General features: G+C 38.3%; 2 protein-coding genes and 1 pseudogene across 17 annotated transcripts; 1 reads left to right on the top strand and 2 right to left on the bottom strand.

Annotated features, from left to right (window-relative positions):
- The first annotated feature begins 61,039 nt into the window (after nt 1-61,039).
- Nucleotides 61,040-238,361, top strand: FAR2 (fatty acyl-CoA reductase 2). 7 transcript variants are annotated; one of them, XM_060413246.1, is made up of 12 exons: nt 61,040-61,164; nt 183,770-183,999; nt 202,550-202,725; nt 207,416-207,595; nt 217,767-217,944; nt 219,231-219,275; nt 221,685-221,803; nt 222,902-222,969; nt 225,593-225,764; nt 230,539-230,668; nt 235,076-235,203; nt 236,381-238,361. In XM_060413246.1, exons 2-12 carry the CDS (start codon nt 183,811-183,813, stop codon nt 236,541-236,543), a joined length of 1,548 nt encoding a protein of 515 aa, XP_060269229.1. In that variant the 5' UTR covers nt 61,040-61,164; nt 183,770-183,810; the 3' UTR covers nt 236,544-238,361. The 7 variants fall into 7 exon arrangements, with proteins under 7 accessions (XP_060269229.1, XP_060269232.1, XP_012030487.1 ...); XM_012175097.4 differs by lacking the exon at nt 61,040-61,164 and adding an exon at nt 61,659-61,800; XM_042247332.2 differs by lacking the exon at nt 61,040-61,164 and adding an exon at nt 62,069-62,418.
- LOC114113807 (large ribosomal subunit protein eL32-like) lies at nt 112,846-149,297 on the bottom strand (annotated as a pseudogene).
- Nucleotides 238,362-243,428: 5,067 nt separating the features above from the next.
- ERGIC2 (ERGIC and golgi 2) lies at nt 243,429-288,014 on the bottom strand. Of its 10 annotated transcripts, none has more exons than XM_060413250.1 (16): nt 287,950-288,014; nt 287,453-287,641; nt 285,812-286,065; nt 278,837-278,979; nt 277,070-277,178; nt 275,155-275,201; nt 273,563-273,633; nt 268,549-268,589; nt 262,426-262,527; nt 261,261-261,356; nt 259,103-259,158; nt 258,150-258,248; nt 252,626-252,723; nt 249,153-249,315; nt 246,388-246,470; nt 243,429-246,226 (listed from the first exon to the last, which is right to left on the bottom strand). In XM_060413250.1, exons 4-16 carry the CDS (start codon nt 278,940-278,942, stop codon nt 246,164-246,166), a joined length of 1,134 nt encoding a protein of 377 aa, XP_060269233.1. In that variant the 5' UTR covers nt 278,943-278,979; nt 285,812-286,065; nt 287,453-287,641; nt 287,950-288,014; the 3' UTR covers nt 243,429-246,163. The 10 variants fall into 10 exon arrangements, with proteins under 10 accessions (XP_060269233.1, XP_060269234.1, XP_042103264.1 ...); XM_060413251.1 differs by having other exon boundaries at nt 285,812-285,994; XM_042247330.2 differs by lacking the exon at nt 285,812-286,065 and adding an exon at nt 280,225-280,293.
- Nucleotides 288,015-288,358: the final 344 nt, after the last annotated feature.

Genomic DNA, 288,358 nt, shown 5'->3' with positions numbered 1-288,358 from the left:
TCTCCTTCTACTTCATTGACTATGCTAAATCCTTTGAATATGTGGATCACAATAAACTGTGGAAAATTCTTGAAGGGATGGGAATACCAGACCACCTGACCTGCCTCCTGAGAAACCTGTATGCAGGTCAAGAAGCAACAGTTAGAACTGGACATGGAACAATGAACTGGTTCAAAATTGGGAAAGGAGTACATCAAGACTGTATATTGTCACCCTGCTTATTCAGCTTACATGCAGAGTACATCATGAGAAATGCTGGGCTAGATGAAGCACAAACTGAAATCAAGATTTCTGGGAGAAATATCAATAATCTCAGATACGTGGATGACACCACCCTTATGGCAGAAAGTGAAGAGAAACTAAAAGCCTCTTGATGAAAGTGAAAGTGGAGAGTGAAAATGCTGACTTAAAACTCAACATTCAAAGAAAGAAGATCATAGCAACTGGTCCCATCACTTCATGGCAAATAGATGGGGAAACAATGGAAACAGTGACAGAGTTTATCCTCCTGGGCTCCAACATTACTGTGGACAGTAACTGCAGCCATGAAATTAAAAGATGCTTGCTCCAAGAAGGAAAGCTATGACAAAGTCAAAAAGCAGAGACATTACTTTGCCAACAAAGGCCCATCTAGTCAAAGCTGTGATTTTTCCAGTATCCATTCAGTTATGTATGGATGTGAGAGTTAGACCCCAGAGAAGGCTGAGTGCCAAAGAATTGATGCTTTCAAACTGTGGTGTTTGAGAAGACTCTCAAGAGTTCCTTGGACTGTAAGGAGATCAAACCAGTCAATCCTAAAGGAAGTCAACCCTGAATACTCATTGGAAGGACTGATGCTGAAGCTGCAGCTCCAATACTTTGGCCACCTGATGCAAAGAGCCAACTCACTAGAAAAGACCCTGACGCTGGGAAAGATTGAAGCAGGATAAGAATGGTGTGACCGCAGATGAGATGGTTGGATGGCATCATTGACTCAATGGACATGAGTTTGAGCAAACTCCAGGAGGCTTGAAGGACAGGGAAATATGGTGTGCTGCAGTTATGAGGTCACAAATAGTCGGACATGACTGAGCAACTGAACTGAATTGATTTCTGTTAAAAAGATTAAAAGTGCTAGTATAATAATTTTGAAACACCTAGGTTTATGTGCTTGATCATGTAGGAAACTGTCTTTCAGTGTAAAAATAGTATAAAATTCTGTCTTGAGTTATATATACTTTCACTCACATAGGTTTAGCTTATGGCTTTAGTAGTTTTACTGTTTGACATTGTCAATAAATTTTAATGCTGTAAATGTGTGTCTGTTAGTTGCTCAGTCGCATCCGACTCTGTGACCCAATGGACTGTAGCCCACCATGCTCCTTTGTCCATGGGATTCTCCAGGCAAGAATACTGGAGAGGGTTGCCATTTCCTTATCCAATGCTCTAAATAGCATTAGTCAAAATAAATTAGTAATCATTGTTTAAAAGAAATCTAGCAGAACCATCTTTATAAAATTGCAATTTTAGTTTGGCTTAAGGCAGTAACTTACCACAGAATTATTAGATTTTCCTTGTGAACTTTTACTTTATAAAAATAAAAAAAGAGAGAGATTAATCATGGGAAATGTAAGCAAGGCTTTGTTACCTAGTTCTTTTTCAAGAATGGTTGGTTAAAATGTCAATTTTTTTTAATACAAAAAGAAAAAAAACTTTTACATATACCATTTATTACATATAGCAGATGGGGTTTGCCAGGTGGCTCAGTATGGTAAAGAATCCTCCTCCCAATGCAGGAGACACAGATTCAATCCCTGGGTTGGGAAGATCCCCTGGAGAAGGGAATGGCAGCCCTCTCCAATATTCTTGCCTGGGAAATTCCATGGACAGAGGAGCCTGGCGGGCTATAGTCCATGGGGCCACAAAGAGTCAGACATGGCTTAGCGACTAAACAACAACAACATATGCCAGATACCATACCTTATTAGTATGTTGCATGCTAAAAATGTTTTATAAATCTTACCCTGCTTGGGTGGGTAAAAAAATCAAGAAGAAAAAAATGACGTTTTCACTATCTATATTACTGACATGCATTAAAGCTGATGTTCTTTGTGCAGAGGGGAAAGTCACACCAAAAGAGTAAACTAAATCTTCAGCCAGAAGAAAGAGATCATGAGAAAAATAACATTCTTTACTCAATAGAGCATTTACAATTTTAATTGACTTCTTATATCTACAACTTACTAATCACATTAATGTACCATGAACTGTACATACAGTTTTTATGCAGGTGTTCCTGAGATCTGGTCATTACTGCAAGAATTCCTCAAAGGCATAAAAGACTAAAAGACTTCCCTAACAGAGACATTACTTTGCCGACTAAGGTCCATCTAGTCAAGGCTATGGTTTTTCCTGTGGTCATGTATGGATGTGAGAGTTGGACTGTGAAGAAGGCTGAACGCCAAAGAATTGATGCATTTGAACTGTGGTGTTGGAGAAGACTCTTGAGAGTCCCTTGGACTGCAAGGAGATCCAACAGTCCATTCTGAAGGAGATCAGCCCTGGGATTTCTTGGGAAGGAATGATGCTAAAGCTGAAACTCCAGTACTTTGGCCACCTCATGCGAAGAGTTGACTCATTGGAAAAGACTTTGATGCTGGGAGGGATTGGGGGCAGGAGGAGAAGGGGATGACAGAGGATGAGATGGCCGGATGGCATCACTGACTTGATGGACATGAGTATGACTGAACTCTGGGAGTTGGTGATAGACAGGGAGGCCTGGCGTGCTGCGATTCATGGGGTTGCAAAGAGTCGGACATGACTGAGCGACTGAACTGAACTGAACTGAACACAGAAACATCTGTTGGACACTACGTGGAATGCTTGCTCAAGGCAGTTCATGATTTCAACACTGAATTGTTTTGTTTGTTTTAAAGACATCATTTCTATTTTGAAACTAGGATTTTGGATGGATGTTTCTGTGGGGGAAAAAGGACCAAGATAAAATCAATACGAAACAAGAAATGAGAGTGAAAGTATTCAGTTTCATTCCAAGATCTGAGAAGTTGTGCCATGCCTAACAAGTGCACATATGCTATAAGAAAATAATTGAGTTACTGAAGAAGGAAATGCAATTATTTTTCCTTAAGAAAGCTGTGGTACATATACACAATGGAGTATTACTCAGCTGTTAAAAAGAATTCATTTGAATCAGTTCTGATGAGAGGGATGAAACTGGAGCCGATTATACAGAGTGAAGTAAGCCAGAAAGAAAAACACCAATACAGTATACTAACACATATATATGGAATTTAGAAAGATGGCAATGACGACCCTGTATGCAAGACAGGAAAAAAGACACAGCTGTGTATAACGGACTTTTGGACTCAGAGGGAGAGGGAGAGGGTGGGATGATTTGGGAGAATGGCATTCTAACATGTATACTATCATGTAAGAATTGAATCGCCAGTCTATGTCAGATGCAGGATACAGCATGCTTGGGGCTGGTGCATGGGGATGACCCACAGAGATGTTATGGGGAGGGAGGTGGGAGGGGGGATTCATGTTTGGGAACACATGTAAGAATTAAAGATTTTAAAATTAAAAAAATAAAAAACTAAAAAAGAAAAACAAAACAAAAACAAACAAACAAAAAACTTCAATAGAATTACCCACTGGGAAGTCTCAGAGTATTCATAAATTTTCTGGAGTGGAGTGCAACATTTTTAAATAATTATTATTCTATGTTAATTTCTATAATTTTTATATTTTTGCCACTGAACATAATAGTTCCTTTCATTGTGTTCTCTAGTTGGTTATGATATTTCATAAGCAAGTTATGTTTTTGTGTGTAAGTTTTTAAATCCAAATTCCCCACAAAGCTATTATCTTTTGCTATTAACTTCAGTTGCCTACTATGGATGTTCTAGACCTAAAACAATTTAATCTGCAAACAATGTTAATAAATAATGGCAATGATAGTAAGGTAGTAAGTATGAGTTATGTAAAGTTGTCCAACATTCTAATATTCTCTTCCTATTAGCATCCCACCTCGATTTGGAGAGCACTCCAAGTATATGCAATATTGCAATGTTGGTAGGAGAAGTCCTCCCACCAACTTAGAGCACGGTGACTGACCCTCTCCAGGGCTTTGCATCTTGAGCCTGTCACTTGGCAGTGTGCTCACTGTTAGAGATGATAATCACGGTGACCAAGGCAGCCTTTGTAGATGAATTGCACTAGGACTACTTCGGACCAGATACCTGCCTGGTATCTCTGCTTCCGCAACTTTGGGGCTTTGTCTAATCCTGTTGTTTCTAATTCTGGTCCTCTAGCCTGTCAACAAATCTGTAAGCCTCCGAAGAATTTTCTAACCAACTTCCTTTTTGCTCAAATTAAGTAGAGTTTTAATTAAAGTAATTTTCATTCTTAATTATTCCTTGGTTTTAATAAGGCTATTTGTAATGTGCAAACTCAGTTGCTCAGTAGGGTCTAGCTCTTTGTGACCCCACGGACTGTAGCCTGCCAGACTCCATTGTCCATGGGATTATTCCAGCAAGAATACTGGAGTGAGTTGCCATTTCTTCCTCCAGGCTATGTGTAGTAATTCAATCTTAAATATTATTTTAGTTATTGACCTATAGCAAATATTCTTTTTTGGATTAAGGAAATTAACTTTAAATTCTGTTTACTATTTAAAAGTTTTTAAACAAAGAATGGAGTTTGAATTTTTGTCATACTTTTTAAGCATCTACCAAAAAGATGGTTTTGTGAGTTGACCTACAAATGTGACATATCATAGTAATGATTTTCTTACATTGAACCATTTCTAGAATAAAGTCTACTTGATCATGATGGACTATTCCTTTACTTTACCTTCATTTGCTGAGCATTTAACCCTATACATTTACACTCATAAGTAAGATATCCCATTGTGGGCCATCTTTGTTAGTTTTTGGTACCAGATTTATATTCAGTTTAATTGGTTCATATTTTCATCTTTTTCTGTAATATAGATTATATGACACTGCTGCTAAATCACTTCAGTCGTGTCCAACTCTGTGCAACCCCATAGACGGCAGCCCACCAGGCTCCCCTGCCCCTGGGATTCTCCAGGCAAGAACACTGGAGTGGGTTGCCATTTCCTTCTCCAATGCATGAAAGTGAAAAATGAAAGCGAAGTCCCTCAGTAGTGTCCGACTCTCAGCGACTCCATGGACTGCAGCCCACCAGGCTCCTCCATCCATGGGATTTTCCAAGCAAGAGTACTGGAGTGGGGTGCCATTATATTACACATATATTCTTTAAGAGTTGAAGTTAATAATAACACCATAAGGCCCTCAAGCAATTATTGAAGATAAACCTTTCACCACAGACAAAATAGTCAAAGATCTTACAAGACTGAGGTTTTTTTATAAGATTTAATTATATTTTATATAAGGTCTATTTTAATTATAAGTGGAAAATTCTTACTATTTTCTAAAACTAAAAATGTAAGTATGCTTAAGCAATATAATTAAACTCTTCTGATTCTAGATATAAAAAATAAATGTTTCATATTTAGATCATAAGCAAACAATCCAATCTCTATGTCTACCTGTTGATAGGTTACCCCAGTTAAAGCTTAGAAATCTTAAAGAACTTTCTTATTTCATGTATTAAGATTATAAATCTCCACAAGAACCTTCTACCTATTTCTTGGTACTGTGAGTATAAAATGGAAAGCTAGTTTATTTGTTGCTTAAAAAATACAATTATTTGTACCGCTTCTGCTTTCAGTCAGTTCAGTCACTCAGTTGTGTCCAACTCTTTGCTACCTCATGGACTGTAGCACGCCAGGCCTCCCTGTCCAGCTCCAACTCCTGGGGTTTACCCATACTCATGTCCATGGAGTCAGTGAAGCCATCCAACCATCTCATCCTCTGTCTTCCCCTTCTCCTCCTGCCTTCAATCTTTCCCAGCATCAGGGTCTTTTCAAATGAGTCAGTTCTTCGCATCAGGTGGCCAAAGTATTGGAGCTTCAGCTTCAGCATCAGTCCTTCCAATGAACACTCAGGACTGATCTCTTTTAGGATGGACTGGTTTGATCTCCTTGCAGTCCAAGGGACTCTCAAGAGTCTTCTCCAATACCACAGTTCAAGAGCATCGTCTTCAGTGCTCTGCTTTCTTAATACTCCAGCTCTCACATTTACACATGACTATTAGAAAAACCATAGCTTTGATAAGACGGACGTTTGTTGGCAAAGTAATGTCTCTGCTTTTTAATATGCTGTCTAGGTTGATCACTCCGATATTCTTGCCTGGAGAATCCCAGGGACGGAGGAAACTGGTGGGCTGCTGTCTATGGGGTCGCACAGAGTTGGACATGACTGACATCTGCTGGATCATGGAAAAAGCAAGAGAGTTCCAGAAAAATATCTATTTCTGCTTTATTGACTATGCCAAAGCCTTTGACTGTGTGGATCAAAATAAACTGTGGAAAATTCTGACAGAGATGGGAATTCTAGACCACTTGACCTGCCTCTTGAGAAATCTGTATGCAGGTCAGGAAGCAACACTTAGAACTGGACATGGAACAACAGACTGGTTTCAAATAGGAAAAGGAGTACTTCAAGGCTGTATATTGTCACCCTGCTTATTTAATTTATATGCAGAGTACATCATGAGAAACGCTGGACTGGAAGAAACACAAGCTGGAATCAAGATTGCCAGGAGAAATATCAATCACCTCAGATATGCAGATGACACCACCCTTGTGGCAGAAAGTGAAGAGGAACTAAAAAGCCTCCTGAGGAAAGTGAAAGTGGAGAGTGAAAAAGTTGGCTTAAAGCTCAACACTCAGAAAACAAAGATCATGGTCCGGTCCCATCACTTCATGGCAAATAGATGGGGAAACAGTGGAAACAGTGTCAGACTTTATTTTTGGGGGTTCCAAAATCACTGCAGATGGTGACTGCAGCCATGAAATTAAAAGAAGCTTATTCCTTGGAAGAAAAGTTATGACCAACCTAGGTAGTATATTCAAAAGCAGAAACATTACTTTGCTGACTAAGGTCCATCTAGTCAAGGCTATGGTTTTTCCTGTGGTCATGTATGGATGTGAGAGTTGGACTGTGAAGATGGGTGAGCGCCGAAGAATTGATGCTTTTGAACTGTGGTGTTGGAGAAGACTCTTGAGAGTCCCTTAGACTGCAAGGAGAGCCAACCAATCCATTCTGAAGATCAGCCCTGGGATTTCTTTGGAAGGAATGATGCTAAAGCTGAAAATCCAGTACTTTGGCCACCTCATGCAAAGAGTTAACTCATTGGAAAAGACTCTGATGCTGGGAGGGATTGGGGCAGGAGAAGAAGGGGACGACAGAGGATGAGATGGCTGGATGGTATCACCTACTCAATGGACGTGAGTTTGAGTGAACTCCGGGAGTTGGTGATGGACAGGGAGGCCTGGCATGCTGCAATTCATAGGGTGGCAAAGGATCGGACACGACTGAGCGACTGAACTGAACTGATTGTATCCAAAAGTTTGATTTCACTATAGCATAATTTTTTTGCCAAGTTTCCATGTCACTCTCTCCATACATCTCACCCTCTCCTCCCCTTTTCCCATGTCCATAAGCCTGTTCTCTATGCCTGCTTCTCCATTGCTGCCCTGCAAATAAATTCTTCAGTACCATCTTTCTAGATTCTGTATATATGTTAGTATACGATATTTATCTTTCACTTTCTGACTTACTTCACTTTTTATAATAGGCTCTAGGTTCATCCAGTTCATTAGAACTGACTCAAATGTGCTCATGTTTATAACTGAGTAGTATTCCATTGTGTATATGTACCACAACTTCTTTATCCATTCATCTGTTGATGGACATCTAGGTTGCTTCTGCGTTCTAGCTATTGCAAATAGTGCTGCAATGGGATACTCATGTCTTTTTCAGTTTTGGATTCCTCAGTGTATATGCCTAGGAGTGGGATTGCTGGGTCATATGGTGGTTTTATTCCTAGTTTTTTAAGGAATCTCCATACCATCTTCCATGTGGCTTTATCAATGTACATTCCCACCAACAATGCAAAGAGGGTTACCTTTTCTCCACATCCTCTGCAGCATTTATTGTCTGTAGATTTTTGATATTGGCCATTCTGACCATTGTGACATGAAATCTCATTGTAGTTTTGATTTGCTTTTCTCTAGTAGTGAGCAATGTAAAGCATCTTTTCATGTGTTTGTTAACCAACTGTGGAGAAATGTCTGTATAGGTCTTTTTTCCACTTTTTGATTGGGTTGTTTGTTTTTCTTATATTGAGTCATATGAGCTGCTTATATATTTTGGAAATTAATCCTTTGTCAGCTGTTTCATTTGCTACTATTTTCTCCCATTCTGAGAGTTGTCTTTCACTTTCCTTGTAGTTTTCTTTGCTGTGCAAAAGTTTTTAAGTTTAATAAGGTCCCACTTGTTTATATTTGCTTTTATTTCCATTACTCTAGGAGGTGGGTCATAGAGGATCTTGCTTTGACTTATGTCATTGAATGTTCTGCCTATGTTTTCCTCTAAGAGTTTTATAGTTTCTGGTCTTGCATTTAGGTTTTTAATCCATTTTGAGTTTACCCTTGTGTGTGGTGTTAGGAAGTGTTCTAATTTCATTCTTATACATGTAGCTGTCTGGTTTTCCTAGCACCACTTATTGAAGAGGCTGTCTTTGCCCCATTGTATGTTCTTTCCTCCTTTGTCAAAAATAAGGCACTCATAGGAGCATGGGTTTATTTCTGGGTTTTCTATCTTGTTCCATTGGCCTATATTTCTGTTTTTGTGCCAGTGCCATATTGTCTTGATGACTGTAGCTTTGTAGTATAATCTGAAGTCAAGAAGGTGGATTCCTCCAGTTCCATTTTCCTTTCTCAAGACTGCTTTGCTCTGGAGCCTTTTGTTTCCATATGCATTGTGAAATTTTTTGTTCTAGTTCTGTGAAAAATGCCATTGGTAATTTGATAGGGATTGCATTGAATCTGTAGATTGTATTTGATATTATAATCATTTTCACAATATTGATTCTTTCTACCCAGGAACATAGAATATCTCTCCAACTGTTTATGTCATCTTTCATCAGTGTCTTATAATTTTCTGTATACAGTTCTTTTGTCCCCTTGGGTAAGTTTATTCCTAGATATTTTATTCTTTTTGTTGCAATGGTGATTGGGATTGACTCCTTAATTTCTCTTTCTGATTTTTCATTGCTAGTATACGGAAATGCAAGTGTTTTATGTGTATTGATTTTGTATCCTGCAACTTTGCCAAATCACTGATTAGCTCTAGTAATTTTCTGATAGTATCTTTAGAGTTTTCTGTGTATAGTATCATATCATCTGCAAACACTGAAAGCTTTACTTCTTTTCTGATATGGATTCTTTCCATTTCTTCTCTGATTGCTGTAGCTAGGACTCCCAAAACTACTTTGAGTAGCAGTGGTGAAAGTGGATACCCTTGTCTTGTTCCTGATCTTAGGAGAAATGTTTTCAGTTTTTCACCATTGAGAATAATGTTTGCTGTGGGCTTATCATATATAGCCTTTACTATGTTAAGGTAGGTTCCTTCTATGCCCATTTTTTGAAGAGTTTTAATCATAAATGGGTGCTGAATTTTGTCAAAGTCTTCTTTTGCATCCACCAAAATTATCATATGGTTTTTATCTTTCAATTTGTTAATATGGTGTATCACATTGATTGATTTGCTTATATTGAAGAATCCTTGCATCCCTGGAATACCCATCTTGATCATGGTACAAGAACTTTTTAATGTGTTGTTGAATTCTGTTTGCTAAAATTTTATAAAGGATTTTTGCATCTATGTTCATCAGTGATGCTGGTCTGTAGTTTTCTTTTTTGTGTTGTCTTTGTCTGGTTTTGATATCAGAGTGATGGTGGCCTTATAGAATGAGTTTGGAAGTGTTCCTTCCCCTGCAATTTTTTGAAACAGTTTCAGGATAGGCATTAGCTCTTCTCTAAATGTTTGGTAGAATTCACCTGTGAAGCCATCTGGTCCTGGGCTTTTGTTTGTTGGGAGATTTTTTATAACAGATTTGACTTCAGTTCTTGTCATTGGGGTTGTTCATAATTTCTATTTCTTCCTGGTTCAGTCTTGGAAGATTAAACTTCCAAAGTAGAGGATTAGTACTCCAACTTTCTTTTGCTTTCCCTTTGCATTGAATATATTTTCCATCCTTTCACTCTCAGTCTATATGCGTCTTTAGGTCTGAAGTGGGTTTCTTGTAGACAGCATATATATGGGTCTTGTTTTTGTATCCATTCAGCCAGTCTGTGCCTTTTGGCTGGAGCATTTAATTCATTTACATTTAAAGGAATTATTGATATATGTGTTCCTATTGCCATTTTCTTAATTGCTTGGGGTTTGTTTACATAGAGCTTTTTTTCTCTTGTATTTCCTGACTATATAAGCCCCTTTAACATTTGTTGTAAAGCTAATTCGGTGGTACTAAATTCTCTTAACTTTTGCTTGTCTGAAAAGCTGTTGATTTCTCCATCAATTTTGATTGAGATCTTTGTAGAAAAATACTGGTTTTAGATTTTTCCCTTTCAGTACTTTAAATATAACCTACCATTCCCTTCTGGCCTGCAGAGTTTCTGCTGAAAGATCAGCTGTTAAATGTACAGGTTTTCCCTGTATGTTACTTGTTGCTTTTACCTTACTGCTTTTACTATTCTTTCTTTGTGTTTAATCTTTGATAGTTTCATTAGTATGTGTCTTGGCACGTTTCTCCTAGGATTTATCTTGCATGAGACTCTTTGCGCTTCTTGTACTTGATTGATTATTTCCTTTTCCATATAGGGGAAATTTTCAACTATAATCTCTTCAAAAATGTTCTCATACCCTTTCTTTTTCTCTTCTTCTGGAATCTCTAAAATTCAATGGTGCATTTAATATTGTCCCAGAGGTCTCTGAAACTATCCTCACTTCTTTTCATTCTTTTTACTTTATTCTGCTCTTTAGCAATTATTTCCACCATTTTATCTTCCAGCTCACTGATCCATTCTTCTGCTTCAGACATTCTGCTACTGATTCCTTCTAGAGTATTTTCAATTTCAGTAATTGTGTTGTTTGTCTCTGTATGTTTATTCTTTAATTCTGCTAGGTCTTTGTTAATTTTCTTGCATTTTCTCCATTCTGTTTTCAAGGTTTTTGATCATCTTTGCTATCATTATTCTGAATGCTTTTTCATGTAGTTTGCCTATTTCCTCTTCAATTATTTGGACTTCTATATTTCTAGTTTTTTCCTTCATTTGTGCAGTATTTCTCTGCCCTTTATTATTTCTTTTAAGCTTATTGTGTTTGAGGTCTCCTTTTCCCAGGCTTCAAGGTTGAATTCTTTCTTCCTTTTGGTTTTTGCCCTCCTAAGGTTAGTCCAGTGGTTTGTGTAAGCTTCATATAAGGTGAGATTTGTGCTGAGTTTTGTTTTGTTTTTCTTCTGATGGACAGGGCTGAGTGAGGTGGTGATCCTATCTGCTGATGATTGGGTTTGTACTTTTGTCTTGTTTGTTGTTTGAGTGAGGCATTCTGCATGGGGTGCTACTGGTGTTTGGGTAGTGGTAGGTCTTCTATTCAAGTGGTTTCCTTTGTGGAAGTTCTCATTATTTGATACTCTTTAAGATTAGGAGTTCTCTGGTAGTCTGGGGTCTTGGAGTCAGTGCTCCCACTCCAAAGGCTCAAGGCTTGATCTATTTTGCAGACATTTCCTCCACAAAACCTATGGGATATTCACAGAAGATTGAGGAAAATTCAAGAGAATTTCTTCTTGTGGTGGTGGAGGGGAAAACCAGCTAATGTGGAAATTTGCAGAGAAGGGTTTCTTTGTCATCCCTTCGGATAACAAACCTTAATTAGCCCCAGTACTTCAGTTCTAAGAAGGTGTATAGGATATGTGAAATCTACAGCTATGGAGATGCAGAGACCTAGTTCAGCCCGAGACTGAGGTTAACTCAGAACAAAGAATGCCCCCACATCCCCAAAACACTTTTAACTGGTGAGGATACAGAGAAATTGGAACTCTCATTCATTGCTGATTGGAGTGGAAAATGGCACAGCCAATTTAGAAAACAAATTGATAGCTTCTTACAAAATTAAACATATACTTACTTTGCAATCTAGCAATCATGCTCCTTGGTATTTACCCAAATGAGCTGCAAGCCTAAATACACAAAAAAAACCTAAATACACACAAGCCTAAATACACACAAAAAGGAATATTTACAGAAGCTTTATTTTTATTCGCCAAAATTTGGAAGCAATCACTATGTACTGCAGTATTAAGACAGTAAAATATTATTTGGCACCAGCAAAGAAACCAGCTATCAAGGCATAGAAAGACATGGTGGAACCTTAAAATCAGATTCATAAGTGAAAAACTGTTGTATACTATCTAATTCCAAGTGTATATATAAAAAGTCAAAATTATGTAGATTAAAAAATTCTGTGGTTGACAGAGGTCAGGGGACAGAGGGATGAATAAACAGAGCAAATAGTATTTTTATGGCTATGAAACTATTCTGTTGGATATTATAATGATGGATATATATCATTCAGTTCAGTTCAGTTCAGTCACTCAGTCGTGTCTGACTCTTTTGTGACCCCACGAATCACAGCATGCCAGGGCTCCCTGTCCATCACCAACTCCCCGAGTTTACCCAAACTCATGTCCATCAAGTCGGTGATACCATCCAGCCATCTCATCTGTTGTACCCTTCCCCTTCCCCCAATCCCTCCCAGCATCAAGGTCTTTTCCAATGAGTCAACTCTTCACATGTAAAGAAAAGTATTGGAGTTTCAGCTTCAGCATCAGTCCTTCCAATGAAAACCCAGAACTGATCTCCTTCAGAATGGACTGGTTGGATATCCTTGCAGCCCAAGGGACTCTCAAGAGTCTTCTCCAACACAATTCAAAAGCATCAATTCTTTGGTGCTCAGCTTTCTTCACAGTCCAACTCTCACATGCATACATGACCACTGGAAAAACCATAGCTTTGACTAGATGGACATTTGTTGGCAAAGTAATGCCTCTGCTTTTCAATATGCTATCTAGGTTGGTCATAACTTTCCTTCCAAGAAGTAAGTGTCTGTTAATTTCATGGCTGCAATCACCTTCTGCAGTGATTTCAGAGCACACCCCCCCCAAAAAAATAAAGTCTGACACTGTTTCCCCATCTATTTCCCATGAAGTGATGGGACCAGAGGCCATGATCTTCGTTTTCTGAATGTTGAGCTTGAAGCCAACTTTTTCACTCTCCACTTTCACTTGCATCAAGAGGCTTTTTAGTTCCTCTTCACTTTCTGCCATAAGGGTGGTGTCACATCCATATCTGAGGTGATTGATATTTCTCCTGGCAGTCTTGATTCCAGCTTGTGCTTCTTCCAGGCCCGCTTTTCTCATGATGTACTCTGCATAGAAGTTAAATAAGCAGAGTGACAATATATAGCCTTGACGTACTCCTCTTCCGATTTGGAACCAGTCTGTTGTTCCATGTCCAGTTCTAACTGTTGCTTCCTGACCTGCATTTAGGTTTATACCTTGACAAAACACATGAAATGCACAGCAAGAGTGAACCCTGGAGTAATGATGATAATGATATGGTGATAATGATGCGTCACTGAAGTTCATCAGTTGTAACAAATGTGCCACTCTTGTGCAGGATATTGGCAGTAGGATAGGGTGAGAAGAGGAGCACAGGAGGAATATGAGAATTCAATACTTTGCCCTAACTTCTTCTGTGATCATAAACCACCCTAAAAATAGAGTCTATTAAGAAAGAAAAGAAAAAAAGAAAAATACTTTGATGCCTGCTACAACATATGAACCTTGAAAACATTATGCTCTGTGAAATAAGCCAGACAAAAAGAACAAATAATGTATGATTCCACTTATAAGAAGTACCTAGAACAAATAAATTCATAGAGACAGAAAATGAAGCAGTGATTACCAGGGGTCAGGGGACATAAGAAATTGTTATTCAATGTGTACAGAGTTTTGAAGAGCCAACTCATTGGAAAAGACCGTGATGGAAATATTGAAGGCAGAAGGAGAAGTAGACAAGAGGATGAGATGGTTGGATGGCATCACCGACTCAATTGACATGAGTTTGAACAAACTGCAGGAGATGGAGAAGAACAGGAAAGCCTGGCATGTTTCAGTCCATGGAGTTGCAAAGAGTCAGACATGAGGGACTGAACAACAACAGAGCTTCAGTTTGAGAGGATGTAAAAATTCTGAAGGTGGACAATGGTGATGATTATGCAACAATGTGAAACTTCTCAGTAACACTTGCACATTTAAAATAGTTAAAATAGTAACATTTTTCTTAAATATATACATTATCAAATTTTTAAAAAGCAAAGAAAGGAAAATTTTTGTTTATATGTACTTTTAGAGTATTTTTAATTTCAGTAATTGTGTTGTTGTCTCTGTATGTTTATTCTTTAATTCTGCTAAGTCTTTGTTAATTTATTCTTGCATTTTTTCCATTCTGTTTTCAAGGTTTTTGATCATCTTTACTATCATTATTCTGAATTCTTTTTCAGGTAGTTTGCCTATTTCCTCTTCAATTATTTGGACTTCTATGTTTCTAGTTTTTTCCTTCATTTGTGCAGTATTTCTCTGCCTTTCATTATTTTTTTTTAAGCTTATTGTGTTTGAGGTCTCCTTTTTTCAGGCTTCAAGGTTAAATTCTTTCTTCCTTTTGGTTTTTGCCCTCCTAAGACTGGTCCAATGGTTTGTGTAAGCTTTGTATGAAAGTGAATTCGCTCAGTTGTGTCCGACTCTTTGTGACCCCATGGGGCGTAGCCCACCAGGCTCCTCTGTCCATGGGATTCTCCAGACAAGAATACTGGAGTGGGTTGCCATTTCCTTCTCCAGGGGATCTTCCCAACCCAGGGATCAAACCCAGGTCTCCTGCATTGCAGGCAGATGCTTTACCCTCTGAGCCATCAGGGAAGCTTTGCTGAGTTTTGTTTTGTTTTGTTTTTCATATGATAAGGCTGAGTGAAGTGGTAATCCTATCTGCTGATAATTGGGTTTGTACTTTTGTCTTATTTGTTGTTTGGGTGAGGCATTCTGCACAGGGTGCTACTGGTGTTTGGGTGGTGCTTCAGACATTCTGCTACTGATTCCTTCTAGATTTAGCTGAGTTTTCAATATGGGCTTCCCTGGGTGGCTCAGATGGTAAAGAATCTGCCTGCAATGCAAGAGACCCAGGTTCAATCCATGGGTCAGGGAGATCCCATGGAGAAGGGAATGGCAACTCACTCCAGTATTCTTTCCTGAAGAATTCCATAGATGAGGATCCTGGTGGGCTATAATCCATGAGATCACAAAGAATCAGACATGACTTGACTCTTTGTTTCAAATTGTGTTTCCAATGAAGTTAATTCACAACCAAGTTGAACAATTTACTGAATAATCCTTGTCCAAGAGTATTATGGTTGCATCTGACTTAAGATTTGGCAAATAATTGGACTTTCTCTTTTTCTCAGTCCTTATTTGTTCTAAGTGAGGTAGGATACAGTGGGCCTCTGGGCCAGACACCTGGTATTTGTCAAGTGGAGTAAAATTCAAACTTTATTCTCACTCAAATAATCCAAATTTAGTGGTAAACCTGAGCTCTGCCAAAACAATGAAATAAGGTGCCCTGTCTGCACATGCACAGGAAGGTTTCTTGGGGATCGAAAAGGGAGGGGGGCAACATCCCATAATCTGTGGAGACTCATCCATAGGCCTCTGTGGTGGGATCAGTTCAGTTCAGTCACTCAATCGTGTCCGACTCTATGACCCCATGGACTGCAGCACGCCAGGCCTCCCTGTCCATCATCAAATCCTGGAGCTTATTCAAACCCATGTCCACTGAGTTGGTGATGCCATCCAACCATCTTCTCATCTTCTGTCATCCCCTTCTGCCTTCAATCTTTCCCAGCATCAGGGTCTTTTCCAATGAGTCAGTTCTTGGCATCACGGACCAAAGTATTAGAATTTCAGCTTCAGCATCAGTCCTTCCAATGAATATTTGAAGGGATTGGAAAGGGAGGGTGCCCCATCCCATAATCTGTGGACACACACCCATAGGCCTCTGTGGTGGAATACACCTTAGGAAAAGGTTGCACGTGCATACATCTTGGGGAGCTTCCATGGACCATCAGGAAGAAAGAAACAAGATAATTGGCCAAAGCTAAACAAAGCCCTGAAAGGACTGTCTTATATAAGGGATTTACAAACCCTCTTACTGTGCTCCTCATTTAGGATGCCTACACTCCTCTCTGGCTATTTGTCTCTGCCTAGTTTCTGCTCCTCCTCATCCAAGATGCCCACATTTCTTTCTGGGTGTGTATTTCTTCTCCACTTCTGAGTTAGATAACAAAATGTTTTCCTGTATATGCTCTCCCCTACATTGTGCTTCATATCTAATAATAAATTTTGTGCTTGTTTCTATATTTTTTTCCCTCCTTTGAAACATTCTTGCTTTCAAACAGGGGCAAAAGCCAGGGCCACTTTGACTCTAGCCTCTAGCCCCTGGTGGTCTAGTTGCGAGGACTCTTCATTTTCATCCAGGTTACCCAGGTTGAATTCCTAGGAAGGGAACTAAAATTTCTCTCAGGGACTGCTCACTGCTCTCCCTCTGAGATCAAAAGGCCTAAGATTCTACATGAAATGTTTTCTATCACTGGGCAACCTGCAACTCTCTTAACATGCTTCACAGGTTTAAAGCTGGAAAATTCAAAAGACATCATGTTATGTGACAGAATTTATGTTGCTCCTGGGATAACTGGGTCCACAGTAATATTTATAAGACTAAGGATAATATTATACTAACTTCAATACAATATCATGTGATCAGCTTTTCCTCAAACTAGAACTTCCTTCCTTGTTCTGACACATTAAAAATTCACCCATCCTCCAATAATAGAAATAAGTTGGAGCACCCTAATATATTAGCCAGGCCTCTTTAGATTCTAAAGTACTGAATCATTAGTGAATAAAGTTATACAAATTTTGCTTTGTCTTTAGATTTAAAAAGAACCTGTGTTTCCATACTTCCTTCATAGGTGAAGAAACCAGTGCATACAGAACTAGCTGAAGTCACATTTAAATATTTTCCCTAAAAGTTGATGTATCTTTCCCTCTGCTTCTGTATAGCCTAAGTGTAGAAATATAGCATTCAAAAGTGATTTTAAGTACATTCAAGATATTAGTGATAGAGAATGGTGATAAATAAATAATGTATTATTTAACAGTATTTTAACAGTATTTTTTATGTACTTATTATATGACAGGCACTGGAGTAAACATTTTAGAAATGCCACATTTACTCCAGGGATTACATGCCAAGATGGTTACATGGCAGGCTCCTGAATTTCCCTTCTCCCATGAATCCACCAAAGGTACACCTGTATATGAAGCAATTACATATGAGAGAATTCCAGAAACTAGATGCTGCTCATACACATCAGGTGACTAAGAAAATGAACACATCAAAATGAACAGGAAAGGCTGAGACACATTCTTACCATAAATCCAGCACCCACATAGCACTGTACAATGGAAAGGTATTGCCTAACTTCCAGCTTATACCTGACATGGGTAGGGTTTGGACCACACATCTTACATCTTAACGCCCAACTTTTAAGGCTCCTACTCAAAGCATGTGCACCCAAAACATCTGGCTCTGAAGACTAACGGGTCTTTATATAAAATGTAAAGGAGTCAATTTATCAAGACATGAATATAAAGATTTGAATGTAAGACCTGAAATCATAAAACTCCTAGAAAAAACAGGTAGTGAGATCCTTTGCATTGGTTCTATTGATGATTTTCTTGATGTGACTTCAAAAGCAAGGCAACAAAAGCAAAAACAAACAAGTGAAACTATATCAAACTAAAAAGTATCTGCACAGCAAAGGGGGTCATATGCAAAATGACAAGAAAACTACTAAATGGGAGAAACTATTTGCAAATTATATAAATATATGATAAGAGGCTAATACCCAAAATATATAAATAACTAATACAGTTCAAAACAAACAAAAAATAACCTGATTTAAAAAGTGGGTATATAAATTTCCAAAGAAGATATGTAGATGGTCAACAGGTACATGAAAAGATATCCGATGTCACCAATCATCACAGAAATGCAAATCAAAACTACAATGAGATATCATCTCATTCCCATCAGAATGGTTATTATCAAAACGATAGGCAATAGCAAGTGCTGGAGAGAATGTGGAGAAAAGGGAACCCTTGTGCATTGCTGGTGGGAATGGTAATTGGTGCAGCTACTATGGAAATCATTATGGACATTCCTCAAAAAATCAAAACAAGAACTACCGTATGATCCAGCAATTCCACTTCTGGGTGTCTGTCTGAAAGAAATGAAAACACTAACTCAAAAAGATATATATACCCCTAAGTTCATTGCATCATTGTTTACAACAACCAAGATATGGAAATAGCCTAAATGTCCATTAACAAATTTAGAGCAGATGCGGGATAAAGAAGATGTGGTGTACATATATACAAAGGAGTATTATTAAGCTATCAAAAAGAATAAAATCTTGACAATAAAAACATGGCTGGACCTTGAGGGCATTATGCTGAATGGAATAAGTCAGATATGCATGTATGTGTGCATGTGTGAGTGTTCAGTGATATCCAAGTCTTTGCTACTCCACTGGCTATAGCCCACCAGGCTCCTCTGTCCATGGGATATTCCAGGCACAAATGCTGAAGTGGGTTGCCATGTCCTTCTCCAGGGGATCTTCCCAACCCAGGTATCAAACCCACATCTTCTATGTCTCCTGCATTGCAGGCAGATTCTTTACCGCTAAACCATCTGGGAAACCCAATAAGTCAGACAGAGAAAAGCAAATACTGTAAAATCTCACTTATATCTGGGATCAAGAAAGAAAGGAAAGGAAAAAGAAAAAAAAATGTCATAAATACAGAGAACAGACTGGTGTTTGCCAGAGATGTAGGGTGGGAAGTGGATGAAATAGATTAATGGATTCAAAAATTACAAACTTCAGGTATTGAGGGGATCAAAATGGCAGAGTACAAAGATCCTGAACTCACCTTCCTCCATGAAGACATCAAAACTACAACTTACATAGAGCAACTGTCCCTGAGAATGATATGAAAACTAGCAGAATGGCTCTTCTCCAACCAACACGATAAAGAAAGAACCATATGGATACTGTTAAGAGGGGAAGAGAAGTAATCTAATCAAGTCCTATATCCCTGGTGAGTGACCCAGAAGAAGAGGGGGATATCACAGGCTCAGGTATCCTTCCTAAGGAACAAGGGGTTCTAGCCCAGCATGAGTCACAATAACCCTGATTTTCAGCACTGAGAAACAAACCTCTTGGCTGGTTTGAAAACCAGTGGGGCTTAATGGAGGCTTGTAGGAAACTGAGACTGTGCTCTTGAAGACCACTCACACAGACCTACTTGTTGCAAGTTCCAGCACAGAGACAGTTGATTGACAGTGGCCTGGGCTCTAAAATGAGAAAAGGAATATGTTCCACATTAAAAAACAAGGTAAAGGCCTAGAAATAAACCCTGATGAAGTGGAAATAAGTAACTTATGAATAAAGAATTCAAAGCAATAGTCATAAAAATGCTCAATGAGCTCAGGAAAATAATACAAGAACACTGTGAGAACTTTGACAAAGAATTAGAAAAGATTTTAAAAAATAAGTAATCAGAGCTGAAGAGATGGTAACTAATATTAAAAGTATACTAGAAGGAATTTAGAGCAGATTAGGTTATACAGAAGAATGCATAAGCAACTGGTAAGAGAATTGTGGAAATCACTCAATTAAAACAGCAAAAAGAAAAAAAAATGTTTAATGAAGATAGCTTAAGGGACATCAGGGAAAATACCATGCATAATAAAATTCACATTCTAGGAGAAGAGACAGAGAAGAAAGAGAAAAGGGGTAAGAAAATGTATTGATTAAATTATGACTGAAAACTTGCCTAGCCTGAAGAAGGAAGCAGATATTCAGGTAGAGCAAACAAAGAATTCCAAACAAGATGAGACCCACCCCAAGACATATCATAATTAAAATGACAAAGTTAGAATTTTACAGTCAGCAAGAAAAAAACAGTCATGTACAAAGGAACTCCCCACCCATCGAGACATAAGCTGATTTTTCAGCAGAAATTCTGTAAGCCAGAAGGGAGTGACATGATATATATAGAATGCTAAAAGGAAAAGATTGCAATGATGAATACTCTATCCAGAAAGGTTATCATTCAGAACTGAAGGAGAGATAAAGTTTTTTCCAGATAAGCAAAAACTTAAAAAATTCAGCACCACTAAACCAGACTTACCAAAAATGTTAAAGGATTTTTTAATTAAAAAAAAATTGCTGTAACAAGAAAAAAGAAAATATATAAAGAAAAAATATCTCTGATAATGGTAAATATATAGTAAAGACAGTGGATCAAAAATGCAAAAATCTAGTGTGAAGATTAAGCAAAAAATTATAAAATCAGCTGTAACTTCAATCAACAGTTACAATAAAGACATAAAATATCAAAGTATAAAATATGAGGAGGGGGGGAGTAAAAAGGGTAGAGTTTTTTGAATGTGTTTGACCTTAAGTGACTATATATCCTCATGGTAACCACAAATGGTGCTCAGACAGTAAAGAATCTGCCTGCAGTGCAGGAGATCTGGGTTTTATCTCTGGGTCTGGACAATCCCAGGGGAAGGGAATGGCTATACACTCCAGTATTCTTGTCTGGAGAATTCCATGGACAGAGGAGCCTGGTGGGCTACAGTCCATGTGGTCAAAAAGAGTTGGACATGACTGAGCAACTTTCACTTTCACAACCACAAATCAAACCCTACAATAGATACACACACACATACATATAAAGAGGAAGGAACCCAAATATAATATCAAGGAAAATCATAACACCACAAAGAACAGACTAAGAAATGAAGAAAAGAACAAATAAGAACTCCAAAAAATAGCCAGAAAGCAAGTAACAAAACTGGAATAAGTAAATAACTATCAATAATCACTTTCAATGTCAATGGTCTAAATACTCTGACTAAAAGAAAAAGAATAGCTGAATGGATACAGATATAAAACCCATATATATACTCCTACAAGAGACTCACTTCAGAGCTAAAGACACACACAGACTGAAAATGAGGGGATGAAAAAAGATAATTCATGCAAATTGAAATGACAGGAAAACTAGGATACCAATATTCATATCAGACAAAATAAACTTTAAAATAAAGTCTACAACAAAAGACAAATAAAAGCATTATATAATGATAAAGTGATCAATTTGAGAAATAGATATAAGTTGCAAATATATATGTACCTAATATAGGAGAACCAAACATACATAACAAAAATTAACAGACATAAAGGGAGAGATTGACCATAAAGCAAAACAGTAGGGGGCTTTAATTATCTATGTATGTTCATGAATAAATCATCTAGGCAGTATATCAATATGGAAACAGTATCCTTAAATAACATATTAAGTCAGATGAACTTAATAGATAACTACAGAATATTCCATCCAAAAGCAACAGAATACATTCTTTTCAGGTGCACATAAAACTTCCTTCAGGATAGATCACATGCTAGACCACAAAATAAGTCTCAATAATTTCAGGAAGACTAAAATTATATAAAGTATCTTTTCTCACCTCAATCACATAAAACTAGAATTACAAGAAAAAAACTAAAGAAAGACACAAATATGGAAACAAAACAACATACCACCAAAAAGAGAGAGAGAGAGAGATGACTTGAAAAGATGAAAAAAAAAAAAAATGAAAAATCTTCAGTTAGACTCATCAAGAAAAAAAGAAAAAGGTCCAAATAAATAAAATAAGAAATTTAAGAGTAAAAGTTATAACCAATATAATAGAGATACAATCATAGTTTGCATAGTTATGTCCAACAATCAGGATAACCTAGATGAAATGGATAAATTCCTAAAATACACAGTCTTTCAAGACAGAATCAGGAAAAAAAGTAGAAAATCTGAGCAGATCACTTACTAGCATTGAACTTAAACTTCCCAAAACAAAATTCCAGGGCCAGATGTTTTCACATGGAAATTCTAACAAACATTTAAAAAGAGTTAATACCTATCTTTCTCATAAGTGAAAGTGAAGTCACTCAGTTGTGTCCGACTCTTTGCAATCCCATGGACTGTAGTCTACCAGGCTTCTCTGTCCATGAGATTTTCCAGGCAAGAGTACTGGAGTGGGTGGCCATTTCCTTCTTCAGGGGATCTTCCTGACTCAGGGATTAAACCCAGGTCTCCTGTATTGCAGGCAGAAGCTTTACCCCCCAATCTTTCTCATAACTATTTGAAAAAACTGAAGAGGAGGTAATACCAATCCTACGAGACCAGTATTACCTGGATAACAAAACCAGAAAAAGATACTATAAGAAAAGAAAATTATAGGTCAATATCACTGATGAACATAGATGTAAAACTATTTAATAAAATATTAGCAAACTGAACTCAACAATACATAAAAGGAATTATACAACATGATCAAGTGGAATTTATTCCTAAGGTAAAAGGCTGGTTCAATATCCACAAACCTATCAATGTTATATAACACATTATCAAAGCAAAGGGTAAAAAATCAAATTATCATTTCAATAGATGCAAAAAAGCATTTGACAAAATTCAACAACCATTCATGAGTAAAACTTTCAACAAAGTTGGTATAGAGGGAACAAAACTCAAATTAATAAAGGCATTTTGTGACAAACCTACAGCTAATGCTATACTCAATGATGAAAAGTTAAAAGTTATTCCACTAAGATAAGGCACAAGACAGGGATGTCCATTCTTATCACTTCAATTTAACATAGAATTAGTAATCCTAGGTAGAGCAATTAGATAAGACAAGTAAATAAATAGCATCCAGATTAGAAGGGGGAAAGTCAAACTACCACTATGTATAGACAACATGATACTATATAGAAAAAAACCCTAGATTTTCCACCAGAAACTACTAGAACTAATAAATGAGTTCAGTGAAGTCATAGGATAAAAAAATCAACTTACAAAATTCTGTTGTATTACTATGCAATAATGATGAAACATCACAAATAGAAATTCTTAAAAATCCCTTTTAAAATTGAATCAAAAAGAATAAAGTATTGAGGAATAAATATAATCAAATAGGTGAAAGATCTGTACTCTGCAACTTGTGAGGTGTTGATGAAGGAAGTTGAATAAAATAAAATAAATGGAAAGATTACCTGTGTTCAAAAATTAGAATTAATATTGTTAAAATGTCCATACTATCCAAAGAAATCTGATGCAATCCCTAATAAATACCCATGACATTTCTCATAAAACTAGAAAAAATAATCTTAAATTTGTATGGAACTGCAAAAACCCAAAATAGCCATAAAAATATTGGTGGGGGGGCAAAGGGAAGCAAAAAGTATCATACTTCCTAATTTAAGACTACATTGCAAAAGTATAGTAATCAAAGCAGTATGGTACAGACACAAAAACAGACATATGGATCAATGGATCAATGTAACAGAATAGAGAATCCAGAAAATAAACCAAGATATATATGATCCATTAACCTATAACCAAAAAAAAAAAAAGGCAAGAATATACAATAGGCAAAAGGCAGGCTCTTAAGAGTAATGTTGGGAAAACTGAATAGCATCTTGTAAACAAATGAAACTAGAACATCTTCTCACAGCATTTTAAAAACAAACTCAAAGATTTAGGTATGAGGCCTGAAACTGTAAAACTCCCAAAATTAAATCTAGGTAGTATGATCTTTAATACTGAGTCTTAAGAATATTGTCTTGTATCTGTACCCTCAAGCAAGAAACAAAAGCAAAAATAAACAAATGGGACTTAATCTTAAAATATTTTGCGTGGAGAAGGGAACCAACAACAAAATGAAAAACCAACTTTCTGAACAGGAAAAGATATTTGCAAACATTATGTCTGAATAAGGAGTTAATATCCAAAATATACAAAGAATTCTCATAACTCAAAATCAGACAAAACAAAATAAAAACAAGCAACTTTTTATTAAATTAAAAAGTGGGCAGAGGACCTGAATAAGCATTTTCCAAAGAAACCATACAGATGGCCAATAGACAAAGGAAAAGATACTCAACATTACTAATCATTAGCAGAATGAAAATCAAAACCACAAAATATCACTGGACATCTGTTAGGATGGTTATTATCAAAAAGTCAAATGATAACAACTGTTGGGAAAGTTGTAGAGAAAATGGAATCCTTTTGTACTATTGGTAGAAATATAAATTGCCACAGTCACTATAGAAAACAGTATGGAGTTGTCTCAAGAAGTTAAAAATAGGACTAACATATGATTTAGCAATTCTATTCCTGGATATATATCTGAAAATAATAAAACCACTATCTTAAAGACATATCTTCACCCCTATGTTCAGTGTAGCATTATTCACAGTAGCCAAGATATGGGCAATGACATATGTGTAAGCTGACAGATGAAAAGTAAAAGAAACTGAGGTATATGTGTATAATGGAATATGACTCAGCCTTGGAAATTCTGTTTTTTGTCACAGCATGAATGAACTTAGGGAGAAGGTAATGGCAACCCACTCCAGCACTCTTGTCTGGAAACTCCCATGGACACAAGAGCCTGGTAGGCTGCAATCCATAGGATCACTAAGAGTTGGACACGACTGAGCGACTTCACTTTCACTTTTCACTTTCATGCATTGGAGAAGGAAATGGCAACCCTCTCCAGTGTTCTTGCCTGGAGAATCCCAGGGATGGGGGAGCCTGGTGGGCTGCCATCTATGGGGTCACACAGAGTAAGACACGACTGAAGCAACTTGGCAGCAGCAGCAGCAGAATGAACCTAGACACCATTTTGAAGTGAAATAAGGCAAACACAGAAAAACAAGAACTCCTATGATATCACATTTATGTGGAATAAAAGAAAGTCAAAGTTATAGACACAGGAGAATGATTGTTGCCAGGGGCCAGGGGGTGTGGGACACACAGAGACTAGTCAAGGGGTATGAACGTTCCATTGTAAGATGTATAAAGTCTTAGAATATAATGTATAACGTGGTGACTCTAGTTTATAATACTCTATTATATAACTGAAATTTGCTAAGAGAATAAAATTGAAGTATTCCCATCCAAAAAAAGTTGAATATGTGGTGATAAATGTGTTAATTAACTCAATGGTAGGAATCCTTTCACAATGTACATGTATATTAAATCATCACATTGTACACTTTGTATTAACATTTTACTTGTCGATAATATCTCAGTAAAGCTGTGGGGTGGGGGGAGGGGAGAGCACATTTACTTCTCACAATGATCCCCTTAGGTGAATACAGCTATGGATTTTCTCTGAGTGAAAGAACCTGAAGCTTAAAGGATATTAAGCAGTTTGCCTGAGATCAGTAGCCAATGGCAGAGGGGGGATTAGAAACAAGGTCTAATTTCAAAGCTCATGCCCTGAATCATTACAGAATTTGTAAACATTTCCATATGGTCCATATTACAACATTGAAAGTTCATGTATACACGGATTTTTGTTTTAAAGTTAAAAGATGATAATGAACAACAACAACAAAATGCATGATTTTCTCTAGTCTTAAACTTTACATGTCCCTTTCATGGTTCAGCATTAGTTCAGTCTGATGCCTAAAATTCTCTTCTATCCTGCCTAGCTCCCTCTAACTTGGTGAGAAGAAGTAGAGTATCTATATATATACAAGTTTATCTTTTAACCAAACACAGAAATAATAGAAGCAGAATTAAAGGTTCTGACTTCACCACCACAAACTCCAGGAGCTCAGTGAACTAAAGCTTGGAATTATATATGGTCACTAAATATGTGTGCCTAGCTAGTTTTATTCCTGACCTGTGGACCAAGGTGATATCTACAAATCTTATTTAATATTTTCTCCCATAAACATCTCAGAATCCTTAAGGATGACATTGTAAAATATCTAGACACCAAAACTCTTTATTTAGGCTGTGCCAGTGAATGGAAATCTGGGCAATTCCTAGATATGTATTTAAAATTTTTAAAAATATGGTTTCTTTAAATTAATGGACTTTATATTTTTAGATGATTTAGATGATTTGAAGAAAAAATTGAACAAAAAATAAGAGCTTGCATTTACTTCTCATCTCCCTCTAACTCAGAACTGACTTTATTTGTAACAACTTGCATTAGTATAGTACATTTGTTACAACTGATGAGCCAATATTGATACAAGCACACTTTGTTTTACTGTGCTTCACTCTACTATGCTTCACATATACTGTTTTTATACTGAAAGTGAAAGTCGCTCAGTGATGTCCAGCTCTTTGTGACCCCATGGACTGCAGCCCACCAGGCTCCTCTGTCCATGGAATTCTCCAGGCCAGAATGCTAGACTGGGGAGCTGTTCCCTTCTCCAGGGGATCTTCCCAACTCAAGGATGAAAGCCAGGTCTCCCGCATTAGAGGCAGAATCTTTACGATCTGAGCCTCCAGGGAAGGTTTATGACAACCCTGCGTTAAGCAAGTTTGTTGATGTCATTTTCCCATCAGCATTGTCTCACTTTGTGTCTCTGTGCCACATTTTGGTAATTCTCATCAGTTCAGGTCAGTTCAGTCGCTCAGTCATGTCCGACTCTTTGCAATCCCATGAATCGCAGCACACCTGGCCTCCCTGTCCATCACCAACACCCAGAGTTCACTCAGATTCATGTCTATCGAGTCAGTGATGCCATCCAGCCATCTCATGCTCTGTCGTCCCCTTCTCCTCCTGCCCCCAGTCCCTCCCAGCATCAGAGTCTTTTCCAATGAGTCAACGCTTTGCATGAGGTGGCCAAAGTACTAGTATTCCAAATTTTTTAGTTATTATTTCTTGTCACAATTGTCTGAAAACAGTGATCTTTAATGTTACTATTGCAACTGTTTGTGGAGGCCATAAATTGCATCTGCATGAGACAGTGCACTTAATCAATAAAAGCTGTATGTGTTCGATTGCTCCATTGACCAAGCATTCTCTGTCCTTCTCCCTCTCCTCAGGCCCCCTTATTCCCTGAGACACAACAATATTGAAATTAGGCCAGTTAACAACCCTGCAATGACCTCTAGATGTTAAAGTGAAAGAAAGAATCACATGTGTCTCTCTCACTTTAAATCAAATGCTAGAAATGATTAAGCTCAGTGAGGAAGGCATGTCAAAAGCCAAGACAGACCAAAACCTAGGTCTCTTGCACAAAACAGTTAGCCAACTTATAAATGCAAAAGGAAATTTCTTAAAGGAGATAAAACATGCTACTCTGGCAAACACAAATGATAAGAAACAGCCTTACTGCTGATATGCAGAAAGTTGTAGTGGTCTGTATAGACGACTGGACAAACTACCCCATTCCCTTAAGCCAAAGCCTGACCCAGAGCATGGTCCTAACTCTATTTAATTCTACAAAGGCTGAGAGAGGTGAAGAAGCTGCCAAAGAAAAGTTGGAAGCCAGGAGAGTTTGATTCATAAGGCTTTAAAAAGAAAATATCTCCATAAACACAAAAGTGCAAGATGAAACAGCACCTGCTGATGTAGAAGCTACAGCATTATCCGTAAGATCTATTCAGATAATTACTGAAAGTGACTACATTAAATGACAAATTTTCAGTGTAGGTGAAACAACCTTCTATTGGAAGAAAATGCCATCTAGGACTTTCATAGTAGAGAGGAGAAATCAGTGCCTGGCTTCAAAGCTTTGAAGGACAAACTGACTATCTTGTTAGAGGCTAAAGTGGTTGGTGACTTTAAGTTCAAACCAGTGCTCATTTACCATTCTGAAAATCCTAGGGCACTTTACAGTTATACTAAATCTACCTGCTTGTGCTCCATAAAGGGAGCCTCAAAACCTGGATGACAGCACATCTATTTACAACAAGGATTATGAAGAATTTAAAGCCACTGTTGAGACCCACTACTTGGGAAAAAATATTCTTTTCAAAATAGTTCTGGTCAACGACAGTGAACCTGGTCACATGAGAACTCTGATGGAGATGTAAAATGCGGTTCATCCCATTTTCATGCCTGCTAATGCAACATCTATTCTGAAGCTCATGGGTCAAGGAATAGTTTTGGCTTTCAAGTCTTATTCTTTAAGGAATATGTTTCATAAAGCTAAATCTGCAGTAGACAGCTTTTCCTCTAAAGGGTCCTTCTGTAACAGATTTACCATGTTTTATGATCATGACTTATGATTTACCACTTGTGATTTATAGCAAGAGTCAAAATATCAACATCCACAGAAGTTTAGAAGAAACTGATTCCAAACTTCATGGACAACTTTGAAGAATTTCATGACTTCATTGGAGGAAGTCACTGCAGATATGATGAAAATATTGAGAGAACTAGAATTAGAAGAGGTGCCTAAAGATGCAACTGAATTACTTCAATCTCATGATAAAACTAATTGATGAGGGGTGGCCTCTTATGAATGAGCAAAGAAAGTGGTTTCTTGGGATGGGATCTACTCCTGCTAAAGACACTGTGAAGATTGTTGAAATGACCACAGAGAATCGAGAATATCACATAAACGGAGTTAATAAAGCAGAGGTAGGGTTTGGGAGGCTTGTCTCCAAATTTGGAAGAAGTTCTAGTGTGGGTAAAATGCTATCAAATAGCATTGCAAGCTACAGAAAAATCATTTGTGAAAGGAATAAATGTGGAAAATTTCACTGTTCTCTAATTTTGAAAAGACCCCACCAACTAGCCTGCTTTTGCCATCCGCCACCCTGATCCATCAGCAGCCATCATCGCTGAGCTAAAACCTTCTATCAGCAAAAATATTGATTTACTAAAGGTTCAGATGATGGTTAGTATTTTTTAGCAATAAAGTACTTCTAATTAAGGTGTGCACATTGACTTTGTTTCTTGATGTTTTACACATAATGCTATTGAACACTTAATAGACTATGGTATACTGTAGACACAACTTTTTAGATAAACTGGAAAACCAAAAAATTTGTGTGACACTTTTTTTAAATTTGCTTTATTGTGGTGGTCCAGAACAGAATCCACAAAATCTCTGCAGTACGCCTATACATTATTATTAACTAAAGCTCATAGTTTACATTGGGTTTCACTCTTGGTGTTGTGCATTCTGTGGGTTTGACAAATGTATAATGGCATGTATCCACCACTATAGCCTCCTAGAATTTCACTGCCCAGAGTACCCTCTGTGCTCTGATGACCCTCTGATGACCCTCTGTGCTCCACCTAGTCAAACCTTCTTCTCCCTTTATCCTCTGACAACCATTGAACTCTTCCCTGTCTCCAGTGATTTGCCTTTGCTGGAATGTCATGTAGTTGGCGTTAGATAGTTTGGAAACTTCAGATTGGCTTCTTTTTCTTTATACCTTTTTATGACTTGATAGCACATTTCTTTTTAGAACTAAATAATATTCTGCTGTATGTTTATAGCAGTTTGTGTATATATTCACCTATCGAAGGACACCTTAATTGTACAGTTTTTGTAGTTGTGAATGAAGCTGCTATAAACATCCTTAGGCAGCTTTTTGTGTGAGTTAACTTGCCTGAGGTCACATAGTGGTGGGCCAGACCCGGCCACCTGGTTCCAGAGCCCATGTCCTACAGACTCTCCCTGCAATGTTTTCTTAGGAGTATAACAAAACTGAAACTGTGATTTTTTCATAAGGTCTCCAGATGATTCCAGGTCTCCAATTGGTTTCTTGATTTCAGACTTGATCCTCTCAAAATTATCCCACATATAGCTACCACTGCAGTTTAACAAAAATGAAACTTACTCAAGTTATTTTCTGCCTCAAAACTTCATCCTCCTGTAGAAAAAGAGCTAGGCCCCTTAGCACAACATCCAAGAGACTCTATGTGAGCAGGTCTCTGCTTCATAACTTCTGTACGCCTTCCCACATTGGCATTGCAGCAACAGGTAACAGTCTATGGTTTCTTACACACAATCCATAATCTCTAATTAGTTTCTGAAACACATGACTATATGGGCAGTTCTTACACCAAGTCTCATTCCATCAGGGAAATGCCTATCAACCCATGGCCAAGAATCTTTTCCATACCAGACACTCCTCTTAACTCCACACACTTCACTGGGGATGTGCCCTCCTCTACACTTGTCAAATCTCCCTTAGAATTTTATTTATGGATTCTGTACTACAGTCATAATACAGGGGTCAACTTTTGCCTTTAGACTACAGGTTTTTTGAAGGCAGAATAGACCTCATTCCCTTCTTTTCATATATAAACATTATATAATTAAAAAATTTGACCAACACTGAGGAATGAAGGAGTGATCTAGTGGTTAGCCCTGGCCTCTAAATAATTCTCCATTACCATTTATCAGTTCAGGTACTTTTGAATGAAGTCATCACTACTAAAAAAAAAAACTCAGGAGTGAAAAGAGGGAGGCACAGGAGCTCTGCTCGGTACCTGAGCCTAGTCTGAGGCCTGCAGCTCCTGGGAGCTCACCAAGCCTCTTGACCAGTTTGTGGCAAATGGGAGAGAGCCTGAAAGGAGTGACATGGAGTATAATAAAGCTGAGTATTCTGTCTCGAAATAGGACCAGAGACTAGGAAACACACAGATCAAAAGATGCTGAGTCAGTGTTAGTGAAATTTCCCAATTGCATCATGGCTCCTTTAGAAAAGTTTTAACTGAAAATATCCATGTTTTATTTCACATCATGCCCTTGCACATAACTGCCAAGTCATAAACCTTAACACAACAAGCTTCCTGTTTTTATTCAAAGCAGTCTAGTGAAGAATACAGTTGCCATGTTTTATAAGATAGAGTTATTTTTCTCCCTCCAAATCTTTTCAGCATGCAGTGTGATTTAATGCCACTCTCTCCCTTTTTGAAAACCTAACAATGCTCGTTTATTTCTTGGTTATAACAAGTCACTTGCTTTAATGTGTCAGTTTTCTCAGAAGGCTGCCTATAATAGAACTGTCTTGATAACTTCAAAATAAAGCCTAAGAAATCAATTTTAAAGGGTAAAACCCTGCTATTGCAAGTTCTTTGTAGGTGTGTGTGCCAAATCAGGCTATTGACATTAAATTAGCTGACTTTAATTTCAATTCATTCACTCAACAAGCAAGTATTGAGTCCTACATTTATAACATTACCTTAAAATAGATTGAAAGGCTTGTCAAAGAACTTGCTAAATAATCTCCTAAGCTTGTTGACATGAATAATTCCTGATTTATGTTGAATGAATAGAGTTCTTGGTATTGGAGTGTTTACGCATCTTCCTTTTATCAACCAGGGAAAACAATTAACCCTCGAGAGGAAAAAAAAACACAAAATATAATATAATGCAGCTAGAAAGGGAAATAAACATCAGACTAGCTCAGTTCAGTTCAGTTCAGTTGCTCAGTCGTGCCCGACTCTTTGCAACACCATGAACCGCAGCACACCAGGCCTCCCTGTTCATCACCAACTCCCGGAGTTCACTCAGACTCATGTCCATCGAGTCTGTGATGCCATCCAGCCATCTCATCCTCTGTCATCCCCTTCTCCTCCTGCCCCCAATCCCTCCCAGCATCAAAGTCTTTTCCAATGAGTCAACTCTTCGCATGAGGTGGCCAAAGTACTGGAGTTTCAGCTTTAGTATCATTCCTTCCAAAGAAATCCCAGGGCTGGTCTCCTTCAGAATGGACTGGTTGGACCTCCTTGCAGTCCAAGGGAATCCCAAGAGTCTTCTCCAACACCACAGTTCAAAAGCATCAATTCTTCGGTGTTCAGCCTTCTTCACAGTCCAACTCTCACATCCGTACATGACCACTGGAAAAACCATAGACTTGACTAGATGGACCTTAGTCGGCAAAGCAATGTCTCTGCTTTTGAATATGCTCTCTAGGTTGGTCATAAGCCTTCCTCAAGATATTGAAATCTGAAACCCAAGTTTTCCCTGAACTCATGCCAAAACTCTCATAGCAAGAGAAGGTTTAGTAAGCGTTTTCATTATTTTGTTACAGTGAAGTCTCAAATGTAAAATGTATCATAGTTAAGCATCAGTGTAAGTCTCAGTTGTACCCAAATCTTTGCCACCCCATAGACTGCAGCCCACCAGGCTCCTCTGTCCATGGAATTCTCCAGGCTAGAATACTGGAGTGGGTCACCATTCCCTTCTCCAGGGGATCTCCCCACCACAGGGATCAAACTCATGTCTCCTGTATTGCAGGCAATTTCTTTACCATCTGAGCTACCAGGGAAGTCCAAACATCAGTTGAAGAAGGTATTTAAGAGACTTTTTAAAAAATAAATTGATCCTAAATTAATTACTCTTTTAGACTACCTGTGTTTCTCATCTTCTGTGAAATAAGAAAAATTGTTACACCATTTTCCAAGAGAACAAATATGTCAAAGCCATGGATACACAGATACAGTTTTGTTCACAGTGACACACACGTACACAATTTCAGGTTAAGGAGCTACTACTATTCTCTACTGCCATCAATTCTGAATACTTTTCCTAAATGCAATTTACTCCAATTAATATCTTAATCATTTCAGCTATAAAGTAGGGACAATATTAGTGCCTACCTCCTGGGTTACTTGTGTGAAATGAATGAACATATGGATAGGTAGATAGATAGATAGATAGACAGATAAAGCACTTACAATGATGTAGCACACAGCTGGGTTTTTTAAGGGTTAGATATTATTATTCATTCAAAAGCTGTGATATATTTAGAAGTTAGACATGTCATCTAATTTGTGTTCGCAATTCAGATAGCATGAAAGTATGGGCTATAAGAAACTCAACCAACCTCACCAGTAACAAATAGGAGTATGAGGAGTACAAAGAAAACTCACCTCCATAAAAAGATGATTATGTAAGAAGGTTAAAGTTGTCTAGGTTGAATTTTAAATGTGCTTGAGGAGCAGGCTTAGTTAGTTTTGAAAGCGGCAGAAATCTATTTGAGTTGCTTTACAAATGAAGATGTGTACTATCAGGAGGGTACTAAAGACATAAATGGCCTAGATTCAGTTAGGCTAGCTGGAGGCCTACAGAAGAATTAGAAGCTGGGGAATAGACCAAGAGCTGATGGACTGCGGAACAAGGAAGGAGGAGACAATGGAAAGCATTAGCTGGGCAGAGATGTGCAGAGGTGGTATCATAGGAAGGAAATTTTAAAACATCAAAAATGAGGGGAAAAAGATAGGTGACAGAAAACTGAGAGGTGGCAGAAGGGCAAACCTGTGGGCAGGAGGTAGAGGGAGGACATGGAGACTGTGAGCGAGTGCTCTGAACTCATGCAGGCTAAGAGCAGACTGAGAGCGGGGCCTACGACCTTACAAGCTCAGGTAGGGGAGAGCAGGAGGGACTGCTCAAAGCTTAATATCTGAGCCACCCCTGTATCCCCAGTGGGCTCACTGAGTGCTTTTCAACATGGCGAAATTGCCTGAACTATATGAAACTTTAACACATTAAATTCTATCAATAGTGCCTGTTTCATACCACAGTACTCACAAAGAATAACATGTGGCTGTGCATCAGAGTTTTCCCTAGTGGCTCAGACAATAAAGAGTATGCCTGCAGTGTGGAGGACCTGGGTTTGAACCCTGGGTCGAAAAGATCTCCAGGAGAAGGGAATGGCAACCCACTCCAGTATTCTTGCCTGGAGAACCTTATGGACAGAGAACCCTGGCAGGCCCCAATCCCTGGGATTGCATCAAAATCCTTGTTGCATCTTATTTAATGGAAGCTGGCAGAAAGAGAGCCTAGAAGTGTGCCCAGGACAGAAAGGGGCTGCTGTCTGCTATCATACAAGTGGAAGTCAAGCTGGGATGGCACAGGTGAGAAGTAGAAGCAAGGTCTCCTGGTGATGGGGTGAAGGGTACTGGGACAGCAATGCCAAACTTAGCGACAGAGGGATGTTGAGACAGGCATGGAGTACATGTTCACAGAATTTATCTCAGGGTGGTGGGGTTAATTTGAGGGTTTCCTTTGCAAAATGTATTTTCCAAATTTTTCAAACATAAATATTTGATTTTGATGAAAAAACAAAATAAAGTAAAAGCCGCTGAGGTTGGTGCTCCCTGGGCAAACCTGTATTTCCTGCTCACACATTGTAGTTTCTGCTCCCATGTGCCTTCAAAGTACCCTCTACCATCTGACAACTTGCTTTAAGGGCTTGGCATCTCAGGTTGAGGAGGACTGCCTCCGCCTGGCAGCAATACCATCTAACTCTTACCATCAGCTCCATTATGGTGCAAAATTTTCTGGGGTATAATTTTGAGGACACAGACCTTGAGATGTATCTGCAAGCCCTCATCATCAGTAGAAACTTTAAGCTGTTACCCTTCTGAATAGATACACTGAGTAAAATTGTTTTATAGGAAATATATGTGATCTTGAGCCAGAGAGTCTGGAAGCTGGCTCCATCATTTATTAGCTGTATATTAGTTAATCCCTTTGTGTTTTATTTCCAAAATTACTGAAAAAGGGTAAGAATCTTACTCTATGCATTATAAGGATTAGACAGGAAATTTTAAAGTGTCTAATGTATGACAGATATAAGGTGTTCAACAACAACAGAAAATAGCTGTTATTATTGTTAAACTGGGGAGGTGATTATGGCTGATTATGCATTTAAAGAGCATACCATTTAAACAGACAGGTAAGCTAATGATTATACAGAGTGTAGAAAGTGCGCTGATAGAGCTATGTTCTAGGAACCTGGAGGTGGGCACACACATTAGATTGGGAGGGGACAGGTTTCCTAACTGAAGTGTGCTTGTGCTGAATCTTGATGAGAAGTAGAGTCTACCACAGGGACAGGCTTAGGGTGGAACAGAGAGGTACCAGCCTCAAGCACAAAATTTAAAAGGAGAGAGGGCAAAATACTCAATAATCAATAGAAATAATATTTTAATGCAATACTTTAAAAGTTGAATTAGCAAACTGTAGCCTGCAGGTTGACTGCTTGTTTGTATAAAGTTGTATTGGAGCAGAGGCTGCCCTTTAGGTGAGGTAAGGCAGGGGCACAGAAATGCAGGATCAATTTCTGTCTTTATTTCAAGTTTGAATTTTTTTGTTTATTGTAGATTTTAAAATTATTTTTCAACATTATTTTTCTTGATCACTGCACTTACTGGCACCTCCTTAGATTTTCTGCTTCAGAGGAGTGCCTTACCCTGTCATGAGAAGATAACAGAGATGGAAAAGTTAGGGGATACATTCCAGAAGGGAAAGAAGCCTTGTGAAGACCCTGGGGGCAGGCATGGAATGCTATCCTCACACCAAACAAGAAGACGACTCCGCGGGGCTGGAACAGAGAGCAGGAGGGAGAAGGGCAGGTGAAGGGTCAGAGAAGCTGGGCAAGGCAGATCTTGAGGAACTGTTAAGTACAAGCTTAAAATAACTAAAATTCTAGTGAAGCATCAACCATTTTCACTAGCAGATTGATGGGATAACATTTTTGTTTGAGAGAAAACATCTGTTGGAGAGCCAAGACCAAAGGATTTAAGAGGCTATTTTAGTTACAGGTAAAAGGATGGTGACATGAACTCCGGAGCAGAGAGTGTGGGACAGCAGAAGGGCCTAGGTTCACAGACATCTAGAAGGAGGGAACCTTGAATAAGCATTGACAGTAACTATCCTAAAAGCTCTCCCCTCTCTGCTAGAAAGATGGCAATGCCATTCACCTAGATAATTCATACAGGAGGAAGAGTAAGTCTGGGGGGAGATGATGATGGGGTTGGTGTGGACACAGGAAATTCAGGGTTCAGGTAAGAGGTATAAATGGAAATAACATCACAGGATGGTTACAATCACCAGGAGAGTTTCCAAAACTCCACTGGAATGATAGACACTATGTGACCAGGCACCAAACTCAGTCCTTTTTCCTGGAAAAGTCAGCTGGGCAATGTGAGGCTGTGGAGACCTGCCTTGTGCAGGGGTCTATGAACCTCTAATACTCAGAGTTCCCCTCAGAGAAAAACACTCATTGGTGTGTCTTTGTAAAGTTGCAAAGCCTGTCCCTCTAGTCATTACTGAAGGAACCAGGAGTTGGTGCCCAAGGGAAGTCAACTACAAGAGAGGTGCTTTGTTCCCAAATCCACTCTTATGGTCCCTTTGTATGGGAAGTTGATAAAATGCCCTTAGTGTAATCTACCAGAAGTAAGTGTATCCAAAAGAAAGTAGCAGGGATTAATGGATGCCTGTTCTGAGGAAACAATAAAATGACCAAAGCATGTGGGAAGCTGTTATATCTTGTTTAGCAATAAGCTACTGATACTTCTCCCTGAAACTGGCTGGCCGCATTGTCTGGCCAAGGAATCCCTGGGACTCATCCTAAACCAACAGCGGCCAAGATGGGTTTTGGTGCATGGGGTCACAAAGAGTTGGCGATGACTGAGCGATTGAACAATATTTTTGGGGTAATCCCTACAAGCCCCTGACATGTCATTAACATGTGTAGGTTTTTTCCATGTAACCTAAAAAAACTATAGGTGAAGTAAGGCCCCTTTCTCTTGGGAGAGCCAGAAGACCAAAGTCTGACGGCAAGATTGTGACAGAAACCAGAAGCTCATAGCTAAGAAGGTTAGGACATAGGCAAATTCTGGAGCAACACTGAGTCACAAGCCAGCACAGGAATCAGATCCTGCAGACTGACAATGGGGAGCATAGGGAGGAGCCCCAACAAAACTCATTCAACAGTGACCTGGCCAAGTCAGTTCTCTGTGCCTTGTTTTTCTAATCTGAAAAATGGAGTTAATCTTGGTACTTCTACATGAGGTTGTGATGAGGATTAAATGAATTAAATGTGCAACGTCCTTATAGCCAGGAATAGAGTTAACATTATGTAAATGGCTGTCAAAACTACACTATTTGCTTTTATAAAAATTGACTTGTATCTGCCCTTTTCTCCCTTCTTAGACATTGTGTAGCTTCTGACACACATCACAACTAAAGTTAACCAATTGCCAAATGTACACCAAAGTCCTGGGTCAACAAGATCCCCTGGAGGAGGGCACAGCAACCCACTCCAGTATCTTGCCTGGAGAATCCCTTGGACAGAGGAGCTTGGCGGGTTTCAGTCCATGAGGTCACAAAGAGTCAGACACGACTGAAGCAACTTAGCACAGTACAGACACACATCAAGGCCAACAAATTGCTTGATTCAGCTTAGGGTTGAACTTTCTCAATTTGGTTTATTTAGCAGCTGTATACAGGACTGCCAGGAATATTAATACATTCCCCAGTGAATCTGGGGAAATAAGCACTTGTGTCTACACTGGATATTTAGTTTTTAAGGTTACTTGTAGGGGGAAAAATATCATCCTACTCTGATGTAGTTCCTAATAAGGCCACTAATCAACAGTAAAAGAATGTCTTTCAAAGTGAAGAAACAGCAGTTAACAAAGTCAATTGCTGTGAATGTCCTTTATTTCCAGAGTCTAATTTTCCTGGTTGATAATAAGCATCTCCTTTAATTTTTTTTTTCTATAAGATATGCTCTTTCTGATTCTGAAGTAATTCTTCTAACTGATATATATGCAATTCATTTTATACAATTTTCAATTGGCTAGAAAGAAAAGAAAGGGCAATTTTCATTGAGAAGCTACTATGGTTTATGCACTATTCTCTTCACTGTTACACATTTTTCTCATTCACTTCTCACTGCACACTTATAAAGTTAGCAATATCATCCTCACTTAAAATGTGATTAAAGAAAGAATCTAGAATTGTTTACTTCTCTTATTATATTGAATCCAGAAGATCATGTTAAATTGTAAACACTTTTTTGTTCATATTTTCATAAATGATGAATTCCACATTAACACTGAAAGAAGATAATACAGTGCTTTGTTTTGTATTTTATTTATTTATCTATTTTGCCTCTCTTCACAACTTGAGGAATTTTTAGTTCCTTGATCAGGGAGTGACCAGGGACCCTTGACAGTGAGAGCTCAGAGTGCTAACCGCTAGACTGCCAGGGAATTCCCAAGGCTCTAGCCTTCTAAGAACTGCTCACAGGGAGTATTCACTCTGCTTCCCTCTGGGAAATGCTTGACGTGTGACATCTTCCCTTCCCTCTAGACATCCCAAATCTTCCAAGAATGAGAGTACAGGACTACCAAAGAGCAAAGATTTAATACTGTGCTTTAACTTGACTTAATTCTAATAATCTGGAGCCTGTTAACCTAAGGTTTAATGGATTTCTCCAATTGGCTTAGTGATAAGGAATCTGCCTACAATACAGGAGACTCGGGTTCAATTTCTGGGTTAGGAAGATCCCCTGGAGGAGGAAATGGCAATCCACTCCAGTTTCTTTACCTGGAAAATTCCATGGATAGAGGAGCCTGGCAGACTACAGTCCATAGAGTCACAAAGAATTGGACATGACTGAGCAACTGAGCACACACACACACAGTCTTTATGGGAGATGTGCCTTCTTGTTTGAAGACACTCAGAGCTTCTTATTTAAAAACACAAACTATGCTACTCTTCTGTCATAGCCAGAAATCTCACTGTAGCGACAAAAAGAGGAGAAGGAAAAGTTATCCAATTTTTAAGCTTCTTCTTTAACTTTCCAGATTTAATTGAGTGGTATCCTTTTTTCTTAAGGATCTAAGTGTATCAACTGAGAAGAGTTTCTCCTTTACTCAGTAAAAGAAGAGCTTCAAATTTTCTTTATTTAACAAAGTAAAAATGGCAATCAGACATATCATCAAAATTATTATCCTCTCAATTCATCTTCCTTCTATATTTATTCTTTGGTTTAGCCTTCAAAAAGCACTAACAAAATACAAGAGTAGCCACTGCAGAAAATTACCAACTGATAAATTACATTTATAGTTAAGGGATTTTTGTTGTTGTTGTTGTTTATTTTCTTTTGTTTTTAAATAAAAGTCCATGGAGTCTACTTGAGCAAAATAACAACAATAAATAACTTTACTGGAAGACTGGGATATTTATTAGAATCCAAGAAACAGTGAAAATGCCTTGGAAAGGACAGGATCTTAGGAAATTCTGGGGACCCAGAGGCAGAAATTCATGGATTTTCTAGAATGCTGTCTAGAATTACTGAGCTTCTAGAAACTTTCAGAGCCTGTGTCTTTGGGGTCAATAATTCCAAATCCCTGGAAAGGAAAATCTAATTGACCTCACTAAAGTCAGGTAATCACCCCTGGATTAGCCCTCCAGAAGTTTCCACATCTCTCTCTCTCACACACAAACGCACACACACACACACACACACACACACACGTATGCAAGAATGTTTCTGTCATGGGAGACAGTGGCAATGTGATACACCATCCCAAACATCCACTTTCATGATTAATACCAATTATGTCCTAGGAAATGCTGTCTCTCTTGCCATGTATCCTCAAAACACAGTGTAACTGCATCTGAATGAATAATGCCAGGAAGGTTTGAGGTTGTGCCATTGTTAGTGTCAGAGAGAGGCGCTACTTTGGAGTATGAAAAGGGTTTGAGTGGCAGAGGCACATAAGCAACAAAGGAAAAGGCTAAATAAAAAAAGAATCAAAATAATTAACATTGAATCCTGCTCCTCAGATACTATGAATACAATAAACTCCTGCATGATAAAGTGCTTTTCCTTAGTGGTGCTGAAAGTCAAGTGTCTTGTTTCTCTTTGTGTTCCAGTCTGATTCCAGATTAGTGATTCCAAATTTGCAATAGTTGCTTTTCACGGCTCAAGACCATTTTGCCATAGTAAACAATTCATATTACTCTCTAACTTGTATATACCTAGATCTCAATGTGATACTACGTAACACGCTATCAGTTTTATTAATTTATTTTTGAATTGGAAACTAGAGGAATCTTGAACACTAGAATTGAAAATACTGATAAATTTATTTATATAAAAGTTCTTAATATGATGCATTAAATTTTTTCAAAGAAATTTCATTTTTATTTACAACTTTGATATTCAATAATTTAACTTGTAGTTTGACTTTTTTGTAAAAGTTCATTTAGATGCTTTAGTAAACAGTATTAAAATACTTTCCTTATTATCAAACTTTGCATTTAATTCTCATTAAAAGATAAACACAAACTTTATCCCTTTTAAATATAATTTCACTTTATTAATTGATTCTAAGCATATTCAAAAGCAAAGACATTACTTTGCCGACTAAGGTCCATCTAGTCAAGGCTATGGTTTTTCCAGTGGTCAAGTACGGATGTGAGAGTTGGACTGTGAAGAAGGCTGAGTGCCAAAGAATTGATGCTTTTGAACTGTGGTGTTGGAGAAGACTCTTAAGAGTCCCTTGGACCGCAAGGAGATCCTACTAGTTCATTCTGAAGGAGATCAGCCCCGGGATTTCTTTGGAAGGAATGATGCTAAAGCTGAAGCTCCAGTACTTTGGCCACCTCATGCGAAGAGTTGACTCATTGGAAAAGACTCTGATGCTGGGAGGGATTGAGGGCAGGAGGAGAAGGGGACGACAGAGGATGAGATGGCTGGATGGCATCACAGACTCGATGGATGTGAATCTGAGTGAACTCCGGGTGTTGGTGATGGACAGGGAGGCCTGGTGTGCTGCGATTCATGGGGTGGCAAAGAGTTGGACACGACTGAGTGACTGAACTGAACTGAATCTAAAATTAAATGCAATTTATACTATTGTCTTGGTATTAATAAGGAGTACGTCAAGGCTGTATATTGTCACTCTGCTTATTTAATTTCTATGCAGAGTACATCATGAGTAACGCTGGGCTGGAAGAAACACAAGCTGGAATCAAGATTGCCGAGAGAAATATCAATAACTTCAGATATGCAGATGACACCACCCTTATGGCAAAAAGTGAAGAGGAACTAAAAGCCTTGATGAAAGTGAAAGAGGAGAGTGAAAAAGTTGGCTTAAAGCTCAACATTCAGAAAACGAAGATCATGGCATCTGGTCCCATTACTTCATGGGAAATAGATGGGGAAACAGTGGAAACAGTGTCAGACTTTTATTTTCTGGGGCTCCAAAATCACTGCACATGGTGATTGCATCCATGAAATTAAAAGTTGCTTACTCCTTGGAAGGAAAGTTATGACCAACCTAGATAGCATATTGAAAAGCAGAGACATTACTTTGCCAACAAATGTCCATCTAGTCAAGGCTATGGTTTTTCCAGTGGTCATGTATGGATGTGAGAGTTGGACTGTGAAGAAAGCTGAGCACCAAAGAATTGATCCTTTTGGAATGTGGTGTTGAAGAAGACTCTTGAGAGTCCCTTGGACTGCAAGGAGATCCAACCAGTCCATCCTAAAGGAGATCAGTCCTGGCTGTTCATTGGAAGGACCGATGCTGAGGCTGAAGCTCCAATACTTCGGCCACTTCATGCGAAAAGTTGACTCATTGGAAAAGACCCTGATGCTGGAAGGGACTGGGGGCAGGAGGAGAAGGGGACGACAGAGGATGAGATGGTTAGATGGCATCACCGACTCAATGGACATGAGTTTGGGTGAACTCCAGGAGTTGGTAATGGACAGGGAGGCCTGGCACGCTGCGATTCATGGGATCGCAGAGTTGGACACAGCTGAGCGACTGAACTGACTGACTGACTGACTTGGTGTTAATAATATAATTAGTGATTTGTTTAAACTCAGGCAAGAAAAATCATTTCTGGGAATAAACGATAAAGAATTTTTGAATTATGTGCATCTTTATTTTTTATTCACCTTACCATTTTCCGTCCATCAAGTGTGCATTCATGTATATGCAATAATTATATTGAGTTATCTTGTTACTTTGGCAACTTTTAGTCATATAAAAGTTCTGGATTTACAGATTTGTCATTATTTTTTATTCGAAGTTTTATTTGTTGAGTAGAAGGTTAGAAGATATATAACAGTGCATTAGCTTGATTTGTGATTTAAATGTCTAGACAATAAAAGCTAGTCAATATTCAGTCAAACTCCACTTGACTCTTGCAACAGGTTTCTTTAGTATTATAAGCAGAGCTACATGTATGATTTTCTCTTTATATCTTTCCCCTTCTCATTCATTTTTTCCCTCTGTTACTCTCTGACTCTTTAATTACAGAACTGGCCATAAGCCTTGCTAGCAGATCCAGACAAACAATGGGAACAAAATAAAACCCTACAGAACAATCATGCAATATTTGAAGAGATCTGTCCTACTGGTAAGAGCTATACTTTTGTTCAGCATTATCACATGGAAGCACCATTGATTTAAGGTTGCACAGATACAAAGCAGCATGTACATAATTATTTGTTCTTTGGGGTGTAGTAATTTTCACATTCTTTTGTCCCATGACATGTAAGGCAAATTTCTTCAGTGGCCCCATAACCATCTGATTCTAGCTACTATTACAAGGTCATTCTCTCAGAATTTAAAGCATCTCATCACTGAACTTTTTACTTTTCTCAGGTTTACCTTTTCCAGATTGTTGTATACTTGAAATCATAGAGAATGTAGCTTTTTCAGATTTTTTTTTCAGGTAGTAATATTCATTTTGGATTCATCTGCGTTTTTTTACTGGCCTAATGCCAAAGCCTTTGACTGTTTGGATCAAAATAAACTGTGGAAAATTCTGAAAGAGACTGGAATACCAGACCACCTGACCTGCCTCTTGAGAAACCTGTATGCAGATCAGGAAGCAACAATTAGAACTGGACATGGAACAACAGACTGGTTCCAAATAGGAAAAGGAGTATGTCAAGGCTGTATATTGTCACCCTGCTTATTCAGCTTACATGCAGAGTACATCATGAGAAACGCTGGGCTGGAAGAAGCACAAGCTGGAATCAAGATTGCCAGGAGAAATATCAATAACCTCAGATATGCAGATGACACCACCCTTATGGCAGAAAGTGAAGAAGAACTAAAGAGCCTCCTGATAAGAGTGAAAGAGGAGAGTGAAAAAGTTGGCTTAAAGCTCAACATTCAGAAAACGAAGATCATGGCATCTGGTCCCATCACTTCATGGGAAATAGATGGGGAAACAGTGTCAGACTTTATTTTTCTGGGCTCCAAAATCACTGTAGATGGTGATTGCATCCATGAAATTAAAAGACGCTTACTCCTTGGAAAGAAAGTTATGACCAACTTAGACAGCATATTAAAAAGCAGAGACATTACTTTGCAACAAAAGTCCGTCTAGTCAAGGCTATGGTTTTTCCAGTAGTCATGTATGGATGTGAGAGTTGGACTATAAAGAAGGCTGAGCGCTGAAGAATTGATGCTTTTGAACTGTGGTGTTGAAGACTCTTGAGAATCCCTTGGACTGCAAGGAGATCCAACCAGTCCATCCTAAAGGAGATTAGTCCTGGGTTTTCACTGGAGGGACTGATGTTGAAGCTGAAACTCCAATACTCTGACCACCTGATGCAAAGAGCTGTCTCATTTGAAAAGACCCTGATGCTGAGAAAGAGGGCAGGAGGAGAGGGGGATGACTAGGATGAGATGGTTGGATGGCATCACCAACTCAATGGACATGGGTTTCGGTGGACTCCGGGAGTTGGTGTTGGACAGGGAGGCCTGGCGTGCTGCAGTTCATGGGGTTGCAAAGAGTCGGACATGACTGAGCAACTGAACCGAACTGATTGAATATCTCATTTATTTTTATCACTAATTAATATTCAGGGCAACCCAGGTATCGTTAGTAGTAAAGATCCTGCTTGGCAATGCAGGAGACATAAGAGACTGTGGTTCGATCCCTGGGTCAGGAAGATCCCCTGAAGGAGGAAATGGCAACCCACTCCAGTATCTTTGCCTGGACACTCCCATGAAGAGAGGAGCCTAGCGGGCTACAGTCCGTGGGATCACAAAGAATTGGACATGACTGAAGCGATTTAGCATGCAAATAATATTCATTGTATGGTGGGATGTGCAAGTTTATCTTTTCACCAATTGAAGAACATTTTGATTAACTCCAGGTTTTGGCAAATATGAATAAAGCTGCTATAAACATCCATCTTCAGGTTTTATGTGGATATCAGTTTTCAGCTCCCTGGTTAAAAATTGAGGAGCATGATTCCTGGATTGCATGGTAAATGTGTATTTAGCTTTCTTCGGTTCAGTTCAGTTCAGTCACTCAGTCGTGTCCAACTCTTTGCCACCGCATGAATCGCAGCACACCAGGCCTCTCTGTCTATCACCAACTCCCAGAGTTCACTCAAACTCATGTCCATCGAGTCAGTGATGCCATACAGCCATCTCATTCTCTGTCATCCCCTTCTCCTTTCACCCACAATCCCTCCCAGCATCAGAGTCTTTTCCTTTTAAAAAATTTTTTTTCTTTTATTACTTTACAATACTGTATTGGTTTTGCCATACATTGACATGAATCCGCCACAGGTGTACATGAGTTCCCAACTCTGAACCCCCCTCCCACCACCCTCCGCATATCATCTCTCTGGGTCATCCCAGTGCACCAGCCCCAAGCATCCTGTATCCTGTATCAAACATAGACTGGTGATTCATTTCTTACATGATAGTATACAAGTTTCAATGCCATTCTCCCAAATCATCCCACCCTCTCCCTCTCCCACAGAGTCCAAAAGTCTGTTCTATACATCTGTGTCTCTTTTGCTGTCTCGCATACAGGGTTATCATTGCCATCTTTCTAAATTCCATATATATGTGTTAGTATACTGCATTGGTGTTTTTCTTTCTGGCTTACTTCACTCTGTATAATCGGCTCCAGTTTCATCCACCTCATTAGAACTGATTCAAATGTATTCTTTTTAATGGCTGAGTAATACTCCATTGTGTTATGTACCACAGCTTTCTTATCCATTCATCTGCTGATGGGCATCTAGGTTGCTATGTCCTGGCTATTGTAAACAGTGCTGTGATGAACACTGGGGTACACGTGTCTCTTTCAGTTCTGGTTTCCTCAGTGTGTATGCCCAGAAGTGGGATTGCTGGGTCACAAGGTAGTTCTATTTGCAGTTTTTCAAGAAATCTCCACAGTGTTCTCCATAGTGGCTGTATTAGTTTGCATTCCCACCAACAGTGTAAGAGGGTTCCTTTTCTTCACACCCTCTCCAGCATTTAATGCTTGTAGACTTTTGGATAGCAGCCATTCTGACTGGTGTGAAATGGTACCTCATTGTGGTTTTATTTGCATTTCTCTGATAATGAATGATGTTGAGCATCTTTTCATGTGTTTGTTAGCCATCCGTATGTCTTCTTTAGAGAAATGTTTATTTAGCTCTTTGGCCCATTTTTTGATTGGGTCATTTATTTTTCTGGAATTGAGCTGCATGAGTTGCTTATATATTTTTGAAACTAGTTGTTTGTCAGTTGCTTCATTTGCTATTATTTTCTCCCATTCTGAAGGCTGTCTTTTCACTTTCAGAGTCTTTTCCAATGAGTCAACTCTTCACATGAGGTGGCCAAAGTACTGGAGTTTCACCTTTAGCATCATTCCCTCCAAAGAAATCCCAGGGCTGATCTCCTTCAGAATGGACTGGTTGGGTCTCCTTTAGCTTTCTTCAGTTCAGTTCAGTTCAGTCGCTCAGTCATGTCCGACTCTTTGCGACCCCATAAATCGCAGCACGCCAGGCCTTCTTATCCATCACCAACTCCAGGAGTTCACTCAGACTCACGTCCATTGAGTTGGTGATGCCATCCAGCCATCTCATCCTCTGTCGTCCCCTTTTCCTCCTGCCCCCATCCCTCCCAGTATCAGAGTCTTTTCCAATGAGTCAACTCTTCGCATGAGGTGGCCAAAGTACTGGAGTTTCAGCTTTGGCATTATTCCTTCCAAAGAAATCCCAGGGCTGATCTTTAGAGTGGACTGGTTCGATCTCCTTGCAGTCCAAGGGACTCTGAAGAGTGTTCTCCAACACCACAGTTCAAAAGAAACTGCCAAACTGTCTTCCAAAGTGGATGTGCCATGTCCTCCGCAATTAATGAGGGCTTCTGTTGCTCCACATTTACCAGCATTTGGTGTAGTTAGCATTCTGAATTTTGGCCATTCTAATTGGTATGTCATGATATCTCATTGTTTACCTTGAAAATTCTTTAATGACGTGCGATGTTGAACATCTTTTCACATGTTTATGTACTATTAATATCTGGATGTATGCTTTGGTGAGATGTCTGTTTGGGTCTTTTGCTCATTTTTTAATTAGGTTGTTCATTTTGTTACTGTTTAGTGCTTTGTACATTTTGGATAACAGTCTTTTATCAGATGCGTCTTTCATAAATATTTCTCCCAGTCTATGTATTACCTTCTCATCTTGACATTGTCTTCTGCAGGGTAGAAGCTCCAATTTAATGAAGTCCATCTTACCAATTATTTCTTTAATGAATTGTGCCTTTGGTGTTGTACCTAAAAGTCATTGCCAAACCTAAGGCCATCCATGTTTTTCTCCTACTTATCTTCTAGAAGTTTCATAGTTTTGAGTTTTACATTAAGGTCCATAATCCATTTTGAGTTAGTTTCTGTGAAGTGAATAGTATCTTTGTCTGGATTGCTTTCTAATTGTCCAGTTATCCCAGCAACATTTGGTAAAAATATTATCTTGGTGCCATTGTGTTTCCTCTGCTCCTTTGTCAAAAATCAGTTGATTATACTGTATGTTTATGTGGGTCTCTTTCTGGGCTCTATTCTGTTCCATTGATCTCTCTGTTCAATATCACACTGTCTTGATAACTGTGACATCATAGTCAATTTTGAAGTTGAATAATGTCAAGCCTCCAACTTTATTCTTATTAATATTAAGTTACTTTTCTTAGTTTTTTGCCTCTTCATATACTCCTTGGAATCAGTTTGTTGATACCCACAAAAATACCTTGTTGAGATTTTGATTTATATTGCATTGAATGTACAATCAAGTTGGATAAAACAGACATCTTGACAATATTGAATGATCATAGTCATGGATATAGAAAATTTTTCTAGTTAGTTATTTTTCAATATCTTTCATCAGAGTTTTGTAGTTTTCCTTATATAGATCTTATACATATTTTTACTAAATTTATACCTACTTATGTATTTAATTTGAGGAGGATGCTAATATAAATGGCTAAATGTTTTTTAGCTTCAAATTCCATTTGTTCATTGCTGGTATATAGGAAAGGGATTGACTTTTGTACATTTGTCTTGTATACTGCAACTTTGCTATAGTTATTTATTAATTCCGGGAGGTTTTTGATGATTCTTTTGGATTTTCTACCTAGACAATCATTTATTCTGTGAAGACAGCTTTATTTCTTTTTAGTCTGTTACATTTTATTTCCTTTTATTGTATTCTTCCTGGAGAATCCCATGGAACAAAGAGCCTGGTGGGCTACAACCCATGGGGTCGCAAAGAATCGGACACAACTGAAGTGACTTAGCACACAAGCACGCACACGATGAACTACAATAATTGATTTTTGCATGTTGAACCTGGCTTTCACACCTTGGATAAATCCTGCTTGGCCGTGGTGTATAATTCTTTTTTATAAATTGTTGGATTAAACTTATTGATACTTTGTTGGGGATTCTTGCATCCATTCATGAGAGGTATTGGTCTGTGGGCTTGTTTTCTTTTTCTAATATGGTTGCCTGCTTTTTATTATTATTAGAGTATTAGAGTAATGCTGGTCTCAGAACGATTAAGGAAGTGTTTTCTCTACTTTTATCTTCTGGAAGATGTAAAGAATTGGTACACTTTCTCTCTTAAATATTTGGAATTCTACCAACTAGTGAACACATCTTATTGGTGATTTTTGTTTTGGAAGATCATTAATTATTAATTTGATATCTTTACTAGTTACAGGTATATTAAGATTGACTATTTCTCCTTTTGCTAGTTTTGACTAATATTGCCTTTCAAAGAATTGGTCCATAGGAATAAATTACATTATTAAATTTGTGTGCATAGAGCTGTTCATAATATCCCTTTATTTTTGTTTTTATATCCAAGAGATCTATTGTGATGTCCTATTCTTAATTTCCAATATTAGCAATTTGTGTTGTCTCTCTTTTTTCTTAGCCTGGCTATTCTTTCAATTTTATTAATCTTTCCAATTTTTATGATTTTTCCTATTGATTTCCTGTTTGCAATTTCATTGATTTCTGCTTTAATTGCTATTAGTCCCTCTCTTCCACTTAATTAAATTTAATGTACTCTCTTTTTTCTAGTTTCCTAATGTAGAAGCCTAGATAACTGATTTTAGAGCTTTCTTATATTCTAAAAATATATGTTTAATGCTTTAAAATTTTCCCTAAGCTCTACTTTTGCTGCATCCCACAAATTTTAAGTTGTATTTTCATTTAGATAAAATCTCCTCTGTGCTATGTGTTATTTAGATGTGGGTTGTCTAATTTCCAAGTATTTGGTGATTTCTCAGCTATTTCTGTTATTGATTTCTAACTGATTCAACTGCTGTATGAGAACCGAAATTGTATGCTTTCTATTCTTTTAAATTTGTTAGAATGTGTTTTATGGCCAAGTTTGCTTCCCAAACTCTCTTGGTTTAACATGTAAACTTAAGAATATATATTCTGCCATTGTTGGATGTAGATAATTATATTCAGTTGATTGATGCTGTTGTCAAATTCAGCTATTTCCTTACTGATCTTTTGCCTGCTGTATCTGTCCATTTCTGATAGAGGGATGTTAAAATCTCCAACTATAACATACTGATATATTTCTTCTTGCAGTACTATCAAGTTCTGCCTCATGTATGTTGATATCCTCTTGTTAGATTACTATGTCTTCTTAGGGGGTGACCCCCTTAGGGGTTAAAGATTATTATGTCTTCTTAGGTTATTCATCTCTTTACCTTTAACTTCATTAATGTTCCCTCTTTATCCCTAATAACTTCCTTTGCTCTAAAGTCTGATCTGTCTGCAATTAACATTGATAATTCTGCTTTATTTTGTTTAGTATTAGCATTGTATATCTTTCTCCATCCCTTTCCTTTTCATCTTTCAGTACAGTTCAGTTGAGTGGCTCAATCATGTCTGACTCTTTGGGACCCCGTGGACTGCAGCACGCTAGGCTTTCCTGTCCATTACCAACTCCCGGAGCTTGCTCAAATTCATGTCCATCGAGTGAGTGATGCCATCCAACCATTTCATCCTCTGTCATCCCCTTCTCCTCTTGCCTTCAATCTTTTCCAGCATCAGGGTCTTTTCCAATGAGTCAGCTCTCTGCATGAGGTGGTTGAATTATTAGAGTTACAGCTTCAGCATTAGTCCTTCCATGAATGTTCAGAACTGATTTCCTTTAGGATGGACTGGTTGGATCTCCTTGCCATTCAAGGGATTCTCAAGAGTCTTCTCCAACACCACACCTCTAAAGCATCAATTCTTTGGTGCTCAGCTTTCTCTGTAGTCTAACCCTCACATTCATACATGACCACTGGGAAACCATAGCTTTGACAGAATGGACCTTTGTTGGTAAAATAATGTCTCTGCTTTTTAATATGCTATCTAGGTCGGTCATAGCTGTCCTTCCAAGGAGCAAGTGTCTTTTCATTTTCATGGCTGCAGTCACCATCTGCAGTGATTTTGGAGCCCATGTATTTGCCATGAAGTGATGGGACCGGATGCCATGATCTTAGTTTTATGAATGTTGAGTTTTAAGCCAAATTTTTCACTCTCCTCTTTCACTTTCATCAAGAGGCTCTTTAGTTCTTCTTCACTTTCTGCCATAAGAGTTGTGTCATCTGTGTATCTGAGATTATTGACATATGTCCCAGCAATCTTGATTCTAGCTTGCACTTCATCCAGCCTGGCATTTCACATGATGTACTCTGCATATAAGTTAAATAAGTAGGGTAACAATATACAGCCTTGACATACTCCTTTCCCAATTTGAAACCAGTCTGTTGTTCCACATCCAGTTCTAACTGTTGGTTCTTGACTTGCATACAGATTTCTCAGGAGGCAGGTAAGGTGGTCCGGTATTTCCATCTCTTGAAGGATTTTCCACACTTTGCTGTGATCCACATAGTCAAAGGCTTTCGTATAGTCAACAAAGCAGACTTAGATGTTTTTCTGGAACTCTCATGCATCTTTGATGATCTCTGGATCCTCTACCTTTTCTATGTCCAACTTGAACATCTGGAAGCTCACAATTCATGTACTGTTGAAGCCTGGCTTAGAGAATTTTGAGCATTACTTTACTAGCATGTGACATGAGTGCAACTGTGTGATAGTATGAGCATTCTTTGGCATTGCCTTTCTTTGGGATTGGAATGAAAACTGACCTTTTCCAGTCTTGTGGCCAGTGTTAAGTTTTCCAGATTTGCTGGCATTTTCAGTGCAGCACTTTCACAGGGTCATCTTTTAGGATATGAAATAGCTCAACTGGAATTCCATCACCCCCACTAGCTTTGCTCATAGTGATACTTCCTAAGGCCCACTTGACTTCACATTCCAGGATGTCTGGCTCTAGGTGAGTGAGTGATCACACCATCGTGGTTATCTGGGTCATCAAGATCTTTTTGGTATAGTTCTTCTTTGTATTCTTGCCATCCCTTCTCAATATCTTCTGCTTCTCTTAGGTTCATACCATTTCTGTCCTTTATTGTGCCCATCTTTGTACGAAACATTCCCTTAGTATCTCTAATTTTTTTGAAGAGATTTCTGGTCTTTCCCATTCTATTGTTTTCCTCTATTTATTTGCACTGGTCACTGAGGAAGACTTTCTTATCTCTCCTTGTTATCTTTAGAGCTCTGCATTCAAATGGGTATATCTTTCCTTTTCTCCTTTGCCTTTTGTTTCCCTTCTTTTCACAGCTATTTGTAAGGCCTCGTCAGACAACTATTTTGCCTTTTACCATCTCTTTTTCTTGGGGATGGTCTTGATCAGTGCCTCCTGTACAATGTCACGAACCTCAATCCATAGTTCTTCAGGCACTCTGTCTATCAATCAGATCTAATCCCTTGAATCTATTTGTCACTTCCACTGTATAATCATAAGGGATTTGATTTAGGTCATACCTGAATGGTCTGGTGGTTTACCCTATTTTCTTCAATTTAAGTCTGAATTTGGCAATAAGGAGTTCATGATCTGAGCCACAGTCAGCTCCTGATCTTACTTTTGTTGACTGTGTACAGCTTCTCCAACTTTGGCTGCAAAGAATAAAATCAGTCTGATTTCTGTATTGACCATCTGGTGATGTCCATGTGTAGAGTCATCTCTTGTGTTGTCAGAAGAGGGTGTTTGCTATGACCAGTGTGTTCTCTTGGCAAAACTGTGTTAGCCTTTGCCTTGCTTCATTTTGTACTCTAAGGCCAAATTTGCCTGTTACTCTAGGTATCTCTTGACTTCCTACTTTTGCATTTCATCTCTATGTGTCTCTGTATTTAAATTATCTAAATCCTGTAGACAACACATGGTTGGGTCTTGTTTTTTTTTTTGATCCATTCTTATAATCTTTTCATTACATATTTATATCACTGACATTTAAGAGGACTACTGATATGGCTGTATAAATATCTCCCATATTTGTGATTGGTTTTTATTTTTTATTTTTTTGCCCTTATTCTTTGTTCTCATTTTCGTGTTTTGCACTTTTTCTGTTTTTTGGTGGTTTTAATTAAGCATTTTATATGGCTCTTCTATATATTTTACTTCTAATTTTTTATTCACTGGTACTCTTCTTTTCTCTACAAAGATCCAAACTTCTGACCAGTTTCATTTTCTTTCTCTCTGAAGAACTTCTTTTAATATTTTTTGCTAAGTAGTTCTAATGGCAACAAATTTCTTCAAATTTTATTAATCTGAGAAAGTCTTCTTTTCTCTTTTACTTTTGAAATATAATTTTATGTGGCACAGAATTCTAGGTTGATGATCTTTTTTCTCTCAACAGTAAACATTACATTTCACGCTATTCTTTGAGTATTAGCTGAGGAGAAATTGGGTGAATTTAAGAATTCTTATTTTTGTTTCTCTATAGATAAGGTGTTTTATTCCTCTGACTTTCTTCAAGATTTTTTTTTCTTTACCTTTGATTTTCTAACGTTTGAATATGAAAACTTTAGGTATACATTTGTAGATTGGTGGGGTTTTGGGTTTTGTTTTTTATTTTTGTTTGCTTTTGCATTTATCCTGCCTAGTTTTTCTGAGATTTCTGGATGTGTGGTGTGGTGTCTAAAATTGATTTGGATTTATTCTCAATAATTATTGCTTCAAATATTGGTTTGTTTCTCTCTTTCATTTTCTTCTGGTATTCTCATTATACACACATATTTTGTAGTTGTCCCATAGTCTTTGGATATTTTTCTTGCTTTTTTCTTTTTTTCTTTTTACTCTTCAGCTTTGGAAAGAATGCTCAAACTACCACACAATTGCACTCATCTCACATGCTAGTAAAGTAATGCTCAAAATTCTCCAAGCCAGGCTTCAGCAATACATGAACTGTGAAATTCCAGATGTTCAAGCTGGTTTTAGAAAAGGCAGAGGAACCAGAGATCAAATTGCCAACATCCGCTGGATCATGGAAAAAGCAAGAGAGTTCCAGAAAAACATCTATTTCTGCTTTATTGACTATTCCAAAGCCTTTGACTGTGTGGATCACAAGAAACTGTGGAAAATTCTGAAAGAGATAGGAATACAGACCACCTGACCTGCCTCTTGAGAAATTTGTATGCAGGTCAGGAAGCAACAGTTAGAACCGTACATGGAACAACAGATTGGTTCCAAATAGGAAAAGGAGTACATCACAGCTGTATATTGTCACCCTGATTATTTAACTTATATGCAGAGTACATCATGAGAAATGCTGGGCTGGAAGAAGCACAAGCTGAAATCAAAATTGCTGGGAGAAACATCAATAACCTCAGACATGCAGATGATACCACTCTTATGGCAAAAAGTGAAGAGGAACTAAAAGCCTCTTGATGAAAGTGAAAGAGGAGAGTGAAAAAGTTGGCTTAAAGCTCAACATTCAGAAAACGAAGATCATGGCATCCAGTCCCATCACTTCATGGGAAATAGATGGGAAATAGTAGAAACAGTGTCAGACTTTATTTTGGGGGGGCTCCAAAATCACTGCAGATGGTGACTGCAACCATGAAATTAAAAGACGCTTACTCCTTGGAAGAAAAGTTATGACAAACCTAGATAGCATATTCAAAAGCAGAGACATTACTTTGCCAACAAAGGTCCATCTAGTCGAGGCTATGGTTTTCCAGTGGTCATGTATGGATGTGAGAGTTGGACTGTGAAGAAGGCTGAGCACCGAAGAATTGATGCTTTTGAACTGTGGTGTTGGAGAAGACTCTTGAGAGTCCCTTGGGTTGCAAGGAGATCCAACCAGTCCATTCTGAAGGAGATCAGCCCTGGAATTTCTTTGGAAGGAATGATGCTAAAGCTGAAACTCCAGTACTTTGGCCACCTCATGCAAAGAGTTGACTCATTGGAAAAGACTCTGATGCTGGGAGGGATTGGGGGCAGGAGGAGAAGGGGACGACAGAGGATGAGATGGCTGGATGGCATCACTGACTCAATGGACGTGAGTCTGAGTGAACTCTCAGAGTTGGTGATGGACAGGGAGGCCTGGCATGCTGCGATTCATGGGTTGCAAAGAGTTCGACATGACTGAGAGACTGAACGGAACTAAACTGAACTGATTGTCATATCCTCAAGTTCAGAGATTCTTTCCTCAGTGATATCTGGTCTATCAATGAGCCCAGAAGAGATTCTTCATTTCTGCTACAATATTTTCCATCTCTTGCATTTACTTTTTATTCTTTCTTAGAATTTACATCTCTCTGTTATATTATTCATCTGTTCTTGCATATTATCTATTCTTTCCACCAAAGTCTTCAGCATCTAACGATAGTTTTAAAGAAATTCTTGGTCTTATAATTCCAACATTCCTGCCATATCTGACTGATTTTGATACTTGTTCAGTGTCTTCACACTGCATTTTTTTACCTCTAGTATACCTTGTAATATTTGTTGTGGTGATGGTTGTTGAAAGCTGATCTGAGTGCTGGGTAAAAGTAATCACAATAAATAGGCATTTAGTAATGTAATGGTTATATATGAAGACGGGAAGCATTGTATAATCCTATGGTTATGTCTCAATCTTTTGGTAAGTCTGTGCCCCTGGGCTGTGAACTTCACAGATTCTTCTTAGTTTTTCCCACATTAGATGGAATGAGACAGGGGAGGGGGCTGGAGTCAGGTGTTTCCCTTTCTGCAGTTATGTTGGGTTCTGATAAAATCTCTACAGTTTAGGCTCTAGCAAAATAATTTTTCTTCATGGCAACCTTGTTAAGAAGAGCAGAATATTCTGGCTTTTAAAAAATGGTTCTTTCCCCCCCTCCCACTGTGGAAATACCAGGGGATTATTCACTTGAGAACTTGCGAGATGCTAGAAGTAAAACTCACAAAAGCGTGTCCCCTCCTGTCTGATTATTGTGTCTCCCTGGTGACTGTAACTCTCAGCGTTGTCCACACTGAGCCTCCAGCAATTCATCTGCTGCAGGTCAGGCATTCCTACTGGCACTGATAAGGGGAAGGTTTCTGCTACAGGTCAGTTTCTCTTTCTGTCAGTTGTGATTTCCTGTACCCACTCATTTGTTTCTCCACTTTTGGTGGCAGTAGTTTGCCCTGTGACTTCATTTCTCTGCCAAATCTAAAAAGAATTATTTTTTACTTTGTTCAGCTTTTTCTTTGTTGAAATGGTGTGGTTACTCATAGCATTTTATAAAGTAAACATTTTAATATAATTTAAATAAAGACATAGACACGAGCATATGATGTCTTCATCTTTCTTTTTCTTTTTCCATCTTTGCCTGGTACTCCTCTCTCATATTTCCCCTTCATGCATTAGTGCTTCTCCTTCCCCAACCAAGGTAACATGTTAATAACCTAGTATGTATCCTTTGAAGGATACATGAATCCTTTTTTCCCAAGCTTTCATAGACCTATAAATCTATACATATACACATAGCAGTGAAGTCGCTCAGTCGTGTCCGACTCTTTGCGACCCCATAGACTGTAGCCTACCAGGCTCCTCTGTCCATGGGATTTTCCAGGCAATAGTACTGGAGTGGGTTGCCATTTCCTTCTCCAGGGGATCTTCCCAACCCAGGGCTCGAACCCGGGTCCCCTGCATTGTAGACAGACGCTTTACCATCTGAGCCACCAGGGAAGTCCATATATATACACATACATATTCAGTTATTTGACATTGATTCAATATGAACAAAATCACATTATACATGTTTTCAGCATATTACTTTCTTCATAAACCAAACCTCCTGGAAATTTGTGCAATTCAACTGGCATAGCTTGAATTTATTCTTTTTAATGTCTTCATAATAGTCAGTAGAGAAGATATGCTTTTAGCTAATTCAGCTGTAACCCTATTGTGCTCTATAACAGTTCTCCAAAATTCTCTCAATGGCATCATTCTCAGAAAACTCTGGATGTTATGACTCAGGGTTTGAGAAAACACTTGAATACACCTATATTTAGAGTCAGAATGTATGAGTTTAGTCTCCACCTGTTACACTTTCACAATGGTCAATAAAGGAGTTACATAACTTTTAAGGACCTATATATCTCCATAAAGGAAAAGAAAACAAGAAAAAATTCTATAAAATCCGTATGAGATTAAAGCCCAGGTTGACATTATGATTTCTGCCTTCTTAATACTGAACAAAAAGCCTGTTATCTATGTTAGAATGAGTGCCATTTGGGATTTTGATAACTATAAATAGGCATTGTTTTAAAACACTAAGGTTACAATAATTGGTTATACAGCAACAGAAAACTAATTAAGTGACCTTATTCAAGACATAAGTCCAGTCTTCCATACTCTAAAATAAAAGAGTGGGCCCAAAGGATGAGCTTTCTAGTTGTAGAACATTATATTTTTATGATTTGACTGTACATCAAAATCAATGTATCAGTTTCCATGATACTCTTGATTAACAGAAACATGGTTTGTTTGTTTCAGCAGCATTTAGCAATTATATCACTTTGGGAATACTTGGGTAAATTTACAGTCTCCAACTCTGAGGTGTCATTAGAATGCTTAGACATATTATTTTAGATCTGTCATATTTTAAAACTATTTTGCATATGAAATTAAAAAGCTCCAGGCAGATTAAGAGAAAAACATTTATTTTATGGGGTTGAATAAAATGGTAAGTCATTAAGCAGCAGTTAGGGAGAGAAGACTGAAAACAGAAGCTAGTTATTTTAATAATCTATTTCTCAACATTGACCATGAGCAGCCACGGTTTTAAGATACAACCCTGGAGACTACTCTCTAACCAAATCAGCATGGAGCTGAATTGTCTTGACAAGAGTTGTGTGTACAGCATGTGTGAGGATGCAGAACCCATCTCATAAAATCAAAATCCTTTGCAGACTTATCAGCACTTGTGCCCATTGGAGAGCAAGATGATAAAATATCTAGCAAGTCTTCTGTCCATGACTTCAAAAGTGGATGAGAATTTTAAGATTTCTAGTAAAATACTCACTTGAAATGGTCTTGAATCATAGATATCTCTCACAAGAAAAAAACAAAAAAGTAAATAAGCAAGTTTCCACCCCAAATTGCCTGAATTTATTTTCTAGAGCTGTAGTAATAAATTACTGGGTAGCTTAAGCAACAAAGTTTTATACTGTCACAGCTCTGGAGGATGGAAGTCTGATCTCAAGGTGAGGGCCTTGCTCCTTGTGGAGGTTCTAGGGGAGAATCCTTCCTTGTCTTCTGGCTTCTAGAAGCTGTCTACATTCCTTGGCTTTCTTTCCTTGCCCCCTACATTGCTCCAATTTCTGTCTTGTCTTCAAATCACTTTATCCAACATGTGGCTCATATGGTAAAGAATCTGCCAGCAATGCAGGAGACCCAGATTCAATCCCTGAATCAGAAAGATAGCCTGGAGAAGGGAATGCCTACCCACTCCAGTATTCTTGCCTGGAGAATCTCATGAAAAAAAGAGTCTAGTGGGCTACTGTCCTTGGGATCACAAAAAGTCAGACATGACTGAGCAACTAAGCATGCTATCACTCTATGTGTTTCAAATGTCCCTCTGCCTTTTGTTTATAAAGGCAATTGCCATTGGATTTAGGGCCCATCTGGACAACCCAGTACGACCTTTTCTGAAGCCTTTTAATTTCATTGCATATGCAAAGACTCTTCCGTCCAAAGCAGGTAACAGTCATAGGTTTCAGATATCTGCACCAGGACATATATTTTAGGAGCCACAATTCAACCTACTATGTAATAGGGAAGAATCTTTGTATTCTGTTAAAAGTTAATCACTAAAAAGGTGTTGCTTATAAACTTAAATTATACATAATAGCCCCACTCTGGAAACCCTGACTCTCAGGTAATGAGCACTAAGCTAAAATAACTTTGCTTACCTCGCAGGAAACATCCTTACCAGGCCCACTTTTGAATGACTGCAGGAAGGAAAAAACACATCGCCTTCTGAGGCTGACTGGAGCCAGGAAATGTTTGACTTTACTCTCTCCTCATTTAATATAAAAGAGGCCTGAATTCTAACTCACACAAGTTGGCTCTTTGGAACATGAGTCCTCCATATTCTTGGTCTGCCAGCTTTCTGAATAAAATTGCTATTACCTTCCCTACCAATTCACTTTTTCAATTTATTGGTCTGTTGCAGGGTGAGTAGTATGCGCTTGGAGGCAATAATGACTACATGGTTTCTTCTCGCTGTTATATGCTTATGGGTTGATTTATGTCTTTCTCTACATTTCTCCCAAATTCATGTGTTGGAGTCCTAACCCTCAGTACCTCAGAATGTGACTTTATTTGGAAATTTGTTGTTGTTAAGTTGTGTCATACTCTTTGCAACCCATCGTCTGCAGCATGCCAGGCTTCCCTCTCCTTCATCATCTCCCACAGCTTGTTCAAACTTATGTTCGTTGAGTCAGTGATGCCATTGAACCATCTTGTCCTCTGGTGTCCCCTTCTCCTCCTGCCTTCAATCTTTCCCAGCATCAGGGTCTTTTATAATGAGTCAGATCTTCATATCAGGTGGCCAAAGTATCGGTGCTTAAACTTCAGCATCAGTCCTTGTAATGAATATTCAGGACTGATTTTCTATAGGATAGACTGATTTGATCTCCTTGCAGTCCAAGGAACTCTCAAGAGTTTTCTCCGGCATGACAGCTGAAAAGAATCAATTCTTTGCATTCAGCCTTCTTTATGGTCCAACTCTCACATCCATACCTGACTACTGGAAAAACCATAGATTTGACTAGATGGACCTCTGTCAGCAAAGTGATGTCTCCAATTTTTACTATGCTGTCTAGGTTGGTCATAGCTTTTCTTCCAAGGAGCAAGTGTCTTTTAATTTCGTGGCTGCAGTCACCATCTGCAGTGATTTTGGAGCCGAAGGAAATAAAGTCTATCACTGTTTCCATTGTTTCTCCATCTATTTGCCATGAAGTCATGGGACCAGAAGCCAAGATCTTTGTTTTTTGAATGCTGAGTTTTAAGTCAGGGTTTTCACTCTCTTCTTTCACCTTCATCAAGTGGCTCTTTAGTTCCTCTTTGCTTTTCGCCATAAAGGTGATGTCATTTGCATGGCTGAGGTTATTGTCATTTCTCCAGGTAATCTTGTGCATCATCCAGCCAGGCATTTTGCGTGATGGGAATAGTGTTGCAAATGTAATAAGTTTAGATGAGGCCATTAGGATGAGACCTAGTCTAATATGACTGGTGTCTTTATAGAAAAAGAAAATTTGGACACAGACATATACATGCACATAGAGAATACAAAGTGAAGATGGAGGTAATGACCAGGGTTATACTTCTAGAAGTCAAGAAAAGCCAGAAAAATTGTCAGCAAAAACTGGAAGCTAGGTAGGTGGCACAAAACTGATTCTCCCCCACAGCTTTCAGAAAAAGAATCCTGTCAACACTTTGATCTTAAACTTCCAGACTCCAGAACTGTGAGATAATTTCTGTTTAATTCACCCCTCCATGTGCTTTATTAAGGCAGTCCCAGCAAATGAATACATTATCCATAAAAAAATCATTTTAAATAGTGAAAGTAAAATTATGGTTTAATAACCTATGCTAATGTCAAGTACAGATGTGAGAGTTGGGCCATAAAAAAGGTTAAGTACCAAAGAATAGATACTTTTGAACTGTGGTGTTGGAGAAGACTCTTGAGAGTCCCTTGGACAGCAAGGAGATCAAACCAGTCAATCCTAAAGGAAATCAGCCCTGAATACTCACTGGAAGAACTGATGCTGAATGAAGCTCCACTACTTTGGCCACCTGATACAAAAAGCCAACTCATTGGAAAAGACCCTGATGCTGGGAAAGACTGAAGGCAGATAGAGGATAAGATGGTTGGATGGCATCACTGATTCAACGGACATCAAGTTGGGCAAACTCCAGAAGATGATGAGGGACATGGAGGCCTGGAGTGCTGCAGTTCATGGGATCACAAAAGTTGGATGCGACTTGGTAACTGAACAATAACAACTAATGTTTTGTCAACACTCCATTGAAAGTATGTTATTTTACTTCTACTTATAAATAATGCTATAATAAACATGTAATTTTGTCCATATGGCATTTTCCTTTTTGTGATTATTTTCTTTGGTTATGTTCTAAAGAATGAGAATCCCATTTCAAAAGATTCAGAGCAATAAAAAAAAGTTTGAAGGACTCCCCTTGGAAACTTCTTGCAAATTGTTTTTCAGAGTTGTAACAGTTTACCTTTATCTGCTATGTGATGAATGATTTCAACACCTCTCACCACCAATTGACAGTATCGTTTCAAGTGCTGTCATAGCAGCTGTTTTGCCAACACATTTAGAGTTATTTTCCCAGGGTGGGGGGGGGGGGTGGGGAGGAGGTGGTAACAAAGTATATTTATGTGGTCCTAAGGCTATGGTTTTTCCTGTGGTCAGGTATGGATGTGAGAGTTGGACTGTGAAGAAGGCTGAGCACCGAAGAATTGATGCTTTTGAACTGTGGTGTTGGAGAAGATTCTTGAAAGTCCCTTGGACCGCAAGGAGATCCAACCAGTCCATTCTGAAGGAGATCAGCCCTGGGATTTCTTTGGAAAGAATGATGTTAAAGCTGAAACTCCAGTACTTTGGCCACCTCATGCGAAGAGTTGACTCATTGGAAAAGACTCTGATGCTGGGAGGGATTGGGGGCAGGAGGAGAAGGGGATGACAGAGGATGAGATGGCTGGATGGCATCACTGACTCGATGGACGCGAGTCTGAGTGAACTCCGGGAGATGGTGATGGACAGGGAGGCCTGGTATGCTGCGATTCATGGGGTGGCAAAGAGTCAGACACGACTGAGCGACTGAACTGAACTGAACTTTTTCTGTCTCCTTGCTTTCAGGCAACCACCAGAGAAAATTAGTCACAGGGTCTTTAGGCTACATTTTGCTTAATACATTTAACTGTAGAGCGTCCAATAGAAGAGAATTCAAAATGAGTGTGATCTTTTTTAAGAATGCAAAAAGTGGTTCATTTTAACTTCAACTTGCATGACTTAAATTTTATTTATTTGCATGCCGATTGTTGTAATGAGGAAAATGAAGACAACTTATAGGACAATATTCCTTTTTTGGCTTTTCTTATTATCTTCACATTGTCCAAGAAATGAGCTTGGGCGTTGACTGCTTTTTTTGAGCACGTCCTGGCTCAGAACTGTGACAGCCCACTCATGTGCCTGTCTGTCCCCTTAAAAGTCTTCCCTGATGAAGGCTTCAGTTTTTCCTTTCAAAACGTATCAGAGACCAAACCAAATCTCCCGCCGCCCCCTCCCCCAAGCTACTAGGCTTACGAACAAAACCTCTCTCATTCTCTTTTCTTAATCTTAAGAAGTGCTGCAGAGCAAAGCTGACCGGCTGCATTTTAGCAGCCACATCTCTGATCCTCTCTAGTCTCCTATCCACCTACCTACTCCCACCTGACGCAGATAGAGCCTGCTTTCTACCCTCCGCACCCCGAGCAAGAGTAAACCTCTTGCCTCCGCCCAGCACGAGGGGCTCCGTGAGTCCAGCCCCTCCTGGATTTTTAAAAGGACACTGCGCTGGTCGGTCATCGCCAGGAGCCTCCGCAGAGTTTGGAGCCGATGAGAGAGCATCCCTCCCACTGGGCGTGCAGTACGGACAAGCTGAGTACACTCGGATTTTTGGCTGCCTCTTCTGCTAGGGTGGCTGGGGGAAAGGTGCGTCCTCCAAGCGTTCACAATAGAACCTCTGACCCTCTGTCTCCTTCTTCTGTCTCCGTCTCTCCCTTCCGGCTCTGTCTCTCCTCCTCCCCTTTCTCCCACCTCCCACCCCCCACCCCCCTTCTTTTAAGATGTGGGAGCTCCCCTTCTCTTCCAGACCAGAGTGGGGCGCCTTTCCTGCTCCCTCTCCCCCCTCACCCACCGATTTTAAAAAGAGAAAAAAATGAGGGGAAAAAAAATCCTACCAGGGAGTAATAGCAAGCGGATCTGCTCGGCGCTGAATGAATGGAAGCTGCGGGGCGGGCCCGCGCGCACTGCCGCCCTGCCCACCATGAGGTCGCCCGGAGGCCTGTAGGGCCCTCGCCAGCCCCTCGCCCTCCTCCCGCCCCGGGTAGAAGCAGCAGACGGCTCCGCGCCCGACGCCCAGGCCGCGGTGGCCGCGGGGAAGGTCGGAGGGAGGGTGGTTTCCTCCCGCCCCACACCCAGTCTCCGAGCCGGATATATAGAGTGTCACGTTTGGGAGCCAAAAGACGAGAGCAGCTTCCTTGAGACTGGAGCACTTCCCGGAGCCCCGGGGAAGGACTGGGATTTCGAGGTCCACTAGTTGAGCACCCCCGCAGCCCGGAGGAGCAGGTACTCGGGGTCGCAGTCCGGCCACGCGAGCGCCCACGCCTCTGCCGGCGAGAGCCGGCCGGGGTGGCCCGCAGGCAGGGCGCGGCGGGGTCGAAAGCGAAGGCGGGGCGGCCTCGAGGCCCCGAGGAAGGGTGGGCGCAGGGCCAGGCGGGAGCAGTGGGATTTCCGCGGCTCTGCCCTGGAGCTGCCCTCGCAGTCCGCAGTCAATCGTCGGCGGGTTAGCGCGCTGGGCGCCGGCATCACTAGCCGAGGTGGGGCGCGCGGGGGCGGGAAGGGCGCGCGACGGGAAGGGCACGGTTGGGTTAACGCTGGAGTCGCTCCGTGGCCGCGGGCCCATGGGGCAGAGGCACCGACCAGGTCTCGCGGAGGCCTCCTCTGCCCCCCGGGCTGTTCCTGGAGAGAGCAGGCCACGTGGGGCGTGGCGGCTGCCCTCTTTGCGCGCTAGACAAGTCGGGGCGCGAGACTCCGAGCCCTACCCCGGGCTGTGGCCGCATGCATCCTCCTACTCGGGCCTCGCTGCTTACCGACCCCTAGACTGCCATGGGCCTGGGCGGCGTCTTACACCATCAGGCGTGTTCCACCTCTTTTTGCTGGGCCTGGGCGTCTTGGAGAGAGCAGGTAAGCGGGTACCAGAAGATTACTACTGGTGCGGATGGGCTTGAGGGAAGCTGCTCACTCACCCTTGGCGAGTACGATAACCCGCGGGGCAATTCCATGCAATTAAAAGACTAAATGACCATCTTCCTCCTAGAAACCCTAGAAAAACATCCCACCTGCCAGCCTCCTACTCTTTCACCTCTCGGGATGGGTAGAATTATGAACACTTATTCTTCCATGGATGGGCTACTAGGTGTGAGCGAAAAAGACTCTTTCTGGACCTGCCAGAGCTTTGGCGGCTGGTTGAATTATGTATTGCCCTATTGTGACATGAACACGGACGAGAGTGGGGACTGCAGAATGACCAAAATCTCAAGTGAATCGTGTTTTCCTACTTGTTAGAGGCTGCATCAAGAAGTGTTTGACATGCTGTGCAAATGAAAATTTGAGAATTACCCTGAGGTTTCAATTACCCATATCTCAGTATCCCTATTCATATGAGTTGGAGATTTGGCTGAGATGCGTATTTAATGGAAAAGGGCAAGGAGACTAAAAACAGTTTTAAGTCAGTCACTCAAACGGAAGGAGCAGGTCTTAAAGCAAAATCCATTTTAAGGGCTATTTGTGTGAGAGTCTTCTAGGAGATGGGATCAGTTTTTACCAGCCAGACTCAAGACTCACAGCATTTCTTCTGTTGTATTTCTCAGGGTACAGGTCTTTAGAGTACTCTTTTCCCTTTTCTGAGGGCATCTTCTACACCTGTTCTGTTAACAAATTCCTACCTTACTGCTATTTCTGAGTTATAGTTATCTATAAAATTGATATAAATCAGCATGAGTTGGTAAATCTTACAATGAGACATTTCTCCTTAAAAGAGGGAGTGTGACGTCTAATTGCAGAAGAGGGAGAAGCTTCTGTTAAGGTGGTAAAATAAATAAAATACCTCATATCAGAGTCATGGGTATCACTTTGGGGTTTGTGAAGAAAGTCATCTTGAATGTCTCAACATCACCTTGAATGTCTCATCGTTTGCTTTACTATAGTCTGAAAATGCAATCAGATGTTACTTCTTTCTGGCAACATCTGGGCAGCCCTAAGAACTCTCTGTGTTAATACTTGTGTGCCTATGAAAACGTGCGCGTGAACAAGCACAACCTCTGAAGGAACATTGGTGTACACTGACACCAGCATGCCACCTCTGCCAGTCTCTTGTGACATTGTGTTTGGTCTCTTTGAGGACATTCATTACTCTTGAAGAGGAATTCTTAATGCTTTATTTTATTTTCTTAACAGAGCACTTAAGGATCTGATAAAAGCTACAAAATATGAAAAACAAACATGCGTATTAGCATAGAATTTTATCTACAATTTCAGGAGCTCACAGCCTCTTGGATACCCAGTCACCCAGATGATAGAGGTCCAGAGACCTCAGGCTAGGCCAGCTCACAGGGTCCAGTACCTAGAAGGGCCCCATACTTGGTTTAATGTTCTGCTGTCACTGTCAGCTGTCTTAGTAATTTTTAAACAGGAGCTTCAAATTTTCATCTTATACTGCTGCTGCTGCTGCTAAGTCACTTCAGTTGTGTCCGACTCTGTGCAACCCTATAGATGGCAGTCCACCAGGCTCCCCCGTCACTGGGATTCTCAGGCAAGAACACTGGAGTGGGTTGCCATTTCCTTCTCCAATGCATGAAAGTGAAAGTGAAGTCACTCAGTCGTGTCCAATCCTCAGCGACCCCATGGACTGCAGCCTTCCAGACTCCTCTGTCCATGGGATTTTCCAGGCAAGAGTACTGGAGTGGGGTGCCATTGCCTTCTCCCATCTTATACTAGACATTGCAAATTCTGCAGCCAGTGCTGAGCCCAGGTTCATAAGCCTATTCTGTTACTTCCTGAATAACAGCACTGTCTCAGCAATCCTATGTGACTGGTAGATTCTCTGATACAATCTGAAAGTTAGCTGACCTCAGAACTTACCCTTACCACAGCTTTCATTCCCAGCATGATGGCAACACACTGGTTGAGGAAGAAATAGACTGAAAGGAAATGGGTCCTTTCTGAAAGAAAGGAAATGGCAACACACAGGGTTGAGAAAGAAAATAAACCGAAAGGAAATGGGTCAGACTTCCATATTAAAGTCTTAAAGTTGAGGCATTAAAAGAAGGTGGATGGGGACTCTTTCTTTCATTCAGCTACTCTGTGCAGAGGCATGCTGTGAACTTTAGAGTGTTAAGTAACCAAGTCCTGTACTCCATAGATTTATGATATTATTGGCAAGATCGCATATGTAAATATAAGTTGTTTATTAACACACCTGATAAGTTGTTACAAGTCAATATGAGATTAGGCACCAAATGAGCGGTACAGAAAATAAATACAATAAGTTCCTAAGAAGAGAGTAAAGTAAACCAAACTGGTTGGTGAAGTTTAAGAGTTACATGAGTTGGTCCTTTAAGTTCCCCTTCTAATAGAGATGAATGAATGAGGCTTTTGGACGATAAGTGTGCAAAAAATGGAAATCTGAAAGGGTGTAAAGTTTCACATAAGGAAAAGGCAGGAGATAAAAAGCACTTTCCACTGGCTAGTTTTAATCATTTAATATGTAGTTATTAAGCCCATTCTGTGACCAGACATGGATGACAATTTTCCTGCGTTTAGTGTGGAATAAAGCACATGTATAAGATCTTCTGGATCTTACAGACATTAAAAAAGAAATACATAATAACACATTGTTAGAAGTAGTATGGAGAAGAGCGAGGGGCTGTGGAAAAAAACGGGCTGATTCAGATTTGGTGCTCTGTGAAGGTCTCTGAAAAGGAAAGTTTCAAATTGATATTTGAAGGAGGCACAAGGATTCACTTGGCAAAAAAGAAAAAAGGAGGGAAAAGCAATTTAGGTAGAGGAAATAGCAAGTAGGAAATCTGTAAAGAGAAGAAAAGCTTGGAAGTGTTCAAGGGATAAAAAGAAGGCACGTGTGTTGGAAAAGGGAGTTTCTGAGAGGCTGGACATGAGTGTGTGAGTGTGTGTGTGTGTGTGTGTGTGTGTGTGTGTGTGTTGTGGGGGGTGGGTAGGCAGGAGCCTGATCATGCAGATCATCACAGATCTTGATAAAGACTGTGAATTTTATTTTAATGAGAAGCCTTTGAAGACTTTGAAGCCAAAGGGTAATTTACATTTTAAGGATATCTTTGTAGCTGAAATAAGGAGAATGGACTAGCAGGATCAAGAATGAAAAGTAGAATACAGTTAGGACACAGCCAGAGACTGTGCCGATAGGGAAAATGGAGAGAAGTGGGCACAGTAGGGGAAATGGAGAGAAGTGTACACGCTTGAAGTGCATTTCACAAGTCGAATTGATAGACCTTGGTGAAAGACCCAATGAGAGGTGGGGGAGGAAAGAAGTGTGAGAAGAAATTCCTTCAGTAGATACTACTGAGTTTTTATAACTCAAAACTATTGTCCCTGATGCATAGAATTTAGAGTTTTCACAGAAGAACTGAAAAGTGACATGGAAACTGATAATACTGCCTGGTACCTCTGAAAAATATGCCAGGCTGTTGGAAATGGGGTGAGAGAGAAGAAAATAATATGCTTTTCATATTATCCTTTGTAATATTGAGATTTTTTATGAAATGTGCACACACTTTATAATTTTCTAAGAGGTTACCACCACAACAAATATGACTCTTGCTTTTCTGACTTGAATACATGTATAGCATATGGGATAGTCTAAAATGACAAAAACCCAGATAGAAAGGCCTGATCCTTATGAAAATGGTTGCTCTATAGCATAACATACTCCCTTGCTTAGAAGCTTTCCATTCTTCCACCTTTTTTTGTATCAATGTTTCCCAGAAATGTAGTCTATGGATCATTAGTTTCTTGGGATGTTAATAATAGTCAGGTAAAGAAAAAGAAACGCTTCCTGATCATGTAAGTGTAAGGAACAATTTAACCCAATTAAGCAGTTTTATTGCAGGAGTCCTCAGAGCCTTTAATACACTAATAATGCACTTTAAGAATCATCAAGAAAGAAGAGGTATTTTATGCCACATTTCCTAAACTTATTTGACCTTGAAATGCTTTTTTTGGCAGAACATCTGACAGAGTCAGCATTAGCCTAACACGCTTTGGGAAATGCTGCCCTATATTAATAGATTAAACCTCTTAACATCCACAGCTTTCTATTAACCATCAACTTCTCTTATATCTTTCATGCAACTTAGCTGGAAGAAAGCAGAAGACCAGAATTGAATTGGCTCTGTTAATAAGCTCAAAATTGATGATGAAAACAATTCCACTGTATGAATCAGTGATAAAATGATATTCACAAGCAAGATCTGCAGTGTGACTAAAAACGATTTTAAAAAATTTAACTTCTACTTTCCTGGCAAGGCTATGCCGGACCTCTTGAGGGTACATTCTGTCAAGTTTAGATGTACCCATGAGGAAGCTGATGCATAAACAGTGGGGAAGGGCCTCTTGTGTCCCATGGTAGTTCTGAGCCTTAGTTGATGTTTGTAGTATATCTCCAACAGGGCGCACAGTGTGAACACATAGGATGTCTGCAGAAACTGATTTTGCAGTGAATCTCGTTCATCTTTGTTCCTGCTTCCCAGTGTATTTGCCTGGTGGTGGGCTGGAGGCAGAAGTGCAATTTATGACCAAAGAACAACCAGCAGAGCAGAACAGAAGAAACAAGTTCACACAGCTATGGACTCTGACCAGGGCTTCATCCACTCAGTGCTCTAGCCAAGGGGTCCGCAAACAGTGACTCGAGGGCCAATTTTGGCTCCTGCCTATTTTACTATATCTATTGAGCTAAGAATTGTGTTTATATTTTTAAATGGCTTTTAGAAAAACAAGAATAATGTTCCATGGCACATGAAAGATTTCACAAGTTCACATGTTATATGCATCAATAAAGTTTTATTGGAAATCAGCCAGTGCCTATTATCCTATTGCAGCTGCTTTGGTGCTTTCCACATTATAAGTAGCTGTGATCTGCAAAGCCTAATATATTTACCATCCGACCCTTTACGTAAAATATTTGTCAGTCCTTACTCTAGGCTATTAACTCATTGGCTGTCAAAATTTTAATAGACTTCTTTTATATATTAGGGGGTAGTCAGCTCAGGCTCAGAGAAGGCAATGGCACTCCACTCCAGTACTCTTGCCTGGAAAATCCCATGGATGGAGGAGCCTGGTGGGCTGCAGTCCATGGGGTCGCTAAGAGTCGGACACGACTGAGCGACTTCACTTTCACTTTTCACTTTCTTGCATTGTAGAAGGAAATGGCAACCCACTCCAGTATTCTTGCCTGGAGAATCCCAGGGATGGGGGAGCCTGGCGGGCTGCCGTATGTGGGGTCACACAGAGTCAGACATGACTGAGGCGACGTAGTAGCAGCAGCAGCAGTTCAGGCTGCTATAATAAAGTACCGTAGAATGGGTTGCTTATAAATAACAACAGAAACCTGTATTTCTTACAGTTCTGGAGGCTGTGGTCCAAGATGAAGGCACCAGCAGATGTGATGCCTGGTGAGGACCACTTCCTGGTTCACAAATGTCCTTCTTTCCTTCGTAACTTCACATTATGGAACTTCACAAGGGAGTTCTTAGGAGTCTCTTTCATAAGGGCACTAGTATCATTCACCCGGAGAAGGCAATGGCACCCCACTCCAGTACTCTAGCCTGGAGAATCCCAGGGATGGGGGAGCCTGGTAGGCTGCTGTCTATGGGATTGCACAGAGTCGGATACGACTGAAGTGACTTAGCAGCAGCAGCAGTCTCATTCACCAGAGTTCTCCGTTCAAGACCTAATGACTTCCCAGAGACCCCCACCTTCAAATACCATAAGGTTAGAGACTAGATTTCAACATATACATTTTCGGAGGATTCAAACATTTCAGTCTATGTCAAAGCTGGAAATACAGATAGGTAAATTGATGGATTAGAAGCTCCTCAAACATTATTGTCATTGGAGTCGTGACAATGTCATTTATTGTGGATAACTAGCCCTGATTCTGGGAAAGATTGGGGCAAAAGAAGAGGGCAGCAGAGGTGGAGATGGTTAGATAGCATTACTAACTCAGTGGACATAAATTTGAGCAAACTCTGGGAGATAGTGAAGGACAGGGAAGCCTGGCCTGCTGCAGTTCATGGGGTCACAAAGAGTCAGACACAACTGAGTGACTGAACAACAGGATAGTTAGTGTTGCCTGCCAATGTAAAGAGCAGAAGGTAGTTTTGAGGTGATAGCTCTTGAAAGTTACTCAGACATTTAAACTCATATGTAAAGGATGGGCTGTCAGATAAACATACCCAGGGTCCAAGAAGTTTAGGGGGTAATTAACCCCCGTATTACTTAGTTGTTGAAGTCTGCTGCTGCTAAGCATGGGTTTCTTGTGAGTAGTCACCTTTGATTTTTATTTCAGTAAAGCAAATCTGTATTTTATTAATGCATCCTTTTTGTGAAGAGTGATGGTTTCAGGGTGACAGTCTTAAGTTTGGGATGACAACTATACCTTTCATTATCCCTACCCTGCACTTATTGAGTAAGGATTTTTGGTACAAGACTCCCCAGGTACCTTCATACATAACCATCACAGCACAGGTACAGATGTGAGAACAGCTGGTCCAGTTGCTTCTGTGGGACTTAGAAACGGAAGTTGGAGATGGAGGCATGTACTTAGGTCTGTCACTGTGGTCACAGAGTCTATCCAGAGGTCAGTATTCCAGGGGAATCAATCAAATAGGATGAAATACGGGGCTTCCTGCCAGCCACATTCATCAGGGTACTTTTCATGACTAATTCAGAGACCTGTCTTTAAAAAAAGGATTGGTTTCAGGTGAAATCTTCATTCAACAGCCAATTTTTCCACTTAAGTAAACACCGTATCAAAGCAAAAATAATATATATTTCTTTGTGGAACCAACAATGTGATTAGACAGTGAAAAAATCATCTTACTTTAATCAACAGACACTGAGAATAGCATATATCTATTGTTTTAGTCATGGTTTATTTTAGAACTCCTAGATAATTCGTATCCTTTACCTTTGAAGTCCAGCAAAAGCCCTTTCTAGCAGCAGCTGGCAATGCATCTCCTCTTTCTTTTGGACATGCTTTCTAATGCATTTTAACTTCACAAGCTCCTCCAGAGATGGCTCCCAGTTGTTGAAGCACACACTTGAGGGAAGGACAAGAAGCTCTGCCTTGTGAATCTGTAGAAAAGGCAAAACTCTGACCTGTCCTATCCACTTACCCACCCATTCACCTCAGTGGAGATGCTGGGTCAATAACATTCGCTGGTGAATAACAGGATGACCACAGGAGGCAAGAATAATATTTTCTGAGCCAAGAAATGAGAAAAAAGTCATTGTGAAAATGCTCCACATTTTAGATCATTTCAGAAAAATGGTGCTTTATTTATCACAGGTCACATTCCACAAAAGTCAGTGCAAGTTCCCAGTATTTTTGAAGGCAAGATAGTTGGAAATTAGGAAGACCATTAAATTATGTGTCTGGTCCCAATATATTTAAAACCACTAAAGCATTTCAAACAGAATTAGATTCTCCTATATTATTAAGAAACTGGAATAATCTGCCCAGAAGAATTTGATAACCTGAACGAAAGAAGCTCTGTATAACAATTCACTATGTGTGCACATATTAAAGTTTTTTCACTATTGTTTTCAAGAAAGAACATTTAATACTAAATAGTGTGTTGGTAATAGCATAATTTTATCCAATAATCAAAGTATTTTAGAGATAGATAATACTCATTTAATAAAAATGGAACTATTTGTCTAAAAAGAGAAATTGTCCACTTAATTCCACATGAAACATAAATGTACATAAGACACCCTGATAAATATTAGTGAAATCAACTTTATGTCTGTGCGTTTTTAGTTCTATTATGCCGTAACTATTGTCTCTTTCTGAGTTGACTCACTTCCATTGTGTTTTATTTACACAAGACCTTCAGGACATATCTGTTCTGAAGATAACTGTGTCTTCTGAAGGATGGACTCTTATTCTCTCACCAAAATGCTTTGAGAACATTAAAATCTGCTTACAAAACTTCTCCAAGCTGCAGGAGAGTTTGAAAGAGTTAATAGTTCTTGAACTGAGCAGTTTCCTTCTTTCTCAGTAACCTGGACTTGTCAAACCTCTCTCCTTACTAGAATTTTGACGTTACTTCTTTCTTTTCTTCTTACTATTTTGGTCCAGTCCTGCCTGAAGCAGTGGTTATGCAAGTGCCACTGAGTGCGCTGCTGATCACAGGATTGCACTTTAGGTAAATTTAGGTCTCAGTTTCTTTTAGGACAGTGAAACTTTCTCGAATTAGCCTTCCCCTGAACTCTTAGACATACTATATGTTAGCACATATGCCATCTAATCTTACATACATAATGGTGAGCAAACGGCTTTGCCTTAACTAACTCAATTCATATTCTAACTTGTAGAATGTTCAAGTACCGTATCTATATTTGATCTAAATGTGTCATTCTATAATGAACAAGACAGTCCAGAAGACCTGAAGTGACTTGTCACATATCTATTTAATGAATAAGTGTAGAATATTATCCAGATCTTATGACTGCAAATTCCATGATTATTCTATTTATTCATTCATTCAGTTTACTGAGCATCTACCACGTGTCAGATTGGGTATTCAGTACAGTTCAGTCGTTCAGTTGTGTCCGACTCTTTATGACCCCATGAATTGCAGCATGCCAGGCTTCCCTGTCCATCACCAGCTCCTGGAGTTCACTCAGACTCACGTCCATTGAGTCAGTGATGCCATCCAGCCATCTCATCCTGGGTTGTCCCCTTCTCCTCCTGCCCCCAATCTCTTCCAGCATCAGAGTCTTTTCCAATGAGTCAACTCTTCGCATGAGGTGGCCAAAGTACTGGAGTTTCAGCTTTAGCACCATTCCTTCCCAAGAAATCCCAGGGCTGATCGCCTTCAGAATGGACTGGTTGGATCACCTTGCAGTCCAAGAGACTCTCAAGAGTCTTCTCCAACACCACAGTTCAAAAGCATCAATTCTTCGGCACTCAGCCTTCTTCACAGTCCAACTCTCACATCCATAAATGACCACAGGAAAAACCATAGCCTTGACTAGATGGACCTTAGTCAGCAAAGTAATGTCTCTGCTTTTGAATATACTGTCTAGGTTGGTCATAACTTTTCTTCCAAGGAGTAAGCATCTTTTAATTTCATGGCTGCAGTCACCATCTGCAGTGATTTTGAAGCCCCCCAAAACAAAGTCTGACACTGTTTCCACTGTTTTCCCATCTATTTCCCATGAAGTGATGGGACTGGATGCCATGATCTTCGTTTTCTGAATGTTGAGCTTTAAGCCAACTTTTTCACTCTCCTCTTTCACTTTCATCAAGAGGCTTTTTAGCTCCTCTTCACTTTCTGCCATAGGGGTGGTGTCATCTGCATATCTGAGGTTATTGATATTTCTCCCGGCAATCTTGATTCCACCTTGTGTTTCTTCCAGTCCAGCGTTTCTCATGATGTACTCTGCATATAAGTTAAATAAGCAGGGTGACAATATACAGCCTTGACGTACTCCTTTTGTATTTGGAACCAGTCTGTTGTTCCATGTCCAGTTCTAACTGTTGCTTCCTGGCCTGTATATAGGCTTCTCAAGAGGCAGGTCAGGTGGTCTGGTATTCCCATCTCTTTCAGAATTTTCCACAGTTTCTTGTGATCCACACCGTCAAAGGCTTTGGCATAGTCAATAAAGCAGAAATAGACTTTTTCTGGAACTCTCTTGCTTTTTCCATGATCCAGTGGATGTTGGCAATATGATCTCTGGTTCCTCTGCCTTTTCTAAAACCAGCTTAGGCACTGCAAATATAGTGGTAAGCAAGTTATAGTACCTGCCATTAAGCTTTAGTGCCCTCTATTCATTGAACATTTTTTAGCCATTTTTGGAGTTTGTGAAATCTTTCAGCAAAGACCCTCAGTGTAAAAATATAAGATATTTTTATAAAATATAAGATATAAGATATTTATTTCCTGTTCTTTCCCCTCCTAACCAGCTTCAACAAATGATTTAGCTTCCCATGACCCTGAGCAGTTAACACCAAGAAGAGAGTGATGGTATTAAAATGGAAATGCAATTAAAATGAATTAAAGTCCACAGGGAAGATAATGAAAATTCTCCCCAAGGAACAGTGTTCTCCTGTATCCACCAAAAATCCTGAGGATTAACTAGCCTATGTCACCTTCCTCTTAGTCACTCACTCTTTCCCCAAACTGCCATGGATGGAGATCAGTCTTCATGCTTCCTCCTTTCCTTTCTGCCCTTTAAGATGGATAACACAATCTCTTTGTGTTTTAAGTAGTTAACTGCTAATCATAGTGGAAAAGAGAAATGGAAGAGCAGAAACAACCAATGTGGGCAAGTTATAATTTCAGAATGATACCTTTGAGTCTTGGTGGAGGGCCAGTAGTTAGACACTGACTTCCTGTGTGATGACACATGGACACCCCATTATCTTCAGCCATCCAACTTTATTTCTGCAAGGGAGATCAAAAGCCAATCCTCTGTTTGAAAAAATCCTCACCTATACTCTTAAGTATTTCTCTCATAGTTCAGTTGGTAAAGAATCTACCTGCAGTGCAGGAGACCTGGGTTCAATTCCTGGGTTGGGAAGATCCCCTGGAGAAGGAAATGGTGACCCACTCCAGTATTGTTGCCTGGAGAATCCCATGCACAGAGGAGCTGGCAGGCTACAGACCATGGGGTTACAAGAGTTGGACACAGCTTAGCAGCTTAACCATCATCACCATACTCTTAAATCTGGATGAGGGTATTTGTCTGATGGGGACATTTATAGTTTTCAACAGATTTTCAAAGGGGTCATAATCAAAGCAAGATGGGGAACCACTGTCTTAGGAACAATCAAATGACCATTTTACCTCCTTGAAGACCTCCAGACTCAGGAAAGATCCCTTCTGAGGATTTCTCACAAGGACCATAGAGCTGTTCTGGATGCTTAGGTTTTCTTGATCCATTTTCAGTGTATCACACAATCCAGAATGTTCCATTGTTCCAAAACAGAAAAAGGATCATGTCTTTCCCTTGCCTAAACCTTCTGCTGGTCTCCATTCCCTAGAGCAACCTTGCAAAGTGTGTGAGATGCTAGTTGAAGTAGGTGTGGGTGGTAGGCCTCCCTAACGCAGAAGCACTTTGAGCATCACCCATCCTTCCTGCATCTCAGAAATCTGGAGCCTCGAAAAAGCAAGGAGTTGAAAGGTTGGTTCCTTCCCAAGACTATGAGAAAAGCAACTATTTTAAGCCTCTTCTCAGCTTGTAGAAGCCATCTTCTCTCTGTATCTTCACATCCCCTTCTCTCAGGTATGTCTGTGTGTCCAAACTTCCTTTTTCATTAGGATACCAGTCATATTGGATTAGGGACCCATTCTACTTCAGTACAGTTTCATCCTAATAAGTTACCTCTATGATAACCCTATTTCTAACTTATGTCACATTCTGAGATACTACAGTTGAGGATTTTAACGTTTGAATTTTGGAGGACACAATTCAACCCATAACACCCAGGAAACTAGTACTTGATTCTTCTTTAGCACAGTGGAATGTGGTGATGAAGCTCTGTCTACAAGGCACTTCAGTGTTACTCAAACAAAACAAAACCTCCACCAAAAGCAAACAAGAACAGACAACATGAAACCGAAACCAAAACCAAAAACAGAAAAAGAAGAAATGAACACTTCAAAGCTATGCATTTTAGATATGGATTAATAATGAACATAGGTAATAACTATTCTCTTCTTTCATGTGTTTTTAATTTTTTTATGAGGTATAACTTATATGTGAAAGAGTGAATGTGTCATAAATACAGCAAGTAGCTCTCAGATTTCAGCTTCCAGATTATAAAGAAAAACACTACCAGCTTTCCACACACTGCCATCCTGTCATCACCTATTGCCCCCAAAGTAACCGTTACACTGACCTCTAAGTCATTGGCTGGTGAATGGTGGTGGTTCGGTCACTAAGTTGTGTCCATGTCCATGTGACTCCATGGACGGTGGCCTGCCAGGCTCCTCTGTCCATATGATTCCCTAGGCAAGAATACCGGAGTGGGTTGCCATTTCCTTCTCCAAGGCATCTTCCTGATCCAGGAATCGAATCCACCTCTCCTGCTTTGCAGGTGGATTCTTTACCAGCTGAGTCACCAGGGAAGCCCAAGTCATTGATTAGCAAGATTCAAAGATAGATTAGTTTTGCTAGGTTTGGAGTTTTATGTATAAGTAAAATACAGTGTGCATTATTTTGTGTCCAGCTTATTCACTCAACGTTATGTTTTTAAGATTCTTTCAGGGCTTTGGATATTCATTCACATTGCTGTCTATTATTCTGAATGTGAATATACCACATTTAATTTATCTTCTACTGTTGATGACAAGTTGGGTAGTTTCCACTATAGAGTTCTTGGGAATAGTGCTACTAAGAGCTTTCTTATGAATGTCTTTTGCTGAACAAATGTACAAATTGCAGATGGGAATACCTCTATATGGAACTGATTTAAGTAGAGAGCTTTAATAAAAACTGCCAAAGGGTTTACCAAAGTGGTTTTACAGTGTATACTCCCAGAAGCAGTAGTCAAGAGGTTCTACTTGTTCCATTTGTCAATACAAATTGACATTTCTTCATGTGTCCTTTGCCTGTTTTTTTCATTTTATCCATTTCAGTGGGCGAGTAGTTGTATGACATAGTACTTTTGCTTATATTTTTCTGGTGACTGACAGTGGAGCACCATTTTGTACATTGGCCATTTGGATATCTTTTCTTGAGATGTGCCCAAGTTTTTGCCCATTTGTTTATCAGGTTTATTATTTATTGGGTAATTTTTTTCATGATTTGTGCATATACTTTATCTATCTTGGGTGCAATTCCTTTATTAGATGTATGTAATTTGAATACCTTCTTCAAACCTGTCACTTGCCTTTTGTTCCACTGAATTTTCAAATATGTAATTTGAATACCTTCTTCCAATCTGTCACTTGCCTTTTATACTCTCATTAAAGCTTTAGTGAGCAAGGCTTTGCCTGCTGGAGCAAAACCCAGTTTTCACCACCCAGTCCCTCCCACCAGGAAGCTTACAGAAGCCTCTTAGCCTCATCCACTAGAGAGCAGACTGAAGAAGCAAGAGCCACAATCTCACAGCTAGAACAAAAGCCACATTCAGTTCAGTCAGTTCAGTTGCTCAGTCGTGTCCGACTCTTTGCCACCCCATGAATCGCAGCATGCCAAGCCTCCCTGTCCATCACCAACTCCCAGAGTTCACTCAGACTCACGTCCATCAAGTCAGTGATGCCTTCCAGCCATTTCATCCTTGGTCGTCCCCTTTTCCTCCTGCCCCCAATCCCTCCCAGGATCAAAGTCTTTTCCAATGAGTCAACTCTTCGCATGAGGTGGCCAAAGTACTGGAGTTTCACCTTTAGTATCATTCCATCCAAAGAAATCCCAGGGCTGATCTCCTTCAGAATGGACTGGTTGGATCTCCTTGCAGTCCAAGGGACTTTCAAGAGTCTTCTCCAACACCACAGTTCAAAAGCATCAGTTCTTCAGCACTCAGCCTTCTTCACAGTACAACTCTCACATCCATACATGACCACTGGAAAAACCATAGCCTTGACTAGACGGACCTTAGTTGGCAAAGTAATGTCTCTGCTTTTGAATATGCTATCTAGGTTGGTCATAACTTGTCTTCCAAGGAGTAAGCATCTTTTAATTTCGTGGCTGCAATCACCATCTGCAGTGATTTTGGAGCCCCCCCAAAATAAAGTCTGACACTGTTTCCACTGTTTCTCCATCTAAAAACCACATTAGAGCAAGTTAATCAAGATGAAAAAGCAGAGAGTTATGTCCCAGATGAAAGGACAGTATAAAACCCCAGAAAAACAATGAAATGAAGTGGTGATAGGCACCTTTCAGAAAAAAGAACTCAGAATAATGGTAGTGAAGATGATCCAGGATGTCAGAAACAGAATGGAGAAGATGCAAGAAATGTTTACCAAAGACCTAGAAGAAATAAAGAATAAACAAACAGAGATGAATAATATACTAGAAGGAATCAATAGCAGAATAACTGAGGCAGAAAATGGATGAGTGACATGGAGAATAGAATGGTGGAAATCACTGCCACAGAACAGAATATAGAAAAAAAAAAAAAAAAAGACAGCCTAAGAGACCTCTGGGACAATGTTAAATGCACCAACATTCACATAATAGGCTTCCCAGAAGAAGAGAGAACCTGAGAAAATATTTGAAAGCATAATAGCTGAAAACTTCCCTAACATGGAAAGGAAATTGTTGTCAACCAAGTCTAGGAAGTGCAGAGAGTCCCAGGGAGGATAAACCCAAGGAGGAACACAACAAGACACATAGTAATCAAACTGACAAAAATTAAAGACAAAGATTAATATTAAAAGTGACAAGAGAAAAACAACAGATAATATATACGGGAACTCCCATCAGGTTATCAGCTGATTTCTCAACAGAAGCTCTATAAGCCAGAAGGGAATGGCATGATATATTTAAAGTGATGGAAGGGAAGAACCTACAACTAAGAATACTCTACCAGCAACACTCTCATTCAGATTTGATAGAGATATCGAAAGCTTTCCAGACAAGCAAATGTTAAAGAGAATTCAGTGCCACCAAACCAGCTTTACAGCAAATGCTAAAGGAACTTCTCTAGGCAGGAAGTACAAGAGAAGGAAAAGATCCATACAAAATAACCCCAAAAGAATTAAGAAAGTGGAAATAGAATCATACATATCGATAATTACATTAAATGTAGATGGATTCAATGCACCAACTGGCTGGGTAGGGAAAACATGTACATGTATGCATTTCCACTTACTGCATCACTCAGCTTAACCCCCCAAATTGTGTGTGTTTCATATTGTTAGGTTAACAGTGTTCCCATTATGGCTTTATTTTTTGTCTGGCTACCGATTGTGAAAACTGATAAACATCTTTTACTATTGTGATCATGTAACTATTATTCACTTAATCCTGTTGTATCATGATTGGTCAATGGAAAAATAATAGAATTCTATATCTCCAAAATTACAATTTAATAGAAAACTTGCAATTACTTTTTAAAATCCAGATGTGTATCAGAATTATCTTGAAATTTTTTGAAAAATAAAAATGCCCAGGTATTGCTATTTTTTCTCCAGAGCTCCAGATATGTTTCTAATGAGCAGCCATGTTTAAAAACAACTGGACTATGTGATGATCTTTTACTTTTGTGTAGTTTGTTTCACTTTTTCTATTTCATATTCAGTGCCCTCATTTCATTTGGTGTATGTTTTCCAATTTCATCATCTCTATTTTTTTTTATGTTCTTTCTCAAGCCTTTATCAAGTATAGTAGAAAAGCTTGCGTGTGTGTGTGTGTGTGTGTGTATATATATATTTTAGAAATCTTACGAGTTTTTGTCTAAGAAATTTATGACATTTTGATTCTACTTGTTTGACTTAGTATGGATAGAATGCTAGATTTCTTATTTTTTAAAAAATAGATATGCAACAAGCAGCAAAAATTTACTGTATAGCACCAGGAACTATAGTCCATATCTTGCAATAATCAATAATGCAAAATAATCTGAAAAATAATATATGTGTGTATGTATAACTGAATCACCTGAAATATTATGTCAACTATACTTCAATCAAATGTATATATTAAGAAAAAATAAGTCAAAATATAAAATTTAAAACAAATTGGGCCCTAGATATAGTGACTAAGAATGAAGAAAATTGCTGTCTTAATAGCATGATGAGTTCATCACCAAACATGGGGAACAACAATCAAAAGGCTTAACTTTGGTTTTTAAGGCAGATAAACAAAGGGCTTACGAGCCTCCATGGAACCTATGCACTAATGTCTCACTAGTTTCCCCGGTTCACTTCTATATGGAAGATAGATGAAGTAAGGAGAAATTAAAGAGAGAGAGATTTAGTTGGCCTGTCATTCTTTCATGAATTCAATCAGCATTTTTAAGTTGTTTGCAAACCAGTAGACAAAACAGACAAATAAATAGCCAATTCCATATAAGCTGATGTTTCCTGGAGGCTCAGAGAGTTTGGCAGGTCTCTATCTCCAACAGTGAGGCAGCAATTGGGAACCGCTTCCCAAAAGAAGTCAGTCTGTGCTTTGGACAGGACAAAGGCATATGGTTGGGTGAAGGGGGCATGGCCTCTGGCACTAGTCTACAAACTATGTGAACTAGGGTAAATCACTTTAATTTTTCTGTGCCTTGGTTTCCTACTTGTAAAATGAGGTTTTTAATAGTAAGTATTGTTAAATTGTACTGACTCATAGGTTAATACAGGTAAACCGTTTAGAAGAGTGATTGGCCCAATGAGTTGAGCTATTGTCATGTGGGAGAGTTAGAGAATTACATGGGCCCTGCAAAACAAAGAGGTATTATCTACAGTAGTGGCTTCCAACTTTTCTCGTATGAGGGACCAGTTTTGTGGAAGACAGTTTTTCCACAGACTGGGGATATGGGATGGCTTCAGGATGATTCCTACACATTACATTCATTGTGCACTTTAACTCTATTATTATGGAGGTGTGCTCAGTCATTCAGTCATTTCCAACTTTTTGCAACACCTTGGACTGTTGCCTTCTAGACTCCTCTCTCCATGGGATTTTTCAGGCAATAATACTGGAGAGAGTTGCCATTTCTTTCTCCAGGGGATCTTCCTGACCAAGGGATTGAACATGCATCTCTTGCACCTCCTGCATCGCTGGCAGATTCTTTACCACTGAGCCATCAGGGAAGCCAACTCATTTCTTGTGCACTTTAATTGTATTATTACATTGTGATATATAGTGAAATAATTATACAACTCACCATAATGCAAAATCAGATCATCAGGCACTCAGTTCTCATAAGAAGCATGCAACCTAGACCCCTTACATGTGTAGTTCACAGTAGGGTTCGTGCTCCTGTAAGAATGATCTGACAGGAGGTGGACCTCAGGCAGTAATGTGTGTGATGGGGAGCAGTTCTAAGTACAGATGGAGCTTTTCTTGCTTGCCTTCCCCTCACCTCTGCTGTGCAGCCCAGTTCCTAACAGACTATGGACGGTTACCAGTCCATGACTGAGGGGTTGGGGACCCCTGGTTTATAACATATGAGTCCAATGTGAGAAGAGAAGGAAGAGAAGAGCAGACCAGGGCTCAGGAGTCTAAACTATCATCCTGATTCTGCCCCCTGCTCACTCAGTGTCTATGTCTGTATTAGAAAATGACTGGATTATCTCCAAAGTTCCTCCAAGCTCTCAAACCCTAGGGTTCTGTGGCTCCTGCTGAGGTAGGCTTAATAAATATCATTTGGGTTCTGGTTTGTTGCTGTCATTCAGTTGCTCAGTCGTGTCTGACTCTTTGCGACCCTATGGACTACAGCATGCCAGGCTTCCCAGTCCTCCACTACCTTTCCAGAGTCTGCTCAAACTCATGTCCCTTGAGTCAGTGATGCCATCCAACCATCTCATCCTCTGTCAACCCCTTCTCCTCCTGCCCTCAATTTTGCCCAGCATCAGGGTCTTTTCCAATGAGTCAGCTCTTTGCATCAGGTGGGCAAAGTATTAGAACTTTAGCTTAAGCACCAGTGCTTCCAGTGAATATTCAGGGTTGATCTCCTTGATATTCAGGGGACTCTCAAGAGTGTTTTCCGGCACCACAGTTCAAAAGCATCAATTCTTTGGCACTCTGTCTTCTTTATGGTCCAGCTCTTATATCTGTACATGACCACTGGAAAACCATAACTTTGACTATATGGGCCTTTGTTGGCGAGGTGATCTCTTATTTTTTTATACCGTCTAGGTTTGTCATAGCTTTTCTTCCAAGGAGCCGGTGTCTTTTCATTTCATGCCTGTAGTCACCAGTGGTAAAGAAATTTAAAAAAGAAAGAAAATTCTATTATGAGATTTCCAGTTGAGTGACTAGCTGAGCATTGATTCATTTCAAAAGAAATTGCAAGGCATGAAGAGACTGGTGTATGGAGACTGGGAATGATGTAGCACAGATTCATGGATAGAATTTTTAGGTTGAAAGAAACCATTTCTATCATTTTAATTCAGGGTGGTGGAAAGGCAGTGCGTTTCAGTGGCTCACAATGATTATAGAAACAGAAGCTCAGTGATCAGGGCCCAGGCTTGACTCTTTCTGGAAGGTTACCTAAGTGCTCTGTTTCTTCATCTTTAAAATGCAGATAAAATGCAGGCTGAACTGTGCACAATGGCCGTTTGTAGGTCACGATGGTTGACTGTTGGCAATTTCTCATCTTCAACCTAATAATAGACACAAGTAAAGAATCCGCCTGCCAATGAAGGAGACGTATGAGGTTCAGTTTTAACTCCTGGATCAGGAAGATCCCCTGGAGCAGGAAATGGCAACCCACTCCAGTATTCGTGCCTGGGAAATCCCATGGACAGAGGAGCCTGGTGGGCCATAATCTATCGAGACACCAAGAGTCAGCCATGACTAAGTGACTCAGCACTCATACACACTGAGAAATAAAAAATCGAACAATCTAAAGGCAGCAGTTAATACGGGATAAGGTGCCATAGAAATAGTGTCCTCATTAGTAAACCTATTTTACTTGTTTGGCATTTATTGCACCAGGTTTTATTTGGTAAGAACAATAGGCATTGCATAATGCCTCTATTTAAGCCTCTTTTCCTTCCTTAGATATAGGCCTATAAATATAGGTTAAGCAATTAGTCTGTCAAAGTACCACTGTATTCACTTTCAGGATGGCTACCACTACCAGTTTGCTTGTTTCTAGTGCTTTCATCTAGACAGGCATGTAACTACTCCAAAGGGAATTTTAACATCAAAGTTCCTGGGTTGAAACTAGCTTTCTCTATCTCTTTTCCTCAAACCACCCACTCCCTCCCCTTCCCAGCCGTTGGCATCCTCAGGCATAGTTTCTACCTCCCTCAGAGTGTAATGCCACACATCATCTGAGGACCCTCAACATTACAGTCACCAGACTGGTCCTCAGGGAGGTGAAAGGAGCAGGGGTTTCTAAGAGTGGCCCTGCATGGAAGCCCAAAGGAGGAGCTAACTGAGGAATACTAGAGAAGTAACAAAAACAGAACGTTTTCTATTTGAAAAGGAAGAAGAAAATATGTCCTGAGTAAAAGCAGTATACCAGCTACAGTTCCTTACAAAACTGTTTACTGATCATTGCCTGGCATCATTTGTCTATTAACCATGATTCATGGGGTTGGATTGATGTAAGTCCTGCCATGTGATTTGTCTTCTTACTTTCTTTCTGGTGTGTTTTGAAGAACTCTTCATGTTGGTAAATTTACCAGGTGTTTTCTCTTTGTCCTAGACTTTTATGTCTTGTTTAAAGACATCCTTCCCTATCTGTTTTGCTTTTTAAGTAATCAGTTTGTAAACTTCTTTCTCAGTGAGACTGTGATTTAAGACTCAAGGTTTAGTCAGTTCAGTTCAGTCACTCAGTCACGTCCATCTCTGCGACCCCATGGACTACTGCATGCCAGGCTTCCCTGTCCATCACCAGCTACTAGAGCTTGCTCAAACTCATGTCCATAGACTTGGTGATGTCATCCAACTGTCTCATCCTCTGTTGTCCCCTTCTCCTCCTGCCTTCAGTCTTTCCCAGCATCAGGGTCTTTTCCAAGGGATCAGTTCTTTCCATCAGGTGGCCAGATAATATTGGAGCTTCAGCTTCAGCATCAATCCTTCCAATGAATATTCGGACTGATTTCCTTTAGGATTGACTGGTTTGATATCCTTGCAGTCCAAGGGACTCTGAAGAGTCTTTTCCAACACCACAGTTCAAAAGAATCAATTCTGGAAATTCCTTAAAAAATTGCAAATAGAACTACCTTATGACCCAGCAATCCCACTGCTGGGCATACACACCGAGGAAACCAGAATTGAAAGAGACACAGGTACCCCAATGTTCACTGCAGCACTGTTTATAATAGCCAGGACATGGAAACAACCTAGATGTCCATCAACAGATGAATGGATAAGAAAGCTGTGGTACATATACACAATGGAGTATTACTCAGCCGTTAAAAAGAATTCATTTGAATCAGTTCTGATGAGATGGATGAAACTGGAGCCAATTATACAGAGTGAAGTATACCAGAAAGAAAAACACCAATACAGTATACTAACACATATATATGGAATTTAGGAAGATGGCAATGACGACCCTGTATGCAAGACAGGAAAAAAGACACAGATGTGTATAATGGACTTTTGGACTCAGAGGGAGAGGGAGAGGGTGGGATGATTTGGGAGAATGGGAATTCTAACATGTATACTATCATGTAAGAATTGAATCGCCAGTCCATGTCTGACGTAGGGTGCAGCATGCTTGGGGCTGGTGCATGGGGATGACCCAGAGAGATGTTGTGGGGAGGGAGGTGGGAGGGGGGGTCATGTTTGGGAACACATGTAAGAATTAAAGATTTTAAAATTAAAAAATAAATAAATTAATTTTAAAAAAAAGAATCAATTCTTCGGCACTCAGATTGCTTTATGGTCCAACTCTCACATTCATACAGTTCAGTTCAGTTCAGTCGCTCAGTCGTGTCTGACTCTTTGCGACCCCATAGACTGCAGCACGTCAGATCTCCCTGTCCATCACCAACTCCCGGAGTTCACTCAAACTCATGCCCACTGAGTCGGTGATGCCATCCAACCTTCTCATCCTTTGTTGTCCCCTCTTCTCCCACCTTCAATCTTGCCCAGCATCAGAGTCTTTTCAAATGAGTCAGCTCTTCGCATCAGGTGCCCAAAGAATTGGAGTTTCAGCTGCAACATCAGTCCTTCCAATGAACACTCAGAACTGATCTCCTTTAGGATGGACTGGTTGGATCTCCTTGCTGTCCAAGGGACTCTCAAGAGTCTTCTCCAACACCACAGTTCAAAAACAATAATTCTTAGGTGCTCAGCTTCCTTTATAGTCCAACTCTCACATCCATACATGACTACTGGAAAAACCGTGGCTTTGACTAGATGGACCTTTGTTGGCAAAGTAATGTCTGCTTTTTAATATGCTGTCTAGGTTGGTTATAGCTTTCCTTCCAAGGAGCAAGCATTTTTTAAATTCACAGCTGCAGTCAGCATCTGCAGTGATTTTGGAGCCCAAAAAATAAAGTCTGCCACTGTTTCCACTGTTTTCCCATCTATTTCCCATGAAGTGATGGGACTGGATGCCATGATCCTTGTTTTTTGAATGCTGACTTTTAAGACAACTTTTTCACTCTCCTCTTTTACTTTCATCAAAAGGCTTTTTAGTTCCTCTTCACTTTCTTCTATAAGGGTGATGTCATCTGCATGTCATCTGAGGTTATTGATATTTCTCCTGGTAATCTTGATTCCAGCTTGTGCTTCATCCAACCTGGCATTTCACATAATGTACTCTGCATATAAGTTGATTAGGCCGTGTGACAATGTACAGCCTTGACAGCCTCCTTTCCCAGTGCGGAACCAGTCTGTTGTTCCATGTCCAGTTCTAACTGTTGCTTCCTGACCTGCATACAGATTTCTCAGGAGGCAGGTCAGGTGGTCTGGTGTTCCCATCTTTTGAAGAATTTTCCACATTTTGTGATCCAAATAGTCAAAGGCTTTGGCATAGTCAATAAAGCAGAAATAGATATTTTTCTGGAACTCTCTTGCTTTTTCAATGATCCAGTGGATGTTGGCAATTTGATCTCTGGTTCCTTTGCCTTTTCTAAGTCCAACTTGAACTGGAAGTTGGAAGTTCATGGTTCACGTACCGTTGAAGCCTTGCTTGGAGAATTTTGAGCATTACTCTGCTAGCGTGTGAGATGAGTGCAGTTGTGTGATAGTTTGAGCATTCTTTTGCATTTCCTTTTCTTTGGGATTGGAACAAAAACTGACCTTTTCCGGTCCTGTGGCCACTGCTGAGTTTTCCAAATTTGTTGGCATATTCAATGTAGCATTTTCACAGCATCATCTTTTAGGATTTGAAACAGCTCAGCTAGAATTCCACTACCTCCACTAGCTTTTTTTGTAGTGATGCTTCCTAAGGCCCACTTGACTTTTGCCTTCCAGGATGTCTGGTTTTAGGTGAGTGATCACACTATTGTGATTATCTGGATCATGAAGATCTTTTTTGTATAGTTCTTCTCTGTATTCTTGCCACCTCTTCTTAATATCTGCTTCTGTTAGATCCACACCGTTTCTGTCCATTATTGTGCCCATCTTACATGAAATGTTCACTTGGCATCTCTAATTTTCTTGAAGAGATCTCAAGTCTTTCCCATTCTATTCTTTTCTTCTATTTCTTTGCATTGATCACTGAGGAAGGCTTTCTTTTCTCCTTGCTATTCTTTGGAACTCTGCATTCAGATGGGTATATCTTTCCTTTTCTACTTTGCCTTTTGCTTCTCTTCTTTTCTCAGCTATTTGTAAGGCCTCCTCTGACAAGCATTTTGCCTTTTTGCATTTCTTTTTCTTGAGGATCATCTTAATCACTGCCTCCTATACAATGTCATGGATCTCCGTCCACAGTTCTTCAGGCACTCTGTCTATCAAATCTGTCTGACTCAAGGTTACAATTAGTCTGTTTCCTCCTATTGGTGTCAATGCAATGATACAGTTCACACAAAGGAAGGGAATACTCCGAGTGAATTGCATGCTAGTAAATCATGGCTGATTAAAATCACTCTTATTTTCCTGAGTGTTTAACAAGTTGAGGTACTATGCAATATACTTTATAAAATCCATATCCAGTCAATCATGGAGGTTACACATTTTGCAGATAAGGAAACTAATATCTACAAAGTTTAAAATAGTCGTTAGGCAAACATTAACACAAAAATATAGTTATTGTTGAAGCATAATCATTTAAGAGAGCCAATTCCAACTCAAAAATCTATTTTGAGAGTGAGTAAAAAGAAGCCTTTGGTATTGAAACACTCATGGTTTAGATACAGTAGATATTTGTGTTGAGAGTAGCATCCTACTTTCCTGAAAATCGGTACAAAATTATTCTATATTCATTTTTGATGAACAGTGTCTAAGGCATAGAATTATGGGTTTTTCTTCACTCTCAAGAGAGAGTTTGGAAAATAATTGTATCAACAGGTAAATATGTGAAGTCTCAGAAAGGAAATTGGCTGTTGAAGATAGACTCACCTTGCAAATTCAGTACACTTGAGCCTTTAAAGTTCTAATATACTGATATGTGGTGGCTAAGAAAAAATAGAGAACAGAGAGGCATCGGGTATGCATGTATCCTAGATGTTATTGTATAGGGAAAGCAGGAAGCAAATGAACACCTGGTAAAGATTTTTTTTTTTTTCTCTCTCATTACCTTTGGGAGTTAGACAACTTCACTTTCTTTTATTAAAAAAAAAAAAAAAAAAACAACAACTTGGCTTTTGCCAAATCACTTGCTGTCTCTTCAGTTTTCACATCCATGGATAATTGTATCTACTATTTACCTCCCAGGATTGTGGTGAGAAAATACTGAAATGTGCGTATTTGAAGAACTGTTAAGATAAAGTGCAGGATATTATAAGAGTTGCTAAAATGTTAATAGTAAGTAGTATTGATAGCATACAAGACATAAATTTGTATGCATGTGGATAGATTCCAATATCCATGTCTATATATAACTTTGTACACAAATAGTAATAATAACACCCTTAATTTAAATTACATTTTATACCCCATGAAGGATTTTTCCATTGTTTCACATTAGCCTCCCATGTGAGTTGGGCCAAGTGTCATCCTACCTTTCCATGTTGCTCGGGCAGGTCTTTGTTTTCTCCCCAAAGGCAAATGTCTCCTCTTGTGCAATTTCTGCAATTTCTGCCAGTCCTTGTTGCCATTACTTTTCACCTCCAGATCATTCTTCAATATCTGTCAGACACGCAGCTCACAAATGTCCATTCCTTTAAAACTGCTGTCAACTTTCATATCAAACACTAAATAAAGCACCTTGTTTTTAGAAACCTACTTCCTAGTCTAACCTTTGCATGTTGCTCCAGACTGCTGAATCTGAAATCTCTAAATCTAACAGTTCACACTGGGGCAGTGACATTCTTGATTCCAGCTCTCTCATTTTCTTTCTCCCACCAGAGCTACTGTTTCAGTTTGGCAGGACTGCCAATCATTTGCCTCCTTTCTGCCCATCTCCCTCCCCCTCTCCGCCCCCCCCACCCCCACGCATGCACACACACATACACTTTCTCCTACTCATCATGAGCTTCCTCCTGGTTTTACTTCCTACTCTGAGCACCAGGTCCGCTACTTTACTTATCTGCCAGCTGCTGACCTTTTCCATTTGTTTTCCCCAAGTCCATTGTTTATACCCCCAAATATGCATGTTGCCAACAATCTATTTTTCCTGCTCCAACTTCAGGCACTCAGGTGTTGCTGGAGAAAACCATGTAAGGATTTGTATGAAGTGGTAGATAGTATAAATCTATCTTTAACCTCTGCTTGACACTCTGCAGCTTCAGTTTCTTCACTGGTTTCTGGTCTGTTTTCTTTCTTACCTAGAGCAATGATTATGAATATTTATCCCTTTCCAGGAACACTTTCCCTTAGCTCTTTAATTGGCAAAATATGATCTTGCCCTATACTCCTTAGAGGAAAAAATAAGTAACCAAAGATCTCACTCAGGTTCTGTTCTGACCTACATTTATCTACCTCCCCTCTCCCATACCTCTTTCCCCCATTTTCAGAGGATGAAATGACCTTGCTATGTTCAGTGTTGATCACTCTGTCTTTTCTACTGATTTTATGCCCTCTCAGCTTCTCTAAAACCTCACCTACATTTATTTTCATTCTTTCTCTTTTCTGTCTAATTCCTCTCAGGTTCTGCATATGCTCAAACACCCCTGTCACCAATAAATGAACTTTCCCCACTCTTCCTTATTTGTATGTTCTATTCTTCTGTTACTACCTAGTCACCTACATTACTTTTCTTTCTTTTCCTACTCACTTTCTCCCAGAGGTAATTTACTCTTCCTGCTCTAATTAAGTGAACTGTCCAGAGTTGTCCTATAAATACTATGATCAAAGCCAGTTGATGCATTATTCTGACACAGTTTGATGCTTTATTTGGTCACTTTTTTCTTCTATGTTGACATTTTACCTTACTCAATAAAGATGCCTTCTTTGGATGAGTATGTGAATGTAACTTGCTGCTTTGACCAATGACTGGGAATGGTATCTGGGGACCAAATGTAAGACCTCATGTAGGAAATGAGGACTTTAAAGATAGTGATGGGAATTATGGGGAAATACAGATCCCTCATTAGCAGTTACTGATATGACATTCTTAGAGAAATGGTGCGTCAAAAATAAAAAGTGTAGTCAAAGTAAATGTGCATATCCTCGTCAATTAATTATAAATAGGTTTTGCACTCAAAGTTCCAGAAAATGCCAGAGGGTGAGTTTGTGATAATGTGTCACTTAAAAGTAAACATAGATGTCAAGGGAAGTCTTTTCTGTATGGTTTACCCTGGCTTGAAACCAGAGACCAGTTGGGAGTTGTTGAACTTTGGTTCTTTCTCCATAAAAGAAGAGAGTGTGTAATTAGATGAACCTGCCTCTGTTGACAGAAATTACTAAGATTTATGATGCTGTGAGGGACTATAGGGAACCTTTAACTGTTAGCAAGTGTCAAGTTTCCTCAATGATGTTCCTGGTCAACTCATTGTAGGAGTAGGGAATGGTATGTCTGCTGATGGATGAGGACCCTTAGGGATACTAAATTTGTGCATGTCTAGATGCTACAGAAGCTGATTCCTGAAGACCAGGCTCAGAAAGAAATGAAATGACAGTAACCCAATAATAATAACATAATATTCCTCTTAGTATATATAATAATGTATATAATATGTTATATATAGTATTATTCCTATACTTTGGCTACCTGATGCAAAGAGCCGACTCACTGAAAAAGACCCTGATGCTGGGAAAGATTGAAGGCAAAAGGAGATGAGGGCATCAGAGGATGAGATGGTCAGATATTATCACTGACTCAGTGGACATGAATCTAAGCAAACTCCAGGAGATAGTGAATGTCAGGGAAGCGTGTCATGCTGCAGTGCACTGGGTTGCAAAGAGTTGGATACGACTTAGCAGATGAACAACAACAAAATTCCTCTTATAAAAATGGTGGAGTAAAAAATTGAAAACTAAAACAAAATACCCAAATCAATATGATGAGTAAAAATTAGATGACTTCAGTTTGTGAAGTTTAAGGATATTAAATTTAAATATTATACTTTTAATTTTGTAAAAGTATATACATGTTGCTTAAGTTTTCAAAAGCACTAACTGTAGGCCATTTTTATGATCTTCATTATCAAATTTAATTTTAAGCTCCCCAAATTGTTCTTTCCCCATATGAAAATTTTGGGAAAATGTTTACCAACTTTGTTAAAGTGAAATTTAATTCCTAATAGATTGTGGTGGTGGTTTAGTCTCTGAATTGCGTCTGACTCTTGTGATCCCATGGACTATACCTCACCAGGCTCCTCTGTCCATGGGATTTCCCAGGCAAGAATGCTGGATTGGGTTGCCATTTCCTTCTCCAGAGAATCTTTCCCACTCAGGGATCGAAACCACGTCTCCTGCATTGCAAGTGGCCTCCTGCACTGCAGGTGGATTCTTTACCACTGAACTACCAAGCCTGTTTATTTTTCAATAATTTCAAAAGTGGTAAATGAAAATTGCTAATGAATCAAGGTGTGCATTTTTTTCCCCCCCTCAGCCAGTTTGCTACCGTGTGCATCATCTCATTGGGGCCATTGGCCTGCAGCTTAAATGCTCTGATATACCAGTTATCAGAATTCTAGCTGTGTTTGGGTAAGAACCGCAAAACAGACATTTAATTTGCCAATGGCAAAGACAACATTTTGAATATTTTTTATTTAGTTTGCATTACTTTCTTTTACCTAGAAAAGAGAAGGTAATTTCAGAAAAAAAAAAAATTGAAGTATAGATAAAGCAATTCAAAGATCATCTAGAGAAAAATGAAATAAGAACTATAGCTAAAACTATCACAACATTAACAATTGTTATAATTGAACAGAAAATCTTAAATATATAGTCACAAAACTGAGGAAATAATGCTACAGATGTTATGTATATAAAATACAGAAGTTTGGCCCTTGCCCTCAATTATAAATGGTCATATGTAATCATTTAGGCTGTTCTGATTCTGCCTTAACCACTCCGTGTTCACTTGGGCTTTTACCTATGTCAATGCACAGAAAATGGCAAAAGGGAAGTTCTACATAACTCAATCAAATACTTTTTCAGAGAAAAAGTAATAGTTTTGGTTGTGGAAGGGGCAGAAACTATAGGTTAAATTATTCTTTAACCGATGCCTAGTGAATTGTGTTTAACCATGCTGCGCTCCTATCATCCATCAACTTACTTAGGCAAGCTAAACCTACACATAGGGCTTACTTCATAAAATGAAGCAATGGTGAACCTTATTGAGAGCCCATCTGAGGTCAGTTGAAAAATAACCCACGCTAAAAGCCTGAGGACGTTTATGTTTGGTGTAACAGTGAATGAAGTCAGAGCATTTAGATATAAAGTTTGACTGCCTTCACTGGGCACTCAGACCTTCAGATATTTGATGCAAATTTCATCAGTCTTATTTTAGCCCTTCTTTTTTTTTGGGGGGGGGGGTGGTGCATTGAGTTCACGGTAACAATACAGGTGGAGATGAGCTGCATAAATTTCAAGGAATCCGCAGAGCAAATAACAGAGCTAGCTGGGGTTGTGGTCTAGATTAGAGATTCTTAAGGGAGGTTCTTTTCTGCTTCTGTTTTTGCTTTTACTAGAGCATCTTATTGTACAAAGGCTTCTGTGGAGAAACATGAATGGGAGAATGATGCCACTGAGACCTAGACCAGGGGTCCTCTTAACTTCATGGTGGCATCTTTTCAGACACAAACCGGGATAGAATCAATTGTTTCTGTGACTCACATAGGAAGGGCTATTTTAGGGTTTTCTCCTACAGTTGGATAAATAGCAAAGTATTTGAAAATGATAAAAATGGAGATTGGGTTAAATAAAGCATTGAAATGGCATTACTGTGACACAGCAGCTGACCTAGCATCAAATTCACTGACTCGTAGATCTCAGTGCTGGACAAAACCTCAAGTGGGTGCTTGCTCTGGACTTTGGAAGGTATAAGTATGCTCACCTTGTAGCTCTGTTGCAGAATTTCCCCCAGATTATGTGTAATCATTAACTTTATTGTTAAATAGCAATTGTAATGTAAGTCAGAAAAATTCAACAACCGTATTTCTGTCCAGGAAACCAATTACCTTTATGAATAAGAACCATGCAAGAAGAAGTAAGGAAAATTGAGTTTATCTATACTGCTGATGTAAAAGGGCTATGTGGCAATGCAAGAACAGTGGTTAATCTGCATGTTGCCTCCAAAATTTCAAGTGATGTCCATTACATCTATGAGACACATTGCTCAGGGTCTGCAACTTGGAGGCTAAACGAATGTTTTTTAATCTGGTGATCAGTATAAAATTAATGACCCTCAGAAATAGTGGCCTAAGTCTGTCCTAATAATTATAACAATAAAAATAACGATAAAAAGAATTCTTAATAACATTAATGTCCAATTCTGTCACTCTTTTTTTGTTCTTAAAATATGCCAGGAATTCTCCTCCTCCCCTCCCTTCCCTCCTTTCTTCCTTCTTCCTTTTCTTCCTTCCTCTTCTCTTTCTTTCTATTTTTTAAAAAATTAAGGACTGTGTTGTTCAGTCATGTCCAACTCTTCATGACCCCAGGGACTGCAACATGCCAAGCTTTGCTCCCTCATCATCTCCCTGAGTTTGCCACAGTTGATGTCCATTGCATCAGTGATACCATCCAACCATCTCATTCTCCGTTGCCCTTTTCTCCTCCTGCCGTCAATCTTTCTCATCATCAGTGTCTTTTCCAATGAGTCGACTATTCGCATCAAGTGGCCAAAGTATTAGAACTTCAGCTTCAGCGTTAGTATTCATGCTTCCAATGAGTATTCGGTGTTGGTTTCCTTTGAGATTGACTCGTTTGATATCCTTGCTATCTAAGGGATCTTTAAGATTCTTCTCCAGCACCACAGTTCGAAAGCATCAATTCTTCGGTGCTCTGCCTTCTTTATGGTCCAGCTCTCACAACCGCAGATAACTACTGGAAAGACCATAGCCTTGACTATATGGACCTTTGTTGGCAAAGTAATGTCTTTGCTTTTTAACACACTGTTCAGGTTTGTCATAACTTTCATCATCTTCTAATTTCAAGGCTGCAGTCATCATCTGCAGTGATTGTAGACCCCAAGAAGAGGAAATTGTCACTACTTCCACATTTTCCCCTTCTATTTACCATGAAGTGATGGGACCAGATGCCATGGTTTTAGTTTTTTTAATATTGAATTTTAAGCCAACTTTTCACTCTCCTCCTTCACCCTCATCAAGAGGTTCTTTAGTTCTTTGCTTTCTGCCATTAGAATGGTAGGGAGTGTACATATCACCAAATGCGCATATTCAAAAATATATTCACCTCTGGCTATTTTGCTAGGGATACGATAATAAAACAGCAAAACCAGGTGGTTTAAATGAGAGACATTTAATTTCTCATAGTTCTGGAGGCTGGAAATCCATGGTCAGGTTGCCGGCAGGTTTGGTTTCCTCTGAGGCCTCTGTCCTTGGCTTGCAGAGGTGGCCTCCTCACTGTGTCCTGACATTGTCTTTGTTCTGCATGTGCACACTTGTACACACACACCCACACACACACAGGTGTGCACACACCCCTCCGATATTTAAATGTCCTTTTCTTATAGGGACATCAGTCAGAGTAAATTAAGACCCACCCTAAATAACCCAATTTTAATTTAGTCACCTAGTTAAAGATGTCTCCAAATACAGGTACATCTGAGGTGCTGGGGGTTAGAGTTTTAACATCGCAATTTGGCAAAGGGGGAAGACACAATTCAGTCCATGACAATATCTTAACTGTATTGCATCTGAAACCTGATGCCAAAATTCAGGTTGTAGCTGAGATATATAATGAGAAAAGGAAATGGGAAGGAAACCGACATTGATTTTTTTATACTTCTTTTGTGTGTGGAGCACTGAGCTTGGTAGTTCAGAGGCTAATGCCTCTATAGCCACCTGCTGCATACTCACCCTGTACCAGGATCTTTATGTTCATCCTTTTCAGCCCTCACAATGAAGCTTCAAGCCAGACATGATCTCCACTTAGCAGAAGACAGAACTGAAGTGATTGGTGCTTTTCTGAGCTGAGATTCACACCAAAGCATATCAGACTAAGAATCCCTTGCTCACTCTTCATGACACCAGAGTGATACCTGTATACACTAGATCCCTGAGAAGCAACCCATGGCCATTCCAACTTGTATGGTCTAATTTCAGAAACATTGTCCTGTTTTGAGTGGGAAAACTGAGGGCTACAGAGAACAAAACCTCTCCTGGCCCCTCTGACTCCTCTGTGTTGGTTATCTGTCATCCTAAGCAAGTAGTCAATTGTCAACTACAATTGCCTCAATCAGACATGGAGTTTTGCAGCCAGGAACATTGCTGATGGAAATGAAATGGGTTCTTTTCCACATAAAATTTAAAACTTTGCTATGGCGACGGCCAAGAACAGAAAAATGGGTGATAAAAAATCATGCCTTTCAAAGTAGGTGGGCTAAGGACTGTTAATATTAAAGATGTTGCTGTTTATCCCATATTTCAATGGAAAATTCTCTTTAAGAGGAATTTGGGGACAATTCAGTACTTTACAAGATCAGTCAAGAAAAGCTTCTGAAGAATCAAACAACAAAAACTGCCTTTAAAAGGTCAGCATTACTGGTGAAAAGGTAATAGGTACAGCTAACCCAAAGGCAGATGCACTGCTGGGGAAATAAGAGGATGTGAATGTGAAGCTGAAATATCACTTTTCTCAAAGAAAAGAGCTATCACTTCCAAATACAGGAAATGTTGTTCATTGAACCCTAAATGTTTTGCAGAGTAATAACGAATAATTAGGGCCTCCTCAGTGGCTCAGTGGTAAAAATCTGCCTGCAATGCAAGAGCTGCAGAAGACATGGGTTTGATCCCTAGGTTGGGAAGATTCCCTGGAGGAGGGCATGGCAACCCACTCCAGTACTGTGCCTTGAGAATCCTATGAACAAAGGAGTCTGGCAGGCTATAGTCCATAGGGTTGCCAAGAGCTGGACATGACTGAAGCGACTTAGCATGCACACAATGAATAATAATTGTATTCAGAAGGCATCTCTGTGAGAGCCCAGGACCACCAGTTATAGATTAGCTCATAAAGACAGTCAAACCTATTCATAATGCTCCTGAGTTTTTCTTTCAGGATGGGTTTCCAGTGCCCTCATGCTGCTCTGGGTCAGGTCTGCCAAACTACCCTCTTCCAATGAAGTCTTTAACGTCACATCCTTGGTCTTGAGGAAATTCCTCCATCTTGATTTGTCTAGTCACTCCTGGTCCTACTGAATTAGTTTCTTAAATTGGAGAGAGGCCATAACCAGTTGATATGTGACCACTTCTAGAGCACATATATACAGTTTAACCCCAAATTTCATTGTCTTCTAAGTGTTTTAGACCCTGTGGAGAACTTCTAGGAGAGAGATACATGGCCTGGAGAATCTTTCCTCTCTTCAAACTGAATATCTTTTCCTAAGCTTACATATTCTATTCAGTGTGTCTATCTATCTATCTATCTATCTATCCTTATCTGTCTGTAAAAACCACTCACAAAATACAAAGGGCCAGAAATCTCTGGATTTCTTGAGAGAGCATTTGACTCTCTCATACCCTAATCCTTCTGTGTGCAGATAAAACATCAGCTTGTGATATATCTTCTCTCTATCTTATTGGTGTCAGAATGGGAAGACAGCTCCTTTTGCTCTTTTCTAAGCATATATGTTTTTACATCATCAAAGCCTATTTATTACTCTTAAATGTTCATTAATTCTTATGTACTTATCTACAAAATATGTAATTGCATGTTTTTACTTGCCTCAATGAGCAGCGTTTACCTTGCCAGTGCTTAACATTTTTCAACTATATCATGTAACAGTTGGCAAACTTAGAGGGGGATATAGGAAACGTAAAAGATGCTGGTTCCATCCCTGAGTTGGGAAGACCCTCTGGAGAAGGAAATGGCAACCCACTCCAGTATTCTTGCCTGGAGAATCCCATGGCCTGAAGGGCTTGGTGGACTACAGTCCAGGGAATTGCAAAGAGTCAGACACGACTGAAGTGACTGAGCATGCATGCAGAGGGATATAGAGTTTTTTTATTAGTTTTTCTGAAATTCATTCACAAAATTACCCATTAAAGATTGATTTTTCTATAGCTACAGTAATCAAAATTTAGTTGAAATGTGCCTTTTGGAGTACAGTAGATTTTTATATTTCTCCAGAAGCTAATTAGCAGAACACTCCAATTAGCATTTTATGTTAACCACTAGCAATCTAACTTATTTTTTATTTATCAAGCACAAACAGGTATCATTCATGTATTAACTGACTGTTTTAATTCCAGATGAAAAGTTACTAAAACTCCTCAGATTGCTAGGTTCTGTACCATGTTATTGTATTATGAAACCTCAAAAAGAAATACACAAAAGACTGCCTTAACTGCAAATATCCACACAAATTTGGAACTTTATCAAGGTGATGGTTGTGTACCATTCTGAATGTATTAAATGCCACTGAACTGTTCACATTAAAACGGTTTGTTTTATGTTATGTGAATTTTACCTCAAAAAAAAAAAAGTTCAACACAAAGATAGAAAAATCTCCAAGAAGCTCACCTCTCTCCTCTATAAAAAAAACCTTATATAACTCCACTAGGATAAGTGTCTATCCAGGCCACAGAAATCAATTTGAACCTGCAGTTCTAAGAAAGATTAGATCAGGCTTTAAATAAAGAAGTTGTAGGCAAGTTAAGTTGTCACTGAATTCTTAAATACCACTCAAGTGTCTAAGAACTGTACTTCTTCCAAAATATTTGTTCTCATCATGACAAACTGTGTGGCCTGGTTCCTGAGATCCATTATAAAAGTTGAGCTATCATCCTTGTTCTTAAAAGTCCCTGAGGAGGAAATATTTTTTAACATTTGGCATTTGTGGCATTTTCTATTATTTTGCTCTGACTCTCAAAGTTTGTATGGCTCAGTTAAATCTCTCTTTCTGCTTTTAATACCCATTTCTTCTCTTTTAAATTCTCAGTAGGAATAGATAACAGCTGAACTGGGTCCAGTAGATACCACTTCAGAAACTTCAACATTGTTACTGATCTTCATTTTCCAAGTTTCATAAGCTTTTCCTCAAAGATTTGAAAATAAATGCTAAACTATCTTTATTATTCACCTCTTGTCTCTTTTCAATATTTCCATTTCATAGGCTCCTAAATAAGATAAAATTTTTACCCAGATGTATGATGGAAAATTAATTTCTTCTTCTAACATATCCTCTTGTCCTCTGGACACACAATAATATCATCAAATGCCACTGGTGCAATGAATTAAAATGTGTGTTCACATCTGTATCTCATTTGCTCTGTCAGCCATATTCTCTTTATTTAAAACAATGACACTGATAATGTGTCATTATGCTATATTCTGCATTAGAATTCAGTCTGTATTCAAAATCTTTAGCTATTACTGATGGCTCTTGTCTCTCTAAAATGTTTTATGTGTTCTACGTGTGTTTGCTATTAAAGTTCACTTTGTATACTTTCTTTCAGTGTTTCCAATTCTTTTTGAATTCTAAAGCTATTTCCAAAATATTCATCCACCTGAGTCCAACCTGGAAAGGCCAATCTTCCAGTGTCTTATTCAGATGGAAATGGGATGTATTTTCTATGTGTGGCTGCGAGCAATACTGGAACATAGCAGAACAGGTGAATGAGGGGCAAAAACAGAAAGATGATGAGGACAGTCCAGGTGATTCATGGGTCAGAGCCCCTAGCTAGGGATCTTGAGTTGACAAGGAGACCATATGAGAACCATAAGTACAGAGTGTGAACCTCTAGTACAAGTACTCCAGCTTATTAACTCCCTGGGAGAAAGCTTCTCAAGCATGATGTATTCATTTGCTATTGCTCCAATAACAGATTATCATGAACTGGGTGGCTTAAGTGATAGACCTTTATTTTCTCATAGTTCTGGAGGGCAAAAGTCCAAGGTCAATGTGTTGGCAGGTCTGGTTTCTTCTGGGGCCCTCTCTCCTTGGCTTGGTTGCATTCTTGTTGTGTCTTCAAATGATCTTTCTTTTATGTGCACGTCCCTGATGTCTCTTTGTGTGTCCAGGTTCCTTCTTTTCACTAGGTCATGACCAATTGGATTAGAGCCCACTCAAGCATGCTTATTTTAGCTTAATCACCTCTGTTAAGGCCCTATCTCCTAATGCTCCAAATATCTTCACTTCCAGGGTTTGCTGAGAAACTGAGGCCTCTTTTCATAAGTGTGTGCTTGCTCGGTCATGTCTGACACTTTGAGACTCCATGGACTGTGGCCTGCTAGGCTCCTCCGTCCATGGGATTCTGTAGGCAAGAATACTGGAATGGGTTGCCATGCCCTCCTCTAGGGGGTCTTCCTGACCCAAGGACTGAATCCATGATACCTGAGTTTCCTGCACTGGCAGGTGGATTCTCCACCACCTCACTGACTGGGAATATAGTGACTTAATTTCACTCTTCACTGGGTGCTTTTCACATCCCTGCTCCTCAAGTGTCCCCTGCACATGCCCAAACTTCTACTCAAATCTTTTCCTCAGGATTAACTTCTGTGGAAAGCCAGACTAGGACAGATACAAAGGAAAGTATGTTACAGTGTTGTAGGGTGACACAAAAACCATCAGCCCAGCATCAGATGACCTGAAGTCAAGTTGGGTCTTCAAATCCTGATCATTCGGCCATCAGGTTTTCAATCTCCTTAAACCGCAATTTACTCTTCAGTAAAATGGAGATGGTAATGTCTACTTTTAAGGGTTCTTTCAATTTCTAAATTAGAAAATGAATATGATACCATAAAGTTATTTTAAAATATTGCCATAGTATTAATAGCACATATCTTCTGTTCTAAAAGAATGTGTTTAATTTGGACAGTCAAATTTAAATCTATGAATTTTTATATTGTATATGGCAGTGTATGGTTAAGATCAAATGAATGACCATCATAGTCACTGCTGAAAATGTTAAATAACAGCAGATTCAAACTCAATCCAGAAAGCTATCCTGACTTCTGGATCCATTTGCTTCATGATATCTATTATTCATTTGCTCTGGGAGAGAAAGGTTATATAAGAAACTTCCTGCCATCAGAGCTTCTGATCCTATTTGGAGCACAAGACATGTACACAAATGAAATAAAAAGTAGCAGGTGTTAAGTGCTAGAATATCAGATGAATAAACCTCATACAAACTTAGAAAATTATACAGGGTAAACACTAAAAATGGTTGTGTGTTCATCCTTCATGTGGGCTGTCATTAAACACTGCGTTCATATGTTAACAAAAAGAAATTTTTATAAAACTAAGCAAACAAAAAAGGAGTTTTATAAAAATCACACTGCAGACATAAAAATTTAGTACTGAAAAAGACCCTGTGAACTATTTCCTAGCCCACTGGCTTTTAATCATCCTAGGGGCAAGACCATCCCAAAAAAAAAGAAATGCAAAAAGGCAAAATGGTTGTCAGAGGAGGCCTTACAAATAGCTGAGAAAAGAAGAGAAGCAAAAGGCAAAGGAGAAAAGGAAAGATATACCCATCTGAATGCAGAGTTCCAAAGAATAGTATGGAGAGAAAAGAAAGCCTTTCCCAGTGATCAATGCAAAGAAATAGAGGAAAACAATAGAATGGGAAAGACTTGAGATCTCGTCAAGAAAGTTAGAAATACCAAGGGAACACATGATGCAAAGATGGGCACAATAAAGGACAGAAACGGTATGGACCTAACTGAAGCAGAAGATATTAAGAAGAGGTGACAAGAATACACAGAAAAACTATGCAAAAAAAGATCTTCATGATCCAAATAACCATGATGGTGTGATCACTCACTTAAAACCAAACATCCTGGAATGTGAAGTCAAGTGGGCCTTAGGAAGCATCACTACAAGCAAAGCCAGTGGAGGTGATGGAATTCCAGTGGAGCTATTTCAAATCCTAAAAGATGATGCTGTGAAAGTGCCTCACTCATTATGCCAGCAAATTTGGAAACTCAGCAGTGGCCACAGGACTGGAAAAGTTCAGTTTCATTCCAATCCCAAAGAAAGGCAATGCAAAAGAATGTTCAAACTACTGCATAATTTCACTCATCTCACATGCTAGCAAAGTTAATGCTCAAAATTCTTCCAAGTGAGGCTTCAACAGTATGCGAACTGAGAAATTCCAGATGTTCAAGCTGGATTTAGAAAAGGCAGAGGAACCAGAGATCAAATTGACAAAATCCATTGGATCATTGAAAAAGCAAGAGTTCCAATAAAAACATCTACTTCTACTTTATTGACTCTGCCAAAGCCTTTGGCTGTTTGGATCACAACAAAGTGTGGAAAATTCTTCAAGAGATGGGCATACCAGACCACCTTACCTGCCTCCCGAGAAATCTGTATGCAGATCAAGAAGGAACAGTTAGAACTGGACATGGAGCAAAGGACTGATTCCAAATTGGGAAAGGAGTACATCAAGGCTGTACATTGTCATCTTGCTTATTTAACTTATATACAGAGAATATTATGTGAAATGCAGGGCTGGATGAAGCACAAGCTGGAATCAAGATTGCTAGAAGAAATATCAATAATCTCAGCTATGCAGATGAGACCACCTTTATGGCAGAAAGTGAAGAGGAACTAAAGAGTGTCTTGATAAAAGTGAAGGAAGAGAGTGAAAAAGCTGGCTTAAAATTTAACATTCAAAATAACTAAGATCGTGGTATCCAGTTCCATCACTTCATGGCAAATAGATGGGGAAACAATGGAAACAGTGACAGACTTTATTTTTCTGGGCTCCAAAATCACTGCAGATGGTGATTGCAGCCATGAAATTACAAGACACTTGCTCCTTGCAAGAAAACCTATGACCAACCTAGACAGCATATTGAAACGCAGAGACATAAAATCAGAAGTAAATGTCCATCTAGTCAAAGCTATGATTTTTCCAGTGGTCATGTATGGATGTGAGAGTTGGACCATAAAGAAAGCTGAGTACCAAAGAATTGATGCTTTTGAACTGTGGTGTTGGAGAAGACTCTTGAGTCCCTCGGACTGCAAGGAGATCAGTCAATCCTATAGGAAATTAGTCCTGAATATTCATTGGAAGGACTGATGTTGAAGCTGAAGCTGCAATATTTTCTGGCCACCTGATGGGAAGAACTGACTCATTTGAAAAGACCCTGATTCTGGGAAAGCTTGAAGGCAGAAGGAGAAGGGGATGACAGAGGAAGAGATGGTTGGATGGCATCACTGACTCAACATGAGTTTGCGAAAGCTCCGGGAGTTGGTGATGGACAAGGAAGCCTGGTGCGCTTCCATCCATGGGGTCACAGAATCGGACATGATTGAGTGACCGAACTGAACTGAGGATATTTGAAACCATGAGAAGGATGGCTTGGGCTGTTATGACTAGAGTTGGGGAAGTATGAGTGGTGGAGCCTAGAAATGCTGGACTACCCTGCAGTAGAGGGTAGCCCAATAGCCCAACAAGGAACTCCTCTGCCCCATCCTGCCCACCAATCTCCCAGTCTTCTCACCCTCTGTTACATAGGATAAAGTGATGCTCACACAGGACAAAAGATTCTCCATACTGGGTTTAGTGTTCATATTTCAGACAGGGCTATATGGTTGAACTACATTTGAATGACAGATGCAAACTATGTGTACTTTTAACTTTGCTAATAGTCACACTTAAGTATTTTAAAACTGATAAAATTAGTTTTATAATGTATTTTATTCAACCCAGAATATATAAGACATTATCATTTCAATATGTATTTAAAATGTGATTATTAATGAGATATTTTATGGTTTTTATACTAAATCTTCAAAATCTGTTATATATTTACACTTAACAACATGTCTCAATTCAGACTAGCCATATTTCAAATGCATAATAGTCACCAGGAGCTAATGGCTTCCATATTACAGCTCCTGGAGAGTCTGTGTTTTTCTAAACCATTTTTGCCTTTCTTACAATATACATGTCATAAGCAACTGAGTGAAAGACCTCAGTTGACTCCATCTACCATTCTTGCCACTGTATCATAGAAAGAAATGAGATTTGTCTAACTGTGTTTGTCAGAAAGCTAAAGCCATGTTGGTTGTTATTTTGTACCTCCTGATCATCTAAGGAGTTGGAAATTGATTTGTGTATGAGTCACTTGAGTATTTCTTTTTTTTAATATTTGAAGGTAAATCAACCATTTTATAATTCCAGGGTTAATTTTTTTCTGAAAAATATGCAATCGTTTTGCCATTTGCCATAATTGCTTTCATTATTCAGAATATTACCAGCCTTCCTGCCAGAGTGTTTTATAGCTTGATTGTTCTTAGGGCTCTGTTTTTCTTTTTTAATAGTAGTTTGTCTAAATTCCTCTTACTGAAACTTCCGCAAATATTCACACATTTCCTCCAGCTAATAAAACTATTTATTTCTTGCCCATTTTTTTACAAGATCAGTTTTGCATGTCACTAAGTTCCTTCTAGCATTTTTTCATGCTATACTGAATATAACTATTTTGTCCATTCTTCCTCTCACTTCTCTAAAACTTAGCTATTAAATGATAAAAATTTTTGCCTGGGGTATTATATAATTATTTTTCATAAAAATTCTGTTTCTACTTGGCTTTCAATAAAGATACCCCTGAAGTAAAAAATATAAATATAGTTTTTACTATTTGGATTTCAAGTGCAAGACATTTGAACACTAAATGTTTAAATCCAGCAAAACATAGATTTTATATCAATGGCTAGATTATGAAAAAGAGGCACTCGTATCAACTTTTCTCAGGATTCTTAAGGGATGATATATCCACATTTTAGTTGGAATTTGGTAACTTTATTTTCAGAAAGTGGACAAAATAAATGGTCATTTCTAGTCTATACATTGTGTGGGTGTGTGTGTGTTTGTGAACTTCTCAGCCAAAATACAGAGAGTTGTATATTTCAGGGAATGCAATTTTTTCCATTATTTTGTTGCATTATTGTTGATTTACAATTTCATATTAATTTTTGCTATACACCAACATGATTTAGTTATTCATATACACACATTCTTTTTCATATTCTTTTCCATTATGGTCTATCAGAACATATTGAATATAGTTTCCTGTGCTACACAGTAGGGCCTTGTTGTTTATCCAGACAATGGATCTTTACATCTGCTTTTATTTAAGTTTTTTGGCTGAATTTTCTATAGAAGTCCATATTATAAGCATTTTAAGTGTAAGTATTCCCTTCTCTTGGTTTCCCAGGTGGCACTAGTGGTACATAACTCAGCTGCCAATGCAGGAGACAGAGAGATGCAGGTTTGATCCCTGGATTGGGAAGATTCCCTGGAGGATGGCATGGCAACCCACTTCAGTATTCTTGCCTAGAGAGCCCCATGGACAGGGGAGTCTGCCCAGCTACAGTACACAGGGTTGCAAAGAGATGGACAGGACTGAAGCAAGTTAGCATGCACACATGCATTCCCTTCTTCAGGGATCAAACCCTGGTCAGCTGCATTGCAGGCAGATTCTTAACCATCTGAGCCACAAGGGAAGCCCATAAGTATTTTAGGCTTTGCTAACTCAATGGTATCTGTCATAATCACTCCATGTGCCTATCACTGTAGTGTGAAATCAGCCATAGATGATATGTAAAAGTACAGGCTTGACTGTACTTCCATAAAACTTTACAAAAATAGACATCAGGCTATATTTGGCCTACATGCATGCCAGGTCACTTCAGTCATGTCTGACTCTTTGTGACCCTATGGACTGTAGCACTCCAGGCTCTTCTGTCCATGGGATTCTCCAGGCAAGAATTCTGGAGTGAGTTTCCATGTCCTCCTCCAGGGGATCTTGGCCCCTATTGGCCCCTATTCTAGATATTCTAGAATCACTGACTTTACTCTGACTGTATAAACTAGCCATTCAGTCTCCCATCCTGATTCTGGCATAATGTTGAGTTGTTACACTGAGCTTTGAATACAATGAAGACAATTTCAGACTAATTCTCATCTGACTATGAAACTGTATTTGATGTCTTTATTTTCCTGCTGTGGGTATAATAAAAAATTATTTATACCCCTGCTTTTAAAATTTATCCGATGTTTACACTGCTGTTTTATTTTGGTAGTTTCCATAAAAATGCATCCCTCAGCTTTGTTTGAGGCTTACTGGTTTTAGACCTTAAGTTTTAGTTATATCCCACTTTGAGTTCTTTTACTATATGGTGTGTGTGTGTTTGTGCACGCACGTGCGTGTGCCCTCGCTCAGTAGCTCAGTCATGTCCGAATCTTTGTGACCCCCATGGACTGAAGCCAGCCAGGTTCATCGGTCCATGGAAATTTTCCAGGTAAGAATACTGGAGTGGGTTGACATTTCCTAATCCAGGGGCTCTTTCTGACCAGTGGATCAAACCTGTGTCTCTGGCATGTCCTGCAATGGCCAGAGGATTCTTTACCCTGCTACCTAGGAAACGCCTTGCTGCGTGGTGAACACTCTTAAATTTTCTGACGTATTGTTGTTTTTGCTTAGCCACTAAGTTGTGTCTGACTCTTTTGCAGTCTCGTAGACTGAAGTCCACCAGTCTCTTTTGTCCATAGGATTTTCCAGGGAAGAATACTAGAGTGGATGCCATTTCCTTCTCCAGGGAGCTTCCTGACCCTGGAGTTGAACCCACATCTCCTACATTGCAGGTGGATTCCTTACTGCTGAGCCACCAGTGAAGCCTTTCTGACTTATGCTATAGCATAAAAACAGCCTTCCAAGGATGGTTTATCATAAATATTTCTCCATAAAAGTATAGGGATGGATTTATAATGCTCCTGGCTGAAATGGACAACAATTTCAGGATGAATGTGGCTGAAGCCATCACCACTGAAAAATGAGGCCAAGGTTTTTTGAAGAACATTCAATAGTAGAACTTAAATGTGATGCTTTTGAAATCTTAATGTGAATGAACACTCCAAAACAAATGCAACATAATAGCCAAAAGTTTTCAAAGACAGAAAGGCCTAGAGCCACTGAAGAAATGTTTCCTCTGGTTGTGGATGCTCTGGGTTGCTACATTTATTAGGTGGCTAAGTTATAATTGCTATGGGAACTAAAACTTGACCTTTGATATATTTACATATTTACCCCTAACATTGTATTAACAAGCTTTTGAATTTACCCTGTGTTTGTAAATGGCTTTGTTTTAGGCTTTCAAGGAGATTAATTTGAAAAGCTCCTTTAGGATGTTGAAAGCAGAAAGCTTGATTGCTTTCAGTCTCATTCACTGCTGCTGCTGCTGCTGCTAAGTCACTTCAGTCGTGTCCGACTCTGTGCGACCTCATAGATGGCAGCCCACCAGGCTCCCCCGTCCCTGGGATTCTCCAGGCAAGAACACTGGAGTGGGTTGCCATTTCCTTCTCCAGCCCATGAAAGGGAAAAGAGAAGGGGAAGTCGCTCAGTCGTGTCTGACTCTTCGCCACCCCGTGGACTGCAGCCTACCAGGCTCCTCCACCGATGGGATTTCCCAGCAAGACTAGCATCCGAGTATACTTCTGTAGAATCAGTGCGTTGATGATGCTTTTTGAGGACAGGCAATGAATTCCCATATAGAGAGTACTCCTTGCTTAGCTATTTGTGTAGGTTGATTAAAACTTTGTCTTCACAGCCTCTAAGCAGGTAGATTTTCTGTGGTTTGTCAGAAAGCAAGAGAAGAAAAGCAGTAGTTCAGTGAGTAGCCATAAGTGAGAAATAACCATCATTGATTCTTTCACCTTCTTCGTTACATCAAATTCAAATATGGGTGCGTCAACACACTACTGTAATTCCTACTACTGTTTCATCATTGTGTTTCTACAAGTTAAATCAATTAAGCTATTTTTTATAATTATGAAGATTTGAATATTCTGTGTAAATATGAACCGTTAGGCTTATGAAGCCCCTACAAGATTTCAGAGTACCAGAACTCAAAAGGACTCACATAGACGAACTTGGAAATGAAAGGAATTGATCATTTATGAAGCATTTCCTGTCCTGGGCTGTATGGTGGGTGCTTTATATATGCAATCTCATTTAATCCTCACAAGATTCTCCACAGGACAGATGAGGTTGATGAACTTTCCCCGGTCCCACAGTTAGTTACTAATTATTTGAACCTAGCTCTGAATAACTCTAGAATCCCAGAATTCTTTTTTTTTTTTTAAGCTGTTTTTGCAGATTTCTAGTTCAGCAAATAGTTGTTACATTTTTATCAAATCACTCAAAGTTACCATAAAATATTCCATGAAATTTTAACTTTGATATTTTCAAAAACACCTGGAAATACTGAAATTACCCTCTGGATATACTTCAGGAGTGAAGTCCATTTTTATCAGATTTTATAACAATTAGTGAAATATAAGGGTCTGGTCAGAATAAAGTAAAAATGACAGTGGAAATGCAAAGCAAGAGAGAGTTGAAATAAAGGCCTTGGTTCCTTCCGTGGCATTTTTCTCCCATTTATATACATTCCTGTAAGTTGGTGCATACATTGCAGATACCAAAAGCTTTTTGTTTTTATTTCTGTTTGACAACAAAGGGATTAAAATGCTAATATTTCTATTATGCAACTTTTCACATGAGCAGTTACAGTACAGGGTCAAAATCTGACTGCAATGCCTTGTTAAAGCACAGTAAAGAGCTTTAATAGGAAATGTAATAGAGCCAGATTGTTCTGGGCTTTAACACAAAGCTTAGGTCTATTCTCTTTTGCCTGCTCCATTTAAGTTACCTACTGCCCCCTGCAGGCATTTAAGTTTTCCTCCCATAAAATAGAATTGTTCCTTCAAATGAAATGTGCTTTATTTCTTAGAGGAATAAAATCGTGTTTCCATATAATAAATAAAATAAAAAGATAAATTATATTGCAGTGATTTGTTGGAGGGGTTACCAGATTCCAAAGACTAATCTTCAGCTTCTCAGTTTCTGAAACTGAGTTGTAATATCATTTTAACATTGATTAGATTCAATGGAATGAATTTCCAGTATATGAACTCATAAGAAATTGATCTGTGAACTAGAATCCCTGTTTATTATGTTTCTGTTGGATGAAGACTTTTTCCTAGGAACTAAAATTTTTATGTCTTCACTGCAAGGAAACCTCCTTCCAGTATCTTGGTGACTGGATGCTATGGCCAGTCCAAAGAGTTGAGATGGATCCCCACTCAAAATTTGATTTGGATTTCCAGACTGATCATCACACACACACACATACACACACACCAAGAATGTATGGAAAGGTTTATTATTCCCATAATGAGGCTTTCTGGAGAGAGCAGTGCAGGTCTCTCAAGCTGATCTGAAGTGTCTTGAAGGAACTGTGATAGGAGGGAGCCCAGCGTTTTTGTGGTGGTTAGGGGCTGAGGCTGGAGTGAGGGTTTTAGCACATGATTTACACTTACTGTTGGTGACGAAGCACCTAGGGCTTTCTTATCAGCATGCCCAGCTGAGAGACAGAAGGGGAAGAGGGCGGGGTAAGACATAAAGGATATCTGTATTCAAACATGAAGCAGACTGTTATGTTGGGTCCAAACAAAGATTGTTCAGTGAACACGGAATTAGTGCAACGTGCAGTGAATACTTGTGAAATGGATCATACAAAGTGAGGCAGTGACGTCTAAGCAGAATCCTGTCCCACAACAGTACAAGCCCTTCTGGCTTCCATAATGTCAGGGTTTTATGTCTCTATCTTGTGATCACTGTTGGGAGAAAAAAAAATCTACGAATTCTTGTTCTTTTCTTCTGTTCATGATATTTTCCCTGAAAACATTCTTTGATATTAGAAAATTTGGTAAGCTTTCTGACAAACCCAGTCCTTCTTGATTTTTTAGCCTGAGATTCAACTTACCTTTTTGATGATTTCTTCAGATCAATAAACTTCATCTTTGGTGGAGATAAACTATTTTAACTCATAGCATTTTAAGAAAATGTTACTGTTCGTCCACTATCCACAATCACTTTCAATTATTTTTCTAAGCTGGATGATAGTGAATCTTCTATTGTTTATAAAGTCTCATCTTCTATCCAGGACACTGACCTTATTCTTCCATTTCGTCATTTAAAAGGAACATAATATGAATAAGGTGGCATGTTGGTCACAGCAGAGAAAATTGCTATAAGTGATGGTTTAATGGATGGATAGGACAGTAGCAAAGTTGAGATCAGTTCTGAATGACTGTGGAAAACAGTTCTGTGTCTCTGCTGAGGAGAGATCAAAAGAATATACACAGAGAAAATATTCAGAATACATCTGGAAAAAATGAGGAGAATTGGGAGAAAACCTCTTAAAAGTTTATTTTTAAATTTGCTTATAAGAAGAATAAACTACCTTTTATGCTTGCAATAGTCTAGGTCAGTGATTCTTGATATACTTGGAGTCACAGGTGGGAGAGCTGATGAAAATACTTGATGGAGAGAAAAACTCACGTGAAACAACATTTATTTGCCTTGGACCTATAATGTGAACTGTTATTCCGTACTAACCTTATCCTGCATGGTAGACAAAAAAATATTCCCAAGGGCAAGAATTTGTTTCATATGCTACGTGGCCTGCAGTGTTTCCTTATTGGCTGGCTAGATTTGTTTAGAGTTTCCAGTTTGTCTCTGAACCTGGCTTTGTGTTTTGTTACTCATGGCAACCCACTCCAGTATCCTTGCCTGGAACATCTCATGGACAGAGAAGCTTGGTGGGCTGCAGTCCATAGGGTCGCAAAGAGTCAGGCATGACTGAGCAACTAACACTAGCTAACTACCTCAACTATTAGCCCATTTATGGAACTGAAATATGAGATGCACAGTCTTAGATTTTTATGACTGTGTTGAGATAAAATAGCCCTTTAACCAGGATCAGATATACACATAATAATAGCAACCTTTGATTGAATGGTTACTATGTACCGGACAGAGTACAAAGCATAATCTCATGTAATCCTCCAACAACTTTTGATGTGAATATTAATCCCATCTCTTTGATGAGTAAAAATGAGACTTAGAAGGTTTAATGATTTGCCTAAGCATTTATTGAGCATCCCTTGAATGTCTGATACTGTAGAGGAATATACCAATTAAAGAAAACATAGACTCAGGAATCTTCTAAATCTAAAAGTTTTCTTTTAATTAACTGCATTTTATTCATTTTTTCTCTTTATTTTTTTATTGAAAGATAATTGCTTTACAGAATTTTGTTGTTTTCTGTCAACCCTCAGCATGAGTCAGCCATAGGTATACATATATCCCCTCCCTTTTTAACCTCCCTCCCATCTCCTGCCCCATCCCATCCCTCTAGATTGATACAGAGCCCCTGTTTGAGTTTCCTGAGCCATACAGTAAATTCTCATTGGCTATCTATTTTACACATGGTAATATAAGTTTCCATGTTGCTCTTTCCATACATCCCACCCTCTCCTCTCCTCTCCCCTAAGTGCATTTTAAAATATCGGTGTTTGAAATTATGACATGTAGTTCCCAGCCTTATGGTTTAATTATAACTCAAACTAGTGGTGTGGACATCAACTTCTTCTAAAAGTCTATGGGTGTTCATTTAAACTGATATATTCAATCGTAAGGCTCTGTTGATGATGGCAAACAGAGTTGGTGAATTTGAAACAAAATAAAATCTCAGACTTAATGCAAGCTAATTTTTACAAGCCCCAAATTCATCTCCCTTGTTTGTACATATATGAAGTAATTGATTCAGCATGCTGCTGCTAAGTCGCTTCAGTCGTGTCCGACTCTGTGCGACCCCATAGATGGCAGGGACCCCACCAGGCTCTGCCGTCCCTGGGATTCTCCAGGCAAGAACACTGCACAACTGTGTTGAAAAACAGAGACATTACTCAGCCAATATTACCCTGCTGGTCCCTATTGTCAAGGATATGGTCTTCCCAGTGGTCACGTGGTTATGAGAGCTGAACCGTAAAGAAGGCAGAGAACTAAGGAAGGCAGAGCACTAAAGAATTGATGCCTTTGAACTGTGGTGCTGGAGGAGACTCCCGAGAGTCCCTTGGACAGCAGGGAGTTCAAACCTGTCAATCTTAAGGGAAATCAACCCTGACTACTCATTGGGAGGACTGATGCTGAAGCTGAAGCTCCAGTATTTTGGTCACTTGATGCAAACAGCCAACTCATTGGAAAAGTCCCTGATGCTGGGAAAGATTGAGAGCAGAAGGAGAAGAAGGTGTCAGAGGATGAGATGGCTGGATGATGTCACCAATGCAATGGGTATGAACTTAGATGGTGAGGGACAGGGAGGCCTGGCGTGCTGCAGTCCAGGGGGTTGCAAACAGTCAGACATGACTGGGTGACTGAAAAACCACAATGGTGACATTAAATGTACTTCAAATAGATGTTACATTGCTGCTTCTTTGTAGCTGTGAACATCTATGTACTTTCAAAATAACAAACTTTAAAAGAAATAGAAGAAAAAATAATGTTTAGAGAGTTTCCTATTTATGTTTCAGTTTAGTTCAGTTCAGTCGTTCAGTCATGTTCGACTCTTTGCAACCCCATGGACTGCAGCACACCAGGCTTCTCTGTCCATCGCTAACTCCCGGAGCTTGCTCAAACTCATGTCCATCGAGTCAGTGATGCCATCCAACCATCTTATCCTCTGTCGTCCCTTTCTCCTCCTGCCTTCAATCTTTCCCAGCATCAGGGTCTTTCCCAATGAGTCAGTTGTTCACATCAGGTGCTTCAGCTTCAGCATCAGTCCTTCCAATGAATATTCAGGACTGATTTCCTTTAGGATTGACTAATTGGATCTTCTTGCAATCCAAAGGACTCTCAAGAGTCTTCTCCAACACCACAGTTCAAAAGCATCAATTCTTTGGTGCTCAGCTTTCTTTACAGTCCAACCCTTACATCCATACATAACTACTGGAAAAACCATAGCTTTGACTAGATGGACCTTTGTTGGCAAAGTAATGTCTATGCTTTTTAATATGCTGTCTAGGTTGGTCATGGATAAGGCGATGGTACCCCACTCCAGTGCTCTTGCCTGGAAAATCCCATGGATGGAGGAGCCTGGTAGGCTGCAGTCCACGGGGTCGCGAAGAGTTGGACATGACTGAGCGACTTCACTTTCACTTTTCACTTTCATGCTTTGGAGAAGGAAATGGCAACGCACTCCAGTGTTCTTGCCTGGAGAATTCCAGAGACTGGGGAGCCTGATGGGCTGCCGTCTATGGGGTTACACACAGTCGGACACAAATGAAGTGACTTAGCAGCAGCAGGTTGGTCATAGCTTTTCTTCCAAGGAGCAAGTGTCTTTTAATTTCATGGCTGCAGTAATCATCTGCAGTAATTTATGCTTACTGTTTTGAAATAGCATTGTGTAAAGACAATTTAGATTCTCTTCCATTATTCTTTTACATTTGAATATCATAGCACCTTTCCTTTAAGTATTATCATCAATATCTACCCATAGCTTTGATACAGGTTTTAGCATATTAGTGCTTTGTAGTAATATGTCCTCTTTTGAAGATTTTTTTTTAAAAACTGAAGCATAAAAATGTTAAGTGTCTTTGTGAAATAAAGATGCAATCAGTGCTGTACTTCTACCTACTTGGTTATAAAAGCTGAGTGATTTTGAAATCTAAAGAGATGGACTGTATTACAGCCACTGTTTTCTTTCCTACCTCTTTATGCTCCTCACCTTTCCTGATCTTTCAGAATAATTTGAAGTTCATAACACCCTCCCTTTCCTTTCTCTTTGACCTATGTATTCACCCATCTACTCGTCAAATAATTATTCTGAGTAGCAAACACTAGAGATACAAAGATAAAATCATATCCTCTTTCTCAAGGTACTTAAATTAAATTCTAAGGGAAAGACAGATTTGGTATTGAAAAGTCCCCTGGTAAATACACTGAAGTTCCAGGAAACACCATTGACCCAATCTGAGGGGTTGAGCTGGGCCTGTTAAGGAAGCCGAAAATAATGTGTATGACTGAAGTGTCTGGTATGTTAGGACAAATGGTAGAAGTTGAAAATAGAATAGCATGCCAGGATCAGCTCACTTATAGTGCCTTGTTATATACCACAATTGAGAATTCAAATTTCATTGTGAATCAGATTAACAGGATATAAAAACTGAAGAAGATTCAATGAGAGTGACCTGGTAATATATGCAAAGATCCCACTGGAAGCTAGGTAGAGGCACAATGTCCCAGATTAACAGAAAAGGTGACAGGGAATTGGAAGGGACCATTGAGGTCCCAAGGGGCTTTACAGATGGCTCAGTGGTAAAGAATCCACCTGCAGGAAACATGGGTTCAATCCCTGGGTGTAGAAGATCCCCTGGAGGAGGGCAAACCACTCTAGTATTCTTGCCTGGAGAATCCCATGGAAAGAGGAGCCTGGCTGGGTACAGTCCATAGAACCAGAAAGAGTCAGACAGAACTGAACATACACACACACATCTAACATGAAAGCTTGATGTTAATAGCCAATAAACACATGAACAATTCTCAACATCTTTAGTTGTTAGTTAAATTCAAATTGGGCTTCCCTGATGGCTCAGTATTAAAGAATCTACCTGTCAATGCAGGAGATACAGGTTCAATCCCTGGGTCAGGAGAATACCCTAGAGAAGGAAATGGCATCCCACTCCAGTATTCTTGCCTGGGAAATCCCATGGACAGAGGAGCCTGGTGAGGTAACAGTCCATGGGGTCACAAAAAGAGTCAGATATGACTGGGTAACTGAGCACAGCACACACTAAGGTCCCAAACAGCTGCACTGAGAATGTAGCAGGGACATACATGAAAGAGGTTAATTGAGACAAAATCTCCAGGATTCATAGATTGATGTTTTGTGGGGAGTAAGTGACATAGAGATAATTCTCACATTCTGGCTTGAGTTATGAAGTGGTGGTGGTGCTGTTAATCAGGTTTGAGAATCAATTCATCTCTTTCATCTTTTGTGGTTTTGGTGCCATTGAACCATCGGAGGTGAACTGTGTAAAACCCAATTAGAGATGAGTCTAGTGCTCGGCAGAGAAGTCTGGTTATAGATAATATAAAGATTTAAGACCATATAGGTCGTGGTTGAAGCTGTGTGTATGAATGAAATCATCAGTTTCTATATGAAAAATGAAAACTGCAAAGGGCCTAGGGTCTCCCCCAAGTAAGTACTACAAACTCCAAATCAAATTGCAAACAGGCTTATCTGGTCCAAAGTCTATATACGGTGCCTTCTGAAAATCATCTCATTGTTACAGTTTATTTTCTCCAAGTAAAAGATGGGTGGGCATTTTGGTGCACACAGATGATAAAGACATTTTGGTGCACACAGATTTGAGACCATTCAGGGAGCTATTTGTATTCTCAAATGAACATTTATTTGTTTAGCTGATAAATATATTGGTGGTCAGTACTCTTGAGAACTTCATTTATTTTGAAAGTGAAAGTCGCTCAGTCTTGTCTGACTCTTTTTGCGACCACACGGACTGCCCATGGAATTCTCCAGGCTAGAATACTGGAGTGGGTAGCCTTTCCCTTCTCCAGGGGATCTTCCCAACCCAGGGATTGAATCCAGGTCTCCTGCATTGCAGGCAGCTCCTAGCTGAGCCACAAGGGAAGCCCAAGAATACTGGAGTGGGTAGCCTATCCCTCCAGCGGATCTTCCCAACCCAGGAATCTAACCGGGGTCCTGCATTGCAGGTGGATTCTTGAGGAACTGAACTATGAGGAAAGCCCTCATTTATTTTCTTAAAATCAAAAACCAAGTTCTGACATGAGCTATCCATAACCTTCTAGTGAAACAATGATCCCAAATCCATTCTAGATAAATCTTCATGGAAAATCTGAAAAGCATAAAAGAAAGAAATCTCAGTAATATTTTCCCAGAAAGTGGATGCTCTTTGGATTAAATTATACATTAGACCCTGAGAATTCATGGGGACAGATAGTAGGAATGACTCTGTAATTGATTTCAAAGATGACTTTTGAAGAAAGAACTGATATGTGATATTCAGTACTCCACAGATAAGAGAAATACTTAACAAAATTTAATGTTGCTGAAGTTTTGATCTAAAGCTGTGGCCTTTGGTTTGTATGACATTCTCTTCTGACAAGCCAGGAATCACCTTTTTTTTGCCGAGTTTTATGGTTTTATTAACGTAAACAAAATTGCTCAGGAGCCCTCTCTTCATTTTCTTTGCTGTGCAGCCTGGCGTTGGGATTGCTGACTCTGATGGCCAGTAGGGCTGCTCTTTCCACAATGGCTTTGGAGTTCTTGGAGGAGATGTTGTGAGCAGTCCCGGCACTGGAAGACATTACACATCAGCAGTACTTCAAGCTCCTTGAGGTGGTGGACCAGGAACTTCCGGAGGCCACTGGGCCACAAGCACTTTGTTTTCTTATTGCTCCCCTAACCATGTTGGACATCAAGGTCTTTGGCCCTTGAACCTCCTGCCCACCCTGTTTCAGTGCCTCTGGGTTTCTGATGGTTCTGTTTAATTTTGATATTATCGGTCTGACTGGTGCTGGATGAACTCCTTGGTCCTCTTTTTGACTCTGATTTTGGGCTTCAGGAGGGGACTGAGAGCGGCAATGATGCCAAGCAGGAGATGGCTACCACTTCCTAGGCAGCTCCAAAAAAGAGGAGAAATCTCCTCTTTGAACCACAGAAAAATAAATGGAAGTATAGTTACTCTTTTACAATTGTTTCACCTTTATCATTTTTTCAGGAAAGTAATTTATGCTGTACATCTATCCTCTTTTGCAAAGAATTATTACCTAGGCAGGAAGTTTCCTTGGTTTTTGTGTTGCCATGAGGATATCACCCAAGAGTGAAGCTCCTAGTGTGAATGGAAGCTCCTTTTGTGGGAAGTGTCTGCAGACTTAACCCTTGGGCCCCGTGACAATCTCTAAGTTATGGCAATTGCATTAGGTTTATATGACCATCCACCTCTGAGATTACTAAAGCCATTGCAGTTCCCACAATATATATATTTTTAACTTTCATGAAAACTGTGTCAATGCAGGAATAAAGGTTATAACTGGGTGGAGTCTTGATCACCATCAGCACCTTACAAATTTCAGAAGACTTTGAGTTAGAAAATACATCAAAGGTAAAATATAATCTTTTACTAGGATCTAGAGTGGTAAGGCCCAGCTGAATTTTGTAATCAGTGACTTGACAAACAGTGTAGTCAACTCACAGCAACTTGTTTCTTGGGCATAGAAGCAAATGGGAAACATCTCTGTATAAAAAAAGAAATGAATTTGTTCTTCATATAAAAACTAGGTCTTTTGCTTTTCTCCCTCATTTTTTTCCTAAGTGTCTCCTCTAAGCTAGGACTATGTTGGCACTGGAGAGACAGTGAAGACCTGATATTCTAATGGAATATCTGACAAAGTATATACAAACTGAAACAGCTGAAAATTATCATAAGTTTTGTGAAAGAAATTTACATGAATCCAAGACAAGGAAACATACTCATTACTATTACATGGGGTGTTCCAGAGGGCTTCTCTGGGCATGTGGCATTTAATCTGACACCTGAAGGGTAAGACAGGAACCAGCTTTGTGAACTGTGTTCTCCATGGAAGGAACAGTCTGTGCAATGGTCCTGGGGTGAGCTTGTGTAGCTATATAGCTGCTGTGGGCTTTTACAAAGTCTCTCTTTTTTTTTTCTTGACAGAATCATGCCAATGACTCCTTTATAATATTATATTAATTATAAATATGGGTCCCTGGGATTGGGTAGTAAAAGTTTATGCATTTTACTACCTTCAGGAAATGCTCCTGTGTCCTCTCCTAGACCTGAATCATTATATCATTACACAGATTTCAGGGGTAGTGGAGAGAGATCTGTAAAATTGGAAGAAAATTTTATTTTCTCTTTTCTCAGCACAGAACAGGCCTGGTAATGTTCAGTGCACCGATGTGCTATACAAATCTTTGCCCGTTTTGGGGGGAGGGGTGTTAATTAATCTATATATTTTAATTGGCAGATAATTGCTTTATAATACTGTGGTGTTTTTGCCATACATTGACATGAATCAGCCGCTGGTGCACATGTGTCCCCTCCATCCTGAATCCCCCCCTACCTCCCTCCCCACCCCATCCCTCTTGGTAGTCTCAGAGCACTGGCTTTGAATGATCTGTTTCATGTATTGAACTTGCACTCATCATCTATTTTACATATGGTAATATAAATGTTTCAGTGCTATTCTCCCATATCATCCCACCCTTGCCTTTTCCCACTTAGTCCAAAAGTCTTCTTTACATCTCTGTCTCTTTTGCTGCCTTGCATATAGCATTGTCTTTCTAAATTCCATATATTTGCCTTAATATACTATATTGGTGTTTCTCTTTCTGACTTACTTCAGTCTGTATAATAGGCTCCAGTTTCATCCACCTCATTAGAACTGACTCAAATGCATTTTTTATAGCTGAGTAACATTCCATTGTGTATATGTGCCACAACTTCCTTATCCACTTGTCTGCCAATGGGCATCTGGGTTGCTTCCATGTCCTAGCTAATGTAAACAGTGAACATTGGGGTACATGTGTCTCTTTCAGTTCTGGTTTCTTCAGTGTGTATGCCCAGCAGTGGGATTGCTGGGTCATATGGCACTTCTATTTCAGGTTTTTTAAGGAATCTCCACGGTGTTTTCCATAGTGGCTATACCAGTTTGCATTTCTACCAGTGGTGTAAGAAGGTTCCTTTTCTCTACACCCTGTCCAGCATTTATTGTTTGTAGGCCTTTTTGATAGCAGACATTCTGACAGATGTGAGATGGTACCTCATTATGGTTTTGATTTGGATTTCTCTAAGAAGGAGTGATGTTGAGCATCTTTTCATGTGTTTATTAGCCATCTGTATGCTTCTTTGGAGAAATGTCTGTTTAATTCTTTGGCCCGCTTTTTGACTGGGTTGTTTGTTTTCCTGGTATTGAGCTGCATGAGCTGCTTGTGTATTTTGGAGATTAATTCTTTGTCAGTTGTTTAATTTGCTATTATTTTCTCCCATTCTGAAGGCTGCCTTTTCACCTTGCTTATAGTTTCCTTCATTGTGCAAATGCTTTTAAGTTTAATTAGGTCCTATTTGTTTTCTGTTTTTATTTCCATTACTCTCTGAGGTAGGTCATGTAGGATCTTCCTGTGATTTATGTCAGAAAGTGTTATGCCTATGTTCTCCTCTAGGAGTTTTATAGTTTCTGGTCTTATATTTAGACCTTTAATCCATTTTGAGTTTATTTTTATGTATGGTGTTAGAAAGTGTTCTAGTTTCATTCTTTATAGGTGTTGACCAGTTTTCCTAGCACCATTTGTTAAAGAGATTGTCTTTTCTCCATGGTATATTCTTGCCTCCCTTGTCGAAGATAAGGTGTCCATAGGTGTGTGGATTTATCTCTGGGCTTTCTATTTTGTTCCATTGATCTATATTTCTGTCTTTATGCCTTTGCCATACTGTCTTGATGCCTTTGCCATACTGTCTTGATGACTGTAGCTTTACAGTATAGTTTGAAGTCAGGAAGATTGATTCCTCCATTTCCATTCTTCTTTCTCAATATTGCTTTGCCTATTCAAGGTATTTTTTTTTCTTCCCATACACATTGTGTAATTATTCTAGTTCTGTGAAAAATACCATTGGTAGCTTAATAGGGATTGCATTGAATCTATAGATTGCTTTGGGGTAGTATACTCATTTTCACTATATTGATTCTTCCAATCCATGAACATGGTATATTTCTCCATCTATTTGTGTCATCTTTGATTTCATTCATCAGTGTTTTATAGTTTTATATATATCGGTCTTTTGTTTCTTTAGGTAAATTTATTTCTAAATATTTTATTCTTTTCATTTCAATGGTGAATGGGATTGTTTCCTTAATTTCTCTTTCTTTTTTTCATTGTTAGTGTGTAGGAATTCAAGGGATTTCTGTGTATCAATTTCATATCCTGCAACTGTACTATATTTGTTGATTAGCTCTAGTGATTTTTCTGGTGACATCTTTAGGGTTTTCTATATAGAGGATCATCTCATCTGCAAACCATGAGAGTTTTACTTCTTTTTTTCTAGTCTGGATTCCTTTTATTTATTTTCCTTCTCTTATTGCTGTGGCTAGGACTACCAAAACTATGTTGACTAATAGTGGTGAAAGTGGGCACCCTTGTCTTATTCCTAATTTTAAAGGAAATGCTTTTAGTTTTTTGCCATTGAGAATAATGTTTTCTGTGGGTTTGTCCTATATGTTTTTTATTACATTGAGGTATGTTCCTTCTATGCCTGTTTTCTGGACAGTTTTGATCGTAATTGGGTGTTGAATTTTCTTGAAGGCTTTCTCTGCATCTATTGAGAAAATCTTATGGTTTTTATCTTTCAATTTGTTAATATGGTGCATCACATTGATTGATTTGCAAATATTGAAGAATGCTTGCATCTCTGGGATAAAACCCACTTGGTCATGATATATGATCTTTTTAATATGTTGTTGGATTCTGTTTGCTAGAATTTTGTTGAGTATTTTTTCATTTATGTTTGTCAGTGATATTGGCCTGTAGTTTTCTTTTTTTTTTGTGGCATCTTTTTCTGGTTTTGGTATAGGGTGCTGGTGGCCTCACAGAATGAGTTTGGGAGTTTACCTTCCTCTGAAACTTTCTGAAAGAGTTTGAATAGGATAGGTGTTAGCTCTTCTCTAAATTTTTGGTAGAATTCACCTGTGAAGCCATCTGGTCCTAGGCTTTTGTTTGTTGGGAGATTTTTTTATTACAGTTTTGATTTCCATGCTTGTGATGTTAAGCACTGTTAAGATTTTCTATTTCTTCCTGGTTCAGTTTTGGAAGGTTATAGTTTTCTAAGGATTTGTCTACTTCTTCCAGGTTGCCCATTTTATTGGCATTTTATTGCTCATAGCAGTCTCTTGTGATCTTTTGTATTTCTGTGTTGTCTGTTGTGATTTCTCCATTTTCATTTATAATTTTATTGATTTGATTCTTCTCCCTTTTTTTTTTCTTGATGAGTCTGGCTAATGTCTTGTCTATTTTATTTATTTTCTCAAAGAACCAGCTTTTAGTTTTGTTGATTTTTGCTATAGTCTCCTTTGTTTCTTTTTATTTATTTCTGCTCTGATTTTTGCCTTTTTTAACCTAGTTATTTTGCTGATCTGAAAGGAATAAATTTTCACTTTGTAGTAGTCCTCACCCTTATGCCAAATTGGACCAAGGTGTTTTTCTTTCTACACATTTTGAGTCTTGGATCTGAGCAGCTTTTATGGCTTACTTGAACTCTTTCAGGTTGTTGCAATGTTTCTACAAGGTTTGATACTTAGTGTTTATTGAATGAATCCTCCTCCTAAGTCACGTCAGTCATGTACGACTCTGTGCGACCCCATAGATGGTGGCCCACCAGGCTCCCGTCCCTGGGATTTTCCAGGCAAGCATACTGGAGCGGGTTGCCATTTCCTTCTCCAATGCAGGAAAGTGAAAAGTGAAAGTGAAGTTGCTCAGTCGTGTCCAACTCTTCATGACCCCATGGACTGCAGCCTACCAGGCTCCTCATCCATGGGATTTCCCAGGCAAGAGTACTGGAGTGGGTTGCCATTGCCTTTATTGAATGACTAGACAAGGGGAAAAAAGATGAATGAAATGTAGATACCAAAATCTATACCATATTTTAAACTCTCACTATTTTGGTAAGTACATAGAGAAAGAGTAGCCAAGTGATACCAAAAGGTACAGGGAAGGCTCTGAAAAAAAGGGGGATCAATGAAATGAAGAAGCCCCATATGATTCTTTAAATCTGAATGAAATAATAATACTGGCCAAACACAAAGGATCTCATATAGAAGGCAGAACACAAAGCATCGTTAAGTCTTCAAGGGCCTCAGAGACCCATGGTATTCTCATAAGTCTTAGTCTCTAGGAAAGAGCAGCTATACCATAGCTGAACACTAAAGGAGGTTGCAAACAGAGACTTAGAGGTCCAGAACTTCTTGATTCTTATTTTGATTTGTCTTAAAAAGAAACCTGTATTCTGTTTTACCGACTTGTGCTTACCAAATGTCCATTATAAAAAGCTTGTTTTAAAAAAATAAATTCCCTTTACTTTGATTAGAGCCAAGGATGGTGTCTTAATGATAGCACATCCTGAAAGTAGAAGCCTAATAAAGATGCAGTGTTATAAATGATAGTGCTTCCTTTAAGTTTATACTGGGAGGCATCACTGGGAAGCATGTTTCACAAAAGCACATTTTTACCCAATGAGAACAGTCCCACACCACCTGTTTGTCTGACTTGTTTCCCAAAACCTGGGAGTGGATCACTAAAGGATCTAGTGGTCGTCACCCTTGTACAGAACTGGACGAGGTTGTCTTTCTTTCAACACAGTTTGAGTCTTGGATCTTAGCAGCTTTTATAGATTACTTGAACTCTTTCAGGTTGTTGCAATGTTTCTATAAGGTTTGATACTCAGAACATTAAGACACAATGTTCAAAAAGTGACACCTAAGTTTACCTAATGCAGATTCTTGCCTCATCACAACTAAGACTGATTGAGAAACTGTGCTGAATTTCCTAAACTCTGGTTTGTGTGCAACTTGGCATGAGGGCTTGGACCCTGAGAGCTGAACCACAGGGCACCGTGGGGCATGCAACTCTCCTGCAAATCTTGTCTTTGGCTGTGTGGATTAAATAATGGTTTGGCTTTGCTTTGGTGTCTCTGACCTCTCTCAGGCAGTTAACATATTTCTCGATCCCTAACTAAAAGGAAAACACAGTGGGATTCAACTCTCATTGTTTTCACCTCTAATTGGGGGATTAAGACACACAGACACTGAAGGAAGGGAAAGAACAGTGAAGGTGCTAAGTAAGAATAAAAGGAGATTATAAGATGAAATGACATGAGGCAATCAATGAGTATGTGCCAAGGACTGACATAAACTGTAGCTGAGGGGATGGGAAGAGGGAGGAGATGTGCCAGGATCCCAGAGTAGCCCAGGCAGGTGTCATGGATGAAGTCAGACTTGATTTGGGCCTTGAGTAGGCCAGTAGTTTGCAAACTTCCATGCTCATCAGGGCCATCTGGGGAGGTTCTAAAGAAGGCCAAGTATACAGGCATAAAAGAGGAGAGAGGGTGCCTCTGAGAAGGAAAGAAAGTTTAAAGAATCAAAGTTTGTTTGGTTGCTGTAAAAAGTTAGTGTAGGAGGAGAAAAAAGAGAGAAGGCAGAAAAGTCAGGTTTCATTTGATTTTTAAGTAACCTTGTGTGCCAGACCAAAGAATTATGGAAACATTTGGCTCAGAATAGTAGGGTATTTTCAGCTATAGCACCTGACTCTCACAACTGGACAAGGATATTAGAATTCCTCTGTATCACATTGCTCCTCACTTCCCACTTCCACTCCCTGCTTGGAAGCTTAACAGAAATTAGGTGTAGATATGTGCTAATATGGGCTTCCCAGGTGGCACTAGAGGTAAAGAATCCTCCTGCCAATTCAGGAAACATGAGACATGGGTTCAATCCCTGGGTCAGGAAGATCCCCTGGAGGAGGGCATGACAACCCACTCCAGTATTCTTTCCTGGAGAATCCCGTGGACAGAGGAGCCTGATGGGCTACAGTCCATCAAGTCATAAAGAGTCAGACATGACTGAAGCGACTGAGTACACACACATGCATGTGCTAATACATCACCACTTTCTCATTCTCTCAGATAACAGGATTCCAGCTGTTACTGTGGGGATGTGGGGATTCATATATAAAAGTAGTGCTGTGTGGGAACCCCTGAGTAACAGCCAGCAGGGGGCACCCTTGAGGCAGCAAAGCTAGCACCTCCAACGCAGGGCACTCATCCTGTTTACCTAGGATGAGGGGACTCTTGCATTGGTCCGTCCTGAATCACACAGATATTTTCATTATGGCTTGGGTCCACTTGTCACTTTGATTTGTTCTAGTGTCTCTCTGCTTCTTTTTCTTTCTCCTTGTTTGAAAGATGTGCACAGGTAATGTTTCAATTGTATCGTAGCTTAGTGGGCTGAGGCCATTTTGATGGATGAATGAATGGATGATAGCTAGCTAGCTAGAGATTTTTTTTTTTTTTAAAGAAGCCCATCTAATGAGAAGGAGATGATTCTGTTTCCACCTGGCATTTCATAAGATTCTTTGCAAATAAAATTCTATTCGATCTTAAGATAAATGTTACACTGTGCATGTATGTTAAATTGCTTCAGTTATGCTTGTTTCTTTGTGACCCTATGGACTGTAGCCCACCAGCCTCCTCTGTCCATGAGGTTCTCCAAGCAAGAATACTGGAGTGGGTTGCCATGCCCTTCTCCAGGGAATCTTCCTGACCCAGGGATCCTGCCATCTACTCTCACTCAGCTTCTTAGCACTGAATAGCCACAAACTAGACAGGGCAGTCTTTTGCCCAAACCTCAGTGATGTGGGGGCTTGAACCCTGCTACTTTGTCCATTGAAATAGGGAATTTAGGATTTATTAGAAACCAGGAGTCAAACAACATTTCCTCTAACTTTTTGTCATCCTTGATAGGATGGTTTGCCATTCCCTTCAACAGTGGACCATGTTTTGTCAGAACTCTCCACCATGTCCTATCTGTCCTGGGTGGCCCTGTACATGGCATGGCTCATAGTTTCATTAAGTTAGACAAGACTGTGGTCCATGTGATCAGATTGGTTAGTTTTCTGTGATTGTGGTTTTCATTCTGTCTGCCCTCTAGTGGAGAAGAATAAGAGGCTTATGGAAGCTTCCTTATGGGAGAGATTGAGGGGAAAACTGGGTCTTGTTCTGATGGGTAGGGCCATGCTCAGTAAATCTATAATCCAATTTTCTGTTGATGGGCAGGGCTGTATTCCCTCCCTGTTATTTGACTTGATGCTAAACTATGGTGGAGGTAATGAAGATAATGGCAACCTCCTTCAAAAGGTCCCACGCACACACTGCTGCACTCAGTGCCCCCAGCCCTGCAGCAGGCCACCACCAACCTGTGCCTCTGTCAGAGACTCCTGGACACTCCTGGGCAAGTCTGGGTCAGTCTCTTGTGGGGTCACTGCTCCTTTCTCCTGGGTCCTGGTGTGCACAAGGTTTTGTTTGTGCCATCCAAGAGTCTGTTTATCCAGTCCTGTGTAAGTTCTGGTGGCTCTATGGTGGGGTTAATGGCGACCTCCTCCAAGAGGGCTTATGCCTTTCCCAGGTCTGCTGCGCCCAGAGCCCCTGCCCCTGCAGCTGTCCACTGCTGAGTTGTACTTCCACAGGAGATACTCAGAAACAGTTCTGTCTCAGTCTCTTTGGGGTCTCTGGGTCCTGGTGCACACAAGGTTTGTTTGAGCCCTCTGAGCTTCTCTAGTGGATATGGGACTTGATTCTAAATGCAATTTTGCCCCTCCTACTGTCTTCCTGGGGCTTCTCCTTTGCCCTTGGATATAGAGTATCTCCTCAAAGTTGGTCCTGTGCCATGCAGCCACTGCCGCTATTGATTATATTCTTTGCAGCCAAAGATGGAGAAGCTCTATACAGTCAGCAAAAACAAGACCAGGAGCTGACTGTGGCTCAGATCATAAACTCCTTATTGCCAAATTCAGACTTAAATTGAAGAAAGTAGGGAAAACCACTAGACGATTCAGATATGACCTAAATCAAATCCCATACAGTTATACAGTGGAAGTGACAAATAGATTCAAGGGATTAGATCTGATAGACAGAGTGCCTGAAGAACTATGGATGGAGATTCATGACATTCTACAGGGGGCCATGATCAAGACCATCCCCAAGAAAAATAAATGCAAAAAGGCAAATGGTTGTCTGAGGAGGTCTGACAAATAGCTGTGAAAAGAGAGAAGCTAAAGGCAAAGGATAAAAAGAAAGATATACCCATCTGAATGCAGAGTCTCAAAGAATAGAAAGGAGAGATAAGAAAGCTGACCTCAGTCGCCGATGCACAGAAATAGAGGAAAACAATAGAATGGGAAAGACTAGAGATCTCTTCAAGAAAACTAGAGATACTAAGGGAATATTTCATGCAAACATGGGCACAATAAAGGACAGAAATGGTATGAACCTAACAGAAGCAAAAGATTTTGAGACGAGGTGGCAGGAGTACAAAGAAGAACTACACAAAAAAGATCTTCATGACCCAGATAATCACAATGGTATGATCACTCACCTAGAGCCAGACATCCTGGAATGTGAAGTCGAATGGGCCTTAGGAAGCATCACTACAAACAAAGCTAGTGGAGGTGATGAATTCCAGTTGAGCTATTTCAAATCTTAAAAGATGATGCTATGAAAGTGCAGCACTCAATTTGCTAGCAAATTTGGAGAACTCAGCAGTGGCCACAGGACTGGAAAAGGTCCGTTTTCATTCCAATCCAACAGAAAGGCAATGCCAAAGAATGTTCAAACTACTGCACAATTGCACTCATCACACACACTAGCAAAGTAATGCTCAAAATTCTCCAAGCCAGGCTTCAACAGTACACGAACTGTGAACTTCCAGATGTTCAAGCTGGATTTAGAAAAGGCAGAGGAACCAAGATCAAACTGCCAACATCCACTGGATCATCGAAAAACCAAGAGAGTTCCAGAAAAACATCTATTTCTGCTTTATTGACTATGCCAAAGACTTTGACTGTTTGGATCACAACAGTGTGTGGAAAATTCTTCAGGAGATGGGAATGCCAGACCACCTTACCTGCCTCTTGAGAAATCTGTATGCAGGTCAAGAAGCAGCAGTTAGAACTGGACATCGAACAACAGACTGGTTCCAGATAGGAAAAGGAGTATGTCAAGGCTGTATATTGTCACCCTGCTTATTTAACTTATGTACAGAGTACACCATGAGAAATGCTGGGCTGGATGAAGCCCAAGCTGAAATCAAGATTGCTGGGAGAAATATCAATAACCTCAGATATGCAGATGACACCACACTTTTAGCAGAAAGCGAAGAAAAACTAGAGTCTCTTGATGAAAGTGAAAGAGGAGAGTGAAAAAACTGGCTTAAAACTCAACATTCAGAAAACTAAGATCATGGCATCATGTCCCATCACTTCATGGTAAATAAGTGGAAAAACAATGGAAATGGTGAGAGACTTTATTTTGGGGGGCTCCAAAATCACTGCAGATGGTGACTGCAGCCATGAAACTAAAAGACACTTACTCCTTGGGAGAAAAGTTATGACCAACCTCAACAACATATTAAAAAGCAGAGACACTACTTTGCCAACAAAGGCCCATCTAGTCCAAGCTGTGGTTTTTCCAATAGTCATGTATGGATTTGAGAGTTGGACTATAAAGAAAGCAGAGTGCTAAAGAATTGATAAGATGCTCAACATCACTCATTATTAGAGAAATGCAAATCAAAACCACAATGAGGTACCACTTCACACCAGTCAGAATGGCTGCAATCCAAAAATCTGCAAGCAATAAATGCTGGAGAGGGTGTGGAGAAAAGGGAACCCTCCTACACTGTTGGTGGGAATGCAAAGTAGTACAGCCACTATGGAGAACAGTGTGGAGATTCCTTAAAAAATTGCAAATAGAACTACCGTATGACCCAGCAATCCCACTGCTGGGCATACACACCGAGGAAACCAGAATTGAAAGAGACACATGTACCCCAATGTTCATCGCAGCACTGTTTATAATAGCCAGGACATGGAAACAACCTAGATGTCCATCAGCAGATGAATGGATAAGAAAGCTGTGGTACATATACACAATGGAGTATTACTCAGCCATTAAAAAGAATTCATTTGAATCAGTTCTGATGAGATGGATGAAACTGGAGCCGATTATACAGAGTGAAGTATACCAGAAAGAAAAACACCAATACAGTATACTAACACATATATATGGAATTTAGAAAGATGGCAATGACGACCCTGTATGCAAGACAGCAAAAAATACACAGATGTGTATAATGGACTTTTGGACTCAGAGGGAGAGGGAGAGGGTGGGATGATTTGGGAGAATGGCATTCTAACATGTATACTATCATGTAAGAATCGAATCGCCAGTCTATGTCTGACGCAGGATACAGCATGCTTGGGGCTGGTGCATGGGGATGACCCAGAGAGATGTTATGGGGAGGGAGGTGGGTGGGGGGTTCATGTTTGGGAACACATGTAAGAATTAAAGATTTTAAAATTAAAAAAATTAAAAACTAAAAACTAAAAAATCCAGGAGCAGCTGCACAATAAGGATGTAAGTCTAAGAGTTAAATCAGAAGTATTTCATATTTAATTTAATCTTGGTAGAGGAAAAGTTCAACTGTAATTTTTAAAGTAGAATTTCTTCTTGCCTCCTTTCTTTGCTTTTTAACCATAAAAATTTAGGAAAACTAAAATTATTTTTAAAAGAGGCATCCAGTTCTAGAACAATTTCATGTATTTATATATGAAAAAATCAGAAACCAATTGGTAGATCTGTAATACACACACACACACACATATATATAAACATTTTATTTTAATAATACTTTACCACTTCAATTTATATCATTCCATTGTGAAAATGTTTAATTGAAGAGAGGATATTTCTTCAAAACTCTAAATAAGCAGAGCTTTATCAATTAAATTTACAGCATTACAGCCTTTAGAAATACATAATTCTTCATTTTACAGTAATACTTCCCCTTTAAAAATTCACCATGGTTTGTCACAGATTTAAAGTACAAGGCACCTAATGCTATGAAAGGATAATACAGTATATGCAGTGTAAATGAAACAGATCTTCTGTCAAACATTGATTCTTTTTAAAGTCCTACCATATTTGTGTGAACATATTTGTTGCATAAATTGAACATTTTTTGTTTTGTTAATTTGTAATATTCTACAAAACTGAAAAATATAATTTGTACCTATTATAGGCAGCTTATTTTAGCATTTTACCTGTAGGAAACACTGATCTATATACTTGATTTCTGAAAACATTTTCCTAATATAGTCCAGCATTTAACAAATAATAAGTGAAAATAAAGTTTCCAGAACATTAAAAAAAAAAAAAAAAAGAAAAGAATTGATGCTTTTGAAGTGTGGTGTTGGAGAAGACTCTTGAGAGTCCCTTGGACTGCAAGGAGATCTAGCCAGTCCATCCTAAAGGAGATCAGTCCTGAATATTCATTGGAAGGAGATGCTGAAGCTGAAACTCCAATACTTTGGCCACCTGATGCAGAGAACTGACTCATTGGAAAGACCCTGACGCTGGGAAAGATTGAAGATGGGAGGAGAAGGGGATGACTGAGGATGAGATGGCTGGATGGCATCACTAACTCAATGGACATGAGTTTGGGTAAGCTCCAGGAGTTGATGATGGACAGGGAGGCCTGGTGTCCTGCAGTTCATGAGGTTGCTAAGAGTTGGATACGACTGAGCAACTGAACTGAACTGACTGATAGGATAGGGTGTGTCGCCATGCAAATATGGCAGTTTTTGCCTTTTTTTACTCCTCAATAATGCTCCTGCCATCCATTTTTACTAACAGGTTCATTATGGCCAATTTTGTAAGAAGAGATGCAGTTGTCTGGTTTTCAGGTAGCGCCTCTCAGCTGACGCTAGTGGTAGATAACCTGCCTGCCAGTGCTGGAGACATAAGAGATACAGGTTTGATCCCTGGGTCAGGAAGATCCCCTGGAGGAGGGCATGACCACCAACTCCAGCATTCTTGCCTGGAGAATTCCATGGACAGAGGAGCCTGGTCGGCTACCATGAATGGAGTCGAAGAGAGTTGAATGTGACTGACCACACACACACACACAGTAAGAATTTATGAAGAACTGTGGTCTTGAGCAAAATGCTGGAGAGAAGAAACAGAAATTTTTTTGGACATTGTGGCTCAAAAGACAGACTTATAAATATGAGCCAATTAGAGAATAAATGAATGCTAAAGTGAGACATGCTTAAAACAGCTGCACTACCTGTTCTGAAAAGGAAATGATGATTGTGTGCTTTGGAGTGCTTATCTGAAACATGGGACTTACTTATGAGTGGGATTTAATTTCCAGGTCATGGAAGAAAAATGAGCAACATCATGGGAGAATGTTCCAATAACAAAATATACCGTTGGTGTGACAAAATAGAAACGACTGTGGGAAAAGCACTCTGGTTTAGGTAGTTTAGTCTGGAGAGGATACACACAGGACTCTCTAAAGGAGAACAGATCTACCTAGAAGATGAGCTAGAAGGCTGTTGCAAAAATTCAGTTCAATTCAGTTCAGTTCAGTTCAGTTGCTCAGTCGTGTCTGACTCTTTGTGACCCCATGAATCGCAGCATGCCAGGCCTCCCTGTCCATCACCATCTCCCGGAGTTCACTCAGACTCACGTCCATAGAGTCCGTGATGCCATCCAGCCATCTCATCCTCGGTCGTCCCCTTCTCCTCCTGCCCCCAATCTCTCCCAGCATCAGAGTCTTTTTCCAATGAGTCAACTCTTCGCATGAGGTGGCCAAAGTACTGGAGCTTCAGCTTTAGCATCATTCCCTCCAAAGAAATCCCAGGGTTGATCTCCTTCAGAATTGGACTGGTTGGATCTCCTTGCAGTCCAGGGGACTCTCAAGAGCCTTCTCCAACACCATAGTTCAAAAGCATCAATTCTTCGGTGCTCAGCCTTCTTCACAGTCCAACTCCCACATCCATACATGACCACAGGAAAAACCATAGCCTTGACTAGACGGACCTTAGTCGGCAAAGTAATGTCTCTGCTTTTGAATATACTATCTAGGTTGGTCATAACTTTTCTTCCAAGGAGCAAAAATTCAGACAGGGGGTAACTTGGACCTGAACTAAAATCAAAGATCTGCACAAGAAAAAGAAGATCCAAGAAAAATCTCATTTTCTGAAAGGGTATAAGATTGTATAAACTTTCTAATTTAAAAGAAACCTTAGAGAACATATAGCTTAATGAATAACAAAATGTTTTCCTCTGGTATCAGTGTTTTCAGCAAAGATTCTTGTCTTTAGAAATGCTTTTGATGTTACAAGTATGTTCCTAAAAAGCCTTCTCTCACTGCCTTTCTTCTTTTTTCCCATAGATGAGGTTAAAATGAAAAGTGAAACACAGTCTCTCAGTTGTGTCTGACTCTGTGGGACCTCATGGTCTATAGCTTGCCAGTCTCCTCTGTCCTTGGCATTTTCTCGGCAAGAATACTAGAGTGGGTAGCCATTCCTTTCTCCAGGGGATCTTCCCAACCCAAGGATTGAACCCAGGTCTTCTGAATTGCAGGCTGACTCTTTACTGTCTGAGCCTTCAGGGATGGAGTAGAGCCATCAGGATGGAGTAGAGTAGATCAATCATCACTGCATTTGTTTTGAGAATCGGACTAGCCTGTGTTCTAGTTCATTTGAAACTGAACCTGTACATTTCATCAAGTGATGCCTTCCTTTAGGAGGAATAGATTTTTTAGTAGTTTGCTACTGCTGCTAAGTCACTTCAGTTGTGTCTGACTCTGTGTGACCCCATAGATGGCAGCCCACCAGGCTCCCCCATCCCTGGGATTCTCCAGGCAAGAACACCGGAGTGGGTTGCCATCTCCTTCTCCAATGCATGAAAGTGAAAAGTGAAAGGGAAGTCGCTCAGTTGTGTCCGACTCTTCACGACCCCATAGACTGCAGCCCACCAGCCTCCTCTGTCCATGGGAATTTCCAGGCAAGAGTACTGGAGTGGGGTGCCATTGCCTTCTCCCTTTTAGTAGTTTACAAAGGCTAAATTGGTCTACGGGTGGGAGCAGTGATGTCACCAGCTCAGACTGGGAAGAAGGCATCACTGCCAATGACCTTTTAATCCTGCTAGTGGAAAATATAGAAGTTAGTGTTGCTAGGCAGACTGGGTAGAAATGAATAGTATAAGACTACCTCCTTGCCACTAGTTTTTTTTTTTTTTAACATATCAGGACTTTTCCTCAACAAAGAACACACACACATACAGTAAAGTGTAAAAGAAAAAATGATGAATTCAATCAGACAAACTAATGTCAAACTCAACCCTGTCCCTACCTCCTCATTCACATATACTAATTTTGTGACATTGGCAAGTCACTTAATTTCTTCTTGTTCCTAAACTTCTCTTGCTTCATCTCATCAGCATCAAAACAATTGTTAATATATGGTAGGCAGTTTATAAATATTTTTGTGAGACAGATAATCAGAAAAAATTGCATTTCCTTATAATCAAGGATGAAGAAATACAAAGAGTTGTCTGCAGAAGGCACCTGTTAGTTTGTTCCAGGACTGATTTCAAAGCCCAAGCTCTTTACGCCCTCACCCCAGTGGTGCATGTGGTCAAGTAGAGCTTATGCTATGTGTGGTCATTTCTGCCTCTGGTAGTCGTTTGTCCTTGTAGGTATATAAATAAAAAATGGTAGAGCCTGGGCGCATCAGCTATGACAACAAGAATTGCTGACTTTTCTGTGGCTAGCTAGGCTTTTTATTAAATATTCAGTTTTGATGCCAGTTAGTAGAGTATTATGCTAGCCAGTCCAAATTTGATTTACTCTTATAACAATGTGTATTCAAATTAGAAAAAAAAAAAAAAAAAAGCTCACCAGTCTCCCAAGACACAGTACTGGTAACCTTTTATGGACACCACTATAAAAGTTTGCAAATCCCTTTAAACACAAAGAATAATGACAAAAGACACCAGCCCACCAACCACAGTTCAGCAGAGGTGGAAAGTCGACTTCAAATGTGCTAGTATTTTTTTCTTTGTCAACTTTATTGAGGAATGACTTATACATGATAAGCTACGTCTAAAATGAATGAATTCCAGCCATCATATACACTGATAAAATAACCAGTCAATACCTAGAACAATTCCACAAACGTAGAATGGTTCATCATTCTTTTTTAAATGTCCGTCCCTTCCTCTAACCTTGACACCCGGAAACCACTGTTCTATTGTTGACACCATAGATTAATTTTTAATTTATATAAATTGAAAAATAAAGTAAAAATATATCATTCATCTAAGTGTGGAAAGTCATTCACTACTTTCATGTCTATATTGGTTATACACACATTTGTATCCGTATATGAAGCAGACTGGTGTTGATGGGACTAATCTTTAGCTCTGTAGAGTCACATTCTTCCTACAGATACTCTTAAATAATCCTGGCAAAGAACTGGATAAGCCCCTTCCATCCTCTAAGACTTTTCCCAAGTGCTTCACATTTACCAAATGCATGCCCATCACTGTATTTGACTGATAACAGCCATGTCATGTATTTTATTGCAAGGTTAGTATATCTACACATTGAGAAAACTATATTCAGAGAAATGGTGACATTTCTAGTGAGTGGCTGACCAAGAAAGAGAATCCAGGCTTTCCTCTCCTTTTGCAGTAGTCATGCCATCATGAACAAGGGAACCTATAACAATAATAAATCCAGCTGTCACATGAATCCCTAGAGAACTGTTAATAACTCCTATATAATTTTCCAATCATAGAGTTAGAAAATTAAATTGGAAAGGATGGAGTTGTGTGAGTGTTCTGAGTTGAACTGTGTCCCTTCTTCTCCCCTGCAAATTCATATGTTGATGTCCTAACCCCAGAGCCTCAGAATGTGACCACATTGGAAAATAGGGTTGCTGCAGATGTAGTTAGTTAAGATGAAACCATACTGAAGAAAGGCAGGCCCATCATCCAGGGTGACCAGAGTCTTTATAAAAAGAGGAAACTTTGGACACTGAGACCCAGAGGGATAAAAGCACATGAAGATTGGAGCTATATAGTCACAATCCAAGAAACCACCAGAAGCTAAGAAAGAGGCCTGGGACAATTCATGCTCTGTCATCTCAGGGGTAGTGTGGCCTTATCAACACCTTGGTTTTGAACTTCTGGCCTCCAGAACTATGAGGCCAGAAGTTCTCTTGTTCCAAGCCACCCAGCTTGTAGGACTTTGTTGCAGCAGCCCAAGGGAATGAATCTAATAGAGCAATGAGTGAGCCACAAGAAAACACAAACTATACTACGACATGAAGAAAGTATATATTTTAACAAGTACACTTAAGATCTTTCGCTGAAAGTTAATGCTGATTAAGATTGTCCAGAAAGTTAATTGATAGAATCAGACACTTTGAAAAGATAAAGAAATTCCATGTTGTCCCAACATTGCTCTAACTTGCATCATAGATTAATACACTTTCATGTCTGGAAGAAATAATAAGGTCACCATGCTCAGCCTTTCAGTGGATAATTGAGTGTCTTTGACGATATACTAGCTAACTGGTTTTTTCAGCCTCTGCTTGGATACATCTGCTAACTCCTAGGGCTGCTGCTGCTGCTAAGTTGCTTCAGTCGTGTCCAACTCTGTGCGACCCCATAGACGGCAGCCCACTAGGCTCCCCTGTCCCTGGGATTCTCCAGGCAAGAACACTGGAGTGGGTTGCCATTTCCTTCTCCAATGCATGAAAGCGAAAAGTGAAAGTGAAGTCACTCAGTCGTGTCCGGCTCTTCACGACCCCATGGACTGCAGCCCACCAGCCTCCTCCGTCCATGGGATTTTCCAGGCAAGAGTACTGGAGTGGGTTGCCATTGCCTTCTCCAAACTTCTAGGGCAACCCACTCTATCTTTAGAAGCTCTGATTAAAATAGGATTTCTTAGGTTAAACTGAACTGTATCTATCTATAGCTTTCACCCATTCATTATAGTTTAATTTCTTAAAGCAAGAAAGAATGCATTTAATTTCCTTTTCACAGGTCGGGTCCTTTCAGTGTTTCACATCAATCCTGTCACTCCTAAGTCATTTGCTCCCTGAAATAGCTCTTGAGTTCTTTTTACTATTACTCTCATGACACAGTCTGATCAGCTCCATAGAGTGGTCTAGTTTATCTCATCTCTTTTAGAGTGGAACATCTAGATCTTGATAATGGTCACAATAGTGGAGATTAGAATTAAATTAAATATACTATTATTCTAGATAATATCCTTCAGTTAATGATGGCTCCATGATAAAGAATCTGCCTGCAGTGCAGGATCTGCCGGAGACATGGATTCAATCCCTGGGTTGGGAAGATCACTTGGAGGAATAAATGGCAACCCACTCTAGTATTCACACCTGGAGAATCCCATGGACAAAGGAGCCTGGTAGGCTATAATCGATAAGGTCCCAAAGAGTGAGACGTGACTGAGGTAACTTAGCTAACAAGATTATATTAACTTTGGGGAGCATCACCATATTCAGTTGTTGTTGTTATTGTTCAGTTGCTCAGCCCTGTCCTACTCTTTGTGACCCCATGGACTGCAGCACATCAAGCTTCGTCCTTCACCATCTTCCAGAGTTTGCTCAAACTCATGTCCATTGATTGAGTCAATGATTCCATACTACCGTCTCATCCTCTATTGTTCCCTTCTCTTCCTGTCCTTAATCTTTTCCATCATCAGGGTCTTTTCCAGCAAGTCAGCTCTTCGCATCAGGTGGGCAAAGTATTGGAGCTTCAGCTTCAGAATCAGTCCTTCCAGTGAATATTCAGAGTTGATTTTCTTTAGGATTGACTAGTTGGATCTCCTTGCTGTCCAAGGGACTCTCAAGAGTCTTCTCCAGCATCACAGTTCGAAAGCATCAATTCTTCCCAGCACTCCACCTTTTTTATTGTCCAGATCTCACATCCTACATGTCTAGTGGAAAAACCATAGCTTTGACTATATGGACCTTTGTAGGCAAAGTAATGTCTCTGCTTTTGAATATGCTGTCTAGGTTTGTCATAGCTTTTCTTCTAAGGACAACTGTCTTTTAATACCATGGCTTCAGTCACCGCCCACAGTGATTTTGGAGCTCACTGTTTCTGTTTTTTCCCCATCTATTTGCCATGAAATGATAGGACCAGATGCCTTGATCTTTATTTTTTGAATGTTGAGTTATAAGCCAACTTGTTCACTCTTCTCTTTCACCTTCATCAGGAGGCTCTTTATGTTCAGTAATATTGCATAAAATTAACTCAAGTTCCAGAGTCATTTTTTCCACCAAATAAGCTGCATGATGATAGGCTTTGGCTTGATCATCAAGAACCATAAGTGGTCTGACACTTAGATAAGTCATCAAATAAATGAATGAATATAATACACACAAATGCTAAACAATGCATTCCCTCCTGAACTTACACCATTTGGGAGGAGGGGGTTTTTACTTTATTTTGTTAAGCTCCACCAGAAAAGAAATACCTTCTAACCAGTAAAGAATCCTATCATTTGTCACATATCTTCCAGATAGCAAGAACCTTCCATGTGTTCACAAATTGTTTCTTCTGCACACTTTGATAGCATTGAGGAAAACAGACATTTTAAGACTTGGTCTATATCTGTACTTCAACTTAGACTTGCTGTGTATTCCAGTCAAGTATTAAAACCTTCTGTTTTCTCCAGCAGTAAAATGGTACTAATATAAGATATTGTGTGTGTAAATTTAGTTGATTGTGTGTGCATGTGTGTATGCATATTTATAGATGACTGCATCACCAGGATTTTTATGCTAACAAAAATCCTGGGGCTTCCCTGCTGTCTCAGTGTTAAAGAATCAGCCTGCTAGTGTAGGAGACATGGGTTCAATCTCTGATCTAGGAGGATCTCACATGCCACAGGGCAACTAAGCCTGTGTGCCACAACTATTGAACCTGTGCTCTAGAACCCAGGAGCCAAAACTACCGAAGCCCTGGTACCCCAGAGCCCATGCTCTGCAACAAGAGAAGCCATCACAGTGAGAAGCCTCCACACCACAACTAGAGAGTAGCCCCCGTTTGCTGCAAGCAGAGAAAAGCCTGTGCAGCAATGAAGATCCAACCCAGCCAAAAAAATAAACAAACAAAATTATTAAAAAAAAACTCCATTTAACCCTTTAATAGTTTTAGTTATAACAGAGTGACTTATGGGATCACTTTGCCTTCTGTGTTTATATAACAATCCCAAACTATAACTTTATGTCAAGGAGGAAAGAGTGTGAACTGCATTCTATTTCCATTTTCCAAATGAATAATTCAATCTTATAAAACAATTGACTCTATCTCTTGTGCTAGATATTCTGTATATTGAATGAAGAAACATTTTTTCTCGACTTGCAGGGATCTTAAAGACTGATGGGATATATTTACAAAGTGCTACACAAGTTAGTTAGAGGAAAACTAACTTTGACAGCATCTTGATAGAGACATGAATGCTATGTATATCAAGAAAAATCAATATTTCAAAAAGTTGTGTTTCATAAATATTTTGAATAGCTTGAACTCTCTCTTTGATATACTTTGGCTGTCTTAGTTACCTTATTGTCAAATTAATTTAACTATAGTCATTTTTATGAGGAACAGTTTCATGTTAGTTTTTCTTTTTAAATGAAGCATAACTAAATCTTCAGTTTTCTGTTTAAATTTCAATCAAAAATTATAAAACAGTTCAGAAGGTTTTTATTTTAATGACATATGATGAAATCACATTAATCAACCAAGAGTATATATAGCCCATATAATGATAATGAACACTGATCAAGGGTTTCACATTATGCCTTTGTCAGAAGAGCTACTAAACTTTGCTAGTGAAAGAAAAATACCAGTGTGATTCTGTTTTTAAATTTCCTAATGGAAGATCCAAACTTTGTGTTGGGATATGACATTCCCTATAAATCACTCAAAGGACAGAGAAATGAAAAGTGATTCATACATAGCCATTTGGTAGCCAATTACTACAGCATATTGCTTAAATGGTTGTATATTTTGGAATAATATGGAACTCCCTGTCCCAGGCTGTTTTACATGGTACTTGTGAACATATGTTAGTTTCAGGTAAACCCAATCTTAAATATCCTATTCTACTGTTGCTATAAGATTGTTTTTATTTTATGAACCAGAATGCAGGTCAGATGTGTTTTTCACTTAATACATTGACTTTTTTGTGTTAATTACGCCCAACCATTTTTCCAGTTGTATTAAGAAGTAATTGACATAATTGACTGTATAAGTTTAAGGTGTACAACATGATGGTTTGATTTACATATATTGTGAAATGATTATTAAAATAGGTCCCACTAACATCCATCTTTTAATATAGATACGTAGATAAAGATAAAATATAGATACGTATATAAAGAAAAGAAAGAGAATGAAGGGAAAACCTTGTGACAAGAACTCAAGATTTACTCTCTTAAGAATGTTCCTATATATTGTATACCAATGTTAGCTCTAGCCTTTACATTGTACATTATATCCCTAAAACTAATTATCTTATAACTGGAAGTTTGCATTATTTATACCTTCCTCCAATGTCCCTATTCCCAGTCCTCACCATTAATAACCACAAGTCTGATCTCCTTTTCCATGAGTTTTTAACTTTTTTTCTATACATAAGTGAGATCATACGTTATTTTGTCTTTATCTGATTTCGCTTTAGCATAATGCCTTCAAGATCCATCCATGTTCTTGCAAATGGTAAGACTTCATTATTTTTATGGAATTAAATAAATAATGGAATAACATTCCATTTTATATACACATGCCATATTGTTTTATTTATCATTCATCTGTCAATAGACACAGGTTGTTTCCATGACCTGGCTATTGTAAATAACACTACTATGAAGATAGTGTGCAGGTATCTTTTGGGGTTAGTGTTGTCATTACCTTTGGATACATTCCTAGAACTGGAATTGCTGGATCATATGGTAGTTCTATTTTTAATTTATTGAGGATCCTCCATATTGTTTTCTGTAGTCCAGACATATACCTCATAATATTTTATTGCATGGCTAAATTAATTTCTTTATTCTTCTGTTCTTTATTCTTTATAAGAATTTTTTACAGTTTTTTTTACAGATTTTTTTTACAGTTTTTTTCCCCTTATTATAAGCAATGCAGTGATGAATAGGGGCAATATTTTATTAGGAAAAGTAGAAAACTAGAGAGCGTGGAAATTGGCCTTCACATGTATAGGGAAATAAAGAATAAAAAAAAGTCTGAGTGATAATTGGGGAAGACTTAGAGGTATAAAAAATGAAAGTAAGGGGGCACCAGAAAGGGCGTGAGAAGGTCCAAGATACAGTTTACTTGCCAGTGTGATCCCAGAACCATCTTTCTACTTGTTTGAAAGTGCCTGGCTCTAACAGAAACCTGGAATACTTATCAAGACTTCACTTGATCTAAGTAGAAAATGTATTTTAACTACAAATCTATGGTTAACATACCCTCTATATTAGTGGTATTTGGTTAACCACTTAAAGAATATAATAGTTAGAAATTCCCAAAGTATGTTTAGAAATCTGTTTATTGGAAATAAATACATACTCATCAAGATACCACCAATACAAGATATGAATCTGAACCTGAATCTGTTATAAGGCAAATACTTTAAAACCTGACTTCTACTTCCTCTGCCCTAAAAATAAAACAAATGCATTCTCTTGAAGAAAAAGGAGTCATTGCTAATTCTAGTAACCACTTCCAGTCCTCATTCTTGCTAACCTGCCTATCCTGTTTACCACTGATCACCACTGTCTTTAATAGTTCCTCTTCATGATTGTGACCTCTACTCTTCATTTCTACTTTTACTTCTCTAGCTGATTTTTCTCTGACTCATTTTTTATGTTTTACACATAGAGTTACTCGGGTGCTCTCTTCTCTTCTGTATTCTTTACTATGATTTGCAAAGTTATCTGTTTATTCTATTCCACATGCATTTGACCCTCAAATTTGTGTCCAGCCCATATCTATTTTCAGATCCTCAAAAAGGATGAATTTTTTTAAAAAATGACATCTAGAAAATTGCTGAAAAACAAGGATAAAGAGAAAAATGTTAAAAAGTAGCTGTAAGGGAGAAAAGTTATATTCAGGAAAACCACAGTAAGAAAAACAACTTATGTCTCCTCAGAAACAATGGATTTATATCCAAGATAGTTACCACTATTACCTACCAAATGCTTCCCAGGTGGAACTAGCAGGAAAGAGTCTGCCTGCCATTGCATTTGCTGCAGGAGACTTGGGTTTGATCTCTGGGTCGGGAAGGTCCCCTGGAGGAAGAAATGACAACACACTCCAGTATTCTTACTAGGAGAATCCCATGGACAGAGGACACTTGTATGCTACAGATCATAGGGTTGCAGAGAGTCGGACATGACTGAAACAATTTAGCATGCACAGGGCTTATATGAAAAATTAAATAGGTTAATATTATTAATCACTTAATAATAGTGAACAGTATCTGGCACAAAGTAAATTCTAAATAAATGTTTGTTATGTAAAATAAAAGCTACATGGTAGTTGGTATTGTAAATTGTTAAAATATCCATTGGGAAAAAATTTCCGGAAACAAATGAGACAACACCAAATACTGTAAGTTATGTGGCATTTACTTTCTCCTTCATACGTTCTATAATCATGTACTACTAGTATTACTGCTGCTGCTGCTAAGTTGCTTCAGTCGTGTCTGACTCTGTGCGACCCCATAGACGGCAGCCCACCAGGCTCCCCTGTCCCTGGGATTCTCCAGGCAAGAACACTGGAGTGGGTTGCCATTTCCTTCTCCAATGCATGAAAGTGAAAAGTGAAAGTGAAGTCGCTCAGTCTTGTCCGACTCCTAGTAACCCCATGGACTGCAGCCTACCAGGCTCCTCGGTCCATAGGATTTTCCAGGCAAGAGTACTGGAGTGGGTTGCCATTGCCTTCTCCAACTAGTATTATTACAACAAGACAATTTTGATACAAGGTATGATCCATGGAAACAGAGACTTTATATAGTTCACTGTGTACCTCAGCACCTAGAACAGTACCTACTCCTCTATAAATTAGCTCATACCATGAAGATGAGAAAATACTTTTCGAAAATAGTTCCTAATATATATGTTGCAACTATGTACACAAGAAAGAAAAGAGGACAACTAAAGAGAGTTTAGACCCATTTAAGTTCTTAAAAATTGAAATTGGGTTATTTAGAAATATATAAATATTTTGCAGTTGCTTATATCTGTAGTGCAGATAATCAACCCTTTCATTTTCAAAAGACCCCAAGGAGGAATATGATAGCATCATTTAGATTCCCTTTTTCTAAAAGCTTTAGTCTTTCTTATTCAGATATAGAAAACTTTTTTTTTTCCTTTTGAAGGATTGTGTTTAGGATCAAATCATTTATCATTATGGTACCTTACTGCATGCTTGCATGCTAAGCTGCTTCAGTTGTATCTGACTCTTTGCCACCCTATAGACTGTAGTCCACGAGTCTCCTTTGTCCATGGGATTCTGGAGGCAAGAATACTGGAGTAGGTCGCCATGACCTCCTCCAGGGGATCTTCTCAACCCAACGATCGATTCTCAACTCAGCGATCTCTTACAGCTCCTGCATTGCAGGCAGATTCTTTACTGCTGAGCCACCGGGGGAGCCCATGGTACTCATTATGATTCAAGACAATTTTAGTGCTAGAAGGGGATTTAGAGACCATCCATGTGTGTTACAAATGAGCAAACTGAGCTCATTGAGGTTACAGGGCTAATCAGTTACTGAGCTGGGGCTAGAACCCAGGGCTCCTCTTTGGTATCCAAGGTTAGTTTTTAATGGACTCTGACCTTGGCAGTTCTTATTTAAAGGTTTCCTTCAGTTTTTCACATTCGCTGTTAGATTTTCCTTGCTAATGGATGTCAGTTATAAAGTTAGATCAAGAGCAGTATTCTTTTGGGGAATACAGTGGAAAGCTTAGACTTGTTTCTTATCATAAATTGAAAGCAATAGGAATCCTATGGGTAAATAATTTTGAGTATATAGGAAAGATTTTTAATTTACAGTAATCCTAAGGAAGATCCCCTGGAGAAGGAAATGGCAACCCACTCCAGTACTCTTGCCTGTAAAATTCCATGGACAGAGGAGCCTTGTAAGCTATAGTCCATGGGGCTGCAGAGTCAGACACGACTGAGTGAATATTGGAATTGGAATCCTAAAGAGAGGTAGAGTTTGTTCTCATAAATGAGTTGCTATATTTCTCTATTCATCTAATGGATGACTTTGACAATAATATGGAAAAATCTACAATTTGATCTTAAAGTCAAGGACTTTTTACTATTTATTAGTACTTCCCTTAGAAAATGGTGATTTACCTATTTACCTATTTATGACTAGTATAAGTGCACATTTTTTTCTCCATGCACCAATATTTCCTCTCTTTATCCTCTGTCCTATCTCCTAATTAGGATTTTTGGAGACTGATATATTTTGAAAGCAAGTGACTGTTTTCAATTAGAAAAATGCAAATATCCTAATTATTATTGGTTCCTTCTCTTCAAAATATATTCAAGCTGACCTGAAATTTAACTACTATCAATACCCCTTGTATTTAATTTATTTTAGGGAGTTTCCAATTTATCAAGTTATTTCAAATATTTGTTTCTGCTGCATGATCTACTTCCAGTTTTCTCCCCTTTCTAGCCCTACTATTGTGCTGTATGCCTAAGAATGTTATGTCATTATTATTACCACTAATGTTAGAAAATTAGTTTGTTTTAGGATTAATGTGAATAGTAACTTTTATTTTAGATGAAAAAAAAAACAACAACTAGAGATGATACTTAGGGAAGTATTTTAACTTTTCTATGTTTGCTTTTATGACCAGCCCCTCTTCACCTTTTTTAACCAACTGTCATAAGAAAACGTGTCTCTGATCATTACAGGCTCTTTTGTCTTTGAGAATTTTTTTCACAAATGCCCTGTGTAGAGACTGAATCATAAGTTAACCATCAGTTCAGTTCAGTTCACTTCAGTTCAGTGGCTCAGTTGTGTCTGACTCTTTGTAATTCCATGGACTGCAGCACGCCAGGCCTCCCTGTCCGTCACCAACTCCCAGAGTTTACTCAAACTCATGTCCATTGAGTTGGTGATGCCATCCAACAATCTCATCCTCTGTCATCCCCTTCTCCTCCTGCCTTCAATCTTTCTCAGCATCAGAGTCATTTCCAATAAGTCAGTTCTTCTCATCAGGTGGCCAAAGTATAGGAGTTTCAGCTTCAACATTAGTCCTTTCAATGATTATTCAGGACTGATTTCCTTTAGGATTGACTGGTTGGATCTCCTTGAAGTCCAAGGAACTCTCAAGAGTCTTCTCCAAACCACAGTTCAAAACCATCAATTCTTCAGCACTCTGCTTTCTTTATAGTCCCACTCTCACATCCATACATGACTACTAGAAAAATCATAGTCTTGACTACATGGACCTTTGTTGGCAAAGTAATGTCTCTGCTTTTCAATATGCTAGCTAGGTTGGTCATAACTTTTCTTTCTTCCAAGGAGTAAGTGTCTTTTAATTTCATGGCTGCAGTCACAATCTGCGGTGATTTGGGGGCCCCAAAAAATAAAGTCTCACACTGTTTCCACTGATTCCCTGTATTTGCCATAAAGTGATGGGACTGGATGCCATGATCTTAGTTTTTTGAATGTTGAGTTTTAAGCCAACTTATTCATTCTCCTCTTTCACTTTCATCAAGAGGCTCTTTAGTTCTTCTTCACTTTCTGCCATAAGGGTGGTATCATCTGCATATCTGAATTTATTGCTATTTCTCCCAGCAGTCTTGATTTCAGCTTATGCTTCATCTGACCCAGCATTGCTCATGATATACTCTGCATATAAGTTAAATAAGCAGGGTGACAATATACAGACTTGATGTACTCCTTTTCCTATTTGGAACCAGTCTGTTGTTCCATGTCCAGTTCTAACTGTTGCTTCTTGACCTGCATACAGATTTCCTAAGAGGCAGGTCAGGTGGTCTGGTATTCCCATCTCTTTAAGAATTTTCCAAAGTTTGCTGTGATCCACACAGTCAAAGGCTTTGGCATAGTCAATAAAGCAGAAGTAGGTGTTTTTCTGGAACTCTCTCAGTTTTTCAATGATCCATCAGATATTGGCAATTTGATCTCTGGTTCCTCTGCCTCTTCTAAATCCAGCTTGAACATCTAGAAGTTCATGGTTCATGTGTTGCTGAAGCCTGGCTTGGAAAATTTTGAGCATTACTTTACTAGCATGTGAGAAGAGTGCAATTGTGCAGTAGTTTGAGCATTCTTTGGCATTTCCTTTCTTTCGGATTGGAATGAAGACGGACCTTTTCCAATCCTGTGGCCACTGCTAAGTTTTCCAAATTTGCTGGCATATTAAGTGCAGCACTTGATAGCATCATCTTTTAGGATTTGAAATAGCTCAACTGGAATTCCATTTCCTTCACTAGCTTTGTTTGTAGTGATGCTTCCTAAGGCCCACTTGACTTCACATTCCAGGATGTCTGGCTCTAGGTGAGTGATCATACCATCGTGATTATCTGAGTCGTGAAGATCTTTTTGTATAGTTCTTCTGTGTATTCTTGCCACCTCTTCTTATTATCTTTTGCTTCTGTTGGGTGCATACTGCTTCTGTCCTTTATTGAGGGACTAGAGATCTCTTCAAGAAAATAGAGATACCAAGGGAACATTTCATGCAAAGATGGGCTCAGTAAAATAGAGAAGTCAACCATAGTAATATTTCATTCCATTGTTCAGTTCAGTTCAGTTGCTCAGTTGTGTCTGACTCTTTGCGACCCCATGAACTGCAGCATGCCAGGCCTCCCTGTCCATCACCAACTCCTGGAGTCCACCCAAACCCATGTCCATTGAGTTGGTGATGCCATCCCACCATCTCATCCTCAGTCATCCCCTTCTCCTCCTGCTATCAATCTTTCCCAGCATCAGGGTCTTTTCAAATGAGTCAGCTCTTTGCATCAGGTGGCCAAAGTATTGGAGTTTCAGCTTCAACATGAGTCCTACCAATGAACACACAGGACTTATTTCCTTTAGGATGATTGTTAACCAGAAGTTATTCTGATACTTGTTAAAAATGGCAAGGAAAACTTTATTCCAGACTATTGTGATAGTGGGAGAGGTTGAACTCAACTCCAAGTACAAACAGGGATGAGTAGGACTTTATAGCTGACAGGATAAGGAAGAGCATGGCAGATTACTAAGAGGAGCTCCTTAAGATATTTATGATATTAAGGTGGGGATGAGGAAAGGAACTTGATTAGATACCAAGGTGGAGGAAGAGGAGCTTGATTGGATTTCTAGAGTGGGAAAGATTCTTAATAAACTGACTAAGAAGAGTTCTTTTCTAAAAATGGATTCAGTAGGTCAAGGTTGAAACCTTATCAAGAAGAGGGCTCAAAGGAACCTGACTAAAGTTTGGTCAAGAAGGGAGTCTTTGTGACCATAACCTTTCTACATTTGGATTTACTCACTAATATGGATGATGATCTGACTGTCACTCAGATTATCAGCTCCTTATTGCAAAATTAAGGCTTAAATTAAAGAAAGTAGGGAAGCCCACTAGGCCATTCAGGTACGACCTAAATCAAATCTCTTATGATTATACAGTAGAGCTGACAAATAGATTCAAGGGACTATATCTGATAGAGTGCCTGAAGAACTCTGGATGGAGGTTCATGACATTGTACAGGAAGTGGTGACCCAAACCGTCCTCAAGAAAAATAAATGCAAGAAGGCAAAGGGGTTGTTTGAGGAGGCGTTACAAATAGCTGTGAAAAGAAGGGAAGCATAAGGCAAAGGAGAAAGGGAAAGATATACCCAGCTGAATGCAGAGTTCCAGAGAATAGCAAGGAGAGATAAGAAAGCCTTAAGTGAACAATGCAAAGAAATGAAGGAAAACAATAGAATGGGAAAGAATAGAGATTTCTTTAAGAAAATCAGAGATACCAAGGGAACATTTCATGCAAAGATAGGCACAATAAAGGACAAAAATGGCAACTACCTAACAGAAGCAGAAGAGATTAAGAAAAGGTGGCAAGAATACACAGAAGAACTGTACAAAAAAGTCTTAATGACTCAGATAACCAATGGTGTGATCACTCACCTAGAGCCAAACATCTTGGAGTGTCAAGTCAAGTGGGCCTTAGGAAGTATCATTACTAACGAAGCTAGTGGATATGATGGAATCCCAACTGAGCTACTTCAAATCCTAAAAGACGATGCTTTTGAAAGTGCTTCACTCATTATGCCAGAAAATTTGGAAAAACTCAGCAGTGGCCACAGGACTGGAAAAAGTCAGTTTTCATTCCAATTCCAAAGAAAGGCAATGCCAAAGAATGTTCAGATTGCACTCATTTCACTTGCTAGCAAGATTATGCCCCAAATCCTTCAAGATAGGCTTTAACACTGCATGAACCAAGAACTTCCAAATGTACAAGCTGGATTTAGAAAAGGCAGAGGAACCAGAGATAAATTGCCACAATATACTGGATCATAGAAAAAGCAGTGGAATTCCAAAAAAAACACATCTACTTCATTAACTGTGCTAAAACCTTTGACTGTGTGGGTCACAACAAACTGTGAAATATTTTTAATGACATGGAAATACCAGATCACATTGTCTGCCTCCTGAGAAACCTGTATGCAGGATAAAAAGGAACAGTTAGAACTAGACATGGAACAACAATCTGGTTCCTAACTGGGAAAGGAGTACATCAGGGCTGTATATTGTCACCCTGCTTATTTAACTTATATGCAGAGTACATCATGTGAAATGCCAGGCTGTCTGAATCACAAGCTGGAATAAAGGTTGGAGGGAGAAATATCAACAATCTCAGATATCCAGATGATATCACCCTTACAACAAAAAAATGAAGAGAAGCTAAAGAACCTCTTGATGAAGGTGAAAGAGGAGAGTATGAGAAAGCTGGTTTAAAACTCAGCATTCAAAAAACAAAGATCATGGTATTCGGTCCCATCACTTCCTGACAAATAGATGGGGAAAATGTGGAAACAGTGGCAGATTTTATTTTCTTGGGCTCCAAAATCAATGTGGATGGCCACTGCAGCCACAAAATTAAAATACACTTGCTCCTTGGAAGAATAGCTATGACAAACCTAGACAGCGTATTAAAAAGCAGAGATACCCCTTTGCCAACAAAAGTCCTTATAGTCCAAGCTATGGTTTTTCCAGGAGTCATGTATGGATGTAAGAGTTGGACCATAACAAAGGCTGAACACTGAAGAATTGATGCTTTCAAACTGTGTCATCGGAGAAGACTCTAGAGTCCTTTAGACTGCAAGATCAAACCAGTCCATCCTGAAGGAAATCAACCCTGAATTTTCACTGGAGGGGCTGATGCTGAAGCTGAAGCTCCAAAACTTTGGCCACCTGATGTGAAGAGCTGACTCACTGGAAAAGACCCTGATGCTGGGAAAAACTGAGGGCAAGAGGAGAAGGGGGTGACAGAGAATGAGATGTTTGGATGGTATCACCGACTCAGTGGATGTGAATTTTAGCAAATTCAGGGAGATAGTGAAGGACAGGGAAGGCTGATGTGCTACAGTTCATGGGTCACAAAGTGTCGGACCTGGCTTAGCAACTGTCTTCAAAAAAACAATGGCCCAATTTGAGCTTCTCAGGTGGCACTAGTGGTAAAGAACCAACCTGTCAATGCAGAAGACATAGAGATGGGTGTTTGATCTCTGAGTTGAGAAGATCCCCTGGAGGGCAGCATGGCAACCCACTCCAGTATTCTTGCTGGAGAATCCCATAGATAGAGGAGCCTACTGGGCTGCAGTCCATGGGGTCATAAAGAGCTGGACATGATTGAAGCGACTTAGCACACACACTCACATGGCTCAATTTAGAATGCTAGAAATACTGTCCTAGTTCTATATCTGTGGAAGATAAGATAAGCTCTGTTACCATTCATAATGATAGTTGAGTAGAATCAAGGTCTTTATCAGCATGAAGTCTTTTAGCACAACTGTACCCACACTGATGATTTGTTCCAAGTGAAATCCAGGAAATCCAATCAAACTCAGAGAACGATGAGAATATTTGTAGTATTTGTATTGAACTATTTGCCAGGCACTACGCTGGATAGTTTATGTAAATTAATCATGTAAATCCTTACTGCAATCTTCTGATGTAAGTACTATTATAATGTCACCCTCATCCCAGGATTTCAGGCAGAGTAACTAAAGCACATAGCAGTTACAAAACATGTCCAAAGTTACTTAATTAAAATATGTCAGAGTTGCAATTGGAACCTAAGTGATATAACTTTTGGAATAGTGCTCCTAATCCTTGTACATTCCTGCTTCTGTGAAATCTCTAGCCCTCCTTTTTCCCAAGCAAACACAGACAACTGGGAGTTGAGTGAAGGGGCAGTGGAAGGATATATTAATATGTTTGTGGAAGTCCATGTATTTTGGCACATTCTTCACATTTAGAGCTCTTTCTTTCTACTACCTAGGGCAGTACTTTAGATAGCAGGTCACCAGTAATTTTGTTTTGTTGGATGAATGATAAGTGAATAAATTGCTACATGATACTTGGTTCCTGATCACCAGTGAGATAACCAAATTAATGTTTCTCAAAATCTGGCACACTGAGGAAGGCTGCAATGGCAATATTTTAAGACAAGAAAGCATTATGTGCATTTCACAATACACAGGTGATTGCAGCAGCTCCTGGGGGCCCCACCCACAGAGCCCTCCTGTCAGCTTGGGCTGAGCTGGACCTCTGTCACATGGATATAACAGCGCAATGAACCTTCCTCTCCTGAGCTTTTAGATCTCCACTGGTGAGAGGCTGTTGGGTCATGGGATGCTGTGGATGCCCCTATCATTGCTTCTTAGACCTGATTTAAATTCTTCTGCTACATTTCCTGCTTGACACTTACCTTCCCTTTTTGTCCAAGAGAAACCTGAAGCCTGAAAGAAAGAAAGACAAAAGGTAAGAAGAAAACAAGAAATGAACAGAGTCCTAGACATTGCTAAAGTTATTAGTAGGAGTGACAAGCTAAATGAGCCTTGGGGTGACAGACTGGTTCTTTATTTCATTTTCACTTTTCCATGGTCTCCACTATAGCTCGTCAGAACTCATTTATCCTAAGAAATCAAATACTTCCTGTGAAGTAGAATCAATAAATCTGTAATGCTCTAAATTGCTTAAAAATGAGTACTTGGTTCACCTGGGGCTGTGAAGTATAAGCCAAATAATGGTTGTGAGTTATTTAAATGTTTGAATGAAGAAAAATTGCTTTTGGCTATGACTTCATGACATGAAATGCTGAACTTTTGTGGAGGCCAGGGACCAGTGGGGTTGGGTGGAGGTGGTTGTTGGTGATCTCTGAAATTCAATTCTGCCCTGAGTGTGCGCATTACCAAGTGTCACTTCAGCATGTCTGGTAGAGGTTGACAGTCTAAGAGTTTTTATATGGGGTTCCAACATAGACTACAGTAGCAAGGAACTTGAGAGCTCCAGGGAGGAATATGATATTTCAGGTGCATTTGGTTATTTTATTGAATTTGCCTGGAAAAATCCATTTAAAACTTTAATTTGCATACTCAGAGCAGAGGTTAATCATTCCATCTCATGCCTGATAATAGATTTGTGTGCTTTTGTGTGTATGTGTGTGTGTTTTCATTAAATAAGCAACTTCAAAGTGTTCAAAAGGCAGCTTGTTGTATTTCACTGGACATGGGAGTATTGGACTGGGACATTCATTCTATAAATATTTTGCCAACATTTTTGCTTCACCTGGCTTCTCCATGGCACATGTTCTAAGTGTATAAATACCAAAGTAATGATTTGTTAGACTTAGGCAGTGTTTTTAAAAGATATTAATAAATTGCAAAGTGAGATTAGTACAATAGTATGAAAGACCTAGGATTGCATAGACTAACTGAAAGGCCACTGCTCTGTGCCTAATTGACTCATGTTCTTTTTTGAAGTAAATGGATACAAAAGTAATGCTAGTTAACTTGTAGTCAGTTAACTTTGTAAATAAAACACTTTCAGACTAGTTGCTTATCCTCTCTGAGCCTCATTTTTCTCATTTGTAATAATCATGCTTGCCTCAAAGGATTGTTGTAGGAATAAGTAGGATAATACACATAAACCCTTACCACAAGGCTTAGGACAGAAGGTCCTGGCTATTATTGTTATTGCTATTGTTAGTCCAAGTTCAGAGCCGTAGGACAGCTCCAGTTATGTTTTACTCTAAACAATTAGCATAAATTTTTCCCAGTGGGAAAAGTGAATGCAGAGACTCTAGACTGGTCTATAATAACAGTGTCAGTGAGAACTTATATAGGACTCTGGCCTTTCTGGCTATCTAATAGGAATGTAGAACAAAGGCTGATGTGGAAATTTTAAGATAAACGGCAAGAGTTAAGGAAGCAATCATGCTCTCCCTGGAGTGGGGCCACCACAGCTTTGCTCAGCAGTTGTCACCTTGAGTGCACTCAAGGCCTCAGCTTGAGTGAACTCCCAAAATAATTCCAGTTTCCCTTATTTTCAAACTGAACAACTTATAGGGGTGAAGATGCACACTCTTTACCCTGAGCATATATATTTAAGGGCCTCTCACTAGTTTTGTGCAGAAGGAAACAAGCTCTGGAGACAGAATTCCTGGGTTCAAAGTCCTGTTCTTATCTCGCCATCAGTATGGCATAGGTTGCTTAAGCTCCCTGAGAGGAGAGGCTTCATTAGTCACCTCACGTAGTTACTGTAAGGATTAAATAAAATAATTGTATGCCATGTGGGACATTTTCTGCAACTGTTGTGCATGCTAAGTCACTTCAGTCATGTTATACTGTTTGCAACCTTATGGACTGTGGCCTTCCGAGTTCCTCTGTCCATGGGATTCTCTTGTCTAGCATACTGGAATAATAGTCTCAATAAATAATAGTGACCCATTTATTCCTTTGGTTCGACGATATTTTTACTGAGAAGTGTTAAAAGAGAAACTGAGGCATATTAAGACTTTCAAGAGTTTATGTGAATGAAAATCAATTAGAATGAGGCAGCTCCAAAGCATAAGAGATTAGAAACCTTCTGTTAACAGAGGTTAGAGGAAAGACTGATAGAGAAGAGGTGGAAGCAAAGCAAGAATATTATTTGATTGACTATAGCTTATGCGGTTGCATTATTGGAGCAAGCCTAGTTGACTGTGATTGGTTGTCCTTGTGTGTGCGTGCTAAGTTGTGTCAGTCCTGCTGGACTCTGTGCAACCCCATGGACTGTAGCCCACCAAGCTCCTCTGTCCATGGAATTCTCCAGGCAAGAATACTGGAGTGGGTTGCCATTCCCTTCTTCAGAGGATCTTCCCTACCTTGGGATTGAACCTGCATTTCTTATGTTTCCTGCACTGGCAGGTGGGTTATTTACCACTAGGGCCATTTGGGAAGCCCATGATTGTCCTTAGGTTTTGCTTTTTAAAAAATTAATTAATTAGGCTATGGTGGATCTTAGTTGCAGCATGAGGGACCTAGTTCCCTAACCAAGGGTCGACCTGGTCCCCTGTATTAGGAGCACAGTCTTAGCCACTGGACCACCAGGGAAGCCCCAGTTTTGTTTTGTTTTAACTTGGAGGCTAAAGTCACAGGCTAAAATTACAGGCTAAAGTTTTGATTTGCTTATGCAGGTTACTAAACCATTAAAGACACCTCAGTCTAATGGCCTCCTTGTTTAGTAAATTTAACAGGTATTACAGATACTTCTGATTTTATTGTATGGTTTCCTCTATGAGTTTTGACACAAGAGTAAAGGAATTTGGAGAAAGAGGAATTAGAAGTCCTGTTCTCAAAACCCATAGACAACTCTGTACTTGCTTCATTTATTATTTATGAAGACGTTCAGTAACTATCTTCAGGATTTAAATGGTGGCTCTTTTCACTTCTAATAGCGAAGGTTTGGAAAGTACCAAAACAAGATCTTTTTTACCAAAGTAGCTGTAAGGTGTTTATTAGCAAAAGTTCATATGCAAATATTGCTCCAGAAAAAGATTTAAACTTTTCCAAATTATTTTGGGAACACAAGTGGTGAGTTTTTTCCAAAATGAAATTCTAATACATTCAAAATCATTTAGATTTTGTTGGACTTCCCTGGTGGCTAAGTAGTAAAGAATCCACCTGCCAGTACAGGACACACATGTTCTGTCCCTGGGTTGGGAAGATCCCCTGGAGAAGGAAATGGCAACCCACTCCAGTATTCTTCCCTGGGAAATCCCACAGAGAGAGGAACCTGGTGGGCTACAGTTCATGGAGTCACAAAAGAGTCAGACATCACTCACCAACTAAACAACACCAAACTGTGGAATAAACATTTATTTTTTGCCTATCTTGTCAGAGAGTTTGGATACATGTCTAATTTTCACATTTTGTTCATTTCACTTTGAAATCACTTTAGTCTTAGTTGCAGTCTGGTTTGGAGCCAGTGTGTGGACCCTCTAAATTCTTCTAAAGAGATATTTTGAATAATAATACAGAGAACTACTAAATTATTTTAGAGGAAAAATGGCAAAATTTGGGAAGATGGGAGAGGTAACTTTGCAGAGCTCCATACAAAACCATGATGAAGTGGTTTATTTGAAAGAACATAAGATGCTGACTTATTTTTCAAAACTTATTTTTCTTAGATCTTTATAAAATAATATTCAAAAATAAAATTTAAAGCAAATACCACTTTCTCCTTTATAAAAAATTATTTTTTCTATCTTGGTGAGGACTGCAAGATCTCTTAGAGTGCGGAGGTAGCCAGGTTTCTTCAGAGAACCTTCTCTGCTGTAATCGTTATAAATTCTGATCATCTGGTGTTTGTCAACAGACTTGGCCTCTTGTTTGCTAAACGTTGAAGACATTTTGATTGGCAGTATTAAAAGGAAGCTAATAGAAAAGTTTAAGAAGAGAATTTAAAGAAGAAATAGAAATGTTATAATGAGGATCTCTGAAACAAAACATTGTCAATATAAATGGATAATGGTCTATCTATTATCTCAGATATGATAGTTTCTTAGTATCTATTTAAATCCTGATAATTAACATGCATTCTCCCTTTCATCTTTTCAGGGCTAATGAAGAATGAATGTATAATTTTAAATTATGAGTAAGAAGTAGTAGAAATTATTTCACAATTGATTCTCTGTTGAGTAGATACTCTATGTATTTATAACATATGCTCCAAGACATTCTACATCATCCTTTTTGTTTTTTTGCCTTTTATACAGGGATATTATGACTGGTTGTCTCCAGGCAGTTTTATCTGCACAGATTGCTTTATTAAACAATCAATTTTTCAAAAACACTATGAAATAAGACCTTTTAGTGTCAGCCAAGGAAATATCTAAAAGAGCAGCATTTTCTTGACTACAGAAAAAATGTCTTTTCCTAAGAATTTTTATGTTGCATTTAATTTCCAAGGGCAATTAACATCTACTTTATTTAAGATGTAACACTAGGACAGAATAATAGCCGCAAATTGGTATACTTTTTCACTGGTATATTTTGCTAAGGTCAATAAAATTGGTTTCCATTTTGTTTTTTGTTTTTTGTGTTTTTTTTAGGGTGGATTTGACAAGTCTTATTATCTTTACCAACGTAATTTACATTCTCCTCAGAAAATATTGTCAAGGTTCTACTTTTCAGACTTTGATACTGGTTATTTTGTTTCCAAATTTTTAAAAAATAGAATTTTTAGTTTTAAAATATAGGGGTGATATCTGTTTTTTTTTCTTCTGAAAAGTGGAACCCTTTCTCAGGATTACATTTATTTTAAAGATTTAAATTTTAAACAAGTTATTATGTTTTAAGTATTGTAATATCAGAAACCTCAGAGATACTTTCTATAAAATTGATTGTTTTTATAGTGATTTATTCCAATTTCTTTCCATCACATTCTGACAGAAAATCTTGATTTTCCCTGAAGAGTGAATATCTCTGGTTGGCATATGAACTATTTGAGAGTTAAAGTCATAAAAGAATGTCTTTATCTTGAGCAGAAGATAAACACAGAGACTATTAAGGTTTGTTTCCTCATTTGCAGAAACTCAGCAATGTTCTTTCTGTAGCTACTTTAGTTTTGACATTCTTTGCAGTTAGGTCAACAATATTGTTTTTAGAAACATTTCTACCCATGATGAAATATATTCTAAAGCCCGTCTTCCCCACTGAGTATCAGTTCAGTTCAGTCGCTCAGTCGTGTCCAACTCTTTGCCACACCAAGAATCGCAGCACGTCAGGCCTCCCTGTCCATCACCATCTCCCAGAGTTCACTCAGACTCACGTCCATAGAGTCCGTGATGCCATCCAGCCATCTCATCCTCGGTCATCCCCTTCTCCTCCTGCCCCCAATCCCTCCCAGCATCAGAGTCTTTTCCAATGAGTCAACGCTTTGCATGAGGTGGCTAAAGTACTGGAGCCTCAGCTTTAGCATCATTCCTTCCAAAGAAATCCCAGGGTTGATCTCCTTCAGAATGGACTGATTGGATCTCCTTGCAGTCCAAGGGACTCTCAAGAGTCTTCTCCAACACTACAGTTCAAAAGCATCAATTCTTCGGTGCTCAGCCTTCTTCACAGTCCAACTCTCACAGCCATACGTGACCAGTGGAAAAACCATAGCCTTGACTAGACGGACCTTAGTCGGCAAAGTAATGTCTCTGCTTTTGAATATGCTCTCTAGGTTGCTCATAACTTTTCTTCCAAGGAGTAAGCATCTTTTAATTTCATGGCTGCAATCACCATCTGCAGTGATTTTGGAGCCCAAAAGAATAAAGTCTGACACTGTTTCCCCATCTATTTCCCATGAAGTGATGGGACCGGATGCCATGATCTTCGTTGTCTGAATGTTGAGCTTTAAGCCAACTTTTTCACTCTCCTCTTTTACTTTCATCAAGAGGCTTTTTAGTTCCTCTTCACTTTCTGCCATAAGGGTGGTGTCATCTGCATATCTGAGGTTATTGATATGGAAACTGTAATTTGCCAAGTTTTTGGCATAATATAAAAAAGAATATCCATAATTATCTAGAAAGGCTTATAAAATATCCCTCCTTTTCCAAATACATATCTGTGGAAGGCCAGTTTTTCTCCATATGTTTGACAAAAATATAGCAGATTGAATACAGAAACAGATGTGAAGTCTAGTTGCTTCTACTAAGAGATATTAAAGAAGTTTTTAAAAATGTAAAATGGTGCCAACCTTCTCAATATAGATTTTTTTTAATTTTTGAAAATATTAGTCACTATTCAAAACAGTCACTTTTCAAAAAAAACATGTTATTTCTGTTAACATTTAATGAGCTTATAGTTTTAAATGATAAGCAAATATTTTAAAATCTCAGTTTTATTTTCAAATATGTGAAGTATTGGTAAGCATAATGACATAAAGGCTATTTAGGATATTCAATAATTTGGGGTATAAAAGGTTCTGAGACAAAAAAATTAGAGAATAGGTGGTTTAGCTGATCCTAGCAAGACAGAGACTATTTTACTTTTGCTAAACTATAGGTACATAGAAACAGCATATTTTGTGACATTTAATCCTAAGAGGAAGGTAACTGTTTTTGTTGCTTATTAATTAAAATATGCTTCACAGATTGCAGCCAAGGAAGTTTTAATGAGATCTAACAAGTTTTGTCAGTCAGAGTCCTTTGGTTGAAAGCAACAGAAACTAACTAAGACAACTGGGTTAGTTTTCTATTTTTGTGTAACAAAGTCCTCAAAATAAAACAGTCTAAAACAACAAGTAAGTATCATCTCATAGTTTCCATGCAGTTTTAAAACTCAAGAAACTTGTTTTTCAAAAAGAGTAGAATCTCTTTCTTTAGGAAGACAGTAATTCTTATAAAGGAATCACTGATTGAATTAGGCCCACCAAGGATAATCTCCCTTTTCACTTAACTGAGGACATTAATTACAATAAGGCAAGGGTGAATGTTGACATTCTAGGAATCAGTGAACTAAAATGGACTGGAATGGGTGAATTTAACTCAGATGACTATTGCAGCAGGAATCCCTCAGAAGAAATGGAGCAGCCATCATGGTCAACAAAAGTCCAAAAGACAGTACTTGGATGCAATCTCAAAAATGACAGAATGATCTCTGTTCATCTCCAAGGCAAACCATTCAATATCGCAGTTATCCGAGTCTATGCCCCAACCAGTAACGCTGAAGAAACTGAAGTTGAACGGTTTTATGAAGACCTACAAGACCTTTTAGAACTAACACCCCAAAAAGATGTCCTTTTCATTATAGGGGACTGGAATGCAAAAGTAGGAAGTCAAGAAACACCTGGAGTAACAGGCAAATTTGGCCTTGGAATGCGGAATGAAACAGGGCAAAGACTAATAGAGTTTTGCCAAGAAAATGCACTGGTCATAGCAAACACCCTCTTCCAACAACACAACAGAAGACTCTACACATGGACATCACCAGATGGTCAACACCAAAATCAGATCAATTATATTCTTTGCAGCCAAAGATGGAGAAGCTCTATACAGTCAACCAAAACAAGACCAGGAGCTGACTGCGGCTCAGATCATGAACTCCTTGTTACCAAATTCACACTCAAATTGAAGAAAGTAGGGAAAACTGCTAGACCATTCAGGTATGACCTAAATCATATCCCTTATGATTATACAGTGGAAGTGAGAAATAGATTTAAGGGCCTAGATCTGATAGATGGAGTGCCTGATGAACTATAGAATAAGGTTCGTGACATTGTACAGGAGATAGGGATCAAGATCATCCCCATGGAAAAGAAATGCAAAAAAGCAAAATGGCTGTCTGAGGAGGCCTTAAAAATTGCTGTGAAAAGAAGAGAAGTGAAAAGCAAAGGAGAAAAGAAAAGATATAAGCATCTGAATGCAGAGTTCTGAAGAATAACAAAGAGAGATAAGAAAGCCTTCTTCAGCGATCAATGCAAAGAAATAGAGGAAATCAACAGAATGGGAAAGACTAGAGATCTCTTCAAGAAAATTAGAGATACCAAGGGAACATTTCATGCAAAGATGGGCTCAATAAAGGACAGAAATGGTATGGACCTAACAGAACCAGAAGATATTAAGAAGAGGTGGCAAGAATACACAGAAGAACTGCACAAAAAAGATCTTCAAGACCCAGATAATCATGATGATGTGGTCACTAATCTAGAGCCAGACATCCTGGAATGTGAAGTCAAGTGGGCCTTAGAAAGCATCACTAAAAACAAAGCTAGTGGAGGTGATGGAATTCCAGTTGAGCTATTTCAAATCCTGAAAGATGATGCTGTGAAAGTGCTGCACTCAATATGCCAGCAAATTCGGAAAACTCAGCAGTGGCCACAGGACTGGAAGAGGTCAGTTTTCATTCCAATCCGAAAGAAAGGCAATGCCAAAGAATTGCTCAAACTACCACACAATTGCACTCATCTCACGTGCTAGTAAAGTAATGCTCAAAATTCTCCAAGCCAGGCTTCAGCAATACGTGAACCGTGAACTCCCTGATGTTCAAGCTGGTTTTAGAAAAGGCAGAGGAACCAGAGATCAAATTGCCAACATCCACTGGATCATGGAAAAAGCAAGAGAGCTCCAGAAAAACATCTATTTCTGCTTTATTGACTATGCCAAAGCCTTTGACTGTGTAGATCACAAGAAACTGTGGAAAATTCTGAAAGAGATGGGAATAGCAGACCTCCTGACCTGCCTCTTGAGAAATCTGTATGCAGGTTAAGAAGCAACAGTTAGAACTGGACATGGAACAACAGACTGGTTCCAGATAGGAAAAGGAGTATGTCAAGGCTGTATATTGTCACCCTGCTTATTTAACTTATATGCAGAGTACATCATGAGAAACACTGGACTGGAAGAAACACAAGCTGGAATCAAGACTGCCAGAAGAAATATCAATAACCTCAGATATGCAGATGACACCACCCTTATGGCAGAAAGTGAAAAGGAGCTAAAAAGCCTCTTGATAGAAGTGAAAGAGGAGAGTGAAAAAGTTGGCTTGAAGCTCAACATTCAGAAAACGAAGATCATGGCATCTGGCCCCGTCACTTCATGGGAAATAGATGGGGAAACAGTAGAAACAGTGTCAGACTTTATTTTGGGGGGCTCCAAAATCACTGCAGATGGTGACTGCAGCCATGAAATTAAAAGACGGTTACTCCTTGGAAGAAAAGTTATGACCAACCTAGAGAGCATATTCAAAAGCAGAGACATTACTTTGCCGACTAAGGTCCGTCTAGTCAAGGCTATGGTTTTTCCTGTCATGTATGGATGTGAGAGTTGGACTGTGAAGAAGGCTGAGCACTGCAGAATTGATGCTTTTGAACTGTAGTGTTAGAGAAGTCTCCTTGGACTGCAAGGAGATCCAACCAGTCCATTCTGAAGGAGATCAACCCTGGGATTTCTTTGGAAGGAATGATGCTAAAGCTGAAGCTCCAGTACTTTGGCTACCTCATGCGAAGAGTTGACTCATTGGAAAAGACTCATGCTGGAAGGGATTGGGGGCAGGAGAAGAAGGTGACGACCGAGGATGAGATGGCTGGATGGCATCACGGACTCTATGGACATGAGTCTGAGTGAACTCCGGGAGATGGTGATGGACAGGGAGGCCTGGCATGCTGGGATTCATGGTGTCGCAAAGAGTTGGACATGACTGAGCAACTGTAGTGAACTGAACATAAACATGGAAGTGTAAGCCATCATCATTCTGCTGGTTAGAAGCAAATTACTAGACCTTCCCATTTCCAAGGGAAGTGGATTACGAAGTGGGTTATTGGGGATCATGAGGATCTGCCTACCATAGTAATGTAAACAAACAGAGAATTTATCGAAAGAAAATGAGGTAACCACACAATCAAAGGAATGGCTGAAAGTCAGTCTTGGAAAAGGCAAGAAGCCCTTTTCCATTATCCTGAAAGCTATCAAAGCCTTGCTTGCTTTTGCTTTTTGTATTTAGAGAACAAGTATTAATTGACTAAATTATCTAGTCAACATGCCAGCACTAGGTGAATCAACTCCATATTTTTTTTATTGTTGTGTCCCTTTACTCAAAATTAAAGATCCTCCTCCTTGGCTCAGTGAGGCAGAGGGTCTTTAATGACAGCCCCTTGAAGACTATCCACAATGGAGAAAGAGGTGCTGCCTCAAAAGGCGGTTTTTGGACAGTAGGAGGTGAAAGATATTGGAAGGTTAACACACAGGTGTCCACAAAAGCCATCAGAACCAAAGGCAGCATAACTTTTCAAAGAGCAAAGGCAGAGAAATATTATCCTTCAACAGTATGTACTTATCGTGTAAAATCTAACAGATATTTTATACTTCTAAGCTCAAGTTTTGAAAAAAAAAGAAACTTCTGAATACATCGTTACTAATATTCCTATTGACTTGTTTTTTAATGACATGGAGTAGTTTCACATTATATTTTGTTTATTTCATTTATTGTTGTTATGAAAGAAGGACAGACAGCTTTTAGGGTTTTTTATTTTTCCATACATTGACATGAATCAACCACGGGTGTACATGCGTTCCCAAACATGAACCCCCACCCACCTCCCTCCCAGTAACGTCTCTCTGGGTCATCCCCATGCACCAGCCCCAAGCATGCTGTATCCTGCGTCGGACATAGACTGGCGATTCAATTCTTACATGATAGTATACATGTTACAATGCCATTCTCCCAAATCATCCCACCCTCTCCCTCTCCCTCTCCCCCTCCCTCTGAGTCCAAATGTCCGTTATACACATCTGTGTCTTTTTTGCTGTCTTGCATACAGGGTCGTCATTGCCACCTTTCTAAATTCCATATATATGTGTTAGTATACTGTATTGGTGTTTTTCTTTCTGGCTTACTTCACTCTGTATAATTGGCTCCAGTTTCATCCATCTCATCAGAACTGATTCAAATGTATTCTTTTTAATGGCTGAGTAATACTCCATTGTGTATATGTACCACAGCTTTCTTATCCATTCATCTGCTGATGGACATCTAGGTTGTTTCCATGTCCTGGCTATTATAAACAGTGCTGCGATGAACATTGGGGTACATGTGTCTCTTTCAATTCTGGTTTCCTCGGTGTGTATGCCCAGCGGTGGGGATTGCTGGGTCATAAGGTAGTTCTATTTGCAATTTTTAAGGAATCTCCACGTCTCCATAGTGGCTGTACTAGTTTGCATTCCCACCAACAGTGTAGGAGGGTTCCCTTTTCTCCACACCCTCTCCAGCATTTATTGCTTGCAGATTTTTGGATCGCAGCCATTCTGACTGGTGTGAAGTGGTACCTCATTGTGGTTTTGATTTGCATTTCTCTAATAATGAGTGATGTTGAGCATCTTTTCATGTGTTTGTTAGCCATCCGTATGTCTTCTTTGGAGAAATGTCTATTGAGTTCTTTGGCCCATTTTTTGATTGGGTCGTTTATTTTTCTGGAATTGAGCTGCATAAGTTGCTTGTATATTTTTGAGATTAGTTGTTTGTCAGTTGCTTCATTTGCTATTATTTTCTCCCATTCAGAAGGCTGTCTTTTCACTTTGCTTATAGTTTCCTTTGTTGTGCAGAAGCTTTTAATTTTAATTAGATCCCATTTGTTTATTTTTGCTTTTATTTCCAGTGTTCTGGGAGGTGGATCATAGAGGATCGTGCTGTGATTTATGTCGGAGAGTGTTTTGCCTATATTCTCCTCTAGGAGTTTTATAGTTTCTGATCTTACATTTAGATCTTTAATCCATTTTGAGTTTATTTTTGTGTATGGTGTTAGAAAGTGATCTAGTTTCATTCTTTTACAAGTGGTTGACCAGTTTTCCCAGCACCACTTGTTAAAGAGATTGTCTTTACTCCATTGTATATTCTTGCCTCCTTTGTCAAAGATAAGCTGTCCATATGTGTGTGGATTTATCTCTGGGCTTTCTATTTTGTTCCATTGATCTATATTTCTGTCTTTGTGCCAATACCATACTGTCTTGATGACTGTGGCTTTGTAGTAGAGCCTGAAGTCAGGCAAGTTGATTCTTCCAGTTCCATTCTTCTTTCTCAACATTGCTTTGGCTATTCGAGGTTTTTTGTATTTCCATACAAATCTTGAAATTATTTGTTCTAGTTCTGTGAAAAATATGGCTGGTAGCTTGATAGGGATTACGTTGAATTTGTAAATTGCTTTGGGTAGTATACTCATTTTCACTATATTGATTCTTCCAATCCATGAACATGGTATATTTCTCCATCTATTAGTGTCTTCTTTGATTTCTTTCACCAGTGTTTTATAGTTTTCTATATATAGGTCTTTAGTTTCTTTAGGTAGATATATTCCTAAGTATTTTATTCTTTTCATTGCAATGGTGAATGGAATTGTTTCCTTAATTTCTTTTTCTACTTTCTCATTATTAGTGTATAGGAATGCAAGGGATTTCTGTGTGTTGATTTTATATCCTGCAACTTTACTATATTCATTGATTAGCTCTAGTAATTTTCTGGTGGGGTCTTTAGGGTTTTCTACGTAGAGGATCATGTCATCTGCAAACAGTGAGAGTTTTACTTCTTCTTTTCCAATTTGGATTCCTTTTCTTTCTTTTTCTGCTCTGATTGCTGTGGCCAAAACTTCCAAAACTATGTTGAATAGTAGCAGTGAAAGTGGGCGCCCCTGTCTTGTTCCTGACTTTAGGGGAAATGATTTCAATTTTTCACCATTGAGGATAATGTTTGCTGTGGGTTTGTCATATATAGCTTTTATTATGTTGAGGTATGTTCCTTCTATTCCTGCTTTCTGGAGAGTTTTCATCATAAATGGATGTTGAATTTTGTCAAAGGCCTTCTCTGCATCTATTGAGATAATCATATGGTTTTTATTTTTCAATTTGTTAATGTGGTGTATTACATTGATTGATTTGTGGATATTGAAGAATCCTTGCATCCCTGGGATAAAGCCCACTTGGTTATGGTGTATGATCTTTTTAATGTGTTGTTGGATTCTGATTGCTAGAATTTTGCTGAGGATTTTTGCATCTATGTTCATCAGTGATATTGGCCTGTAGTTTTCTTTTTTTTGTGGCATCTTTGTCAGGTTTTGGTATTAGGGTGATGGTGGCCTCATAGAATGAGTTTGGAAGTTTACCTTCCTCTGCAATTTTCTGGAAGAGTTTGAGGAGGATAGGTGTTAGCTCTTCTCGAAATTTTTGGTAGAATTCAGCTGTGAAGCCATCTGGACCTGGGCTTTTGTTTGCTGGAAGATTTCTGATTACAGTTTCAATTTCCGTGCTTGTGATGGGTCTGTTAAGATTTTCTATTTCTTCCTGGTTCAGTTTTGGAAAATTGTACTTTTCTAAGAATTTGTCCATTTCTTCCACGTTGTCCATTTTATTGGCATATAACTGCTGATAGTATTCTCTTATGATCCTTTGTATTTCTGTGTTGTCTATTGTGATCTCTCCATTTTCATTTCTAATTTTATTGATTTGATTTTTCTCTCTTTGCTTCTTGATGAGTCTGGCTAATGGTTTGTCAATTTTATTTATCCTTTCAAAGAACCAGCTTTTGGCTTTGTTGATTTTTGCTATGGTCTCTTTTGTTTCTTTTGCATTTATTTCTGCCCTAATTTTTAAGATTTCTTTCCTTCTACTAACTCTGGGGTTCTCCAATTCTTCCTTTTCTAGTTGCTTTAGGTGTAGAGTTAGGTTATTTATTTGACTTTTTTCTTGTTTCTTGAGGTATGCCTGTATTGCTATGAACTTTCCTCTTAGCATTGCTTTTATAGTGTCCCACAGGTTTTGGGTTGTTATGTTTTCATTTTCATTAGTTTGTATGCATATTTTGATTTCTTTTTTGATTTCTTCTGTTATTTGTTGGTTATTCAGAAGTGTGTTGTTCAACCTCCATATGTTGGAATTTTTAATAGTTTTTCTTCTGTAATTGAGATCTAATCTTAATGCATTATGGTCAGAAAAGATGCTTGGAATGATTTCGATTTTTTTTTAATTTATCAAGTTCAGATTTATGGCCCAGGATGTGATCTATCCTGGAGAATGTTCCATGAGCACTTGAGAAAAAGGTGAAATTCATTGTTTTGGGTTGAAATGTCCTATAGATATCAATTAGGTCTAACTGGTCTAATGTATCATTTAAAGTTTGCATTTCTTTGTTGATTTTCTGTTTAGTTGATCTGTCCATAGGTGTGAGTGGGATATTAAAGTCTCCCACTATTATTGTGTTATTGTTGATTTCCCCTTTCATACTTGTTAGCATTTGTCTTACATATTGTGGTGCTCCTATATTGGGTGCATACATATTTATAATTGTTATATCTTCTTCTTGGATTGATCCTTTATCATTATGTAGTGGCCTCCTTTGTCTCTTTTCACAGCCTTTGTTTTAAAGTCTATTTTATCGGAAATGAGTATTGCCACTCCTGCTTTCTTTTGGTCTCTATTTGCATAGAATATCTTTTTCCAGCCCTTCACTTTCAGTCTGTATGTGTCCCTTGTTTTGAGGTGGGTCTCTTGTAAGCAGCATATAGAGGGGTCTTGTTTTAGTATCCATTCGGCCAGTCTTTGTCTTTTGCTTGGGGCAGTCAACCCATTTACGTTTAAGGTAATTATTGATAAGTATGATCCTGTTACCATTTACTTTATTGTTTTGGGTTCGGGTTTATACACCCTTTTTGTGTTTCCTATCCAGAGAATATCCTTTAGAATTTGTTGGAGAGTTGGTTTGGTGGTGCTGAATTCTCTCAGCTTTTGCTTGTCAGTAAAGCTTTTGATTTCTCCTTCGTATTTGAATGAGATCCTTGCTGGGTACAGTAATCTGGACTGTAGGTTATTTTCTTTCATCACTTTAAGTATGTCTTGCCATTCCCTCCTGGCCTGAAGAGTTTCTATTGAAAGATCAGCTGTTATCCTTATGGGAATCCCCTTGTGTGTTATTTGTTGTTTTTCCCTTGCTGCTTTTAATATTTGTTCTTTGTGTTTGATCTTTGTTAATTTGATTAATATGTGTCTTGGGGTGTTTCGCCTTGGGTTTATCCTATTTGGAACTCTCCGTGTTTCTTGGACTTGGGTGATTATTTCCTTCCCCATTTTAGGGAAGTTTTCAACTATTATCTCCTCAAGGATTTTCTCATGATCTTTCTTTTTGTCTTCTTCTTCTGGGACTCCTATAATTCGAATGTTGGAGTGTTTCATATCGTCCTGGAAGTTTCTGAGATTGTCCTCATTTCTTTTAATTCGTTTTTCTTGTTTCCTCTCTGATTCATTTATTTCTACCATTCTATCTTCTATTTCACTAATCCTATCTTCTACCTCCGTTATTCTGCTATTTGTTGCTTCCAGAGTGTTTCTGATCTCATTTATTGCGTTATTCATTATATATTGACTCTTTTTTATTTCTTCTAGGTCCTTGTTAAACCTTTCTTTCATCTTCTCAATCCTTGTCTCTAGGCTATTTATCTGGAATTCCATTTTGATTTCAAGATTTTGGATCATTTTCACTATCAATATTCGGAATTCTTTCTCAGGTAGATCCCCTACCTCTTCCTCTTTTGTTTGGTTTGGTGGGCAACCCTCCTGCTCCTTTACCTGCTGAGTATTCCTCTGTCTCCTCATCTTGATTATATTGCTGCATTTGGGGTGGCCTTTTTATATTCTGGTAATTTGTGGACTTCTCTTTATTATGGAGCTTCCTCACTGTGGGTGGGGTTGTATCAGTGGCTTGTCAAGGTTTCCTGGTTAGGGAGGCTTGTGTTGGAGTTCTGGTGGGTGGAGCTGGGTTTCTTCTCTCTGGAGTGCAGTGGAGTGATCAGTAATGGGTTATGAGACGTCAAAGGTTTTGGAGTAACTTTGAGCTGCCTGTATATTGAAGTTCAGGAGTGTGTTCCTGTGTTGCTGGAGAATTTGTGTGGTATGTCTTGTTATGGAACTTCTTGGTCCTTGGGTGGAGCTTGGTTTCACTGTAGGTATGGAGGCTTTGATGAGCTCCTATTGCTTAATGTTCCCTGAATTCAGGAGTTCTCTGATGTTTTCAGGCTTTGGACTTAAGCCTCCTGCTTCTGGTTTTCAGTTTTATTTTTACAGTAGCCTCTAGACTTCTCCATCTATATAGCACCGATGATAAAACATCTAGGTTAAAGATGAAAGTTTCTCCACATTGAGGAACACCCAGAGAAGTTCACTGGTTTCTCCTGAGGCTTCTCTCCTGGGCTTATAGATAGCTGTCTTCTTGCTGTGTTGTCAAATGATCTTTTCTCTGATGTCTCCTTTTCTTTTTTTCCTTTGTGCTTGGTCTGGTTTCTCTTGCTCATGGGGTGGCCCAGGCAGAGGACTTGGCCTGGCCCTTCAGATCTGAGCTCCTAGTGCCTAACGGCTGCATGGAGTCCTCAGCTTGGTGCTGTGTGCAGAAGTCTGAGCAGGATGCCCTAGGGGGTTTTAAGCAAAAAAAAAATTTAGAAATTATTTCCTCACTATATTAGTTCTTCCCAATGACTATCCAGTTGTCTTCCTTCCAATATTCCATTTATCCTATACCTGACATGTTCTCTCTTGCCCTAATTCTCTAGCCATCATCAATCATTCCAGTAACGTCCAAAATTGCTCTTTCTCTATCAAGAAGACAAAGTTTATATTCCTCTGACTCCAGCTTCACCAGGGCATCTCCTAAAAATCACTTTAACACTGTGTATCATCACTTTATGGGAAATAGATGGGGAAACAGTGGAAACAGTATCAGACTTTATTTTGGGGGGCTCCAAAATCACTGCAGATGGTGACTGCAGCCATGAAATTAAAAGATACTTACTCCTTGCAAGGAAAGTTATGACCAACCTAGAGAGCATATTCAAAAGCAGAGACATTACTTTGCCAACAAAGGTCCGTCTAGTCAAGGCTATGGTTTTTCCAGTAGTCACGTATGGATGTGAGAGTTGTTCTGTGAAGAAAGCTGAGTGCCAAAGAATTGATGCTTTTGAACTGTAGTGTTGGAGAAGACTCTTGAGAGTCCCTTGGACTGCAAGGAGATCCAACCAGTCCATTCTGAAGGAGATCAGCCCTGGGATTTCTTTGGAAGGAATGATGCTAAAGCTGAAGCTCCAGTACTTTGGCCACCTCATGCAAAGAGTTGACTCATTGGAAAAGACTCTGATGCTGGGAGGGATTGGGGGCAGGAGGAGAAGGGGACGACAGAGGATGAGATGGCTGGATGGCATCACTGACTCAATGGACGTGAGTCTGAGTGAACTCCGGGAGTTGGTGACGGACAGGGAGGCCTGGCGTGCTGCGATTCATGGGGTCGCAGAGTCGGACACGACTGAGCGACTGAACTGAACTGAACTGGTACAAATCTGATTTTTATCCCACTGTCTGGTTGGAATCAACCTTTCCTTAATATACAAATAACATTAGCCTCTCATCCCAGGCATTTTGAGAAATTTCCAAGAATGGTTGGTAGGCTTATATTCTCCTGATTACCTCTCATTCTGAATTACTGCTCCCACTGAATTCTTCATTCCTCTTCTTGTTTGCTCATCACTTGTTGTGGCTACTCTTTCCCTACCACTTCTGATGGCAGACAAGGCTGCCTTTACGAAGAGTACCACTAACAAATATATAGCAGGGACTTCCTCAAGGCATGAGCTAACACAGAGAGACTATAGCACAAAATCTAAAAAAAAAATTTTTTACTTCACTGTACTTATCTCACTGTTTCGTTATCCACAGCACAGATTTTTATGCAGATTCCTTTTCCCCAGAGAGCTCCCACTATTGCAGTCAGGCCCTCTCTCTTCTCTCTAGAATATTTTTTTCCCTCTCTCTCTTTATATAATGTATATACTTCCTGCCATGTGGAAGGGGTGAGATGTGATGGTTATCATGACTAAACATGCCTGTAGTTGTAAAAGGAATTATCTGTATAACAGAATTTCTCCCCTCCTCCTAACTTTGAATTGTAAATCTCTATGTATAATATAATCACTTTACATTTTATTAGTATTATCTTTTTTTTTCCTTTGTAAGCTTTTCCTGAGAAGAGACTATATCTGTTAAAAATATTTCCAGGCATATCTGAGCCAATACCAATTCCAGATACAATTTTTTTGGTGGGAGGAGCGGGGGAGATGATATAATTAAAAAGGGTAATTAAACTGTGAAATTATTCACTGAGAAAAGTTATACATTTTCTTAAAGTGCTAGAAATTTTATTGAATTTTTAAAAGACAGTTTTGAAAATGTCATTCTAAACTCGTACTAAAGAAAGGTTAAGGTCGGTATATGCTACTTGTATGATGTGTGTATCTGTGTGTGTACATGTATAATGTATGGCTATTTATATATGTGTATAAACATGTGCTAAGATGCTCCTCCACTTCTCTGTCATTTTTGTCCTTTAGTAGTGCTATGACTTTTCTCTTTAAATTTGATAGAAATCTAAAAATACTTTCTCAAGAAAAGGAAGGAGGAATTTCTGAAATTTTTCATTAATTTTACCTACATAGCCTGCAAATTCTGGTTTCTATTTGTATGTGTCTTTACTCCATTTCCTTTTCTTTTTTCCAGCTGTTCTCCATTTCCTCTTGTCTCTCCAGACCTATGTATTTATTTATTTTTACTTTCACATACTGAGGTATTTTTTGCAGACTGCCCTGCAATCTGACAGTGTGCCCTTTGATGTATTCTGAGCTGCTTTTCCAAAAAAAAAACTATGACATATAAAATCCCTCCTTTCCTTCCTGTGTGAACATTGACATAAAAACCAAACAGTCTGCTTTCTGCTGCTGCACATCCCAGGAATGGGACCTGTGTTGCTCACTGCCTATCTCACCTTTCATGCCCCAGGAGGTACCTCAGCTGCTCCAGGGAGTGGCTGATCCTGAGAGAGTTGCTGATGGTGGGCAGTGTTCCCTAGAGGTAAGGAGCCCTGCTTTGGTCCCTCCAGAGAAACCACTTGCATTTGTTCACTCCATGACGGTGAAGGATGGCAGGCATGGAGGCCACCTGGCTTCCTAGCATCCTGAGTCTGAACACTCAGCATGAGCCTTGCCTCTCCATATATTTTTTGCACACCCATTTCAATGCACAGTATTTCACATTACGCAAAAGGATTCACACAGGCTTTGACACAAAACTTCAGGATTTCTGTGGAACCGGAGAGCAAAGATTCTGTGAGTTTTGAAGCCTTACCCTTGACACCTTTATTTCATTTAGAACTGAGTCGGGGAGATCCCCTGGAGAAGGAAATGGCAACCCATTCCAGTATTATTTCCTGGGAAATCCCATGGACAGATGAGCCTGGTGGGCTACAGTCCATGGGGCCACAAAAGAGTCAGACACGACTAAATAAAAAATAATCCAAATGACGGAATGTAACAACTAAAACAAAAAACTTATTTTCTTTAAAAATTTATTGTCCTTAATCAACTCCCTTTCTTGACCTCTGAGCATTATTATACAAGTAAGTTTACCCTGCACTCTAAATTAGTGAATATACCGATGCTGAAAATCTGCATCACGGAGGTAGCAAGTTATTTTTAAGTTACATAGAGGCCCACACCCTGTGCAGTAAGTCCCCTAGGAATGAGTTCTGTTCAAAAAGCACATTCGTAAGTCCAGTTTGTTTGTAAATCCAACAAGGTTAGCCTAGGTACCCAACTAACACAATTGGCTATTACATATTGTATTGTAATAAGTTTATAATTCTTTTCACACAAATACATTAAAAAACACAAAATAAAAGATATTTTATCTTACAGGACAGTACCTTGAAAAGCATAGCAGTACAGTACAACAGCTGGCAGACAGGAGCTGGCATTGGGTGAACAGGCAAGAAGAGTTACTAACTAGAGGAAGGAGAGGTGGTGGGAGATGGTGGAGCTGAAGGATCGTCAGCAATAGGAGATGGAGGTCAAGCTGCAATTCCATTCACACCTGATGTTGATGGCAAAAGTTCTGTTTCCTTGCTGGATTCAATTCTGTCTGTCCTCTTATAAAAATGATCCAGTGATGTCGGGTAGTAGCTCTTTTTTTTTCTTGTCATAGATGACATTCTGGGCTTGAAATAAAGATACTGTATTACTGTACTCTGTACAGCGCTATACAGTAAAGTACACAAAAGCATGATCACCTGTAGAGGATGTAGCACATTACAATGTACACCAGACACATGGACTAACTTACATGATTGGACATGTGGATGCAGATTTGCATCTTTGAAAGTTTGCAGCTTGAAGTTTCGTATGTAGGAAACTTACTGTAAATGAAATGTCCTAATTCAGCCACTGGCATGCAGCAGACGTGGGCAGCACTGGCCCCATGAGTCAGAGACAACACAGAGGATTCTTTCCCTATAAACAACTCAAGTCTCTTCACCTGCTGGGCTCTAGACCTGTTCATACTTTCAATTCATGATAAAGAAATATGGAATTAAGTTTACTATTATAATCCGAGGTAGCTCCTTCAACTCTTAACAGTGCATCTAAATTGAAATTTTTGGCTATACCAGCAGACCCATAGATGACTGTCAAACTACTTGGAGTCACTAAAGGAAGTGACTTAAAATGATAAGGAAAGATAAAAGGTATCCCAAAATACAAATTAGGTTTAGCAGAGGACAATAGAAGAAAAACTTCTTTTATCTACATTTGGATAATGGTTAATGGAGTAACTATGGAATTAATGAAACCAGACTCAAAGCCTAGCTCTGCCACTCATGTGCCCCCATTCAGAAGTTAATCTCTGTAAAGATCCCTTACCTGTAAAGGGAGTAGAATAGTTTTGTGGAAATAAATGAAGGCCTACCAAATGAGAATAAGCACAGTCTGTTTATTCTGAGCTGGCAATAGCTAGAAAGTAAGCAACTGTCACCTGCATTTTGGCATAGACTCAGAAGCAGGTGCAGGAGTCAGGAAGACATTATAGTAGAAAAAGGGAAGCTGCAGTTGTGCCCTGACTGGGTGGGGGCTATTGGGGAGTCTGTAGGCCAACTCGCTAGGAGTGGGGCATTCTGCATGATTGATTAATGCTATGTATTTGGCTCTCTCTGGTTGGTGCTAAGTGGAAGGAGGGACAGAAAATTAGAGGAACTGTTGATTATGAATCAAGCCCTGACTCTTTGGGGCCAACTGTTAGAGAAGTTATTGTTCAGCTTCCTGGATCGTCCCTAGAGATAGCAATTTGACCTTCTGAAATTCTGACTTCTAGCTGGCTGGCTTTCCAGGTTCTGTGTTATAGATAACGGGTTGGGCTCCTGGGCAGGTTGCTGCAGGTTCTGAGTCAAAGTTCTATTTTTTTTTATATACTCTGGCCATGGTCCATTGGTATATTCAGTTTCTCAGTTGTACCCATGAAAGGCATTCGTCACAAGGGGACCACATAGCAGACACTCAATAAATAGAAACTCAGTCTCTGCAAGTGTTTGAAACCAGTGTTGTCTGGTGCAGGTTCCTTGATGTCAGTGTTAGGTAGATGTGGGAGAACTCAGATGATGCTAGCATAAGAAGGTCCTTCTCTGGAGAGTTATGTCAGAGTTGGCAGGTACTTTATCACTTGTGGGCAAAACATCTGTGAATACCTTAGGAGGACCTAAAAGCTGTACATTCCAAGCTGTACAGCCAGAAAGGAACTCCAGGATCCTAAGAGGTCTCTAAATTCATCCCGAGTTTAAGATGTGTTCTGGGGAAGCCATTGAGCTTAAAGACACTTGTGACTGTTAACAGTTCAATAATAAAAACACTCTCATTTGAAGAGAGACGTATTCTGAACAGGTGGGTATCATGTCCGTCCTTGTATTCCCAACATCTGGCACAATACCTGGAACACCGTACACACTTATTCAGCAGCTGAATGAATGGATAAATTTCTCAACTTAGATCAAGTAGCTATTGCAGAGATAGTAGGGGATCACCTTGCCTGTTATTTCCTATGTAATTTAGATATTCCTTATGTTTTATTCTTCACTAGAACACTTAAACTCTGATTGAACTAAAAATAAACAAATAATTGATTACATAACTTATAATGATAGAAAAAAATCATTTTGGTCACTTTTTGGTCACTTTCTTCCCCACAAATGCTGAATTCTGGAAAGAATTTGCCAATGAACACACTAAATGGAATTTTAAATCCCTGTTCAGTGAACTGAAGTAGCTTAAAGTAGCTTATTAGTGACTTAATTAGTCACTTATTAGTGACTTAAAGTAGCTTATTAGTGTCCATGTGAAATGGTGCCTAATTTGAACTTGAAATGCTAAACTTATTCAAATGATTTCACAAAAATATATTCCAAGACAGTTGGTTCACACAGCCTCTTGGGAACTGTTCATCTCAAAGTGACAGGCAGAACAACCTGCATTTTGTGTGGCAGAGTCCCCAGAGACCAGGATTTCAGACATAAGAACCTAAACTACCATCCAGCCATTATTAGTGTGCACTTCATCCTCCACACATCAATTTCATTGATTCATCACTTAAATAACGTTGATTGAGCACCTTGAGTTTACTAGGCACTAGAGATAAACAGTGAAGCCACTGTCCTTAAAGAGTTCAAGGGTATGATATAAAATCAATGATGAACATAAATGCAGCTGGAGTCAAGAGCAGACTGAATTTATTCATTCAATTATAGTATCTGGAGCACACAATGATGACTAAGATTTCTGCCCTAGAAGAACTCTAGTTCCTGTAGAGCAGAAAATTCGCGTACACAAATATGAGAGTGAGAACATGGTTACTTAGTAAGATAAAAAAACAAAATATCCTTGCAGTGTTTCTACCATTTATCCCTTCTCTTCCAGCCTCATTGACCCAACAGTAAAATGTGTCAGGTTTTGTCCAACCTTTCTTTAAATTAAATCCACCCCACCCCCAAAAAAATATTCCCATTTTATAAATGAAAAACCAGCATCTAGTGATGTCTAAATCACTTACTTAAAGTCATGGCTAGTAAATAGTGGAAATTGAAACTCACGTCTCACCTATTTAGATGTTATTACTCCTCTAATTATATTAAAGTTTTCCACATATAACCAGTGGAAGAATCCCACCCAGATCTACTGAGTCAGAATGGGAAGGGGGGGGTGGGGTGGAGAGAAGACTGGATCTGCAGTTTGAATAAAGAATGCCATGTGAGAACTGTACTGTCTTGCCCCTCATTGAACTCTTCCTTACCTTCAGCCACTGAAATAGATTGGACCATTGAAACAGACTCCATTCTCAGACCCTCTTGTGGTTATAAGTCCCTTGTTTAAAGTCTTCTGCCCTTGTAGAGACCTACCTCTTTATCTGGGTACTGATTTTCCCACAATCTGTTGTCAGCTACACTTTTGGCCAAGGATCCCTTGAATTCTTTTTAGGTATTATCTCCTATAGCCATGCTAGTGTGCTCTTAATGTGCATATCAGACTTTCTCTCTTCCCTTTGCTGTATTATCATCACTACCTTAAATACCTTCTGAATTGCTGCATCTCCTATCACACACTTTATTCAAAAACCAATTCCACAGTACATAAATGATTTACTGTTCACCCTCAAAAGAAGTAAAAACTCCTTCCTAAAGTAATCTTAATATTTTATATGATCGTATATGAATAACATATAGTATCTTATACTTTATATAGTATTATATCTATGCCAGACTTTGCCTTTTACCATCATGGTATATGAATTCATTTCCTGGTTGAATTCAGGCCCTTAGAAGATAGGCCAGAGTCCAGACTCAGGAGTTCTTTTGTTTGGGTTTTTCGGTCATGCCTCATGGCAGGTATGGAGAAGGCAATGGCACCCCACTCCAGTACTCTTGTCTGGAAAATCTCATGGATGGAGGAGCCTGGTAGGCTGCAGTCCATGGGGTCACTAAGAGTCAGACACAACTGAGCGACTTCACTTTCACTTTCCACTTTCATGCATTGGAGAAGGAAATGGCAACCCACTCCAGTGTTCTTGCCTGGAGAATCCCAGGGACAGAGGAGCCTGGTGGGCTGCCATCTATGGGGTCGCACAGAGTCGGACACGACTGAAGCGACTAAGCAGCAGCAGCAGCATGGCGGGTATGTAGGATCTTAGTTCCTTGATGAGGGATCAGACCTGTGCCTCCTGCAGTGGAAGCCCAGATTCTTAACCACTAGACTATCAGGGAAGTCCTCAGAAATTCTTGTATCTTCCCCTTTGCCCCACATCATTATCATAACTTAAAGTAGGGTACATAGAATTCAAAAGGAAATAAAAATTCATTTTTGATTGATAAGTACACATTAATGTGTACTAGATACAAAATTGTTAATAATAAATTGCATTGGCCTATAAATGCTGAAATAATGGTTCTAATTTAGAACTAGATGGCAGAGGTTAGTCTGTGAAATAGCAGCTTAAAAGATATGAAAAATATTCTATCCCTGTCCATGGTAAAATGAACAGAGTGGATTTTACAAGTCCTGTACATACTATGAAAAGCATATGAAACATAGGTTATTTGACTGGATAGTATATGTTAATCAGCATGATAAAGGAGTTTGGTGTTATTCAGTCAATCATGTCCAGCTCTTTGCAACCCCATGGGCTATAGCCTGCCAGGCTCCTCTGTCCACGGGATTCTCCAGGCAAGATACTGGAGTGGGTTGCCATTCTTTTCTTTAGGGGATCTTCCTGACCAGGAATTGAACCCAGGTATCCTGCATTATAGGCAGATTCTTTACCATCTGAGCCACAGTGATTTAAATAACATAGCAACTGGAGAAGGAAACAGAGTGCTTTAATTTCTTTTATTTATTTATTTATTTTAATTGGAGGCTAGTTACTTTACAATATCATGGTAGTTTTTGCCATACATTCACATGAATCAGCCCTGGGTGTACATGTGTTCTCCATCCTGAACCCCCCTCCCACCTCCCTCCCCATCCCATCCCTAAGGGTCATCCCAGTGCACCAGCCCTGAGCATCCTGTCTCATGCACTGAACCTGGACTGGTGATCTGTTTCACATATGATAATATACATGTTTCAGCTATTCTCACAAATCATCCCACCGTCACCTTCTCTCACAGAGTCCAAAAGTCTGTTCTTTACATCTGTGTCTCTTTTGCTATCTGGCATATAGGGTCATCATTACCATCTTTCTAAATTCCATATATATGTGTTAATATACTGTATTGGTGTTTTTCTTTCTGACTTATTTCGCTCTGTATAATAGGCTCCAGTTTCATCCACCTCATTAGAACTGATTCAAATGCTTCTTTTTAATAGTTGCATAATATTCCATTGTGTATATGTACTACAGCTTTCTTATCCATTCATCTGCCAAAGGACATTAGGTTGCTTCCATGTCCCAGCTATTGTAAACAGTGCTGTGATGAACATTGGGGTACATGGGTCTCTTTCAATTCTGGGTTCCCTGGTGTGTATACCCAGCAGTGGGATTGCTGGGTCGTATGGCAATCTTGAGAAAGAAGAATGGAACTGGAGGAATCAACCTGCCTGACTACAAAGCTACAGTCATAAAGACAGTATGGTACTGGCTTTTATTTCTTTGTTCAAGTTACCATCAAAGAGTCTGCATAAGAATTTGCCCCAAATGCAGCTTTTATGGATGGTGTCTGTCTGATAGCTTGTACTTTGTTGTATAAAACCTGTATTTTTCTTCTCATGTTTTATAGCTACTACCCATGGCTTAGTACAAATATGAAGTATATGATTTTTTCACATCTCTAAGTACATTCTCTTAAAGACAAGTACCTAAAATCTTTGTGATAAAATTCATTGCACATTGTCAGAGAAAAATAGGAGTGCTGTTTGTGACTTATTGTTCTTCTGACGTGGGATAAATTCCTATGGAGAGAATTGTAAAAGAGAAAGCGTTAGCTTTACTTCGGAACTTAGTTCTTCATGAAGCCCTAGCTGTGTATTTCAAAATGCATAGGATAATCACCTTTACTCAGATGTTTCCTGTCAATTTATTGGCACAGGTTATGATCAGGAGCTTCAGTGAAGAAATAAGGATTTCTGATTTTGTGTATCATATCAATGTATATATAATCAACTAACCTTTATATTAACCTTTAAGAAAGATATAATTTACCACAAGGTTCAAGAGTAGTTAAATTCAGTCCCATCTTCAGGGTCCACTCTTAACTGTAGATCTCTTGCTATTTCTGCCACATCTGCAGCTCCTTTCTCCACTGAAGCTTCAAACTCCTCATTATCCTTTAGGGTTGGAATCAAATTCTTCCAAACCATTTTTAGTGTTGAGATTTTTACCTCCTCCCATGAATCACAAATGTTTTTGATGGCATCTAGAATGATGAATTCTTTCCAGAAGGTTTTCAGCTTATGTTGCCCAGATCCATCAGCGTAATCACTGCCTATGGCAGCTATAACCTTCAGTTCAGTTCACTTCAGTCCCTCAGTCATGTCTGACTCTGCAACCCCACAGACTGCAGCACGCCAAGCTTCCCTGTTCATCACCAACTCCCAAAGCTTACTCAAACTCATGTCCATTGAGTTGGTGATGCCATCCAAGCATCTCATCCTCTGTTGTCCCCTTCTCCTGCCTTGAATTTTTCCCAGCATCAGGGTCTTTTCCAGTGAGTCAGTTCTTCACATCAGGTGGCCAAAGCATTGGAGTTTCAGCTTCAGCATCAGTCCTTCCAATGAACACTCAGGACTGATTTCCTTTAGGGTTGACTGGTTTGATCTCCTTGCAGTCCAAGGGATTCTCAAGAGTCTTCTCCAACACCACAGTTCCAAAGCATCAATTCTTCAGTGCCCAGCTTTCTTTATAGTCCAGCTCTCACATCCATACATGACTACTGGAAAAACCATAGCTTTGACTAAACAGACTTTTGTCGGCAAAGTAATGTTTCTGCTTTTTAATATGCTATCTAGGTTAGTCATAGCTTTTCTTCCAAGGAGCAAGCGTCTTTTAATTTCATGGTTACAGTCACCTTCTGCAGTGATTTTGGAGCCCAAGAAAATATAGAAAATCCATGTCATGTCATCCCCTAAAAGAAATAGTCTTTAATTCTAAGCAGCACATGAAAAAGTGTGTTGATTTACTACTCATTTGGTTAGGTTCCTTTTTCCATTGGGTTAATAGATCAACCATCCTTTTATTCATAATCCAACTCAATTTTTACTTCAAGAGGAAATAGGAAGCATCAAGATTTACATTTGATTGTGATTCTCTTGGTATGATTTTGGAATCATCACATGCTGACTGATGTTTATTTACCTATAAACAATAGTAACAATATCATGTACTTTTATAATACTTTACCATTTAGCAAGAGTGTTTGCATATTAATTATCCACACTTAACAGGGTATAGCACCACAGTAGGTACAACATGCATCTATTGAATCAATTATGATGAAGTGATGTTTTAAAATTATATCTTTCTGCTTTTTTATATCTGTTAAAATTGCAGGGCTTTTTTTTTTTTTTTTCTTAAGACTTCCTAAGGAGTTAAGAAGAAGCAAACTAGGAAGAATGTGTTGAGGTGATTGCTAAGTTTTGTGTTTTTAAGTCAGTCTGGACCATCCTTCCCCAGCTGGGATGGCTTCCAAATTGGTTTCTCTTGATGATGGAGCATTGCTAATTGAATTAGTGAGGCCTGTGCCTCAACACCCCTGGGGGTTATTAATTCCTCCATCAAGATCTTAAAAGTTCTCCCAGAAAAACTTTACATAACAAGCGCACAGTGAAAAGTATCTAGGTTCATTGCTGAATTACATAATGGGATATACTCAGGAAACCAAGTTATAAAAAAAGAGCTCTCTGATGAAAACTTTTCTTTCACTAAGTTCTTGACAAACAGATATGTGGCTTATATATGGATTTTTTTCATAGAGACAGCATATTTAATTTTCCTGATTTGTACTAAAATAAAATCATACTTTTTTCTGGGGGGAAGGGAGCTTTTTTCTCTTCCTCTTTTACATAGATGGATATCCAAGGAACTAAGACTAGATGACTTCCCTGTTTTACTTAGGAGATCTGACCCAAGTAAGAAACTATTTGATTATGCAAACATTCCTAGTCCTTCCAGATGTCACTTTTCTCTTTACATTATTTTAAAATATATTGTTATATATTGTATTTGGTTAGAAATCTACTGATTTCTTTAAAACTGTTTTTAAGCGGTTGAGAAAGCATAGCAATTTGTATATTTCCTCTTCTCATGTAAAAGATATTCCTTGACTCAGAAATTGGAAATCATTGCCTTTCATAGCTATTTCTTTTTGCCCTGGCTTTTGTGCCTCTGTGAGTGTGAATAGAATGGACTTGGGCAGTGTAACTCATGTAAAGCCATGGGCTCTGTGCTGTGCTGTGCTTTGTCACTCAGACCTATCTACTCTACGTCATCCCATGGACTGAGTGTAGCCTGCCAGGCACCTCTATCCATGAGGATTTTCAAGGTATGAATACTGGGGTGGGTCGCCATGCCCTCCTGCAGGAGATCTTCCCAACCCAGGTCTCCCCCATTGCAGGCAGATTCTTTACCAGCTGAACTACAGGGAAGCCCCGATAGGCTCTGACTATAATTTAATTAGAGCCCTTTTAATACTATGTTGTCCTTTCACTTATAAGATGAATATTTTGGGGGGATTTAATATGCAGATAGTGATTATGGTTAACAGTACTGTATTATATATTCAAAAGTTGCCAAGAGAACAGATTTGGAAATGTTAGCTAACACAATGAGGTTAATTATTTGATACGTTTGTAAGTGTATCAGATCAGAACATTTGTATGCCTTAAATTTACACAGTATTATATTTCAACTGTATGTCAATAAAGCTGAGAGGAGGTAGGGGAAGAATTATGTATTCCCGAGAATAGAATTTTATGAATCCTGATAAGGTGGAATATACATTTACTCAAGATCCAAATAAATACAAAATCAATTAAGAGACCAGCAGGATGGACTACAGATTGGGCTACAGAAGCCCATGGATGGAAGAGATTGAAATAGGCTATGAGACTTTTCAGTGACTTATATATGGATTTTTAAGGCTTGAATTATTGAGACCTCTGTTGGCTATCATAAAAGATCTGTCCATATTTTCACAAATGTACGAAAATCAAAAACGAGTATCCCACCTCTGTGCCGCAAAGGTGGAACATTGTGACAGATATATTTGTTCCATTATAGAGTTTTACTCCAGGATGGAAAAGGTAGATATAGATTATTGTTGTGTGACTTTACACACTTAACCAAAAATATTTATGTCACTGTCCATGCGTGTTTGTGTGTGTTGGTCTGCTCAAGCTGCTTTAAGAAAAGACCACAGACTGGATGTCTTAAACCGCAGATGTTAATTTCTCATGGTTCTGAAGACTGGAAGTCCATGATCAAGGTGCCGGTAAATTCAGCTTCTAGTGGAGCTCTCTTAGCTTGGAGACAACTGCCGTCTTACTGTGCCCTTATGTGGCCTTTCCTTGTGGCCGTTGCAGAAGAAACTGTTCTCTGGTGCCCCCTCCTCTGCTTATCGGGAAACTAGTCCTATCCAATGTGCGCCTCATTCTTGTGATCTCATTTAACTTGAAATACCTCTCAAAGGCCTGGTCTCCAAATACCATGACATTAAAGACAGGGGCTTCAACATATGAATTTGGAGGGGACACATTTCAGTCCATAACACTGTAATGTCAGTTGAGCCACACCTTTAAAACACTTTAAATACATCTTAAACTAAGGAAGTTTGCTTTGCAAGTTTCTTTGTGTTTCTAGTGCCCACAAAAAAGAGACTATAAAAATGCCAGCTGCTATTGCTTCCTAAGCACTTTTTGAAAGTATTTATTATTTAATATTTATCATTAAATGCCCTTTTAAATCATGGGGAAAATTACAGACATGAAGCAGAAGTCTTTATCATTAATCCCATCACACTGTTATACAATCACTGTTATTTATTTCCTTCAATCTTTCAACAGGGATTTATGATAAACATTATGATGTCTTTACGAGTTCTTGTTCTCCTTTGTTTTCATTGAATATTATTTTACAAGTGCATTTCCTTAATTCAGATAGTTACTGAAAGAATTTCAGTGTTTGATTTTGATGAAGCAGATCAACTTTCATTTACTGAGTTTTACAAGATTTTTTTTTTCAATGGACTAGCCTTGCCCAGTGAACTAGTACTCCTGCCTGAAAAATCCCATGGATCGAGGAGCCTGGTGGGCTACAGTCCATGGGGTCACTAAGAGTCGGACACACCTGAGCGACTTCACTTTCCACCTTCATGCATTGGAGAAGGAAACGGCAACACACTCCAGTGTTCTTGCCTGGAGAATCCCAGGGATGGGGGAGCCTGGTGGACTACCGTCTATGGGGTCGCACAGAGTCGGACACGACTGAAGTGACTTAGCAGCAGCAGCAGCAACAGCAGCAGCCTATGGGTTGTCAACTAAAACCCCACTTACCTATATGAGATCTCTCCTATTAAACAACATACTTGAATCTTCAAAAAAAGGCAACAGAACTACCAGTAGATGAGACTGATCTGATTGTTCATAGAATTATTACTATTCAGCAACCAGTACTAAATAGCTTTATGTTTCTCAGACAATCTCAGGCTGGTCTGATTGTCATTCTTTCTTAAATGTTCCCAAATAGGTCTAGATGAATGAAGTTGAGAGGCTCAATCTGTGTGAAAGGTGGGATTAATAGTCTAATTTATAGCACAGAGGGGCTGCCCAGGTGGTGCTAGTGGTAAAGAACACACTTGCCAATGCAAGGTAGGGGTAAGAGATGCAGGTTCAACTGTCAGGTGGAGAAGATCCCCTGAAGGAGGGCACAGGAACCCACTCCAGTATTCTTGCCTAGGAAATTGCATGGACAGAGGAGCCTAGCGGGCTATAGTCCATAAGGTCACAAAGAGTTGGACATGACTGAGGCGACTTAGCACACATGCACTCATAGCACAGAGACTGAAGGGAATTTGGTTAAATAAAAAGCAGAGGATCTTTATCTGGAGTAACCTTCCTTCATCTTCATTTTAAGTTCAGTCAAGATTAACCACATGTATAATTTGCTTGGGTAAATGTAATTCATTGTGAATGATTCAATATAGATAAAATAGAATGTAAAAGTGGATTATATTTCTACTTAGCTTCACAAATAGAAATTTAAGCTTTGAATTTTGACCTTTTAATAGGATGGACAGAATATTATAAACTGAGATATTTTAAAAGTACTACTAAGCAGTGGCTCTCTGAAAGGGGAGGCAGGTTTTCCCCCAGGAGCCCAGTTAGCAAAGTCTAGAGACATTTTGGGGTTCCCTGATGGCTCAATCAGTGAAGAATCTGCCTGCAATGCAGGAGACTCGGGTTTAATTCCTGAGTCGGGAAGATCCCCTGGAGAAGGGCATGGCAATCCACTCCAGTATTCTTGCCAGAAAAATCGCATGGACAGAGGAATCTGATAGGCTACAGACCATAGGGTCACAAACAGTTGGATATAACTGAAGTGATTGAGCACGCATGCAGAGACATGTCAGACTATCACATCTGGCTGGGGACAGAAGGATGTTATGACCCTCTAGTGAGTAGAGGCCAGGGTGCTGGTAAACACTCCATATTGTCCTGGAGAGCCCGCACAACAAATATTTATCTCTCCCAAAATGTTAATACTGAAAAAAAAAAAAACAAAACCTTGACAAAGTATGATTCCTGAGAGGCAAAACACCTGTTTCTTTTAAAAAAATTTTTCCTTTCAAGGGCTACCAAGAAATATGGATTGTCTACCTTAAATGCTTTCTTGAATCTTAAGTTATTTATTTTCCAGAGGAACCACCCAAAGAATAATTAAAGTCCCCATATGCTTAAACCTGCAAAAAATGTTTAACTTGGCACAACTGTTTGTGATTCAATATTGTAACACACATTCTCTAGAAATGAGAACAGCCTCACTTCTAGAAAACAAAAGGAGAGTGATAACTATGGAATCCCACTCATTACCATGGAGAGCTGGTGATCTTAAGGAGAAAAAATGCTCCAGAATATAGGAAGGAAGAATCTAAGCTGCATAAGGCCTGTTCACTATTAGTCCTAGTGCCTGGACAGTGCCTGGCACATGTAGACAGTCATTAAAAATGTATTGGCTGACTCTCACGTCAGCCTTGTCAGCCTATTTGTCATTCAGCCTTGCTTTATACAGGCTGGTTCAGATATTGTCAAAGTAGTTTATGCTTCTCACAAACTATGTTATAAGCATGAGGAATAGGAAAGTGGCCTTTGTTCTCTGCATTAGTAATCTGACACTATATGAAAGGTAAGCCATGTTCTAAACATGTTCTTCCTTCTAGAGTTATATATCTTCCATTTCTGAGTGTAAAATTATTTTAATTTTTGAAACAATTTAATTGTTTTTTAAATTATGTGTATGGGGATATAAGATGTTATTGGAGGAAGCTGAAACAAGGGTACACAGACCTTTCTGCACTCTATTTTTAAAATACGTGTTTCGGAAGCACTTATTTGTTTACTTGGCTGTGCTGGGTCTTAGCTGCAGCATGTGGGATTTTTAGCTGTGTCATGTGAACTCCTTCTTGCAGTGTATGGGATCTAGTTCCCTAACCAGGGATTGAACCTGAGGGCACCTGATTGAGAGCATGAGTCTTAGCCCCTGAATCACCAGGGAAGTTCTGAAACAATCTAATTATTTTAATAAATTATATTGCAGTCAGTCGTTCAGTCCTGTCCAACTCTTTGTGACCCCCTGAACTGTAGCCCACCAGGCTCCTCTGTCCATGGGGATCCTCCAGGCAAGAATACTACAGTGGATTGCCATGCCCTCCGTCAGGGGATCAACCCAACCCAGTGATCGAACCCAGGTCTCCCACATTGCAGGTGGATCTTTACTGTCTGAGCCACCAGGGAAGTCCAAATGAATTATATCAAGAATTAGCAGTTCCTGGACCTTGCAGATCTACGACATGTAAACTGGGGCTTCCAGGGCCAATTTTTACATGGTAGTTTCTGGGTTCAATAACCAAACCAATAGCTTGAGAGCAGAAGCAAAAGTTTAAAGAAACAACTCTGATGCAGCTTTGATTTGACATTTTTCAGAATCACTTGCTTTAATTGGAGTCTTGACCACTACTCCCCTGCCACCTGCTTTTGCCAATTGGGTACGGAGTGCCAGGAGATACTGGCTTATGCTTTGTTTTCCTCTCAGAGCACTCATTATACTGTGTTATGGTTTTTGTTGTGTTTGAGAAATACTTGGACTGTGGGCAGAGCAGGCACATTCCATTCTTTGAGGACACATCAAGTTTTCCTTTGTCCCACAAGAAATTGGTTCATCAGAGATATGCAACCTGCTCTCTAAAGTTTTTCCTCACACATTGCAAACTTGTCTGGGACCAAAAATCTTAACAGTATCTTTACATTTCTAGAAAATATGACTCCACTAAAGCACACATTATTACAAAACAAGTACATAACATCTTCAGAACCAGTGAGGTTGGGAAGTTGCACTTTCCAAATTCAGTTTCCTGCCAACCATGCTCATTTAAGCCTAATAACATAAACATTTTTATATGTAAAGGAGTTGGAAAGATCTATCATTAAGCACGGTTGCATTTGGGGAAAGCACTTTATTTGGCTTGATGACTGAGTATAAATTATCTCCTCATATTTCCAAAAGAAGGCATATAAAATACATGTCAAAAGGAAAAGCCAGGAACCTTTCATTAAGATGAAAAATGTGGAAGCAATGACAATACTAATAGACAGTACTAGAGGTAAGTTGTATTTTTTAAGTGTTTTACGTGTATTCATTCACATAATTCTTACCACAGCGCTAGTAACTGGATACTTTATCCCCATTTTAATGATGAACAGACTGCAGCACTGAGAGATTAATAATTTGCCTGAGATGACACACCTCGTAAGTGGTAGATCTGGGAATTGATTTTAGACAATCTTGCTTAGAATCTGAATGCTAAACTAGAATATGTGCTGTCTTCCAAACTTGATGACATCACTCTTCTGAGCTTCAAGGCAAGCAAGGCAAGAATATTCAATACTTTCCTCGCATGCTACATTCTTGAGAAAATAATTGGATAGACTGTAATATGAGCAACCTTATGTAACATGACAAAAAGTATCTTTCATTGCTCTTTTGCACAAGGTCCAAATGCGTTCTTCAAAATAATTCTCATATCAATCTTTAATAAACAGAATTTAAATAACTCAGTGAATATAGCTAATATTTGAAATCCGCAATGCTCCCTAAAGTGAATGACATTGATGATTGTGACTTTTGTCATTGATCCTTATTATATTTATGTTTGTAACAGTCTGTAATTAACTTGTCAGTGTATTTATTTATCAGTATATCCCTGGCCTCCTCTGCTTGAGCGACAGCAAGGATATATTTGCTTTATCCAACTGTTTATCTTAAGAACTTAGAGTCTGGCATAGCAGGTGCACAGAATTATTTGAAATCCATCAGTGAATGAATCCTCCATAGGCAAAGAGTTCTGCCGAAGAACATAGACTCAAGATGCTCAAAAGTATAAATTACAGCTATAATTTATACCATATTGAACAATAATTTATACCAATTTGGACCATAAAGAAGGCTGAGCACCAAAGATTTGATGTTTTCAAATTGTGGTGCTTGAGAAGACTCTTGAGAATCCCATAAACAGCAAGAAGATCAAACCAGTCAATCCTAAAGGAAATCAACCCTGAATATTCACTGAAAGGACTAATGCTGAAGATGAAGCTCCAATATTTTGGCCAGCTGATGTGAAGAGCCAATTCATTGGAAAAGACCCTGATGCTAGGAAAAATTGAAAGCATGAGGAGAAGGGAGTGACAGAGGATGCGATGGTTGGATGGTATCAGCAACTCATGGACCTGAGTTTAAGCAAACTCCTAGGGGGAAGGACATGAAGGACAGGGAAGGACAGGGAAGCCTGGCATACTGCAGTTCATGGCATTGCAAAGTCAGACACGACTTAGTGACTGAAAAACAGCATGAAAAGTCACTATTTGTTACGGAGTCACTGGAGTTAACTTGGCTAGAGCTAAAGAGGCAGGGTGTTGACCTTTTCCCTTGTTTTTTGTTCTTCTTTACAAGCCCTGATGTCCGGGCCAGTCCCTGGAGTTGTGTTCCATCAGATACACACAAATAGCCAAGAATTGGCTGCAGGCAGCACAGTCAAGGACAGAAAGGAAGGTCTGCTCCCACAGTATGGCCGTGCTTCCTTCAAAGCTCCACTGCTGCCAATCAACAATCTTGAGGCCAGGCTTAAAGACCAAACACTTCTAGTTGCATTTCTATAATGTGGAGTGCTTTTTCTCAGAAGTCACAGCATCCGAGTGCTGCATCTGACATCCCACCACCAGACTTGCTCCTGGAAATGATTTTCTTTAAATAAATGAACAGACTGGTTCCAAAAAGGAAAAGGAGTACATCAAGCCTGTATACTGTCACCCTGCTTATTTAACTTATATGAAGAGTACATCATGAGAAGAAGCGCAAGCTAGAATCAAAATTGCCAGGAGAAATATCAATAACCTCAGATATGCAGATGGCACCACCCTTATGGCAGAAAGTGAAGAGGAACTAAAAGCCTCTTCATGAAAGTGAAAGAGGAGAGTGAAAAACTTGGCTTAGAGCTCAACATTCAGAAAACGAAGATCATGGCATCTGGTCCCATCACTTCATGGGAAATAGATGGGGAAACAGTGGAAACAGTGTCAGACTTTTATTTTTTGGGTCTCCCAAATCACTGCAGATGGTGACTGCAGCCATGAAATTAGAAGATGCTTACTCCTTGGAAGAAAAGTTATGAGCAACCTAGATAGCATATTCAAAAGCAGAGACATTACTTTGCCAACTAAGGTCCGTCTAGTCAAGGCTATGGTTTTTCCTGTGGTCATGTATGGATGTGAGAGTTGGACTGTGAAGAAAGCTGAGTGCCAAAGAATTGATGCTTTTGAACTGTGATGTTGGAGAAGAGTGTCCCTTGGACTGCAAGGAGATCCAACCAGTCCATTCTAAAGGAGATCAGCCCTGGGATTTCTTGGGAAGGAATGGTGCTAAAGCTGAAACTCCAGTACTTTGGCCACCTCATGCGAAGAGTTGACTCATTGGAAAAGACTCTGATGCTGGGAGGGATTGGGGGCAGGAGGAGAAGGGAACGACCGAGGATGAGATGGCTGGATGGCATCACCAACTCAATAGACATGATTTTGAGTGAACTCCGGGAGTTGGTGATGGACAGGGAGGCCTGGCGTGCTGCAGTCCATGGGGTCACAAAGAGTCAGACGTGACTGAGTGATTGAACTGAACTGAAATACAACTGCAACTGAGGGGCTTCCGTGGCGTCCAGTGGTTAAGATTTCACCTTCCAATGCAGGGGGTGTGAGTTTAATCCCTAGTCCGGGAGATAGGGTCCCACATGACTTGCAGCCAAAAAACCAAACTGTAAAATAGAATTGATATTGTAATAAATTCAATAAAGTCTTTTAAAATGGTCCCCATCAAAAAAAAATTTAGTGCATAGGAATGCAAGGGATTTCTGTGTGTTGATTTTATATCCTGCAACTTTACTATTTTCATTGATTAGCTCTAGTAATTTTCTGGTGGAGTCTTTAGGGTTTCCAATTTAGAGGATCATGTCATCTGCAAACAGTGAGAGTTTTACTTATTTTTTCCAATTTGGATTCCTTTTATTTCTTTTTCTGCTCTGATTGCTGTGGCCTAAACTTCCAAAACTATGTTGAATAGTAGTGGTGAAAGTGGGCACCCTTGTCTTGTTCCTGACTTTAGGGGAAATGCTTTCAGTTTTTCACCATGGAGGATAATGTTTGCTGTGGGTTTGTATATATAGCTTTTATTATGTTGAGTTATGTTCCTTCTATTGCTGTTTTCTGGAGAGTTTTTATCATAAATGGATGTTGAATTTTGTCAAAGGCTTTCTCTGCATCTATTAAGATAATCATATGGCTTTTATTTTTCAATTTGTTAATGTGGTGTATTACATTGATTAATTTGCAGATATTGAATAATCTTGCATCCCTGGGATAAAGCCCACTTCGTCATGGTGTATGGTCTTTTTAATATGTTGTTGGATTGGGCATACACACCAAGGAAACCAGAATTGAAAGAGACACGTGTACCCCAATGTTCATCACAGCACTGTTTATAATAGCCAGGACATGGAGGCTACCTAGATGTCCATCAGCAGATGAATGGATAAGAAAACTGTGGTACATATACACAGTGGAGTATTACTCAGCCATTAAAAAGAATACATTTGAATTAGTTCTAATGAGGTGGATGAAACTGGAGCCAATTATACAGAGTGAAGTAAGCCAGAAAGAAAAACACCAATATAGTATACTAACACATATATAAGGAATTTAGAAAGATGGTAATGATAACCCTGTATGTGAGACAACCAAAGAGACACAGATGTATAGAACAGAATTTTGGACTCTGTGGGAGAGGGAGAGGATGGTATGATTTGGGAGAATGGCATTGAAACATGTATAATGTCATATAAGAAATGAATCGCCAGTCTAGGTTCGATGCAGGATACAGGATGCTTGGGGCTGGTGCACTGGGATGACCCAGAGGGATGGTACGGAAGGGAGGGAGGAGGGGGGTTCAGGATGGAGAACACGTGTACACCCATGGCTGATTCATGTTGATGTATGGCAAAACCAATACAATATTGTAAAGTAATTAGCCTCCAATTAACATAAATAAATTTAAATTTAAAAAAATTTTTGTTTAAATAAAATACAACTGCAACCAAATTTAAAAATTACATCATAAGTTGTAAACTTTGATAACTGTTCTCATCTTTGGTGTTGCAGTTTTGGGGCTACTCCTAGCCTTATGAATTACATTCTCCTACACTGAATTCCTTGTATTATTCCTCCATACAGCATCCTACACAACACCTTGGACCTTTGCTTTTGATCTTTCCTTGGTCTGGAATGCCCTTACCCCGATCCTTATCTCTTTTCAAGTTTGATCACTGGTGTCACCTTCTATAGGGGCCTTCCTGAAATTTCCAGATCCTGCTATGTTCCCTTTCTTTGTGCTTTCTTTGGTTTTAGAATTACCATATAATATTTAATAGTTTCTAGGAATCTATCTCCTCCATTAGACTACAAGCAATTCCTTGAGAGCAGGAACCACGTCTTACTCATTTCTTGCCCACAGTTGCTGGCATCATGTCAGGCATAGAGATTAATCTCAAGAAATATTGATGGAAATGAATTGTGTTGTCAATAAACCATGATGCTATCACTCCATCTGACCCTTTTCTGCCTTCAACTCCTGGAAATGCTAGCAACATTTTAAATGACTGCATTTTAGCACTTCTGAGAATATAATCTTTTGTTATTTCTCTTTCTTTTCAGGAACCTCTTTCTGAAGCTATCGAAGACAAAAGGGAAGAATCATGTCCATGATTGCAGCTTTCTATGGTGGCAAGTCCATTCTCATTACTGGGGCCACAGGCTTCTTGGGCAAAGTGTTGATGGAGAAGCTATTTCGCACCAGCCCAGACCTGAAAGTCATTTACGTCCTGGTGAGGCCCAAGCAGGGCCAGACCCTGCAGCAGAGGGTTTTCCAGATCCTAGATAGTAAGGTATGCCTTATGGGAAGCATCTTGGGGGATGGTGACTCACTGCAATGTTCCCTTATAGCCCCAGATGCAGATGGGACCCAGAATATCTGGGCAGATAGGGGAGAGGAGACAAAACAAGAGAGCAACCAACAGTTCATGGAAATCTACTGTAGAATGCAAGAAACATCTTTCATTTCTGGAAGGTGTTTAACTGGAAAAAAGAACCTTGAAAAGCTTTTTCGCTTCCCTTTGAAAGAGCCAGTGTGCCCTTTCCCTAATTTGCTGTATGTTGAAACCAGCTCTTGATTGGATTAGAATATGCTGGTGAAATAAAGGAGAAAATGAGGTCAAATTTGAGATTCCTTGGGGGGAGGGAGGCTTTGATGGAAAATATACTGTAACTGAATAAACCTCCTGAAGAAAAAAAAAAAAAAGAAAAAAGAAATCTGTGGTGTTTTCCCTTAAGAGGGGAAAGAGTGCTTAGACCCTGTCCAGGGCAAATGAGCAGATAACATAAATATATTCTGCAAATTACCCAGTAAGAATCAAAATGCTAAAACTTTCCAAGTGGACTCAGTTCAGTTCAGTTCAGTCGCTCGGTCGTGTCTGACTCTTTGCGACCCTATGGACTGCAGCATGCCAGGCTTCCCTGTCCATCACCAACTCCCGGAGTTTACTCAGACTCATGTCCACTGAGTCGGTGATGCCATCCAACCATTTCATCCTCTGTCATCCCCTTCTCCTCCCACCTTCAATCTTTCCCAGCATCAGGGTCTTTTCCAATGAGTCAGTTCTTTGCATCAGGTGGCCAGAGTATTGGAGTTTCAGCTTCAGTATAAGTCCTTCCAATGAATATTCAGGACTGATTTCCTTTAGGATGGACTGGTTGGATCTCCTTGCAGTCCAAGGGACTCTCAAGAGTCTTCTCCAACACCACAGTTCAAAGCATCAATTCTTTGGCACTCAGCTTTCTTTATAGTCCAACTGTTACATCCATACATGACTACTGGAAAAACCATAGCTTTGACTAGATGGACCTTTGTTGGCAATGTAATGTCTCTGCTTTTTAATATGCTATCTAGGTTGGTCATAACTTTTCTTCTAAGGAGTAAGTGAGTGGACTCGCCAGGCTTCAAATCTATCACAAGTTCATCCAAACTCTTCCTTAATTTTCTTCTAAATTGAGGGTAGCTTTCCTCAAAATTTTTGGAGAGTCATTTACATATTATATCATATCATATTATAAATATAAACAGATATGATTACTAAGTAGCCATGCAGTAATACCTTCAGTTGTCTAAATGCTGCAAGTTGTATACTTTATCTATGATAACTTGACATTTCTCTTAGCCCACTTCTGTTATCCTGTAAATTCCTCTAAGGGAAAAACATGCAAATGAAATACATGTGTGAATGAGTATTTAAGTCTCAAACTCTCTCACTCCCTTCCCAAATTATGAATATATCACTCATGTCTTAATTTATATATTTGAAAGCTTTGGTATGAAACACTTTGTCAGTTTATACCTCTTACCCTTCAGCTTGCAACGTTTAAAAACAATGACCTCGTAGGGTTGCCATAGGATTTAAATATATGTGTCTGGAATGTATAAGGTTAACAAAAGGAAGATTTAAATAAGAATTTTTTACAAAGTCTCCTTTCCAGTGTTTAGGCCTGCTGACATCTAACAGAGATGTGTGTCTGATAGCACAGCACATTATAGACACCCAGTAAGCTTGATGACTATATTTTATCTGCTGGTACCAGCATGAGATTTTGTATAAACCATCATCAAGAGAAGCACAAAAGTCTCCTGTATCTCATGGCCTAACTCAGCTGTGGGACAAGTAATAATGGCTGACACTTACTGGATACTTAGTACGTGGCAGACATTTCTCAATGGCTTTTTCATGACTTGCGTGCTCAGCCACTTTAGTCGTGTCTGACTCTTGCCACCCCATGGACTGCAGCCCACTAGGCTCCTCAGTCCATAGGATTCTCCAGGCAAGAATACTGGAGTGGGCGGCCATACCCTCCTCCACGGGATCTTCCCCACCCAGAGATCCAGCCCATGTCTCTTGTTTCCTTCATTAGCCGGCAGATTCTTTACCACTGGCACCTCCTGGGAAGCCCCTTTCACGTCTTATCTCGTTGATTTTTCAACAATGCTGTGAAGTGAGAATTATTAATATCCAAATTTGTTAAATGAGATAAATGAGACCAGGAGTATTAAATTACCAACAATCTGTGCTTAGTCACTCACTCGTGTCCAATTATTTGTGACTTCCAACCCAAAGATTGAACTTCTGCATTGCAGGCAGATTTTTTACCATCTGGGCCATCAGAGAAGCCCACCCAAGGTCACACAGTCAATAAATAAGCTCACCAAAGGTCACCCAGTTAGTAAATAAGAGCATTAGACTTTAGAGACCCTACCCCAGCCTGCCTCCAGGGCAAGTATGCCTGCATTGTAACTAATGGTCCTGAAGAATAAAATTAAAAAAAAAAAAAAAAAGGCTGATGTGGCATAAAACCAAAATCTAGAAGAAACTCACAGATCTCTCTTCTTATACAGCTTTGCTCAGCTATACATCTCTGATGGACTTTGTTTTCATCACACATTTAGCTTTGTAGTCAGCTTATGAATTTCTAGATAACTGTTGTGACAGAGAATCTTGTGGTCAGCCTAGTCTCCACCTCCTGTTATATTCAATGTGCTGTATTTGATAACTCTGAGACATTACTTTTGTTATGGAACTCTTGATTATACTATTAATATCATTTGTGAAACTGATTTGCAAACCTTTAGCCCTGTTTTCACTATTGGGCTATTTATAACTGTCAGCTGTTAACTTTTATAAAGAGTGGTTCTCAGACTGTGGTCTCCCAACCAGCAGCATCAGTATTACCTGGGAGCTATCTGTTGCTATCGGATAGTGCTTAAAATCATGGGCTTCAGGAGCAGATTGATCTGTGTTTGAATCTCAGCACCACTGATAAACCGTGGGACAGTGTGCAAGATATACACTTTACTGATCCTTAGTTTCCTTATCTGTAAAACGGGATAATAATACTTTACTCACGTACATATATGACAATCTTTGAATGAGGAGAGCTGGCTCTCCCTAAAGCTGTCTTTTGAGATTGATGGAACTTCTTTTCTGGAAACCCTCAGCAAAATTTGCCTTACATCTCATCAGTCAGGGTTAGGTTATGTATCAATTTCTGAACCAACCTGTGTGGCCTGAAGTATGCCATATACTAATTTGTTCAGAAACTCCAGATCTTAGCCTGTCACTGTCCGTGTGGAAATTCTCAATAATCTCACAGAGAATCTTAAATTAGGGACATAAATCAATTATAATTTATTAAGTTTATAGGGAGATCCAAGCTGACATATGGGTTGACAAGGCAAAATAAATTTCTCTGTGTTTTGTTAATGTAAAATATAAAGTAATCAGCTTTGTGGTACTTTTTAATTTTTAAACATTAATTTATTGATTGGCTGTGCTGGGTCTCCACTGCTGCAGGGGCTTGTCTCCAGTTGCAGCAAGCAGGGGCTGCTCTCAAGTTGCAGGGTACGGGCTTCTCACTGTGGTGGCTTGTCCTTGTGAAGCACGTCTCCGGGGCATTCAGGCTTCAGGAGCTGCAGCACGTGGGCTCAGTAGTTGTGGCTCCCAGGCTCCAGAGCGAAGTCTCAATAGTTGTGGCTCATGGGCTTAGCTACTCCACTGCATGCACGATCTTTCTGGATCAGGGATCCAACCTGTTATCTCCTGCACTGACAGGCAGATTCTTTACCACTGTACCACCAGGGAAGCCCCTCAGCTTTATATTTTAACTGATTCAAAGGACACCCATAAATTTGTCATCTCCAATGCAGAGAGAATGTAGTGTAGTGTCAGTCGCTTAGTCGTGTCTGACTCTGTGATCCTATGGGCTGTAGCCCACCAGGCTCCTCTGTCCATGGGATTCTCTAGGCAAGAATACTGGAGTGGATTGCCATTCCCTTCTCCAGAGGATCTTCTTGACCCAGGGATCGAACCCAGGTCTCCTGCATTGCAGGCAGATTCTTTACCATTTGAGCTACAGGGAAGAGAGAACTTGGTGGTATCTTAAAACCAAGAAAACTACATTCAGCAGCCATCCACTAAATTCCTCAATGCTCAGGATTTTCCATTTCTAGTCCAGCAGTTGTGTTCCAGTTGCAATTTTAAAACATTTTCTCCAAATCTTTCAAGATAGCCCTAATAGAATCAAATCCAGCATAGAAAGTTAGTTTCCTATAAGCAGTCTCATCTACCTACCACCTTGCTAAGCCTTCCTTCACACAGGCTCCTAAATTCAACATCAGAATAAAAGGTATTTTTCCTTTGTCACTAAAAAAAAATCTTTCCTTTGTCTCAAAGAGACTTTGCTGTTACAGTAACACTATTGAAGATATGTATAAATGAGTATAAAGTGAACGATTACTGTAGCACCAAAATGCTCGAGAAATTGAAATATTGAAATATGGACATGTCTTCTTACATCTCTATTTCTGGTTTTGTAGCAAAGGCATTAATTATACTTCCACAAATTTTGACTTGTATGGTCAGATAGAAGGAGAAGGCCTGGGCTTCATAAAGAGAGACTGATGTAGTTTAGCATTTTTGCAGCATTTCACTAAAAGGTGAAAATATTCCATATGAAATCTAATCTTCCTCTATTTGGTTAGACTTTGGAGGGAAACAGTGCAAGTTGGTTATTCCAAATATTTGGGACCCCACAACCAACTTTCCAATATAGGGTTATATTTAAAGGAATATACACAGACAACTGGGAGCAAGAGACCTGGATTGGATCTTTGGGTCAGGAAGAGCCCCAAGGAGAAGACAACTCACTCCAGTATTCTTGCCTGGAGAATTCCATAGACAGAGAATTCCATACCCCACACAGTCCATGGGGTAGCAGAGTTGGATGTAACTGAGCAACTAACACTTTCACTTTCACTTTCACTTGACATTCTGCAGGTAATCAACCAAATTTGTTCAATGAATGAATTTAATGTATTCCAGTTCTTCAGACCAGTCTTTTACTTCTATTGTGTGACCACTCTTACTCTAGGTTTTTACTCAGAAAAGTTTTCCTGTATGGATTAGAATTTCTTCCAGAAGGCCTCTGACTTTACAAATTTTTATTAAATATCTCCTATGAATCAAGACCAGTCTAGAGTGTGCCATTGAACTTCATTTGGACATAGAGTGATTTAAATGTACCCATGCCTTATTCCCAAGAAAGATCTGGTATCACTTTTAAGCACTACTTGTCTCCTGCCACACAACAGTGATGCATGAATTCTTACCGAGCTGTATTAATAGTAATACAGTGTGCTTAAAAGTAGGTTAATGGTATCAGGTGTGCAAGGCTTGGAAACTTTTCTTTAATTATAATAAATAAAAATGTTACCAGTTTGCCTTTGATTCCCATTGTATTCAGAGGAAATATGATTGAGCCTATCTATTAAAAGCCTGTTCCTCTATCTGTTAAAATTCGTTCATCAGTTTCATTCCTTTTCTTTTATGGTATGGATAGCAACCACCTCTCACTTCCTGTTTCCATGCCTTCACAGGGAGACAATTAAGTGGGAATGCTTTGGAGAGAAGGTTATTTTTAACTATTTGGTCATATAGGACTGGAACTTAAGAATCAAAAGAGAGGATCAGTTTCCTCACATGTGACTAAGATCCTTGAGTATTTTCAGAGCACCTAAAGGAACACATCAATTGAGATAAATCTATCTGAATTAATGGCAGATTCTTGAGGACTTTCTCACAAAGATAAGGTGGCACTTTAAAAAAACAACCAGACATATATGTAAGGACTGTAAAATATATATTTATTGTAGTATTATTTACGTAGCAAACGTGGAACCAGTCTGAATGTTCCACAGTTGAGGAAAGGTACACAGATGTGTTGGACTGTTATGCAGGCACTAAAGTTTATATTTTATAAAATATTAAATAATATTAAAAAGTGCTTATAATACATTCAGAACCAAAAAAATGCAAAATAACATCCAGTGTAATCTCAAGTAATGACCCTAAATAAGTGCTGATGGGATCTTGGATTAATTTTAGTCTCATACTATAATGAGCATGTTTAATTTCATGGTGAGGGAAAAAAGTACTGTCTTTTGTAGTGGAAAATCAGAACAATAATCATTCTCCAAAATAATTCTCTAAATACGATCACAATGAAGATGTTTTATTTTTATGGTGGGAGAAAAAGCCCACTTTTTAAGATGGTAAATAAATAAGGCAGCAAAGCAATCACAAATTTCTAAAATTGTGGAATCAGCTATAAGTTCAGTTGATGTTTAGTTTTGAGACTTTATCAAAATAAACTAGGTTGATTTACTTTTGATTAAAAATATGATTCTAAACCTATAACATTGTTTTTAAGAAAGATCTCCTAATTTCTTTTACAAAATCTGTGGAGTTTCTAGAGGAAATAAGCCAAATTTCCAGTGTTGACATGTGAACATGCTTACCACAGACCCACTTATGGGTTGCCAGGAAGCCCAAGCTGCCTGCTTAGTCTCTCAGTATGAAAAATGTTCCCATTTACCTGAACCAACCAGTTTTCCAACTAGGAAAAACCATTTTCAGTGGTGAAATTTATTTTATGTTGCTATCTAGAATATGGCTTTGTTTAACAAGACATGATTCTTTCCCACTACAACAGATAATTGGTTGCAAATAAATCATTCAATTGTGAAGTTCAAAGTGTTGAGAGCATTTTGAGGTTTTTTAGTGCCTTAAAGATGTGTTCCTTTGTATAACAATGATATCCCATTTATATCCATTTAGGATCTGAAGTTGGTCATAACTTACTCTGAATAACTTACACCCGTGGTAGATTCATGTCAATGTATGGCAAAACCAATACAGTATTGTAAAGTAAAATAAAGTAAAAATAAAAATTAAAAAAAAAACATCAAGAAGACAATATCCATATCTGAAAAATAAAACCACAAGTAGATGAATTATATTGAGTGAGGTAGTTAATTAAGAGTGAGGTCAGAATCTGAAAAAAAAAAAAAGATGTTTGAGAGAATATCAGAAATGCTTGGGCTTTTCCTCTTAAGCTATAGTAATTAGGTAAGGCAAGGTTTATGGTGAGATGTTGCCAGGTTTAGAATGCAGCATATGAGAAGACTAGGCAAAATTCAGGGTTTTACAGGGAAAGGCTGTCCTGTATTATACCACTGGGAAGTGGATTTATAAACAAAAGCAGAGCGTGGCAGGTTGCACTGGATATTTCAAGTCAATTTCTCTGGAAAAATGTGAATTACTCAATAAGCTTGCAGTACCTTTAAGATAAACCTACTATGAAATACCCTGGAGAGCTTTAGATAGTGAATTATGCTGGGACACACATGGGGCCCTCGGTTCATAGAACTGATTAGATTTAAGACAATAGAAGATAGCAACATTCCATGAAATAGTTTATTGAATCCTTTTGCAAAACTATCACTGTTTGGTAGTTTTTAGAAGACATTAGATCCCTCGGGGGAAAAATAATGCATTTAAAGAAATTAACTTCTACCAAATAACATCTGCAAAGAAAAGACCAGCACTCTAACATCACTATTAAGAAGCACCCAACAGAAAAGTGGGCTTCCCAGGGGGCACTAGTGGTAAAGAACCCACCTGCCAATACAGGAGATAAAGAGATGCAAGTTTGATCCCGGGGTCAGGAATGGGTTGCCATGGGTTGCCCTGGAGGATGGCATGGCAACCCACTCCAGTATTCTTGCCTGGAGAATCCCATGGACAGAGAAGCCTGGTGGTCTATAGTCCATAGGGTTGCAAAGAGTCGGACATGACTGAAGCAACTTGCACAGCACAGCACACACACTGTGGCTCCACCCTTCCTTCCTACAACAGAAAAGTTAATTTCATATAATATATAAGTTCCTTGTTAGTTTGCATAGAATTTCATAAGGAAGAATAGCATTTTCATATTTGGTTCAGGCTACCCTGTGTAAAAGTTGCTTGCTCACAACTTCCAGAACATGAATTTCTGATTGATATTAATGATTCTGTTAGATCTCTATTTAAAGCAAAGGCAATAAAAAAAAAAGTTTGTATTTTAAATTCCCAAAGTCAGTTTTGTTCCATTACTATATTTTATTTGTCCTAAGAAACTAATGATCCCACAAAAAGCAAGAGGCTTTTATAAATTTGGGACAACTAGAGGGAATATAACCTTTCCAGGAATTAAAATTCCCCCATGATTAACAGACACATACTTTTGAAAGGGTATAACTGGTTCTCAGTTTGACAGTTACTCAACTCAAATTAGTTGAAGTGTGTTAAGCCTCCCTTCTATGGGTGATTTCTTTCCCTTTAAGAAAAAAAAAAAAAAGCCTTTTAAAATTAATTTTGTCTTCTTTAAGGTCCCAGAAACAGAAGTAATTTATTTCTCAATCTCTTGTTTTCTTTTACAATACCATTCACTAGTTCATTCAATCACTAGTATGATTTCACATGTCCAACTTCTTTCTTTCTTTTAAAATTTCTTCCAATCATACTGTCTTTTTCATAGAAGCTTCATATTGCCTATGCTGATTTCACTCCAGAAGTTACCAAGCCACAGGATTCAGCATGACTCTGAAATATTTTCAGTTTTTAGACATACATGGATCACATGGCATAATCAGAAACCTTGGGTGACCCAACACACACAAATGCACATGCATACTGTCTGATTAACACATTTTGGAAATGGAGTATTTCTGATGGAAACAGAAGAGACGTTTTCCTATTATTAGAAACCTACTAAGTGGTAGCCACTATGCTAGGCATCCGACATTTATTACCCTATTTAATCTTCACAAAACTCCATGGTATGCCTTATTGCTGCAACACAGATAAGAAATTAATCCAAGAAAGTTGTCACCTATCCAAGGAAGTACCAAGGAAGTGGCAAAGCATATTTTAAATGCAATTCTCCTATCTCTAAAGCCTATTTTTTCCTCCCCTGCATTGCTCTACCACCCCTAGGAAATTAATTCCTCTAACCAGGTACTTATTCTGAAAGAACTCTGTGAAAGTGGCTTTTGATGTGGGAACAAGATGTTGAACTGAGTCACCTCCAGCATTTATTACAGATTCTTAAGTGAATTATAATTTTGCTAAATGCAAAACTGTTTTCAATGACAGCAGAATATGTATGATATAGACGTTGTTAACAGTAAATTCTAAGGGTTCTCACCACAAGGAGAATATTTTTGTTCATTTTTTCTTTCTTTTTATTGTTATCTCTATGAGGAGATGGATAGTAATTGAACCTATTGTAATCATTTCACAATATATGTAAATCAAACCATCATGCTATACCTCTTAAGCTTATATAGTGATGTATTCCAATTATTCCTCAATAAAACTGGAAAAAAAAGAATAGTAGAAAAGAATAGCAGCGTATATATGAATTATTAGTTCTCTGAGATCATGAGTGTTACAGTCCTTTGACTGACATTTTAGATAAACATGCACACTAAGACCCTGAGACCCCAAGAAATGAGTAACTTACCCCAGTCACACAGTTAAGAAATGGCAGAACTAGGCTTCAAACTCTGGCCTTCCTGAATCCAAAGAGCCAAATCCAAATTAGGATCTTTCTAAGACGCCAGTGGTTCTCATCTTCAGTGTGGATCAGTGTCCCTAGTGAGCCTGTACAAAGCACAGCTGCCCAAGCTTCATCTCAGAACTGAGTCAGAATATCTAAGAGTGGTACATCTGGGTTTTTGTCTTTTTAAACAACTTCTCAAGCAACCCTACTGTATGCTAAAATTTGATAACCATAGTACTACATTTAAGACTGCTTTGTGGTCCTAGAGGGTAGTTTTTATGAAAGCAGTAAAAACTTCTAGGTTAATCCTTTTTATCTTATGGAAGTTATCAGTAAACTAGCAAAATTCTAACATTTTGTGAATCTTTACATTAGGTATGATGGTTTTTTGTCTTAATTTACATGTACTTATTTGTATTTAATTGTACTCAACTTAGATTATATATATCCTTTTAAAATAAGTCTTTCTTGCTCAAGAGCTGACTTGTAAAATTCATTGACTTGTTTTAACTCAGCACTCTAAAATTTCAATGATAAATGTTCCAGGCTCTCCTTTCCATTGGGATACCAGATATTTCATAGAGATTGCCCTTTATTTTAAGAGACTCTCCCCTTGTTTTTACAAAATAAAAATGTTAAGCAAATTTTGGTGGGTTATTGTGATTAAATAATAGTTATATTTGAAGAGAGGAATCAGTAAACTGAATAAAGATCAAAACCTCTCATGATTAGAAAAGAATGATAACTTAAAGTAGCCTTTAGAAGGTAGTAACCTCCTAGATGCCTCCCAAGTGAGATTATGTGGATAACAAATTGACTGTAGAAGTCCAAGCTCAGGGCTTCTACATTGTTTCAGAAGCATTATATAAATGTCATGCCCCTCAATTTTTGCCCAAGTCCTGTTTTTAATAAAAATGCAGTGTTAGTATTTGGCCACATAAGTCATACCTCAGTTAATTGAACCCCCAAATATCTCTTTTTGTGAATTTTTTTCTTAGCATTTTCAAATTTGTCTCTTGCATCTGGGCTATAAGTGACTATTGCCAAAATAGTCTCTCATGTTTAAAAAACAAATTGGAAGAGAAATACTTGTCTGTGTAATGTCAAATCAATGAAACACTCCTAAACTTTCTAAGAACCAGAGTGAAGTAAGCCAGAAAGAAAAACACCAATACAGTATACTGACGCATACATAAGGAATTTAGAAAGATGGTAATGATAATCCTGTATGCAAGACAGCAAAAGAGACACAGATGTATAGAACAGTCTTTTGGACTCTGTGGGAGAGGGAGAGGGTGGGATGATTGGGGAGAATGGCATTGAAACAGGTAAAATATCATACATGAAATGAAAAAAAAAGAAAGAAAAATGTATTGTTTTATTATCAGTTCAAAATGTTTAGATCATCTCCCAGCTATTATCTTTCAGTGACCACAGAAATGTGTCTTCCATCTGGTATCAAGAGCATGGTTTACTAAAATGAAAAAGCAGCATTCTTGAGTGTTCAAACATAGCAAGTAGTTATTCAACTCTTTACCTTCTTAGTCCTGTGCCATTAAATAAAGAATATATGAGAAGGAAGATGATGAACTCTTAGAATCTAAAATAATTATATTAAGTTCTTTATTAGTGGGCCTTCAATGAAATTTTTGAAATTTTATTTTTTAGCTCATTTTTATTCCACCTATTTTTTGCCTTTAATTGATGTTTTGTCCTTCACCTTACCCCTCCAAAAAAAATAATAACTTTCAGAAGAGCTAATATCTATTGAGGATCCATTTGGATCATTTTGTCTGTCCTTAGTCTTGTCGTTATTACAAAAGAAAAGGGTGTGCGCTGAGCCTTTCCGTATCCCCTACCCTTGGTAGTTAATACAGAGGACCCATAGATCACTTTAAGTCTTCTTTTAGCAGTAATTACCTGCTATCTTTTATCCCACCAACACAAAAGAGCTGGTAACCAATTTCAGGAATCAAACTCTCATTTATGGTCCTATTACTGTTCTTACAGTGAAGAGTAAAAGTGTTAGTCGCTCAGTCATGTCCAACTCTTTGCAATGCCATGGACTGAGGCCCGCCAGGCTTCTCTGTCCATGGAATTCTCCAGGCAAGAATACTGGAGTGGGTTGCCATTTCCTTCTCCAGGGGATCTTCTTGACCCAGATCTCTGGCATTGCAGGCAAATTCTTTGCCATCCTAGCCATCAGGAAGGCCTGCTCTTAGAGTAATTACTTTCAATTTAACAAAGAAAATTTGAGTTGTTTCAATGAACTGGGTGCTGTCAAGCATAAAGTGATAAAAGAAGAATCAGGGAGTTTACAAACCAGAGGGTGAAATTTAAGTGCAGAATTTTAAAACGGACATGAATTTTTGGAGTTGGTGTTTCTCTAAGTATGGTATTGGACCATCAGACCTATCCATGGAGATGGTTAAGAAATACTACTCTTGGTTACACACCAAACTTACTGAATCAAGATCTTTGGGGGTGGAGTAAGGGCATTGTGGGGAGAGAGCAAATTAGCCAAGATGGCACGTTCAGGCCCTCTCACCCCACATTTTGTAAATAATGACTATGGAACAGCTGAGATCATTTATAACACTGCACATGCGCAACACGAGGCACTCACTTGGTCATGAGCTACTTTGTGCTGTAGGCATATATGAGCTCTACCTCAAATGTGGCGGCTTCCCTGGGGGCTCAGACAGTAAAGAATCTGCCTGCAATGTGGGAGACTCAGGTTTGATTCCTGGATGGGGAAGATCCCTGGAGAAGGAAATGACAATCCACTTCAATATTCTTGCTTGGAGAATTCCATGGACAGAGGAGCCTTGTGGGCCACAGTCCATGGTGTCCCAAAGAGCTGGACATGACTGAGCAACTGACACTTCACTTCATTTCACTAGAACATGGCGGCATTACTGCTGAATCACGGTTGTGTCTGTTGCGTTGGGTCAGCCACGAGGGGAGAGAATGTAGCGTGTCTACTGCTATGGCTGCAGCATCAGCCAGGAGAGAATAAATGTGTCTGCAGTTTCTCTGGCCCCTCGAGTCTTCTTCCAGTCTCTTAACTTGCACCTTGCCTACCCTGGGTTCAGTGAACAGTTTAAACAGTGAGACAGTTGGCACTGTGAGCAGGATCAGAAACAGAGGCATCATTTTTAATTGGTCCCTAGAATTTTCTTTTGCCTCTACAGTTTGAAAACCACTGATGTCTTGTAACTGCCCTGGGCTGTTAAAGAGGGAAATGAGTCATACATAGTTGTTCATCAGTTATTTGTGTTAACAATGCCACTAAGGAAGTTCTCAGCTTGGGATCAGTTAAAATCAACTTTGAAACCTGATGTGAAATGCAAACTCCTGGGCAGGGCCCAGTAATTTCTTACTTTGTGAGCATGGCATGGGGTCCAGGAATTTTTAGATGCGTATCTACTGATTTCAGTGCAGTTCACTTGAGGATAACATTTTAAAAAGCACTGACCTGTTGCATGGCAGTTGGCTGCAATCTCTAGCACTCTAGGCTTCGCCTACATTTCATGAGTATTGTTTTGTTAGAAGCTACAGCCATATGCTGGGATTCCAGATTAAAAGCTTTTTTTACAGTCTGAGCCACCAGGGAAGCCCATGCCATTCATATTATCAGTTCAGTTCAGTAGCTCAGTCATGTCCAACCAGCCCTATGGACAGCAGCACGGCAGGCCTTCCTGTCCATCACCAACTCCTGGATTGAGTCGGTGATGCCATCCAACCATCTCATACTGTGTCGAGCCTTTCTCCGCCTGCCTTCAATCTCGCCCAGCATCAAGGTCTTTTGCAGTGAGTCAACTCTTTGCATCAGGTGGCCAAAGTATTGGAGTTTCAGCTTCAGCATCAGTCCTTCCAAAGAACATTCAGGACTGATTTCCTTTAGGATGGACTGGTTGGATCTCATTGCTGTCCAAAGGACTCTCAAGAGTATTCTCCAGCACCACAGTTCCAGGGTATCAGTTTTTCAGCGCTCAACTTTCTTTATAGTCCAACTCTTACATCCATACACGACTACTGGAAAAACCATAGCTTTGAGTAGAAGGACCTTTGCTGGCAAAGTCAAGTCTCTGATTTTGAATATGCTGTCTAGGTTGGTCATAGCTTTTCCAAGGAGCAAGTATCTTTTAATTTCATGGCCGCATTCACCATCTGCAGTGATTTTGGAGCCCCCCAAAATAAAGTCTGTCACTGTTTCCACTGTTTCCCCATCTATTTGCCATGAAGTGATGGGACCAGATGACATGATCTTAGATTTCTGAATGTTGAGTTTTAAGACAACATATTTATTCTCTTCTTTCAGTTTCATCAAGAGGCTATTTAGTTCTTCTTCACTTTCTGCATATCTACATATCTGAGGTTATTGCTATTTCTCCCAGCAATCTTGATTCCAGTTTGTGCTTCATCCAGCCCAGCATTTCACATGATGTACTCTGCATATAAGTTTAATAAGCAGGGTGACAACATATAGCTTTGACGTACTCCTTCTCCAATTTGGAACCAGTTGTTGTTCTATGTCCAGTTCTAACTGTTGCTTCTTGACCTGCATACAGATTTCTCAGGAGGTAGGTAAGGTGGATGGTATTCCCATCTCTTGAAGAATTTTCCACAGTTTGCTGTGATCTACACAGTGAAAGGCTTTGGCATGGTCAGTAAAGCAGAAGTAGATATTTTTCTGGAAGTCTCTCGCTTTTTTGATGATCCAGTGGATGTTGGCAATTTGATCTCTGGCTCCTCTGCCTTTTCTAAATCCAGTTTGAACATCTGGAGGTTCAAGGTTCACATACTGTTGAAGCCTGGCTTGGAGAATTTTGAACATTACTTTGCTAGCATGTGAGATGAGTTCAATTGTGCGGTGGTTTGAACATTCTTTGGCATTGCCTTTCTTTGGGGCTGGAATGAAAACTGACCTTTTCCAGTCCTATGGCCACTGCTGAGTTTTCCAAATTTGCTGGCAAATTAAGTGCAGCACTTTCACAGCATCATCTTTTAGGATTTGAAATAGCTCAACTGGAATTCCATCACCTCCATTAGCTTTGTTTGTAGTGATGCTTTCTAAGGCCCACTTGACTTTACATTCCAGGATATCTGGCTCTAGGTGAGTGATCACACCATCATGATTATCTGGGTCATGAAGATCTTTTTTTGTACAGTTCTGTGTATTCTTTCCACCTCTTTTTAATATCTTCTGCTTCTGTTAGGTCCATACCATTTCTGTCCTTTATTGAGCCCATCTTTGCATGGAAAGTTCCCTAGGTATCTCTGACTTTCTTGAAGAGATCTCTAGTCTTTCCCATTCTATTGTTTTCCTCTATTTCTTTGCATTGATCACTGAGGAAGGCTTTCTTATCTCTCTTTGTTATTCTTTGGAACTCTGCATTCAAATGGGTATATCTTTACGTTTTTCCTTTGCCTTTCACTTCTTTTCATAGCTGTTTGTAAGGCCTCCTCAAACAACCCTTTTGCCTTTTTGCCTTTCTTTTTCTTGGGGACGGTCTTGCTCACTGCCTCCTGTAAAATGTAATGAACCTCCATCCGTAGTTCTTCAGGCACTCTATCAGATCTAATCCTTTGAATCTCTTTCTCACTTCCACTGTATAATCATAAGGGATTTGATTTAGGTCATACCAGCATGTTCGAAACATATATTCTAAACTGCAGAACAAAAATTTTAAATTCTTTGTAATACTGGTAGTAATCTAGTAACAGGAGAAGGCAATGGCACCCCACTCCAGTACTCTTGCCTGGAAAATCCCGTGGATGGAGGAGCCTGGTAGGCTGCAGTCCTTAGGGTTGCTAAGAGTCGGACACGACTGAGTGGCTTCACTGTCCCTTTTCACTTTCATGCATTGGAGAAGGAAATGGCAACCCATTCCAGTGTTCTTGCCTGGAGAATCCCAGGGACAGGGGAGCCTGGTGGTCTGCCGTCTATGGGGTCGCACAGAGTCGGACACGACTGAAGTGACTTAGCAGCATGTTCTAGTGGTCTTCCCTACTTCCATAGTCAGTTCCCAGTCTTGGTTTTGCTGACTTATAGAGCTTTTCCATCTTTGGCTGCGAAGAACATAATCAATCTGATTTCAGTATTGACCGTCTGGTAATGTTCATATTACCAGGCCTGGCTAATATAGTAAAATAGGACCCTAAATATTACTGTGGCTTCAGTTGATGCAGCCAATTCATTGATTTATATCAATGGATTGTAATCAATACCACCTCAATCAGAATACTTAAGCTTCTTTTTAAATTACATTATGTTCATTCAGATATCCCCTTTTATTTGAAAATATAAATCCATAAATAGGATGTTGCTTGGGACTTTATTTCAAAAGTCCTTTATTTCAAAAGGACTTTATTTGGGAGAAATAGTAGTTATCTCCTAAAACAGTAATATTGTTAATGTATCTTTGTGCTGTTCAACATTGTACAGGTGGTCTGAAAGTATAGTACAATTTAATAATATTCTCTGACTTTTAAAGTCATAAAAACCCAGGACTTCCCTGGTGGTCCAGTGGTTAAGAATCTGCCTTCCAATGCAGGGACTTGGGTTCTATCTCTGGTTGGGGATTAAGATCCCACAACCGTGGGGCAACCTGAGCCCAGGTGCAACAGCTAGGGAAGCCCCTCCATTCCACAACCAGAAAAAGCCTGCACACTCTAACAAAGACCCAGCACAGCCAAAGAAAATTTTAAAAATAAAATCATAAAAGCCAAAGGCAATAGAAAATGTTTGCATGGCAGCTTGCATCATCTGTGATCAGCCCTATTGCTAAAAGAGTAGACACTGAGTCCATCTTCCACATCTTGCTCTGAAGCAGCCAGAAGTCTTCACAGGCCAAAGTCAGACTCAACAGAACCCCAAACAGATTTCTTATGAATGAAACCTATCATAACTCAGAAAGAGCCTCCTATAAATTCAGTTGTTTAAAAGGAGGATAACTGTGTAAATGTGGCATAAACTTATCCAAAAATATCCAACCTGTGTCTGTTGTATAATTAACATGAACTACAAAAGAAAATTGTACATGTTTGGGAACACATGTAAGAATTAAAGATTTTAAAATTAAAAAAAAAAAAAGAAAATTGTGATACTGGAGAAGACTCTTGAGAGTCCCTTGGACAGGAAGGAGATCAAATTAGTCAATCCTAAAGGAAATCAACCCTGATTATTCACTGAAAGGACTGTGGCTAAAACTGAAGGTCCAATATTTTGGCCACCTGATGCAAAGAGCCGACTCATCAGAAAAGACCCTGATGGCTGGGAAAGATTGAGAGCAGGTGGAGAAGGGGGCAACAGAGGATGAGATGGTTAGATAGCATCACGGCCTCATTGGACATGAATTTAAGCAAACTCCAGGTGATAGTGGAAGAGAGAGGAGGCTGGCATGCTGTAGTCCATGGGGTTGCAAAGAGTCGGACATGACTTAATGACTCAACAACAACAATGACACAAAGGAAAACGTCTGACTGAAAGCAAATATTAGTATGCTTATGATCCAGTATGACTGGAGAGCTGTTAAATGTCTTTCAAAAGAATTTAAATGACCTTTGTTGAGAATGTCCCTAAGATGCTTTATCAATCTTAAATGTCAAAAAGCATTGAAGAGTGGCCCAACTTTTGAATTATTTTCAGGATTATAGTAATACAATATTAAAAAGGCTGGCCCTACAGTGCAGGAAAATAGTTGCTTGGTGACAGATGTATATTATCCTGCCAGGTCAGTATGTGGATTTAATTCCCTTCCTTAGTTGGCTTCATTAAATTTCTAGGATGTCCTCTGAACATGGTCTTACCTGATACAAATGAGACATGATTTCTGTAAATACCTGAAATCAGCTTCTTATTACCCAACAGGTAATAAGAAGATTTACCTGGGGTAAATCTCTAGCGGCAAGGAGAAGCCTGCTGCTCAGGATCAAGGAACAGATGAAAACATTCTTTTGAAGTTAAAAGGGAGAGGAGGATTGTCTGTCTCCATGACTATATTAGTATTCAACCACATCCTAATTTTCTCTGCTCTTAACCTTTCTAAACATTTAACCTTACTTTTCTTGCCCTTACTTTTCACATACCAAACCATTACTACAATAAAGTTTTATTTTATCAAAGTAGATTGGAACCAAGGTGATTTCATTAAAATTGTTATTTTCTGAGAAAATGGAAAATACCAATTCAACCTGAGAACTTCTGTGTGGAAGGGAAAATAGAGGCTGTGTTTTACCTGAATAATTGTAATAAAAGCTATATCTGCCAGTACTCTTTCCTTTTCCCTTTATAAATAAATTAGAATATTAAAAAATCAATTAAAATCTGATAAAAAGTACATGAGCTCATATAATCCTCTTACTAGACAATAACTGCCATTTATATATTAAAATGAGATTATATAAAAATTTTATTTGTTTTACCCATTACAAATTTGCTTAATTTGTTTTTTTTCTAATTATCTTTGTGCTTCTAAGTCCTCTTGTTAATCTGATCCAATTAACCAAGTTGTTTTGAAGCTGCGCTTATGAGATCTTACAGGCTGGTGATTTTGCTGGTAATTTGTCAAGGTATATAAGGGCTGGTGAGTTTGCCCCAAAACAGTATCTCCCAGGCAGAAATGGAAATAATCACCCTGTTTAAACACGAAGCTGTCTTGGAAGGGAAGAGAGGATGGTGCAAGATATGGATGACTTACCACCACTCCTTCACCCAGGAAAAGTTCAAAATACACTCCTTACTGGTCACTGGAACTTTTTCCGAATGTTTATCAAATTAAGAGGAGCAAGAATTATTCTAAGCTGACCTTGAATTCCATAAAATATAGCAGATGGCTGTCATATTATTACAACTAATAACCAGTTTTTGTGAATTAAAATGAAATAAGTCAGTGAAAATAAGAACATTATTGGTGATGATGATCTTTGATGATTTATGTGTTTTAGCTGTTTGAAAAAGTCAAAGAAGTTTGTCCAAATGTGCATGAGAAGATCCGAGCTATTTCTGCAGACCTCAATCAGAATGACTTTGCCATCAGCAAGGAGGACATGCAGGAGCTTCTTTCCCACACAAACATCGTCTTCCACTGTGCCGCGACCGTGCGCTTTGATGACCACCTCAGGTACAGTCCCAGTCCCCTTTCATGACTTGTATTAAACGTGTGTGTGCACACGTATGTGTAAGTTTCTTCATTATTTCTATTTTTATAAAGATATTCTCAATGAAAACAAAGCAGTAAATCTTTTCCAGAATCTTACCATCCACAGATAACCATTTAATGTTGTGAAGACCATCCATTTCAACTTTTCTTTATGCATCTGTAATATAATAGACTTCTGTTCAATGTCTCCAAAAAATGGAATGGTGTTTTTTGCAATCTGTTCAGTTTTATTTTTAGATATCTTTCATTGTCAACTGATAATTTATTATAATTTGTAGTGACTACATGGCATCCCATTGTACATGTATATAATACACTCAAGCAGTTCTGTACTGAGGGGCATTTCTTAGAAGTTTCACTGTTATAAACAGCTCTGCGATGAACATCTGTATATATATATTTTTTCCCTTAGGGTAAATTCCCAAAAGTGGAATTATTAGACACATGCCAGTTATGTCCAGGTTATGAACAGTTTATATATTTTGACATATGATGCTAAGTTGCTTTTCAAAAAGGTGGTATGAATTTACACTGTTCTTGGGCATATGAGTGCTCATTTCTAACACAGTAGTACCCTATTATAATTCTTTAATTCTTTTTACCATTGTCAATATGAAAATGGAAATAGTATTGTATATTTTGTTTTTTATTTTCGATAATCAGAAAGGTTGAGAATGTTTAAACGCTGATTGACAGTTTATTCTTTTGTGAAATGTTTGTTTGTGTTCCTCACCTATTTTTCTCTTGAAAAAAATTTTGGGGGTATATTTTAAGACTTCTTGGAAGATTTGGCATATTAACTCTTCATCTTTTATTAGGCTCAAAATATTTTAACAGTTTATCATTTGTCCTCAGCTCTGTTTTTATTATTTACAGTTTTCATAATTTCTTCTAGTATTTTAACTGTTTCATGTTTACATTTAAATCTGACTCTTTTAAAATTTACTTACCTCTAAAGAAAAATAGGAAAATTCTATAAAAATAAGAGTGATGTGTGTGATGTACAGTATTTTTTAATATTAAGTTATTTTTTAAACAACATATATTAAATGATTTATTTTCATTTTTGTTTAAAAGAAAATATTATATTAAATGCCTATTTCTGAATCATTTTTTTAAATCCCATTAATTAGACTTTCTTTTCCAGTACCACAATATTTTAATGACTACTATTCTTATTTTATTAGGCAAGTATACACACATTTTTCTCTTTTTAAAGAATTTTCCTGACCATTCTCACCTCTTGATTAAGCTTAGAATAAATCTGCCAAGTTTGTTTAAGGGTTGTGAGTTTGACTGAGATTACCTTGACTATGTAGATTGATTTAGAAAAATAGCATGATTTAGACATTGACTTTTCCTACCCAAGAACAATGTGCATCTTCATTCAATTTTTCTTTTATGATCCTTAATGAAGTTTCATAATTTTATTTATATAGAGCCTACTTATTAATTTGATATCTTTTAAATGTTCTTTTTTGAATATGTGCCGTTCTTCCATTGTAGATGCTAATTTTTGTTTCTATACAGGAAAGCTAGTGATTATTTTATGTAACTTTTAGATGTGAACGCCTTATTGAATTATTGTTCACCCCTCCCTGTTTTTTCCAGCTGCTTCTGTTTTTTCTGATATACAGTTATATAATCTGATAGTGATTTTGTGGTTGGCTTTGCAGTGATGGTATTTATTAACTATATTTTCCTCTCTAATTATAAGGCTGGAACTTCAGAGCAGTGTTAGGTAGTAGTGATTGTGAGCATTTTTCTTGACTCTGCCTTTAAAACCAGTTCTCCTTCTTTTCACCATGAAGCATGACACAGGCTATCAAATTGAAGTATATATATTCTTAAATAATTTTCTTCTTTTAGTGAAATTATAAAAATTGAACTAGAAATGGGTATTGAATGTCATTTTAAATTTTTTCTATATATATATGTACACACGATCACATATTTTTTTCTTTTATTGAGTTAGAGTAATAGGTTTCCTATTTGTAAGGCCTCCCCAGGCAGGCATTTTGCTTTTTTGCATTTCTTTTCCATGGGGGTGGTCTTGATCCCTGCCTCCTGTACAATGTCATGAACCTCAGTCCATAGTTCATCAGGCACTCTATCTATCAGATCTAGTCTCTTAAATGTATTTCTCACTTCCACTGTATAATCATAAGGGATTTGATTTAGATCATACCTAAATGGTCTACTGGCTTTCCCTACTTTCTTCAATTTAAGTCTGAATTTGGCAATAAGGAGCTCATGATCTGAGCCACAGTCAGCTCCTGGTCTTATTTTTGCTGACTGTATAAAGCTTCTCCATCTTTGGCTGCAAAGAATATAATCAATCTGATTTCGGTGTTGACCATCTGGTGATGCCCATGTGTAGAGTCTTCTCTTGTGTTGTTGGAAGAGAGTGTCTGCTATGACCAGTGCATTCTCTTGACAAAACTCTATTAGCCTTTGCCCTGCTTCATTCCATACTCCAAGGCCAAATTTGCCTGTTACTCCCAGTGTTTCTTGACTTCCTACTATTGCATTCCAGTCCTCTATAATGAAAAGGACATCTTTTTTGACAGAATGTGGTCCACTGGATAAGGGAATGGCAAACCACTTCAGTATTCTTGCCTTGAGAACCCCATGAACAGTATGAAAAGGCAAAATGATAGGATACTGAAAGAGGAACTCCTCAGGTCAGTAGGTGCCCAGAAAAATGTCTATTTCTGCTTTATTGACTCTGCCAAAACTTTTGACCGTGTGGATCACAATTAACTGTGGAAAATTCTTCAAGAGATGGGAATACCAGACCACCTGACCTGCCTCTTGAGAAACCTATATACAGGTCAGGAAGCAACAGTTAGAACTGGACATGGAACAACAGACTGGTTCCAAATAGGAAAAGGAGTACATCAAGGCTGTATACTGTCAACCTGTTTATTTAACTTCTATGCAGAGTACATCATGAGAAACACTAGGCTGGAAGAAGCACAAGCTGGAATCAAGATTGCCGGGAGAAATATCAATCACCTCAGATATGCAGATGACACCACCCTTATGGCAGAAAGTGAAGAGGAACTAAAAAGCCTCTTGATGAAAGTGAAAGAGGAGAGTGAAAACTTGGCTTAAAGCTCAACATTCAGAAAACGAAGATCATGGCATCCGGTCCCATCACTTCATGGGAAATATATGGGAAAACAGTGGAAACAGTGTCAGACTTTATTTGGGGGGCTCCAAAATCACTGCAGATGGTGATTGCAGCCATGAAATTAAAAGACGCTTACTCCTTAGAAGGAAAGTTATGACCAACCTAGACAGCACATTAAAAAGCAGAGACATTACTTTGCCAACAAAGGTCCGTCTGGTCAAGGCTATGGTTTTTCCAGTGGTCATGTATGGATGTGAAAGTTGGACTGTGAAGAAAGCTGAGCACGGAAGAATTGATGCTTTTGAACTGTGGTTTTGGAGAAGACCCTTGAGAGTCCCTTGGACTGCAAAGAGATCCAACCAGTCCATTCTAAAGGAGATCAGCCCTGGGTGTTCTTTTGGAAGGAATGATGCTAAAGCTGAAACTCCAGTACTTTGGCCACCTCATGTGAAGAGTTGACTCATTGGAAAAGACTCTGATGCTGGGAGGGATTGGGGGCAGGAGGAAAAGGGGATGACAGAGGATGAGATAGCTGGATGGCATCACAGACTCGATGGATGTGAGTTTGAGTGAACCCCAGGAGTTGGTGATGGACAGGGAGGCCTGGCATGCTGTGATTCATGGGGTCGCAAAGAGTCGGACACGACTGAGTGACTGATCTGAACTGAACTGTTTTCCTAATTTTGTATGAAACATATATTTCTAGAAAAAGAATTACTTCAATGTCATCATATCCTTATGTTAATGCAGCTTTGTGTTCTATTAGGTAAAATTTAGAGTTTTAACATTTTTTTAACTGAAGTATAGTTGATTTAAAATGTTTTAATTTCTGCTGTACAGCAAAGTGATTCAGTTATATATATATACATATATATGTATACATTCTTTTTTATATTCTTTTCCATTAAGGTTTATCATAAGATACTGAATATAGTTCCCTGTGCTTTATTTTAGAAACCTGTAATTTATCTGTCCTATAAATAATAGTCGGCATCTGCGAATCCCAGACTCCCAATTCATCTCTTCCTCACCTCTCTCCCCCTTGGCAACTTCATCTGTTCTCTATTGACATCAATTTTATATCTGACCTATACCTTTGCAATAGAAACGTATTTATCATTCTATATTAATTGTTGATCTCCTCTAGTACATTTGAATTTTCTAACTTAAGGTGATGCCTAATTTATGTTTTTTATTCTTTTAATGGCTGCTTAAGAAGTCCCTTTATAAATTCAGAGGATTGTGATTTTTCTTTCCTTCCAGTTGATGTAGAATCAGATGACTTCTCAACATGTATCACAGGATTTATATGCACAAATGGCATCATCAACATATAACATACTCCAAGTATCATATAACTGTATGGCCATGACTCATACTTTTCTTCCTGGTCCTTCGATGCAGCCACAAAAATCAGATGGATATGCCAGTTACTGCAGTAACTGGTTGGTGCAGCTCCAGCAAAACAGGATGTGATTTGCCTCACTGTATTTCCTTTTGCCTAACCTTCTCCAGACATGCTGTGCAGCTTAACGTCACTGCCACCCAGCAGCTTTTGCTCATGGCTAGTCAGATGCCGAAGCTGGAAGCCTTCATACACATTTCAACTGCCTTTTCAAATTGTAACCTGAAGCACATTGATGAAGTCGTCTATCCATGTCCTGTGGAGCCAAAAAAAATCATTGACTCCATGGAGTAAGTTGGGTTACATGGGTGGTGGGGGTGAAGGGAGATGGACTTTCGTTCATTTATAAGGTAACACAGTGAGATACCCTGGGAGCAGAATACTTTGAAAAGGTGCCAGCTTCAGCTCCCTGACCTTGCTATTCTCTGTCCCCAGTGGGGAGTAGAGTGCCTCTTGATGGAGGAGAATAGGGATAGAAAAGCTGTATTAGGTTGCTTAGAATTCCATGAGGTTCTTGAGAATACTTTACATGGAGGTGGTTTCTCACTTCTTAGTGAACTAAGCTTTGCTACTAGATTTATTTTTTTCAAGGGAAGTATCGGGGCTTCCCAAGTGACGCTAGTACAGGAGACACAAGAGGTGTGGATTTGATCCCTGGGTCAGGAAGATCCCCTGGAGGAGGGCATGGCAATCCATTACAGTATTCTTGCTTGGAGAATCTCATGGACATAGGAACCTGATGGGCTATAGTGCATAGGATTGCAAAGGAGTCAGACACAACTAAAGTGACTCAGCATGCACACAAGGGAAGTTTGCATACATAGTATGTAAACGTCCAGAAGAAAGGTTTTATCATTAGACTGGCAAAGGTTCTGTGACCTTGAGCAAATCTTTGGCCTCTCTGAGCCTTAATTCCTTCATGTGTGAAATGAGGCTAATAATAGTGCCTGTCTTTATAGCTGTGATGATAATGTGAGTTATACAAACAAAGCAGTTACTACAGTGCTTAATAGCAGTTAATCAAACAGTTAATAAAGAAGAACTAATAGGGAAGAGAAATTTCTTCCAAATCTGGCAGAAAGTGTCAGTTTCTTGATCTGTTCAGCTGAGATACACTTCCCTTATGATCCTATTATGCAGGAAGGACAGAAGTCTAGCAGTTTTCTCTTTGGCCAACTAACAGGAACTATTTTCTTTTTAGGCCATCACTCTGATCTCAAAATAAGTATGTTTTTCTGTTCTGCCTCTTCATTCTTGTGTTCCATTTACCAAATTTGCCTTATTTTGTTTGCTTTTTAAAAGACTCTGCATAAAACATATTATAGCAGAGAAAATATACTCTCACAGTGGATTTGTCAGATTTTAATTTTTTATAATACTGTATTTCTATTTTAGATATACTCTTTAGCTTTAGCTAAATCAAGAGTTTATTCCCTTCAGGGCAAACATTTTTATCTCACACAGCTCTGAGAACAGATATTTTTACCTGTCATTTTAAAATAACCAGGACGAAAGAAAAATGAAAGTCATTTAAAGGAGACAGAGGTTGCTTAAAGTTGCTAATAAATGATGATTTGCTTAACTGGTGCAAAGGAACCTTTCAGAGTCCAGAATTTCTCAGGATAGTTGGAGAAAAGGCACTGTGATGCCAAAGTCGGTGCAGGAAAGCCAAGGTCTAAAGCCTTGGCATGTTTTCAGGATGGAAATGATTTGTATGCTGTTTAGCCATCCTCTTACAGCTTTGTCTTTTGGTAAAAGTGGTGTTTATGGATGTGATACGCCCATGAAATAGGAAATGGCAACCCACTCCAGTATTCTTGCCTGGAAAATTCCATGAACAGAGCAGCCTGGCAGGCTACTTACTGTCCGTAATATTGCAAAAGAGTCAGACCCAACTGAGAAAATGAGCACACATACTCAGAAGCCCAGGAAAGGAGCAGACTTCTCCCTGTCCTTTGATTCTCCTGAGAGGTCACCAGCGAAAAAGGAAGGAAATGGAGATTCAGTTCACTCAGAGATTCCATACCACCTTCTCCCTCCCACACTGTGTCCAGATGCTCAAACCCTCCCACACCCCATTTCAAAGAATAAGCTTACCTCCCAGAGGAAGAGTTGATTTATTAACAGGCATTCTCCACTCCCCAGCATATGTCAACTGGTAAAGGCAGGTATCGGCTACATGATTGATGACCAAACTGTAATGGACATTAGTGCAAAATTTATGTCTGTCTGTCATGTACTGCTCTCCAAGGAGAACAATTATTTTAAAACGTACATATATGTAGCCAAACAGAACTAGGAGAAAAATTATATTTTGTCTCAACAAAATACATTTCAATGCAGTTAAGGAACTAAAGCTAACTTTTTTTAAACAAAGGGAACATCATTACCATAGTTTATTTATTTTAAATTTTTATACTCAGAACCACCTGTCCAGCACCACCCGTCTCAGTCTTTCATTTGTGCTCACTCTCGCTCATACGTCTCTGCCTTGGCTCAGGCGGTTCTGTCTCTAGAGGCTACTTCTACCTCTGCGTCCTCTGGTAAGCTCTTATCCAGACATCAGAGCTTTCCTCTGGGAGCACATGGGTTCAGGTGGTCACTCCCGTGCTCCCAGAGTGCCCTGTGCTCATCCTCATCGTGACATTTAGCGCAGGTCATTCTAAATGTCCGATTATCTGTCTGTATCTCCAGTGGCCAATGAGATTCTCAAACAAGAGACTGTCTCTTGTTCCTCTTGTTCTTCAATGCCAGCACAAAGTAGGAACTCAAATATTCGCTGAATGAATGAAAAGCTTTTGATGGAACTGGATTATCATTGTTCATACAACTCTGGCTAAGATGTGTTGTTTCTTGTTTGTTTAGACAAAGCAGGAATAGACAGAATTCCATAGCAAGCTGGTATTTGAGAGTGTGATGTATAACTATAAAATAAAACATATAAAATACATATATGTATTTACATATAAAATACATATATGTATTTACATATAAAATACATATATGTATTTACATATAAAATACATATATGTATTTACATATAAAATACATATATGTATTTACATATAAAATACATATATGTATTTACATATAAAATACATATATGCCCCCATCTTATCTGTGTTTTGGATTGTTCTTTTTTTCTTCTTTAACTTGGAATAAAACCTATTCATTTGTGTTAAGTTTGGAATAATGCTTTGAATAAATCCCAGCAGCCTCTCACCAACTAGACCATTGTTCATGACTGTTTCAACAATTCTATATTAGATAGAATTTTCTGAAGTTTTGAATTGACAGCATTAAAGTTATTCTGAATAAATACTACTGTACCTAAATCCAGATTTAGTGTTCTAAGAAAATATTTTTCTCTGATTTCTTCTCTATTTTGTAATTGGCCCCTGGTTAAAATAAAATTGCCCTTGGAAATTTTTATTAACAGTAACCCTATCGGGTCTAGCCACTGTCATTGTTCTGAGTACTTCAGTGGTCCTCATTTTCTACAAAAAAAGGAACAAAGAGTTAAACAGCAAGAAAATCTTGAAGCTTTGTGATCAAATAAAATCTCTCATAAAAGAGTAATGAATACATTAATTTTAGATGAGGGAGGGGAAATCCTCTCACAATGTATGTATGCATGCTAGGTTGCTTCAGTCGTGTTCAATTCTTTGTGACCCCGTGGACTGTACAGGCTCCTCTGTCCATGGAATTTTCCAGGCAAGAATGGTCAGAGAAGGCAATGGTAACCCACACCAGTACTTTTGCTTGGAAAATCCCATGGACAGAGGAGCCTGGTAGGCTGCAGTCCATGGGGTCGCAAAGAGTTGGACATGACTGAGCAACCTCCCTTTCACTTTTCACTTTCATGCATTGGAGAAGGAAATGGCAGCCCACTCCAGTGTTCTTGCCTGGAGAATCCCAGGGACGGAGGAGCCTGGTGGGCTGCTGTCTCTGGGGTCGCACAGAGTCGGACACGACTAAAGCGACTTAGCAGCAGCAGCAGCAATACTGGAGTGGGTTGCCATTTCCTACTCCAGGGGATCTTTGCCACCCAGGGACTGAACCCTCATCTCCTGCAGCTCCTGTATTGCAGGTGGATTCTAGACCACTGAGCCACCGGGGAAGCCCCTTCACAATGTATGTGTGTACCAAATCATCACAATATGCACTGTCTTAAAATGTTGTTCATCAGTTGTATCTTAGTAAAGCTGAAAAAAAAAAGAAAAGACAATCACCCATAAAACAGTAAAATGAACCTTTGTTTATCCAGAGAAGCAATTTAATGGGAATTACAGTTCTGGTAAATAAAAGAGGGTTTGCACTTTTTTGCCAGGAACTTTCCCGATTGTGCAGGCTAAAGAGATCCTGCTTGGCACTGTTAATAAAGGGAATGGAACTGTGAACCAAACCCAGCACCTCTCATTCCTGCCCCGTACTTCTGTCCTTCTCAGCCCACCCCATCTTCTGTCCATCTCACAGTCCAACCCCTCCCTTTCTTCAGCCCATCTCTGAAAATCTAGAGTTACCTTTGTCCCTAACCATTCCCAAAAGATAAATTTTGATTATCTTATTGTGGAAACTTTAGTATACACACATTTTCATAATAAATTAGGACTTGATGCTTTTAATTGGCCTTTCGTGTTCAGCAACTGATTATCTGTGCACTTGTCTTCTGCCCTTCATCCCAACACAGACGTTTTATGATGTAATGATGTCACCATTCTTATAATTTCTGCCTTTATATTTCCAGCTTCTACATAGTTGGTAATATTTACCTTTAGAGACTCATGTGTGTAAATGGATCAGGGATGACCAATAAACTCCAGTTTTCCAGAATAACAGCTTAAGTGGAACATTTATTTTTTAAAAATGCTCATAGCTGACCAACAAGGACAGAAGTTTGGGGCTTATGCTTCCCATACTTTTTAGGCCAAGGTAAATCCTCTTAGGGGGGCTGTATAGAAGAAAAAAACTTTTACATCTGTATAAAACCTGAAATAACTAGAGTTAGGAACCAGAAAAAATGGATCCATAATTACTTAGTGCTTTATTGAGCATGCTTAAACCAATCTAGTAAATATGCAGTAAGAAGGGAATGATTTGATGAATCATCATTCAGCAATTACTTGGAACAAAGGCACTTTCACAGACATTTAATTCCTTAACATAACATTGTAGGGTATACGATTATGGCTAATGTATTAACAAAGGAACACAGGCTCAGAAAGATTAAATAACTCTTCACAAGTCTCTCAGCTAGTAAGTTGCAGAGACAAAAAGATTTTCCATGGCCACATGATTATGGTCTTTCTAGTATATGCACAATACCATGTGATTAAATGGTGCTTTCTTAAGATAGGGACTGTACTTTCAAGGAGCTCACAGTCAAATGCAAATAGAACAGAGTAGAATTACCTGAGGTGTGGTGGAGGAACTGGGATGTAGTAGGTTTGCTGGTGCTGAAGGACTCTAAAGAAAGACAGATGTGGGAGATAGACCTGGAAGAATATGTACAGTGGGGACAGGTCAGATGAGGCACACACTGAGCAGAGCTAGTGAAGGAGGAAAACCTAGGGCTCGCCTGGGACAGAGCTGTAAGTCCATTTTGGCATCACATAGGTTATATGTAGGCAAGCTGTTAGAGGTCAAGCTGGAAAGATAGAATGGAGCCACACTGTGGACATTTTGAGTACCATGCAGAGGGTTATGTTTAATTCTACAGATAGAGAGATCTGTTGAGGGAGGACTTTGTGTGTGTGTGTGTGTGTGTGTGTGTGTGTGTGTGTGTGTGTGTTTGTGAGTGAGTGTGTGATTTTGGCCCTTTGTTTCATTTTGTTTTAATCAAGGAAAGACTTTGATGAAAGTGAGCTTTAGGAACATGATAGTTATGGAGCAAAGGGGATATGTTAGCATGGGGAGTCTCCAGAGGCATGGAGACCCATCACCTAAGATGAATGGTGAAGGGGACTCGAGCCTTTCTGAATGGCAATACAGGTAGAAAACCCCTATGTGTTTGTGGAAAGAAAAACCAATAGGGCATGGCTACTGCTTTGCCTATAGGCTTGCATACACCTTTTGTTGTTGTTGTTTTCATTCAGTTGCTAAGCCCTGTCTAACGCTTTGTGACCCCATGGACTGTAGCCCTCCAGGCTCCTCTGTCTATGGGCTTTCCCAGGCAGGAATACTGGAATGGGTTACCATTACCTCCTCTAGGGTATATTCCCAACCCAGGGATCAAACCCACATCTCCTGCATTTGCAGCCATATTCTTTACCACCGAGCCACATGGGAAACCCCTGTTTCTCTATTCTAGGGGAAAGGAAAAGCTAATTTTAGCATTTGTGCTTTTATTGTCAGGATTGTATAGCATTAAGATGGCATCTAAGCAGCTGACCAAAAAAAAAAAAAAAACATCACTGGAAATTCTGTGTACTTTTAATAGCACCAGACTTCAACATGAATGAGAGCAGGGTTAAATTGTTCTTAAATGAGCTGAATAATTTCCATGTTGTCAGGTCACTGGAACCAGAATATATGCTCAATAAAAGTCTATAGGGTAATACAGAGGCCAAGTCACCACAAGCATTAGGCTCAGATATACCCTTCTCCCCAAGAAATGGTTCAACTTTACTTTGAAGCCAGTCAAATTTACTCTGAAGTCACCGCCCAATTGAAGTTGGCAAACCTTTAGCCTTTCCACTTTTCAGCACTTTTCACCAGTGCCACCGGATACCTTAAGTTCCAGTTTTCCTTCATTTCCTCAAAGACATCCCCTCTGTAACATTCCACAGTCTCCCCACAACCCCACCTCCTTCAGAGTTCACCCATTCTCTCCTACCATTGTCCATCTCAGCTTCCCAAACTTTGGACAGCACTGGCCAATCATGACTGTCTTGTGAAAGAACACAAAGTTAGCTGGTTTCTGGGGAGAATAAGATGATTGGACACAGAGATTAAAAAAATATAATCCTTGCACTCCTGGACTCATTGTGAAGTGGGGAAACAGACATGAGCAAGAACTTTTGTGTTCAGTTGCTCAGTTATGTCCAACTCTTTGTGACCCTATGGAATGTACAGGTTCCTCTGTCCATGGAATTTTCCAGGCAAGAATACTGGAGTGGGTCGCCATTTCCTTCTCCAAGGAATATTCCCCACCTAGGAATTGAATCCTCGTTTCTTGCTTTGGTAGGTGGACTCTTTACCCTGGGAAGCCCAAGCAAAAACATATAGCATGATAATTGCAGTAATCAAGGGACAAACATACTCTAGGTCAGAGAAAAGACAGCAAAGCTTACCTTGGGGTAGGATGTCCAGTACTTACTCTCCAGAAAGCTTTTCTTGATACACTACTAGGTTGGCCCTGTTTGGTGCACAGGAAAATTGAGGGAAAATATATATTCCTCTTGCTATTTCATTCAGTAAATACAAAAATTATGAAAATAATGATATAAAAAGTTGAATAAATAAGTTTCAAACCAAAAAAGATAGTAATATTTAGAGGAAATTGTCTGTATTATGTATGTATGTATGTCTGTGTGTGACTTTGCCTCTTTTAAAGCTATATAAGTAGAAGTTTAGAATTTGGAGCCCATGAGTTCAGACATCTTGAGTATCCCAAAGTGCTTTGACTTAGTTTCAGAAATGTGCTTTGGTTTATATAGTGTCTTTTTTTTGAAAGGAAAACTTTGTGCATTATTTAATTGTTTGATGTAGTTAAATATATAGTGTCCTTTTTTCGTGCCAATTTATTTACTAGTTTAAAGATAAGCAACAGCTCCAAATCAAATTTTGATAAAGGAGAACATGAACTGATTTTAGGTCCTGAAAAGGGCATCACTTAACCAATGAATGTCACATTAATCTCTTTGAACTGAAGAAATGGCAGGGTGAGATATGATCTGTTTGGCTATATTAGAAAAGATATTTTAAAACCAACTGTGATTCCTCTTGTTATTCCTCTTTCTAGATACATGCTTCTTGGAGGTTTTACTAAATATGTGTTAGCTCATTTTGTTTAATCAAATAGTTTTAAGTGTAGTTGTGAATGTTCCTATTTGTCCTCATCACCTGAAAATTTAGAACACATGCAATCATTGCTATTGTTCACAAGCGCCAGTGGAGGGCATGAGAAAATGATACAGTGGAATATGGCAGAGCTACAAATAGAAAAGGCAGATCATCTACGGAGCCCTGCAACTTCTTTTGCTTCGTGTTCTTGTGCTCTTAGTATTTTCCAAGATGAGCTAACTCACCAAACTTGGAGAAGCCTCCAAGTGTTACCTTTTTCATGCACACCAACAGCAGTGATAGCACGTGGTACCAGCCACGGGACATACAATCCGAGGGTATTGCTGGCTTCTGATGCTTTCTTAAACTTGTTTTCTTTACAGCTTTGTTAAAACTGGACTGTATTTCTTCAGACCTAGTTTTTGTAACCTGTATGTTTTTGTAGGTGAAAATAAAAATGGTCTTAGGTCAGTTAATCCACTGCTGACCCACAAATAAGATGAGGTAAAGGTAACAGTATTAGAAAGATAGAGAGGCACCTAGATTGTCCCTCCCTCTCTTCCAACACTCAGTGACCATGTGATTGAAATAACTTCTGTTTTTCTAAGTATTTGGAGTTGTTTTTAATTCTCAGACCTTCTCAGCCTTTCTCTTTTCAGTGTAAACCAGAAGGCATTTGATAGCTAGAAGATATTCAGTACTAATAGCCACAAAGCAAGGAAAACTAGACCATAACAGACAGTATTCACATTCCCCTCCAATATTGAAATTGAGAGTTGTGTTTCTGAATGTCTTGGCATTAAGCACTTCTTAAATACTCAATAATTTGTCATGAGAGGAAAACAATAACCTCTAATAAGATTTTTTGCAATCAAAATAATATGATTGTGTTGGGTCCAATAAAACGGGAATAAATGTACCAAACACATTAATTATAAAATCACACTAACATGTCACCTAATTTTTAAAAACTGTATTATATCCAAAGTTTCACCAAATAGATCTACCAGCTAAGAGAAACATTCAATATTTAATCAACGATAATTTCATTGCTCTCTTAGATAAAACCAGGTAGACTCTGGGATTATCAAAATGATTTTAACATCTTTTAAAAAAAAAATTAGGTTGGTGCCATGGTAACTCAGTTATTCATGATACAGATCTTCTTGAAGGTAGAGGTGTTCAACAGTCACTGTATTAAAGTTGCTTCATTGTGCTATTCTCACCCCACTTGACAGACGATTAAAGCTATTAGAGCACTTTAAAGCTCATTGGAAATCTCTGGAAATGGTTACAAGTTATTAGCATAGACTCTAACCAGATCTCCAAAATACAGTGTGTGGGTTCTAAGACAGATTGTAAGTTCTGATAAATGCAGTTGCCTTTCTTTGTTAAGGCATTACTGCTACTGCTGCTAAGTCACTTCAGTCGTGCCCGACTCTGCACGACCCCATAGACAGCAGCCCCCCAGTCTCCCCCGTCCCTGGGATTCTCCAGGTAAGAACACTGGAGTGGGTTGCCATTTCCTTCTCCAATGCATGAAAGTGAAAAGTGAAAGTGAAGTCGCTCAGTCGTGTCCGACTCTTCGCGACCCCATAGACTGCAGCCTACCAGGCTCCTCCACCCATGGGATTTTCCAAGCAAGAGTACTGGAGTGGGGTGCCACTGCCTTCTCCAGTTAAGGCATTAAGCAGAATTTAAAACAAAAATCAAAGCTGAAGGTTTCAAGATTAGTGCCAAGGTTCTAATAGGACAATAGTGAATGAGAGGGGCTGCCACTGACACCTCTGATGACAACCTCTCAAGTCCATGACCAAGGCAGCCACCCCAGTGTTGGACACCCAACTGGCACTCACAATACATTCATTGAATGTACCTTGATAGGTACATTCCCTCTGAGAGGCTATAACTGAAGATAGAAATTAGCTCTATGTAATCAAGTAGCAGGGAGCTTCCCAGGTGGCGCTAGGGGTAAAGAACCCACCTGTCAATGCAGGAGACATGAGACACAGATTCCATCCCTGGGTCGGGAAGATCCCCTGGAGGAGGGCATGGCAACCCACTCCAGTATTCTTGTCTGGAGAATCCCATGGACAGAGGAGCCTAGTGTGCTGCAGTCCATGGGGTCACAAAGAGTTGGACATGACTGAAGTGACTTAGCGTGCGTGCGCACACACACACAATCAAGCAGCAGACTGCATAACAACTGGATACATCTATTGAGACAGAAGGCCATAGGATTCAACTAGTAATGTTGGGCTAAGCAGTGGGGAAGATCTCATCCATCTTGCATCATGTGGATAGGTTCACACTCAAGCCTTGGTGTCCTTTGACGGTTCCAAATTTCAGAACTCAAGCTGGAACGGGGAAGTTCTGTTTGTCGTGTCTCACAGTTTCTTTTTGGTATGTTGTCTGACACATGCTGACAACGTTCTTTTTCACTCTGACTACCTTTAGGTGGTTAGACGACGCTATTATTGATGAGATCACACCCAAGCTGATCGGAGATCGGCCTAACACATACACCTATACCAAGGCCTTGGGAGAAGTGGTGGTGCAGCAGGAAGGTGGCAACCTCAACATTGCCATCATACGGCCCTCCATCGTGGGAGCAACCTGGCAGGAGCCCTTCCCAGTAAGCCCACTTGCCTGGATTCCATGCTTTGCTTCTGAACCAGCATCTCTCCTGTCCAATTACTCTCTGATGTCTGTTTTTTTTTTTTTTTTTTCCAGTATAGATAGCTGAGTACAGCAAATGTAAGGACCAAAGTGCACGTTTGTTTCAGGATTTACTCACCAGCGGGCTCCTCTGATGTTACACTGACCGTCCTAGAGTTGGGTGGAGTCTTCAGTTAGTTTCTCAATAACTCTAGTCTCAAAATTCCCATGGGAAATAACTTTATTTCTTGGCTTCTCCGCAATAGTTTAAATATACAAGAATGTTCCTGCTGGCCAAGTTGATAACATTAACAAATTGCCAGGGTAAATAGGAATAGCAAAGCTCAGAGAAAGTCCTCAGTTTAGGAATAATGATTTTTATCTGCGTCTACTTCTGTATCTTTTTGAAAGTACTTTGAATTATGCCATCTTTTTTTGGAGCAATTCTGTAAAGTTTTTGTACCAGATAAATTCAAGCTCCATTACTTATTGACATGCAACCTTTTACATATTAGTTGTCTCATATGTAAAACTGGGCTAACCACACCCATTGTGGAAGGTTGATGAAATGAGACAGTGTAGTGGTATGTCTACTGCAGTGCCTGGTCCCTAATAAAAGGCTCAACTAATATTAATCCCTTCAAGTTCTCTCTCCTTTCCCATCTTATACATTTTGACTTTCAAAGATAAACAGACATTCTGAGGTCAACTGACTTGCTTTGGGCTTAGGAGACAAACTCATAAAGACGTTTTTCTCTAACTGCTCCTAAAGACAATATTTTCTCTACCATCTATAGCAAGCTAATACAAGTTGATCTTGAGATAGAATGAATGAAAGATGCTATGATTCTTACCATTGTCAAGTAAGAGTCAATTTTATGCAAACTATGTTTGAAATGTTCCCCTGAGAAGTTAAAATCAGGCCCAAGTGAGGAAAATGAATTGATTAGCAGATTATGATATTAAGATGAGATCCAATTTAGCTCCTAAGATGTCATAGACAGCTTGAAACTATTCTTGATTCCTGCTATGAAATAAATGCTGGCAGAATTTTAATTCTTCCACAAACCAAGTGCAAAAATATCCAGTGCTTTCTCACTGATCTCTGTTTGCAATTTTGGAAATAGTGGACTAGACAGTTTATCGGCTGGAGTTTCATTGTTCTTGTTTGGAGTTTAAGATTAGACTGCAGATATTCCAAAGGTACTGTGATTTTCTGACATGTGGAACCAACTAGAGATCTTTTCCCTTTTCTCTTTTTAGGGTTGGGTTGATAACTTAAATGGACCTAGTGGGCTCATTATTGCGGTATGTATAACGGTGTGGAAACAATTACTTCAAATGTAGTGGAGGGACAGTAACGAAATGCTAGTATTGGCTTAGCTTTACTGATGCAAGACCATAAGCATTCCTTTACTCTCTACAATTGATGCAAATTATTTCAGTTTTGCTGATTGAAAAATAGAGGCAGAATGAAATTAATTATCTGTCAATATCATTATCAGGAAAATAGAAGTACTGTGATATCTTCAATTGCCACTTAGGAATTTTATTTTTGGATAGAATTTTGAGCCTCTAGTACCATGCTTAGTTAACACAAGATGGGGGTATTTCCTTCTTTTCGCTCTTTAACCATAGCTAGAATTAGGGATGTGATAAAACTCATATCCCCAAAGATTATTAAATTTATGTGCATTTGGATAGAAAGTATATAAATGCATAAGTATATCAATATCTATTTCTCAATATATCTAAGAAAGAGAACTACCAATTGGAGGAAGTTTTTCAAATATAAAAACTGATGACTATAGGAAACACTTTTCAACACTAATCCTCTCACAGACAAGGAGATATATCAACCATTCCTCTGGGTCAGCAGACCTTTGTGTGCATCTCCCTGCAGTGAAGACTGATCCTGTGAGCTGCGGAGCTTTCCAGTTCACACTGAAGCATTTTAGGCTCAGAACTACAACTCTTCTCTTTCGGACACTGAAATGGATTTCATGTCTTTAAATGAGTTTAAATTTTGTTTGGGATCTCATGTTTCAGACTGTGCCTCTGTTCTTCACAGAACTAGATCCAACATGAACTAAATACAAATAAAAGACAGTGAATTATGACTACTTGTCAAAGATAGTGACAATGAACTTCTTTCTGATTTCTTTCTCTTTCTGTTCCCTACCTGCCTTCAACTCTTGAGGCTTAGTTGGAAGTGAGTGTTCAGTAACTTAGAACATAGCTATTTTAACATGATACCAGAGTGAGTTTTATTACACTGTTAGCAAAGCTGCACATGTATTCAGATTTTCTAAAATTTTCCAAATTGATTTCCATATTCTGAAGGACAGGAGGAGGGCATGGTAACCCACTACAGTATTTTTTTTTTTTTAAATTTTAAAATCTTTAATTCTTACATGCATTCCCAAACATGAACCCCCCTCCCACCTCCCTCCCCATAACATCTTTCTGGGTCATCCCCATGCACCAGCCCCAAGAATGCTGCATCCTGCGTCAGACATAGACTGGCGATTCAATTCACATGATAGTATACATGTTAGAATGGCATTCTCCCAAATCATCCCACCCTCTCCCTCTCCCTCTGAGTCCAAAAGTCCGTTATACACATCTGTGTCTCTTTCCCTGTCTTGCATACAGGGTCGTCATTGCCATCTTCCTAAATTCCATATATATGTGTTAGTATACTGTATTGGTGTTTTTCTTTCTGGCTTACTTCACTCTGTATAATCGGCTCCAGTTTCATCCATCTCATCAGAACTGATTCAAATGAATTCTTTTTAACTGCTGAGTAATACTCCATTGTGTATATGTACCACAGTATTTTTGCCTGGAGGAATCCCATGGACAGAGGAGCCTGGTGGGCTATAGTCTATAGGGTTGCAAAGAGTCGGACTCGACTGAAACGACTTAGCAAGCACACTTGTCCAAGTTAATCAGTTACAAGAAGACAGAAATTAGGAATATAAGAAAGTGCTGACCACTGCAAATTGATGTCAGAAACATGCAGGGTGTAAATAATCAATTACTTCAAAAAGTCAGTAAACTGGCTCCTTTGTTTATTGACATGGCATTTATTAACATGAACAATTCCCAATTCTTGCATCTATATAGCATCAGTGATCTGTGAGGTAAACAAAGATGCTGAACAAAAAGTAAATAACGGTGGCCTTTTCCACAAGTAATAAAAAGTTTTTGTTAAGCAGTGGGATTTTATCAGTTTAAAAAGGTGTTTCTTAAACTGCTAGTTCCTACTATTTCTTGTAAACTAGTAGACTCTAGCTAAAAATGACAACATTTAAGAAATGGTAAGTTAAATTAATGGTAAATTTGGGAAAAGTTAATTCTTAGAATATCTTATGAATTAATTTTTAAGATATTAAATCTTATTCTTGTTTTTTCTTTTATTCTTGGTGTTTATTAATTAGCTAAATACATTAAACTCCTCACAAGCTTGAGGAATTTCACTCTGAAGAGGAACCTGAGGATCACTGGTGGTTCTTGGAGATGTTGGCACTTGAACTTGGATGGGGAGGTTGGATGGCCTGAGAGCAGTCAGTCTTGGCACATTAACCTAGCAAGCAGTGAATCAGTGTTAGTTATTATTACTACCAGCATTGATACTATCTGTCTGATATATACTTTAGCCCCAGCTGTTACATAACGCCTGGTTCAATAATTTATGTCCTTTTTTCTGTGCAGGCTGGGAAAGGGTTTCTTCGGTCCATAAGAGCTACTCCGATGGCTGTGGCAGATTTGATTCCAGCAGACACAGTGGTCAATCTCACTTTGGCTGTAGGATGGTACACGGCAGTTCACAGGTGCGGAGTGGATACTTAAACTGGCTTTCAAAGATTTGATGAGGAGGAGGGTAACTATGTTGGGCACCTATTCAAAATATATGAATTTTACTGAAGAAGACCCCAAATGTGAGAGGGTATCTGTTTGGATATTTCACAGAGTTCTAATTACATCATAATATAGGCATCGAGTTGTGTTATAAATACCAGTTAGTACTTGGTTGATCATAATATAATAAATTCTTCAAATCACTTAACCATGAAATTCTCAATAATTGAAAAGCTTTTCTTTCTATTCAGCAACCTAAAATGCAGCTTCCTTTTTTAAGGCAAAGAAGATAAAAGTAGATGAAATGAGAGCATATTTTTCTTCATTTCTCAGTCCCTAATAAAAGTCAAAAGTTCAGATCACCGTGTGTGTGTGACAGAGGTATTTTTAGTACAAAGAAAAATAATAGGTTGTTTGTATATTTAACTTTGTTAATAAACAAAACTTTTATTAATTACTTGAAGTTAGATATTTAGATGTTGTCCAATCCAACAGCGCTTCATTGGATTTAGGAAAAATCATAGCCCATATTTTTGCCCAGTAAAGACGTCAAGAAATTAGAAATACAATTTGCTTTGTCATCATCATGCTGCCTCCATTTGCTCCATAAATATGTCAGCCTATGGGATTTTGTTCTTCATACACATGTACACACACACACACACTTGCACTTTTCCTAGTTTTCCATTTTGTTTTTAACCCAAAGAAGGAACAAAAGATGAAAGTGGTGTGTGGAGTGCCTTGTGCGTCAGGCTGTGCTTAGTCGCTCAGTCGTGCCCAACTCTTTGTGACCCCAGGGACTGTAGCCCGCCAGGCTCCTCTGTCCATGGGGATTCTCCAGGCAAGAATACTGGAGGGGATTGCCATGCCCTCCTCCAGGGGATCTTCCCAACCCAGGGATTGAATCCCAGTCTACCATATCTTAGGAGGATTCTTTACCACCTGAGCCACCTAAGAATGCCTTAGTGATGGGAATTATTGGGAAAAAAAAATTGTTTAAGTGTTATTTTCTCTATCTTTCTTTCATTAGTTCTCCATTTTCTTATATTTACCTAACTTTTGTTTTTCAGACCTAAGTCGACATTGGTCTACCACTGTACATCTGGCAACCTCAATCCCTGTAATTGGGGCAAAATGGGTAAGTGCCTATAGCAAGGTACCTAAGGAACCATTAGAGAATGCTCATTCGCAATTAGCATCTGCCACAGGGAAAAACAAAATGTCATGGAGCTTTGAGTCTAATGGGGGAAAAGACAAAACACAGGTAAAGCCAGAAAATTAATTGCAAATCATAAATGTGTAGTTAATTAGAATGCACTGTGGTATCTCAAAGAAAGGGACCAGTGAAATAGCGGCATGATTGTGAGCAATAAGGGCTCCATTGGCTATAGAGATTTAAAAAACAAATGAAGTCAAGCCAAAGTCAGTAATCATAAGCAATATCAGTGATAAAATACTTCTCCTGAGCCACTGTGCTCACGCACACAGCCCTCGTCGCCCTGGACATATCACTGAGAATGTGCCATGATTAATGGCCAAGTAGATTTAGAAAAGTCCAATGATACTAACTGGTGTCATTGAGTCAGTGATACTCTTTATTAATTTAGGCAGTCAGCCATAGTGTAACCTTGAAAGCAGCCTGTTGAATTGAATTAGAATTAATTCTGCATATGACAGAAAATTAGCTAACCAATCTTGTACTCTGCTTCTGATTTTCTTACAAATATCTGAAACTTTTAGATCATCTAATTGCTGTTTAGCTACTAGATGTTGAAAAAAATTAAATGTGCTTAATTTGTTAGAATCTTATCTCCAATTCAGAGCATTCCACTGTGCTATTCTATTTGCAAAGTTATTATTTCAGTAAAAGTAAAATGAATTATCTATTACCATCATATCCAGTTATTTAGATCATATAGCGAAATAATTCTGGAAATAAAAATAAATCTCTATCTCAGTAACAGAATTAAGGTATCATTCATACAAAGAGCATTAGTAGAAGTAACCAAGATACTTAAATTCTTAAATCAAAAGATGCTACATGTAAATCCATACCTAGGATTCAAAATAGTCTTCTTCCTTGCTGAAAATTCTGTCTATTTTATGGACATACACAATGTAATAGTTGAAAGTGATCTTAAAAATAATCTAGTGTGCTTACTTCTTTTGATTATGGTACATATAAAACTCTCATTCTGCTTTTTCTCTCTTTTCCTTGTTTTTAAATTGAAGTAGACTTATTTACAGTGTTGTGTTAATTTCATGTATACTGCAAAGTGATTCAGATAGATAGGTAGATAGATATCATTCTGCTCTTAAACTTTGCTTTGACAGAAATTTCTGAATCAGTGAAAGTCAGACAATCAAATCACTGCAGCTTGTTCCATGTTACATAGCCACTTACTAACTTTTTTCTTTATTTATATATATATTATTCAACTATAGCTGACTTATAGTGTTTCCGGTACACAGCAAGATGATTCAGTTATACATAAACACAGATATTATTTTCAAATTATTTTCCGTTATAGTTATTACAAGATATTGACTATAGTTCCCTGTGCTATACAGTAAACCTTTGTTGCATATCTAATTTCTTAAAATTAGAAATCTAGCTTTCAATTTGCCATGTACTAACTTTAACACTCAACAAGAAGGATAAAATTTAGAGGAAAGCCTTTCATTCACAAAACCATTAAAAACTTTGTATTTTCGAAATGAAACTATGATACAGTAAAAATTAAATTCTTTAAAAAATAGTCTAGTGTTTTCACTTTATTTTACACACAAAGCCCAGAGAGGGTAAATGATTTATTCATTGCACATGGGGAGCGGGAGCCAGACATAGAAGTAAATGAGGGGTATGAACATGTAATGATCACCCCACTAGGAAAGTCAACATGAATCTCTCTGGGAGGAAAAGACTCAGGATCAGATGTTTCTGGGTAATCTTTTCTGTATGGGGTATATATTTTTCATACAGATTTCCAGGTAGTATCTTTTACAGAGGACAGTAACCATATTATCATAATAATTGACAACTTCATCATAACTGAGTAATGAACTTAGGCAACTTTGAAAATTCTACATAAATCAAAAGTAAGTTCAAAAGAATGACTACCTTTTGAAAAGAAGTATTTGATTTACAGATGTACATAAAAAGCTTTAAACCATGTTTTATATAAGTAATGATATACTTTTTAAGATTATTATTTAAGAAAACTCTGGAGACAAGAGTAAAACAATTGAGTCTGACATATTGCCAGAATAGTAGAAACACCAAACAAGTAAAAGACTGGTATTTAAAATGAACCAACATGAAGGAATCCTAATTTTATAGTCTCTCTTTTACATAGATCTTTATAAAACTTTAAGTAAAATGTTAAGAAACTTTCCTGATTGTTCTGCAAGTAAACCAAAGAAATAACACCCCCAGGCTCTGTCTTGGGCTTTCTGAATAGACTAGATAACCTTGAAATTGAATTGAAATTTTAGTGTTGACTAAAACTATTTTCCCAAGAAGTTGTTTTAGGGTAAAGGTTTCAAGTGAAGGATTCAATTCTCAACCAATTTACATTGTTTAAATTTGCAGATGACCACTTGCCTGGTATAAAATTCTTAGTACTATTCTTGACTCTACACAACAAACCCTTACTATTAATTGTTTTGACCCATTGCAAATACCATCCACCACAATGGGTGGCATTTACAATGCTCCTGGACTTAGCACTTAATCTCCCCCACTCTCACCCCCTCTCCAGGACTCCAAGTCTTAGCAACCTTTGAAAAAATCCCATTTGAGAGAGCTTTCAGGAGGCCAAACGCTGACTTCACAACCAACAACATCACAACCCATTACTGGAATGCTGTCAGTCACCGGGCCCCTGCCATCATCTATGACTTCTATCTTCGTCTCACAGGAAGGAAGCCCAGGTGAGTAATGGAGACAATAGCTTTAGGAGGGTCTCTGCATGAAAGTTAAGGACTCCAGTCCTTTGCCTTCCCATCTCCTACGGATCAAAGTGACAACTGAATCACAGTTATGACTATATCTCTAAGGGAGTTAACTATATCTCTATATAGTTATGATTTTATCTCTATAGAGGGACAATCAAAGCAGTAGTAGTGGGAACCCCAAGGGGACCCTACCTTAATGTTAAGGAACTTGCTTGATGAATTCAGCAGGTAATCAATCACCTAAAAAGAAAAGTAACTGAGAGTCTGTATCTGGGAGTTTGTAAATTGTTAGATTCAATCCCCGGGTCGGGAATTTCCCTTGGAGGAGGGTATGGCAACCCACTCCAGTATTCTTGCCTGGAGAATCCTGTGGACAGGAGAGCTTGACGGGCTATAATAATCCATAGGATCACAAAGAGTTGGATGTGAACTCAGTGATTTAGCAGGACAGTTAATCTTACAATGTACTACAATGGGAACAGCCTCACATACACACAAGGGGTGATGCATGACAAGCTCATTTTAATTCTCACAACAACCCAAGGAGGGTATTCTCATCCCAGTGTTACAGATGAGGAAATGCAAGTTAGAGGAAGAATTTTAAGTAGGCTCAGAGGAAGAGACAGAGGAAAGATATGGAGAAATCTGAACTGGACTGACTGCCACGTGGAGATGAGTGGAGAGAGTAGAGGGAGCAAAGTGGAGTGTCAGGGTGTTGATGCTGGGTGACTTAGGGCATGGCCCTTTCTACTCTGGTATCACTTGAATAATACTTTGTGTGTAATTCCTGCCGTCAGAAGCATGATGTTAGCCTCTTTTAAAGGAGATATTCTCAGTGTGTTTATTTCCATTCTTATTAGTAGAGCAAATGAGTGATGCTTAGGCAATGTAGAGTTTATCCACACTTTCAGAGATCTTCCTTAGAGTTCAAAACTCATTGTCAGTTTCTTCATGAGTAAGGTGAAAAGGGGGACACTATGTTTGTGGAAAAATATTTTTATAAGGGGCTTATTAAATAAAGATGGGAAAAGAAGGAAAACCAAACACTGCTGCCATCAACACTGAAGCCTTTAAAATATATCAGGGTTGGAAGGAGACCTGGATGAAGAGCAAAGTTCAGTAAGTAGAAAAGAAAAACAGGAGGAACAAGGCCAGTAAAAATCTTTATGTATTTTGTTTGTAAGAAGTTTAATTGTAATATTCATGGGAAATGATTATTCATTTGGTTATAGGAATCTTAAGAATAATCTTTATGGTAGAAAGTGCTAGAATCCTTCTGGACTCTCTCCTTCCCCAAGTGTGTTTGTGTGTAATCACTTATGCATTTACAACCATATGTATGGTTTTGCTTTGAGGTAAGGTGTGTCTCTATGTATGTTTAAATCAATCCTACATACTTTCTTTTTCACTTGTATTCCATGAAAATCCAAGTCATTCTGCTAGTGCTGTCTTTTTCACCCCCATTAAGAACAATGGGACAAGTGTCAGTGCACATGCGTCCTTACAGAATGTGCCTTTGGGTCTGTAGAGGATGCTGAGGTGTAGGCTTGCTAGACTGGAGGGTACACTCAACATGGATATTATGACTGCTACCAGGTTGCCTTAAAGGCAGCCTCTGTCAGTTTATACACTATCACAACAGCATGTGAAAGTATAAATCTGTTCTTTCTCACTCTCATTAATACTTTGCAAAAATCAATATTTTGAATTGTTAAGCTAATGACAAGAAATAGCATCTCTGTCACTTTGATTTGCATTTTCCTTGATTGATGGAGGGGCTGGGCTTTCATTTGTTTATTGAACATTCATGTTTTCTCTGTTATGAGTTGCCTGCTTCTATTTCTCACCTACTTTTTAATTTTTTTATTGAAATATAATTTATTTACAATGTTCAGATGTACAGCAGTGATTCATATATATATATATATATATATATATATATATACACAGGCCCTTATTGCTTATTTTATATATAGTAATGTGTATCTGTTAATATCAAATTCTAAGTTTATCCCTCCCTGCTTTCCCCTTTGGGAACCATAAGTTTGTTTTCTATGTGATCCTGTTTCTGTTTCACAATAGATTCATTCATATCATTCTTTTTAGATTCTACATATAAGTTATATCATATGATATTTGTCTTTCTCTGTCTTAATTACTTGCTTAGTATGATAATCTCTATGTCCATTCAAGTTGCTGCAACAGCATTATTTCATTCTTTTTTATGGTTAATAATATTTCTATTTTTCTATTTGATTTTACTTATTAATTTATGGAGGCTGTGTGTATATGTTTATATGTGTAAATATATAGTTTTTAAAGGGGGAATTCTCTCTCAGTGTGTTTATTTAGGGGCTTCTCTCGTGGCTCAGGGGTAAAGAATCTGCCTGCCAATGCAGGAGATGTGGGTTCAGTCCCTGAGTCAGGAAGATCTCCTGGGGAAGGGAATGGCAACCCACTCCAGTATTCTTGCCTGGGAAATCCCATGGACAGAGGAGCCTAGCAGGCTACACTCCACTGGGTCATAAGAGTTGGACATGTTGTAGCAACTAATCAACAACATTTCTATTTTTCTGTTGGGTTGTACTTATTATGGAAGTGGTATGTGTATGTATATATGTGTAAATATATAATTAATGTGTTTTCTTGAAGTCAGTTTCTTATCCTGTAGCTCTGATTATGAAGTTTTTTTTTTAATACAAGGGAAACTACATATAATGCAAGTCTTAAGAGCATGGAGTTTGGTCAGACTTACAGACTTAAATCCTGGCTTTCACTAATTTATCCATATGAGCCCTAAATTACTTAACTTTTCTAAATACTAACTTGTTGAAAAGAGATTGTAATCATACCTATTTTACAGGATTTTACATCAGAGTGCATAGAATATAGTAATCACCATTATTACCAAAGAAAAATTTTATATGATAACATGAATCATTTTTCCTTTATAGCTTTCACATTGTATGCATTAATAAGATCTTCACTACATGAAAATAATAAGTGTACTCTTTCTTTCTAAAAAAATACTATTTTGCTGATACAGTCTTGTACATACAATGATACACCATTGTATACATTGAATAATCACTTGTACAATGATTATTTTTTAAAAGTAAATTATTGAAATCATATCAATTACTTCAGAGTTGTAAAATGAATAAAGATTGTAAATTTGGACTGCTGTAACAGAATATCATCGACTATGTGGCTTCTAAACAATAGATTTATTTCTTATAGAACTGGAGACTAGAAAGCCTACAATCAAGGTGCTGGTGGATCCAGCATCTACAGGGCCCACTTCCTGGTTTCTGACAGCCTATGTTCTCTGTGTCCTCACAGGCTGGCAGGGCCAAGGGAGCTTTCTGGGGTCTCTTTTATAAGAGCTTTCCCCATCTGCTAAAGTCTCCTTCTCCAATACTACCACATTAGGAGGAATAAGTTTCAACATGTGAATTGCAGGGGGATATAAATATTCAGTCTACAGCCAAGATGTTAGATAACAATAGCAAATGGAACCCTATTATGATGCTTGAATTAGGGAATAATGATTCTACAGCCTTGCTTAAGAATTTCCCATAATACAATAAGAGAAGTACCTCATGAGTCATTAGGGATATGGACATGAGGATTTGACCAGAAATAAGACCAAATTCCCAAAATAGCATCATAAGTCATTATGGGGTCAACTATAGTAGTCACTGTTACCAAGATTAGCCTAACTGGTTAAGATAAAAATCAAATGATCTTTAGACCAGATATGATTTGTAGCCAGAAAATCTAGGTTTGAGCATCAACTATGTGACCGTGTACCTATTAATCCTTCTGCAAAATGAAGATAAACAATATAGACCCTGACTACCTCATGGAATCATACTCTACAAATTAAGAAAGCATGTTTTTTAAAAATGTAAATTGTTACAAAATTGGGAAGTTCAAATAGCAGGTCCTCACCACGGTGTTAAAAGATATGATCCATTTAAAGTAATGAGATCCAGGGGGTCCCATTTGCGAAAGCAAAGACTTTTTGAAGTCCATCAAAACTGGGTGGAATTTTGGCTTTGGCACATGATATTATCATGGCTACTCAATCTTTTCTAAGCTAACTTTACCTGTTCATAAAAACACAAACCTACCTAACAAGGATGTTACAGGTTTTAGTGGAGACAGTATTTTTTTAAATGTTATCAGCACTGTGCCTGAGTAGATTATTAACAAATAAAATATATTTTCCCCTTCAATCTGCATTAAGAGCTGTTTTTGGTTCACCAGATGCTAATATAGTCACCACTTCTGCCCAGAGTTTCAGGTTTGAAACCGCAAATCAATAAATTAAAAAAAAAAAAATCCAAGAACATACGTTAAAGAAGAGAAATAAGTTTTCTTCTTGTCTACCTCAGAATTCCACGAACGAAGAGTATGTCATTGGGGGTGGATATGTTGCTCAGCTTTTAAAATACTTGCAACTCTTGAAAAAGAGATGGTAGGAAAGAGACAGAGAAGTAGCTTAGTGGTATTAAAATGCCTGCTATAACAAGCTCCTTTAGGTTCAGCTGCATCCCTTCTTTCAACAGAGGGTTAATGTGGAAGAGAAAAAAGAATAAGAATTTTAATGAGGAACTGAGGGAAAAGTGGGAAGAAATAACTTTTATATTTTTCAGACCTAATTTGTCATATATCCCTATGCAGTAGCAGGAAAGCCACCATCTGTGGTGCATTGATATTTGCTCCTATGTGATCTTTACCTCAGGATGACAAAGCTCATGAATCGGCTTTTAAGAACCCTTTCCATGGTGGAGTATTTCATCAACCGGAGCTGGGAATGGAGCACATACAACACTGAAATGCTGATGTCCGCGCTGAGTCCCGAAGACCAGAGAGTGAGTACGCTCCTGACAAGCAACGGGAAAGCCTTCCCCACTCGGAATTTAGAACTATTTGACTTGGAGAGCTGATGAATAAAGGCAGTTTTATATACACAGAATTTTTTTTCTTTTTGGGCTAACAAACTCAGTGAATGCTATCAACACAATGGCAGGACACAAGTTTAACATAAGAGATCTAGTTTCTTAGCCTTTGGTCAGCTTCTCCCTGCTATTCTGCAGTCAGGTCTCATAAACTCTGTTTCACTCCTTTGTTCACCTTTGGTGAGTGAAAGTGAAGTCAAGTCACTCAGTTGTGCCCGACTCTTTGCAACCCCATGGACAGTAGCCTGTACTGGAGTGGGTTGCCATTTCCTTCTCTTTTCAACAAATCCTCAGTTCCTCTGTCTTTCCCTCCCAAACATATGCCTTCAATGAAAAACAATAATTTTATGGCTCAGCAACACTCTCATCCACTGTTCTTGTCAAATCAAAATCATTCTGCATCATCAAAGCTACAGTTCCTTTCTTCCTACCTTTTTAAAGCTAACCTTCCACCTCTGCATTCTAGCCCACCTTAGATCTCCATCAGCATTCCCCTCTCTGTAGGACTGTCATTCTTCCTCCCTATAATGATTTCTCTTTGACCATTCAGACATTTATTTCTCAAGACAGGCCTATACTTTAAATTGTTTAGTGTAAGTACTATTTGGGCTTCCTGGTGGCTCAGATGGTAAAGCGTCTGCCTGCAACTCGGAAGCCTTGGGTTCGATCCTTGGGTCAGGAAGATCTCCTGGAGAAGGAAAACGCACCCCACTCCAGTACTCTTGCCTGGAAAATCCTATAGATGGAGGAGCCTGGTAGGCTACAGTCCATGGGGTTGCAAAGATTTGGACATGACTGAGCAACTTCACTTTACTTTTTACTTTATAAGTACTATTTATTTCTCTGTATTAGCTTCTAACCAGTCACAAACGGTTGTCCTGAAATTCACAAATATAGAAAACTGTATTTTATACATGTTCCTAGCTTTGTTTTTCCTCCATTCGTTCCTTGAGCACATCCTTGGTTTTCAATTAAGCTTTAAAGTTTTCAGTCTCTTGACTGACATTTTCCACTAAATTTCCTTAAAAAAAAAAAAAAAAGGTAAGTTTCTTCATTTATCTTGTACTTGACAGCATGTAGAAGAAACCAAGTCATGTTGAGAAGTAAATGTTAGATAAATACCCTCACCTGCTATCTACCAGCCTCATAGTGCATGATTCAAATGCAAGTCCTAAAATTACTTCCTACCAGGAAACCTAAGGATTACTTGCAGTCAGACACAATATTTGTTATATTAAATGTACTAGTGGAGGTTTTGTTGTTGTTTAGTCGCTAAGTCATGTCTGACCGCTTGTGACCCCATGGACTATAGCCTGCCAGGCTCCTCTGTCCATGGGATTCTCTAGGCAAGAATACTGGAGTGGGTTGCTGTGTCCTCCTCCAGGGGATATTCCCAACCCAAGGACTGAACCTGTGTCTCTTCTGTCTCCTGCTTTGGCAGGTGGGTTCTTTACCACTAGTACCACCTCAGTTCAGTTCAGTTCAGTCACTCAGTCGTGTCCGACTCTTTGTGACCCCATGAATTGCAGCACACCAGGCCTCCCTGTCCATCACCAACTCCCGGAGTTCACTCAGACTCACGTCCATCGAGTCGGTGGTGCCATCCAGCCATCTCATCCTCTTTCGTTCCCTATCACCACCTCGAAAGCCCTAAAAGATTCTACTAAGTAACTACATTTGAGGAGGAAATTTGTTAAGATTTTCGGTGGCAACGTGAAAAGGCATTCTTTAAGAGGAGGAAATAGCCAGTGTTCTCCGTGTTCCACTCGAAACGGTTCTGAAGGGCTCCATCTAGTGGCATACCAAGAGACAGAGTGGATAAACCTATCTAAAGCAAATAGAGAATATAAATTCTGATTAGTTAGTCCTTAGGCATTGCTTCTCAAAGTTTATCTTAATCAGCAAAATGAAGTAGTGATATTTCAGGAAAGGGTGCTAGGCCAAGGGAAAACAGCAAAATTTATCAATGGAAAGAAAAACATATGTAATTTGTCTTGGTGCCTAATGTATTATTCTCTCAAGAAATAATTCTCCTTTACTTGAAATTAAATTAGGTTTCACCAGATTAATATCAGTTCCTTAAAATTTCTAAGACTGCCTAAAGGCCAAATATTTGTCCTTGATCAATGTTTAAATCTAAATCTGATAGACAGGAGTGCCTGATGAACTATGGATGGAGGTTCATGACATTGTACAGGAGACAAGGATCAAGACCATCCCCAAGAAAAAGAAAAGCAAAATGGCTGTCTGAGGAGGCCTTAAAAATTGCTGTGAAAAGAAGAGAAGCAAAAAGAAAAGGAGAAAAGGAAAGATATACCTATTTGAATGCAGAGTTTCAAAGAATAGCAAGGAGAGATAAGAAAGCCTTCCTCAGCGATCAATGCAAAGAAATAGAGGAAAACAATAGAGTGAGACAGACTAGAGATCTCTTCAAGAAAATTAGAGATACCAAGGGAACATTTCATGCAAAGATGGGCTCGATAAAGGACAGAAATGGTATGGACCTAACAGAAGCAGAAGATATTAAGAAGAGGTGGCAACAATACACAGAAGAACTATACAAAAAGGATCATCAAGACTCAGATAATCATGATGGTGTGATCACTCACCTAGAGCCAGACAACCTGGTATGTGAAGTCAAGTGGGCCTTAGGAAGCATCACTACGAACAAAGCTAGTGGGGGTGATGGAATTCCAGTTGAGCTATTTCAAATCCTGAAAGATGATGCTGTGAAAGTGCTGCACTCAATATGCCAGCAAATTTGGAAAACTCAGCAGTGGCCACAGGACTGGAAAAGGTCAGTTTTCATTCTAATCCGAAAGAAAGGCAATGCCAAAGAATGCTCAAACTACCACACAATTGCACTCATCTCACATGCTAGTAAAGTAATGCTCAAATTTCTCCAAGCCAGGCTTCAGCAATACGTGAACCATGAACTTCCAGATGTTCAAGGTGGTTTTAGAAAAGGAAGAGGAACCAGAGCTCAAACTGCCAACATCCGCTGGATCATCAAAAAAGCAAGAGTTCCAGAAAAAACATCTATTTCTGCTTTATTGACTATGCCAAAGCCCTTGACTGTGTGGATCACAATAAACTGTGAAAAATTCTGAAAGACATGGGAATACCATACCACCTAACCTGCCTCTTGAGAAATCTGTATGCAGGTCAGGAAGCAACAGTTAGAACTGGACATGGAACAACAGACTGGTTCCAAATAGGAAAAAGAGTACGTCAAGGCTGTATATTGTCACCCTGCTTATTTAACTTAGATGCCATAGTACATCATGAGAAATACTGGGCTGGAAGAAGCACAAGCTGGAATCAAGATTGCCAGGAGAAATATCAATAACCTCAGATATGCAGATGACACCACCCTTATGGCAGAAAGTGAAGAGGAACTACAAAGCCTCTTGATGAAAGTGAAAGAGGAGAGTGAAAAAGTTGGCTTAAAGCTCAACATTCAGAAAGCTAAGATCATGGCATCCGGTCCCATCACTTAATGGCAAACAGATGTGGAAACAGTGGCTGACTTTATTTTGGGGGGCTCCAAAATCACTGCAGATGGTGATTGCAGACATGAAATTAAAAGACACTTACACTTTAGAAGGAAAGTTATGACCAACCTAGACAGCACATTAAAAAGCAGAGAAATTACTTTGTCAACAAAGTTCTGTCTAGTCAAGGCTATGGTTTTTCCAGTAGTCATGTTGGTTGTGAGAGCTGGACTATAAAGAAAGCTGGGTGCTGAAGAATTGATGCTTTTGAGCTGTGGTGTTGGAAAAGACTCTTGAGAGACCCTTGGACTACAAGGAGATCCAACAAGTCCATCCTAAAGGAAATCAGTCCGGGGTTTTCATTGGAAGGACTGATGTTGAAGCTGAAACTCCAATATTTTGGCCACCTGATGCAAAGAGCTGACTCTTTTGGAAGGACCCTGATGTTGGGAAATTGAGGGCAGGAGAAGGGAACAACAAAGGATGAGATGGTTAGTTGGCATCACTGACTCAATGGACATGAGTTGGGGTAAACTCTGGGAGTTGGTGATGTTCAGGGAGGCCTGGCGTGCTACGGTTCATGGGATTGCAAAGAGTTGGACATGACTGAGCGATTGCATTGAACTGAATGTTTAAATATTTCTTATACATGGCAATCCATATTATCACTGCCTTTAAAATAACAGCTCAAATAATCTCATTTGGAGGGGTATCACCTAAGTCTTCCAAACCGAATGTCACTTATTTATATAAAAGAAACTTCATCAAATGTGCAAAGTGATCATTCAGCAATTCTGACAGTCCATAATCTCTTCTTGCCTTTCAGGTGTTCAACTTTGATGTACGTCAGTTGAACTGGTTAGAATACATTGAAAATTATGTTTTAGGAGTTAAGAAGTACTTATTGAAAGAGGATATGGCTGGGATCCCAGAAGCAAAGCAACACTTAAAAAGGTAAGTATAACAGTTAACATTTATTGAGTATTTAGCATGTGTATCTCATTTTATACCAGGCATGAACTTTGAGGAGAGCAGTTAATATTTTTCCAGCCTTTATACTATATATCCTAGTATACACTGTTTATTTAGACTTCACCACACTTCTATGAGGCAGGTAGTATTTTTGTTATCCCATTTCCATCAAAGAACTATTTAGGCTCAAAGGAGGGAGTGGGCAAGCTGTACATGGTAAGTGGAGTAGCCAGATTTGTATCTAAGTTTGTTTCTTCTATCATATCCTGTCATAATGTGATATAAAGAATACCCAACAGGCAGGAAACCTGATGGATACTATTTAACATGGGCAAATCAATTAACTGTTCTTCAATAGCTTTGACTGCCTGAAATTTTTTTCAATAATTAATTAATCCCTAAGGAACATAGAATTGTAGCAGTCTTTCATAATTCTGGTAGAAGCAAAGGGTTTTTAATGCAGAGATGACCAGGATGGGAAAAGTTGATTGCAAACAGACAGGAACCTTGAAAAGCAAGGTGAGACTTTAGAATTTACCCTCTAGTAAACGCGAATCTGGAGAAGGCAATGGCAACCCACTCCAGTACTCTTGCCTAGAGAACCCCATGGACGGAGGAGCCTGGTAGGCTGCAGTTCATGGGGTCGCTAAGAGTCGGACACGACTGAACGACTTCACTTTCACTTTTCACTTTCATGTATTGGAGAAGGAAATGGCAACCCACTCCAGTGTTCTTGCCTGGAGAATCCCAGGGACAGAGGAGCCTGGTGGGCTGCTGTCTATGGGGTCGCACAGAGTCGGACATGACTGATGCAACTTAGCAGCAGCAGCAAACGAGAATCAGTGATTTGTGATATACAGTAACATGATCAAAGTGTATTTAAGAAAGCTTATATTAGCCGTGTTTATAATACAGGTTAAAGCAGAGAGGTATGAGAAAGGGAAACTAGTCAGGGGAATATTGTAGAAATATGATTACTCAGAAGGAATGTGGTGGAAATGAAAGATATCAAAATCAAAAGACTATCAGATAGTGCCATATACCTGAGGACGCTTAATTATTTGCTGGTCATAGCCTGGAAACGATACATTTATGCCTTAGGTAACATAGTTGGGTATTTGATACTGTGTTGACTTTGACTATATATGTCTGTTTCCAGGCTCCGAAATATTCACTACCTCTTCAATACTGCTCTCTTCCTCATCGCCTGGCGTCTCCTCATTGCAAGATCTCAGGTGGCTCGGAATGTGTGGTTCTTCATCGTGAGCTTCTGCTACAAATTCCTCTCCTATTTTAGGGCGTCTAGCACACTTAATGCCTGAGGACATTTGGTGATCCCCCTTTGTCTGGAACCTCTCAGATACCTCTAAAACGGCAACTGTGGTTCTCAAGATTAGGTAACAAACATGCCCATCATTACCTGTCAAATGTGCTGCCATGTATTCATCCTTATTTCTAAACTATACATTTTCATTTCATATCAGTAAGAGAACAAAAGTCATATCCTAGCCAATTATACACATTTTAGGAAAAAAATTGTTTCCAGATTGTTTCTTTAACACTATTCTGTGCTCTTGAATATAAAACACCAAAGGACACCCATCTTCCCTTATTTAGCTTTGTTCTCCTTGAGAGGACTAATGTCAACTAAACATGGAAGGACACACGACAGACATTGAGATATGCTAAAGAAAGGCAGTTGTCATTGGAACCATTTAGTACAGTGTGCTTAGTATACTTAGTGTACTTAGCATAAAAGCTGAAAATCAAGATAAGTAGACAAAGGTCTCAACATCGTCATAAATGCTTAAGAGAAACAATTCTCCATGGAGGTTTCTGCTTTCGTTTTGTGCTATACTATGGAGTCCTGGCTGAGGGCTGGGGAATTGGAAAAGTGGGTTTACATCTAACATTTTCCTTCACTAACCCACATCTGAAACCTGAAGAGAACCAAGAGGTGTAAATAATGTATATAGAGTGAGGGCTCAAGCATATTTTAATTATGGCTGATTATTATGCTTTTAAGTAAAAATTGGTTCTCATAATTTGAATTTGACAACTATTGTTTCTAAATCATTTGAATCATCAATTTTCCTGATTACCTCCTTTTAGGAGTTTTCCTCTTGTTCATTAAAGTGGCCAAATCCCTTACATTTAAGCTTATATTGCCCAGGCCTTCGATTAGAGTGAATAATGTCAGAGGAAGGCCCTAGGCTAAAATCACGTAAAAACCCATTTTCCTGATCTTTGCCACTGAGAAAAGCAAAATTGCAAATAAAAAAATGTAAATGCTAGTCATATTTTCTGTGGGGAAGTTCACTCTTTCACCAGGACTGGCTAGTATCTTGATCACTCCAGTTGCAGAATGTTACCTGTACAATGTGCAGCAGAAAAGGACAGACTTCATTAAGTGACTGGAAGTTCAGAGAACAGGTGTTGTTTTAAAAATAGTTTACATATAATGCAAATGAATTAGTAAAAATCTGTTATCAAATTCCCATAATAATACAACTGTTATCCCAACTTTCCTCATATTTGAGAGATGAGTGCATTTTAGATTGCAGCACTTCATGTTAAACACGTGGGATATGATTCAAATAACAGTACCTGGGGCCTAAGTAACTAAAAATAATCATACCTACTAGAAAATTATATGAGCATAAAACACTCAATGGTAGTTATACATATCGCTCACTTCCTGGGATAATTGGTTAATACTCAGAAAGGCACATTCATGTGGTAGAAGTATACTAGAGCTGTGAGGGCAACTTCTAGCTCAGTATTATTTGAAATTTTTATGAACCCCATAAAGCACATTTGGGGTCGGGGCAGGGAGACTCTTCTGGGCAATGTCTTTCTCAATCTCATCTAAGTTGTGCAAACTACTTTCCAGGGCAGAAAACCCAGCTCTGAAAGAAAGCACCTGTTATCTTCAGTTTGAGATTTCTGTGTGATATGTTTGAGTTGATTAAGATAAAAACTATAGATGATAAAAAAGAAATCAAGATATAATTCAGTGAAATTGGACAAAACATAATAGTTCTAAGAATTTACTATCTTTTGGTTATTTTGTTTCACCAATTCAATAAATTCCACTGATCATTCAGTTTTGACTTGATTAAATGAAAATTTGAATTAAAGACTGATTTCCTCTCTTCTAGTATTGTATCTTTAACTGCTGACTACTGCAATAGATCCTCTCCTTCATCCTTAGGAAAATAAACTACCAGATGAATATGAATTAACACATACCCATAATGCTTTGTTTTTCAGACACCATTAATAGGGTACAGAGCAGGATGAGCACAGCCCTTACACAAGGTAGCCATTGCTGTGCCTCATTACTCTGCACCGTTATTAGGGAACAGGTCTTGCTCAGCCATTGGTCAGTCCCTCAGTGGGCCCCACCCACAAGCAGCAAGCTGTTAGTGAGCAACCACTAGTTGTCCTGCTCAGCCATTGGTCAGTCCCTCAGTGGGCCCCACCCACAAGCAGCAAGCTGTTAGTGAGCAACCACTAGTTGTCCTGCTCAGCCATTGGTCAGTCCCTCAGTGGGCCCCACCCACAAGCAGCAAGCTGTTAGTGAGCAACCACTAGTTGTCCTGCTCAGCCATTGGTCAGTCCCTCAGTGGGCCCCACCCACAAGCAGCAAGCTGTTAGTGAGCAACCACTAGTTGTCCTGCTCAGCCATTGGTCAGTCCCTCAGTGGGCACACCCCATAAGTAACTGTCAATGAGGGACGATTAGGGAAGTGATTCAGCCAAGGGTCAGTGGTGCGGTGGTCATCGGGTAAAAGACAGATTCAGGCCTTCTCCTGGAGGCCCTCCAGCTCATCCAGGCTTGGGCCAGTGAGTGAACTGGAGGACCCAGGGAACAGACTGGGAACTATGTCCTGCAGGGCTCCAGAGCCCTAAAGCCCTCCACTAGCCTTGGCCCAGACCTTGAGGAGCAGTGAACCTCTCCCCCATGCTACCAAATAGCACAGATATCTGCCTTGGTTGCAGTCTGTTGGACCTAGTCTCCCCTCTTTTTGGGCAGCCTGAGGAGACTGAGGGTGAGGTGGGTTGGGTGCGTGGCAGAGATGACAACTTGGCAGGGTTTGGGGACCTGGCCCTGAGGGAGCTGCCAGCTGAAATCTGCCTCCTCTTAGCCAGGACCAGGACCTTGGAGGATGCAGGTTGTGCCGTGGGACCTTGCCCTTTCTTGGACAAGAGAATAACAGAGACAGAGAATAACATTGGTTTGGTAGAGATTTACAGGAACATCATTCCCCAATCATGACCTGACCTCAAGAACAAAGGATCTGATGCTTAGAAGTTAACAACTAACCACGCCCCTCCTTCACCTTTGGCTTTTAAAGGGGCTTGTTGAAAGCTTTCACTAACTGGGTTTCTTAAGGCATCAGCCACCCATTTCCTTGTATGAATCTGTAATAAACCTTTCTCTGTTCCAAACTCTAATGTTTTAGTATTGACAGACCTCACTGTGCATCAGGCACATGGACTTGCAATTTGGTAACACATGCTGAAGAATATTCTACCTCTGGTATTAAAGAAATGACACAAAGTTCTCTTGTGACGATTAAGCTGTAAAAGTATGTATCTGCATGAAAGAAAACCCCTAGCCACTTTATATCAAGACCAATTAACAGTAATTTGAGTGCCTAATATATACAATCCAGTAAGAACTTCCTACTTTTGATGGAGAAGGGGGCAGTAAGTACAAAGAAAGGGTTACTTTTAAAAAGCTTTGGTAATCCCTATATTCTGCACCCACAAGATATTACAATAACAAACATTACAGAATTGAAAAGTCAACACGAGGCAATTAATTCTAGAAAAAGTTGAGGCAGATGAGCACACAAATCAGAAAAACATTTCTCAAAATTTTATACTAACTTAACATCTCCAGCTAGTATAAGATTTAACTCATTTAAATTTTTAGCTCATTTAAGTAAGTGACTTAGAATCTCACGGTAAAATTGACTTGAGAAGGGACTAATAGTCAAGTAGTGTATCTCATAGTAAGCATTAACAATTAAATGAGACCAGCCTAAAGTTTCTTGGATTGTAAAGAGATCAAACCAGTCAATCCTAAAGGAAAACAATCCTGAATATTCACTGGAAGGACTGATGCTAAAGCTGATTGGCTACCTGATGTTCTTTGGCTACCTGATGCGAAGAACTGACTCCTTAGAAAAGACTCTGATGCTGGGAAAGACTGAAAACAGAAGGCAACAACAGTGGATGAGATGGTTGGATGACATCACTAACTCGGTGGATACCAGTCTGAGCAAGTTCAGGGAGTTGGTGATGGACAGGGAAGCCTGGTGTGCTGCAGTCCATGGCGTTGCAAAGAGTCAGACATGACTGGCCGAATACTGAACTGAATGTTTCTAAAAATGTCAATATGTTTCAAATTTCACAAGAATCACACGCAGATTTCCACATAACTTTCCCCTGTACATTTTCTCTGAAAATCTAAAAAATTATGTTTTGGGAACCATATACAAATATGGAAAATTATGAAAGAGATGGGAATACCACAACACCTAATCTGCCTCTTGAGAAATCTGTATGCAGGCCAGGAAGCAGCAGTTAGAACTGGACATAGAACAGACTGGTTCCAAATAGGAAAAGGAGTACATCAAGGCTGTATATTGTCACCCTGCTTATTTAACTTATATACAGAGTACATCATGAGAAACACTGGACTGGAAGAAATATAAGCTGGAATCAAGATTGCCAGGAGAAATATCAATCACCTCACATATGCAGACGACAGCACCCTTACAGCAGAAAGTGAAGAGGAACTACAAAGCCTCTTGATGAAAGTGAAAGAGAGTGAAAAAGTTGGCTTAAAGCTCAACATTCAGAAAACAAAGATCATGGCATCCAGTCCCATCACTTCATGGGAAATAGATGGGGAAACAGTGGAAACAGTGTCAGACTTTATTTTTCTGGGCTCCAAAATCACTGCAGATGGTGATTGCAGCCATTAAATTAAAAGACACTTACTCCTTGGAAGAAAAGTTATGACCAACCTAGATAGTATATTCAAAAGCAGAGACATTACTTTGCCGACTAAGGTCTGTCTAGTCAAGGCTATGGTCTTCCCTGTGGTCATGTATGGATGTGAGAGTTGGACTGTGAAGAAGGCTGAGCGCCGAAGAACTGATGCTTTTGAACTGTGGTGTTGGAGAAGACTCTTGAGAGTCCCTTGGACTGCAAGGAGATCCAACCAGTCCATTCTGAAGATCAGCCCTGGGATTTCTTTGGAAGGAATGATGCTAAAGCTGAAACTCCAGTACTTTGGCCACCTCATGCGAAGAGTTGACTCATTGGAAAACACTCTGATGCTGGGAGGGATTGGGGGCAGGAGAAGGGGACGACCGAGGATGAGATGACTGGATGGCATCACTGACTCGATGGACGCGAGTCTGAGTGAACTCCAGGAGTTGGTGATGGACAGGGAGGCCTGGCATGCTGCGATTCATGGGGTTGCAAAGAGTCGGACACGACTGAGCAACTGAACTGAACTGATACAAATATGAAAAAATGCTCACTACCTAGATTACTTCTTAAAAATATAACAAATTGCTAGAATTGCTGATTTTAAGATACAACTGACTTGAGAATGCCCTGTGAGGTGCAGATACAATTATGACAACAGATACTTAACTGAAATTGTTAACAGCTAGAAAGAGCTCTCTGATATAAAATAGATTAATATTTTAGGTGTATCCCTACCTTATTTTTGGAGAAGGCAATGGCACCCCACTCCAGTACTCTTGCCTGGGAAATCCCAGGGCCAGAGGAGCCTGGTAGGCTGCTGTCCATGGGGTCGCTAAGAGTTGGACACGACTGAGCGACTTCACTTTCACTTTTCATGCATTGGGGAAGGAAATGGCAACCCACTCCAGTGTTCTTGCCTGGAGAATCCCAGGGACGAGGGAGCCTGGTGGGCTGCCGTCCATGGGGTCGCACAGAGTCAGACACAACTGATGCGACTTAGCAGCAGCAGCAGCAGCTACTTTATTTGAAATATCAGTTCCAAGCTGGAATTGTAAATGGGTTGGAAAGATGTGGAGTTGGGTCAATTTCATCAATTCTAGAAAAATATCTTAAAGAAATCAAAGATAAGTATAATACAAGAAATCACCCAATTAGTTTGTATAGTTGCTTGAAAACAGAATTTATAAAATATTTACTACATAATTATATGCCGTGTTGTTGAAGGTCTGCTTTAGTATGTAGTACGTATCTTACATCAATGTATACCTTTTGCCACACCTCCTTATTCTGGGGGTTACATTAAAATTATTATATAAACAGCGTAAGTGAATTTGGAAGAATTGTTAATGCTTTTGATAAATACAACTTGCAGTCACTGAAACAAAACCATTAAATGTTTTGCTGATTATACTCTGTTTACAGGTGTATAAATTGGAGTCAACTCTTTTCCTCACTCACTCGTAACACAAAAAATATAGAATGCCATATGATACAGCAATTTAGCTCCACCTGAAGCAAAAGGAAAGCTACTGAATGATAAAGATTGCTATAGTTTTCCTAGGAGGAAAAAGTTTAAATATGAGGAACTAAGGCTTATTTGGGGGTACATGATCGTAAAAGGACAAAAAAAATTATTGTACAATGTATTTTATTGAGTCCAAATCTTTAGGATTGAGACCCTGAATGAATCTTGTGTTTCTTTCTGTTAAAACAATTTTAAAAACTATAAGAAAAAAAATCCAAGGCATTTTGTTTCCTACTTTTAAAATAATGCTGATTTAATCACTAAAATATTCCAAAAGGGGTGGGAGAAATTACAATAAATAAATAGTACTTGGATATTACTCCAGGCTTCATACCATAAGGTAGTGAACAAGTAGTGATCTATTTGGATAGTGCTGACAAAGGGTGACTCATTTTGGCTTAAAGGTTTGCTAGACCTCCAAACAGAGAGGGAAGAGCTTAAGTACTAGGTTAAAGTCCTGATGAGATTTTAAAGATACTAAGGCTCAGGTTAAGTAATTTAAAAAATATACACATCTCAAACTTAAGTTTAAAGGTTTTAAATTGTGAAACAAAGGAGCTGCATGTACATTTATTTTTTGGTACCTGAATTACTAACCTAAGACATAAAAAGACAATACACAACATGTGTCCTTTATACCATTAAAAAAAGTAAACCTTAGTCATTCCTTTAAGAATCCCAAAGCTTGTATTAAAGATTATAAACTTTGTCATTAGTAAAGTTTTATTACAAAAATTCAGTGCTTTATATCATAAAATGTATATGAGAAAAGCATATTAATCATCTAAGTCAAGAATTAAAAATGTGTAATTCTAAGTTAAGCTTTTCCCAAGAGGTAGTCTTAAGTGTACAAATACTGCAGCAGACAATTATTCATCTTTTTCATTTAAACATTTCATCTTTTTATAGGCTAATGTATGCAAACACAGATGAAAAAGAAAACTCATTTCACGTAATTCCAGATCTCAAAATATTTAGGATGGAATATATACACATAGATACTATGAATGCCCTAATAAAATAAAAAATTGAGTAATAAACTTGGGTATCCTACTAGAGGCATCCCCAGGTACATGCCAATGGATAGACAGGCCAGTACAGTGTTCTCTGCCATGGAAAAGAAACACTTGGTGAGACACTTGGTGAGGTCAAAAACTGCTACTAAATCCTAATATACAAGTGTACCTACCTCATCACTCATCATACAAAGGGCTGGTCAGAATCTTAATACTTTGATTGCCCAAAATCTGACCCTGACTATTCAAGGGGTTTCAGGTGAAAACCTTTCATAACATTTAAAATGGAAGTCAATGGCAAAGTAGGATTTTGCTTCAAAGAAATTCCTTTTATACTCCGTTTTAATGGGACAGATTAATACTATTACAATTTTAATGTGGTATTTGGAAAACAAAACGGTAACAAGTAAAAATCATATGCAAGTACCAAAATAATTTTTAAAATCCTTCTTAAAGATATTCAACTTTTATAATCCTAATTGAGAGAAAATAATTCTAAATCAAGTTTTTCCTATTAAAATAACCCTGAAACTTAATTGAATTTTCTGACAAGCAGATTCACAGAACCAACATTCAGTCTAAAATAGCTAAAATTCTAATTCTAATTAAAACTTCCTTTTCCTAGTCTACCTTCACTGGAAATAACATCTGAAGAAATCAGAAAGTTCTAAATAATGAGAAGGCTATTCATTATTTGGAATTTTCTGAATTCAAAAATCTTTCAAAGCATAAACTTGTCACTTATATTAGTCAGTTAACTTAATGGCTCTTAATCATATTAACTATATATTTTAAACAATGATGCTTCTCTTATTATTTGCAAAATAGCATTCTTATATAAGCTTTACTATAAAGTAGTTTTATCAGTATTTCTTCTTCTTTCCATTATCTGCCCCAACTGCTTTCAACAGGACATTTTTTTCTTTTACTTTTTAACAGAAAGGAATTTGAAAAACTCTAACTTGTGGTGTCCTATTCTCTAAAAACCATTTAAAATCTTGTTTTTTAGTCTTGGTCTTGTTACTTACCTGGAATTTTTGTTTCCCCATTTCCCTGAAAGACTTAAACCAAGAGGAAGTGGTTGATGATTCTTCTACTGTCATTATTAAGCATTACAAAAGGAAAAATTATGTTGGCACACATATTCCAAATTTAGGTTTTAACAGCACCTGAGTGATACACCCCTCTTTAAAATCTTTTATAGTCTAGAAATTTAAAATGAATCCTTAAATAGTAAGAAATCTAGACCAACACAATCTAATACAGAATCAATCACATTCAGGACACTCTGAATGCAGATCGTTTTTTCATAATACAGTTTTACAGTTTAAATGTTTAATATGATAAACATTTAATATTATGTTTAATATGACACTGTTTAATATGATAATCTCTCAGTTCTGACATTATTTTGTCTTACTTAAATATTTGCCTTATACTTCTATTTTTAAGTTACCCTGTTGCCCACTACCATAACACATAAAAAATGCTACTTTTCCTCTTAATATTTTACAAACTGATTATTTCCATCATTAGCAGTGGATCTTTTTATTACTCACCCCGTTCCCAAACCATAACAAAAAATAAGGATCAGATTAGGAAATTTAGGAAATTTTAAATCTTTTTTAAACTTGTGCTTTCTTCTCCCTGCATACGTGCCCACTATACAATTTGTGAATGATACCTGTTACATATTACAGCATCTGCCTCTGTTACATATTACAGCATCTGCCCTTCTGAGTATTTACCTTAGTCTTTCACAACCTTGCCTTGAACAATCAGAAATGTCAACAGCCAAAGTTTAAAGAAAAGCAGTTACCACCCTAAGACCCAAAATTGGATAAATGGTCTTGTCATTATGGCTTAACAGTAATATGGCTATAACACAGGGACCCCGCCTTTTCCTTTATTAACAATGTGACCTGACCACACTTTTTAAAGTCTACACTAGTTTTCCATATGTTTTACATATTTTATTCTGACATCATATCTTTAAAAAAACAAAGAGATGAAAACATTTGCACTTATCAAAGCCATTTTCTTTAGATGTGATTTGACTTCTTCCTTTAGGCTCTGTCATCAAGAAGCAAGGTCTGATTTCAATACTGCCCATCTGCTATGAAAATATCAGAAGGGGTCATGTTCAAAGCAACACTCCAGTTGGGCTTATTCACTGATTATAGATTAGCTGCATAATTTCTTCTAGAATATTTGTAACAGACACGGAACATATAGGATTTCAGTTTGGGGTTGTTTTTTTTGTCCCTAGGTGTGATTTCTGTTTTTCATTCATATTTTCTTTTCTTTGAATATATTGCACAATATTTTATTATTAAAAAAGGTTTTATGTCTCAGGCAAAAAGTTCTTCTCCTTTACTTGGGAGATGTTAATGTGTATTATTTTCTAAAAGAGGTACATGGTTGTCCGTGTGGCCATCTTCAAAGGGAACCTAGGGAGGAACAAAAAGATCAAAGTATGAGCTTTACTTCTTACACTATTTCCTCTAAACATAATGGTTTATTTTGGGCAATTTCTTTTAGGCACCAAGAGCTAATATTTAGATTTAACAATGATACTATGACTTAGGATGGACATCACTGTATCACTTACAGAATTGACAGGTTTGTAGGCTCCAAGTCTGAAACGACAGTAAATTATTTCAACTATAAATTTGCCAATTCCATGTAACATGCCTGTAACAACAAAATGTTTGTTTTTAATTAAATTATGCTTCTAATGAAATTTCTTCCTGTTATTTACTTCCTAAATTTGTGAGTAAGAATAAAAAACTCAACTAATTACAATGGAAAAGGTTAAGGAAGGAAACAGTTTGCTTTATTGACATCCACAGTTAAAAATATCAAGACAAGTGGATTTTAAAATAAGTGAACTTCTTTTCAAAATCAGAAGGCCACTTAATTCACGACCTTGACAAAGCAATCTTTTCAAAGGTGCTAATATATCTTACACCACCACAAATTTAAATGACTCTATTGTAAATAAAGCAGTAACCAAAACTTTCATAAAAAAGCTATTCATTCATTTAAAAAATATAATTGAAACTATAAACTCCATGTAATAATAAACAGAAGTTAACATAAAAAAGGAACTATTTAGGTTGGTACAAAAGTAACTGCAGTTTCAGACTGCATTTTAAATCATTATAACCAGGCTCAAACACTTTTTTTAATCAAAATAGGAACAATTAGAATCAACACATTGTTGCCAATGAGAAATAAGTTTGCTTATTCCTGTAGCATAAAAATCCATGCTTTGGGATTCAATGAAGTCTTGGAAAGTATCTTCTGCCTCCTGCTGTTTTGGAAGCATTTTCCCTGCAAGAAATGGTCAAGATGCTTGAAGAAGAGGTAGTCAGTTGGTGAGAAGTCAGGTGAATACAACAAATGAGGTAAAACTTCATAGCCCAATTTGTTCAACTTTTGAAAAGTTGGTTGTGCAACCTGCAAGTTGGGCATTGTTATAGAGAGGAACTGGGCCTTTTTGTTGACCAGTGTCAGCTGGAGGTGCTGCACCTTTCGGTGCTTCTCACTGATTTGTTGAGCATACTCCTCAGATGTTATGATTTCGCCTACAGAGGATTAGATGGGTGGCAGACCACCAAACCATGACCGTGACCCATTTTCTGGTGCAAGTTTAGCTTTGGGAAGTGCTTTGGAGCTTCTGAGTTGGTCATCTCTGGATGTCATATACAGCCCACTTTTTGTTGCACGTCACAATCTGATTGAGAAATGGCTTGTTGTTGCACACAAAAAGAGAAGACACTTCAAAATGAATTTTTTTATTTTCAGTCAGCTCATAGGCAGCCACTTAAATCAAGTATCTTCACCTTTCCAAATCGTTTCAAGTGCCAAATGACCACAGAATGGTTGACGTTGAGCTCCTCTGCAACTTCTGTAGTTCTAAGAGGATCAGCTTCAATGATGGCTGTTAATTGAAGCTGTCAACTTCCAATGCCCTGCCACTACACTCCTCATCTTCAAGGCTCTCATCTCCTTTGCAAAACTTCCTGAAGCATCACTGCACTGTATATTCATTAGCAGTTTCTGGGCCAAGTGCACTGTTGATATTGCAAGTTGTCTTGGCTGCTTTACAACCCATTTTGAACTCAAATAAGAAAATCGCTTAAATTTGCTTTTTGTCTAACATGATTTCCATAGTCTAAAATAAATATAAAATAAACAGCAAGTAATAAGTCATTAGCCATATGTTTTATAAAGTGAGAAATGCACAGTAAAATGATGTATACATGAGCACGTTTATTTAGAATGTATTCTAATATCAAATGGTAAATTTCAACAATGTAAAAACCACAGCTACTTTTGCACCAACCTAATATTTCCTTTATCCTTTCTATTTTATTTTTCTTTCTATATTTAACACTCAAATTTTCACAGTTACAATTCTGCAAAAGGAAATGGCTACCCACTCCAGTATTTCTGCCTGGAGAATTCCACGAACAGAGGAGCCTGACAGGCTGCAGTGCATGGGGTCTCAAAGAGTGGGACATGACTGAGTGACTAACACTTTAACTTTCACAATACAGCACTTCTTTTTCAAGTTACCTTCGAGAAAATCCCATAATCTTAAAGCAAAATGATCAGAATTCATAGAATGTGGCTGTACATATTTCATAGTACAACATATCATAAAATATAATTTTATATCCTGTACTGTTGAAAATACCTTAATTGAAAAAGAAAATTTATGTTCAAACTATCTACTGTTTCCAGGCATTTTCTCATCTAATCCTACAACACACTTGCAAGTTAGATATTATTATTCCCATTTTTATAGAGAGAAAATTTTAGAAAATGTAGGTGACTGACACAGGGCTACCACCATGTAAATGACATAACTTGAGTTCAATAGGCTCTCTCTAGCACACTCTGTGTGTAGTCCCTTCAATTGTGTCTGACTCTTTGTGACCCTATGGGCTATAGCCCACCAAGCTCCTCTGTTCATGGCAGTCTCCAGGCAAGAATAATGGAATAAGTTTCCATTTCCTCCTTGAGGTGATCTTCCTGACCCAGGAAACGGACCCACATCTCTCCTGTCTCCTGCCTTGGCAGGCAGGTTCTTTACCTCTAGTGCCACCTGGGAAGCCCAACCACACTAAATAATCTCCCTTAAGTCACTGAATACAGTGAACTTAAGTGTAACACTTAATCAATACAATCTGTGACGTCTGAAATTAAACCTTAAAGAAAAAGTTCTTTAAACATCAAAACATGAAAATGTATACATTTCTTGCCCCTTTTGAGTAAAAGTATCTTGACTGAGTGTGAGCAATACTTTTAGAAATTAGACAAAAAAAAAAAACAAAAACAAAAACAAAAACAGGAATGAATCTTAACCTGTTGTTGAAAAGATTCCTCCAACAATACCACAAAGTCTTACAAAAAACTGCCAGAAAGGCATATGCTCTTCGGTAACTGTCACCATAAGAGAGCTGAGATCATATTTCATAAAAATCCCAGAGACTCCATGGCTGCCCGCAGCATGGTTAATAACACGTTCCTAAAGGAAGGTAAAAGGAAGGGGAAAGAGAGAAGGAAGAAGGAAGACACAACAGGATTCACATCATTAGGCTACTTGCATACAGTCAACAGGAAGCCCTCCAGCCCTCCTGAACAAGAACGACATCCAAATCTCTTCAGGAATTGTCCTGCTAGATCAAGTTCTCTATTATGTATTCTTTGCATGGCTGGGTTTTGAAGCAATCAAAAGAACTGAATCATTCTTTCCTATTTTCTCAAAAAAATCACTTTACATACAAGGTTTCTATTAACCCAAGACTTTAAAACTATATGGCACAGTCTTCACTGGTAAAATCATTGAAAACCATCACATTGCCCAAGAAGTTCGTTTGGGTTGTTCTGTCGCATCATAAGGAAAAACCCAAATGAACTTTTTAGCTAACCCAATACATTCCTATTTTAACATACTTTTTTGTAATATTTCTTTGCTAAGAATTTACAAAATAATTACACTTACTTCCTGTCATTTGAAAAATTAAAAAACAATTTCACTCTCTGTTGTTCATTTTAAACCATATGAGATATAGTACAGGATGAAAGAATGCATTAATTTGAAAGACTGACTACTGGTTCAGTTTTTAAATGAAATTTTTTTCTTGAAAGGAGTGTAACTAAATTTACAAACCTACCATAGTGTGCACACTGAGTGAGAAACTAATGTTTTGTTTCATCCTGGTTATACTTCAAAAATCAAGCTTGCAAACTTCTAATACATTTCTATCACAGCATTCCAAGGGACTCTCAAGAGTCTTCTCGAACACCACAGTTCAAAAGCAGTCAATCCTAAAGGAAATCAATACTGAATATTCACTGGAAGGACTGATGCTGAATCTCAAGCTCCAATACTATGGCCAGCTGATGCAAAGAGCTGACTCTTCAAAAAAGACCCTAATGCTGTGAAAGACTGAACACAGAATGGGACGACAGAGGACCGAATCAATGGACATGAGTTTGAGCAGGCTCCAGGAGATGGTGAAGGACAGGGAGGCCTGGCATGCTGCAGACCACGGGGTGGCAAAGAGTCAGACACGACTAAGCAACTGAACAACAACTCATAGCATGAAACAGCTATGATACCCAGCACTTTGTTACGACTTTTGTGTCAAGCCTTACCTGTTTCTACTACGTTGTAACTAAACTACAAGCTTCAGGAAGACATATAGCGAGGAAAATTATAGCAACTCATGTGGGCACTACAAAATCTCTTTGCCTATTAGCACAACAGAACTACTGTTATAAGCTTATTCTTTACAAGCTTCCTTATAAGCCACTGATCAAGTTTCCAATATAAAATGATTTCATCTTAAAGAGTTCTGATAAGTTAAATATAATGCCAAAATAATAACTACACTGTCGCCATCTATATGAGTAGATGATGTTTCAGGGATCACGGTGTCTACGTAACAAAAGACTCATAATGGTTCGCTTTTGGTCCAGGACCAATGAAGGTCAGTGCTGACCTTCTTATCATCCATCCATTCTGCCAACTTCAGTTACTTTTTCTGACAGTGAAAAACAACTATTGTAGTTACCCTATCAGTACAAACACACCCCACAAAGGCCAAATGCTCTGGGATTCTATTTTTCTTTTTTACTTTTATTATTAAAAAATATATATATCCCGGAGATAATTTCATATCAGTAAATAGATATCTTTTTCTCTCTCTATTTTTAAAGTTGCATGCTCCCCCATGTGTGGATGTACTATGTGGGTTGTTTCCAGTCTCTGCAATTACAAATAACACAACTAATAGCCTCATACACACATCACTTCTATTCTTTTATCTCTGGATTCAATTTATAGAAGTAGGATTGCTGTGTCAAAGGGTAAACGCATACATCATTTTCCAGATATTGCCTAACTCCCTTCCAAGCTATTATGCCACTTTACACTCTTAGCAATGTATATCACTCATTTTCCCCAAAGTCTTGTCACTGTGTAGACTGTCTGACTTTCCAGTGTTGCCAACCTTAGTGAGAAATGCTATCTTCCCAGCCATAAAGAAAAGCAAGCACAATGTATACTTACAGACACTTTAGCTAGTTTCTGTGTACACACAAACATAGTTATATATATATATGTGCATATATATATAGTGTATACACATATATATAGTGTGTATATATATATACACTTTATTTTTCCCTTCTGAACCATTTGAAAAGTCATAAACACATGACACTACATCCATAAAAACTTTAGTATTTAGATTCCTAAGAATAAAGAAAATTCTATAGTTATTGAGCTCATAATCAACATAAGTCATAAGATTATCAAAGGAAAATCTCATGCAGGAAAGCAAATTTTTTAAAGCACTTATATTTTGGAATTTTTCTGCATACTAGTATTTGAATATCACCAGATCTGAACACAATAAGTAAATATAACTCATAAAAATAAACAAAAGAAGAAAAAAGAGAAGGAAAGAAAGAAAATATGGTCCCAGAGTAGATGAGAAATTTGTTAAACTATCCAATTCTAAAACTCTGCTCCTCACTGTCAATATTTATTTATAGAGCCACTCTGTCCTAAGGTTACAGAACGTTTTTCCTCTCAATTATTAACAGATGAATACAAAGCCCTAACTTAAGAAGGAAAACCCTCTAAACCTGCTATGTGAGTCACAATAACCATGCACAATAACGTACCCAGGGTAGGTACGTTAGTTAAAAACTAATGGTTAAATTAGAAAATCTGTTGGCAGATAAAAACCTGCTTATACCAATACATAGGAAAACATTAAAAATTAAGATATTAAGAGTAAAATAATTAACATCATAGTTTAACAGTTTTTTATTAATTGACAGAAAACATTCTAGATTTTTAAAATCTACTTCTTCTTCTAAAACATATATTTAGTATCCATTTCTGATATTTTATTTGCTTAAAATAAAAGGTCAATCAATGGATTCCAAATCTTAAATGAGGGAGGGGATTACCTGATACTTCAACTTAATTTTGTAGCAGAACTATAAATGCTTTAAAAATTCATTTTAAACCTATAATGGAAAACAATTTCAAAAATAATGTGTTAAAAAAAGAATTCTACTTTTTGAAATTTAATGCTTTTGAACTTTATTGAAATTTAATGTTTTGTGAAATATGAAATTTAAATTTTAATTTGAAATTTAAATTTTTTTTAATTTTAAATTTAATGTTTATCTTTTTGCCAGTTTTTCTAAATGTCCTATGAACATCTAATAACAATGTACATGATACAAACTTTTAAATATATTTGTGTAGTGATACAAGATTTAAAAAATAATTTTACCAGTTGAATTCAACTTACCCTTTCTGTCACGGCAAACTGATGGGTGTCTGCTGAAATTTTGTATGTATGTAATTTTGTTGGCACAACTGTAATAAAATATTGAAACATCTGGTTGTCTAGAATAAAAATAAAATGTAGTTTTTTCCATCAATCCAGTAGCAATGAAACTGCTTCCAAATATATCATTCTTCTATTAAACACCTCTAATCTGAGATTTAACGCTATTTATAACAATGTCTAACAAAAAAAGTATTATAAAACAATCAATGAAAGCAATAATTCACGCTTGATAAAACAAGTAAGTTCTCAGTAAGCATAAAAGTCACACACACATATCTATTAGAAGATGTCAAAAAAACAGATGAGCTAGTGACCTCATTAGATATCCTTTATACTCATTAGCATCCTTTTATAAAATATGGAAAATAAAAAAGCAGTTCTTTATAGTACAGAAACAAATAAAAATAAAGTTATAATAGTATATAACCACCATGAGATACATTTTCAGTTTCTACTAATATCTTAAGATAAAAAAATAAACCAAAATTGAATTAGCCATTGGATGAATAAACCAAATTGGAGAAGAAAATGGCAACCCATTCCGTATTCTTGCCTGGAAAGTTTCATGGACAGAGGAGCCTGGTGGGCTATAGTCCATGGGGTCACAAAGACTCCGACATGACTGAGTGACTAAGCATGTACCACTCAAAAAATGAATCAAAAGGTAGTCTTTGGATAAATACAAAGAATCAATATGATAGCAGGAAAAAAAAAGAAACCACTCAATGATGGCCTGGAGTCACTATGTAATTAAAGGGATTATAATTATATAGTTATTAGGCTGTTCTAGGTTTAATATGTCAGAAAAGCATTATATCACTAATTACTGATTTTAAACAATCACATAATAAAAAGCATGTTAATTCTCTAGGTCTTACACTCTAGAAAATTTAGAACTAGATATGCTGCTGCTGCTTAGTCGCTTTAGTCGTGTCCAACTTTGTGCGACCCCACAGACAGCAGCCCACCATGCTCCGCCGTCCCTGGGATTCTCCAGGCAAGAACACCGCAGTGGGTTGCCATTTCCTTCTCCAATGCATGAAAGTGAAAAGTGAAAGTGATGTCGTTCAGTCATGTCCACCTCTTCATGACCCCATGGACTGCAGCCTACCAGACTCCTCCATCCCTGGGATTGAGTACTTGAGTGGGTTGCCATTGCCTTCTCCAGAACTAGATATACGTATCTATAATTTCAGCTAGGTAAGTGATAGGGCCTCACTATGTTTGCGACATACTTCACATCATATGGTAATAATTGTCTATGAAAATTGTGTACATGAAAAAAACATTTTAATCATCCCCCAAAGAAGAGAAGTGAAAAGCAAAGGAGAAAAGGAAAGATATAAGTATCTGAATGCAGAGTTCCAAAGAATAGCATGGAGAGATAAGAAAGCTTCCTCAGCAATCAATGCAAAGAAATAGAGGAAAACAACAGAATGGGAAAGACTAGAGATCTCTTCAAGAAAACTAGAGATACCACAGAACATTTCATGCAAAGATGAGCTCGATAAAGGACAGAAATGGTATGGACCTAACAGAAGCAGAAGTTAGTAAAAAGATGTGGAAAGAATACACAGAAGAACTGTATAAAAAAGATCTTCACAACCAAGATATTCACAATGGTGTGATCACTCATCTAGAGCCAGACATCCTGGAATGTGAAGTTAAGTGGGCCTTAGGAAGCATCACTATGAACAAAGCTAGTGGAGGTGATAGAATTCCAATTGAGCTCTTTCAAATCTTGAAAGATGATGCTGTGAAAGTGCTGCACTCAATATGCCAGCACATTTGGAAAACTCAGCAGTGGCCACAGGACTGGAAAAGGTCAGTTTTCATTCCAATCCCAAAGAAAAGCAATGCCAAAGAATGCTCAAACTACCACACAATTGCACTGATCTCACAAGCTAGTAAAGTAATGCTCAAAATTCTCCAAGCCAGGCTTCAGCAATACGTGAACTGTGAACTTCCAAATGTTCAAGCTGGTTTTAGAAAGGCAGAGGAACCAGAGATCAAATTGCCAACATCCGCTGGATCATCAAAAAAGCAAGAGAGTTCCAGAAAAACATCTATTTCTGCTTTATTGACTATGCCAAAGCCTTTGACTGTGAGGATCACAAGAAACTGTGGAAAATTCTGAAAGACATGGGAATATCAGACCACTTGACCCACCTCTTGAGAAACCTATACGCAGGTCAGGAAGCAGCAGTTAGAACTGGACATGGAACAACAGACTGGTTCCAAATAGGAAAAGGAGTACGTCAAGGCTGTATATTGTAACCCTGCTTATTTAACTTATATGCAGAATACATCATGAGAAATGCTGGGCTGGAAGAAGCACAAGCTGGAATCAAGACTGCCAGGAGAAATACCAATAACCTCAGATATGCAGATGACACCACCCTTGTGGCAGAAAGTGAAGAGGAACTAAAAGCCTCTTGATGAAAGTGAAAGAGGAGAGCGAAAAAGTTGACTTAAAGCTCAATATCCAGAAAATGAAGATCACGGCATCCAGTCCCATCACTTCATGGGAAACAGACGAGTAAACAGTGGAAACAGTGTCAGACTTTAATTTATTGGGCTCCAAAATCACTGCAGATGGTGACTGCAGCCATGAAATTAAAAGACGCTTACTCCTTAGAAGGAAAGTTATGACCAACCTAGATAGCATATTCAAAAGCAGAGACATTACTTTGCCAACAAAGGTCCATCTAATCAAGGCTATGGTTTTTCCAGTAGTCATGTATGGATGTGAGAGTTGGACTGTGAAGAAAGCTGAGCGCCGAAGAATTGATGCTTTTGAACTGTGGTGTTGGAGAAGACTCTTGAGAGTCTTGGACTGCAAGGCGATCCAACCAGTCCATTCTGAAGGAGATCAGCCCTGGGTGTTCTTTGGAAGGAATGATGCTAAAGCTGAAACTCCAGTACTTTGGCCACCTCATGCGAAGAGCTGACTCATTGGAAAAGACCCTGATGCTGGGAGGGATTGGGAGCAGGAGGAAAAGGGGACGACAGAGGATGAGATAGCTGGATGGCATCACTGACTCAATGGACGTGAATCTGGGTGAACTCCGGGAGTTGGTGATGGACAGGGAGGCCTGGCGTGCTGCGATTCATGGGGTTGCAAAGAGTCGGACATGACTGAGTGACTGAACTGTACTGAACTGAAAGTTCCTTTGAATCCCTTTCAGTCCATTCCCTCCATATCTGGCCTAGGCCAACCACTAATCTACCTTCTATTGTTACATACTAGTTTTGCCCATTCCAAAATTTCATATGAATGGTAGTATATGTATGTACTTTGGCATGTCTTGCTTCTTTTGCTCAGCATGAATAAATTTTTATTTCCATCAATTCAATTTTTCAGTCTCTAATCTCAGCATAATTCAGAATAGAAGAAAGAAAGGTAAAACTATAGATAGAAGGGAGAAGTAAGAGTAATGGTCTGTTTAGCACTAACATTAGACAAGTTTCTGACAAAATAAACCAAAGCCTGTTTCAACTTCACCATTCCTTATTTCACCTAATGCTTGTACCACTATCAGTTTCATAAACACAAACAGTTTTTGACCAGTTTTCTATTATCAATTTCAATTTAAATCCTAAATATTATCACAGATAATATTAGAGCAAGAGGGTGTCAACTTTGTCTACCACCAATAACTGGCTTGTCAGCTGAGCTTTCATCCTTTGAGTCATTTTTTGATATGAAGTGAACTGCTCAATCTGTGCTTATTTTTTTAGATGTTTTATAACTCTATTATATGATAAAAATAGCAACGTAAAAATGATAGAAGGTGTTCAAATGTTAAGTATTTATGAAAAAAGATGAAATTGAGAGTGGTGAGGTTACACCCAATGCTGTACACATGTGTGGGAAAATTAAGACTTGCAGGAAAAAAGGAAAGACAAATGAAATCTCATACCATGAGGAGTGAAGTACCAATGCAATGAATAATAACCCATAAGGGTCAAAGAAACGCCAGAGCTTTTTAAGCTACAGACTATTTGTCTAATATATAAGATTGCTAGATAACTTGATAACTTGATAACCAGGAAAGGCAGAAAATGCTGTTGCATAAGATTTTGTTGCAAGATTTACAGTCCAAATTGGCACAGCATTAAAGATGTCACTGCTAAGTAATCCCTTGAAAACTGCTACATCAGAGGGGGCAGTTATCTGAACCCACCGGATCTGTGATGCTCAATTTTTTTTTTCTTTTTTGAAAAAGAGGCCCAACAGAATATATATTAGGCAGAAGAGCATACCTGCTTTAAAGATTTGAAAACCTGCCGACATTCATCTCATGGCATTTTACAAAATAACTCTAAATACCTTAGTCTCCCTGAATTTAGGAACAAATGAACTTCAAGAGTCTTTTGAAAATTAATCTGTTCATATTTAAATCTGCTTCTTTATAAAAATTTATAGTTCATTTTAGGATCCTGAAACAAAGTATTAACCAACATGTTTCAAATGAGCACCTCAGGTAATATTTAATGTATTTCAGTGTGGAATGAACATATACTTAACATGAGATTACAGAGAATAAAGCTTATAACTCTCAGAATGTTTCTACTCACGTTTCAAGTTTCCTTAAGTGAAACATTCCCAAACAGAAACATAAAATACTCATGAATGTGAATATTCTAAATAAAGCATCTTTAATGTATCTGATTACAATGCTGTGCTAACAGAGTAAAATACTGTATATTAATAAATCTATTTGAATTAAAACAAATAAAATCCTTAATTAGTTTTGCAGAGACTAGACTTCTTTTGCAAAAGGAAAGCACAGGAAGCTTTAGAAGACCTCAAGGTATGTCACACAATACGAGTATTTAAGAAGAAAAGCAACCAAAAATCTTCAGGAAATAGGAGGAAATAAAACTTGCTACAAAATTTAAGAAAATAATCCATTTATATTTGGTTAAGCTACAATTTTAAATGGAACAGTAAAACAGTTATAAAAGATATCTGTACTACTTCTGTATTAACAACAAACCATTCTAGAAAAACTCTAGGTTTCTGACGTTTGTATACTTCTCCAGAGAGGTTTCTGATACGGTAAGTATAGCCTGCATTTTATAACTTTGAATCTATAAAAAGAAAGAAATTCTTCTTATAATGTTCCAATTTTCTTTTATTCTTTCTTTGTTGAATATGGAAAAGCGGTTATACCCTCTTACATTAACCTATCATACATTTGAAGAGCTTTTAAATTCTACTCCTTGTCCTGCTTACTTTTGACTAATTCCTTATTCTGTTTCACGGTACGTTCTTTAACATTCAAATTCATCCACTACTAGGACATTCTCTCCACAAAACATTGTCACTTAATGATTATCAACCATTTAAACCACTTAAAAGATTTGTTTATCTGTTACAAGGGGGTTAAGAAAAGAATTAATTAAAATGTTTTATCAAAGTTACAACAACAATTTGCCTACATGCAAATTCCAACAGTAATTTTTAAATACTTACGATCTAATGCAATTTTTTCAGTTCCATCTAAAGGATTAATAATTCCTGGAACAAGTTCTCCAAAAGACAAATGATCTATTCTGTGAGAAAAGTTGTAAGCTAAGAAGCAAAAAGTAAAACTATTAAGTAGAGACATTAAATTACTTAAAACTATGTTACAGACTAGTTCACATTCTTGTCTATTCTCAAGTGAAAGTATCTAAAAGCTGGTGGCATGATAATACTGTATTTAAAACCACATTATTCTGAGAAAAAAAGTATATGAATACATAGGAACACTGTATTGCAAATTTCATAATTATATACAAATTAAAATCTAAGAAATAATATAACATCTAATTCTGATAACAAAAATAATAATTCTTTTCTAGTCCAAATCATCATACAGAAACAGGACTGTGTTGTTAGAAGAACTGGGGTAATGTCCATGAAACTGATCAGATATATTTTTAATACACATCATTGCTAAATGTGACCAAATTTGTTTTTTATGGAATTTATTACTTGTTTTTATTCTCCAACAGAGTTTAAGAACTAAATTTATGATAACCGTTACATGAAACTAACTTGAATACTTTATATCTGTGTGTAAATGTCCCTATTTAAATTTACATATGGAAACTTCAAATATATTCTCTTCATTATTATAAAAATTAACAGAAATGTGTACTAAGTGATAAAAAGGACACTAAGGCTCTTCCCCTAACCTTAGCAACTTCTGAGCTATGACTAAATAGAATTATGACTAAATAGAGCTATAATTAAATAGGTAGCTTAAAGACAAGAGAAAATAAATTAGGCATTAAGTTAAATCATTTATTTTCTCCTGTAGCTAGCTATCTTCTTTCAGAGCAGGCCACTTTCAAAGCCCTACCTTGTACCTGCACTAAAAATTTAAAAACAAACTTTTCCCAAGGATATCTTCCCAGAAAGAAATTTCAGAAACTGCTTACAGTCATGGTTGACAAGTGCTGCCAAGTGTGCATGACCTCGGGGATGTGGAATTGCCCTGAAAGGAGGGAAAAAAGATTAAAGTAATTACATTTAAACACATAATGAATTAAAATCAGAAAGCAGATCTTTCTTAAACTATATGATTTTCTTAGAATTAAATAATATAACATACTTGACCTATGATTTAAGTAGTTAAATCTATTCATCTTGATGCAATAAACTGGGGGTTAGCAAACATTTTCTGTAAAGTTGTTGTTATTGTTTTAGTTGCTAAGTCATGTACAACTTTTCTGTGACCCCATGGACTGCAGCCTGCCAGATTTCTCAGCCCATGGGATTTTCCAGGCAGAAATATTGGAGTGGGTTGCTATTTCCTTCTCCAGGGGATCTTCCTGACCCAGAGACTGAACCCATGTCTCTTGCAATGGCAGGTGGATTCATTACCACTGAGCCACCTGAAAAGACCTACACAGTAAATATTTTAAGTTTGTGGGCCAAGATGCAAAACTGAAAATATTATGTAGTTACATAACGAGAGAAAACAAATTTTCACAAATGTACTAATGAACTTCAAATTATAATAGTAATAACTGAGTACTTTTATGGAATCCAGGTTTGTTTTTTTTTGGAATCCAGGTATTTTTTCTGGGAGAGAACATTTTGCTTAATTGGGCTTTAGAGTTGGCATTCCTTATTTTCAAAATCCCAGATATGATATGGATAGGATACAAACCAAATGATTTTCCATTTTACCTCTCTTACTGAAGATGTGAATTATCACAAAGAAAGATGTGTGAAGAAATTAAGAACAAAGGCCAAAATATAGAGGTTGCTACTATATTTGTCAGTTTCCCTCTTCCAGTTAATTTTGGAATAGGATATTGTTTGTACCCAGAGACGCAATAAACTCTTCTAAATTTCTTTGAGCGAACAATTATCTGTTGGACTATATGATATGAAAAAGTTAAGGTTTCCATCTACAGGTTGGGGATGGGAAGAATAGCTCCTGGCAACAGTAACAAAACATGAACGTTCAGAGGAGTGGGATAGTGGAAACAAAGCAACACTTGACCTGATCACCGTAAACACTGAAACAAGGTCTAATGTTTTCTCTGCACATTAAAAAAAAATCTCCATCCAGCCATGCTCTTTCCTGTTTTATGACCTTTCCTTCAGCCTAAATGCTATTCTCTCCTTTACATATAAAATGTCGAATCATCCATTAGTGTTCAAAGGTTTTCTTCAATAAAGCCTCCACTGATTCGGACAGTAGACCAGCAAACTTGTTATACAGTTTTTTTTATCAGCCACAGTTTTGCTTTATATCTACAATACAACTATAACTATACAACTATAATTAAGTAATTATTAGTGTAATTCACTGTTTAAAGTTCAGATTCTCTCATAGAATGTCAGCATCATAAGGGCAAACCCTTTCTCTGGTTTTCACTGTTTCATCTATAGTATGTAGCATGGTACTTCGCATGTAGCAAATACTCAAGAAATGTTTTTTACAATGAAGAACTGTTCAGCTCTGAAACTAGCTAGGAAGAGAGAAGGGAGGGAAAGAAGCAGAGAAAGAGGGAAGAGATAATCAGAGAATCTATTTATTTATTCAGAAATTTACCATGTATTTACCATATGACAGTTTCTGTGCTGGGTTCTGTTCATAAAAAATCTGAGATTTTTCTTTAACATTCACCTAATTTAACTTTATCCCAGATACATTTCTACCTATATCAAAATATTGTCTTGAATTAGGGACTCCATTTTGATGAGAATCACTGAAAGGAAAAACAAAAAAAACCTAATATCATCCAACAAAATGAACGAATTAACGAAATGTCTAAGTAAGACCTTTGTGGCTACCAACACTTGGCAAGCTGAAGGTTTTAATTCACATTTACCTATATTTTCTATATTTTAATATATGAAAGATAAGATGACTGTTATCCTTTTGTTTTAAAGTAGAAGTGTTTAAAGTCAGTAGTCTTCTCTTTCCTGAGGCTGAAGGCCTAAACAATCTGAAGACATCAAAAATACGTATTTGAAGAGTCATTTAGTTGTTAGTTAGATATTATTTGATTAGCAAAGTTTTGACTTTTAACCAGACTGCCAACTTGTCTAAAGTAGTTTCAGCAAGTGAAAAGAACATACTTGCCCACAGTTATGTGAAAATTCCCTGCTACTTTATTGACATACAGATGACCACGAATTCTGCAAGCATCTGGAGGTTGTGACGAATCATCTTCCCTGTTACAAGATACATTACGATCACTTACAGCACAGTCAGTAGTTATCATTTACTGGTGAGAAAATTTTATAGAGGGAAAAAAACTCCTAAAGATAGATTTTTACGTAATGTTCTAAATGTCAAAAGCAGAATAGCAGGTTTTTGAAATCTAAACATTTATTTTAAAAAACTACAAAAATGAAAAAAATTATATATGAAAAAGAAAAGTAAGTCAAAGTGTTAGTTGCTCAATTGTGTCTGGCTCTTTGCAACCCTACGGACTGTAGCCCTCAGGCTCCTCTGTCCATGGGATTGTCCACGAAAGAATACTGGAGTGGATTGCCATTTCATTCTCCAGGGGCTCTTCCCAACCCAGGGATAGAACTAAGTCTCTTGCACTGCAGGTAGATATTACTATCTTAGCCACCAGGAAAGCCCAACTATTGAATATATATTTACACAAACTTAAAATTTCATAGTTATTCAAATTTAATCAGAGCACTAAATCTAATGAGAGAAGAAAAATGAAAAGTAAAGAATTATTAGTCCAACAAAGACACTTTCATCATTTGTTTCTGGTACTTTCAGAGACAGGAAGAATGAGGTAAGGGAAGGGCATGACACTTAACTTCATATACATAAGAACATTTTCTCCCTATGTAAAACCTCTATATAGTTTTAAATTTAAATAATCATTTTTATGACAATAGCATTTCCAAATATCAGCTCTTCTAATCTATAAAAGAGATAAAAGTAATATAAAAACATGAAATCATGAAATTCCTAACCAAAGTTTATACATCACCATAATGGTAAATGCAATTAATTTGTTCTTAAAACTTAGTACAATTTTATATGAAGGTATACCATACACACATAAAAGAGAAAAATTAAATAAAAATATTATTATTTATGATAATCCTGATCAATATCACAGGCCATAAATTCAAGAGTTAAAAAGGCATCTTCATCATACAGAATGATTATATTTCCTCTAAGAACTATGAGATTCAGAGAACTAAACCATAACTAAATCATGTCACAGTAAATCCTTAGTAAATAGTCTCATAATTAAAATACACATCTCACCTTGGTGGAAGTGCTGTTGATGCACTTTTAAAAGCACTTTTAAATATCACATCTTGAAGTGAATGTTCTTCTTGCAGTCTACTCTGAATCAGCTGTAGCATCCTAAATACAAAACAAACAAGCAACAGTTTAAAAACACAATAAGACACAAAGAGAAAGTCAACAGTATTTGAAATATAACAATGGCTAGTTGACTTAGCTAAGTCATATATTTACTGTCACAGAACCTTATTCTAAAATACAGTTCGAAGTATTCTTTGGTCACTGCCTGGAAAGTAGGAAAAGAGAGGTAGTGTGGCTAGAGGTCTAAAAGCCAGGGACCCTAATCCTGTCTATTTCTACCAATAATGAGCGTGTGTATCCTATTTATATGTCCATCACTGGTGGAATGAGGGCCACCAAGAAAGGCTTTCTGTTCATCTGAATATCTAAATTCATTTTTCATGAATGTATGCAGCAATCACAAAATCATTAGCTTTTGTCAGATACTGAATAAAGTGTTATAGATAAAAAGAACAGGACAGATACAGGGTCACATAACAGATTTGGGGGCTTCATTTGTGGCTCAGGTGGCAAAGAATCTTCCAGCAATGCAGGAGACGAAGGTTCGATCCCTGGGCTGAGAAGATTCCCTGGAGAAGGGCATGGTAACCCACTCCAGTATTCTTGCCTGGAGAATCCCATGGACTGAGGAGCCTGGTGGGCTACAGCCCATGGAGTCACAAAGAATCGGACATGCAACTAACAGTAGAAGTGACAAATAGATTCAAGAGATTAGATCTGATAGGCAGAGTGCCTGAAGAACTTTGGATAGAGAACATTGTACAGGAAGTGGTGATCAAAACCATCCCCAAGAAAAAGAAATGCAAAAAGGCAAAATGGTTGTCTGATGAGGCATTACAAATAGCTGAGCAAAGAAGAGAAGCAAAAGGCAAAAGAGAAAAGAAAACATATATCCATCTGAATGCAGAGTTCCAAAGAATAGCAAGGAGAGATAGGAAAACTTTCCTAAGTGATCAATGCAAAGAAATGGAGGAAAACAATAGAATGGGAAAGACTAGAGATCTCTTCAAGAAAATCAGATACCAACGGAAGATTTCATGCAAAGATGAGCACAATAAAGGACAGAAATCTAACAGAGGCAGAAGATATTAAGAAGAGGTGGCAAGAACACAAAGAACGATACAAAAAAGATCTTCATGACCCAGATAACCACGATGGTGTGATCACTCACCTAGAGCCAGACATCCTGGAGTGCGAAGGCAAGTGGGCCTTAGAAAGCATCACTACAAACAAAGCTAGTAGAGGTAATGGAATTCCAGCTGAGCTATTTCAAATACTAAAAGATGATGCTGTGAAAGTATTTCACTCAATATGCAAACAAATTTGGAAAACTCAGAAATGGCCACAGGACTGAAAATGTCAGTTTTCATTCCAGTCCCAAAGAAAGGCAATGCAAAAGAATGTTCAAACTACCACACAATTGCACTCATGTCACATGCCAGTAAAGTAATGCTCAAAATTCTCCAAATTTGGTTTCAATAGTACATGTACCAAGAACTTTCAGATGTTCAAGCTGGATTTAGAAAAGGCAGAGGAACCAGAGATCAAATTGCCAACATACACTGGACCATAGAAAAAGCAAGAGAATTTCAGAAGAACATCTGACTATGTGGATCACAACAGATTGTGGAAAATTCTTCAAGAGATGGGATTAACAGACCTCCTGACCTGATGCCTGAGAAATGTGTATGCAGGTCAAGAAGCAATAGTTAGAACTGGACCTGGAACAATGGAATGGTTCAAATTTGGGGAAGGAATATGTCACGGCTGTATATTGTCACCTTGCTTATTTAACTTACATGCAGAGTATATCATGTGAAATTCTGGGCCGGATGAAGCACAAGCTGGAATCAAGATTGCTGGGAGAAATATCAATAACCTCAGATATGCAGATGAAACCACGCTTATGGCAGAAAGCAAAGAGGAACTGAAGAGCCTCTTGATGAAAGTGAAAGAGAAGAGTGAAAAAGTTGGCTTAAAACTCAACATTCAGAAAAATAAGATCATGGCATCCAGTCCTATCACTTCATGCCAAATAGACAGGGAAACAATGGAAACAGTGACAGACTTTCTTTCCTTGGGCTCCAAAATCACTGCAGATGGTGACCACAACCATGAAATTAGAAGACGCTTGCTCCTTGGAAGAAAAGCTGTAACCTACCTAGACAGCATATTGAAAAGTAGAGACATTACAGACAAACATCTATTTATTCCAAGCTATGGTTTTTCCAGCAGTCATGTATGGATGTGAAAGTTGGACTATAAAGAAAGCTGAGCATCAAAGAATTCATGCTTTTGAACTGCGGTGTTGGAGAAGACAAGATCTTGAGAGTCCCTTGGACTGCAAGGAGATTGCACTAGTCAATCCTAAAGGAAATCAGTCCTAATATTCATTGGAAGGACTGATGCTGAAGCTGAAGCTCCAATACTTTGGCCACCTGTTGCGAAGAACTGACTGACTAGAAAGACTGCGATGGTGGGAAAGACTGAGAGCAGGAGAAGGGCAAGTTCGGATTGCATCACTGACTCAAAGGACATGAATCTGAGCGAGCTCCAGGAGTTGGTGATAGACAGGGAAGCAGCCGGGTATGCTTCAGTCCTGGGCTGCAAAGAGTCAGACACAACTGAGCAACTGAACTGAAAAGTGGAGATGACTGGGGTATAAATCTACAACACGAGCATCCAATTCTCAGTACAAACTAGGCCACAGTGAAATTTAACATCACCTGGTATCTGCCTTTCCTGAAGTAACCTGCTTTATTCTATGACATGATCATTTTAAACAAAATATTACATTCTACCTATAATTTTTAAAAAGAGTATAGGGTATAGGATTATAGAGAGCTTAGTATACATTTGAGAACTCATGCTTAGATTTTCTTTTTAAATATAGTCAAAATAAAACAGAGTTGCTTGAAGACATTTTTTTTAACTAAATTCTTACATTTACAATAACTCATGAAATTACTTATTCTGAACAAGACCAAGAATAAAAGTATTACTTCTATTTCTACCATTTTCAACAATAACTTCATCTTAGATATAATCCTATTTCACCTACTTTAACTCTGTATCTTTATATAACTAACATCCAAAGTCATCTATATTAGAACTCAAACTCAACTAGTACAAAATTTATAACCCAGAGGGGAAGGAAGGATGAACAGACAAAACAGGAGTTTCAGGGCGGCAAAAATACAGATACTATAATGCTGGGTATATGTCATTAGGTAACTGTTAAAACTCAGAATGCACGTCTCTAAGAGTGAACTCTAATGTAAACTTCAGACTCTGGGCAATAAGGATGTATTCATATTGTGCATGGGCTTCCCTGGTGGCTCAGATGTTAAAGCATCTGCCTGCAATGCGGGAGACCTGGGTTTGATCCCTGGGTTGGGAAGATCCTCTGGAGAAGGAAATGGCAACCCACTCCAGTATTCTTGCCTGGAGAATCCCATGGATTGAGGAGCCTGATGGGCTACAGTCCACGGGGTCGCAAAGAGTCAGACAGGACTAAGTGACTTCACTTTCATATTGTGCATAAACTGGAAGAAATGTACCACTCTGGTGCAAGATATTGATAATGGTGGAGGCCATGCATATGAAGGGACAGGCGATATTTGGGAACTCTATAGTTTTCATTCAAATTTGCTGTGAAGCTAAAAATACTCATAAAAAGTTTTTAAACATAAACATACATAAATAATTTTGAAAAATTATAAACAAAGAAGCACCTGAAGAAGCAAATATAAATCAGAATATACTTTATATCCTATCATGATATAATAATAAACATTTTCTAGAAGGGCAAGTGAGAGATAAAGATAAAATACATATGCATCACCCACTGAGGACATTGGTAAAATAGGCCTAGTTAAAATAAAAGGTCATTTTTACACTGTAAAATCAGTAGAAATAAATAGCTGTAATCAGGAAGGCTATGTCCAGAGTTTGAGATTTACTACTTCAGGAAAAAGATTAGTTGGGATCCTAAATACTTAAGAAAGCAGAACAATGGAAAGAAAACTTAAGTATCTTTAGCAAATTATGCAGGAAAAGAACATTTTGGTATGCACATTATTTAGGTTGTTAGCCCTTAGGCATCTCTAGTTCATTCACAAATATTTGTTTGGAAGCAGAACACAATAATTTAGGAAGCTTCAAGAGGTCAGATTTCATCTTTAGATGTATACATGTACAGAGACTCAAAAACTTTGTAGCTAATGCTAGCAGAAATTGAAACCTTCATATTTTTGTATGTCATGTATTTCCAGAGTTCAACTTTTACTGCTTGGGCAGTGGGAAAAGAGCTTGATGACAACAAACCATATGTGTGTGTGTGTGAGCCTCAAATAGGCCAGTAAAAACCTGAGCTAATGTTCCATGCATGAAGGGATATGAAAAAGTGCACTATGATGAAAAATGGAAAACTGTACACTGGAACATATTTATAATTTTAATAGTAAAAACACAATCTTGTCTCTCCCTTATTACTAGTTTTGAACACTGAATAAAATTCCAGATGAAAGCAGACATAACTTTTAACATTTCTAGAATAAAGTAATACATTTCATTCCTGGACAGCTCTCTACTAAAAGCACTAGAAGCCCAGAGACACCTAACGCTAAGTTATTTTGTTCAACTACATCTGTTTCAACTTTAAAATCTCTCCAAACGATGAAAGTGGAAATTAAAAGAGAAAGGCATTTGAAATGAACCAATACTTAGGGACTAGGAAGAAAGAAGAGGATGAGTAAAAAAATTTATTTTTAATAATCTTAAATTAGATAATGCCTTTTTAAATACAAGACACAGCCTAGAAACCAAAAAGAAAGGACAGAGAGGGAATGCAGTAACCATTTACCATAAAAAAGTAACTTCTTTAATATACAAAGAACTCTTTAAAGGTAGTAAGAAGAAACCCAATGACCAAGCAAAATGGGCATATGGCATGAACAAGGAGTTTCATACAAAAATACAAATGGGGAAGAAAAATCAAAGATATTCAGCTTATTTATAAAGAAATGCCAATGTTAAAGTACAATATCATTTTTCATCCATCAAAATGGCAAAAATTTAAAAAAAGTGATTATACCCACTGTCAGTGAGGTTAAAGAAACAAGTACTCTCACATAGTTGTGGAGTATAAATGAAACTATTTGGGGAAGATATTTGGCATTATCTATCAAAATTTTTTACCAATCTTACTGAGATATAACTAGCATATAACATTATATAAGATTAAGGTATAAACATATATACTGTGAAATGATTACCACAATAAGTTTAATTAACAATCACTACCTCAGCATTAGAAATGTTTTTTCCTTGTGTGACAACTTATCAAAACATTAAATATTATCTAAAAGAGAAATTTCATTTCTAGAAATTTTACATACATATATTCACACAAGTACATAAGGAATATATACATATATTCATATGAGAAATTATATTCAAGAATTTTCACTAAGCATTGATATTAGCAACCTGTCAGCAATCTAAATGCCCATCAATAAGTATCCAAAAATTATTATAGCTTGTGAATAAAATATACCACTGTATATACTTAAGTGGGAAGATGTCCAAAATATAAGGTTAGGTTGGAAAAAGCAAGCTATAAAACAGATGTAATGAATGACCCCATTTGTATTAGGAAAAAAGTAACATAAGCAAATAGGGCCACATGCAGAAAACTGGTTATTAGCACTCGTCAGTGGTACTAGGTTTAGAGAATGATGAGGAGGCTTCGATTTTCACATAATATCCTTTATATTCAAATTTGATCATATATGCTTTTAAAAATATTTAAATAGATAATACAATTTTAAATGTAAAATAAAATGTATTTATGGTTCAAAGTGGATTAGAGAAAAAGATATGACATTCCAAAGATTGGATAAAACTTTTGAAATTATAAAGACTGTATTATATACTATATTCTGTTAATATTTCATTCAAACAAATGCCTAGAAGAATCTATAAATAATTCACAGTAGACAAAATAAGCAAAGCAAGATCTAGATTTCTATGAACCACAATACATTGTTTAGTTATTACCTCTGCCACTCTCTTTGCTGTGGTGAAAGATCAAATATTGCCTGAAATGAAGCAAAACATAATCACCAGAACTGTCAATTTCTCCCAGCTTTAATATCATAATTTAAAACATTTTCTTTGAGCAAGGAACCAATTTACAGTGCCGTTAAAAACAAGTATTCGTAATTTACATTTAATCTTCCATAAGTCAAACTAATAAGTTTAAATATAAATATATAAATTTAAAAACACTTATACTCAAAAATAGTATGCAGAAATTTTACTAACTGAAAATATTTTCCTGTTATAAAAACCTACATTTATAGGAATGGATACAATGCAATCTATCACATGTACAAAATGGTAATTTAGGGCTTAAAATCATTTACATGATGCCAGCAAGAAACTTAAGCTTTAAAAAAGAAGAAGAAATGAAAAACTCATACAGCTCAAGTATAGTATTCAAGCATACAAAGCCTACGTTTCTGTCATGGTATTTTACCACGATAAAATCAACAAGTTTTGAAACAAGCTAAACAATGTCACTGTAATTCCCAAATGTATTAACCAAAAGAATAATTCAAGAAATGTTACCTAGGTACTATAATCATCAATTCAAAGACAAATTTTGTTATTTTGTAGACTCAGAGGGAAAAGGGCAAGCTCTCATGGTTTGCGGCAATACCCATAATTTAATTTTCCAATAGCAAGTCCACCTTTGATATTTATAAAGACAATTCATAAATAGACATATTAATTCTACGTTTTAACTCATCATTATTATTAATGATGCCTCCATAACATGTCCTGACCTACTACTCTCTCTCTACAAATCCTTGGTCTTAACCCCTCATTCCATCAAACAGCTCTAACTCTACGCCTTTGGTTATTTAATTATGTTAACCTGGAGCCTACCTCTCCTGTAATTGTGACCCTAAAGTCAGTCTAAATTCTACACACCATTTGTTCCAGGTTAAATCACCCCCTTCTTTCTGATTACAATGAAATCACTTTGGTTACTCCTCCTGCAACCTTTTCACACCATGGCACACAGAGAAAATGCTAACATCTAAAAAACACACCAAGGCAAACGGATGAGGCTACATGCACCTGCTCCCCAGTTACTTTGTGAATAAACTGTTGATAGCAGGGACTGCAATTTTTCCTTTGGTATCCCCAAACTGCTCAACATAGTGATTAACACAGCAGGTAAAGAACCACAGAGTGGCTTTGTGTTAGGCCACATGCTACTTAAATTATTATCTCAATCTTCATAACAATCTTGTGAGTTTATTACTCTTTTATATATATAAAAGAACTCAAAAGGTTAAAAATTTTTTTCAAAATCACAGGTAGTAAGGGTCAGTGTATAAGCCCAATTTTCAGATTTTTCACTTTCTCACATCCCTAAAAATGGTTCTTTTCTTTAAACAAATAATAGCTATCACATAGCATAATGTGATCATGGTTTAGAAACTTATAAAATTATTAGAATTAAGTTTCTATATTCAGACTGCATATTAAAAGAACGAGTGAAAATTTAAAAACAAGTAAAAATTATCTCAAATAATTTTACATTAATAATAATTCTGAAATATTTTAATATAAATTAGGACAAGGGAGTGAATACTTACCAGAAACATTGTTAAACATTTTAAAAATTACTGATAAAAAGCATACAATTTTTAAGTATACATATAAGAAGTATACATATTAATAAGTTTCTAGCTTTATGACTAAGACATGACTTTTATTTCATGACAGTTAAAATAAAACTTTTCTATTTGCAGATGATGGACAGAATGGCAGAAACTGTTACAATGGAATAATCAATAATCTTGCCACAATTACATAATTCTAACATATCCATCAGAGTCTAATATCTGTAATGCGTTATGCTTTACATTTTGTGAACTATAAAAAAAGAAAAATATCAAGCAATTTCTTCTCAGGAGTTTAGCATCTAGCTAGAGAGACAAGCTATCCAGAAAAAATATACATTAAAAAAAAATCAGAGACTTAATAAATGTAAAGAGTGACAGACACTCAGAATATGGAGACTGCTAGAAAATATCATAAATAAATTTCAGAGGATAAGCTCAAGATGACATTTCCTCAAATCCTCACAATGCTTAAAGAAACAGAAAAATGAGGACACAAACTATATCATTGTTTTGAATTATTTTAAATTAGCATCCCCCTGCTGGAAATTTTTAAAAACTTATGCAAGCCAGCATACAAGGGAGACTAAATTGAGAAAATAGCCCAACACATAATTAATTTCATGAGACAAGAAAAGTTCATGCAAGCAGCAATTAAATTGCCAATTCACAGTAAAAGGGGAAACAGGTGATAAAAGACAATAACACACTTGAGGAAAAGACAGCGTCCATCCTAAGAACACTTTCAATAATTCGATCAATGCCAGAGACTGAATTCCACAGCAGTATTATTCCCAGCTTATATGTGACCTGGACAGTAATATCAATTAAGCAAAATTACTGCCACAGCTGCCGGCTAGTGAGGACAGTCACACCAGTTAAACAAAAAAGGAATTACCTTAGCTAAATTTAACCCATCAAAAAAGAAACACGGAAAAGAAACACTGTGGTGCCCTAGTGATGCACTCTGCCATCCTGAACCCAGTGTGACTTCTTCCTTTCTTTTCAAAAACTTCTGAAGCTTTAACTTAGAAGAAGCATAGCCTACTTCAACTCTCAATCAGTTATTTGGCCATGCATTTTCCCATCCAAAAGAACAAGAAAACAGACAAAAAAGATTCATTAATTTGAAGGACGTGGTCAATCTGAGGTCCAAGGCCTAATTTTCCTCTATGATACCATTTCTAAAAATAAGAAAAAAAGTTTTTCTAATATCTCTCAATGAGATTTAACATCATGAAGATAGAAAAAATAGAGTGATCTGCAATATATTAGAGGTGGGAAGTAGAATCACTGAATTTTAAAACATAATGAAGGCATTGAAAAAAAAGATTGATTCAGAAGTCAGAGGCAAAGTTCAAAATATTCATCTTATGCAGGAGTTGATAAAATATTGAGAACCACTCCAGGAAAGGCAACATCATTTGATAAGAATCTTTAAAAGCAGAAGCAAAAGTATTATTCTGAGTATCTTTAAAGCAAACCAACAACCAAAAAATACTTAAAAATTCAGACCACTAATATCACCAAAAGCCAAAAACAACTGAAGGAGATCTACATTTGGATATATAGGATAAATATCTGAATTTCAAAAGGAAAGGAAAGAAAGCATGAAAGTAGATAAATACATTCCCTACAAGGAAAAAAATATTGTGCCAGAAGGCAATAAAGGAATGTCCACAAAGCTGAGTGCGAAGTATCATAAAGCAAGAATTCTATCCTCAGCCAACTTTACATGTATGAACAACGGAATGACAGAATGGCAGTCTGCCACAAAACATAATCCTCATATTCCTAAAAAAAAAAAAATTATTTTATACTGGACTATAGCTGATTAACAATGTTATGATAGTTTCAGGTGGACAGCAAACGGACTCAGCCATACATATACATGTATCCATTCTCCCCCAAACTCCCCTCCCAACCAGGCTGCCATATAACGTTGAGTAGAGCTCCCTGTATTATAGGGTAGGATCTTGTTGTTCATCTATTTTAAATATAGTAGAGTGTACATGTCCATCCCAATATTCTTTCTGTGATAAAGAAGCCACAAAAAGTCCCTTAAAAAATGATCAACAAAAATAAAGAAACAAAGAAGTGTAGAAAATAACAGCAGTAAAACTCAGTTAAAGTTGAAGAATTATTCCTAAAATAGTATGAAATGTAATAAAAATGTGAACGTGCCTAACAATAATCACCACCCAAACTTCCAGATAACAGTATGCAGTAACACAGTACCTGATTTTGTAAGGTAACTAATCTCATTAAAAATTACTGTGATATCAATTTTTTGAGTGGAGTAAAGGAGTTAGGAAGTAGAGAGATTCAGAGTGACACTAACAAAAGTAACTTTTTCTTTAGAAAACTTTATTTTAAAAGTGTGTATGAAAAGGCATAAATACATTTTATTGCTATAAACTAAAAATAACTTGGTAATCAAAACTAACCTAAGGGCTTCCTTTTTCTCCTCCACACATTCAGTTACTTCTAATCCTCCATCACCTTTAGTCTTCACTTTCCAATTTTGTTTATAGAGAGTTCACAACTGTCAATGGTAAACAAAACAACTCAAGAATGCATGAGTAAACTTAAGTACCACAAAGCCAACAGAGTAGCCAGCAGACAAACTAGCTGGGAGTTCTGTACGTTCTTCTCTAAAGCTTCTTTAGGCCTAGTTCTGATCAGGACCTGTTATTACCTGCCCCTGTAATGTGATATCTGCCCCTACAATGTGCTGGTGTCTTCTGATAAATCAGTTTTATTACGCACAACTTGTGCAATGAAAACGATAAGACAATGTCAGTATTTCACCAGGTCTAGGAAATAGAGGTGTGAAGGTAGGTGAAAAAAAGTAAATGTATATAAAATTCTCCTCTTAGATACTGCTTCATTCTTGATTACATGAGAAATGTAGCTCAGACATTTTTAAGGACTTAAATCTGGTAAAAGAAGAATACAAATAGGACACAGAATTTCTAAATCATCAGAAAAAAAGGAATGTCATCACTCTAGCAACTGTATAAATGAGATAAAGAACTGTTAGGAAGAATTAACAAAAAAGATAAAATAAGTACAAGGTTATTGTTATAGAGGTTTATCCAAATTCTAACAATAGTTATCTCAAGGCTTTAGTATCAAATATAACTTTTTTCTTCCCCTAAACGTTTACAAAGGAAATGTATCACTTTTATTTTCTTGTTTTATTTTTTACTGAAGTATAGCTGACTTACATTGTCATTCATGACTCCTGAATTAAGAAAATGTATTTTTTTAAAAATTAGCTCAGACAAAACTAAAAGCAAATATCAAAACTGTTTTCAAGGGAAAAATTCCTCAAAGCATACAACTGAAAATGACATGTGAATCAAACTTACTGGTTCATAAACTAGACCATCGGCAGATGCAACCATTGTTTCTGCTAAATCCAATACATCTGCTCCAACATCTGCATTAAAAAAAAAAATTAGAAGTTTTATATTCTATGCTCAGAACCAAACTATGTGATATAAACTAACAAAATAAGATGAATAATAGAAAACTCACAAATATGTAGGGTCACTTTCCTATACTGCTTATTTATTCAAGTTAAAACAGTAGTAGTATATAGTTTTGGTGGAAATAACTTCAAAAATTAATAATGCTTTTTCTACTTTTTACTCAGTGAGAAAGATGACTTGGAATCTCACAGTAAAAATAGTATAAACTTAACTGAACTGAAGAGCTTTGCAAAAACTGGCAATAAACTAATCACAGTATTAAATGGCTGCTGAACAAAATATTAATGACAATAATTATTTTTAGAGATTAAAAAAAATCTTAAGGCAAAGCTACTGATGACATTTAAATAGTCAACAAATAGGGAAAATTTATCTTGAAAAGGGTAAAATTTTATTGGTATTCAAACATCTATAATAAAGCAAAATATGATAATTTGGTATTAATACTAACTCAATAGTTTAGATACAAAATATTTCTTTTATCTTAAAACCACTAACATAAGAAAATATAAATGGAAAAGGAAAACAGATTTAGATGAAATCTCTTAGAAATAAATTTCTTTAATTGGATATAATGAGTTTACAACTTTAAAAACTTTTGTTTGAATTACTGAATTCTTGGTCTCTACTTTTCAAGCAGTACTTTACATACAATTTAAGATGAAAAAGCATCCTCATTTCTAAGAGCAATACTGATTCAAACAGTATCTATCTGGAATAAAAACATTTTTTCACTTCTACCAGTATAATTAAGTGAAGCCAGTGAAGAAAACAGAAAACGGTAACACCACCATTAACTTAAAAGATTTGAATCTGTGTGCAAAAGTAAAAGTAAAGGGTTGTAAATTTAAACAGTGATAGGATATGTTTGTGGAAGGTGGGTGTAAAAACTGGTACTCCAAACAAGATATACCTAAACTAGAACTTTGACTTATCAAAATTTCCTCCAATTTTCTTTCATTTTAATCATACTAATGTAAAAGTTAAATCTCTTCATGGAGAAGAAATTTAAAAAATAAAAGCTGTGGAGAAAAACATTCTTATTTGCATTGTTAAATAACACTACAACAGTATTTTACAATATCATAAAGGGAAAATAAAGTTAAAACAACCAGTATTTTTTACTTTTTACTAGCAATTATCTGGAGGAGGCAATGGCAACCCACTCCAGCACTCTTGCCTGGACAACCCCATGGATGGAGAAGCCTGGTAGGCTGCAGTCCATGGGGTTGCTAAGAGTCAGACATGACTGAGTGACTTCACTCTCACTTTTTACTTTCATGCATTGGAGAAGGAAATGGCAACCCACTCCAGTATTCTTGCCTGGGGAATCCCAGGGATGGGGGAGCCTGGTGGGCTGCCATCTATGGGGTCGCACAGAGTTGGACATGGCTGAAGTGACTTAGCAGCAGCAGTAATTATTTAACCATAACTTATATATGCATTCATCAAGTTAAAGATGTACTTACATTGACACTTCATGGCAACAGTAATATCTATATTGATTCTCAATTTGCTAAAAAATGAAAAGGAAACATTATAATATATTAATTGATCAATAAAACATGAGCAATAAAAATCAACTGATCTATGAAAAACTTGAACTTCACACAGAATACGTCAGTTAGAACTTGTATAGCATTTCATATGGCCAAAACAAAGGCTCTTCAAAAGTAACAATTCTATTTTGTAATTATTCCAAAAGCCATTCTGACTTACAAGTTTTAAACACAGTATCCTTTAATTAAATGGCAAGTTTACAACTGAGAAGTCTAAGCAACTCAGAAAAAAGTATTAACCTCTGTTTACATAAATCTTATATAGACTATGTGACTAAAGAATGTAAAACTTTCAAAATCAAAAGGTAGGAATTGAAAGTCTTTCTTCCCTTATCAAATAAATACCATACATCCAGCATTATGCCTGATATGCTACAAATAGCACAATCTTTATTCTTTATCATGGACCTATAAAATGGACAGCGTCAGTTCTACAGATAAGCAATGGTATTTACAGAAGTATAAATGCATGCCTAGTTTAAGACCAGATAACCACGGAAGTGGCATAGTGGAAACTAGGTCTGTGTAAGTCAAAATAAATGTACCAAAATTACTAGAAAAAAAGAAATCTGATTCTTAAAATTTTGCATGGCCTTTTAAAAAGACTCACTCAATGCCTTATTTTCAAATGATCAGTTCAAATCAAACTAATTTTCAAAAAGAATTAAGCACCAAGAAAACAGAATGAGTACAATCAGTATTAGTCCTGTCTGTCCTGTGCCTCCTATCAAAACTTTTTTTCACCCTAATAATTTTCATCTGGTTTCAACAGAGAGTCTGGATTTTTAGAATTTCATGTAGTCTTAAAGTTGTCTAGAGTTCAGACTGTAGTCAAATAACCCTGGAGTTTAGGCTCACGAGATTTTATAGGAACCAGAAGATGAAGCCAAGTGGACAGGCTTCTGGGCATCCCCATTACACTTGAGGTGAACTACATGACTTCATTTGTAAAGAAGAAAAAGTGTTTCACTGGGGCTAAAAAAATAAATAAATGAGAAAAACAACAAATTCCTTAAAAACTAATGGCATTAAGAATAATATTGATGTTACAGATCACAAAACTAAGGCCCAAAAAAGCCAGCTACATGACTTGCCCAAGGTTACAAAGGACCTATTACAAATGTTGACTGACTGAATTCTCATTGATCTGAAGAGGAAAGTAGTATAAATATTATCCCCATTTTACAGAAAAGAAAACTGAAGCACATGCAGATATAGAGTTAGTCAGTTCTCAAAAGTCACACACCAAGTAACTGGCAGATCTGGGACTGAAAATGCGAAGTAAATGTTTCCTGCCATCTAGTACAACCTACATGTTATAAACCTGTTATCTTCAATCAACTAAAAAATCCAAATGATATGAATAAAGTATGTTTTGTTTCCTAATTAAGATACTATTATTTTCAAAGGCTTAAAAGTGATGTTTACCTTAAAATATAGTTTATACATAATTTACAACAATCAAGCTTTAAGTATAAACAATGTTACCATAATTTGTTTTCCAGCTCAGGCAGATCAGTAAGATATTTCAAAATCTAAAGAGTAAACAGTTTCAAAACATCAAACAATTTCCATCTTTTCAACTTCTAAGGAAAAATACATTCTGTTCTCCTAACCTTTTTAAACAAATATATAAACAATCAGAGAACCTCTCTTTTATAATTGAACCAGTATGCAAATGATTCTAAAATATTTTACCTAATTCATAATGAGAATTTTTAAGGACTATTTCTTCAGAATTAAAATAAACTATGTATAAAATTAAACCATTTTATTTTCAGAACAATTTAAATCTAAAGGCATTTCAAAAAATAAAAGCAGTTACCTAGAAAAATCCTTGTCTACTTCATATTCATACTTCATCCATGTATCTTGATATACTGAAAATTCCATTATAGTTAATAAAGCCATAGTGGTAAATGCTATTAGAGAAACTGAGAAACCAACAAAAAAGAAAGAATTAAAATAATTTTAAAAAGGTAAACAGCAGGAAACTGAGATTAAAATTAGCAAAGAATACCCTAATATAATTGCCATGTGAATGAATACTGTAAAAGATTTTTCTTAAAATATTAAAAAAATTTTTCTAAAACAACTTAAAAATGAATATTTAATGAACACAAACATTTGCATTATTGAGAAAGCATATTATTTCTTCAGTATTAAGGACATTTCTCACTAAATGGATCTGTCAAAATTACACAAAGACACAAAACTTTTACCTTGTTACAAACAGCAGAGTCACAGATATGATAAATGATAAAAGTAAGGAAGTTTCACAACACAAATTTGAAAGTAGTCCCCTCAAATTAAAAATGGCATCCATGCTGTAGCCCAATTAAAATAACAAAAAAACAGCCTAATTTCTTAGATCTTGAGAGTTCACAATCTGTGCCAGAAAGTCAAATAAAATCTCCATCTCTGCTTACCAAAGCAGATAGATAAAACTCTATCTACTTGGAAATCTCCCAAATATTTCACTTCATTTTAAAAGATCTAATTAAAAGAAAAAGCACTATCATCTACTATGACAAAAAACACTTAAAATGGACAGTGTAACAAGAACTTGTACTATGTTCATTGACAAAGTTAATCACAGGAGATTAGAAATAGCAAATAATGTAAACTTTACCAAATTATTTTACCAAATGAAATGTGAATCTTATGAGAAATATACTGTTTTATTAGTTCTTCACATAGAAAAAAGTTATAGTAAATACTGTTACATTTTTCTGATATATTTCATTACTATTTTATTTAACAAATCTCTCTCTCTGTACCAGGCACTGCTCTGAGTATTTTATAAATATTAACTTATTTAATTGCTACTGCAACTCCACCAGGTAAACACTGATAACATCCTCATTTTGTGTAAGAAGAAACTAAAGCATAGACAGGTTGAGGAACTTTCTCAAGATCAAGTATTTAGGAAGGGGCAGAGGTGGAATTTAAATCCAGACAGTCTGATTCCAAAGTCTAAGCTCTTAACTTACTGCCCTATTCTACCTTTCTTTAGTAATGTGAAATTTAAGAATTTTATTATCATATCTAAAGTGACTTACTCTTAACCAAAACAGACTAGGGCAGTTTCAACATCATTAAATAACTTCAATTCTATCTACATATAAAAATCTTAATAATAATTCAAGAGCACCAAAGCAGTATAACTGAATTAATTTGTTCAGTTATGCTTTAATAAACACTGCTAAATGCATAGGCTGCTCTGGGTTGGATGCCAAAAAGCATATACAGAAGAATAAATTTAAGGCAAATAGTGTGACATGAGGACAGACCAGCTATAAAGTTACTTTGATGAGTTTAAAGTTCCTTTAAAATTCACTGATGAGTTCTTCCTCATAGTGACATTTCTGTAAGTTCTTTTTTGGGGGAAAGAAAGGTTTTTTTTTAACCTTTTTTCTTCTTTTTTTCATTGGTGTATAACTGTCCTCCAATGTGTTAGAGTGACGTGAATCAGCTATATGTATGCATACACTCCCCCGTCATGGACATGCCTTCACCCCACCACCCTCACTACCATGCTAACTCAGAAGATGAACTTCCTGAAGGAGTTCTGATTTGAACTGATACTCACCTGTACCCCCACTGGCTGAAGTCTCCACATAGCTCTCAGGAACCTTTGGAAAGGCATCCAACTCTTTCACCAAACTTAAGGTTTTCCTCCGATTCAGTCGCCTCATCTTCAGGAAAACCTTCTTCTTCTTTCATATAGTCATGCTAAGAAATTTAAAAAAATGAATAAATGCATCCTTCAGAAAGATTAAAAGGTTGATTTTATTTTTAGATAACTGGCAAATGTCCTTGGAACATTCTCATTCCTCCTCAAGGGAAAAAAAAGCTTAACACTATTCTTTCTCCACTCCCACCCTGACAAAAAGTACTAATGAAAGGTAATTTACACACACTAACACATTTAACAGCTAAATAATGTGAAAAGCTACTCAATCATATCTGTAATATTTGAATATACAAATTAAAATGGTTATTCTCTTAAATTAACAAAACATACAAAAATAACACATTTCCATTAAAGGATGACAATGAAGTAAAATAGACATGCTCATATATTGCTAACAACAACATAAATAATCACCACTCCTCTTTTCACCACATAAATTCCTCTTTTAGGAATGTATCCTAAGGAAAATATATGTGTTGTGAACAAAAATTTCATTATGAGGGTATTTCACAAAACCCTCACATCCAATAGACAAATTTAGTGAATTAAAAGTTCTGAATCTAAGTAAGCACTGAAAATCTTATAAAAGAAAATACAATAATGTACAAAAATACTCGTAACACATTAAGAATAGAAGGCCATATTCCAGTTTTATTAGATGCAGGGAAAAAGATACTTGGGGAGAAAAACTGAAAGCCTATACACAAAATGTTTTAAGTAGATAATGGGAGAATTTTGTTCTCTTTACAAAATTTTGAACTTTACAAATTATTTTTATAATAAAAATATTATTTAAAAATTGACTGCTTGCTATTCTCCTTTTGATCATTATGCCAACTATATCTAAAATATGCAAGCCATAAAATAACTGAAATCACAAATATTTATAGAATTTTATATGGCTGATTTATATAAATATTATAGGTGATACTACAAGCATTACCCAAATCAAAGCTGTACTGATAAAATTAACACCTAATAGAAAGAGTCTATTGGTTGTAAAGTCACTAAAAAAAAAACCCAGTGTCTAGAAGAAAGCAGAAAGACTTATCTAAAATCTAAATAGTATTAATACAGAAAGAAAAGACCAAAGAAAGAGTATTCATGGAGAAAAAGGAGACCAGAGAGGTAAAAATTGGCAGGAATCACAAACACTGCCCAAAAGAGAGCAAGCCCTAACCAGGGGCACTACTTAATCAGTCCATGCAGGATCCACGGCCCTAACATGAAGCTGAATGCATTAAAGGGCTGATTTTATTTGCTATTACAAACATCCAACTTACTCCCCTTGCTGATTCCATGTTTAAAAGTGGCCTTCAGATTATAATTTGGTTTTCATATACATGGTTTTCCTAAGAAAAAAAAGAACATGTAGACAATAGAGAAGACAGAGTTTGATTCCCATGATAGATGTGAATTAAAGCTTCTGAGTGTTTATTAAGCATAAGCCATGGCTCCTCATGTTTGTTCAACTCAGTAATCAAATTTATTTTCTATACCCACTTAGCAGTAATAGCACCAAGACTGATCCTTCTTCCATCTTTCAAATTTCTACTCATTCTCTCCTACAGGAGTTAAATAATAAATACGTTCAAGCCACTTAACTTTAAAACAAAACTCTCAAGGTAAGCTCAAAACCAACTCAACTCTGGCTACTGCTCCAGTGTTCTTGCCTTGAAAACCCCATGAACAGTATAAAAAGGCAAAAAGATATGACACTTAAAGGAATGAGTTGTCTCCATTCATATCCTGAGACTAATTCCTCGGTTCTCAACTAAATTTGCTCTCAGCAAGGTCATCAACAATTTCCTTAGTAACAAATCCAATGGACAATTTTGGCCTTAATTCAGTTTTGCTTCTGAGAGAATACATTTTCTCACTTGTTCATCACTTCTTTTCCCTCTTGAAAGTCTCATACCTTGGCTGAGGTAATACTACATTCCTGATTTGGCTTATTTTGCAGATTCTTCCTCTCAGATTCTGCACTAGGCTCTTCCCTCAACCTCCACACTCCCCAAGTGGTCTCCCATTCCTTCCATTTCCATCAACACGTTGATTCCTCTTGAATTTTTATTACCAGTCCAAATCTTTCTGCAGACATGAATATCTTTCTGCCTTCTATTACATTTTCATTGGAGCACTGGAAAGACAATTTAGAGTAAATATGCCTAAAAATAAACACTTCACCCTACCAAACATGTTTCTCCTCCTGTGTCCCTAAATTAATGATGACACATGCATCCAAATGCACAAGCTAGAAACATGGATTTCATCCTTAAACTCTTCTTAAATTTCTCACAATTCTAACTTTTCCAGGCCCAGAGAAATTCCTTACTAGGATCCTAGTCTCAGCTGCCATAATCTATCTCTGCATTGCTTCAAATGATCTTCAAACCTTCGATTCACTCTCTATATGACAATCAATAATATTCTTAATACATAAAACTCATTATATAAGTTTCATTTTAAAAGATTTACATAGGTTCCCGTTACATTTAAAGAGTTTGAAATCTATCCCAACATGTTTTACAAAGCACTGAAAACACAGACCCTGCTTACCTCTCTTCAAAACCCAGTTTCTCAAAGTCTTAGTTCCAACCTTACAAAATCACTTTCTATTCCTTAAACACACTATTCTGTCTACTAGAAATATCCTCCCCCTCCTACCCACCTCTACATTTGGCTAACTTTCTTCACATCTCAGTCTAAACATCTCCCTCAAGGAGGAAAAACCTTCAATGACCTCAACCATGAGTTACTGCATTTGCTCCTAGAACACTGTAGTTTTAGCACACTATTTCTACCTGCTTGTTTTCTCCATAGTAATGTTAAGGCAGGGACCATGGGTAACTTAGTTTTTGTATCTTCAATGCACATGAGGTTACCTGATAAATATTTATGGAAGGAAGAAAAGAAGGAAGGTGGGAAATTCGCCATTAACATTCATGATAGCACAACTTTCCAATCAAAACATCCATACTTAGATAAGTATGTAAAAATATAAGATCTACAAGTATAAATCACTATAGTATATCTCCAACACCTTTAACAGTGGTTGGCTCATAGTAGCTATAGCATTGTTGAGCAAAAGAATAAAACTGTGAATTTTATTTTCTAAACATTCTATGTATTTTAATAAGCCTTACAAATGCTTTCTTATAAATTGAATCTAAGTATAAAGATATGGCAGGCAAGTAGTTGGTTTTCCCAACACTCTAATATTCATACAGCCTATCCAGTACTCCTCCCTTAATCATCTAACTAGTGTACTCACTGGCTATCTCCCTCTCCCATTTCTAGTTTCTACAACTGCACAGCCTGACCCAGAGAACACATAGAGGGCACTCTCACTGGCTCTCCCCAAACAGACTAGAAAAGCTGACAACAGGCCATGTTCCTGGTGAACTGGCGGGGGTCTCACCTTCCCCTCAAGACAGCTCTATTCTACACTTGAGCACCTGCCACTCTGCTGCTCTTCTCTCATTCTTATTATCTCAGCACTAACCTACACCCGAGAAGTTCGTTCCACCTCGAAAATTGCCAGTCTGCTCTATAGAGCCACTATTTTGATATGAACAAGTCATCTGTTAACTTCTAGTTTTTCTAAAAGCAAGCCTTCTACCTGCTATTTATGAAACTTGACATTCTTCTAGTGGCATTTCTCTTTGAATCCTACTTCTTTTCTGAGACTCACAGGTAAAGTAGCGGTAGGTTTCAACATGATTTCTTGACCATTTCTTCCCTTTTTAAGTCTATCTTCTAATAATAATAAACACACATACTATACAGAATTATAGCTAACTTTCATATTATGTACCCAACTCTTTGAGACCCCATGGACTGTAGCCCGCCAGGCTCCTCTGTCCATGGGATTCTCCAAGTAAGAATACTGGAGTGGGTTGCCATGCCCTCCTCCAAGGGATCTTCCCAACCCAGGGATCGAACCTCGGTCTATACTTCTCTCTTTCCCCATCCCATGACACTCTGGCACTCACTCACAGTGATGTCATGTAAACATAACATTTATTCTCCAATCATCTCCATCTTAATTCTATACAAAGTCACACATGAACAAGGTCACATTTTGGCTCCTCTGGACTTTTTAAATTGTGTGTGTGTGTTTTAGTTGCTCAGTCGTGTCCAACTCTTTGCGAACCCATGGACTTTAGCCCACCAGACTCCTCTGTCCATGGGATTCTCCAGGCAAGACTACTGGAGTGAGCTGTCATCCCCTTCTGTAGGGGATCTTCCCAACCCAGGAATCAAACCAAGGTCTCCCACATTGCAGGCAGATTCTTTACCATTTGAGCTACCCAGGAAGCTCAAATTTAAAATTGCTCTGGCTGCTAATACCCAAAACATGAATTTTCTTCTCCGAGCAGAAACAATTATCCTTGCAGTTCTTTAATTTCTCGACTAGGGAAAAACCTACTCTTCACTTTCTCTGGGTTCTCAATCCCTTGGATTCCTCCCCATCATGCAGTTCCACTGCTCCCATTCCCACTGATTTGCTTCTCCATCCAGCTGTTAGCCATTTTCAAAAACACATTTAGAAAGACCCTAGATCAGTGATTTCCAGAGCCACAGGACTGCTATTCTGTCACAAAAGTTTCTAATCTGTACCTACTAAATGAAAAAAGCAATGATAATATAAGAATTTTTAAAGTTAAATTTATTCAATTAAAAAAAAATCTGTCTTTTATTCTGAAATTATTTCCTTTCCTTGTTTTTAATGTGCCAAATATCCTTTCTTCGGTGAAATGATAAAGCAGACAGAAAGTTTTTTGTTTTGTTTTTGGATGTCTTTCTTTAATAAAATTAAAAACTTCAATTCTACATTAGCCCTTAAGTCCAGCCCCTTTCCCTGATTTCTATATACTTTTTGTACTGGTTAACAAAATTTAGGAGCCATTATGCTAGATTCCTTTGCCCAGTGGTTTTCATAATTTGACAATCTCCAGTACCATATCTTCAATTTCTCTCCTATACTGCTGTGTATACTAAAAAATAAAACACATAAGCTCTACTAAGTCATTGATAACAACTGAGACTAAAACAATGCTTTGAAAAACTGCATAAGAAATATGAAACCAACTTTCATGCTGGAACACAGGCACATATTATCAACACTCAATCTAAGTAATGCCACACAGCCAGTATTTCATCATCTGTGTCCATGTAAATACAATGAGACTATCAGATGCTTTGCCAAAATTAAAATACAGAATTCATGACACTTCTATGGCTCCATTACATTTAATTATTGCTTCAAACAAAAAGAAAAGGGAGGTAGGAATTGTGGAGACACAATTTATTCCTGCTACTCATACTTTATGAGCTAACTTCTATTTTTAACATATATTTGACAATATGAAAAATATTTAATTGGTTAATACATATGCATTGTTGTGAGCTGAACTATGCCTCCCAAAAGGATACATCCAAGTCCTAATCCCTGGTATCTGTGAATAGGTCTTATTTGAAAATAGCTGGGTTTTCAAAAATACAACTAGTTAAGATGAGATCACACCACATTAAGGTGGCCCCAAATCCAATGAGGGTTTCCCTTGTGGCTCAGCTGGTAAAGAATCCACTAACAATGTGGGAGACCTGGGTTCGATCCCTGGGTTGGGAAGATCCCCTGGAGAAGGGAAAGACTACCCACTCCAGTACCCTGGCCTGGAGAATTCCATGGACTGTATATAGTCCATGAGGTGGCAAAGAGTCGGACATCCAATGGCCAGTGCCTTAATGACAAGCCATATGAGGATACACAGACACACTGGGGACTATGCCATCTGAAGACAAGTAGAGATTACAGTGATGAAACTACAAGCCCAAATGTTAGACCAGGCAAGGAAGGTTTCTTTCCTAGAGCTGTCAGAGGCAATATGGCCCTGCTGACATCTTTATTTCAGTCTGGTGGCCTCCAGAATTGAAAGAAAACAAATTTCTATTTTTTTAAACCAGGCAGATGGTAATTTGCTAAGTCAGCCCTGTGAAATTAACACAAGTCATTAACAAGAATGAGAAAGGAGGTGGAATACTATCCAGGCTGCCACTGAACTTCAGAAATGAAAAACAAAACTATGACTTATCTGTAAATTTAAGCCACTTAATAATACTGCATTAGAATACAAAAGAAAAAAAAAATTTATGAAAGATAACTTAGTTTCACTTTACAGCACTATGGGCTTCCCTGGTGGCTCAGAGGTTATAGCGTCTGCCTGGAATGCAGGAGACCCGGGATTGATCCCTGGGTCGGGAAGATCCCCTGAAGAAGGAAATGGCAACCCACTCCAGTACTCTTGCCTGGAGAATCCCATGGAGGGAGGAGCCTGGTAGGCTACAGTTCATGGGGTCGCAAAGAGTCGGACACAACTGAGCGACTTCACTTCACTTCACTTACAGCACTAGATATCAAAAAAGTACTCATTCTTTTTTACTTTAAAACTTTTTACAATAGAGTAAAACGTTTAATAATTACAGTTATTTACACTAACATAATTCAAGCAAATCTAACAACCTTTCAAGTGATATTTTTAAAAAATGTTTACTTGGAAGCAAATAAGATGGTATAAATGTGAGTTCTGTGACTGGAAATGCTTGGGGTTCTTCTAGGCACTTAATAGCTATGTGACAAATTTGAAAAGATCCTCAACTTCTCACAATTCTCTATTATAATTTTATTTTAAAAGGAGGGATGGAGACATAATGGTTTACCTCACAGTTTTTAATCAAGATAAAAATGAGTCATTTGATAAATGTCTATGTCTAATTTTCAAAAGAAATGCAAAGACTTATAAGATAGCTGAGATTTGTTAAAGTCTTTAGGAAGGTGGAAAGATTATCTGAATTAGTTGATAATACCATGAATAGCTGAGTTTGATCCCTGGGTGAGGACGATTCCCTGGAGAAGGAAATGGCACCCCACTCCAGCACTCTTGCCTGAAAAATCTCGTGGTCGGAGAAGCCTGGTAGGCTACAGTCCATGGGGTCACACAAAGAGTCGGACACGACTGAGCAACTTCACTTCACTTCACCATGAATAGACTGAGAATTATGTAAATTGATAGAATAAATGTTGAGAGACATCGAGTGCTGGCAACACAAGTTGGATGCACCTAATAACAAGATGAAGCAAGGTTTGACTCCAGTAAGTACTCAATAAAAGCACACAAAATTGAATTAAGAAAGTAAGGCAAGTGTGAAGAAAAGGTCAGTGACACATGAAATATACTGACAATAGAATGAAAGTCCCCAAAAGCAAGGAGAATGGGTTACCAAGGCACTAGGTCACTGACCTAGACTGAGGTAAGACTGCATGAAGTAGTAGAAAGAAGAAATCTGTAACTTAGTAATTAAAGAGAGGATAACAGCTTAAGAAAGCAAGCAGTTGGAAGATGGAGCTTAAGCACAAATTAACCATACAGACTGAAAAGTATAATCAATTTTGGAATTAAAGAAATTACTTTAAAAAGCATCTTCTTCATTCTATATTTTGGCTAAGTACAAAAGCAACATTTTGTGAGTAGGTATGTAAGATAGAAAACAAAAATTAAAAATTAACAAGAGATAACACTTTGAGCACCACCACCCACCTTCTGAGTCTGGTATTATTATTTCCATTTTGCAGATAAGGAAACTAAAGTACAAAGAGGTTAATTTATCCATCAGGACATTAAGAGGCAGAATCATAATACTGAAAAACTGTTCAAAACGATTTATAGCAGGCATAGAACTGCCTAAAAAATAACTTCTATTAAAAATAAGTTTCACCATTTCTTCCAATTAAATCACTAACCCTAAAGGAAATTTATCATTTTCTTTCTTTCTTTCTTTTCCTGTTATTGTTCCAAGTCAGTACTAATTACCTCTGAGACTTTAAAGCTTGGTATATTTTTATGATTTGTACCCTCAATTATAACAATCAGCTGCGACTGAATTTTACCATCACAAAGAAAGAAATTCACTCCCTCTTCTTCCCCTAAAGAAAATCATGAAATTTCTTTTTTTCATGTTTTTCCCCTAAGAGACCCGGAATAATTGCAACAATGTGGAGATATCAATAAACAAATTAAGTAAACAAACATACCTACTACACTCTTCAGTGAACAAACCTGATTCATTTCTTTATAATAGCTGTATACTAGAGTACAGTGAGATATTTAAATACAATTGCAAACAAGTAAATCCCATTTTTAACTGTATCTTTGACTGCTTCTGAAGGCCCGTCTTGCAACATTTTAACAGATATTATGTAACTTTGCGTTGTCCTGAGGGCATTAAATCCTAAATATAAAAGTTACAAGAACACCTTTTCTCAAACAATGACCTACTAATTCTATATACTACCAATACCCAAGGGTATTCTCTACCACGAGTTGTTACCTAACGAGGGTTTCTTAACTCTCGAGGGTTTCAGAAAAGTACTGACACTCGAACCTCTCTCTCCTATAGCATCTCGTCCTATCCTAACCCCCTTTTCATTTTCTTAAGCGGTGCGCGAACCTCCTGAGGAGAGGCTAAGAAGATCTAGGTCTTTCTCAGACAGAGAGCAACTTGCTGCGAAGAATCAGGTATTTGTCTGAACGGGGATGGAAGCCAGACACCCGGGAAATCCGGACACCATCAGGCAGGTCTTCACAACGTGGGACCCTCGTCGCCTGAGGACGGAAGGAGCCACCGGGGCACGGGGCGCTGTAAGAAGCAATGGGCCAGGGTCAGAAGCTACGGGGAAATACCTAAACTCCTTCAAGTTGTAAGACAGCGCAGAAACACTGAACCGGAGAAAGAGATTCCCGACGCAGCGCTGCCCAGGGTCCTGCCAGTAACGCCCCCGGGAAGATAGGTAGAGCGGCTCCCAGGTCCGGCCCGTTCTCCAGAAGAGAGGAATTAAGACAGGGAACAATCCTATAACTGGCTCTCATTACTTTAACCACATTCATGCCCTGAACAGCCCTGGAGCAAGCGAGAGAACAGCACCCAGCAGGGTTTCATTATTTTACCTTGTGTTACGGTCCCAGCCGACCGCCATGTTTCACAGAAGCCCGGGTGGCCCGGGCTCCCATTTACCCGGAAATATCGCGAGAACAGAAGCCACTACCACCGTTGAAAACGTCAACACGGAGTTGGTGTAGAGCTCTCGCGATATTCCTTTTGCTGACGAAGTGCTCTGTAAATCAAGAGGCGTGGTTCAAGTTAAAGGGGTGTGGCTAAACAGAAGAGAGATTTAAATATATTTCAGTTATACCCATTTGGCTAATACGGAAGTAACTTCTCCAGAGAGGGATTTGTATTCTACCAATTTGGAAACCTGGGGCTTCCCAACTAGCGCGACTGGTAAAGAATCTGCCTGCCAATGCAGGAGAGGCAAGAGACGAGGGTTTAATCCCCGAGTCGTGAAGATCTCCCGGA

The sequence above is a fragment of the Ovis aries genome, chromosome 3, assembly GCF_016772045.2.
Source record: "Ovis aries strain OAR_USU_Benz2616 breed Rambouillet chromosome 3, ARS-UI_Ramb_v3.0, whole genome shotgun sequence".
NCBI lineage: Eukaryota > Metazoa > Chordata > Mammalia > Artiodactyla > Bovidae > Ovis > Ovis aries.
Note: the sequence above shows the minus strand (reverse complement) of the source record. Positions and strands in the feature narration are given on the sequence as shown.

Excerpts from the sequence above, each read along its gene's own strand:
- FAR2 (XM_060413246.1), top strand. The coding sequence starts at position 183,811 with ATGTCCATGATTGCAGCTTTCTATGGTGGCAAGTCCATTCTCATTACT. Across the intron at positions 217,945-219,230 it reads CCTGGCAGGAGCCCTTCCCA|GGTTGGGTTGATAACTTAAA; the intron begins GTAAGCCCACTT and ends TTCTCTTTTTAG. Across the intron at positions 219,276-221,684 it reads CTAGTGGGCTCATTATTGCG|GCTGGGAAAGGGTTTCTTCG; the intron begins GTATGTATAACG and ends TTTTCTGTGCAG.
- ERGIC2 (XM_060413250.1), bottom strand. The coding sequence starts at position 278,942 with ATGAGGCGACTGAATCGGAGGAAAACCTTAAGTTTGGTGAAAGAGTTG. Across the intron at positions 246,471-249,152 it reads AGGAATCTTTTCAACAACAG|GCATGTTACATGGAATTGGC; the intron begins GTTAAGATTCAT and ends TTGTTGTTACAG. Across the intron at positions 246,227-246,387 it reads CCTACAAACCTGTCAATTCT|GTTCCCTTTGAAGATGGCCA; the intron begins GTAAGTGATACA and ends GTTCCTCCCTAG.